The sequence below is a fragment of the Gambusia affinis genome, linkage group LG18, assembly GCF_019740435.1.
Source record: "Gambusia affinis linkage group LG18, SWU_Gaff_1.0, whole genome shotgun sequence".
NCBI classification, from domain to species: Eukaryota; Metazoa; Chordata; class Actinopteri; order Cyprinodontiformes; family Poeciliidae; genus Gambusia; species Gambusia affinis.
In genome coordinates, this window is record NC_057885.1 from 572,822 (window position 1) to 825,321 (window position 252,500).

Sequence of the window (252,500 nt, forward strand, 5' to 3'; positions counted from 1 at the left end):
TACTATTAACACCTATGCAACACACAAACCCATAAATTACCAAGAAAAAAATACAGTTAGAGATATAGGAATAGGAATGAATGAAAATTTATAGGATTTTTTTTATTTATTTGATTTTACTCCATCTCTAATTTACTCAAATTAAAGATTGGTTAAGTTTGAGATCATTGTACTGCTGTCAAAGATTAGTTTAGTTTAACTTTATTCTCTAGGTAATAGTTGACAGTCTTGTATTGCTGCAGTAAATTTCTCTTTCCAACACAGAGACTCTCTTCCCCTTATTCCTCCCACATTTCTTTTAGACCAACAAGCTCAAAGTAGATGTGTGTTTTAGATCATACAGGCATCACTAACAGCACCTTTCTTGTTCTGTTTGATAAGATTCTGGGTCTGGAGATGTTGCTGGGCAGTGAGGACCTTTGGCCCGTTCTGCTGGGTTTGACTGTGGTACCGACTGTACTGCAGATGGGTCTGTTGCCCTTCTGCCCCGAGAGCCCTCGATTCCTCTACATCATTCGGAGTCAGGAGCACCACGCCAAGAGTGGTGAGTCCCACAATTTGTTTCTTGAAACGCCTCTTTGCCGCTCGATTGTCTGAGCTCCTCCCATTTGTCCTCTGAACAGGCTTGAGGAGGTTAACAGGCCGGCAGGAGGTGGGTGACATGCTAGCAGAGATGAAGGAGGAGAAGAGGAGGATGGACATGGAGAGGAAAGTCTCCATCCTGGAGCTCTTCCGCTCCCCTCTTTACCGCCAGCCCATCGTCATCTCCATCCTGCTGCAGCTCTCCCAGCAGCTCTCTGGAGTCAATGCAGTGAGTCTGATTGGACTCAGTGATGGCAGAGCATTAATCAAGTCTCAAAACTTAACCCAGGTCTCAGTGGTAACTCAGATCTGCTTAATCCCGCCTCCAGATTTTCTACTACTCCACCAGAATCTTCATGAAGGCAGGAGTCCAGAGTCCGGTCTATGCCACAATAGGAGCCGGAGTTGTAAACTGTGCCTTCACTGTGGTCTCGGTGAGATGTGTGTGTCCTGGCTCGCTGGCAGCCTCACAGTAAAATTTAGTTTGAGAGACTTTATACAGCCTTGCTTTGAACCACATTAAGTCAATAAGTGTGTCTCCTTTTGTGTTTAACTCTGTTATCAAAAAGTAAATAAGATAAGAGGAGGCTGGTCAATCGTTTTCCTGCTGAGTTGTCATTAAAAGAAGCAGAAATATAATATTCCACGTGTTAAACCATTGGTGGTGGCATATGTCCACCAAATTAGTATAAGAAATCAGTTTGAGCTCTTCAAAGCAAGAGCCTGACAAAACTACACCACAGGACAGACCCTCCACCTGTCAGAAAATACAGATTCCTCATTCACAGCTTCTTGCATTTCTCTGCTCCCCCAGACTTTCTTATTAAACACCTGATACTAAAATTGTCTTGCCTTGATTCTTATATTGTAAGACTGTCTGCACTGAAGAGTGTTGTGTTTAATGTGACCCGGTAGTGTCAGTGTGCTCACACTGCAAAAATACTAAACTTCAGCTAGCTAGTTCAGACATGAGCTAGACCAAACTGAAATAGTCAAACTGATTTTTAGTATTCAGTCAAACAAAACAAAAAATCAGTCTATTCTGGTCAGCTATTATCGGTTCCTAATTGATAAAAGCTAGGAAGTTGAGTTTGCAAACATGCTAGCAACGTTAGCTTAACCTCGTAAGTCTCAAATTTTTAGTAAAAAAACAAAAAACATATCAATAATGCACTGACAGAATAAATGTTGTATATTTGGCACAGAAATTAATAAAAGTTTAACTTTTTTATTGTCTTCCTGACATAAACAGCTGTTCCTTGTGGAGAGGACGGGTCGGCGGACACTTCACATGTTGGGTTTGGCAGGAATGTGCATTTCTGCCATTATCATGACCATAGCTCTGGCTTTACTGGTAAGTAACTCTAACATTCAGGTTGAATTGTTACTTGTTTTTTTTTTTATCTACCTGTGTAAAAAAAAAAAAGCCCAATAAACCGCTGACTGCATCGTTTCCTCCACCTGACAGGACAGCATTCCTTGGATGAGCTACATTAGCATGCTAGCTATCTTTGGCTTCGTGGCCTTCTTCGAGGTGGGTCCAGGTCCCATTCCTTGGTTCTTCGTAGCTGAGCTGTTCTCTCAAGGCCCGAGGCCAGCTGCCATGGCTGTGGCGGGCTTCTCCAACTGGACCGCCAACTTCATCATCGGCATGAGCTTTCAATACGTTGCGGTGAGTACCATCAGCATTCCAAAATGAGGAGTCTTGCCAATGTTTTGGACATTTTTCCCCACTATATCAATAACTCCTAAATCTTCCTCCCCAGGACCTCTGTGGGCCTTACGTATTCCTGATTTTCGCAGTGCTGCTCATCTTTTTTCTCATCTTCACGTTCTTTCGGGTGCCAGAGACCCGGGGAAAGACATTCGACCAGATCGCAGCCAACTTCAATCAGCACTCGGCGGCCAGCATGATGGATATGGACATGGAGCTGAACAAGCCCAGCACAGAGCTGGACTATCTGGGGGATGAAAGCATCAACTGAAGAGTCCAAACAAACAAAAACAAAAACAAACTGAGTACAATCTAAGGTGAAGTTTGTGTACGGACCGTACTCCAAAATGTTATTTTCTGACATATTTTGAGATCTGTAGTCATATTGATATAGCTTGTGGTGCCAAAGCAGTGTTAAGATGAGTGTGTGACAGTATGGACATTTTCTGGAGTCGTCGTTTGCTGGTACCACAGCGGTTTGCTAACTCGTGGTTCTGATCGTTGCTCTGACAGCTCAAAGCCTTTGAGTTAGAGACTGACTGATGAAGAAACAAACAGAGGCATTGACTGCCGGTGTGAGATGATTTCACTCAGTGCTGATGAACTCGGACGCGGCACTGAAAGATGGGGAAATTTTGGAATTCCTGCACTTTATAAAGAAAGACTTTGGCGAACGGAGGTACAGGTACTGTAGGACGGTGTTGTCTAACTTCAGTTCTGAAAGACCAAATCAGATGTAAATGGTTGAGCTACCTTCTCAACATCATGTTCTAAAAATGCTTGGTAATGGACAATTAATCTGCTTTGCACTGTGTTCAACCAAGTGAACATCTAAAACCTGTAGGACATTTGGGTCTTGGGGACTGAAAACAGACATCACTGACGTAGGAAGTTGACGTAACTTGATAGTTTTCACTTAAGATGGGAACACGTTAGAGTAAGGCTGATTTGGGTTCCTCGTGCAGATTTTGGAAATACTCTTGCAGAAAAAAGTTAGTTTCTTAACTAGTTTGCTTTACCATCCGATTTTAAAGGGGCAGCATTATGTATTTTCTTGGTACATAGTCTCGTTTTAGAGCACAATCAAATCATCTTTCCCTCAGTTGTTGTAAAAATGCTAGATATCAAAAATGACTTTAAAGAAATTTGTCTATAAAATTTAATGCATTGAAATCGGGCCTCTGTCTCTTTAAGAATCTCCCACTCTTTCAGCCCACCATCATAACATTCCTCTTTCAAGCCTTTGAAAATATTTTTACCAGCTTTACATCGACAAGTCGTTTGTATGATGAGTTCAGCAGATGCACAGCTCCACCGGGTGTTTGCTACTTGCTGCTGCCTCTAGTCTGAAGGAGCTGAGTGGGGAAGGGAGCTCTATGAGGTGGAAGCTTGGCCATTTCCAAGCAGGAAGAAGCTGCTTGGAAATAGGCGGCGCTTTGTCAGAGCAAGCATTAAGGCGCCCCGAGTGGTTGCTATTGGAGATTTCTTATGAAAAATTTAAAGAAGCACACCACGAATGATTTTGAAGAGGGAACATGATACAAATCTCAAAAAGAAAATAAAAATTTTGCGTAAGACTGCCTTTTTAAATTGGTGAAAGCACTAAAAATCAAGCAACAAAAAAAAGTCCCCACATTTATTAGCCTTTTCCCCAAAGTTTTTATTAAAACTTCGGATATTTGGGAAGTTTAACTTTTATTCAGCTGATATTTGAATAACAGCTGAGCAGCATTTGTAGGAAAACATTGTGATACTGTCAATATTACAGTTACAAAGGATAAACAGTTTGCTGACTTTTTCCTTCACAGCATCCTGCTGATGAAGCTTGGATCAATAAGCTACACGGATTAAAAACTGTGCATTAATTTTATTGGCATGCAGAGCAGTTATTGCATTAAAGCCACGTTGATTAGATTTACTGCACAGCTCTAATCTGTTCAAAACATTGCTGAAACTGACTTCCCATCTGAGCAAAGCATAGATTAATCTGAGCTAGCTCAGGTTCAAAAGAAAAAAAATCTCTTGGCTTTGTCAAAAAACAAGCTTATAGGCTGAATGTTTGTCACTATATAAAAATTCCCATAAATGGCTCTCGTGCTTTTGGCCTTTAAAACTCCAGCTTCTTAGAGACCAAACTAGTAAAATGGCCTTTTGAGTCTGTTCAGCTAGCAAGTGAAAAACCAAAATCTTGATGAGTTCAAGGGTAAAAAAAAAACACAAATTAGTAAACCGTTTAGAAAATGGAATAAGTTTAGAAAAACAAACCTTTCACACCCAAAACCTCCACACTGTAGGAATCCTGTATCAGTCGATTCTTTTCATGTTTCCTTCTTAAGTTTTAATGTTTTCCAGAGATTTCAGAAAACATTTTTGGTACTTCTTGTGTACATAGCATTTATGTCATGGTATGTGGGTCTAAAGTTTCTACTCTGTATGCACTCCAGCTGCTGTGTGGTTTCTGTAGATGCTCAGTGAGGTTAGAGATTAGGATTCATTTTGTAGTTCATGTACAGTCTTTGCATCCATGTGTGTGTTCTGTTATGTAGTGCTCATTTCTGAATATTTGTATTGAGATTTATTTTTTTTTCCTCCAGTGGACCTGTAATTTTATGCTGTGGTTATACAAGTGCTGTAAATACCTGTACAAAAGGCTCTTCGTTTCCATTCTATTAATCAGACAAATCTAAACCAAAAGTTGTGATATTTGCAAACATGTTTTATTAGTTGGCATTCCAAGTATTGACATTGCACATAATCCCCTCCAACAAAAAGGAAACCTAAAACTCGAGAAATAAAGTCCCTCCCTTCCCGCTGGCCCATCAATCCATCCAAAGCAGGAGATGAAAGGAGCACAACGCTTCAACCGATTCAGGTGGTACCAGAACTAAACTGACTTCCAATGCAAACCACCAGCTGCACACCTGCTTGGGTTTCCCCTCAAATCAAATTAAAAATTAGCCAAATAAAAAAAAACAAAAAAAACAAGGCTGGTTCCTCTGAATACCTGATCTACCCTTATCTGGTCAGTTAAAGAAAATGTTCTTCTAAGAGGGGTTGGAATGACTGAGCCACCAAGCAGATTGTCCTTTCCCATTTTCCCCTCCGCTTTAAAGCTTTTTAACTTTTTAATCACACACTCATCGGTATCACCTTTTCTAACCTGCCGACTCCTCGCCAACCAGTCGCCATAAACAAGTTGTGAGAGAGAAAGAGAGGGGGAGGGGAGGGGAGAGCAGTGCATGTTGTGAAAGAGGTCGAGCTCTCGAACCCCAGGACCAACAAGAAAAACGCAAAAGAGGCACAGGGATTTCAAACGGTGAAGAACCAAACGTCACATGCCTCTAATCCTGAACGAGGATCAGGCTGGTTTTTAATCCTGGTTTGAGGGAAAAATAAATGTTTTGTGTTTTAACTAAAGTTTAAACTTAAAAATTGTCCTTAAAGACTCCATAAAAATTACTTTTATCCCTTTAATGCCAGCATTCCACTTTAAACCAGTCCACGTCCGTCGAGAGACCACCCGTTTGTCCCAGGATGCACGAGCGGCGCGATCTCAAACTGTCCGAATCCAGGGTCACTCAACTCTCTTTGGCATCAGGTCCCATCTTCCCCCTGGGGGCGGAGGGGCTGAGACAAGCCCGGGTGCAGTCACTCTGCTGGGGCTTCAACTTCTGGGGCGACCTCCGCCTGAGGGCACAAAAGTTACAATGCATCGCAGAAAATATACAAGAACACTCTGTTATGCTCAACTCTTTACCTCAGGAGATTTTGGTGTTTCAGGAGATGTTTTCGGAGACAACTTTGACGAATTGGGTGTAGATTTGTCCTCTGTTGGTTTTGTGCTCTGAGGAGGGGTCCCAGGCTCCGAGCCAGACTTCTCTGTGTCATTCTTCATGCAAGACAAAAACCAAGTACATTTACAAGAAGCACTAATGCAAGGGGATTTTTGTTTAAAAAGGAAAAACAACTTGCTTTTGATGTTGAGGATTCAGAGTTCCTCTGCCTGCGCCGTCTGGGTGGCCGAGGTAGTTTCTGTTTCTGGCCTTGGTCTTCTGTCGACGTGTCACCACTGGTCTGGACTCCCTCAGGAGACTCCACCTGCTTTACCTCCGCCTGCTGTTCCTTGCCTTCTTCTGAAGCCGGGGACTGATCAGCAGATGAGCGAGGGTGGAGGGGTCTGGATTGATGGGGAAAAGGTGTTTGAAAAACAAAACTGATATGGACGTTCACATTTAAATATGACTTCAGGGTTACCTGCGGTAGGGACGGAAGAATCTGCGCCTTTGTGGCATCTGCTGTGTCTGATCACCTTCAGCAGCTCCATCTTTTTCCTCTCCAACTTGCCCCTGTTATTCCAGCAAAATTTAATTAACGCCAAAGTAAAAAACCCTGAACATTCAGCCTGCTTTACCATACATTTTGGGTACTAAGTCGTGGTCTGCGTGGCCTACGTCTCCGGGGTGGAGGCCTCGTCGCCCCCGTCTCCTCCGTTTGCTCCCCTTCTGGTGCAGGAGCTTGGTTATCGGTTGGTGTACTCTGGTCTGCAGGATGAAGGTTGCGGGGGAAGAACCGCCGACGGAAACGCCGTTTGTTGGGAGCGTAGCGGCTGCCTTTAACTGGAATGCCACCCGGACCCGTAACGTTGGCCGCTTCCGAGCCCTGTTGGGACAATGCACCAGTTCTTGAACAGGCTACAGCTTTCGATGCTAGAAGGACCCAAACATTCCTTCGTTCTCACTTTAGTTGCTTCAATTACGTCAAACTCCACAACTTCCCCATCTCCAACACTTCGGAGAAACTTTCTAGGATTGTTCTTCTTGATGGCAGTCTGGAGGAAGAAATCAGTCAAAGGAATGGGACAATCAAAGCAGGATGAAGAACCAAAACTTAAGCCTACCTGATGAACAAAGACGTCTTCTTTAGTGTCATTCCTGAAAGAAGTTACAGTTTAGAAGTTGCGCCAGATGTAGGAATTCTTACAGTGATGCATAGTATGAAGTGGTACCTGTTAATGAAGCCATAGCCGTTACGGACGTTGAACCATTTCACTGTGCCTTGAACTGCCATGGCTGTAACAGAAGATTTAACAAATCTGTGTTCCCTCCTTCTTTTTTTTTTTTTTTTTTTTTTTTTTTACATAAGACATGGGAAAACAGGCCTTTTTACAGAAACCATGCGGTTATCTTGCCCTCATCATCAATCATTAACAGTCAGACTTTGAAACCAGGTCTGATCTCGGTCACGAGGGAGGGGACAATACAACCTGTTCAACACCTTCAGGAGGCTAAAGGCAAGAGTCATGATTCATCAAACAATGATTTCAGCTTTTGTAAGGAAGCAGTTTCTGCTGGAGTCCACCTAAGATACCGTTTAATTGGTTCATGTGCTGCTTAGGGAAATGATTTGCAGCTGTGAGGACCTCACCATAGCTGGGTCATGTGCTCACAATGTGAGGAGTGCAATATAACCATCAGATTTGAGACAAAAATGAGGCGCACTCAATGCGATAAAACGATGTAGTATCAATTGAATTCTTTCAACAATATGGAGATTGGATGTTGATAAGTACAACACGTGTCACCCTGGAAATGAAGCGATATTGATTTATTGTTTACAGTGCTCACCTTGTAACTGGGATTGCCCAACCATCCTCACAACTCTCACGCGTCAAAGGATTGCAACATAGCTCAAGACTATGAAACGCACAAGTATTAAGAATGGGACTTAATGCAGGCAATAAGCCCTAAAACAACTAACCAGACTGGTTTGCGGCTCTTCCACCCTCTCTGTACCCACCTATAACCTTCCTCTCCGGCTGAGACTTCTCTTCCACCGGGGCTGGTGGTGGAGAGCTCGGCGCCTCTGAGTCGCTCATCCTCGCTCCTGCTGCTCTAGTTGGGGACTGCCGTTCCTGCTGGTTCCGCTGCTCTCGCTCCTTCCCTGTGGATCCCCTGCTCTTCTTGAAACTTTTCTGCCCGCCTCGGTTAAGGTTTTATCTCGACGTCACCTCGCGCTGCCGGACGGAAGCTGCGCCCTCATTGGCTTCACGAGGGCGCGAGCTGGAAGCCGATTGGCTGCGAGAAGTCGGCAAATTGGACAGGAAACAGTGGCAGGTGGGGAACAGGTAAGAGTGAGAGGGAGTGATTTCTGCCACCGGAAGTGGAAGGAAGTTTGATCTAAATCGAGTTTATGACTCGTTTTTACGGACACTTTTAATGGTAAATACTGTTAAATTTTAATCCAGTATTCAAGAGCCACCGGATTATAATCTCCTGTTTTAAATCGTTTTACAACTGGATTTAGTTTATCTGCTTGAATGGATAGATTCAGTCGGATAACATAAAATATATTCCTAAAATAAACACATTTAAAAATATGTTAAAGCTGTCATGAGATTTTTCAGAAATTATCCTGATACATTTGATGTGAATCGAAATTACCTAAATTAAACCAAATCTAACTGCATTAAACTTTGTTGACCTAAACTTACAGGGAATGACAAAATAAAACTGAAAATGAACTAAACTAAAATAAACTGAACTTGAAACTGAATTACTCGATTAAACCGAGCTGAAAAAGAACTGGAAATAAACTACGTGGAAATTAAATTCAGAATTGAGATTAAATTTATTAAACCTTGATTAGCTAAACTGATGGAGGTGGTCCAGAAACATCTGAACTACACAGAACTGAATTAATCATACCAGAGTTGAATTGAACTGTGTAGGCTATTTTTGAGATTTACATAAAACTAAAGTTTTAATTATCCATTCAGTTGTTTATTGATGGCACAGAGTGTTGGTGTTCAGCATCCTTTGGTCACTTTCTGTGTGGAGAATGCATGATTTCCATATGTATGCTTTGTTTTTAAACTGTTCTCCAGCTTCTTCCTAAACGTCATAAGTGCTTGCTAACATAGCCATGCTGATATCACTCAGAAAAGTCGACTGTCAAAGTTTCAATTGGATTTTATTGTTAGATGCTTTCGAAAAAAAACAACATATTTTTTATTTTATTTTATCTCCTCGATAAAAACTGGCTTTATAAAACAGCAGTAGCTTAATTCACATTTTGCCTTTAAGTGCAGCCTGCATAGGTCACTGCACTCGAATTTCAAACCACTAAATTTAACTCAGCCTCTCTGAGAAGAGCCAAGTTCAGCAGCACCATTTGCTGCACACTTGTGATCATGAGTCCAGAGCAAGAAAGAAGTTACAGATATAGATTGAGATTCCTGGTGGGAGAGGGAATACAATAAAATAAAGCTGGAAAGACTGTGGGGATGAGAGTAGACTCCTTAAGATGCAGGATCATGTATAAAAGCACATGTTGAGCTTGTAAAATTCCCGATCAATACTGTCTAATTTTAATAAGGTGCGCAACAGAATTACACCTTTTAGCTTGAAATCCGCAGAGAATTTGTAAAAGCAGAACAGAAATAGCGGGTGCCATTTGTAATTCAGATTCATAGCGTAAACAATGTATATGAAATACTTTGCTGAATTTGTAAACGCGCAGCGTGTAGCATCTTATCACACAGTAAGAGTCCAGGAAGAGAAATCATGAATGGTCCATGTGCGATACGCATCAAATTGTTGAGGTTTCTTTAACGGGCATCTGCGTGACAGAGACACCAAGCTACTGCCAGTTAGCCAGAAGCTAACAGGAAGAGCGGCAGGTCTTCAAAATAAAAGTCTTTCAGCGAGGAGGGAGGACACCTGGAATTAAGCACAGATATAGGTACAGTGACGATTAACCTTTGTATTAAAAGTAGGAACACACATTTAATGTGTATAGCAATACGTCGAGGCAATACTGTTATCAATGTGCATCTCTAAAGCTCAAATTTGACCTAAATTTGTTTCATATTTCCTAGTAAATTAACTGTAGACAGTGTAGACGTAGAGCAGCAAGAAAAAAAACTAAAACATTTATCCAAAAGATAAATTAGATGCTGAGTTTCTTTAAAGAGGTGAATGTATAAGTCAAACTTGACCAGATCTAAACTTGTGGAGAGAGCGTATTGAAAAGTCTTGGTGGAAGTAATTAGATATAAGGTGGTTTGTACTGTGTCAAATGTTTTTTTTTATAATTTAATTCAGGAGTCTGCACCCTTTACAATCCAAAGACTCATTTTTGACCTGAGGCCAGCTGCATAAAGCTAGCTTAGATTTGAAAATTTTACATGGTCTTTTGATAAAAAAGACAACTTATGACTCTAGGAAATTTGTTGTGGTTTGTGTAGAGCCACCATTTTATTCCTGTGATTTGCCAAAAGCAAATAAAATTCTTACAAAAAGTGGATGGATATAAGTTTCTTCTTTGAGATATAGTTTGCGGAAAATGACACAACAAAGTTTCCAAGCAATTGACAGGAAAAATGGATCTGCAAATATCAAGGGTATTTTTTTATGTAATTCTGCTGTAAAAATTGAGTACGTTTATAAAAACATTAGTTATCATTTTTAGTTGTATTGAGAGCCATTTTACGTCCAAAAGTCACTGGAGTTACTGTATAAGGGACAACAAATGATTGTACTTGATATGTAGAACTATGACGCAAAATACAAGAACTATTTCTCAAATCTTGTTTTATCTCAATAAAGACTATATAGCCCAGTTAAAGAAAAGGAGTGTATTGTGAGTTTTGTGAGTGTTTTGTTCTGGTAGATCCAACAGGAAGTGGTTGCTGTAGCTGTTAATATGTTTATTATATCCAAGCGGTGCTGGGGAGCTGCATGACAGCGGCAGCAGAGGGAGAGAGAGGCTGCACGTCGTACAAACAGGCGGGCTTTGGATCCGTTTCGGTCCGGCGGCTGCTTGGAGTGGCCGCCTTCCTCTGCTGGAGGCAAACAGCAGTCTGGATAACACTCAGGGGGAAGGAATGAGTCAGAGAAATTATAAAAACACCAGCTAAAGACTAATTAATGAAAATAAATAAATAAAAATAATAAAAAGGTGGGAGCGACGTCGTCTTGGAGGAGCAGAGGCCGGACCGGACAGTGACCTCAGCGGAGGAGCAGAGCCATCATCATCATCATCATCATCATCATCATCATCATCATCTTCAGCAGCAGCAGCAGCAGCGGAGTAAGTTCTCCTCGTCAATAAGAGGGGCGTGTTTGCGCCTGGGCAGGAGGTTTTCCTCCGCACAAGACGGGCTGCAGCGCTGATTTGTTATCGGATTTAAAGATAAATAAATGCAGCCAACACTTTTTGGTCCATCCAGCGGGGAGCAGTTGGACCTGCGACCGCAAGGCGCTGCCTGCCGGAGCCACTGTTGCATTAGTGTTCAGCTGTTTGCTGGTTCCTGTCAGAGTTACTGGGAGGAGGGGGGGCAGTAACATAGCTGCCACTTTAGCTCCTAAAGGCTGGATGTGGCGAGGGCCTCGGTCTGGGTGCAGGCAGGCGGCGTGCCGGTCCGCTGAGGGCCCCAAGTCAGATGAGCTCACAGAGAGAAAGAGAGACTGAGCGCGGATTTATGAAACGTACCGAGAGCAGAAACATTGAGAAATACACCACGGCTGGTCCAGTACATTGTAAATGGTTTAACAGGACCACTATAATTACACAACTTAAAAAACAAACAAACACATAAATATGTAGCTAACACATTACCAGTGTTTTATACCATTTACAGAGAGGACTCGAACAGCCAATGAGGCCAAAGCAAAAAAAAAGAAGAAAAATAAAGAAACTAATGTCAAAAGAAGTATCGAGATGACGCTGTGATCCAAAACACTATCAACAGTCATTGTAAACAACAGAGTCCAGAAAACACACTCAGCTGACAAGTAAGGCCGCCAAAAATGTATTACTTCTGTCTCAGGTTTTATTGTAAAAGTTTTGTTTGACAGCAGCTCGCTGTTTTCAGTCTGGGATGAAAACAGTTTGTTGTGTCACACATTGATTTTATTCCTGTTTATTCGATATCATGATGAAAACTCACCCTGGTGGGATGAGGTGACTGAAATCACCAGGCTCTTATCACCTTGTTTAAAAGGCAAAGAACGGCTCAGTCGAATGCGAGACCCCTGGAAAATTAACCAGTGGGTTTCAGAGGATTTTCAAGTGTGTTTCTAACTGGGAATTGTGGCAACGATTTGGATCAACTGTTTCTTTAAACAGCTAAAATCGAGAGACTTAAAACCCAGAGAGTTTTTATGTGCTGACAAAAAAGAATATTTAATTTAAATGTGTGTTCAGGTGAAAGTACTAATCTTCGCTATGCTGTAACAAAACATGAATAATTCCCCTCACTTGTTGGTAGTTTCGTATAAAAGTGACTAAATGTGCATTTAAAGGGTGTGAAACGGATCCTTCAGTGTGACGTTTGCATGTGAACTTCCAACACGCTACTGTTGAAAGTTAACTTAGAGATTTAAATGTGCAGTGAATAATTGCGCGGTTTTGTCCTTTCAGCTTTAATATTAAAGGTTTTCCTTTTAAAACCAGCATTTTATTTTACAGGAACTTAAAGATAATATGACTGATAGCAAAAGAAAAGAGAGAGAGAAAAAAACAGTCTAAACACTGACAGTGTGTGTGTGTGTGTGTGTGTGTGTGTGTGTGTGTGTGTGTGTGTGTGTGTGTGTGTGTGTGTGTGTTTGCCTGTGCAGCAGCCATGGCCGATGCAGAGCTGGACTTCCAGACCGGTGATGCCGGGGCGTCTGCCACCTTCCCCATGCAGTGCTCCGCGCTCCGCAAAAACGGCTTCGTGGTGCTCAAAGGTCGACCCTGCAAGATCGTTGAGATGTCCACCTCCAAAACCGGCAAGCACGGCCACGCCAAGGTAAAAACAAACAAACAAAAACAAATGCAGGATCAGATGAACTGGCAACTGTACTCAGTGTTTCGGCTGTTTTGCAGTTTTCTGATAAATCGTTTTGACATGTTTTTCATGCATTTGTATTGTACAGTACAATTGAAAGAATGAACACATCTGCCAGATAAAGAAGAAATAGCTGCACAAATATGCAGACACTTAAACTAGTACGTAACTGAATCAGCTTTTGATTTAATTTCTGCATTCAGTCTTCAGTAAGACTGAATCTGATTAACTGTAGATACTTTAGATATTCGTTCATGTTTGTTATGAGGGAATTACTGTTTTTTATCATTCCAAATTTTTTTTTTTTTTTAGCGTTAGCATGATATAAGGCAAAAAAAAGTTGATTTTTACATAATTTTACATAAATCCTGACTTAAATCATAGAAGTCAGCTCACCCTGTCAGTGGAAACACTTGAGTGTTTTGCAGATATCTGTATAAATATTTCTGCGTGTCTTCTGTACCTGTGCAGGTTCATATGGTTGGCATCGACATTTTCTCCGGTAAGAAGTATGAAGACATTTGTCCTTCCACCCACAACATGGACGTCCCCAACATCAAAAGAATGGATTACCAAGTGAGTCCATCCCTCTGAAAACTTCTTTATCTTTCAAGACTTAACCGTCCTGTTGTCCTCGGGTCAAAATGACCCGCCACTAAATGATCCACTAAATGTTATTTTAGGACAACAGGAGGGTTAAACATTGTAACAGCACAAATGAAAATATTTTTGCTGCACAAGCCAACACGAAGGCGACACAGTTGACCGACGCCACATTTTGTTTGATTTTGTAAATGTGGACTGGCTGGTTGAACGTTGAGAAACATTTCTAAATATCTTTAAAATAAAGAAAATGAATGTTTAATACCAACTTTTTGACCTAAAGCAGGGAGGTAATATCAATATCAGGTAATGTCAAAAGTAAATAATCACATGCCCCATTTTTATGCCGTTGTATCTTTGTACTCTTAGTAGATGCAGTGGAAATGTTTTAAACTAAACATTGGAACATAAAGGTTAGTGGCTGCAGGACAGACTGGACTAAGACACCATGCTGGATGGGGAATCCACACAGCTTGCCAAACTGTAAGCAGTAGATGTTGAGTTTCCTGCTAAAGTGAAACCATCTCCAGCTCTGGAGATGTATGTAACTCGGGTCATGTAAGCATTTTTAGATACGTTGTCACATTTTGACCCTTTTATGTGTGCTAGTGGAGCCGTTTCCTTGTGGCAGGACTCACCCAGCGGTGTTGGATCGTTGAGTGTGTTAACGTGGTGCATTGCAGAACAACAACAAAAAAAAAAAGATCACAAGTTCCTGTTCCTCTTTCACAGCTGATTGGGATCCAGGACGGCTACCTCTCCCTGCTCCAGGACAGCGGGGAGGTGAGGGAGGACCTGAAGCTTCCCGAGGGAGACCTGGGGAAGGAAATCGAGAGCAGACACGAAGCCGGAGAGGAGATCCTGGTTGGTAGCATCACTTCGGCGCACGCTCGTTTCCTGCTGCAGCTTTTCCTCCAAAGAAACATTCCCATTGCCCTTCCCTCTCTTTTCCAGATCACTGTTCTAAATGCAATGGACGAGGAAGCTGCAGTCGGTATAAAAGCCTTGGGTAAATAAGCCACAGCAGGTAAACACAGAGCTGCAGCCGCTCTCTCTTCCTGCATCTGATCCGGCGAAAGTTTGATCTGTAAAATGTTTTGTTTATGTCTGTTGTAGTTTAGGTAAAAATGTTGATCTAAAACCTGCTGCTTTAAACTGCTGATGTTTGCATTTATGCATATTTAATAAGAGCGGGGTAGAGTACCCGAAAATTGTAGCCAAAGAGCAGCACTACTGCAACATGATTTTACTTAAGTAAAAGTAAAAAGTAGCCAACCAAGAAATGATTCAAGTTAGAGTAAAAAAAGTGTTTGGTTGAAAAGGTTAACAGTTATGTGGACACTCTTTTGCTTTTGAAAATAATTCATGTACATAATTACAAAATAACAAAATCAGGCAAAAGACACTTTTCCAAATCAGTTTCTTTTGATACTGAACTGTAGGCGTGTGCGTGTGTGTGTGTGTGGTGAACGTTCGGTTAAAACAAGTTTCTTCTTCATCCACTGAAGTTACTCACACTGGGCAGAGAATCCAGAAAGTAAAAGTAGTAGAAATAACTTGGAGTAAGAAAAGTATTTAGCTGAGGAAAACATTCCTCTGCTTGAATCCGTTTCAGATACAAACAAGATGAACTGGACCTGGAGGAAAAGGAGAGGCTGATGCATCGTCCAAGCCAGTCTCCCTCCCTTCTCTTTCTCTTTCTTTTTTCCGTTCTTGCTTTCCGCCTCTCCTTTGGGTTCATCTAGACGACTTGAATAAATATCTGGAAGCAACAAAAAAAAAAATACATTATTGATGTACATGCACACAGAGTCCAGACGGGATTCCCAGAGTGGTTTTGAGTGGATCCACAAATGCTGTGCAGCAACGCCACCTTCAGGGACGAGCTGTAATCGCGCTTCTGTTTGACGAACTTCTGCTGAATCAAAGGCTTCGTCTCCAGATCTACAGCGAGAGGAAACGATTTCAGAGAGACGACGAGTGTATTCTGCCGGTGTTCAAAGATATGTATTGAGGTGATGTTGTGCAGAAACCTTCACAGCTCTCCGAAGAAACGATTCAAATGTTATTTATTGTGCTCCAAGGTTCTGATCCAGGATCTGCGGACGATCTTTGGCAAGTTTGGTTCTGTCTCGTGTTCGTACAGCCGAACCGTGCAGAATCTCCACAAGACCAACACACACAAAAAAAATAAAGCTAAAGCTAAACGTAAAAAAGATGATGCAAACTGATGGGTGTGACTTATTTATTTATTGTTTATTTATTTATTGTTTATTTAGCAAGTTTTAAATGAACGCTTTAAGCCAGTTAATGCTGCAGAGGATGATAAAACAAACAGCGATGCTCCAATGTATCAAAACAAAGTTTCCGAGCCTGAGTGGAGATCAGCAGAGTGAATCTATCCACATGTGAGTAAAGAAAACAGGCCGGCTTAAAAGAAACCAACAGTTCGATGCACGTTTAAGACCATGAAATGGATTCAGAGCGGTTTCAAAATAAGCTTCATTTCAACAACCGAGCCACATCCGGAGGTCCGTTTCACAGCTGGAAAAAGCAAAACCACTTCTAAGAGGATAACAGGATTTATTGTGAAACGAGGTTCTGCTCATTTCACGTAGAAATGCAGGTGGGAGGCGGTGCACCACCAATGATCTTCCTGAAACATCTGAAGAGTTCCTGGTCGGAGCAACTTATATAAATGAGCGTAAAAAAAAACAAAAAAACATCTGCAACATGTTCATTCAAACATTTTTTTTTCTTCCTTCACAATATTTACTCTGATTGAAAATGCTTTACGTGGTTTGTGTTTCACACAGGAAGATTGTCGGTGACGCGCCGCCTCCCACCTTCATCTCTAATGTACTTATATTTATTTTTTTGTAATAATTCTACCCAAAATTGACAATGACTAAAAGTTTGACAGAAAACTCTTCACAGAATCCTCTGACGTTTTGAGATGGAAGATGTCGAAGGCAGTAAAAGTCAAAGCTGGTCTTAGTCTGTCTTGGACTAGCCGTTAGCTTTAGCACCTGAGTCCAAATAACCTGGATTTACACAAAAGATTGATAACTGAAGATGTCATAAGAATTGTATGTTGCAGATAATGTTGATTTCTTATAACCTTTTAGCAGAATTTCACCTCTAAACACCTTTAAATTTCCAGTTTCATCAGAACTAATTCACACATTCCTTGTCTTTTTGTTGCCGTTTTATGGTGGCTTCTGTATGAAATTATCAAATTTTAAGTTGGAAAAACTAAAACATTCCACAAGGTTGTTTAAATCTGTAATTTGGTATTTAACAGAGTAAATTTAAAAGACATTAAGTTCTAACATAATTTCTCGGTTTGAATCGAAAGCTCTCGTGCGCCCCCTGCTGGCCACACGGCTCTAAGCAGCAGAACTTTTAATGAATATCTACAAATGTTACTCATTAAAAGATAAATGAAAGAAAGGAAAAACAACAGAAACATCCTAGCTTTTCTTGTTAGCTTATTAAAAGTCAAAATAATTACATAGTGAAAATTATAGTCATTATGGCACAAATCAATCTATGTTTCTATTTTAAATCCAGAGTGATCCGCCACGGGTTCCTCCTCATAGCTGTGAAGCTGCAGTAAAAGAAGAGAGATGAAGGTGGCCGTGTTTTACTTGCTGTGGTGGTAAAACCTCTGCCCACTCTGGCTGTGGGCGAGGAAGCTGTGACGGGGGGCCCCCTGTGGGGAGCTCTGAAACGGAGCCTGAAGACGCAAACACAAAACACCACAAAAAGCGGTTGAAATTTTTTAAAAATGAGAGGTGACCCAGGAGGGAAGTGGGTGATGAGGAAGCCTCACCTTGGCTGTGGGGATTTGGACCATGGGAGTGGGCAGCAGACCTGAAGCAGAGGGATGCATGGCAGAGGGATGCATGGGCCTCAAAGCTCCCTGACAGAACAGGAAACAGAACAAAAGTACAATCAAGTTTCTGTAAAATGGAAGTTAAGGTCAACAGAAGTAACATTAACGATGGAGTCAATGTGTCTGGGTTCAGCACTAACGATTAAAACATTTTTACCCTGGAAGATCCAACGTAAACAAAGGAGGGTGGCTGCAGAATACAAACTGGGTTCGTGGGACACGTTGCCATAGTAACCCATAAGCTGTGCTTGCCGACGCAGCAGGTCAAACCGAACTACAACTTAAAACTGTAAACAGACTGAGCTGCTTATTAGTGAAATCCAAACTGAATATTAATTTTTAGATTTAAAAATCCAAGTCGCAGCGATGGCGACCGACAGTCGAAACTGCTCCTCGGGTAAGAGCAAAAATAAAAACCCAGTGGTCCGGTAAATACATAAATTCAGTGTGATTATTAGATTTGTTGTATAAACTGAACAGACTCGACTCACTGCATCTGTAAAGCCTGACTGCTGGTTGGCGTGTTCCAGCTGCTTCTGCAGGGGTATCGAAGCTCCGGAGATGAAACCTGCAGGAGACGCAAAGGTCGCAACTTTTAGCACGTCAAATCAGTTCCTTCAGTCAAAATAAAGTCACGTTGAGATTCTTCTGCTGTTTATCTGGGCTGCAGCTGCTTGTTCTCAGGTCAGCAGGACTCACCAGGCTGGGAGGGGAAGTGGCTGTGAACAGGATAGCCTGTCTGCTGGTGAGGGAGGTACTGCATGGCTTGGAAAGCAGACGCTCCTGGAGATCAAAATGTTAGGAGAGGCTGCAGATCAGTGGAACAATGAAAACACACATTTAAAAAACAAAAAAAAAGAAAAGCAAAGTAAATCAAGTTCCTCACCTCTGATCTGAGAGCTGCTGGCGAAGCTAACGGGCACAGAGGGTCCGGGGGCGTAGGTGGAGGGGTGCTGGGATGCGGCCATGCCGTAGGGCTCGTGGACCCCCTGGCTGCCGCTGAACTGGCCGTGTTCTGCTGAGCTGGAGCTGAACCCGGGCGTCTGATAATGACGGGTCTGACACAAGAATGAGAAGGAAACTGAATAAAATAATCTGCGTCTAATGGACTTAAGAGTTTTAGGCCGTATAGGTCAGCCTGTTTTAATTGTTAAACACAAACTGGTAGGTGGATGATTTCATTTCAGCGTCCTCTGCGGTTCTGTACTTACTGGGATGACGGAGGCTGGGAACAGCTGCTTGCTCCGTTCTCCCAGCAGGGCGCCGGGTCGACTGTGACTCACTGGACTTCCTGGACAGACCAAACATTAGAGCTGATGTGTTGGAAGAAGCATTTCACCCATTATGCATTTCTTCTGCTTTTACTGTTCGTCAGTTTTACAAGCCGTGCCTGTAGAATCAAGAAGCCACGAAAACAGAACCTGTCCGACAGCATGAAGCAGGATGAAAGGTGTCAAACAGCAACAAATCACGTCATCACCCAAAGAAATTCAAGAACAGACGATAAACAAACACTGAAATCAAAGAGTCTGTAAATTACTGGAACAAAGACACTTCTAAGATTACTTTATACAAATAAATAAAACACAGAAGAGTGATTAATCTTGCCAGGAGTGCTCACTCTTCCAATATTGCTCCAAAAATTGATAAGAATTCTTAGCTAAAAATACTTTTTAGCTAAAAGTAATCCGGATGTCGGTTTGTCTTCTCACCCGGGATGCTGAGGAGGTGCTGTCCTGTGTGCATGGACAGACTGGGCTGGTAGCTGGCTGACGTCAAGGTTGTGATATCGCTGCAGAGGAAAGAGGAAACGCGGGTAAAACACACAACCTTACCCAGAGAATAATGCATCCCGACGGGTCGGTACCTCTGCTCCTTCCTGCGTCTCTTCTCCTCCTCGTGCAGAACTTTCTTAAGCTGCAGAAAAAGCTGATGTTTCTCTTCTTGGAGTCCCTGAAGTTTCTCCTCCATCTTCATGACCTGGTGTTAATGTAACCAAAAGATGTATTTCAGAATCTGTTCTAGCTTAACATAGCGGAGGAACCGCAGACGCAGACCTGTTCCTTGGTTTCCTCCAAGGACATCCTCTCCTCGATTTCTTTTGTCCTCTTCCTCTCCTCCTCTTCCTTCAGCTTCTGCTCCATCATTTTGTCCACCTCCTCTTCCTCTAAAAATGTTAAAAACATGCAGAAATGCTTATGCGTGCTGAACCAGAAATGGTGGAGCAGCTCTGGTCTTTTATAAAATAAGAAAGAAATGCTAAGCGACTGATGAGCTGCAGTGACCATGTTTGAGGGATCAAACTCAGGAAGCGGAAGATTATAACCATGCAAATTAAGAGTGAGAGAGAGAGATGGATAAAGTGTTTAACTTTGAATTTCAGATTCAGACAATTATTGGAAGAAAAAATACAGAATTATGTGAATTTATTCTTGAAATTACAATATTTAGAGTTCTCCTGGCTGTTGGAACAGGTTTAATTTGTATTTACCTTGTCTCTTGCGCTCCCTCTCCCTCATTATATGCTTATGGAGGGCTCTGGCCATCGCATTGGACAGCTTGGGTCTCTCCAGCAGGGCAGGCATGGTGACAGGCAGCGGAGGGGCCAGCTAATATGTTTGAAATGCACAAGAAACAACATGAGAAAACGTTAATGCATGAAAGGATGCGTTTTCATTAGTGAGCAGCGCAAGATATAAAACAGGAATTGAAAATGTACATTTCATATGGTTTAGTGCAGAGGATTCCTGGGTTACCTGTGTGTTATACACCTTAATGCCTTCAGGACTTCCTCATTTCTTAATTATATACATTGAACAAAGTGTTGGAAGAATTACCGAGAGGTTGCGGATCAAAAAGACATGGCAGCATCACTACAACTGCAGATATGATGTCAATCTCTCTTTTTGCGTGTCCATGGCCTATTGTTGCTCACCCATCTTCATTAAGGCAGTTTTGGTGGAAAAAATTTGTTCAATTAGGTTCTGCCTTAGGGTCGGTGTAAATTTGACAAATTATCTGTATATACCTGCATACACGTATACGTTAATCAGAAACAATGATTTGCTTATATCTTTTTATTATTGCTAGGCGAACACACACTTGGAGCCAAACCTTAAATGCATGTTTACTGACAAAGCTACGTCTAAACTGCTGAAGAAAACCGAGTTAGCAAGCGGCATCGAGCTAAATGCTAAGCTAACATTGCCTGCAACTGTTATCAATTACATAAAATTAACAAAGGCAGAGTAATTTAAAATGCATATCGATGCGTCTTGTTATTTACATCACATAAGTATAAGTAAGTTTGATACATAAACATTTTCTTTAAAAATGTGACGTTTTAGACATTGCTAGCTAGCTGTCAAGCTACGTGGCCCATCTTGTTGTATCTGTCTTAATGTGCCTTCGCTCTCACAGTGTTAGAACAACTGAAGAAAAACTTACTTTTGTCGATTTGCAATGCGTATAATGAGAACCTAAATTTCAGCTGTTTTCAGCGTTTTACTCCGGATAACGCACTAGAAGGAAAAAAAAAATAAAACTCCACTTCTTTTTCTTCTGTTTTTACGGTTGGTAAGCAGCATATGCAGATGCACTGCCGCCACCTACTGGGCAGGAGAGGGAATGTTTCCGTGTGTAGAGGGGCAGGGCCCGGTTCCTTGTTGGCCCGCCTCCCTCGTAACCCTATTTTTTCGCCTGGGCGTGATAGGAGGTTGCTCCATGAACATTTATTTAACTTTTTAAATGTAAAGGTAATTTTTTAAATCAAATTTCTATTCCAATTAGCAAACAGCTATCCTTTTCATTCTGCACTTGGGTCCAACTGAACCATTTTAAATCATGACAGAAGAATTTGTCCACACAAAGAATGCTGCAGACAAACAAATCATATTATTTAAGGAGATAATTCAGTTGCCTGAGTCAAATCTTATGTTATTGGAAGGAACTGAGGATGAGTATCTGGTTGTGCTGGATGTTCCCTGACAGGTCAAAGTAGCCACATTTTTGCATCTTCATATTTACTTTGCTGTTCCTAGTCATTTATTCCAGTTTTTGTACGCATTTTCTTATTTTGTAAAACTCATTAAGCGATCAACATTTTCATGTCAGGGCTTCCATCATCATTACAAACTGTCAAAGACTTTGAAATTGAATTTATCCCAGGAAATGATTACAAGTGGTCAAAATACCTTTGTTGTTCAAATGAACTATGAGCATACAGTTTTTCATATAAGGAGCAGCTCTAAATAAAGATTATCATCTTTCTTTTATGGTGGAATTTACTATGATTCTGTTTAAATGTTCCTCCAAACTGATCATTAAACTTAAAAAGCAAAAGCGGGACTCATTACCTGAGCAGAACCAGTGACAGAAACATCTAAATCAGGGTTCAAAGAGTAACATTCAATAAAACACACCTAGACTTTCATTACATTTTTATCAGGTATGGAAATGAATGGAGAGAAAAAGCCAGTAATGTAGCTGTATACAGAGATCAAATTGTGTTTTCATTTAAAATAAAAAGAGAGAAACTTAAAAAAAAAAAAAAAGAAGACGATTGCACCCAGCTTTACAAGACCTTTAGAAAATAAGCCAACTAAACTGAACATTAACAATAATTATAGCGGTAAACAGAATATTCATACCACTGGAAGCAGAGGATGGCTGAATCCTTTCATCAGATGCAGGCAGGATGCTGTGTGCTCTTACATACTTTAATGGCCGGGGAACGAAAAGACAAGTCTCGCCACGTCAGACTCTTGTGCTAGGAAAACAACTGCTGCAAAACAGTTATCCTTTTACGCCATCAGAATTTCATTTCTAACCTTCGCTCAAAATACATTTTTATACCGAGCAGGTCGACACAACCAGGCAGCTAATAAGTTACTTTTCATTATATGTAGAAGCCGATTTAAAATCAAGAGTTACTGCCTTTCCCCCCCCCCACCCTCTCAACCTTAGAGCAACAATCATTACAGCCTAATTCTATGATTATTAGATCCACTTTTTTTTCCCTTCCATTAAACTATGATCAGTTATGACACTAGGAAAGTAACTGGCCAAGTGACCACATAATGAGAATAGTTATTGAAGAGTGGAGGAAATACAATTCAGACTGCAGAATAATAAAGACGAATTCACCGAGAGCGCAGTGACGTATAGTAAAGACGAAAGTGCAGTTGACATGTTTACTCGGGGATGTCTAGGCTGCAGAGCTGGATTTAATATTTAATATTTAAATGAATGAACGATGGAGGTCTCAGAAAGATGGGGAAGTGGTAGGAGGAGATCAGATTTCCCTTTGGCTGCTCCCGTACACGCTCTCATCACTGTAGGCAATGTAGAGGAAAAAGTCCTCTTCGTGATGCTCCTGAAGAAAAAAACAAAACAAAAAACATTAAGAGTTTATTTAATTTAAACGGGACAATAGAACAAGTCACAAAACCGAGTTGAGGGTTCTTGCCTGGTACAACAGGCCCATGGTGGCTGAGGTGGGTGGAATGACATTGTTTACAAAGAAGAAGAGGGCATCCTCAGCTCGCAAGTGGATTCTTTTCCGGATTAAGAAGTAAAACTGGCCCACTGTTGACCAAAAAAAAAAAAAAAAAAAGAAAAAATTGTTGAAAACACAATCTTAATGTACATAGGTTAGCCCACTAAGTGCAGTGGTTACCTGTCAAGTCAGAGGGGACAAGGTACTTCTTCTTATCCAGATCTCCTATTCTGGCTTTAGGAGCCTTTTCCACAATGACCTAAGGAAGCAAAGGAGAGATAGAAACATTGCTCAATATGTTCTCAATCAATGAATCCATCGCTTCACCACTAAATGGAGTGTGTTCACAAAGTACTTTGACCGCGTGTTCAATCTTTGTCAAGAAAAAAAAAAGAAAAAAGGATTTGAGGAAGTACCGAATGAGCGATCGAGTGAGGGCTGAAGTGATCTAAATAAAGGTAAGTCAGCCAGAGAGAAACGTGTTTACAGAGGAAGGCTTTGAATCTGGCGGTTGGTTTGGAAATAGAGCGCACACAAAACAAGTTGTTTTTTTTCCCCTTCTTCTTCTTTGCACCTAAAAATAGTGCTTAGAGCAACTCATCCTTAAGAGCTTTAATGATTCATCACTTGACTGTACAGAAGAGTGATTTGGAGATGCTTTAAATCAAAAAATGTTTATTTTTCGTTGTGATGGTGATGTGGTTAGAGTGAGTGTTACAATCAGGAAAATCAAACTGCAGGTGCCACTTATGCTCCAATTGCCTGATTAGTGTTTCCCCTACTGGCTGTGCTGTCCTTTTTTTTTTTTTTTTAAATAGCTTTTTATTTGCTAAAGTTAGATGGCATTTTGAGAATTTGCAATGGGAAGAATAAATATACACAGGATACAGATGTACACAGTTTGTTAGTTAGATAAAGCTCATGCTAAATTAGCCAGTGCAAGATTCTAAGATTTCAACTTACTATAAAGATATTTTCAAAATTTGTGTAACAAAAAAAAAAAAAAAAAAAAAAGACTCAAAGCAGAATACTTGTAATGTGCTAAAGTAACACACATGACCTTTGGGCTGAATAAAGAGACGACTACAAGTCTAATAGCTATTCAAAACATTAAAAGAGACGGAATATCAAGGATCATTTACTGAACATTTCATGGCAATATCTGAAAAATAATTTAGAATAATTTTACACCTAAAATGTCCTTTGTTTCATAAAAAAAAAATAATATTTGCCTTTTAAAATGTGCTCTGCCACCTATCTTTTTTGTTTATTAATAAATCTAATAGAAACTCATGTATCAATCAGACAAACGTGTAGTTTATTCAAATGTCTTCTTCTTAAATCTAAAAATAACAGGGTTTTTATATCCATGCAAATAGCAAATTATTTGTATAACTCATTCTACTGGAAATGCATCTGCAACTACACGGCATATATAAAGTGCTTGCTTTTGTAGATTTGATTAAATGTTGTAAACACAAAGGCGAGAACATGACATGAAATACTGTGGCAGGCTTTCCAAAAATGCTGTGTAATTGTGCACATCCATGATTAATCTGCTGCCTGATAAAGGAAGTAAAGGTAACGTCAGTGAAACTAGACGGAAAGAGAAAAGGCGAAGCTCATCACACAATCATGGTCACAAGAAGCTTTGATCCAGACCGTCCTGTTTGATCGGGATGAGGTAAACGGCACAGCCTATACAAGCTAATGAATATCCGGCGAAAAACAAACAGTCTTTTCTTTAGGGGTAACTATTTTTAATCCGCCCATATGTGGTTAATTTCAATGTTTACCCTTAAAAAATAAACATAGCAATCTATATATAAAAAAGCAGTCACTGTGATACGTTACCTAAAATTCTAAATTAATATACATAAGGATGAAATACAGGAAGCTAGCTTGACTACCTGGCCTGTTAACTGCGATAACCTCTGTCGTCTTTAGCTAACGACCGTGTTTACTAACGTGGCAGCTGAAAATGGACACAACCACGTCAATAAATACGTTTAAATTACTTTATATGTTTACTGAGTGCTTTCATTCGAGTTTTTGAACAGTCAGAACATAAAAAGCGTGTATCTAAAAAAAAAAAAGCCTTCGCGTCTTCCGTCAACGAACGGAGCTATCATGTTAGCCACTTACTGGGACCCTGTCCGGGTACTTCTTCCTTATTTTCTCGCCCTCGGACCGCCTCTTCTCGAATGGATGCTCCTCTTTGTACTGAAACTTCATCGTTTGAAGAGTTGACAGACAACAAGTCGGTCACTCCTGGTTTAAAATTGACTAGGTTTTCCCGTTCAGACAACGACTCAAACTGCTGACAGAAACACACTCAACGCTAACTAGCTTTAGCTCACCCCAGCTGTTTTTTGCCATAGGCGGAGGGATACAATAACAACATGACGTAGACAAAGAGTCTAGTTCGTAGGGTGTAACTCAACACGTTTCCTTGCAGATATAATCAGTAGTTAGTCAAGTTAAACAGTGTATTTTGATATTGGACATAATTTTGTGGGATCAGATGTTCGCGGGATAGTTTTCCAAGGAACTATTTTATTTTTGCGAACCGCCGCGCATATGGATGCTGGGCAGGGCCGTGAGGAGGTATCTGTCCTTGTCATATGACCGAGGCCCAACAGCAGCAACAGAGATGAAATTACAAAAACATCCAGTCTTACTTTTGGTTTTACTCATGAAATGCGTTGTGAATTGTTAGATGAAAGCAATATTATTTAAATGATTATGTCCTCATTCAATTTTTCTTAAACACACACACAAAAACATTTGCGGATTAAGGTTGTACAACAAAGAATTATTTAAAGCACTGAGAAAGACTGATAATTTTTAGGCTTGCTATCTTGTTTGACTGTGTACATTAAAAAAAGAATAAAATAAAATTGTGTGGCGAGCATCAATTTAAAACTAACCCCTTTAGTTCCCCATCATCCATTGAGAATAGTAGACTGTTACTAGAGTTTAAGAATTACATTTTGAATTTTTCTTAAACTAGAAATTCATAACGGTAGTATTTTAGCTATAACCAGGTTACCACTATTAAAGACCAACCTCCTAAATATATCCAAAACAAATGCCAGCGTATTGCGCAAGGTAGTGACTCCATGACTCCCCATGTCCATGTGACTTCCGCATTACAGGCATTATTGCCTCATTATCGACAACGAGGTAGACTACAGAGAACTAAAAAGTTCCCTATGTGTTTGACAGTAAGTTCTGAAAGTGAAACAACTGATCTACTTCAAACTGGAATTACATTTTGTACAATTTTTAATTAACCAACTCTGTTGCACATTCTTTTGGACATTTTTTTTTTTCAGAACTACGGGGTATATAGAACATTTTTCCTTATTGTACAGTATTTTTTTATTGCTGCGACAGACTGGCGACCTGTCCAGGGTGAACCCCGCCTCTCGCCCGGAACGTTAGCTGGGGAGAGGCACCAGCAACCCTCCCGACAAAGGGTGAATAGAAAATGGATGGATGGATGGATGGATGGATGGATTCTTTTTTATTGATTTTATCTATAGTCTATTTGCAGTTATCGCCTGTCGCTTTGCTGCTGTTGCACAGAAATTTCTCTCTATGGGATAGTAAAGGATATTTTTCTTTTTTTTTTTTAAATTAAATTCGATTCCATTCTTTTCAGCCAATGGTTTGATTGTGATAGTTTTACATTTGGACCTTCTGGGTCTTAAAATATCTGGATGACACTTAGACATTTTTTGTATCAATGTCATTTTGTTCCTTAAAATAATGTGAAGATTAATTTGTAAATAATCAGGGATCATCGTTTTAGTTACAGGCAAAAAGAAAGTGTATAAAATTTGATAAAGCATAAAGAGTCTAAAAATAACTTTTATTGCAGTGGAATAATGATAAATTATAAAATCCAATATTTACTTTGAGAATATCCTTTTTTCTATGAAATATTTCATCAAGTCAAAAGTGTCAGAAACAGAGTGGTGCCATAATTATTTGCAGTCCAAAGGATCTTCTTTAAAATAAATTATTGATTCAATTTAAGGTCCGCAAGTTACTGGCAGTTGTCTAAATTATATCCTAATGTTGTACCAAACGGTCCTAAATGAAAAACTTTACATATTTGCATCTTGTTTTAATTGAGGCACCTGGATGTATTTGAATTTTCTATAATAAAAACCACTTAATGAATGTATCTCTTCTTTAAATCAAAAAAATTAGACGGGTTGTAATTTAATATTATACTTAATCATTATTTAAATTTTGGCACTGGACAAATTTATGTAAGTCCCATTTAAAGTCTTGTTGCAAATCTTTTAACACATAGCTTTCTAAAATTTGTAAAGACTTTTTTTTAGAACAAAGTTAGTGATCAAATTTGTAAAAATTGTTAAACAATTTTTTTGGGGGAAGGGGAGAGGTCTAAACCACAGGATCCAGTTTAAAACTATGATGCAAGAAAGTCTAGAACCCAATTCCTTTAAATTTCTTCACCCTCAGTCAGTCTTTGTGGGTTTGCTGATATGTTTTGGGTCGTTGTCATGCTGAAAAACAAAACCCAATGAAAAAAACCCCCTCCATCAAATTATATTCTTTTCCAAACCTTTTCCTAAAGTGTTAAATTCTAATTTCTAAAGTATAACTTGATCATGGCGAGCGAGAGCTACAGGTGAAGGCAACCCAAGTTTGAAATAACCAAAACGATAACCGTTGTGTACTTTAATTTGTAACTCTAGACCATAACTAGCAAGCAGATTTTTTTATTTTTTTTTATTTCATACCTGTAATTCAAAACACATAAAATAAGATCAAGTTTGTTCCTTCTTCAGCCATCCTGAAAAGAAGAGTCCGAGTACAACCAGTAGTAGTTCTCCGTTCAGGCCACACGGTGGCAGCAGATCCTCCAAACTGAATTCCAGCTTCCCCCCTAACGAGCGGAAGCAATTACTTGAGAATAAAATACGAAGCAATCATGCTGTATTATTGTGAAAAGGAAGGAAGCTGCATAAGTAGCAGGTCGATACTGACGAGTGTTTTATTAGTAACACAGACATGAGACAGAGCCGATATGAAGCCGCTGTGAGGTTTGACGAAACTGACATTGTTCAGAAGGCATTTTTAAGATGGAGGGTCTTACAGCTGAACCCATACAATCTGGGGGTGGAAACAGAACAGGGAGGGTTGTAAAACAAAAATAATCTGCAAAAAAAAAAAAAAGGTGGGGAGTAAGGGTGTTAAGTGCAATTTCCTATTAGGTAAATCCAGGATGGCATTAAATGAGAGAGCAAAACATATTTTATGGAGAATTCATTCTTATCATATATTATCATGGTGGCAGAAAACAATCATATGGAAAAGCGGCACGGCAGTCCACATATCATTAACAAGCCATTTGTTTTTCTCACAATGTTTAAGTCTTATTTCACTGAGTCCCATGAGGAGCTTGGGGACAAAGAGAGATGATCCTGACAGGAAGTGGGAGGAAAAGATCTGTCCAAGAAAAAAAGAATAAAAGGCCTGCGGATGTTTTATGTCAAGCAAACTCCAGCAAATTACAATATGTCAGTGAATCCATTCTTGTTGGGCAGACGAAAATAGTACCTTAAAAATAAATGAATCAATATCTGTGGACAATGTTGGCCTAACGAAAAAGCAACAAGGAAAGGTTTATTTCTCTACGCAACCCCCTTGATTTGCACTGAGAAGGTAAGATGAGGCGGCTGCTGAAGTGCAATGATGATGGCGGCAGAGGAGAGGAAGAAATAATGACGTAGAATAGTCTTTGTTGCTTCGCTGATCCGCTACTTTATCCCCACGTGTCTTCCAAAAAAGTTTAAAAAGGACTAACAAGCTCCAACTCACGCAGCTCCCCTTCGTACTCATACAGTCAGTATCAGGAGCTATAAGGCAGAGAGGCTCCATTTTGTTTTAGAAAAAAAATAATAAAGATTTAAGGAGGAAAAAAACCCCAAAAAACAAACAAACAAAAAAAAAAACCCAGCCGGTTCCCTCTCCCTCCCCAGTAGTTCTTGGGTTCTGGTGATCCCGTACTGTTCATCCCGAGTTAGGCGCTCACCCCACCCTCTCCCATCTCCTCCAGGATACGTCTGGGAGGGCTGGTGGGTTGTCAGAGAGGGAAAAGAGGGCAGGATGGAGACCGGCGGAGAGGAAGAGGCCGCTTGACAAGCAACACGCCTCCCCATTCGGCCAATCACCAGAGTCGGTGCTGGTGGAGGTTTCGACTGAGGACGGAACGAACGTCAGCGGTGAACCTGCGACAAACAGAGAGACGGAAGTGACATGGGCAAGAGATTACAATAGATGTCTTAGAGAAATTTAAATGTCTTTAGAGAAAATATTAACTTGGAAATTACTCTGCTTCATTTACATATGGACAAATATTAGCTGAAGGATTTATGAATGCTAATGCACCTTTGATCAGTAGAAAGTCAAGCACTGATTGACATATTTGATTCCCTGATGATGGCATTTGACTGAATTTTATATTTGTTTCATAATTGCTGACTGCATAATATTTTTTATTATGTATAGCACTTTGAACCGCCTTGTTGCTGAAATGTGCTAAATAAATAAACTTGACTCCTCTTCCTCCATCTCAATCAAATCTTTTTTTAATTTATACGGGTAATAATATTTATAAAACTAGAGTTTCCAATGTTCTGAGGTTCCATCCATTTCCAGTCTTTGTAGAATTACCTTTCACTGGGGTGAATACAGCTGCAGGTTTGTCTCTACCAGCTTTGCACCTTGAGAGACTAAACGTTTTGCTCATTCTCGTTTGCAAAAAAAAAAAGCTCAAACTTAAGCTGGGCTATTCCATCTAAATCCTGCCAATGCAGCTGACTGTATTTTATAGTTGCTATCTTTAAGACAAGCCTCCATCTTCCCACTTCTCTTGCTTGTTGTAAAGTAAAAAAAAAAAAAACCATCTTGTGGATTTCTGGCAACAATGATCATCTTTGGTCAAATTTTTCAATAAAAGGACATATTTGACCAGCTTTACCATCTGCTTCTTCCAATAATGCTCTCCTTGCCATTCCTGTCACTTCAGGAAGATTGCAATATTGTCTTATGTCCTAACCCTCGTGGTTTAAACTTTGGCTCCTTATGAAACCAGTATAAAATTATCTCATTTTGTTTTTTCCCCAAGGCTTAAACACCAACTGTCTGTATTACTTGGATTAAAATGGGATGGTTCCCCAAGTCACAAGTTCAAAATGTCTGCTTTCAGGTGAGCTTTGTTAACTCTGTTACCTTAGTGCATCCAGCATAGGCAGCAAGTTTAGAAGTGCTGTGTCACTAGGGTCGCTGAACCAGGACTTAATGGGTATTGCATTGTCTGTAGGGCAGAAAGCAGCCAGTCAGTCGAGACTGAGGACAGGACAGGTTTCAATTTATCATTTCAAACAGGCACACCACTGAGCTCTCAGTCAGGCACAAATGGAATTAACGAAATATGAGGTTTGTAATGCACGTTAAAAAAAAAGACCTCATCTCAAATTATTCATTACTACCTGCAGTCTGAGGCTAAAACAAAAGCAGATCGGCTTGAATTATAAAGGATCAAGGCATCAAATCAAATTAGACACACTCAACCAACGGTGGCACTGATGTTACATTATGTATTAATCTTAATATATAATATGTTACCTGCTAAAGCTGATTTCAACAACAGTGGTAGATTAACTCATCAAGATAATTTCATAGTTGTTTAAAGAAACAAGATTTGATGTACAAACCTTCCAAGTTTCTAAATATGAATCTTGAACGATCCTGCTCCTTATAGTTTAGCCATTAAATTAATTCAGTTTTTTTTTTATGTAAACATCACAGTCTTGTGACATGATGATTGATTCAGTTTACAAAGCAGCCGACCAGCCCAGCTAATTAACAAGGCAACATGTGAAGACTGTTACTTTATATTAACGTTCTGATCAGAAAGTACTGGAAAGCTATGATTATGTTAAGAACTGATACTCCAGGTTATATTACCTTCATATGCTTAATAATAGTTTTATAATTTGTTGTTTCTGTGTGTATTAATACAGTTCCTGTCATAGATTTTTGATCATACCATGGGAATCTCACACAGGCCCATTTACAAAGTTTCAACCTTGAAAAATGCTACAGAAAAGCAAGCAGGGAGCTCATGCAGATCACCATGGAGACCCCATCCTAATCACACAGCAGGTGATGTTTTGTTTGCAACATCACCAAGTTAGAGGACACTACAAAAACCAGTCAGCTCCGCTTCTGCTTATTTTTCCAACGTGTGCCCTGCTGTTCCTTTGGTTGGGTTTTAGCTCAGGCTGCTTCCTTCTTCTCTTCAGCCTCTGACGGGCGCTGCGCAAATGCAAAAAGGTTCAGGTTTGTGCTTCTCAAACTGTGGCGTGTGGACCAGTGGTGGTGCTACGTAAGCTTCACAGAACGACCTGTGATGCAAAGCTACACAGCAGAGATGACCAAGAGATGAGAGGTCTAACCACACTGTGACCTTGGCTCCAGACGGGAACCACTTGAAAAGGTTGTGCAAGAATATTTTAAGAACCCCTCTTGAAACTTAAGTGGCTGAGCCTGAGACAAGAGTCAGAGGCAACTAAAAACTATTTTAGTTATCGGCTATTCTGATGATGGGTAAAAAAATAAAAATAAAAAATTGGCACATTCTGCAGATTTTTAACTGCTTAGGCCTTTTTTAAATATTAGAAACACATTCAAATATCAAAATAAACAAATAGTTCATTTCCTTTTATAAATAAAAAAAAACGTTTGCATGACCTCTACGCTCAAAAACAGAGACATCTTCCTGCGAATGTTCTCAAAACATGTCGTATATAAAATTAAACATTTGAAATCCATCTGAATTTATTTTTCCACGCATTATGTAGTAAGCCTTACCTGGATGGCTTCGATAAGCACCAGGCGAGTTATCCAAGATAACAATACTGGACAGGTCATCATGTACTACAGACAGATCTTTAATATAACTACCTAGATCCAATGTACAATGCTGGGAGAGAGAGAGAAAAAAAAAGACATAATGAAGGAGTGACGAGCCGTAAATGTTTGATTTAACACACACACACACACACAATAGTGAGCAGTACCTGTCTGTAGTATCTGCGTTTCAAGATGTTCCTATTGTTGTCCAGCTTGTCTGCAACTGCTGAGCCGTAGATCTCCATGCTGGCTGTGAAAACCACCAGCTCATACCACTGGCTCACCTGTGTACACACATGGTCCAGGGCACACAACAGCGGACGAGTTGGAGTCATCAGGGGCATGCATACAAAACAAATATTAGCTTATAGCTTCAAGAGGAACAGAAAGGAAACCGGAGCAGAGCAGAGCATGTTTGTGGGTTTCTACCGCTAAGGTTACAGTAAAGATGACCGACACTCACCACTTCTAAAAAGAAGTCAACATGTGGCCTTTTATGTACAAAGAATCTGACTGGATGCTTGTCTATGACGACCTGCAAACACACACACACAGGCAGGTCAGTCGGACCAAACAGGATTCCGACCCAGTCGTGTGTATTTGTGCGACACTCGGCCATTACTTTGAGAATAAAGTCCGGCGGCGTGCCAGGTCTCACTGTGGGCCGCAAGACGCCGTCATGGTGAGAGTGGATCAGCGTCTCGTCCAGGTCCAGAACCAGGATCTTCCGCTTTACAGCATCTAGGATTTACAGGACAATAAGGATCGATGTGATACTTATACACAGATATGACGTCACAGTTTGAAATCTAGGAAATTCTAATGTTGAACTGGAAATAAAGCATTAAGAAAACAATTAAACCGATTTTAGATTGTTTTCATGTTTGTTCCACTTTTACAGTCACTCATTGGAACTTTATTGTCAAATTTCTGACAGTGGTTGTGATTTTATGTTCTTAAAAAAAAAAAAACAAATTACGGTAAATACAAAAAAAAATGCAAAAGAAGGAAAAAGGGCATCATAAAAATGTTTTTCTGATTATTTAATGATATCTATAATTATTCATAAAATATGAACACTTATTTAGGGCAAAAAAGCCACACGTTTTTGCACCTGCACTTAAATTAATATTACTTGAAATAAAAAGTCTATGCGATCCTTTACTTTATCTCATTCACACACATATCTCACATGTAGAGAGCTGATCTTGAGTCTCCATATTTTACAAGCTGCCAAGATGCGTTTAAAAAAACGAAAACAAAAACAATGCAAAACTGGTTTATCTTTTATTGCAGCAGCATAATTTTACACCGTAAGCTTTGGAGATTTTCTAATTATAGCTTTGGCAGGTTTAGGGGATTGGAGCTTTTCTTTCCTGACATTTAAAGATTGACGTCAACATAAATGCTCTTTTGTCTCTTACTTTGAATTCTGTCGCATCAAAATTACAACCATAAGAACCAAGAAGTCATGAACACTAACTCAAACATTAATCAGCTAAGATCAGAAATGTCAAAATAAAAAAAGACCCTGAAGTTAAATTTAATTTATAGGAACTGTCTATAGGGCTGACAGTAAATGTGATCCCAGTGAAAATAATTCCTATCATTCAAGTAAATCCTCTCATGTTAAGGGATGGAAATGTTTCTGTTTAGTGTGAGATAATCCAACAGCGACTAAAGATAACTAAGTTTTCTTAATACTTATCTTTATCATTGGTGCTTAGAAATGTAGAAGCAAAGCAGTGCATAAAAATAGAGCCTACAAAAATAAAATAAAAACATTTAACTACAAAAACCACTGACGTTTGTCTATCTATGTTGCTATAAAAACAACTCCTCAGGAAATTCCCAGGCTCAGCATTTATAAATGGCCTCTTTCAATAGAAAATGTAGTCACGTGGTTTGGCTATTTCTGGATCTTGTACTTATCTTCAACATGTCACAGTGAAGTAACGGTTTTGTAAATTGCTCTAAATACTCCAATATCTTCTAAACACTGACCTGATTTCTACATTAGCTGCTCTGTTGGTATTTAGACCCAAAGATTTTGTCTTTAACCCTCTGATGTGTCTTTTTGCAAGATCTTTGTAATGAAAAGTTTTCATCACTTCATATTCCAGGTATTCCTCAAAAAATGTTACTGATATCATGCAATTAATTTTTTTAATTTATCTTTTATAATTTTAATAAATAGCATGTCGTATATTTATTACCCCATTATAACCCTCATTCATTTTCTATGGAATTTAATAGGAATCTTTGTTTCTTACCAACTGTGACTGTCAGAAAAACATTTTTTGTGAATCATACATAGAGTCATAAGTGTCAGCCCTGAATAATAATATTTTACACAGCAAGAACTTTTACGTATAAGTATTACGTTTATTTTTTACCTCACAAATGTGTGTGTGTGTGTGTGTGTCAATCATGAATAATGACTGTTATAGATACGAATGAACATATTGGCTTCCTTCAAAGTTAGTTAAGACTAGGTATCTAATCAACTAGCTAACATTACCGCCTATACTTTATTGTGCATGTGTATTGTTTGTTTGTGTGTTTGTGTGTCTGTCACCCTGGATGAGAAAACCAAAGAGAGAGAGAGTGTGTGTTGAATGACAAGAACAACCTGTTGATCAATGTGTTCAAGGTTCTTTCTTTTATCATCTCAATAAATAAAATAAAAACTCATAGCTATATAAATGCATAAATAAATGAGCTGGAAAAGAATAGAGTGTCTTCTCCGGGTTGGGAAGAATATCCTGCCCCAAGTGGAGGATTTAAGTATCTCGGGATCTTGTTCATGAATGAGGGAAAAATGGAGCAGTACCGGTCTGTCGTGGTGAAGAGAGAGCTGAGCCAAAAAGCGAAGCTCTTGATTTACCGGTCGATCTAAGTTCCTACCCTCATCTATGGTCATGAGCTTTGGGTCATGACCGAAAGTATGAGGTCACAGATACAAGCGGCAGGAATTAGTTTTCTCCGTAGGGTGTCTGGGCTCTCCCTGAGAGACAGGATGAGAAGCTCAGTCATCCAGGAGGAACTCAAGAGTAGAGCCGCTGCTCCTTCACATTGAGAGGAGCATCTGGTCAGGATGCCTCCTAGACGCCTATCTGGTCAGATGTTCCAGGCACGTCCCACCGGGAGGAGGCCCCGGGGAAGACCCAGGACAAGCTGGGACTATGTTTCTCTGCTGGTCTGGGAACGCTTTGGGATTCCCCTGGAGAAGCTGGAACAAGTGGCTGGGGAGATTGAAGTCTGGGTCTCCCTACTTAGGCTGTTACCCGTGAGACCCGACCCCAGATAAACAGAAGATGGATGGATGGATAAATAAAAGCACACACATACGTTATGCACATAGCATAATAGAATACATACAGTAATGTTAGCTAGCTAGTTTCAAGAAATGTGCTCTTTCACACCCCCCCATACACACACATAATGGACATCGACATTGTCAATCACTGTATTGCTGTTGCAAAATTGCTGGTGTTGTCATTTTGTTTTAAAAATGTTCTACAAATTGTCACAAATTTGTTCTACAAACATTTAAAAAAGTGAAAAATGAAAATATTTCAAACATGAAATAATTCTTGTTATGTAAAACACAATAGAAAGTAACATACAAAACATTACTTTGAATCAAAATGACAAAAGTAGCAAAAAAAAAAAAAAAAACACTTACTGTAACCCAGATCAAAATAGACCCAGTCATGGAAAACTGTATGGTCAGTCACTCACGCATCAGAGGCTTTAACACAAAGTATTTAACATATAAGCTCAGAATATTAAGTTAAGTGTGCGTAACTGTTTTTGTAATGAATGTTTATTTATTTATTTTTGATCTGCAATTAAAAATTATGCGGTATTTATTCCTTAATTTAACAAAACAAACCAAAAATAATAATAATTCAGAACAATGCTACCCGCCGACTGAAAGACCCGTAGGAATGCTGCTTCTCTGTCCAGACTGGACCTGAATTTACAGCCGAGGTCAGAGCAGTGAGAGAGAAGCTGAACAGAAACCTAATCCTTCCTCTTGGTCCAGTCTGATTGAAAGGCCTCTCGTCCAGAGCACACCTACACCTCTTCCATTTGCATCCCTTCTCCAATTCCTCAACTCAAACATGGTGGAACAGCAGCAGGTTATCCTAAAGTGGCTCAGTGTAATTAACAGGTTTACAGCCAGATAGAGGATCTTGTCCAATTAAAATAAAATATGACTATTACTACTACATGCTTTTATGTAAAGGCAGTTCAGGTTTTCTCTGCCTGTACATTTAGAGCTGAGCAACAGAAAGACATTTTCTTAGGAATGCTGATTATGTACAAAGCTATTCTAGTCGCTCAACATTATGTCCCTCTGAGCTTTGGTGAGCTAAGAAGGAAAAGTCACTTTTACTTTCAATGGTGAACATGAAGGAAAATGCCTCAAAGCATTTGAAGAAGAAGAAATAGCATACCTATGGAGGAATAAACTCCAAGCTAACATAAAGTGGAGATCACATTGCTTGAGTTGAGGAAGTGGTGCATGTGTGCTGAACCTCTTTCTGCACAATCACTTCCTTCTTGACAAACTGGTTTAACTTCCTAACTTTCCACAGTAGAAATGTGCTGTGATTGTCAGTCCGGACAAAAACAGCAGCACAAAACATGCCGCCGTCTGAAGAGTTTTTCATCAGAGAGAGAGGCATTAATGAAAGAAGACGAGTGTGTACTCACTGAGTCTGTTTCTGGAGATAGGCGACAGGGGCAAAATGTCGTATCGCACCGTCTGATACTGGATTATCTGAAAATGAACCAGGCAAATGAGACAGTCAGGTTTCAGCAGAGCAGAACACCAGGAACAAGATACGCAGCACACAATGTGCAAAACAGTGAGACACGGTGAGGTAAATAAGACAAATAATAAATGCATCAATAGAAGATTCAGACTTTTATATTGGAACCCTACTGTAAGCAAACTGTGCCAGACTATTGATCTTCTGGTCAGTAATCTGGAACAGACTCATTTGTGGTCCGTAGTTGAAGCATAGTGAAGGATCTGTGATGCTGGGGGACTGTTTCTCTACCTAAGGCCTGGGGAACCTAGATAGAGTCCATGGCTTAATGAACTGTGAAACATTTTAGATGGAAATGTGGCGGCCACATTAACAGGGTAATGATCGAAAGCTTTAAGCCAAACATAAAAACTGTTTTTGACCTGGTCATCTCAGTTCACATAACTAAATCTTCTAGAAAGCCTGTGGGGTGAGATGGGTCATCCTGGGTCATCTGAGGTCAGAGCAGTGAGAGAGAAGGTGGAGTTTGACACCTGTGATCTAGACTCTGTGATCTAGAGTCTAGATCACAGGTGTCAAACTCTAGTCCTCGAGGGCCGCTGCCCTGCAACTTTTAGATATGCCTCTGTTGCATCACACCTGAATAGAATAATTAGGTCATTAGCAAGACTCTGGAGAACTGATCTACAAAATGAGGAGGTAATTAAGCCATTTAATTCCAGTATTTTGTTTCTGTGGTACATCTAAAAACTGCAGGACAGCTGTCCTTGGGGACTGGAGTTTGACACCCCTGGTCTAGATGATTTGAAGGGACTGTGCAATGTTCAAAGATCTGCCTTCTCTTTAAGCCGCCATCTTGTTAAACATTACCAAAGACCAAAAACCATTCAAGTGGCAAAAGAGGAATGTAGAGGACATCAAAAGCAGGTATTACACTACTGCTAGAGCTGCAGGATATGAAAAAGAAAAAGAACCGTTGCTGAATGCTGCATGATGACTATGATTGACCTACATTACTCTGACCTTTCTTTTGCTTTCTCACAATGTTCCCACCCCTTTGAGTTTTACCATCTAGGCCACTATAAATATACAGGAGGTGTGAATTCAGTTTAACCAACAGACCATATATAAACTACCTGCATGCTGACATTTCATGCACAGCACTTAGAATATCATACATCATAACAAATATTACATTCAAATACTATTGCAATTGCAACACTGCACATTTTGATAATGCGATGCCCATTACAAACGGATGTAAGTTAGAGCTACATATACATAGTTGGGTTTACATTTGAAAAGATGAATACTCTTTAAAGGGATTAAATTATGTGCTTTCCGGGCCATTTCACAGCACAATTAAGTAACTATGTTACCTTCAGTTGTTGTGAAAATGATGTATAAAACATGACTTGCAAGAAATCGGACTTTGTGACTTGACACTTGAAATTGGCCTCTTCATCACAACAATGCTTCACTATTTTTGGGCTGAGCTTCAGCTGAGCTCATCACGGGAACTACTTCTCACTCCGTCACATCTAAGAACAGCGGTAAATGGCATGAAGGAGGAGCACTGCTGAAGCTGGAGCTTCTTATAGAAACAGAGGCCCAATTTCAAGGCGTTGAATTGTGAAGTCAAATTTCATTGGAGTTTTGATTGATATATACAGAGTGTTTATGACTGAAGGCGACAGTAATTTGATTGTGCCTTAAAATACACAATACAGACCCTTCAAACAAAGTTACAGGAATATATGCCGCCAGTTCAAACAGGAGAATGTTTGCTGCAACAATAATTATCTGGAAAATGTCACGCAACGCTAAAAGAGAAAAGAGATTTGATTCTGATAAAGCTGTACAAAGATGGACTTCATTTTGATATTAAAAATTGATGACGATTACAATTAACCCACATTTTCTTGACAACTTGCGTTGTGAGGATAATGTTGCACATGAGCCATTGTCTAAAATAATGGCTAATGTTATACCTCAAGTTTAGGCTTTTAGTGTACTTAAGAGTTCATCGATCTGTCCAAATATAGAACATTACTGATATGCAGAGCATTAATACATGACATTTGTATTACCCAACCAAATATTGAACCCAATATTTACTTGCTATTGGAATACTGCATGCATGCACTAATATTGTGATTTGATATACTGTGCAGCTCTAGCTCCTGAAGAAAGTAGAATTGTTAAAAAACTGGGACCTCAAATGAAGAAATGGCTTTTATCACCCACTGTGACCTGGGGGCAGTTAGCAGGACTCTTTGTTCAGAGGCCCGGGGGTTCATACCACGTCAATAAGTCTGATCAATTAAGAGAGAAGGTCATTCAGGATTATAAAGGCAGGAAGAAAGCATTTTAAAATCAATACGGGCCCCAACAAGAAGCCTTTTCTCCCCTCTTTTAGAATGAGTGACAAGTCCAGCTCCAACTGGAGGGAGCTGAAGACAAGCCTACTACAGCAAAGTAGCTTTTTAAAACTATTTTTAAAAAGGAATGGCCTTTTTGTTCTTAAAAGGAGTTATCTTAATGAACCCCGAGTGTTTTTGTCCAGAGGCTGCAGGACAGCGCAGGATAATAAAACTTAATACAGTAATGCAGCATGTTCTGTCCTCCCTGTGTGGCCTTGCTGCTCGGCTCCAGTGAGGATCCTTCAGAGCGTCACTCCTGCACCAGGGGGCTCTGCTCTTTTCCTCACGCGGCTATTTTTATCCCCTCAGCTGTCGGCGAGCGTCAGCGGAGCATGGGGGCTCGCACAGAGAAGAAGACTTGCCAGGTGACTGAGTGAGCAGCTTGGTACCGGAGCAGAGGATGGGAGGGGGGGTGGTGGGGGTTTGCCTGGCAGAGTTGACTCAGGAGGGGGAAGCCTGCAGCTGCTGAGTGCCACAGGGAAGCCTCACCCACATCTTTCTGCACTTTTAGCAGAATCCAACTGGAGCCTGCAGATCCAGGAGAATTCCCATACCAACAGAAAAACTTTACATATTCTCACCGTACTAAAATAATGGCCCACATTATTCTTTTGCTCACATCATTTTTTGGCAATAAATGACTCAGGGCCATTGTTTTAAGAAGGTGAAGTAATCTTGATGTGATTAATCTTAGTATGATTTTTAAAAAATGTTGATTATTTCAATTAATAAAATTTAAACCCTCACAAACACTCAAACTGTCGGCAGGGTGTCCCCCAGTGTATTATAAGCCTGGCGGGCCACCAGGCTTTAGCATTGCTTATTTATGAAAGTTTTTTTTTTCTTTTTTAGAATGTTTGCATTTTTTAAGACTTTATAGTTGGTGTTCAGGTATTAATATTCCAATATTTCAATAACACGTAATTATCAAGTGATATTTTCAAATTTCCTGTCAACTTTAAACATTTTTTAACTCAAAAACACGACGGACCGCTGGATGAACGACTGACCCAACCATTGGGCTTAGCAAGTTTTCTGGGGGAAACCTTGTGTCTGTGTTGTTGGGATTGTTACCATTTTCTTCAGTTTGTTTAATAAAAGTCTCAATAAATTTTAATTCATTTGAAAATATGATAAAAAGCAGCTACCAAACTTCTTCTTTTGACAGGTGTCTTAAAGATGTGGATTACAAATGGTTATGTTTTTCAAAAGCAGTGTTTTATGGGGATTTGTCACGCTGTCACTGCCACATGGTGACCTAAAAATAATTAGTAATAAATAGTTCTTATCACTTTTATTATTACCATGAATAAAACTTTAAGCCCTTATCCCATTACTATCAAAGGAAATAGATACAGCAGGATCCCAAATTTCTTTGTTGAGTGAGAGAGAAAAATCACAATATTACTGGAAATGATGTAATACTCATGGAAGATGTGTTATTTAACTGGTAGAATCAAATTAATAAAAAACTAACAAAAAAAAACAACACACTAATCGGGACATCCAGAATTTGCTTTCAAGAGCAATTTGATATCTTAAAAAAAAAAAATCCAATTTCTTAATTTAAATGAAAATGAGAGGAAATAAACATGGTAAATTTGCAAAAACAATTAATTATCCAAATTATAAGGACATTACTTTAAAGTTCAGAGTTTTGCCAGGGTTAGCCGACTGTTTTTGAATTGCTGCCATATTTGGCTGCACACTTGTAATCCTGCAAGATAATAATCGAAGCCGTTATGCAACACTGATGTGAGTAAGACTAGTAAACAATCATCTCGTCATTTGTTGCCGGTACAGTGGAGTAGTGAGTTGGGTTATAAATTTTTAGATCAGGTCCGCGTTCACAAATCGAAAGAGTTAAAAACCCCCCCAAACAATCAAAAAAAAAAAACCCCAAAAAAACCTAAGCAGGTTTTTAAACACTTTAAATTCACTTAAATCATCCAGGTAAATGTGCTACACTAACTGCCTAAAGCGTCCTGGATGCGGACGGTTTCCCTCTGGAGAGCAGGCTGTAAACAACAGAGCTAAACTGTGAGTTAAAATGAGAGGAAACAGAAGGGGGAGAACACTGCGCTCTCTGTGCTGACATAATCCCTCTCAGTTCAGCTGGAGCACGGACTCAACTCCTCACTCTCACCCTGCAAGTGTTGCTGCTTCACAATAAACTGCAGCGAGACGATTACGACACGCGGGACGCACCTCCGGGCTTTGTTGGGCTCGATGCGCTCCCTGCTCCAGCTGAAGTCCTCTCACGTCTCGGCAACCTCTGGGAGTAACATCTAAGTTACCGAGCAGGTGGTTTATATTATATCATACGTCGTGTTTATTTATTTTTGGAAGAGATCGCAGGCAAAGCTGAAACTTTCTTAAAATCTAACATTTGTTCTCGCGAGACGGTTGTGACTTTGCACTTCAGCTGGACGAATCAGTTGATAATGCAAAGACAAGACGAAAAAACAATCAGCTAATCAGTGTTATGATTAACTAATAGATTAATGTGCAACAACTCCCTGATCATTTTATTCCAAAAATGGATGTAAAAATGTTATTGTTTCCCTTCAAGGGATATAAACATCTTTTCTCCCAAAGGGTGCCGCTGTAGATCCTAGACATTTAGTTGGTGGCTGGACATTAATACTTTTACTAAATTCCTGATTAGCTTTTTAAGTAATCTCACAAGAGTTTCATCAAAAGTTAAAAACAAATATATGAAATAAGAAATCGAAATTGGACAATTTTCCCTTGATTGGGTGTCAAATACTAAAATAAAAACCAAAATCAGGTTGGGTTTCCCCTGAACAATATCAATATCTGTTTTTCCTTTGGAAGCATGCCATCCTTTCATTGCAAGTTTATGAAAAGATTACTTAAAGCAAGAATAAGAAGGTAAACATTAGATAAGCAACTATCTGTGTTTCCTTGCGCATACTGATTTTTGATTTTCTTTGTGGTCTGGCCTGCCGTTGAGAGATTCCAACATTTTTGTCTTTAAGAACTTGATCTGATAGAATAACTTATCAGACTGCATTTTATGTAATTGTGAGGCATTTGTAATGTTTTCTTGTTTATAGACTCTCTCTGCTTTTGAAAACAGCAACACATGTGCCCAAATTGAGATTTGTTTATTTCACTTTTGCACTTAACTTGTGACTCTTAACAGCAAATCTAAGCCCTCCCTATCTATAGTAAACATTGACTCTGCAATGAGGAGCCAACTTATAGGTAAGGCTGTATAATAATCCTATTTGATTTTTTTTTAAGCATTGCGAACAGAAGCTTGAAATTACCATCAAATTCTCCGTCTTTACTGTACGTAATGAACGATAAGTGCAGCTGTAAATCAACATGCAGTTAAAAGGGCTTTGTGCACTTTGGCATCCTGTGTTACATCTTACATAACTCCCAGGTTGTAAAATATGTTTACACCTCTTCACCCATGGCTCAGAAACACCCCGAGCGATCTCTGTGCAAAAGAATAATTACCTTATAAAATAAATATAATGTGGTAAACATTATTTTAGACTATAAGACAGGACAAGTCTTCTGAGGGTGTAAATATTTGTAAGTGTTTCAGTGCAGATGGGTGTTTTTCAGACCTACAGTGTCAGCAGCCCTCTCGTTTTCAAAGCTGTGCTCACCGTTCGGAGGTGCTTCCTGAGGATGTACATGAAGAAGCCCCATATTCTGGACGTGACACCGAGGAAAGTGCGGATGCCGAGTAGACACTGCCGGGTTTTCAGCATGTTCATGAGCTCCCAACGACCCCCACAGCGGGTCTGCTTCAAGTCTCAAAAGGAATATTAAAGCACGCCGGTTTGGCGAAGTTGCTCTTGTGAATACAGAGGCGAGTTTTAACGTGCTGCTCAAGCAGGGAAATATCCGCCTAAACCAGCAGCTCCTACTGACAAGAGGCCGGGCTCTTCTTCACACTTGTGGCACGGCTAGCTTTAGATACAGAGCATTATGGCAGGAACACACAGCCGCGTTGAAATGGAAAGAAGCCGCCTCACGTCGCCAGCTGCTGCTGTATGAACCACAGCACAAACCACCGTTAGCTGATAGCCGAGAAGCTACCGCTAGCTCGACGGGGTGACCACCTTGAAACCGAGGACAAAAATACCCCCAAAAAGCCGTGAAGCCGCTCGCTGACATGCACCGGAGGGACGCGGCTTCGCTCTGTGCGACATCCGAAGAGAGGCGCTTGAGTAAAAGTTCCCCCGAAGTCCAGCCGGTGGGCTTAAAATCAGTTTGTAGTCCACTGATAGTCCGGAATGAAGCTGCGAGCCGCCATCGCCGCCTTACCGTCACTTCCGCGAGGAGTTAGGCGCGGCGACGCGCATCGCGTCCACGTGGAAAGAAAACATACCGACGTGGACGAACGAGTGCGACGAACCACAAAAGTTATCAAAGATTAACCTGATGTATCGCCGCTTTTTAACAGCTTACCTTTCTTTTGTCAGCGGCATAAGAGCAGACTTAAACACATTAGAGAATTTTGTAAAAGTGACGTCGCTGAAAATTTACTTGACACCGACAGTAGCCTAGTTTAGTTGTCCCACCACTGTGATTTAAGTGATAAAGCAATAAAATATTAAAAGCTGTCGTCTGTTTTATATTGGCCTTTACTAAAAATATCCAGCAGGAAATTGAGCTTGCCGTCTTTCAAAATATTTCGTGTTTTTGAAAAATGTAAACTATTTTCGGTTTTTAGGTGACTGTAATTAATAAAAACTATTAATTTAACATGATCCTAAACTAATTTCCTTTTTATATACTTTGTTTGTCTTTATATTGGTTTATTGAAAAATGCTTCATTGTCATATAAAACATTTATACAAGTTATTTCAATTAAATGTCATTTGTTTCCCAATTAAAACAGCAAGATTTTGTTTTAAATGTTAGTTGTGCACACAAATCTGTTTGCAGAAAAAATGTTCCTAGAAAGCTGAGTGAAAGGAAGAAAGCCATTTCTCCCAATGACCTTTGGAAGGAGAGGAGGTTCATTTTCCAGCAGGACAACAATCCTATCCATACAGTGAGCTATGATGGATAGAATAAGATCAAAGCATATTCATGGGTTGAAGCGGAAGTCTTAAAAACAATTGAGAATATTTGAGGAGCCTTGAAAATTGATGTCCACAAAGGTTTACCATTCAGCCTGACTGAGCTTGAGCTGTTTGCAAAAAATAGAGATTTCAGTCTGTAACTGTTGAAGCTGGTACAGACATACGCTAAAAGACATGCAGCTGTAAACGGTTCTTAGAAGTACTGACTCAGGATTCTGAATACATATGGATGCATGCAAAAGTATTTAACGTTGCAAAATATTTTTGAATTTGTATTACTCCTGAGAAAAATGAAAACAACTAATGAGACTGACAGCAATGCAACATCTGAGAGCTATAGGCTTGTAGAAAAACTTATTTAAGTACATATATAATCATTAGTTCTTTCAATAACTTTGATGGTATTCCCCCATAACACTCTTTTTATTTTATATACAGTACTACTATCAGAGAAGGTAAACAGAAGCCACCACACTAATTCATAAAGTACATCGTTCCTAAAAACATCAACAACTTAGATAAAAAAAAAGTTATCAGTTGTTTATTGATCTGAAAAACTAAACATGACAAAAAATAAAGTTTAAAATTAAGAAATACTTTTACATTTAATAAAGACTGAATAGATGTCTTGTAGAAAATTAAAGTTGTGTGGTTTAGCATCTTTAAACTCAATAAGACGACAGGAAGGAAACGATGTCAAAAATTGCACTATTTCGGCTGCATAGAGGAGATAATGCAAATATCTTATGAACAGCGTTCATCGTGCCTTAACCCTAGACATCAAGATCATCATCCGGGTCCTCCTGGTCATAGTCATCATTGGCATCAGGCTCATACAGAATCCGCCCAGAACCTGGACCTGGATGGAGCAGAGCCGTTTTCCTGCAACGTTACAAGAAAGACAATTTTACAACTGACAATATGTACGTATAGTTTTAAAAACCTTTCAAATGTAAGGACATATAACATCACTGAAGAGATTCTGACTTCTCTTTGCTGAAGACGAAAGGCAGGGTGAGTTTCTGCTTGGCCTCTAACTCTGAATCGGACAGTCGAAGGTTGAAGGTCAAGTTAGCTGTTGGGTCCGCCTGTTGACACACAAGGAGGATCAGTTTCAGCACCTGTCATTTCATGAGTCCCAGCTCTGTTCAAGATGTGTTGAACTGCACCTGCTCTTCCTCTGTGCTATTGGTTTTATGTTCAGCATGGCTGGGCTTGCTCAGAATCGTCACTGAGAAATCCTCTGTGATGCAGAATATCTCCTCCTGGGGGTCAAATGAAAGCCGTCAGTAATTCAAAGCAGAATGCTAGCCGAACAAAGTAGCCTACATATAAATGCTTCTTACATCTTGCATAACTTTCCCTGATTTGGAGCGCTTTGTTACTCTTGCCACCGCTTCTTTTCCCTTCACTCCGGGTGCCACGGAGATGAGAGAAGTTGCCAAGTGGCAGATGCTTCCCACAGTGCCCCTCTGATGCATATCTGTGTGGAGCAGGCCAATAACAGCTCTCACAGCTCCCCCTAATGAAAATAGAAAATAACACATCAGTGGAAAAAGTTCGACATCAACGTAAAGCTCCAAATTACGGAAACAAGTTGCTTTATTCACCTTTTCTTAGCTGCTGAAGTGTCTGGCAGACAGCAGGCGGAGTCTTATGCCTCAATATCCAAGACAGAGAGTCGATGACGAGCACAGCTGGCTTTGGTTGTGATGTTTGTTTGACCAAGTTTGTGAGATCCTCCAAACTGAACTGCTGAACTGTGAAATTTGGGTGACCAGTCCACCCGAGGGGATCAGAATAGGCATTGTGAATATGTAACCTGAAAATAAAAATATTTTTTTGGTTTAATTACTGTGCTTAGAAAAACGTTTTATAAACCTTGAAGGTTTATATAGTTTGTCGTGCTGTAACTGCAAGATTTTATGTGTTTTATGTGAAAAACCAACACAACATTTTCCCAATCTATTTGATTTATGTTGGTTTCAATTACCTCTTAGTGTCTGAAGGTTTCAACCCATCTTTCAGCTCTTCTTCACTTACATCAAAACACAGGATATGTATGACTTCCTCCCTGGCAACAGAAAATATATTTGGAAATAGATTATAGTTATTTTTCAGTACAGGAATATACGTTCACCCATTATCTATACTGGCTTGTTCTTGTGTGAGGAGCTAATGCCTATCTCCAGCTGTCATTGGACATAATGACAGGTGGAGGTTTTCTTGGGTTCACCCCGGAAAAAAACATAAGAATTTAATTGATTTTCAAAAACAAGATTTTAATGCACAAGTTTGAGGTTATGGTGGATTTTCTGCAATTTATCCAAGGTAATATTTCTACAGCCAGGTTCAAATATACATAGACTTAAATAATGTTTGGATAAATGGAACATAGAAATTTGCACACACAAAAAAAATCATCACTTTTTATTGCCATCAACAAGCTTCTGGCAAAATGTTTTACTGTTCCTATAAAAAACACTAAACTTCATTTAAGTTTATATGTTTTGTGTTGCTTTTATAAATTCTTAAACCAGTTTTGATGTTACCACCTGCATGCTTGACATTTGGTATAGTGTTGTTAGTTTTGAAAGTCTCACCTTGATTCCCCCACACAAACTTGCTATTCTAATTAAAAAAATGTATTTGTTTTGTCAGACCATAAACCCTTTTTTATTTTGTCCAGGTGGACAGCCACAGATTGAATCAAGCTGAAAGGTGTTGATTTTGGATCAAGGGGCTTCTTTCTCAGAAGAACTAGTCAGTACTTGACTAGTTCTTGCTAATATTAACAGTAATATTTTTGACTTGCAGACACAATAAGCCAGTGATGTCGAAAAACTGGACTAAAACGTAATAAAGCAGCCTAAGATCAAACATCTGAAATGCTCTCAGCTTCCATCCATTATTTACCAACCAGCTTAAATATTCACTATTTCAGACGATACATGTTATTGGATATCTAACAAAAAATAACAGAAATTTGCTGATTGTGACAAAACAAGTGCGGAGTTTATCTGCAAAATGTTAATGGACAATTTACCAAGCATGAGTGTGGATGTTTGCATAATATTGATCCTGAGAGAATATGAAGAAATCCGTGTTAAATTCAAATTTTTATTTTTTTCTTAGCTGTACCTGTTTAAGGCAGCAGTGATGAAGCTCTTCAGAAGATCTCGTCCTGAGTAACTACAGGAGTCTGTTGATGATAGATGTTTAGCAATGCATTAGGTCAGCTTAAACTGTTAAGAGTGTTATTCGTTAATGCAATATTAAATAATTTTACCTCGTATTATTAGAAACCCTCCACTCTCAATCCCTTGTAGTAATTCAGACAACATGGTTGACTACAGTGTGCAAGTATCTACGGTTAATTAGCATGCTTCTACATTAGTACATGTTTAAGCTACGGAAAATAGACAAAAACTGTTGAATTAACTAAACGGAAAAACGGATAGCACCTCTTTATCGTACATGTGTACTTTTAAATTAGCTAAAAGCTATTATTTCTAGGTTCTTAAGCTATTTTGTTTGCTTGGTTAGCATGTTTTGGTTGCCCACGATCTTAAAACATCATATCCCATGCTTCCCATGATCATGGGTTCCTGGGTAATGTAGTTTACGGGGGTTTACTGTCACTGTAGAGTGACAGTGTAAGTGCTACACAAAGACTACGTTACCCAGCATTCATGATTGGAATTAGAGCATAGCCGCTTCAGGAGGATTGGTGGTAGATTGGATCAGCTCCGCGGACCGATCCCGCCCTCTGTCATCCTACCAGCCTATCCGCGAATGCTATGTAATCTTGGAAACCAATTAGAGAAGAGGAATCCCTCTCACTGTGTTCTTCTTGGCGATCTTTTTTAACGACACCCTCCCCTTTTTGCCTCCTAGAGAAGCTGCTGCCGCGCGGAATAAAGCCCAAAGTCTAGTGGGTTTCTACACCCAGAAAGAAGAATCGACAAACTTCATGCGAGAGCTTCTCACCATGGATTTGTATATAGCATTTGTGCTAATTTGAGGATTATACACTTCCTTCTTCGCTTTAGCGATGGGTTTTGCAAATGCAAGCTCGAAATACGCGGATCTTAAAAGCTCGCCACGCTAGGCGACAGAGGAATTACTATTTTTTGACTTTTAAAAAAAGTGGTTTGTTTGTGCTCGGTTAACGGCTGCCGTTGTTACGGATCTTGACCGAGGGGATATCAACAAGTTTGATCCTACTGTGGACCGTCTTCAAGAAGACTTTCTCTCCCTAGTCCTTAGTGTCCTTGGCTTCTTTTTCCAGTGCCAAGTTACCCGGGCGATAAGGTGCAACCACGCCGGGAGAAGGCTGCTGTTCTCCGGCTAGCTGAGAAGCAGCTTCTCCTTGAATCGGGGCCTCGTCGGCTAGGCGACAATGCTCGACATAATGTCTGACCACCAAGGTATGTATGATAAAGATTGTTTAGAAATGATTGCTCCAACATTTGCAGTATAACGCCGTTTTAACGGTCAACAGCCGTTTTACGGGTTTTAAGCCCCGTAAGTTGTGACTAAGGCTACTGCTACGTTTTAGTTGCGTAGGTAGGTTGTATTAATAGCTGTGCTCGCCTCCTTCTAATCCACTTAATGTTGTTAATGTACCGAAAAATTATAACTGCTATAAAATAGGTGTAGTTTTAATGTACCTACTGTAGTTTTATAGTAAAATTGGGTATGTGGGTCTGGCTAGTTAGCTAACGCGCCGAATCATACAGCTAAGGCTAAAAGCTAAATGTAAGCTAATCAATAATTCGATCTCTGTGCACATTTACATGCGCTTTCAACCAAAGTATTAATTGAAATATGTCGCCAAAAATTGCTATTTTAAAATCTGATTCGAAGTTAAAAACGTTAATGAACCAGACACGCCCGATTAAACGTTAGCAGTACCTCGCTAGCCCCAAGTTAGCACACAAGCTTCTCCTCCTTCCAACTTCCATTTCAAAAAAAGCCAGCGTGAAGTGACCGATGACCAACATAATCCACAGCCTGAGTCAAACCAACATGAAAAGTAATGAATGTGTCTGACTAGAGAAGCACAACTGTCTGAATTTAATGCTTTATCTTCAAGCTGTTTGGCCATTTAGCTCTTTTTTTAACCTTAATTTAAGTGCCAGTAGCAGTTCTACAGAGCAAACCTATTAATAATTCTCTGTTGATTAAATCCACATACATAAATATGGTTGATATGAACATTTTGATATAAACTAGAGTGGTTTATAATGACTCGCAGATAATGAATAGATGACCTCCGTTGTGGTTGTTCGGGGGTGTTACTATCAGCTAGCGCTGTCGTCTGCTGGATTTCTTCGGTTTTATGTCGCAACTATCCCCACCTTTCGGCGCTGTTGGGAGTTTAAAGTTACTAATCGAACCAGACTTTTAAATAAGCCCTTCATGCTTGTCGTTAATAATCCCCATTAAGTTATTGGCCCGGGTTAGCCTGCTAATGCTAGTATTAGTTCACTCGTCTTGCAGCGCTCCTTCAGGCAACAATGTAGTGTCATTTTATTTCACACAAGCAGGCTCGGTTGTAATTTAAAGAAACGTTTTATTTGTTTGTCTCCCACAGATTCACTTTTGACGTGTAAAACGGAGCCCTTGGTGAGCACATTTATTATTATAGTCATTCATTTGGAGTTAGCTGTAGGCTGCAGCTCGACACTGATGAGATTTACTTCCTCTAACAGCAGCCTTACTATTTTCTGTAGCCTCCAGAAAGAAAAAAGAGGACTGTTGAGGACTTCAACAAGTTCTGCAGCTTTGTTCTGGCTTATGCAGGCTACATCCCCAGTCCAAAAGAGGTGAGCTGTTTTCTTTCTTTTTTTATTTTTTTATTAAACCATTACTACAAATGTTAGCTAGCTATGTTTCATTTGATCAGTTTGAAACACACATGATGCACACAAACTCTTCTCCTGTTGTATTTGCTTCAGCATTTGTACCTAGAAGACGTAAAACAGTTGTCCAAATGAAGCACTCAGTTATTCCCCGGCTGATTAAGACGTGTCCCTGCTCCAGCAAATCTGATTCAAATAAATGAATCAAGTGTGGCAGAGGCCCCGGTAATGACCCATTAATAAAAATCAGGTGGGTTACTGCTGGGAAACATCCTAAGCCCTCTGGATTCTGGCCCTCATGCACTGAAATCGTGCACAGCTGTTTAGGCTGTTTAGGAGACTTTATACGCTAAAGTGAGTTGCATGCAAATAAAATGTTTTGTCTGCTGGGATGGACAAAGCTGCCAGGGTGACGTGTTTTTACGGAAAGGTGTTTTTACATTTGCAGCATCTTAAAAAGCAGCTCTCTTGTAGTTAAGTTGAGGTTCTGTAGTTTGCCAACATGTCCTCTGAAGGGCGGGAGTTTAAATACCAGCTGAGATATTTTCAGTGCTGAAGTCTGGGTTTGATTCTCGTATGTATATATATTTGTTTTTTCTTTAACTCCAAATATAGGCTTGTGATCAGCGATTTTGCCTCCAGTTTGTTTGAATGGTGCCCGACTTTTGACTCGTCTTATCAGAACTTTATTTGTGTAACCGATTTCTATTTTCGAGTTCCTGACAGAGGATCCACAGATTACTGCACATTTGTTGAAAAGAAGAGCTGCTTTTGTTTAGTCAGGATCACGTCTTAAACCAGAGTTTTTAAATGGCACTAAGTTGTCTGGTCTAGATTCCAGGTTAACCGCTGAATCTCCCGTTTTTGAGTTTTTACCAAATCTCGTCGTTTTTAGACTAATCCGGTGATTTATCAAGTCTGTTACTCTAGATGCGGATGAAAGCAGTGAAAAGCATCTCTTTAACAAACTGACTAACGCAGAGCCATCTTTCTCATTGTGCTTTTTGAGATTTGTAGAATTTGATATGTTTTGCAGCTGAAATGTCCAGAATGATCTAAAAGGTCCTGGGAAAAATCTCCACTTTTCCAGTTTGATGACATAATGGGATTAGAAATGAAAAATTTCAACGCTGCAGCATGAGAATCGCTTGTGATTCACAAGCAGAAAAGTTGAGACCTAGAAAGAAGCATCACTTATAATGGATGTTTTATTTATTTCCCCCCCCGCCACCAACAAAACATTCAAATGTAGCATTATTGCCTCTTCTTTATGAGATAACGGAGACAAACTCTCATTGTTCACGTTTGATCTGCAGGAAAGTTCCTGGTCTCCAACTTCGTCCAGCTCGGCGCACAGCTCAGGGCTGTCGGCGGACGGGGGCGGCGGGGGCAGCAGCTCCATTGGCAACGCCTGGCCAGACGGGAGCTCTGACATTCACACCATCCACACGTTTGTGCGCAAAGCGCGCGCAAACAAGGGCAAGAACATTCGGCGCATGCACTCTGACAGCACCCTGTTGGACAAGATGCGCCTCAAAGACTCTCTGTACGACAGCCAGGCCAGCGCCAAGGCCGAACGCAAGAAGGACAAGAAGCTGAAAAAGCTGTCTCTGGGCTCGGCCACGGCGGCGCCGGACAGCGGCAGCAGCGAGGGCGAGAAGCGGGCCCGCATCAAGCGCAGCAAGAACTCCTCCAAACAGCCCAAAGCAAAGAAGCTGAAGAGCTCCACCGCCCAGAGCGAGACGGACTCGGAGACGCGGAATTCGCAAGCCGAGGGCCGAGCCGCCAGGGAGGAGCTGGCGTCGCACGGCGGCTCCACCTCCAGCATCCACGGCCTGGGGAAGCCCGACGAATCCATCAGGGAAGCGGAGATGAGCTCCAGCGAGGGCGAGACATGGATCGCAGACGAAGATATCATGGTGGAGTCAGGTAGGATAATCGATTATTTTTATTTTAGTAATCCACACGTCTCTGGATTAATCTGATCAAAAATGGCACACTCTTCAGGTTTTTCAAATCTTTTTTTTAAAATTCAGTATTAGATGTAAATGACTAATCCGATTAGTTATTAATTAAGAAAGTAAACATCTTACTGGCTAAAATGCAGTAAGAGCTTTCCATTAGTAAATCTGTACTGGGTGAAGCTACAACTTTACCACTGGAGGAGTTTTGTCAAAAATCTTTAATTGCAAAATGTGCAAATTTTTGCCCAGTTTTAGCTTAGTTCCTGCTCTGACTAATGATTCAGTCCAGTCTGCACACTCCAGTTGACGATTAATCAGTTGCTAAATTAGTTGATGTCCGCTAACTGCGATCTCTCAATCTACCGCAGGCGACGACTCGTGGGACCTGATCACCTGTTACTGCGGGAAGCCGTTCGCCGGGCGGCCGATGATCGAGTGCAACCAGTGCGGCATATGGGTGCACCTGTCGTGCGCGAAGATCAAAAAGTCCAACGTTCCCGACATCTTTTACTGTCAGAAGTGCAGAGACTTGCGGCGGTCGGGACACAAAAAGGACACCTAAGAAGGACGTTCTCCGCTGTCCTCTCGACAACTCACTTAACTTCGATGCCTACAGCCAAAACAGCCTAAATTCTCACCAACTGGGAGGCAACTGGTTCTGCAGTTGCACAAATTATTTTGACAATCAAAAAAAAAAAAACAACAAAAAAAACCATCTATTTATCCCTGGCGTGTTTTTTTTTCTTTTGTTTTGTTTTTGGTTCCCCCTCCCCATTTTTTTTTTTTTTTTTTTTTTTGCAGACTGTGAAGAACCGGTGGCAGTAGAGAGAACCATTTGTTGCTTTATTAATTCCCACACTAATTGGCTTTGTGCATATTTTTGACTTTTTTTTTTTTTTTTTTTTTTTTTTCCTCCTGAGGGTGCTTTTTTTTTTCCGACTTGTAAATTTGTATCTAAAAGAATACCAATCCAAGTTAGACGTATATTTCGCATTGACTTAAAATTGTAACTTATTGTATAGCTCAAAAGAAAAAGGAAATTGTTACTCCGGTTAATTTGCTTCAATTATGTCACGGATGTTCGACGGGCAGCTTTTTTTTTTTTTTTTTTTTTTTTTTTTCTTTCTCTTCTTCTTTCGACGGTTTTCTGAAAGTTTGATTTCGGAGGCGCTTTATTTCTGTCGGTGGTGCTCACCGAACGTCGGCGTATAAAGTTCTCGCTTCTCTCACTCAAGAGTTGATTAATTTATTAAAATTTGCAAACTCATCGCAGTAGGTATGTTGCATATAGATCTTTTTTTATTCTTTCATCTTTTTGGTTTTTCTTCCCAGCAGTCGCGTTGAGAGAGACAAAAAAAATGTAAAAACCCAGATATGTTTCCACTGCAGTCACTGAGAGGTGGTTGAATGTCTTTGGCTCATTAATCCGTCATCAGTAGCCAACTTGCTTTTGAATGAGATCCACGGAGGAAATCTGTTCAACTTGGTTGTTTTTGAGTGGGATTTTTTTTTTCTTTCTTTTTTTTTTAATCATCTCATCTTTATAAGAGTTTGGGTTTGTTATTGTTGTAAAGCACCTGGTTACGGCTCCTTGTGTTGTCAAGGTTGAGCCTGGGCTCGTTTATGAACGGCTGTAAAATATGTTTTATTTCATATAACTGTTTTATTCCTTGGCTTTTTGTTTCTTTCCCGTCAAGTGGGAGCAGAGATGTGCCCACTTCAGGACAAGAGATCGTCTCGCCTAGAGAACAAAGTTGTGTACAAAAGTGTAAGTTGAGGCTGCATAGGTTGTGGCGTTGTTTATTTTCTACCCATTGTATTTTGTTGTTGGTTGCGAGAGTCTTAGCAAGTCTCCGGGAGTAGTTGCGCTCTCTGTACAACTTCAGTTCTGTGTACATATCCTGTTCTTTGACAACTTGTACATATGTGAAAGTGAAAAGAGAGAATACCCAAGCAAAGTCTATATTTTCTGCAGTCTGATATTGTTTTTCTTTAACTGTAGCTCGAATAAAAAACAAAACAAAAAAAAATCTTTGGGATCATAAATTGCGTGCTTTCTTTACGTACCAATAACTCCACACACACAAACACTGTAAGACCATTTTTATTTTTAAATGAGTTTAGGCACACGACAAAACAGTCATGCTTGTCCTCTGCCACTAGAGGGAGATGTTTGAAAAGAATCCCACCTTAGTTTGGTCATGAATTAAATACAAATAGTTGAATAAATACGAAAGATAGCTGCAGAAAAATCCTGGATCAGACAGCAGAGAGGTGTTTCAGTTTTCCCCGTAGACAGATTTCTTTTCCTAAGGGAGAAAAAAAACCAATTTGTACACTTTCAATATATGTTTTCTTTTTTTATTATGTGGAAGAATCTCTGGAACTTTTAAATAAGGTAAAATTCATCTATTTATCTATTACTATTATAACAATCTTGGTGTAATTATTTATTTTTTTAACTGCCACACCAATTTACTATTTATATGTGCTGAAATCAGGTGATGTAGTGAATTTCCTAGCGGAACAAATTTATCTCAGAATAAACAGGTAACTACCAAGAAAACTAAAAATGTTTGCAGTGCAGGAAATAGTTTGGGGTTTTAAAACGGGGTCCAAATATGAACGTCGTCTCAAACAGCTATACCTGTATGGTTTTCATGAAATATAGAAGTTAAATAAATTTTCCCAACTCCAGTGAAACTGGGGCTATAATTTGCTTTGTTTGAAGATTTTCCGTCCCATATTTAAAGAAAAATCCTCCCTAAATTTCTCAATATTTTTTTATTTACATTTCAACATACTGAAATTGAAATTTCGCAAGTTGCTTTAGAGCTTTAGAAAAATCAAATTTTTACTTTTTGTTTATTTATTTAGTCAGGAACAACAACAACAAAAAAAAAACTAAAACAACCAGAGCCCTAACAAAGTAAGACATCTATAAAATAAATGTAGCTGGAAATATGTTTTAGAAGTTTCTAGGAACTTTTAATTAGTGCTCCGTGATTTCCCTGTGGAATAAATATGCTGCGACACAGACTTCTCTTTGTCACTGTTGAAAATAGCAAAGACGAGCGAGAATGCCATTCAGATACGACATATCTGAAAATAATTGCTCGTTTAAGCATGCCGATATCTACAATTGGATCAATAATTTAGCTGGAAAAGTGACGAGTCTGGATGAGGAGCCACGTTCACGTCGCCGCCACCCACAGATAGGACAATAAGCATGAAGTCGTCATAAAAAAAATATTCTAAAGCTTTTATATGCATCAGTACGACTTTGTATAAAGATATGATTTCTTACCTTTCGGTTTCGAGAGCTGGGCATCTGAAAACGGCCAATGGAGTCCAGAGGAGCGATTTTCCTCCTGAAAGTTCCCAAAAAAGGTCAATTTCAGCTCATCTAAACATTATTCAGCCTGTAGTTTATTTTCCTTTATGGAGTTGTAAACTTCAGCTTACTCCTGTCAAAAGCGATACTTTTCAGGATGTCACTTCACCTCTAAACTCTTTATTTGTTGTAGTGTGCATTTCTGAAGTTAATTTTCCTTCTTATTTTTAACATGCACTCACGAAAGGACTCCACCCTGACAGAATAAACTCAAATTCAGATCTCCATCTCCTACATCTAACACCTGTCTTTGTGTTCCATCCGAACCCAAAGGCTCTTCCTGCGTCCTCACCTCTTGTCGTTGGCTTTGTGGTTGCTCGGGTTCTTGCTCCTGTTCTGGCTCCGCACGGAACCGGTCAGCGTTGGGTCGACGGGGGTCCCGGAGGGATCGTCCGCTCCCCTCCGCACCTCTCCTGCGTCGCCCACAGAGAGGTCCCCCGTGTCCACGGCATCGGACAGGTGGTGAAAGACCTCGTGGTCCGGCCAGTGGACCTCCTGAGAGCAGAAACCAACACGTCATCAAATCCCTGCAGGTGTTTGGGTCTGACTGTTCGGGTGTGTGAGGCGGGGAATCTCACCCTAGGTATCACAGCAGCAGATATTTGCTCTAACAGCATGAAGAGAGCAAGCAGTGGGAGCACACATCTGGAGCAGATCATCTGGGAGGAGGAATTGATGCACATGCTTCAGTACAGGAATCAATATAATGAGGCATAAATATGAAGGTGCTCACCTTGAATATTCTCTTTAGGTTTCTCCACTCAAAGATCTGGGCTGCAGCTCTGCGGGGTCTGTGCTGCTGACCAGTGTGGAGGCTATTTGTAGGCATGGACGCAGGGTGGGTTTATATTATGGGGCCATAATGGGGCTGTTTAGGGTCATTGTTTGTGTGTGTGTTCAGACAAACCAATTAAATCTGCCGCCTTACTGGCCGGTATTTTCAGGATTTTTTTTTTTTAAGTCTCTACAGTCGATTTTTGGACGATGACAACATGCCTCAACACACGTACATACATGCACATTACACACCCTCAGCGAGGACAGATGTTGGCACGATAAGGCCACATTGTTGAGGATGTTGTTACTTTCTCCATCATGGGTTCGCCTGGGGGCGCTCTGTTGACCTCAGGCCAGTTTCAGCTGGTTTTATCTTCTAATATAACTCCCCTGACAAAAAATTAGACCCACACTCACACACACACACACAAGCTTGAGTTTTGTGTTTTTTAAAAAAAATTTAGTTTGATGAGGTCAGACAATGCTGAGAAGGCTGGCTCTCAGTCTTCACTCTAATTCATCCCAAAGATGTTTTTTTTTTTTTTTCTTTATTGAGTTCAGGACGCTTGACCATACACTTGACTGGGCACAGTATCACAGGTCCTCCACCATACCTAACAGTGGGGATAAGTTGCTTCAACGCGTGTCCATTCGGTATTAAACCCTCAACCCACCTGGAATGTTTTGTTGCTGAAAAGCTCAAACTTAGTCTTGTCTGATGGAAGCACATCATGGTATGTTTTAGCAGACTGTTCATGAATATCTTATGGATAACACAGTATCCACACAGGGCTGTGTTTACAGAAAACACAACCCTTTTACTGGAAGGACAGACAAGTACAACATTATACCTGAAAATCTGGTGGGCAAAAAGTACCATCTAACAGCTGCTAATGGTTATGAAAAATCATGGAGTAATTATTAGATGTTAATGGAAACTCTGATCAACTATATAAATGAAAAAAAAAGTTTCAATTTCATTGATTTTCATAAATATTGAAATACAAGCAACTGTGACACTGGCAATTACCGTACTTTTAATATTTTTTTAGTGTAGTCAAATTAAAGGCTGCCAAAAACAAAGGCCTCTTCCCTCTACAATTTATTTTTCAAAATTATTTATTTATTTTGCATGTTGGTAACCAGTCCTTCTCGTCAGTTTCTGCCTTAATAACAGAACAGCTGCAACGTTTCTACATCTCTGCAGTTCTCTCTCTCTCTTTTTTTTAGGCATCATATTTATTACTGAAATGTTCATATTATGACAGAAGTCAGTATAATAAGCCGTTCTAGAAAAATGCACGTAAAAAAACTAAGCAGGTGGAGAGTGGTTGAAAGTGACAGTGAGTGGATCTGGGCAGCAGATGTGCAGGTTTCTGTGCAGGATTTCTACAGAAAATTAGTCTGATTAAAGAAAACAAGCATTAATGCGTGTTATAGTTTGTAAACCTGCATCACTAATCACTGAGTTTTTTTATTTTGGTTTTATTGTCTGCACTAATTCTGCATTAGAAGAAGTCAGACAAAAGCTCTGGGAGATCGGAGATAGCACCAGGATGTCAGTGTGTGTGGTAATCTGGTGGACTCTGCAGAACACCACCCAACGCAGACCACACACACACACACACACACACACACACACACACACGCACACACACACCCCTCCTTCTCCTGCTCGGTTGTCGCCGGCCTGCTGCCTATGTCTCCAGAAAACAAAACAGAGGGGAGACAGAACAGCCAGCCTGGATGGAGAGATTGGCGTTGGACGGGGCAGGCCGGGGGTCCGCTCCCTGGGTACGCTGGCTGAGACACGTTTTCACTTTTCCTCTTTTCCCACCCTGTCCTAATTATTGCTATTTTAGGATACCGAGACCCTCCAAAGATAGAGCAAGTGCTGATGGATGAGGGGAGAGTAAAGAAACCGTGACAGCATGTCGGCATGGGGCAGAGGCCAGATAGGCTGCGCTGATTACCTCCGTTATCAGCGACAGGCCTCATTAGGAGCCTGAGGTTGGGTGTGGGACATGCGTTTTGTTCTATTACAACACAGAGGCAAAAGGATGCAACATGAACATGCTGGTTCAGAGATCACTCTGAGGTTTGGGTTTTGGCTCAGAGGTCTGAGAAAGATTCGTTTCATGTATTTTATTCAATTTTGATCATTTGATCCAGTATAACAGTGAAAATAAAGTTTTGAATTAGCTGAAATAATGCCTACAAACACAATGAGTTATTCAACAAAGACTCTGAATAACTATTTTTGCTGTTCGCAATTGTGTAAAAACTTTATTTTTAAAAAAAGTGAATATTTAGGAATAAAAAGGAAAATAATTCATTTTGAAAATAACTTTGAATTATAACATATATATATATATATATATATATATATATATATATATATATATATATATATATATATATATATATATATATATATATATATATATATATAGGGGGGCAAAAAAGTATTTAGTCAGCCACCAATTGTGCAAGTTCTCCCACTTAAAAAGATGAGAGAGGCCTGTAATTTTCATCATAGATATACCTCAACTATGAGAGACAAAAGGAGAAAAAAAATCCAGAAATTCACATTGTCTGATTTTTAAAGAATTTATTTACAAAATATGGTGGAAAATAAGTATTTGGTCAGCTACAAACAAGCAAGATTTCTGGCTCTCACAGACCTGTAACTTCTTCTGTAAGAGGCTCCTCTGTCCTCCACTCGTTACGTGTATTAATGGCACCTGTTTGATAACGGGTTCAAACAGGTGCCATTAACCTGTCCACAACCTCAAACAGTCACACTCTAAACTCCAACATGGCCAAAATTAGAGAGCTGTCAAAGGACACCAGAAACAAAATTATAGACCTGCACCAGGCTGGGAAGTCTGAATCTGCAATAGGTAAACAGCTTGGTGTGAAGAAATCAACTGTGGGATCAATTATTAGAAAATGGAACACATACAAGACCACTGATAATCTCCCTCAATCTGGGGCTCCACGCAAGATCTCACCCCGTGGGGTCAAAATGATCCCAAGAACGGTGAGCAAAAATGCCAGAACCACACGGGGGAACCTGGTGAATGACCTGCAGAGAGCTGGGACCAAAGTAACAAAGGCTACCATCAGTAACACACTACACCGCCAGGGACTCAAATCCTGCATTGCCAGACGTGTCCCCCTGTTTAAGCCAGTACATGTCAAGGCCCGTCTCAAGTTTGCTAGAGAGCATTTGGATGATCCAGAAGATGACTGGGAGAATATCATATGGTCAGATGAAACCAAAATAGAACTTTTTGGTAAAAACTCTACTCATCATGTTTGCAAGAGAGAGAATGCTGAGTTGCATCCAAAGAACACCATACCTACTGTGAAGCATGGGGGTGGAAACATCATGCTTGGGGGCTGTTTTTCTGCTAAGGGACCAGGACGACTGATCCGTGTGAAGGAAAGAATGAATGGGGCCATGCATCGTCAAATTTTGAGTGAAAACCTCCTTCCATCAGCAAGGGCATTGAAGATGAAACGTGGCTGGGTCTTTCAGCATGACAATGATCCCAAACACACCGCCCGGGTAACGAAGGAGTGGCTTCGTAAGAAGCATTTCAAGGTCCTGGAGTGGCCTAGCCAGTCTCCAGATCTCAACCCCATAGAAAATCTTTGGAGGTAGTTCAAAGTCCGTGTTGCCCAGCAACAGCCCCAGAACATCACTGCTCTAGAGGAGATCTGCATGGAGGAATGGGTCAAAATACCAGCAACAGTGTATGAAAACCTTGTGAAGACTTACAGAAAACGTTTGATCTCTGTCATTGCCAACAAAGGCTATATAACAAAGTATTGAGATGAACTTTTGTTATTGACCAAATACTTATTTTCCATCATATTTTGTAAATAAATTCTTTAAAAATCAGACAATGTGAATTTCTGGATTTTTTTTTTCTCCTTTTATCTCTCATAGTTGAGGTATATCTATGATGAAAATTACAGGCCTCTCTCATCTTTTTAAGTGGGAGAACTTGCACAATTGGTGGCTGACTAAATACTTTTTTGCCCCAGTGTATATATATATGTGTGATCTAGCCATTGAGGGAAATTACTTTTTTAAATAAAAAGTAAGCAGCTGATATATTTTTCTATTCTCATACTTATTCACTATTCTTTTTCTTTTTCTTTTGTTCTTTTCATTCTTTCTTTTAATATAAAAAGAAATGTTTAGGATGGAAATGTGGCATTTATTGAGTATCTTCATATTTATTACTGTATGAACATGAATCCGTCGCATCAGTCTCTGTCCACGTGCTCATGGATGTCTTTTTTGTTTAATGAGCCATGAATGTGTTTGTGTTTGTGTCCTCGTTACTCCGCCCCGGTCCAGTTCCCTATAAGTACCACACACTGCTAACTATAGCAGCAAACACAGACTCCCCTCCGCAGACGTGAGCATTCACCAAACAGATCAACACGAGGCAGAGCGTCGCTGTGGAAACATGTTGCCAGTAATTGTTGGCAGAAACACTGACAGGGAGTCCAAGAAATTAAATGAGATCCCCTGTTAAAGCTGATGATTTGTGTATTAAGAAATAGCCAGGATGTTTTGCTAAAGCAAGAAACAAACATGCAAGACTAACACCCTGAATGATTATTCTGAATGCACCCATGCTCAACAGACTTCTTTCATTTACATTCATCATAGTCTTTGTCTTGCACAGGTGGAAAATATTCAACAAACACCAAAGTCTTTGTTGAACCAGTACTTCAAACCTTAATAAAAATGGTGGGGGACTGCTCTCTAGTTTCCACAAAATTACTTTCCACGTCTTTTGAGACAAGAAACATTTCCAATTTTCATCTCATCAGTCTCTTTGCATGGATACTGATGTGAAAAGGAAAGTGTCCTGGGAGTGTGAAGCAGCAGAGTGGGAAGGGAAGTGTTGTTATTTTATGCTCCGCATAGCTAGAGAAAGTTAATTACTCTGCCTCTGATATGTCATAAAAAGGTCTTTTAACTACATGAAATGCATAAAATTTGCAGATTTGAAACTAACCTTTCAAAACTTGCTAAAACCTGATACCAGTTACCACCCTACATGCAGCAGGTATGATTTAAGTTAAAAACTCTTCTGCTGGATAATTGGTGAGTTTTACGTATAACTTTACTTTTGCAGGGTTTGTTGTTATACATTCCAATTAATTTTATATAGAAGATGCATATTTTTCAGTCTTAGATCTGAAATTATCATAAGACTTGTTAATGTAAGCAACATTAAATCCTGGTGGTTGTCATCTCACTTTAATGTAGTCCATGAAACAAATGTAGGACTCACTGAAGGTGTTGATTGGTCATCATAAGAGTTTGCCATAACACTGCATGTCCATGCTCGACTTTCTGTTGCAGCTTTTGCTTTTGGTGTTTCACCCCAACATTGTCAGAGAGCCCCATCTGGCCCCCTGTTTGGAAATATTTTGTCGGCACGCCTGGCAACTCCCTCTATGTTGCAAGCAGTAACGCAGTTTGCTATTATCAGCCCTCCTGTTAAAGCTCTCTCCAAATAAATGGTTGCCATGGAGATGTGGTAGCCTGACGATGCTGATCCTTGCTGCTGTTCTTGGACAGTGAGTTTTAGAGATTGTTTTCCTCCTATTCCGGCATTCTCACTGAAGCAACGTGAACTTGGGTTTTCATCCAAGCTTGTGCGCAACATTTTCATCTGTTTTAAACTTTTTAATTATTGCACTAATTGTAGATATAGGTAAGGTTGTCTTCTGGTCATTTCCTCACACTTACAGCAATGGAAAGGGTGGATATGAATTAAAAATGGTTCAAATTAAATATAAAAACAAAGTTAAATAAAAACAGTGCTAAAGTTAAATTTTTTCTTAGCTTATTCAACAGTGTGAGATGAGGCTGAAACAATAAAAGATAACTTAATTTGAAGGATTTACATATCTTTCGCAGAGCTGAAAATAAATGGTTCTGTGATATAAATGAATACACAGTGCTGTTTAACTGTAGTGTCAGTATATTTGCAGTGTTAAATGTGACTTAATGTTTTTATTTTGGAAATTAAACTGTGTTGGCAATAGTTAAGAAAGCTTACTTATTTCTCTGAACTTGGTAATAATAGATGTTGTGGGAACTTAGCACTGAAGACAATGCTGAAACTTAATTGTTGTGCCTCAAATGTATGAGATACAATGTCAAAAACTATTAAAATACACTCGTTCCACTTGATCATAACCAAAGGCCATAGTCTGTAATATATGGCATAGGCAGCAATTCTCAATTCTCAAAAAATGTCACCTTGCTAGAGTGGTTAGTTTTGGAATCCATGCCATATTACTTCCGAATATAATTAAATCAGTAACCTTAGAGGTGAAAGAGAACCAGAAGTTTCACTCACGGTCCAACTTTAAGTAATGGGACACCCATTAATCCACATGACGACATGATGATTCAATCGGATCAGGATCGAAAAGGCGCCATAACCACGGAATGTGGAAGATTTGAGTTTCTATTTTCTGAAGTTCTGGTGACCTCTAGTGGCTGTTATAGCAATGTGACAGCCAGATGAGACGGCGGCTTCCCTGCAGCTGCATTCAGTTTGTGCGAGAAGGCCACCTCCACCTCATAGTTTATTGTGCACAGGGCCGGCCCAAGTCTCCATGGGGCCCTAAGCGAAATTTGGTTTTGAGGCCCTCTAGTTCTGCTAACAGTGTGGGCTGGCTGCAGTCAGCAATCAAATCATTAGATCATTCACACACCTGCTTATTGCATCTTTGGCAGCGTTGTTTACGTTATATACATGTATAAAATAGGACGCATTTATTGGCCAACTGATTTATTGACCAGTTCATTTCTGGGCGCTGATTTCCTTAATTTTGGGGGATCATGATTGGTCGATACTTATATGTGATGCCCATCTTATCCCCTGATCTTATCTTCGTTAGCAAATCTTTAAAAATCAATCTCTGTCCTCTTCTGCTCCAGTGAGAGGTCTGACTGACAGACCGGACCCCCAGGTCATGTCTGCACGTTTACAGTTAACAATATTGACCCCACTGTTGCCAACTCAGTGACTTTCTTGCTGTATTTTGCAACATTTCAGACAAAAAAAATTATTCAAATCAGCCAAAATCAAAATCAGCAGGTCAGGCTTTTTACAGATCGGCAGGGATCGGCCAGAAAACTGCAACAATCGGTGCAGCCCAACTTAAGATGGAATACATACACACATATTCATGACATTCTTTGATTAAATTTCTCTTAGGTGTTACTCCAATACCTAAAAATTAAATTTACACCAGGAAAGTCTTTCTCCCATGAGATTGTGGATTGGTACATTACGGGAACCACTCTGCTTTCAAAGTAAAACTGGGTTTTGGTTGGGTGGAATAACTTTCCAGTAATTTTAACAAAAAAATAAATGAATACTTTTTATATACATGACGCTATTAAAAACAAAACGGTTATTATTTTGGCCAAAATTTGCCATTGATTTTAATAAAAAGCAAAATAAGATACAAGTAAACAAACATACAGATACATAAACAATAACTAAATACATATATAAACAAACAGAGACATAACTTTTGAGAATTTCAGCGTCATTCATTTTTAAATTTGGTTTCAGATTAAGAAGTGGAAACCGATATGCGCATTGCCGAATGAAATGGGGCGCCGTTTAAAGCTAAACACCCTGAGATACACACAAGAAAAAAGCAACATTTTGATGTTTATACACACTTTTTTTAAAAGTCAGAATGAAATTTTGACACAATTGTATTAGGACACTCTTGTATTTTTTAAATTAATGTTTGTAGCTACAGAATAGATAATGGAGTTTACAAAAAATAGAGAACTGCTAATTAAATTAAAGGTTTGTTAATGATTCCTTTCACCACCCAGTTGTTATAATCACCTGTCATAATGTTAATTTGTAATTCTCGTTAATTTATTGTTCTAAATGTCCAAGTCAGATTACGTAAAAACAATATGACCACCTTCCTAAAATAATGGCCAAAGTAATTGTTTTGGTTGCCAAAATCACTTTTAGCTAACGACTTCGGCTGTTAGGCTATTCCAGGAAGATGAGATTATGCTTTTATTTTGAAAGTACCGTAATGCAACATGTACGCACTCGGAATTAGGTATAAACCGCCCCATTAATGCCTGTCCGTTTATTCGTCGAGATTAACTTGACGCGAATAATTTACAAACCACACATTTCCACCTTTCACCTGCGGGTTGACTGGGTCGTCAAACATAATTTAAAACACGATTTTAACTCGAATGTGACTGGTTCCCGCCCATGTTCATGTTTGTGCCATGACGGGTTGCCTCCCTACAAGAACGCCCAAAGAAGCCTCTCTGAGGGGAAGGGGAGGAGAGAGAAAAGAGGAGGAGAGACTGTAGCAACAGCAGCAGCAGCGGCGACAAGCAGATTGGGCAAAGGACTGAAAGTACCGCTTTGGAGCCGACAACCTGCTTTTCTACTCTTTCTTTGGGATTTAAATTCACGCGTAAGTTACTTTGCATCTTTTTGGAAGTTAAATCAGTACTTAAAACGTTTATTGGAGGCTTTTATGTGTTTTTTAGCTGCTCAGTTTGAAAGGGGTTTGGAGAAAAGGGCCACAACAGGACTGCATGTTCTACATAAGAAACCGTGGTCTTGAATATGTTTTAAACAGGTTATAGGCCTAGGCAGCTTTTAGTCCCCGGCAGATGTGTCTGGTTAAACACGACACACCCACTTTTACTATTCAAGCTTTTCTTTTCCAGCCTGCAGCATGGAACAATTAAAGGACTATTCCCTAAACATTGGAGTTTCGTTTCCTCATAAGTTCCCTAGCTTTTTGCTTGCTGGATTTAGGTCCAGTTAGGTTGTGGTTGTTAACTTGTTGCTGTACTTTACGCCCTCGGGGCCTCCTTTTTTCCCCTGTTCTGTACTCCTCTCGTCGCCTTCCCACGGTTTCAGCCTTTATCACAACTCTCCTTTCCCTTTCACTCCTTTTTTTTTCGTCCCTCAGTTTTCCAAGGAAAGCCTGGGAGGGATTTGGGAAGTGTGACCTCATTTCTTTCTCCATTTCTCCACCAATCACAATGTCTGCTCCAGGTAAGTTTTAATAAACATTATTACAATTCTCCACTTTGCAGTAATGCTCCAGAGGACTCTGACCTCTGGAGCACTTTCTTCCTCTTTGGTTTTTCCTATTATCACATCTTTTAGCTATTGTGACATTGTTTGATTTGCCTTTTTAAGTTTCCATCACTCTTGCCTAACCCAGATTTTTCATAGAAAACAGTGAATCATGAACCGGTCCTCCTCCCTCAATTCTTCACATGATCTTTTGTTTTTGAAAGGTGTTGAAATCTGAAACTTGTTCCTAACATGCTAGCATGAAGACATCTCTGGTGTTGGTCCTGTGGGCTCTGACCTCATTGTTTAAAAGTTTTTGGAGGCGTTACGTGTGCCTGCCTGTAGTTCCTTTCTTCTGCTTGTAGGGTCCGCCTCAATTTAAAGCAGATGCAAATCTTGTGTTTCCTGGAAAGAGGGTGAAGGAATGTGAAAAAGAGGTGGAACGGACAAATTGGAGGCTCATGACTTTCAACTGGCTGGCTTAAGCTCGCCATTGGAGCCGAATACCAAGATTACAGAAAACCAGTTTGGTTGGATGTGATTCATGTCAGTGTCTACACAACAAGTTAATGTCAAATGTCAGAACTGGAGCTGATACTTCGTGTCTGTTCTAGGAAAGAGGAGAAAATGCAATAATCTTGCTCCATTGGTTGAATAATAAATGTCACGGTTAGGAAGAAAAGATGGAGATCCTGAAAATGGTCTTTGGGTCATTTCACAATTTAGTAAATTAATAACCCAATTTTATACCTTACATTTCCATTCTGTTGCTTCCTAACTCTTATTTTATGCCTCTAATCAAACCTCTTCTTGCCAGTGTGTTGAAAACTATGGGACTGATTTCATTTTTTGTTATAGTTAAGCATTTTAAGTAATTTTGATGTACCACAGTTTTTAGAGAAAATGTTAAATTAGTAATATACCTTTATCTGAATTGTTGCTTAACATTATTTTCCATTGATTGTGCTTCTTTTGCCATTTCATTTCTCAACATCAGATTAGGACAGCTGATCAAACCATAATGTATGCATGATTACAACAGTTCCTTACATTATGCTGTAAAAATCATCCATCCATTGTCTACACACCTCTGACTGGTTGGCAACTGTAAAAATGACAAAGAAATTAAATAATGATTTAATTTAAGGGCAGGGCTATCCCAATGCACATGGGGAAAAAATAATTTCCCTCGAAACCCAGCACCTGGTTGTTCCTCCGTTGGCAGGAATAATTGGGATCAAGTGTTTCTGATAACTGGCAACGACTGTTTTAAAGCACTGTGGGGGAAAAATGGGCCCTTTTGTTTGTTTTGCAGATGTTTTTTTTTAAATTTGGCCCCAGTGAAGGGCTTTGGAGTATAAGCAGCCCATTTAAGGTCATAACACAGCAGACAGACTCTTTGAATTCTTTAGTTTACCTCATGAAACCATTAGGCACACAATCTGCGCTGGGGGTCTCCCCCTTACCTTTCTTTTCAAAACCATGATGCTGGATGGACTCTGTTTAGTATGCTTGGATCTTGTTTACACTTTTAAATCCTGTGGCTGGACGATTGCACAAATCAAGCCGACACTACATCACGTCATCCTCACTTCCTCGCAACATCAAGGAAGTGGTGCTGCGAGTCCCATAGGCCTGTGACTACCTCAGCTGGAGAGTCAGACATGCTACTGAGGTTGGCTGACCTTAATCATCCTCATCAGATTGGTCAGTCAAAAAATAGACGGCATAAAAACACCCCAATGCCCCTGGGGTGAAAGGGTCTTGTTTGACTCCATGTAACCTGATACTTGAGCCACTTTTCAAATACCAAACAAAAATGACCTTCCAACCCTTCCTGGATTGACGAGCGTCAACAGTTGTTTCTCAAGTAGCATCGACGAGCTCTTCCATCTCTGGCATTGTGTTGACACACAACTCCACCAAACCACCAAAGCTGCTTTTAGAAATGTTAGCAAACTGATGGTGCTCATCTTATCAAGTGCATTTGGTTAGTAGCACCATGCTGCCACGTTGCCATTTCAATCCAATGAGATCAGCAGTGGCGCAGCTAACGTTTGGAAAGTGTGGAGGATAATTAAAATGACCCAAGGGTTTGTAATGTTGTGCAGGTACTGAGGAAGCTGTTTAAAAGGAAACTGTATTTTCCATGACATGTCGGGACCTGGATTCGTTCAGGCGGAGAGAAACGGTGGACTCTTGGTCTAGGCCAGGTTCAGGATCTGTGGATTTGCCTATTCACTATTTTATTTCGAAGAACGTATCTAAAATATTGAAAAGAAAAATGTAGCTTGCTGAGCTGAAATGCCAAGGCGCAGTGCTGCTTGGTAATAGTCCAGCCAATCCAGGAGCATTGTTATAGTTTCCTTGGCTCTGATTGGCTGTAACTCCTAGGTCAGAAATATCAGATTGTAGTTGTCAGCTTCTGGCATGGAGGTGCCAAGATGATTTCCACTGTGTGTGTTAAGGCATATTAAGGTACATTTGGTGCCTCAGCTATAAAAATTGGTATTTTTGAGCATTTTTAGACGCATTCCAAGAATTCCTGGATCCAACCTTTTTTCTGGATGGTTGTGATCCCTCAAATACTGGAGGTTTACCGTTTGGTTGTTATGACACTAGCTGTGCTACTGACTGAGGCGCTGGAGACATTTTAAAATGGGAACTCCAAATCAAACTGTTTTCTCACACATTGCGGCATTTCCTCTTCTCCTAAATACATAATTAATGCTCACTTATGGCAGCAAGGTCAGAAAAATAATATTTTAAAAACTGTATTTGTATCTTCTGATGCTCTAGTACTTCATCCATCCATCCATCCATCCATTGGTCTTGGCAGGTCAAATCTTTGTAAAAGAGGAAAGTTGCATGCAAAGTTGATAACGAGCTTAAAAAGTTAATCAGTAAACACGTTGACCAAGATTTAAAGGGCATTTACTCAGCTTGTGCTCTCATTTAATATAACACCTTTAGCTTAGATATTAGAACAAAGTGAATTAGGTGAACAACAAGGCCAGTAAGATTATGGATCTTACTGGCCTTGTAAGATCCATAATCTTACAAGGCCTTCATAAAAGGCCTTGTAAGATTATGATTGTAAATTAGGATTCATAAAATTATGAATCATAATTTTATGAATTATACAAGCAGTCCACACTTCAGAAATATCTTCTCTCATCATCTCCATTTATTGTTTCAGTTTCTTCTATTTGGCAAAACTTTTCAAGTTCAGTTTTTGCAGGAAAAAAAAGCCATACATGTCATTAAGTCTTTCACCTGTAACTTTTACAATGCTTAAACAGTATTTTCTTTGTGTCATTGAGAAAAATAGCTTTTTAGCCGTTTTATTTTATGGATATACAAATTAATCTGTTTTAGTTTTATGTAAACTGATTCACTTCACTGTGGACTTTGGCGTTTCTCTGTATGATCTCTTCCTGCTTGGTATTGAGGGGAAATTTCCATCTTCTGTAAATTTAATGACCAATAAAAAAATTGTTATCTGACAAAATTTCGTTTTATCGTTCCACTGAAACCATAACGCGTTAAAGAGACAGGAGCGTAATCAGAGCCTTTAGTGGTCAGACTGATGCAGATGTCTACAGTTCAAATATTAAACTGTGTTTTAAACTTTTCTAACAGGATAGAAATAAATTTGTAAATAAGAGCAGTGAGTTCAGTGTAATGTTTCTCATCTCCATGCTGGGGCCATCTTGTAAACTCGTGGTTTTGCTCGTCTCTCAGCAGTAAAGTGCTGTCATTTGGCTTTGTGGTGAGAAAGGCAGGATCGTTAGACCGATGGTCTTTTTGAACAACATGACACATTCACGTTGCTGCAGACATTAGAACCAGTTTGGCTCCCATTAAGAGGCTGAAAGCATTAATGGCGAGTCGATTGTGGTGAAAAACAAAGAGCTTCAAGCTGGGGAGTTCATGCACAGATGGAGGTCGTTGTGGAGTTGCTGCACTTTTTATAGAGCGGTTATGAGCAAGTCAGAGGTCAGAGGATATAACAGCAGCTGGGTGCTGCTCATTAAGGTTCTGGTAATGTTTGGTTGGTCGGGGTATAGCCTGCAGGTGTCTGTAAACATGATGCAAAGTTAGGCTCTTCGAAAAGCAACTGTTGCTACCCATAAGTCTAGAAAGGTTGATATTTGTAGGTTTCTTTCATTTAAAATTATGTCCTTTCTGCTTAGAAGTCATTTAAGACATTTGCCAATCTTCCCAGGAGATCTTCAGATTCACTCCAAAGTTGGTTCCATCTGAGGATCTACAGGCTTTGAAAGAGTCGTCTCTAAAATAATATGGCAACATAAAGTTGGTTCACAGAGTTGCATCTGAATGATCAACAAGACTTCTTGAACAATGTAGAGATGTTTGTTCATAACCCAGAGGGCCGTACTTGTAGAAAACCAAAGACGATACACCAGCTGCTCCTCCTGATCCTACTGGTCAAGCACGACGGCTTAGTGGTGAAGATCTGGGCCTGTTTTGCACTTGTAGTTATTATGGTAAATATGTTGTGGTCTCTGTCGCAGTTACTGTAAAGGTAAATGTGAGGCTACATTGAACCAGTTGTAGCTTTGCCCAACTGGTTCGATGTATTACAAAATGGCTGACACAGAAAGGAAAAAAGTGTTTTGCAATAATTCAGGTAAACCCCTTAAGTCACATGATGACACCGGTTTCCTCATGAATCCATCGACGGACATGCAAGCATTTTGAGGGTGGCAGTTAAGGGGTTAAAATCCAGACCTCAACGGCTGAAAGGCTGCGGTGAGCCGTGCCGAAACGCTGCTAGCCTCGGTGAACTGAGGCCGTGTTGGAAAGAGGAGTAGGCCACAATTCCTCCACAAATATGTGAGAACAAATCATGATGTACTTTATCAAACACAGCTCTTCTGTTCTGGTCTGTTTTTTTTGTTTTGTTTTACTGCTTAGTAGATGATGGAGTGGAATCTGTTGTGTTAACTTACAGTAAGATTTGAGTCACATTTAACTCTTATTATAAACCAGGACATTCATATTTCTTCCATTCAGATGTACAACTGAAAGTGGGTGATCTTTTTTTTTTTTTTTTTAACCATGACTCTTCACATGTTTGATGTTTACTTCCTGTCCTGTAAAATGTTTCCGTTTGCTCTGTGGCTCAGTGGGTAATAGCATTCAGGGAGAAGTAACTCAATCCAGACTAAACAGATGCATAGAAGCTCTCACACACAGTCACTGGTCAGTCACTGTTTGTCGTTCAAAAATGTCTCTTATCATGACTTTTGGATAAAAAATGAAGAAGCCCGGACGTGGCATGTCATCCGATCACCAGATAAGAAGCCAATAAATTTAATTTATTCTTCTAGCGGTTTGCAATATGGTTTTGAAATCTCCCTTTTTTTTTTTTTGTTTTACCCCCAATTGATGTTTGGGTGACAGAGCATCTCATAGGGGCTTTTGGTACTCTTTTGCGTGACTGACTGGGGTCAAGATTGACCTTCCAGCAGGACAACAACCCTAAACGTAGAACCAGAGGTAGTTGGAAATTGATTGAATTTAGTCACAGTGCAGACCTAAATTCAATTAAAATCTGTGGCCAGGCCTGAACCGTAATGTTTAACAGATGGTCTCCATCTTGAGCTTTTTTGTAAAGAGAAGTGGACAAAAATAGTCTCTAAAATGGATTGACTGAGGGGGATACATTCTTCTAAGACCTGCTTTTATTGTTCTCTTTTCATGTCATGGTTCTGGACTACTTTTTTCATAGAAAATTTTGGGAAAACATGCAAAAATATGCAACATATAATCTTATCGCTGAGAAAACCAGTACGTCTAGTATTGACCCGTGTGTGTGTTTCTCTGTAGGCTATCCAGGCTCTCCAAACCATCCTCCTTACCCACAACCCGGCCAGTCTGCGCCCCCTTATCCAGTCCCAGTTGGGGGATACCCAGGAGACCCCAGTCAGGCTCCCCCACCAGGCTTCAGCATGGGCTACAACCAGGGCCAGCCTCCTGTTATGTACCAACCGGGCCCTGCTCCAGGTCCAGGACCGGACTACGGCGGCCAGGCAATGGGAATGTCTCCAGCTCCGGCTCCTGTCGGCGTCCCGCCCGGGCTGGAGTACCTGACACAGGTAGTTCTGAATAGGAGGAAACATCTGCTGAACTAGATTATGTAAGATAAACAGAATAATATCTGCGATTGCAAACGGACACGGCGTTCTGGACCCGTCTGGGCTCACGTCTGTTAAAAAAAATAAAACAGAAACCACTTCTGCTAATGATTCTTCCTTCCTTTGTGGTGGTGAACAACAGCTGTGGATTTCTACCAGTGTGGTGAAAAACCCAACATGCCTTATTGCACTTCCTATCCACCCATTGATTCCTGCAACTTTTTAACACTGCTAAAGTGGAAACAACACAAGTAGAACAGTTTTGTTTTTAATTTATTTTCCTTCGACGGAGGTGATGCAGAACTTATTAAAGCCTGATGAATAAACTGAGGCAAATTGACTTATTTGAGCTTTATATCATGTCATATTGTTATCCTGTCATCAGATCCATACCTGGAGTGTTGCTTTGATTCTGCTAATCTCATCATACAAGTTATTTCTCAGTAGAACGGTTGTAAATGGCATAATGGTGGAGTGTTGTCGTGACGACGTGCTGAAGGGAGAGTGTTGGAAAGAGTTTGGGATTCTTAAAGAGACAAGAGACCAATTTCAACCCTTCAAGTTTCTTCTAAGTTGTATTAGATAAATGATTTTCATAGCAGCTTACGGTAACGGTTACTTGAGTGTGTTGTAAAATGACAATATGTGTGTGAAAAATGTATCACGCGACCCCTTTAAAACAAGATATGAACTTTATCCTGTTGACCGTTTGAACTTTGAAACAATGTACCAAGAGAAACATTAAGTCAGCAGATTTCCTTTGTGTAAGATTTTATAGTTCTCCAAGAAGTTGTGGGCTTGGCTGAAATGGTAAAAAAATATATTTTAGATGTGACTGTTTGTGAGGACTTGGCTTGTGTTTTATTTATTTTTTTTAAGTTCTTGATTCATACTGGTCTTTACTGAAAGTATTTTTAAATGTATGCTGATTTGTTTACCTGTTTCTTATCTGTATATTTTTTAAATTCTATTTTAGATCGACCAGATCCTGATCCATCAGAAAGTTGAGCTCCTGGAAGGTAAATTTTATTCATGTAGTTTTTTTTTTTATGCACTGAAATGTGTAGAAAGTAAAACCTCTAATTTGAGAGCATTGAGTGTGTGGGAGGAGAAATTAATGCTGAGAAATATTTGTTTTTACGAAAATGTTTCCTATGGGATTACAAGGACTGAGCTGCCAGTTGGAGATGGTGAGTTTTGTGCCTGGTGAACCAGTTTTGTGTGGATTTGAATTTATTTCATTTGGACATTTCAAGTTTTCTATGCTTTTGATTTTGGCATGTTTCCATTTAGAGGAACAAAAAAAAAAAAGATGCTCTTATCACTTCTTAATAAAGCTACAACCTTATTAAGAAGCAAACAAAAATGTTGTAAGCAATAATATTTGATCAAAGCGTTTTTGAATTTCGAAAAGTCAGTAATTTGGTTTGATTTTTGACATTTAAACAATGGATGATGGATTGATTATAGGAAAAATAAATTCACTTTAAAATTATCAGCTTATTCTAGGGATTTTCGAGTAAGACTGTGCCGACATTTGATGGTAAAAATCACGTAAAAGTTGTTTTGATATTCAGACAGTCCAGTCTGTTTGAATCTGCCATGTTGGGAAAAACCCCTCTGGATAGACAGGGTGTCCAGTCAGTGGCCAGTCTGCTAAAAAACGCTACATGCAGCTGGATTTGTACTTTAGGTGGTTTTTCTCTGTAATTAAGTTCACTCTAGGGGAGCTACGTATGTCATCACTGCTGAAAAACTAACGCATGACGCTTTGGTTCAGTCCATCTCCATGTTTTTTATTAAATATTACTCAATAAGAAACTCTGATGTTTCTAAGTGGCAGGGTTTGTGACGGCTCGGGGTACAAGTGGATCATAAACAGACACTATTGTCAATGCTGGTTCACATGATGCCGAACTGAATTGGTTGGACTGAACATATTTAGTTTGAGGAAAACGTCCTGTTAAACCTCTAACTACAATAACTTTGACTTTTTAGCAAATAAATCATAAATAATAAAACAACCTCGCTTTCTGGATTGAACATAATCAAATCAAAACCAAGAGTTTTCTACATGTTACTGCAACAAACAAAAAAATCAACTTAATGCTTTAAATTAATACCTTTATTTGACGCATTTTAACATCTCTGCTCCCTGCTCTCCCACAGCTTTCATTGGGTTTGAGACGAACAACCAGTACGAGATCAAAAACAGTCTGGGCCAGAAGATCTACAAGGCCAAGGAGAAGAACGACTGCTGCACCAGGAACTGCTGCGGCTCTCTGCGCAGCTTCGACATGACGATCAAGGACAACATGGACAGGGAGGTCATCCGTCTCGTCCGGCCCTTCCGATGCGTCTCCTGCTGGTGTCCCTGCTGTCTGCAGGAGGTCTGTCCTGAATTCATATCTGTTGTGTCGCGTTGGCTGAACGCGATTCAAGACTTTGCTAATAGAAGTTTTTAATAGCCCCCATATCGTAGATATTTGCCCCACCTTGTCCTGTGTTGTTCCAGGGGAAAGTTTATAACACACCCTGAATGCTTATGTGAAGGCATGGATCAGTTTAGTGGTGGAGAAAAAGGAGTGGCAAGAGTTTTTATCTGCTAAAGTAGCGCAGAACTGCCCTTCCTTCACCTGCTACTGTTGAATGTTTTTCCTTATTTACAAAAGGTTCAGCATCCAAATTGGGCACAAAGATAGGCTTTACATTTATTCAGAAAGCGCCTGACTAAAGCTACAAACTTTAGTGGGTGTTTATTGTAGCGTTTTCCTTAAATATCTGTATCAACATTAAAATAAGAACAGGATTGGATCACATTTTTAAAGCTGCTAGAGGAGAAACCCGACATTTATCCACTGTATAAAAAGACACCAAACTTTTTAAATTGTATTGTTTGACAAAAAAAAAAAAAAAAAATGGACTAAACTTCTCCTATTCCAGGTTTGTTTGAAGTGCAAAAGTATTACTGTTTCCAAAAGTCCAGGATGATTAGAGATTTTTTATTAATTTTTTTTTACTCTTTTCCAAATTCATCATTTTACATTTTAAGTTTTTGGTAGAATTGCTTCTTAAACGACATGATTTGGGTCAAACGTTTTAAGTTTCCTTCCAGAAACGTCTCGCATCATGTGAGCCCATTCATCCTGACAGAACTGCTGTAACTGAGTCGGGTTTGCAGGTTGTGCACCTTTTTGGCTCGAGCCGCATATTCTTCATGAGATCGGGATCCCGGCTTTGTCATGAAACAGAACCGGCCTTTTTACTAAATGATATGATCGACTTTCCCATGCTGCTTATTCCTCCATGTAGCCGTTTGAACAGATGGACCTTCAGGAACCATTCATTGCAAATAAGAATGATGGATATTTAATATACACCCGCAGGTCTGTCTCCATTTAACGTAGATGTTGTAATCTAGATCCAGAAGCTTTCATCATCATCAGAGCTTCTCAAATTGTTGCACGGCTCGGTGTATCTAAACTTCTGACTGAAGAAAGGAATCAAAACAAACTTTTTTTCTGCCATCATTTATCCAATAGAAATAATGTTGGTTTCTGACCAGAAACAGGAACATTTAGTTTGATTCAATGTCGGAAAGTAAACAATTTTGTCTTTATGTTTCTGGTGTATGTGAATTTCTGGCTTTAATTATCGTTTATGCTTTTATGTTTTAGATAAGCTTGTGTTAAAAGTAGTATCTAAATTATATGACTCATATGATACAGTATCAGGATAATTAAGACCATCATATAATACCAGGAGGATCTCACACAAACACGTCTCATCCAAAAATTTAATAAATGTCCCTATACTGGTTTTTTTATTATTGTCACTAGTTTTATAGTCACACATGTAAACTAGCTGATCCATTCAGCACAAGACGTTAATAAATTTGATAAGTCAAAGATATAGGAATGGTATCGTAAACAGCCACATACATCAATAAAACTTTCTAAATTAAATGATCAGGAGCATAAAAGAAGCCATCGCCAGTTATAAAGCGACTTGAGAAGAGAAACGATTAGAAATAAACTTGATAAGCGAACACGATGAAGTGATTACAACTCGAGGACAGACGAGTCAAGTTTCAGACATGATTTGGAGTGATGTCTGAAACCAGGTATGATTTGGGACAGCGGGCGGAAAGGTGGCATTGAAAAAGAAACGAACCTCAAACCCTGTCAAGTCTGTTCAAACCGCAATTTGTAGAGAAATTGTTTTAGTTCGAGGTTAAGTTGGCGATTGTTCACTGCGACAGTATAAAACGACCTGAATCGTTCTTTGAAGAGTCGTGCGGTCGGTGCGGCAGCTGCTGCCGTTTGTTGCTTCCAGTGTTTGTCCAGCTGTCTGCCTCCTTTAGCTCATCCAACCCTTTTCAGAGTGTCAGTCCACTTATAGCGTGACAGGTGCTGAGCACCCGTTTTCTAGTCAGGGTTATTTTGAAATCTGTGGTTTGTAACTATGTAGCAATTTTAAAAGCTTAGTTTCTGTCTGTGGCACCCAGACGCCTTGCCTTTTACTCTGAAATGCCCCAAAAGCTGCCAAGCTTTTCTAAATACAGTGTGTTTCTTATTAACTGCCTAAACTATCTAAAGGTTGAAGCTTCATGTTATCCGGCGAAAGCTTTGCTCTCTTGCTACCTGATTTACGATGCATTTGCTAAATGGGGAAAAAAAAGAAAAAACAAAACTGCTGAAACATTCACCAGTTGCGGTCGAAGTAGCTGAAAATATGTCTGGTTCTGGTGCCTGATTGATCGTCCATCTTTGTGTGTGACATGTTTACAAGTTGCATAATTTGTGAGTGTGTGCCAGAAATAAGACGTAATTAATGGGGAGATGAATCGGAAGCAAGTGAACTAATAATATCAAGGTTTCCCCCAGAAAACTTGCTAAGCTCGTCGTGTTTTTGAGTAAAGAAATGTTTAAAGTTGACAGGAAGTTTCAAAATATCACTTGATAATCGTGTGTAATTGAAAATGAATATCTGAACACCAACAATAAAGTCTTAAAAAATGCAAACATTCTAAAAAGACTTAAATAAATAAGCAATTCTTAGCCTGGTGGGGACACAAGTAAAGCCTGGTGGCCCCCCAGGCTTATAATACACTGGGGGAAACCATGAATTTAAATTAAAATCACTAACGCTGGAATTTATTGATTGATGATTAAAGCAGAGGAGAAGAATTAATAATTTAAAAATCAGTAAAGGCATCATTCCTTATTTTTTATGGAACTACTCTTACATTGTCTGTTAAATGTTGACTTGAGCAATAGATAATAATTTGATGCAGATGTAGCAACATTGCCTACTACATTTCAGATAGTTTTACTCACATAAAGAAGAGAAAAATTATATTTTCTCCTTAAGATTCAGTGGATATTGAAATATTTAGAGGCCTTAGTTAACATTTACCAAGATAATACACTTTTTGTGATGTAAAATGAGGCAAATATAAATAATTTGAAAGCTTTTTTTTTTCTAGCTTTAATGACACACATGTTCTGCATTAGCTTGAAAATAAATCTTTTACAGGACAAAATTAAGAATAAAATGTAGAATTTAATGTATAAACTGTTTCACTACAATATCAAGTTCACTTTTTAAATCCACTATACGACATGAAGTTGATCTTTAAATATGATCGCTTACTAAACACTTATTTGAGATGTTATAATTAAATTAATGTAACTCTATTTGCACATCTACATGTAACCAATAGTAAATTAGACCTCTGTCTTTCATCCCGCCTCCTTTCTGCTCAGGCTGTTCCAGTCAGGGGATGTTTGTTAGGAGTCTGAATGGACCTTTTGTCCATCATAACCGTCTTCTTGTTAATTCCCGATCCTCTGCCATCTTTACACCGTTTAATCTTGTCGTTGGCTCTCCGTTCTCACTAGCCTGTGCCCAAGCCGATGCCCTCACACACAACGGCTCTCTGTGCGCTCCCCAACCAGGAACCATGTGAGATTTATTACCTCTATGTGTCACAATGGCGGAGTCACAGCTTCAATTATCGTTCCTGCTGAACATTGTGAGAAGCCTTCTGACCCCATGATGTTTTTATATATAGTCTTCGGTGCCATGGTGAATCGCCTTCTAACTCTGTGGGGTTACTGCAGGGTTTCCCCCAGTGTATTATAAGCCTGGCGGCCCACCAGGCTAAGCATTGCTTATTTATTTAAGTCCTTTTAAAATCTTTGCATTTAAAAAAAAAAAAAGATTTTATAGTTGATGTTCAGGTATTAATCTTACAATCTTTCAATAACACATAACTATAAAGTGATATTTTCAAATTTCCTGTCAGCTTTAAACATTTTTTAACTCAAAAACACAACGGGCCGCTGGATGAATCACTAGCAACCAACCACCGGCGTTTTCTGAGGGAAACCTGGTAATGTGTGTGTCTGACCCGCAGATGGAGGTCCAGGCGCCGCCGGGAACCACCGTAGGGTTCATCAAACAGGACTGGCATCCTTTCCTGCCAAAGTTCTCCATCCAGGGACCAGACGGAGAGACGCTGCTGAAACTGGAGGGGCCCTGCTTCGCTTGCAACTGCTGTGGGGACGTCAACTTTGAGGTGAGCTCTCACCTGTCCTCGGAGGAGCAGTTTGAGCTTTGAATGTTCTGCAAGCGTCGTTCACAATGACCATGGTCTGTTCAGACTTTACAGACGAGGGTTTTTAGTTTTGTTTGGATTTATTCTGTAGCTGCAGATAGGGACCTGGATGCTGTTTATCTGATACATGAGGAATAACAGTTAGTTTGTTTTAGGACATTTAATTTGATTGAAAATTCACAGTAATACACTCAACATGTAGGATGTATTCACAGTAGTTTCTGTAGATCTTCTGGACAAATCTAAGATTTCAAAAAATGTTTAGATTGTAACTAAACTACTTCAATGAATTGCTGTTGAGTTGCTCTCCCGGCCCAGTCATTTTTTCCTCTTGAGGGATTTAAATTATTATATCCCGAAGTGAAACACATTTATTTATTTCTGAACTCAATAAATAGGTTATTTCTTCTTGTCAGATTTGTTTTTTCATGCTTTTTCTTGCCCGGTTGTAAAATATAAATAGTAAAAAAAAAAAAAATAAACCAAATATTACAATGATGACCATATTACTAAATCTATTTGACATCTGATGTGCTTTGTTTTCGAAGATATAATTGCAGGAGGGTAGCTTTACGACAATTTTGTGAGCCTGTGTGTTCTGTGTTTCGTCATCGCTGTGTAGCTGACGGGTAAAGATGGCGGCTCATCCATTGGTCGGATCAGCAAGCAGTGGAGCGGCCTCTTGAAGGAAGTCTTCACAGACACGGACAACTTCGGCATTCAGTTCCCAATGGACCTGGACGTAAAGATGAAGGCTGTCCTCATGGGCGCCTGCTTCCTCATCGTGAGTTCCTGAATCTTAGTGATGGTGTCTGAATTGTATCTCGTGAGATCTTGCTTAACGGCGTTTATTTTTCTGTCGTGGCTCATTCGCAGGACTTCATGTTCTTCGAGAAAGTGGGAGAGGCTAACCAACGCAGCTCTGTGTTTTCGTAACCGGGTGCCTGAGTCCACCTCTGTTGTCCAGTTCCTGTCTCGGTTTCTTCAGCAGAAGTTCCAGCGTTCATTTATAAATGTAAAAAAAACAACAACAAAAAACATGATTAGATTCAGCATATTTGGACTTCAGTCCAATTTGACCTTATTTGGAAGGATGTTAATGATTCCCACACTCCGTAGAGTTTTTACACGTTCATTTAATTTTTGATAAAAAAAAAAATCTTCACCTGTCTTCTATCATACTTAGTTCAGCATATCCATTTACTGTTGAATGTGCTTTCTGCTGCCATCTCTCTCTCTATGCTTTTTCTTGTTATTGACATTTATCAATATATATTTTACAATTTGTGGTATTGTTGTCATGCTCATGGAGCATTCATAGTAGACATAGTTCAAGTGCAATATCCTTTTGGATGCAGAAGGCGTATTAATCACTTTGTTTTTAAAGTCTTGGCAGCATGTAGCTGATGCCATTGTCTGCGTTTGTTCAAATCGCTTCAGCTCTACAGTTTTGGTTCAGTTATGATCCAATATCCATAGAACTAACAATTTTTTATTTACCTTTTTTTTATGTAGGTTACTTACACAGATATTATCCTGTAAATACGTGTTATAGTCTAATGTAGAATGTTATAACCAATCTACCTGCTCAGTGTCGCATTATTAGTTTAGCTACTGTTTAGCCAAAGCAACATTCTGCTAGAAGAAAGCCAAAAGCAGTCTCAGTGTGACTTCTTAGTTTGAGCTTTTATCTGAAGCCACTATTCAAACTCTGTGTCATTTAACTTGATGGGGAAGTGGTGTTAGTGCTAGTCTGGTTAAAAAAAAAGGGAAAAAAAACCCCAAACAATTTGTGAACCTCGAGTTGTTGCATGCTGATAGGACTTACCGAAGCGGTCATTTCCCTTGCTTGCTTCACTGGTCTAAGTTGAAACCACCGTCGTCTACAGGCTGTGGTGCGAGATAAAACTGCGAAGACCGTAAAGTGAGTGATAACGTGCCCGTTAAGTGTTTGCCATGGAAACGGCTCGAGCAGCTGAACTTTACCCTGCAGGTTTCCCTGTGATTGCACGGCTTAAAAATGAATTGACCAAGATGATTGGAAATCGTTGTGCAGCACAAATAGGAAGCTAAAGGAAAAAAAAAGAAAAAAAAAGAAGTTGCGGTTCGTGACCTAATCGGGTTTTGTCAAAGTGGAAAAAAAATAAACAACAAAATAAAACCCTGAACCTGTGTGAGCTCTCGCCTTACGGTGGTTCATGTTGTTTATATAAAAAAAATGATCTGCTTTGCATTCAATACTCTCACTCCCAGTGGTTGCGCTCGTGAGGATATCATGGGCGTGACCCCGTGAACCTTTTTTTTTTTTTTTTTTTTTTTGGCCACTGACGCTCACATTTATTTCCCTTTCCCATGTGCCAGTAATCGCAAATCCAAAGAAGGCAAAGTGTGTACAGTGCAGATATTCAGTTTAATTTGTAGTGCATGCTTTTGTACCATACAAGTGACAGAAGTTACACTTTCCTTTCTATCTTTTTTCTGCAACTTTTGCATTTTTTTTACAGACGAAAATCTCCTAAATTAAACCGATGTTACTTTAAACCTGCGTTTGTGTCATTGTTGGTCTGGTGTTATTGTGCATGAAAAAAGAGGGGTGGGATCGAAGACTTTGACCTGTGTGTGTAACTTCTGCTTTCACTTCTGTCTCACAGGAAACCACAATCGCTTTTTCTTAGGAACAGGTCCAAAGTCGGAGGGCACGTTGGTAATGTTAGTCTTTATCAGCCGTGAAGATGCTGACAGAAAGATAAAATGCATAACCTACTTTGAGGACAACAAAAGGTGAAAAAAAGGAAGGAGGAAAAATGGTGTTACACTAGTTGTGTTACAGCTCCCCCACCTGGAAGCTTGTGAAAGTGCTGGTTTTTTTTTTTTTTATCAGGTCTTTTACTCGAGATTAGTTACATCCCCTACCTACACGAACATGTCCGGACATGTTCCTGCAGAAAAATAAATCATTCAGTGTCCAAATAATTAAAACTGTAAAAAAAAATTGAAAATAATTTGGAAGTTTTAAATTCCCCAAATTTCCATTTTAACCATCCTGTTACTATTTCTCTCTCTGGCTAATTCTGTAGCTGCTTATGTGCAAAACAAAAATAATATTTTCCTGTTGGATGCTCCACAGCATTCTCTCTGACCCGTCGACTGTTTACTGGTCTTCATGATGCAGATTGGGTAACTGCTGAAGACAATTAATTTTATAAGATTATACTGTAGTGTTAGTGAATACAATTCGCTACAATAAAATATAAAGATATTCATACAAAAATATTATTATTTTGTGTGAATAATAAAGATATTTTATTATATAAAATATCAGGATAACAACTGACAATTTAAAAAAAATAAACATCAAGAGGTTTCTGTACTTTTGCCAGGCTTTGTATCTTTTCACTTTGAACGTAATTTGGCTCAATAAAAATAAAAACTGACCTGATTAGATTGATTAAATGATACTTATGCATACAGCTTACTTTGAAGGTTCTATTTATGTGGCCCTCCAGAATATTTAGGGCCACATTAATGACAATGTCGGGCTGGATTTGGCCCACAAGCCTTAAGTTTGGCACCTGTGGTCCAGGTGATCCTAAAGGCTGTTCACTGTGAGGAAAATAAAATATAGACAAAACTAAAATATAGACTCTAATGCCAAACTACAGTTTCTGTCATGAGATAGTCCAATTGTTAAAAATGCATTTATTATATGATTATTCAAAAAATACAAGGTTATTTAATACAGAAATTGTAGAGACTGCTTCATTTTTATCTACATATTTATTCAACAAAAGAATGTCTAAGTCTACATTTACACATAAATTCATCCACATAAAAAAAAAAAAAACATGCTAAATAATGGCACAGTGAGTGAGGGAAAAAACAGTAAAAACAGTAAAAACAGTAGTCAGGGGCTTTTAGTCCCTGGTAAACCTTCATGTTTCTGCTTTGATAGGTTGAGTCCTGCTCCCATGGTAAAGCAGCTGGTTCTGGGAGCGCCTGGTGTTGCTGATGAAGTCCGGCTTCAGCCAGTGGGACGTCTGCGAGTCTCTTCAGACCCGTCTCTCTGCGCTAATCTGAGGCCGATCCCTCTCTCCGGCGCCGAGCCTGTCCTCCCGGGTCACCCAGAGAAGGTATCTGCTGGCGTGCTCCAGGTTCCACTGGTGTTTTTCCAGGACCTTCATACAGTCTTCGGCGGAGCAGAGGCTGAGCGAGTAAAGCTGCTTGACCTGAGGAGACAGAAACAAAAGTTAAACGTTCAGTTTCATGTTTTCATTTGGATTTTACGAGTGGGGTCGTTGAACGTCTGCATTAGCATTCAGGGGGTCATATTGACAGTTGCCCAGGGCGTCATTAGAAGGGCATTAGGGTGTCTGTTGCTCCCTAAGCATGGTTTCATTCTTTTGTATTCTGAACAAAAGCAAATAAAAAAAAAATTCTACTTTAATTTTTAAAGTTGTTTTGTGGTTTTAAGAGGCTCTAGTTTGCAGTCCTATCCAGGTTTATAAATATAACGAAACACAGAGGCCGATGTCTTCAAAGTGAGAAAGACGAGAACACGCCATTCAAGTGAGGTTTGATGATTTTCATGAACCAGAAATGGCTACGAGAAAATATCTACACAAATAAGCTTTGCCATATCAAGACAAAGCAGTGAATACAGTGTGAAAAACAACAGCTCAGACGTAAAAGACATGCATTGTGACGTTTATCCCGTCACAATGCACATTCAGGAGGTAGACAAATATATCGACGTGTTACACAAAGGTGGGTAGAGCTGCTAAAAAAATGCACTCAGGTAAAAGGAGCGCTGGTTCAAAGTAGAAATGCAAAGAATAGAGCTGCAAAACGTCAGAAGTTCAGTTTAAAAATGTTATCAAACTCCTAGCAACAATTAGCAGTGATAAACATGTCAGCTGGTTGTTAGGGAGTAACTAGCTTAACAAATATAAATGTGATGCTAAATGTGAATCTCAAATAGCATTTAGCTAATAAATGGTCATTTATTAGTGAAATAAATTAGCATTTATTTAGCTAATAAATAAATTTAGCTAACAAATTGATTAGCAAAATGATACATTAAGCTAATAATTGTATTATTTATAAATTTATTACATAAATTTAAGAAAGCAGCTCATGGATCTGTGATGCAGTCGGATCAAAGGCCAGCCTCGTTAAGGTAAATAATGTTCTAAACTTTTAAATACCAGGATGTTTTTTAATAAAAAATAAAAAATCTGGTGGCCTCTGCTAGAAAGCCTCTTGACACAGGATTTATTTCCCCCTGACAAAACTTACTCAAATTAAAGGCTGGAATTTGACACATTTTTTTAGTTAGAGATTAGGCTGATAATAATATAAAGAAACAATATCTGTTTTTATGTTAAGGGCTATTATACATGTTTGCCGGCATATTTGTACTCGACTGCATTCTTTGTGTGTGTGTGTCATTGTCTAGTCCCACCTTGAGTTGTTGCTCAGCCCGGACTGGATTCCAGTTGTTACACTGAAGAGCACTTTGCACCTCTTCAGTCGTCACGCCGTGCACCGCCTCCATCACCTGAGCAGAGCCACAAACAGCTTTAACATCCAAGCACCGAGGTTTAACTCAGAAGAAAAAAAAACATTGTGACCAATCAGAAAGTTCTCTCTTACCTGTGCAACAAGACTCTCCTTTGTGTTTTGCGGATAAAGTGATTTCTCTCTGTCCCTCGCTCTCTGGCCGTCATCCAGCTGCGGCGTTGAACGCGCCATCTGGGACATTTTAACCAGGTTGGAGTTTAGCATGCCCTGCTGGGGAGGAAACTGAACCGGGGGTTGTGTCTGCTGCGACGGCGGGGACAGGACCATTTGTGAAGCCCAGGATGGGGGCACCGGCGGCTGAGCCGCGGGCTTCCTCTGGTTCCTCTGGTTCAGGCGTGTCAGATTGGGCAGCGGTGGCCGGGGAGGGACAGGAAGGTTGGCCTCACTCAAGCGCCGCGGATCCCTCTGCACCATCACGCTCTGGGTGACCATGGCGGGGGCCACGAACCGGCCTTGTTGATCCACTCTGAAAGGCCCTGTGGTCTGAGGCTGGGGGCGACCGCCACCTAGAACCGACTCCAGGCTCTGAGACATACCTGAGAGCAAAGAGACATGAATACTTAACAAACAGATTTTAGCTAGATAGTTTAATTCAGTGGTTCCCAAAGTGTGGAGCGCGCCCCCTATCTGGGGCGCAGTGCCATTGCAGGGAAGCAGTAAAAAAAAACAGTTATACAAAAGTGTTTCACTGTAAAGATGTTTTGTAGTTTGTTTTGTTGCTACCTGAAGTGTGAAATAAACTTCAGTGGAGTCTGAAAACAAAATATGTGTATAGATTTATGTCTGGTTGAACGATGTGTGTGCCCAGTTGATTTTCTTTTCTTTTTTGGGGGGGATTTTATTGTAATCCAGAGGGGGCCCCAGAAAATCTTTGGGAACCACTGGTTTAATGCAAGTAAAGAATGGCAGATTTTTCACAGAAGAAGCATTAAATATGGTAAATAGTCTGAATTTGAAAAGTGATTTTCCACTAAAAGCACTTTCCACTGGGCTCACATTTACATTTTAAATGAAAATGTAGCTCAGCTGCTATTGCAGAAATACAGAACTTCTAGCATAAAGTATGACGGCAAAAACAGTTACTGAATTAAACCAACAGGGGGCAGAGTGGCATGATGAATACTTTTCAAGTATACTGTTTCCTTTAAAACCAGCGGATATGGAAAATATCATGTTTTAAATAAACCCGTTTTTAAAAAATGAATAAATTAAAGGTTTAGGGATACTTTATTTTTCTATTTTCTTCCTATTTGGTGGAACAGTTTTCAGTAAACCACACTTTCGTGATCTAAAGAGTTGTTTCTTTTTTTTTCCTGTAATGCAGCAGCTCAGTGTATTTTTAGCTCTTACCTGCCATTTTCTGCAAGTTGCTTGCCTCCCGCCCCCTGCCAGGTCCCATCCTCCAGCTGCTTTTGCTGCAGGCATGAAAACAATAAACATGTTAAACTGAAAGTCAATAGCATCCTCCATTTTTATTGACCTTCCTGATAGAGAAATTTTAAAAAACCTAAAAAAAAACCCCTCATAGTTGCCTGAAATTTGCATATATAGAAAATCCAACCAGTGAGGGGAAAATAAATAGTAGGCTGGAAGAAAAACTGATTTTTATACTTCACCAATTATTAGCATTTCTGTTGTTAATATGCTTTATCACCCGATGAAACCCAAATATAAATCGCAGAAACCACCAGGTTTCTATTAAAAAATCTACAGGAATTCATGGCAACATTGTTCCCAGACTCACAGATAGAAGATATTTTTACTTAAGTAGAAGTAAAAAAGTAGTCATCCAAAAAAATTTTATTTGGCCAAAAGGTTAGCTAAGTATTAGCCAATATCTGAAGTCCTAAAATGGTGTAATCAGACAGAAAAATAATAAAATTATGTGAAAATTAGGATATTTTAAAAACTAAAATGATTTAAAAAAATACAAATAAGTAACTAAATAACACATTGAGACAGATGACATTTTCTGAGCGACAAACTTTTCAGTTTGGTGAAGTAATCAATAAACATCACAAATAAAGTTTTGAACTATTGCAGACTCTTTAAAGAATCAATAAAAAGAATCAATAAAATCATTTTGAAATGATTCACAAGAAATGCACCTGTCAAAGTTTCTAAATAATGATATACTTCAAAAGTAAGATTTAAATTACAAAATGCTCCCACATGGTTTCACTATTTGTGTCATTATTTGGTGAACATGAGATTTTGTTCTTTCAAATTTTCCCTTTTTCAGCAGTGTAAACCACAGAAGTAAAAGCAGAACTTATTTGAAGACTTTTTAAACATATTTACCCAGTGTGCCAATTAATATGAGCTGCATGTTGACTGACAACAGGTCAAAGATCAGTGCACAGCTGAACTCAATAAAAGACAATAAACTCCCTGTCTGATGACACAAGGACAGAAAAACATTGAAACGTGCTTAAAAATCAACAATTTTTCAGCTTTTTGCTGGTTTTGTTTGAGAAATTAAGATTTTTTTTTTTGCAAGCAGAAGCCGCAAAAACATTGAGAACACAAAACTTTGGCCCCAGCCGATCCATTTCCTTAAGCACAAAGAAATTCATGTGACGGAAGTCCTCGCTTGTTTGTAAGAAGTCAAGTGATTCCTGTACGAGTCAAATGACGTTTTAGATACGACTTGGTCAAACTACTGAGTCACTTTACAGCTGGGGAAGTTTCCTTTTGTCTGTCAGCCATGCTGATCGCAGGAGATGATTGGCTCATGTTTCTAGATACTGTCATTTCCACTGTGCTAGAATATGAGGGCGGTTACGAGGAAACAAACTGATGCGATTTCTCTCTCTAACTAGCGATTATAAGGAAGGACTTCATAGGAACAAAAACTGAACTAAATATATCCAGTGTGAGATGGAGGAGAATTACTGACTCTTCCGGCCCCTCCGGTGAGCCCCAGCTGCGGTCAGGATGGACGTCTCCGTGCCCGAGGTGGTGCAGGCTGCCCTTCACTGGGTTGGAGATGATGGAGCCGCCAGAAGAAGGTGGACTGGGCCCCGCAGTAACGGCGGGCTTCGTCAGGCTGGCGGGAAACATGCCGATGGCGAGCGTCCTCTGATTCTGGCCACGCCATTCGCTCATTTCCAGCCTGCAAACACAGAGACACGGAGGAAATCTGCTTAAAAGGCAAAAAGGTGAACGTCGGTGATCAGCAGAGGAAAATAATGCGAGGGAACTTGCAGTGTCTGTTTTATATTTTCAGGTTTTAATTGGGTCTCAGATCTTTTACTAAAAGTGACAGAATGGATCTTCATCTTAAATGTCTCAATCAGACAGGAGTGTAATTCAAACTTTATGTCTATTTACAAATTTTCCATAAATACTTTTAAATATATATATATATATATATATATATATATATATATATATATATATATATATATATATATATATATATATCTTTATTCCAACTGATTCAATGTAATTCAGCAAGTGGAAAGTCTTGAATTTATGAAAAAGCCGATTTAGACCTTTCAAAAAACTAACGAAATTCGAAATAGTCGAGTAGGTCTGGATAAGAACGGCAAAAAGGAATGTGGGCTTTAATAAACCGCTGTCTAAAAATCTAAATTCAAGGAAAATGAAAGGCTTTCATACTGGTTTTTGTTCAGACTTTGACCTGAATTGCAGTTTTTATAGTAACTTACACTATTTAAGCTAAATTGAACGCATGAATTACATGGTCAGATTGGTCTTGTAGATACTTCAAATGAGTTTATTAAACATTGCAAAAGAAGAAGAAAAAAAGATGACAGAAAACAAAAGACCAATAAAAACAGAGAAAGTGCAAACTACAGATTCATCACGGCATATAAAAGCTCTGCGGCAGAGACGCAGTGGAGCTGCTCGACTTGTTCAACAAACAAAGCCGAATGCATCCGAGGAGTCTGAGATTACCGCTGGAATGCACTGCAGAGAGAAAGCTAAATCAAATCCTACGTCTTAAACAACAAAGGCTGATTGTGTCGAGGTTCTTTTGTTTTCCCTCTAATCCCACTCTCCCCTCTTTCTCACTCACCCATAGTCTATGACCGTCACAGTGTCGTTTGGAGCGAGAGAAAGTTTTCTGGGCTCTGAAAATTCTCTTGTTACTTGGAACTGTGCCGGCTTAGCCTGGAAGCGAAGATGGAAAAAACCCATTAGACGTGACGTTCGAGTGCAACCAAAGCAGCATTTCAAGATGCTGACTGGGTTTTATCTGGTGGAAAAAGATGAGATTTCATCACTGAGACCGACCTCTGCCAGCATTGCAATGAGATCGGCAAAGTTGGGCCTGTCGACGGGGTTGAGGGCCCAACACTTCCTCATGACGGCGTACAACTCCTGAGGACAATCTGGCGGCTTCTCCAGTCGCTCCTCTTCCTTCTCCACACGCAACAATATCTGGACCAAAGAGAGTCAGTCTGCTGTGATACCACAACACTGAGTCAGAGATGCGACAAACGGCGCAGAAAGGGCGGAGGCGCATTCCAAACGTTAGCTGGCTCCATAAAAACATCAAAACAACACTTGGACGGTGCTGCAAGCCCGTACCTGTCTTCCCGAGAGACCGAACCAAGGCTCGTCACAGTAGGTGAACATTTCCCACATGGTGACACCAAACATCCAGACGTCAGAGGCATGGGAGAAGGAGCCGATTCGGAGACTTTCAGGGGCACACCTAGAGAAAGGGTTGCTGTTGTCATTACACACACAGTGACTGATTTTAAACGTCTGTTTCTGCTGAGCTAGCAGATTGTGGCTTTTACAGCTGGAGAAAATCACAATTGACTGGATTTCCACTTAGCAATTTACGTCCAAAGTGAGCACATTAAAAACTATAGTACGTATATGTACTGTTTGGATTCGCATTAGCCCTTGCCGTAACCATGGCTACGCTTCCTGTACAGGACGTGCACCCAGTGGCTCTCCAGGTTTGTTGGAGTCGTTGAGTCTGAAGTCTCCTGTAGATTTTCTGTGTTCTCCAGGTCAGTTTTTATGAATGATTTTTATTTTTAATATAAAAGACATGTTGGCGTAGATACCCAGCCCTGCTGCAGAATGAAATCAGCCCCTCCAGAGTCAGCTAACTCGCCGGTGACTGTGAAAACGTCACACTAAGTAGCTTGGAGTTTGTTCCACTCCTCTCTTTCAACTCATTTATAGAGTTGTCTTTATAATTAGGACTGGCCAATAAATCAATAACGATATGTATCAAAATGAACACATGATCACTGACAACAGATAATCCGTCTGATAACGTCTCTGAGCTCCAATCCAGAACCGCACAGCATTCTGGGAGATGCAGGCAGAGGAAAAGCCTTCAAGGCCAGCCAAGCAAGGTTGGTGGCATCCACTAACTCACTCCTTGTTTAGTTACCTAGCAACAACTTGCTCACTCTTTGGTTACTTAGCAACGACCTGTTGCGTAACATGCGCGACAGAAGTTTAAGGCTTCACCGTTGCGCCTCTTAACTGCTTAAAAATAAAAAGAACTGAAAGGAGGAAATGAGTGGAGCAGCACGAGAAGAAAAAGGGAATAAAACAGGAAATGTCATGTCAATAGGTCAATAGATTGGCTGTATTTCAGATGCTTAAAACAAACTAATGAATAATTATCAATATTGACTGATAAGAATATTGTCCAGTCCTATTTGTAATATTCTGAAGGTTGCTTATATACTTTATAAACAGATGATTTTTCTTCCACTCAACTGTCCTTTATGAAAGCTTTATGAAAGCTTAGTCAAAGTGTCCAGTCGACTAACCACGCAAACGGGATCCTCTTGTGTGCTCCCATGATGTAATGGTCCGTCTCCCGACTCAAGCCCCGCATCAGACCGAAGTCTCCGATCTTCACCACCTCCTTGGAGGACAGCAGCACATTTCTGGCAGCCAAGTCCCTGTGGATGAATCTCCGGCTCTCCAGGTAGTCCATACCTGCCGCAATCTGGGTGGCGAAGAGCCAGAGGCGCAGCAGTGGGAACTCGAACTGCCGCGCCCGCAGGGTGTCGTATAATGAGCCCAGAATGGCCAGCTCTGTTACCTACGTGGGGAAAAAAAAAAAAAAAAACAGGTGTGCATCGCCGCGCTGGAAAACAGGTGGGGATTTCCTGAAATCTGAGATATCAGCTCACCATCTTGAGGGGCTGTGTGAGGACCACGCCGTAGAGTCGGATGATGTTGGGGTGGTCCAGGGACTGCATGGTGGTGACTTCCTGCAGGAAGTCTACGAGTGTGTCGGCCTGCGTGGACCTGCTGCTCCGCAGTGATTTGACAGCCACAGGGAACTGAGCATTCATAAAAACACACACAGGTCACACACAACATCACGCTACCCACTAATATTCACAACGGCGACAATCAGATTTCCTGTGTGGTCTCCTACCACTTTGCCTGTCTGTGTCTGCCACTCTCCCCTCTTCACCACCCCAAAGGACCCCGAGCCCAACTTCTCCCCCAGAATCAGCTCACTGTCCTGGATCAGACGAGGCGCAGTCCTCTCCTGCGGCTGAACTGGGCCGGACTGTTCCCCTCCGTCTCGACTGTTGAACATCTGTGTGAATCAACGCGCTCGTCAGAAACTCCAGTTCAAACATGAGCATCGCTTTGAAATAATAATAATAAAAAAGTTCAGCAAACGGTTTGCTAACGGACCCTTCGTGAGCGCGAAGCTGTCTTGTAGCGTTTCAGGGCTTCCCATAATCGTCTTTGTGCTGCAGAGCAAAAAAAAAAAAAAGATAAAGCTGTCAGTGTTGCTAGGTGAGTGATTGCAGTTCGTTTCATCTTTGACTCTTTTAAATTCCTGAGCTCGGTATTTTTGAAACGGGGACAACGGGTTCTGGGGATCACAGTGGGAGCAGACCGACATAAAGACACATCTCCCCTACTGATCAGCAAAGGGGCAAAGGTCAGCAGCGTTATCCATAAAAGAAGAGCTATCTGTAAGCTCTCAGCTTCTTTCAGCTGTGTTCATAGTGTTGAGGTTGTCATCAGCACAGCCACACTGCCTGTTTGTTGTTAGCAATCTGGATTAATGTCAACAAGAGAAATTATAAAAAAAAAAAAAAAGAATTTATATAAGCAAAAAAAGAAACCATTTTAAATATGCAAGTTGAAAAATATTACATTAAGTATGCAGGGTTTCCTTCAGTGTATTTTAAGCCTGGCGGGCCACCAGGCTTTACTTGTTTTCCCACCAGGCTTAGCATTGCTTATTTGTTCATTTTTTCTTAATTATTGCCTCTTTTCAAGACTTTATAGCTTGTGTTTAGGCATTGATCTTCTAGTCTTCCATTAATTCATAACTATCAAGTGATATTTTCAAATTTCCTGTCAACTTGAAACATTTTTTTAACACAAAAACACAGCGGCTGGCTGGATGAATGACTGCTCAGCGTCCAGAGCACCAGGGGGAAACCCTGGGTGTGTAACGATTATTTATGAGGAAAAAAAACCTCATAAATATTGATATACACACAAACAAGTAGGTGAATAACTCTTCATCGATTATGTTTTATGACATTTAACTAAAATTTAAAACAAGATACATAACATGATCCATGTATATCTATTTCAAAAAGATCAGAGGTGATTGTTAACACTGTTGCAACGATAATTTAACGTCATGATAATTAGCAGGGAGGTTCTGATCTTATTTCAGGTATCAAATCAGGGCTTTTGACATAAATCTGTATATTTGGTTTTTTTTTGTTGCTGTGCTCCCTCTTAGCCCTGGGCTACTGCTAATTTAACTGATATAAAAAAATTAACACGATGCATAATATTTTTCATGCAACATGCTTTGCACTAAACAAGGGAGTAGCATGTTGCAGCATTAAATATAAATATACAACCTATTGAAGTTTTAAAGTGTTTTATGGACGATATGAACTCAGCTACATCCGAAAATACATCATTTGCCACAAACAATGCCAAAGTAGCCATTAGGGCATCATTTAAATAAGTACTGTACAGGTCAAACACTTCATGAGACAAACAAATAGGAGGGTATTCAAAATGCACTTTAGTACAATGAGTATTTCAAACTCTCGTTTCTACAGGTTCTCGAGCAAAAGAGGGCATTTTTTAGTCGTACTTAAAGACCACAAGTTCTCACCCAGCGTGAAAACTGAAAGCCCCACCTGGCTTGCTGATTCCGATGCGCTCCAGGTCGGACTCCTTGACGTAGTTGAAGTGCTCCATGCGGGTAATGTTGAGGTTGTCTCGGACGCGGACGTAGAACTTCTCCAGCTGGACTTCAGCCAGCAGCTGGTGCAGCCACTGAGTGTCCTGGTCCATCAGCATGACCTGGCCCAGACAAGCCTGTAGGCAGGAAGACAGAGGCGTGTTAAAAACTCTCAGATATTCACAGTTCGTGGTCACGCCACTGAATCATCTGCATTAGAAACCGCGTTCTGTGTCAGCGGTTCTCCTCGAAAATCGACCCTGTTTGGTTAAACTCGAAACGAAGCCAGGTTTTGCTTCGTAATGTTGCCGTGGAAACCTAACAATGAGCTCTTGAGATGGGGGAGTATTTCTCAGCTTCAGTTTGAGTACAAAGTCCGAAGGGTTTGTCTGGAAGCATAGGAGTGTAACAGTGCACCCTGATAAATCTGAACATTGATTAAACATTAATTCGTTGAATTAATTCAAATGTTGTTATTCCTGTTCATTCTGATTATTCTGCCTAACAGCTAAAGAAAATGTGAAATTCTGTTGTAAAGTTTTAATATTACATGAAAACTAAAGCAAATTTTTCTAAATGTTGGCTTGATGAAAAGTCTGTCCATGTACCGTCCACTGCGTGTACGATCAGTACTTGGTAAAGGCTCCCTGTGCATGAATTACTGCATCAATGCGGCGCAGAATGGAGGCTGTTGTCATTGTTGGTTCTGGTGTCTCTCATCTTCCTCTTGACGGTACCTCAGAGATTCTTTATGGGGTTCAGGTTTGTTTTGTGGGCCGTCAGTCATTAAACCAGATGCTGATACTTTTGGCAGTGATGGTCTTGATAGCCAACAGAGCATCACAAATCCCCGCTGACTGTGGAAACTGCACAAAGAACCTCAAACAACTATTTACTTTAATCCAAAAACGATGATTTTAAGCCTCTTAATAACAACCAAGCACCTTTTCCCCCCTTTGCCAAAGACGCTGCTGACGTTTCCTCTGGTCTGAGAGCTGAGAAAACCATGTAGCTCATCTTGTGAATATTTCTGTCTGTGGTGTCTTTCAAAGCACCGACTGCCACAACCTGACAACATTATGTGCTTTGATACAGAGCTTTGTGGACAGCCAGCTTCTTTAGCAACAACTTTCTGTGTTCTGCACTCTTTGTGTCAGACTGACTGTCTGGAGAACACTGAAGCCAGCAGCCGTCTCCATCATTGCGCAGGCTATTATGTAACATTCCTTTATTGCTAATTTCTGAATTTATTGCGATGAACAAAAATGTAGGTATTTGTCGTAGGCAGTGATGTCAGTAACGCGTTAATTTGTAACGCGTTACTGATGTCGGACCACTTTTTTCCGTAACGAGTAATCTAACGCGTTGCTATTTCAAATCCAGTAGTCAGACTACAGTTACTTTTCAAAATCACTTTCCGTTACTGCGTTACTATCTTCTTTTGTTATTGAATCGTATTTCCTCTACAAGACTTGTCGAGTGCCCGACGTCTCTAATGTAAACAATGGAGGGAGATCCACATTTTGTTGGTGGAAAAACTGAAACTATTTTGAGTTTCTGTCGCCAAGTCCGATTATTATAAGCGGCTTTGGGCTTCTTTTTTAAAAAAAGTCGTTTGCAAATTTAATGAGTGGCGGGTTGCGCCTTTTTGGGCTCGTTTTTGAACGTGAAGTTGCTCATTTGGGCTTTGGAATAAGCAGAGACTCATAATAAATCCCAGAATTTGTCCGTCATTAAGGTAGTCTTACTCAGTCTCTCCCTGTCCATCATTTCCCGGATGATCCGTCCCGCTGTGTCTTTGTTAATGTCAAGTTAATATATTACCTCTGAATGACGTCAAGCTTCGCGTTGCGCTCCAGAAAACTGCAAACATCGAGACTAATATGAACAGCGCAATAAACGTGAAAACAGCCACGAATAAACGTGTCCGTATAGTTTCCAATAATTATAATGGCAAGTTAACGCCACTATAATTATTAATATTAAGATAAGTGTCACAAATCTGTGCAGCCATCTCAGTGGTGGAGCTGCAGGAAGAGCTCTGTGAGCTTTGACACCAAATGCAGGGCAGTAACACAGAACCTGGGGGGGGGGGGGGGGGGGTTAAAATCCTTCTTAGAGTTTTTCAGACAACAGAGGATCACACAAATTATTCACGTTTTTTAATTCTTTTGTACAATCTCCTCTTCAGTTCAACCTCATCAGTGGAGACACATTGTTGATGTTACCATTATAAAATAGCTTACAATTAGGTATTGGCAAAGCTCAATGTGATTTTCACAGGAGGTTAGCAGCTGCTGAAAGTAACTAAAAAGTTACTTTTAATGTAACTTAGTTACTTTCCAAATCAAGTAGTCAGTAATCTAACTAAGTTACTTTTTCAAAGTAACTATGCCATCACTGGTCGTAGGTAACATTAATGCAGGCTTGAAGCATGCATGTGTGTAATTAAGTTATACGAGTTTCCCTTCTTGAATTCGGTGATAGAAGTAAATCACCTTTTCCAAATAAATTAAAGTAAAAACAGATAAAAGATGTTTATGCTGAACACGACAACATTCTCTTTCTTTTCGTAATATTTAAGTTCAGAGCCTTTGCTCCATATTCTCAGCTCCTGCAGCCTGGTGGAAAACCAGGAGGTGGAAATGTCAGCCTGTCTGTGGCTCAGAGCCACCAGTTTGACAGGATCCTGCAGAGATTGCATCTATTTAACACTCTGAAGTAACACAGCGTGTTGAAAGGGCACAAAGAGGGCAGCGCGACTTGATATCGTCCCATGATGTAGGTGGTCTACGCTTCATTTCCAGTTTCATCTTGGCCACTGTTACAGTAAATATTGATAAGCAGGAGGTTGGAGTGACGTTGTGTAAGCCTCCCACTTTTGAAGTGACTGAATGCCTTCTTATCTGCAGGTTTCAGTCAGCGAGCTTCAGCTTTAACTCTCACTGGAACAAAAAAAAAAAAAAAGAATCTCTGCAGCAGGCAGGCTGAATGTCAAGGCTGCTCAAAATAAGCAATTCAAGTGCAGAAACCCACAAGCTGAGACTTGTGCTCAATTTTACCGGGACGCTCCCAAACTTAATTAGTCTGCAAACACTGAAGAAGGGAAATCATTTCTAGCATTTAAATTCCTATTAAAAAAATCTTTTTTTTTTTCTTTTTTTTTTTAAAAAAGCACCCTGCTGAACGGAGAGGTTTGTGATCATCACTCTTTTTGTGTACAGAGGGTTGAATGTTTAACCTGTTCAGCTACTGAACACCCTCATGGTATGTGTGACCATGAGCTCAGTTATTTACTTCCTGACTCAAATGTAGCTTTAAAAAAAAAAATCTACCTAAAGAACCTGTTAATAACACAGGTTTAACTATGTGATCTTGACCAATCAAGTGAGGTGAATCCAACTAAATCATTTGTTAATTTCACTGATTCACGTGAAGATTAACCCATATAGAGAGGCTTGACTCATGCATGACATTATTTCATTCCATAATTTAGGCCATTGTTAGACAGCTAGCAATCTAATTCTCAAACCTAAAACAGTAAAGAAGACACATAAATAAAAGAAAAATACAAATAAAGAAGGATAAATATATATAAGAATGCACACTTTTGTCATTGGTCAACTTTAAAGTGATAAAGAACAGCTAATCTGCTACTCCAATGCACTTTACGAATTATTCATTTAAAGTTATATCCATTCCAATATCGCCATTGTTTATGCTAAAATACGAATGTTACGTTATTTATTTATTTATTTTTAGGTTTCCTTACCGTTGAAAATAAGTAGTAATAATGAAAAATGTTCAGTCTCCTCAACTCGGCGGCTCTGTCTTCAACCACACACCAACAGAAACAGGTGAATCATGTCGGAATCGAAACCTCCAACAGGCTCCTCTGAAGACTCGACCCGGAAAAATAAAAATAAAAATCCCGATCCAAATCCTGGTCGAGCACCAAATGTCTTTACGGCATGTCACCATGCGAAAGCTCCACCATAGGCTGCTTCTACCGAGGAAGTATATCAATACAGTCCGTGGGTTTTATGGGTCTTCTTCCGAGCTGTAAGAGGCACAGACTGTACTTGTGATCTACCTGCGGGTTTCCAGGGACTTGCTCCGCCCCTCCTCGGTTTCTCACCTGGCCACGCCCCTTCCCGAGTTTTCTCACCTGAGCTATAGGAGGAAAACCTCCAGAAGCTGCAGGTTGAATCATCATAACACCGTGTCAGCTGGACCGGCTCGCCAAATGTAAACAAACGATTTTAAACGAAACTGTTTTAGTGAATGCAGCCCGTTCAACTTTTATTGTGCTGAATACTTTTATTTAATTACTATTGCATGAAATTAAATAAAATTAATTTTAGTTAATTTTAAACATATTGTAAATGTGTTTACAATATATGGCATGCTAAATATTGTAAACATATTTAGCTGCTATGTTTACAATAGCAGCTGAATATTGCTGTTATTAGTTTATTTTTAATTTACCTCAGGGATTTATCCTATTAGAAGGTTAACGTTTTGTCAAAGTTTGTGTTTCAATATGTTTGCACCTTATAAGGATGATTTAGTGTACTATTACAAGTTTAATATCTAGCTATAAGAAAACAACATTTTATCTGTTAGCAAATAAAACAGCACCATCTAACATTAGCTAGCTGACCAGAAAACAATATTTTTACAAATTTTTAATTAGGTGGAACAAAGTAATTTTAGATTATATAACTCATTCAATACTAAGCTGCTTTCCCAACAAATTCCCTAAAATTTCATGTCAATTGACCTATTTGTCTTACTATTAATATAATAATAATAATAATACTTATTATTATTATGATTAGTACTTTTTCTCTTTTTACTTTTCTCTGTTCAAAATAAATAAATAAAATAAGCAGCTAGATCACTTTAGCTAGTTACTATTTTCTCACCATCAGTGAGATTTAATGATCTCACTGACTTTAAGATCGTTAAGTCAGTGATCTTTAATTTACTGAACAAGTTTTTCTACTTTAGATTCTCTAGAAACTAGTTTATGACATAACAAATAGTCCCGGCAAACAAAAACCTTTCTTAGCCATCGTAGGTTGATCTAATTTTGTCTTTTCTTTCTCTTCACACACAATAATGTTGTCCCAGGGACTTTTGGATTGCTGCTAACAATTAAAAAAAATTTACTAGCAAATGTTTGTTCCTTTTAGTCAATTTACAACGTGTCGCCTTAGGTAATTTCCTTTTACAGTTTAAAGGAATATTCCCATACAACAACAAAACTTTTCTTCATGTGAAAATAATAGTGAAACCAGAGAAACATTCACAAAAGCCTGACTCTGAACACAACTCCACTTCACAGTGTTCAGACTGTCATCTTCAGCACATTAAAGAAAATGAGATAAGGTTATAAAAAGATGATTGTGATCAAAAATCTCTTTCAAATGAGTTTCTTGGCCATAAGAATTTGAGCTTTTCTTATTTGCATCAGGTTTACAGACTATTATTGTAATGTGTTGGTATTTTTAAACACATCATCAGACTTGTTTTATCTGTGGCTTGACTTACCTTATTATTATTACATTTAAATCTGACTCATTTTGGACATTTACTATTGCAATAGCTGCTTGTTCTTTGTTTAATTAGACTGAGACAAAGAGAAAAATTGTCAACAGCATCGAGTCAAAGAGTCGAATGCAAATAGTTTTCAGCCTATCCGTCTTTCTGCCATACCTGCTGTCTGTTGCCAAACAAGTTTAGCAGGATTTTTTTTATGCACAGGCAGCAGCAACTTCCTGGTAAAGTGTCTCTCCAACACAACTCCCTGCTCTTCGACTGAATTTTCTAAAACACACAAACAACTTCAGTGGAGCTGCAGTCCAAACAAGAGTGGCCTCAATGATCTGTTTTCCCTTCTGTCATGCATTTTAGAAACGACCAAATGAGCTGCAGAGTCAATACGACAAATGAACATGGCCGTGTGAAATTATAAAATAAAACCTATTTGAAAAAAACGGCTAACAAAACATGTAAGCTTCAGAATTTGACATATGTTCAGAATAAAAACACCTGTGGTGCCTTTGAAAGTGCGTGCAGCTAAGAGGAGAGCGTGTAATCGTGTTTGAACTCTTTCGTCTCGCAGAGTCAGATCACAGTGATTGAAACTCCGAGTTTCACGAGTGACACATGCGATAAGGAGAAACCAGCTCAGGAAATATTTCTCGAAGGTTAGAGATGTTCCAAAGGAAGAAACATGAAACCTCCCTGACTTTACCTAAAGCACACAGCCAAGAAAAAGAAAGAGAAGAACAAAATCTGCCTCCAGGATGGGCTGTGGTCCCACTGGGAGTACGACATTATCATGATCTGTAATCGGTAGTGAAAAGACCAAAACAGTAATAAGATAGTCCATGAAGATACAAAGAAAGTGTTAATCAAGTTTTAAAGAGAAATGTATGCCTCTCAAGAAATAAAATGTATAATAGAAAAGGTTTAAGTCAGATCCACACAGATGTTTTAAACCAGGACAAGTAGATTCATGCACTCAGTACTCACTTAAAAGTTTTAAGTACAGTTCAGTTTGCTTATAGGGGGAAAAATTAATTTGTAAATATGAAACAGTTCATAAAGGACATAAGGAAAACATAATTTAAAATCAATTTTAAACCCCCCCCCAAAAAAACAGAGTTCATTAGATGAAGCATTATGACCAGAATTATGACATGACATTGTTTAAAATAATTGCTACCCTACTCAAACTGTGCTTAGCCATACTTTATTATTTCTATTTTCATCAGCCACACTTATATCTGATTGCTCTCAGATATGTGTTATCAGCATATCGCTTACGTAGAACCTGACTGCCAACAGGAAGCAGGCCATAAGACGTCTCAAAGTAAAACTTCAGGCTTGAATGTAAAGTAATTCAAGAAGGAATGAGAAACATACTCTCTGACACCTATCAGCCTGCGAAGGGTTGCAAAACCATTTTGAGGTCTCTGTGCCTCCAGTGAACCCCAGTGTGAGCCATAATCCACAAAAATAAAAACATGAATCAGTGATTAACCTTCCCTAGAGTGGACGGCCAACGGAGGCCCAGAGGAGAAACAAAACACTTTTAGGAGTACTTTTACCGCACGGTACTTATTTTTACGTTTACCTGACTAATTTCTTTCTTTCCTTGTGTAGAAAAGGAAATATAATTTGGAAATATATGTATAAAATACATTATATAAATATGGGCATTATAAATCAAATTTATTATTCTTATTATAATTAGCTGTCTGCCATGTACATTCTCACAGAGATAAATGGCGCCCTCTAGTGGTTTTAGGAGACAATGCGTTTTGTGGCGTCATCATAAAGCGACACTCAACCTGATCTCGGAACAGAAAGACAGAAATATTGCTTTTTTTTTTTTTAAAACAAACAGGAGGGATTAATTAAATACAACAGAGCTTCTTTTGGTAAGATTATAATCCAAAATCGTTTTTTAAATTAATTATCTGAAACAGGGCAGCTGACGACTCTCGCTGCTTCATTCATGTTAAGAGTAACATGCGAGTCGCAGTGGACTGTATCAGAAAATGCCCAAACTTTCAGATGCTGAGTTTCCATCCGGGTGTAAAAGTCTTCCTGAAGGCTTCTGGTCAGCGGTGGAGGTGTGGGTGAAGAAGCCTCATGTTGTCAATAAGCGTCTTTGTGGAGCTACGCAGACGGAGAGCAGAGATGTGGACTCAGGCGACCTGAGGAAGCTGCTGGATAGTAATGAAGAAGAGCTGCTACAGGATGTGTTTCAGTTCCTCTGTGGTGGAGTCTCACCTGCACACACCCACCAGAAGGACAAGCCCTGGTCCTCCACGGTCAGGACCTTCATTCCCAAAGTCAACTGTTACGGTGCAAAGCAGCAGAAAGAAGTTGTGTTAAAAGGTAAGAGCTCATTTAGAGCTGGAGTTGTAGTTTCCTGTCACCTGTGGTGTTCTGATCTGATCTATTTCCTCCAGACTCTGACAGACAACATGTCACCTTTCTTCCTTTTGAGGAGGACTCGGCAGCAGGGAGGGCGTCCTTAAAGAGGTGCAACATTTATCAGCTCAGGCTCTGCAGTAAAGGCTGTGAGCAATGGTGAGTTCAAATCTGAATAATCTGAAAAAAACAGGTTTTAGGAACCATAACCATTTATCATATACACAGTTTTTTAAGGACCACTCTCTTTAAAGGTGTATTTTAAGTTTTGCCATGGCAGAGAACTCGATTCAGGGTTTCATCAAATGTTATAAGTCATCCAGATTCTTAAACAGTGGGAATGCAATAAGGTATAGGGGCGCTGCTCGAAAAATTATTACTAGTCTAGATTGTGCTGAGGCGTAATTGTTCTTGTTCATTTGAAGGGTGCTGTCTGATGACAACAGGTGACATTCAAATGAACTCAAATGTATCTGTTAGCTACCAGGATTTTCCAAAGCCATGACAACATAATTTGGGCTTTCCCTCATTATTTAATTAGACAGCAATCATTCTGTATATAAACTTCTGATTTTCAAGATTAGGGATGCACAATATTATCGGCATCGGCTGATGTTTGCTGTAAAACTTAAAATCGGACATCGGCCATTCCATCAAAATTACTCACCGATATAAAAGGCGTTTTAATATGACAAACCAGTGACAATGACGCCTGCAGCACAGCACAGCGTCAAATTTGCATTGTGTGAGTGTTATTGTCTCTAGGCCAAATGTCATGAATAAATTTGACATTAAACATAATGCGTGCTGAAAGTGTTGCATCATTTTCAACTTGCTTCCTTTTTAGCATTTGCATTTGGTAGCAGGCTAAATTGACAAAGATAATGAAATATTTTAATTCTACATTGGAGAAAGCCATTTAGTTTCAGTAAGTAGGTATAGGGAAAAATATCAGTATTGGTATCAGTTATCGGCCAAATAAGTTTTAGTATATTGGCAAGTCGGACATAGACCAAAAATCCAATATCGTGCATTCCTATTGAAAATAAATCTCTCACATATTCTTCTGCTTCTTATCTCTTAATGTGGCATTTAGAAAATAGAAATAATGTTGGTGATTCTAACAGACCTAAAGCAAGAAAAGTTTGTTCCGATTTAACTCCAGACAGTGAGACAAAAGGTGTCTTTTTTTTTTTTTTCTTCTTGTAAATAAGCATCTCATTTCGGCTGTATCTGCTCGTTTACCTGCAGGGCGCTGGAGCTGCATGTGTTGACGTCGGACGGCTGGTTCTCCGATGGCGTGGCGTATCCCAAGCTGCCCTGGCTGTCCTCGGATCTGCTGCCTAAACTGGTGCGCTGGGCCGCCGAGTGCAAGAGCAGCGAGTTCAAGAGCACGCTGTCTCTGCTGCCGGTGGAGAAGTACAGCCTCACGTACCAGCAGCTGAAGGAGAAGTACAAGAGCATGGTCAAGGTGGGGAGAGGCCGAGGCTCCGGTGCCGCCTGAGCTTTTCATCCATGGAGGGTTCTCATCTGCTTTCTGCTTCTAGGTTTGGCCTGAGCATCCATGGAGGGTTCTCATCTGCTTTCTGCTTCTAGGTTTGGCCTGAGGTCACAGACCCGGAGAAGTTTGTGTATGAAGATGTGGCCATTGCTACTTATCTCCTGGTGGGTTCAGAGCTGCTATTTGTTGCTGCTTTAAAGCCAAAACAGTCGAGATTGTGCTGGTTAAATGAGGATGTTTTAGTCTTTGATCAAATAAGAAAGATTAGTAGAGGCAGAGCTTTGTTCTATATCCAAAGCTGAGCCCATCGGTTCATGATTGCTTAAATTCTCCTGATATCGAGCCAATGGAACTCTGACTGCAGGTGCTGTGGGCTGAGGAGCGAGCGGTGAAAAGTCTGACTGACCCACAGTCCTTTGTGGACCTTGGCTGTGGAAACGGACTCCTGGTCCACATACTGACCAACGAAGGGGTAAGTTAGGAGGTGTTTCTTTTAAATCGGCGACTAAAATAACACAGAAACGTCTAACTTAGTAGATCTCTTTGGACGTTTTGATTTAATACCGTCTCCTGACGCCACACAAACATTGACAGCTGTATTTGAAGTGTCTTGTAACAGCGAGAGTGTGACTACAAAGTGACACCTTATGTTGCAGCACCCGGGCAGGGGCATCGACGTCCGCAGGAGGAGGATCTGGGACATGTACGGGCCTCAGACTGAGCTGGAGGTGAGAAAGAGGAGCCTGAAGAACGCAGGATTCATGTCAGCGCGTTCAGGTTTTTCACTTTGTGGCATCGTCTCATGAAAAAAGCGAGATATCAACCCAGAACAAAATAAAATAATAATAAAAAAAAAAATATATATATATATATATATATATATATATATATATATATATATATATATATATATATATATGTATATCCTCTTCACTTTCAGTATTTGTTGTTCAAATGTTTTCCTAAAGTTTTTAAGTGCCGTTTTTGTGACTGCACAGATTTTCTTGAAGCAACTCCAAGAAAATACTCATTTCAGAATCCGTCATGTTGCTGATTTCAAATTCATATAAACATGAAAACATTTTCAGAAAGACCTGCCACAAAAAGAAAGGAAAAAAAACCCCCACTCTTCCATTCCCCCACTTACATTATTTAAATGATTGATTAGGCGGTGTGCTCTTGGAAATGTTGATGGGGAAATAGCCTGAACTGTCCAATCCATCCGAGAGAAAATTGGCAGAATCCACATGAAACCAGATTTAATGAGCTTAATTAAGAGGGTGGGGATGGTTTCCACTAAGTTATTCTGAATGAAATCACACCAATTTGCAACTTCCCCGCCTGGTTTTGCTATTTTAGGAAAAGGCAATTACTCCCAGCGAGAGCTTCTTATTCCCGGGTACGGACTGGCTGATTGGGAACCATTCGGACGAGCTCACGCCGTGGATCCCTGTCATCGCGGCCAGGCGAGTCATCAGCAAACACAATCACGCTCCGAAGTGCCAGCTGATCTCTTCCTGTCGGAATAACATAGTGGACAGACGGTGATGTGTGAGGGTGTTGATATGAGTGTCTTGTGTCGAAGCGACCACTTGGTGGCTCTGCTGAGCCTCGTTTTAAGTCGCCTCTAAACTTTCACCTTCTGAACAAGATGAGGACTTTCCATTTCTCTAAAAATTGCTATAGATGTTTCATGAAAACTTTTCCGCACCGCTGTTTTTTTCTCTCTCAAACTGCAGGTCGTCTTACTCCTGCCGTTTCTTTGTCCTCCCCTGCTGCTTCTTTGACTTCTATGGGAAATACCAGAGGCGCCAGTGTAGGAAGTCTCAGTACAAAGAGTACATCGACTTCATCGCAGAGGTCAGCCAAGTCTGTGGCTTCAGCACCGAGGAAGACTGCCTGAGAATACCTTCCACCAAACGTGTAGGTGTGCCGACACTAGAAGCAGCCTCGTAGTTTCGTGATTGTCCTCGGGTTCAGGAAGCTGGTGATTCAAACGTCAGCAAGGGTGCAAAGCTTGAGGTGCAGTCCTGGCGAGAAGCATTTACAGAGTTGCAGTTAATTTTCCAAAATGAAAAATGTAACGAAATTCGGCCGCTGACCGCCTTAATAAATCATTGTTCACCTGTGCCAAAATTACTGTGGAATCTATCAATTCCTACAGTTCAGAACTTTTAAGCTGTGAATCAAAGAGTTCCTGTTTCCCAGGGTGTAAATAGGACATTCAATGGACGCCCATTTCTTTTCAAAATGGGAAACACGAGAGAGCATGCTGATCTTCATAAGTCTACAATAAAATCACTGTTTGTCTAAGCTGCTCCACATCCGCACATTTAGGAGGGTAAACACAAATCTCCAAGAACCACCGCTTAGAAACCTTCACAACATACGGACAAGTCGTTGTAATACAGAACGTCTTGTTTGGATGCAGTTTTTTTTTCTTCAAAGTTTTATTGGCTCTTATTTGATCGTTAATTGTCAGGAAAGTGGGTAATGAGAGAAGGGGGAAGACATGCGGCAAAGGTCGCCAGGCCGGGAATCGAACCTGCGACGGCCGCGTCGAGGACCAAGGCCTCCATATGTGGGTTGTGCTTAACCCCTGCGCCACCACAGCACATCCGTTTGTAAGCAGTTTTGATTGGCTGTCATGTCTCCCATGCTATGCATTAAACTGCCTTCCAGTCAAACATTTCGTCACGTCTAAGGACTCTGACTGTCTCTCATACCAACTCGGTTTGAGTGGTGAGAACATTGTGATGACGGGAAAGAAAGAGGGTAATAAAAAAAAATGTGAGTTAACATTAAAGCAGTGCCACGATCTTCTAATTTCCTGCCAGCTGCTGTGAGAGAACTGCACCAGGAATTGGTTTGTTCAGGTCACAGAGTCTCTGCTGTTCCTGTTTGACTTTTTACAAACAAAATATAAGGAAGTAAAGAAAAGATTAAAAACGTTCACACGGAGCTGTTTCCTCTGTGATCTTGAAGAATGAAAAGGTTTCTCCCTTTTCCATTTTATAAATGACCAAAGGACTAATAACACATCACAAATGCTGTCGTTTTTGGAAATTTATAACAATTTGCTTTATAATATTGATTTGGCAAAATTCAATGGGCACATAAGTGCTTTTTGACTTGATGATTGAATCATTCAGATATTATTAGAGACATTTTACTACCGGTTGGATTTCTAGACGACTTCAAATTCAAGTTAAATTGCGTTGGCTTTCCTGAAACTGAGTCATAAGTGCCAAGTAAAACACGGAAATCAAACAAATTTTTAGGCATATGTACAAATAAAACGTACAAATAACGCTTTAAAAGCGCAGGATTTGGTTTACGATGCTCTAATCTTTGTTTGTGAAAGCGTTACACATCTTTAGAGATGTTGAGATACCAAAAAAAGCACTAAAATGATTTTATTTTACCAGCTTCACGGTATCCAGAAGCAAATTTCAGCATATTGTTCAGCCTCATTCAAGGATCACATTTATTAGAAATAACACACATCTGCCGAGGATTTGCTAGTATAGCTGAATCAAAACGTTCGCAAAGACAGATGAGGCTTATTTCTAAATGTTGAATGTAACAGTTTAATACGCCTTCAAATACATTTATCCAAGTTTCTATTTGTCTAATGTAACAGAAGGACCTTTCAGTTTTCATCCAGAGAAATCCGACCATGGCGTTTGAGCTGCATGGCTGTGATGGGAGTGCTTGGTAGGGCAGCAGTGAGAAATGCAAATGTATTTATTTATACATGCAGTAATGACACATGAAGCGTCAGGGTGCTTCACAGGAGGTCCGTCATCAGCCGGAACCGCTCCACGGTCTAAAAGCTTTATCCAAAAGGAGGCATTAAAAGCCTGAAAGTTTACATCCATGCTAATTTTCGCTGTTATAAAGTTCTAATGTTGAAGTTTGAACCTGTATTGTGAGCCTTTTATATTTTTGTTGTTTTCTTTTGTCAGATAGCCTAAAAGTTTTATTTCCCCCCCTCATAAATACCTCCCAAAAGTTGTTTTAACACTATTTAAAACATTTGTTTTATTTATAATTTTTTTTTTTAGCAATGACTCCGTGTCCTTCTGCGCCTGTAATCGGTGTTGACGTCCAGCTCCTCTCCTGCAGGTGTGTCTGGTGGGAAAGTCGAGGACTTACAAGCAGTCAGATGAGGCCGAAATCGACCAAAGAAGGGCGAGTTATATCCAGAGCCGCCAGGCCTCCACAGGAGCAGCAGTTCAAAGGTCAGACGTCAGGAAAAGCAGGGATTGTTGCCATGGCAGCGGTGAGTGCGATGACACCTCGGGGAGCGCGTGGGGAGACGGCTTCCAGCCCAGAGACGGCGCTGAAGCGGTTCGAAACTGCTCGGCTCTACCGCGGGACGTTGTGGACGGAGTCGTCCAGAAAGTGGCCGAGGCTCTACTGGGAATGTCGGAGGCAACGTCCAGCGGTGACTGGAACCAAGGAGGTAAACAAAAACAACAGTAACAACCACTGGATGATGTAACCCTAAATAGCAACACTGCAACTGGAAAACGTCGCTCGAACAGCTTGTGTCGTCGTTTAAAATTGGCAGGGGAAGAAACTTTATTCAAATTTTTTGTGAGTGTGCAAAAACAAAAACAAACAAATAAAGCTCAAACAAAAGTGGACCTGATGACAATACAATGGCCCCCAAAACATACATTTAGATACACCAATGGCTGGCTGAGATATAAGAAATGGGAAATCCCAAAATGGCTTCTTTGAATCACTGTAGGAAAAAACCCTCAAACATTTTTCAGCTTGAAATAAGGAAACACACAATGTCAGATGCTTCTTGTTAGATGCTTCTTACTAAATCTGAGTTTTCCTTCTGCTAAAAAAAACCAAACCAAAAACACATATTTGTTTGTATTTTGTGTCATGAGTTTTAGTGTTTAAGTGAAATTAAATCACCTCTTTCTCATAAAAATGCGGCCAAATTCTGAAAGAAAACCTTTAAACACCGTCAATAAAAAGAGTTGGCTGCGGGATACACACGTTAAATGCAACACGGTTCCTGATTGGTCGGTTTAATGCTCCTAATTTAACCAAGTGATGCTTTCTAGTACGTGACGCCGAATGTGATGTTGTGTTTAAGCAGATTCGTTTGTATAGTGCCAGAGAAGGTTTAAACATCTGTTTTTCATCACCGCGTCTCCGCTGCTGCGTGCATCTATTAAAACGCTAAAAACAGCCGCTTCCCTCTTGTCGCTACCTTAAATAATGCTTCTTGCGGCTTCGTGGGAGTCGCCTCTTTTCGCAGCCCGCTTGTCACCACCCCATCCCGTCGAGGGGAGGTGGGGGCTCCGCTGCTTTGTACTCTTTATCTCGGCCTCCGCCTCCACCCTCCCTGCGCCACACGCTTCAGAGAGCGGCGCACAGAAAGTTTAGCTCGCACGCCACCCACACATCATCTTTGTAGACACCCCCCTCCTCTCTTTTACCGAGACTGCTATGATTTAAGCAGCAAATTCTCAGCTAGTTTGTAAGTGTTGAAATTAATGGTGCTGTACATGAGATGGAGAGGGGATTAAAACGGGAGACTGTGACTGGATGAATAATGCACCACCGTTGATGATTTATGCATGAGCGTGCGTTGGTGCGGAGGTTTTCCAGCGGCTATTTGCTGCGTTACAACAAAGAGTAAATTCAGGATGAACCAGGGTTTAGTAGTGAGTGGTTTGGTTTCCTTTTGTTCCCAGGCGTCCTCAAACAAATATGTGCATTTTTAAAAATACTTCCATGGAGTCATTTCTGATGTTTTAAGTGACTGTTTGCTTCCAGTTAATTTTGATGCAGGTTTTCTAGTATCAGGGTATGTGAAAAAAATAAAAAAATAAAATTAAAAACACTGGTATGTAACTTCTAAATCAGCAGGAACAAACTGCACTGTGTAACAATACTGCATTACTGCGCCAGTGGTTGGGGTGGTGTGTGTATGTTGATGCATAAATTCATGCTTCCTACGCGCTGGGGAGCATTTAGGATTTGATTTGAATATTTCTCATGTCTGGGTACATGTGGGGAAAAAAAAAAACTTAACCAGAGTTTGGAGAACTATTTGTACTTCTTCCCCTATTATTTACATGATAAATATCCAGAAATAAAGAAAAACTGATCCGACTACTGCCGGGTTGCTATCCATCTCAAACTTGATTGTGCTGGAGAAGAGAGGAAATTAGCCTAGAAAATATGTATAAATCCTAAATCAATTCAATATAAATTTGGACTTGTATTGAAAAAGATGTTTATGTCATCATCTGACCTCACAAAGGTTGTTACAAAGAAGAATCAGATCATAGTTGTGGAGTTTTCCTGTGGACTGAAGATGCTACTTAGCTTAATACTCGTAAATACAGCCAAGGTGGTGTGGGAATACCACTAATGTTGGTTATTTAAAAAGCTAATTCAATATTTTTTTAAATCCTAAAAGGAGGGAAAAAAGCCTCCCAGGACAGTAAAGTAGAGGGATATTTCAGCTTTTGCCTGTATTTGTAACCATGTGGTTTTATCGTTGCTAACATTGATTTCATGTAGGAAAAACAGACGTATTTAAAGCATTGTGATGATGAAAAACTCAATGGTTGTTCAAAAGCATTTTGACTCAATTTCAAAGTCAATGACAGCGTCTTTAAAATAATCATCGTGGTGAGATTAAAAAGTTTGTTTTATTCCTTCACTGCCAAGAAAATCTAAATTCCCAAATTTACCCTATCTGTAAATTCAAAATATATTCAAAATAATAGTCTCTAATTAATTTAGCATCTGATTGGCAGCCAAAACAAAAAGTCGTTAACTGGATATATATATGGACACATTATGTGGTGAAAACAAATTCCCCGTATTGTCCCCATTTCTTACTCGCCAGTTAAAGCCAGTCAGCCTAGAGGTGTCTGGGATATTAATAGAGTAAAATAGCACATAGATCATCTATAAGCTAACCGTAAATAAACCCTCCTGCTAATTAGTGAAGGTGGTTAGTGTAACTTTGGACCGAATGATTAATTCATGCGTGCTGCAGCGCTGACCCGGCTGTTATGTAATGATGCTGCGAATGAGGGGTGAACATCGAACAGGCTGTTCTGGAAGGATTTCATAGGTACAGCAAATAAATTAATAAACACTGTTGTTGTACTCACAAAAACGGCCTCATGTGTGGGAGTTAAACTAGTGAACACCATCTTTGGTTTTCACCTTGAAGAGAAAACAAAAGACAGAAAGACTTTTCTTTTAACATTTGGTGCTTTAATTTGGGATTCTCTAATAGTATCAGCGCTTAGAGCTGGTTTGGAAACGGAGATTAGAAGCAATCTTTCTGAAAGTCCGAGCTGGAAACGTCTTTTTATGCAGGCATCAAGAACTCGGTTCAAGCGTGTGGGAATGCAAATTCGAAACCATCAGCATGTGGGGATTTTAGCTTCTGCCGCATCGGTACATTCGTTGGCATTCTTGATGAAAACGCTACCTGATTGACCCGTGAATCAAGTGTGCGGAGTGTGATGTCTTTGGCTTCCTGGAAGACAAGATGGCTCCTATTTGCAAATGCAGCAATCAAGCGTTCTCGCCTGCAACGCGTCTTTGATTGCAATCAGAACCAGAGAATTGAGCCCCGAAGAAACGACAACAAAGCCGATCAAATCAGACAAATCAAACCCTGATTTTTCAGCTGTTTTCCTCAAAAGTGATTTTGTTCTAATGGACGAAGTTGTTTACACAATCCCAATGGACTGTGCTGGATTAGCTGGTGTCTATTTCGTCTTTATCTGTAATTTTTCAGGCAGAAAAATGTCTCGGAGCACAAAAAAGTACAATTAGATGCAGGTTTCTCTACTAGAGAAAAACATTTTGTTGCACGATGAGACATAACTGAAAGGGTTTACATCTGATTTCTATTATTTTTGCTTAACATTCTTTATACAAGACTGGATAAGTTGCATGTGAAAACAGTAAAGGAGGCAGAAAAGAGAAAGTTATGCTGATTGTTATTGATTGAAAGGCAGATGAACTTGACACTGGGTTGCTAAGTTATTCTAGAAAATGATTTTCTTCAGGCAGTTTGGATCCTGCTCTTCTTCACTCTTCTTCACCAGACTTTGGGATCTTCATATCCCAACCAAATGCAAAGTAAGGATCATCTGAGAAAAGGACTTTGGACCTTAACACAACGGGTCTATTTAAAAATGCTTTTTATATTTTTTAAAATTCTGAAATATTTTAATTTTCTAAAAGATAGATCTTGGTTTTTGATTAGCTTTGTGCCATAATGATCGATGCTAACAGGGGGAAACTCTTGAAATGTATCCCAGTGTGTGTTTTAATGAGTCTTAATGAGTTTTGCTTCTTGGCTTGACATGAACATATTTTATAAATAATTATTTCTTCCTTTCTATAAGCTCTCTAAATGAGTAAGTTTTGAACACAGCTTGATTGTTAGAAATAAGAAAACTTTCTTGTGCCAGCTTTGAGTCTTGGTGACTGATTGTTTTTCTCCCTTTTGCCACCTAACGGTAATTGTTAGTGGGCTCTATGACGGACGGCCATGTTGCCATTTTGAGGTCATTCCTGTCCTGTTCAGGTCTCCAAAATCGCAATATCTGAAATTTTTAGAATTTGTCACAGAAGGGTTTTGGATAAATGGCCATTTTCTCATTTGATCCGTTTAATAAGTCTCTTAGAGTGATGTTATTCAGTTTGATTGATGCCCAGAAGACATTACAGCTGAGTGCATAACTTACCAAAGCCATTTTTTAACACCCAGCATGACGCCTGATTGGCCTAAGCAGCAACACAAACATCAGTGTGTGTGCTAACGCATCTCGGCCATCTTTTACTCAAGGGACGCTGAACCTTAAGCAAGTCCAACCGAGCCATTAATAATCGTCTGCACCTGTTCGTAGTCCAAGCAGAATCCAGTGTGTCAATACTGTCCTCTTCCCATTAATCCCCATTAGGACCGCAGCCAGTAAAGGCCAGCTCTAAGCAGCATATTGATATTATATTAAACCTGGAGCTCTGTGGCGTCTGCAGGAAGACAGTCTGCAGAGTTTCACACTCTGTGTTTGGCTGAGCTGACCTCGTTTCGTGTCTCGGGGATCGTCTGACCGACCGTATTTACGACGCGTTGTAGTGACGTTTGCGTTTTGTTTTTGGTGGCAAATAATTTCCAAAATCGTTCCTCCTGAAGATTTAGGTTGTAGATTTATTGTTGAGTTTTTTGTTTTGGGGTTTTGTTTGAGCTGCTGTCGTGGATTTGTTTAAAAAAAAAGAAAAAAAAAAGAGCTGATTAACTTGTCTCCAGATTAAGGTCAACTATAGTTACAGAATCAGGTGGCGTGTGCCTCTCCTATATGTCAGAGAGAAGAAGAGAGGGATTTTCATTTGTTGAAACCAAAGGTCAGCTCTGATTGAATTCTCTGAGGGGTGGAGAAAAGGGCAACGGCAAAAAATACAAAATAATAATAATAAAAAAAAAAAACTGCTCCTGATAGAAAGCCTGAAAATGAAGCGCTCAACTCATAATCTGATGAACTCGGAGCTTTCAGCGCTGCGTGTCCTCTTTGTTTTCTATCCAGTCGTTAAGGCTTAAGTCTGACTTGTAAACTCCTTTTTGGAGAAGCGGAGGTGAAATTTGTGCTAGTCTCGGAGACATACGTTACTGAGCGGGCCTCATAGGCCTGAGAGTGTTAAAAAAAAAGAAACCAGCCATTTTTGTTTCCCCATAAACCATTGATCACTCGCTGAGAGGATTTCCAACAGAAGCTCAGAAACTCTCAGAGTGGGAGGGTTTTTAATATCGTATTCCCGAACACGCAAACGCTTCTCCGAATGTCACGTTGACGGACGTCCTTTTGCTCCTCTGTCTCCCAAAACCTTTCAACATCTCCCTGCTCCTCCTCGGTCCTCCTCAGGTAGCCTCTCTGTGAGGGAGGTGGCTGCGCTGCTGCGGCAGGAAACGCTGCAGCTCCTGAAGAACGAGTGTGGAGGCCTCCAGACGCTGCTCAAGAACAACCACCAAGTCTTCAAAGGTACTTTTAGGGCGAAAACCTTCTCTTGATGTTAATGCAACTTTTATAAAAAATATGTACATATATAATATTATTTTTTTTTTTCATATTTTTTAAAACTGTCACAAGATGTTAAGAGAGAGATGATTTGTGAACTATTATTGCCGAAAAAACCCAAATGCACGGCTCCCGACCAAAAGCAACCAATCAGAGCCAGGAGGACGGTCAATGCTGCTCGTTGTGCTAATGGCGGAGAAACGACTCCAAATTTGAAATGATAAACTACATACATGTTTTTTTTTAATAACGATTCTGTTATTGTTGATATTGTTCTAGGTCTTTGGGGTGGGGAGGGCGCGAAATATTTTGGTTACTTTCTCTTATGGTGTGTTGACACCAAACGCTTTTTGAGTGTCAGGCGGATCTGGTTTACGTTCCTAGTCTTGGTGTGAACGCACCATTAAGAACTCTGTTTAAGTTGCATCTAAGCCCCTCTACAGCTCAGTGTATTACTTTTACTGTAATGGGTTTTAAAAAGGTGTGAAGTCCAGTTTGTAGATGCACAGAGTTTTAAACTGTTTAGAAACAGCTAAAGTTGTTCAAAAGAAATTTAAAAGAACATGCCCAATACGCTAAAATGCGCTGTAGTGTTATTCCTCATCGTTTTGCATATTTCAAACTCCTGTAATCTGAGCTGGAGTATTTTCCCGTCTCGTCTCCTCCTCGCCTCATGTAACGATGGTTCAGCTGTAAATTTTGAGCCTGACCTCTTACTGTCTACAGAAAACACACCAGCTGTTTCCTCCTGGGCATCTGGGAGAACTCGTCTGCTGTTTAGGAACGTTCTGGAGTCGTATTTTATTTTGAAAGGCCGTAAATCTGCCTGTCTCATCCTTTTTCCTTTCTTTTTAAAAAATTTTTATTCAGTGGAAGGAGGAACGGTCCGCATCAGAGACTGGAGGGACGGGACGGAAAGCCAGAGGAGGCCCGCCGTACCCGGTGCCCTAAAAACTCGTCTCTGCTGGTTTCATGCACACCACCCTCAAGGCTGCCCCCTGCAGGAGCAAAACTGCACCTTCGCCCATGGACTGGATGACCTTCGACCTTCAACAAGGCCTCTAAAGAAGCTTAAGATCTTTTGACAGGACTAGTGTCAACATTAGTGGAATTGGAAATGCTGAACAATTTTCAAGTTAAAGTCTGTTTAGTTAATTACATAAAATAAATTACAAAATGGTTCTATTGGGACTTAAAGTTAGCTTTCGTTGGTTTAATAAAATCATTTCCATTATGTTTTTTTTAATAAGTACACTTCAGGAGTGTTTGAACACAACATGCAGCTTAAAGGTTATCAGCTTTATGCTCTTATCATTCAGCGCACGGAGCGGCTTCTCCAACTTTTTTCATCCGCGTTCAAACTTTGAAAGCCGCCTCCGTACCGTCAGCAGTCACGTCCGGGCTTCGCCTGGACTTTTTATTCACCTCAGACGTGTACTTTGAGGTTCACAGACAGGGCGGCGGCTAAAGGCCGCGCCGCATTTGAACAAAGTAAATGTTAGCGCCATGAATTATTTGTTGGCAGGAGCCGAGGGGTGAGCCGCGTGTCGTCCCCTCTCGACGGGCGCTCGCCGCCGGTTCTCTTTCTCCGCGCGGCTCAAATGTCAGCGACGGTGCGAACGCTTCCCGGTGTCTGCGGCAGGGAGCCGCTCTGTTTGCTTATGCGACAGAAATTACCCAGATCACTGATACAAAGAGCTCCAACTTTATCTGTAGGACATTGGAGGTCCAAACTGAGACAGATTTAGCATTTCAAAGCAAACCGTATCTTGCTCAGCTCAATCTAAAACAAGAGAAATATGTATTCTCCCAGTAAGGCTTATCAAGCTCTCTGCAGCAGAAATACTTTGGGATAGATAGGTTGAAGTACTGCAGACGGATTTACAAAAGTATTTCCCTGAATTATAGCAGAACATTAGATAATCGGAGGCAAAACTTTAAAACTTTAAACCGTAACTAGGCCATCCCAGCCCTGAATCAGTAGAAAGGGTTGAAACTAACATTTTATTCTTCCTTTTCTCATGCAATTCTAGATAACAAGATGGATTCTTTCTAGAGCATCTTGTATTTATTCCCATCCAATCTTTCTACAAGCACTGAGCCGCCTCACTGCATGAGTAGGATTCAGTTATACTGATTCTTTTTTTTGTTTTGTTTTCTGGTGCAGAAAAAACCCAAACAACATAAATTAACAACAGGAGGTGTTGTTAATAATCAAGTCTGAGCTGCTGCAACATCCAATTATGTTAGAATCAGAAGGCGGTTCTCCTCCTCCATTATTTCATCCGCTTTGTTCAGTGGCACACATGATAATGCAGCCTCCACCGTGCTTAACAGTCGGTTCAATGTTTGGTTTGAAAACCTGGACTCTTTCAAACGTTTCTGTTGTGATTATGGCCAAGTAGCTCAATGTTTTCCTCATTGACTATGAAACTCCAGAAGGCGTTTGACTTGTTCAGCTGCAGGTTGGGGTTGAACCTGCAGGTTGGGGTTGAACCTGCAGCTGGCCGTCTCAGTCCGTGGTAACGTCACCATCTGGGTCATAAGCTGGCTTCACTGCGGATGTTGACATTTTGTTTCTGCCGTTTCCCTGAACATCCAAACAACGGAGAGAAACCTGGATAACAGCAGACAACCTTTCCACTTGCTGTAACTCCATCATGATTTCATCAGCCAGATTTTTTTATTTATTTTTTTATCAGCAATGGAAAAGCAGAGACCTTAGGAAAGCTTTAATGCATGAAGTAATAATGATGAGAAATATTTTCTGTGATCTTTAGCTCTTTGGACATAAATTACCCGACTTTAACTGTGAGCCGAATCGATGTCGTCATGGTTTCAGAATCGGTGCCTCTTCTTTGGTACATTCACAGTTATGTTTGCTTCCTAATAGCCTGTTTAAATCAAGTCACAACTATTATTTCTGGAAGCAGATATTCCTTCTGCTCCAGGCAGTGTTGTAGTCAAGACCACCTAACGCGAGACCAAGACAAGACCAAGACCAGAGTGTATGGAGACCGAGACCAAGTCAAGACCAAGACCAGCGCCCCGCGCTACATGACACAGTAAAATGTGAAATATGATCAAAATTGCTAATCAAATTGATCTGAAAGATTCACATTCCCATAAAAACACCTAGATATTAAATACTTAGAGCTGAAATAAATTGAACCAGTAATGTAATACAACACTGGCTCCGGGCCTGGAGAGGCCAATCATCGACCCAGTGCCCCAGATTTATCCGCAGAAGGTTCTGACGTCGCTGAAGAGCAGAGGTGCTCTGGTCATTTTCCTCCAGCCCTTCTGATTTACGTCGCTCCCTCCGAACGCGCCCCGTTTCTGCTTCCCAGATTAAAAACAGAACCACCCACTCTGTATTCCCACACGGGGAGTCTCCCTGGTCTGCATGTAAACGAATCACATGAGCTCCGTGGCTCACCCATCCGAAGAATGCTGCGCTGTGCCAATAACGACGACAACAACAGAAAGGGAAACGTTTCCCAGCACATTACGAGTTCTTCCATCTGCCAGCGGCCACAGCTGCAGTTTGTCGAAGAATTCGGTCTAATAGAAACGTCAAAATCTGGGGAATTTCAGGAAAAAGGGAGTGAAAACACAGAAACGTCGGCATTTTAAACACAAATAACATCATCGAGCTAGATCCCGCTAAGGAATTGTGACAGCAGTTAAAATGTATCATGTTTTGGTTTCTTTAATTGTGTTTTTCAGGGGCTAGAATTTGATCAAATGTCATTTTAAGATTTATTTACCTGACTTACCAAACAGCTATTTGGCACATAAATAGCATTTATTAGTTGCAGTGGAAATTTGATCACCATCCAGCTGTTTTAATCATCAATTATTGATCAGACTATAGACAGAGGCAAGTTTAGGCAAGTCTAATAAAATGGCTTAAATTGTATTTTCACTTTTCTTTCCCGTTTTAAACAGTAACAGAGAAATTAACTTCTCTGCCTCATTACTTTCACTTCCCAGATAAACAGGAAATCATGGGTTTCTATTAAAAGTTCCTTTAATCAATGCACATATATAGGATAAATAAAAAAATGTAATAAGTAAATTTGATTTCTCTAAAAGGGCAAAAAGTCAGAAAGCCCTTTCCAGTAAAAACAGGCAAAAAAATCTCAACCTGGTCGATTTAAAAAAACAAAAAAAAAAACTGCATAAAAGTAAAACTTTAGCTACATTCATTCTAGGAGAATGATTAATTATGATAAATAATTATGTGGTGTGATTTTGAGTGTTGTGCAAAAGTGGTTTAGAAACTAAAAAGAAAAGCCAATAATCAGTCAAAGCAATAAATAAATCAATAATACAATGTACAATTGCCTGCTGAATAAATGTTTTTTGAATTTTATTTTAATTTCTAAACTTGAAGTTCGCTGCATAAATAAAGATCATAAGCATGAGGGAGCAGTAAACATGGAGGCATTTGTGATTAGGAACATGTGACGGAAGGAACCGCACAAGTCTGGTATGTTTTGTTGGTTTTAAAAAAAATAAATAAAATTTAATCTTTGAAACTTTGCCTTTTAGTTTTTTGTACTTGCTGTAACATCAAAAGCCCATTTGGGATACAAATAAATCTGAATCTGCTCTGCAAAATCGTGTCCCTGTTTCTGTGTCAAAACTATGAGAACCGTGTCAACAAATGGTTTCCTTAAAAAGTGGGACAGCTTGATGCCGCGCCGGGGACATATTTCTCCCACATCTGCTGCTTCACATGTTTTATTTTTGTCCAATGTTTGGGCAGAAAATCGTATCCATATATAGGTCTACGTCTGCTCCCCTCCGGCGTCTTTGGACCTTGTCCATCAGTGCCGGGAATAAATGAGGCGACGGTAAACGCGCATGAAACGGAGGAAAGGAGAACGTTTTAAGACCAGATTACTCAACGTGTCTGAAATCTGGGTCAGGGGAGAAATGGCTGCATCTGTCTGCTCAAACCAACAACTTTTCCTGGCGTTCGCCTCCATGCTTTATTCATTGTGACACCGCTGGGCTCCGTGTAACACAGCCTCTTCAAGACATTCTCCAGGAACAGAAGTTTCCCCGAGAAAAGAAAACCGTGTCGGTCCTCCTGACACTGACAGCTGTCACAGCCATGAATTCTGCTGACTGACGCTGCCTCAGAAAACCGGCTTTCTTCCCCTCACTTTTATCATATCGCTGCATTTTCTACTTAGACGGGTGTTTGGGTAGCGCTGACATTTGCGCTCATGGAGAACCGAGACGATAACGGAGTGCTGAAGACGTATTTACGCCGCGACTTTTTCCAATTTAATTGGGATTCTACGTGACAGACCAACACAATCTGGTTTTCAGATTTCCTTGCCAGTGAAAATCTAAAACGGGAACTAGTGTCAAACAGTTGGTTTCTTGTAAATGAAGTCTGCCTGTATGATTTCATCTCAGCATTAGGAAAGAGGCCCATGAGCTCTCTGGAGGAGCTGCAGAGCTTCACAGCTCAGGTGGTGAAGTCATAGCAGTTTTGAATAAGATGAGATCAAAATGTTGCTTTTTGACCTTCATGCCAAACACGGCGCAACACAGCGTCCTCACAGCGAAACATGGTAGTGGTCTGTCATGCTGTGGGAGAGAGCTTTACTTCAGCACAGCGTAAATTAGTTTAGATCAGTCCTGGAGGAAAACCTGCTTGAGGCTCATCTTCTAGCAGGAAAGCAACTCTGCACAAACAGCCAGTGCTACTGTAAAAATAATTTAGATGAATTAGATTAGAATGTGTAAAAGTAGCCAAAGTCCAGACCCGAATTCAACTGATAATTTCTGCTAAGACTTGAAAGTTGTCGTTAGAAAATGCTCTCCATCCAATCCGACAGAGTTTAAGATAAATTTTGAAGACCACTGACCAAAAACGTTGGTCTCTACACCTGGAAAGATGGAAGGGAAATACTCCACATGCAGAGAAAGATAGAAAAAAAACCCCTGTTAAAACCAAGTGTCACAAATGTTAGATGAGAAAACCCAATTATATACAAAAAAAATGTACGTCCTCTTGATATTATTTCAAGGCATCACGCCATTGATAAAGGTCTCCTCTGTGTGGAGTAGTTGGATCTGCCCTCCGCTCCCACTGTGAGGAGGAGGAGGAGGAGGAGGAGGAAGAGGAGGAGGAGGAGGGGGTGTTTGTTGGAAAATGTTCCGTTTGACATTTTCTCATTGAACACGCTCTTCATTTGAAATTTTAAAAAGTTGAGCGTCGTGTAATGCCACGGGGTGAAGCTGCCAGGCGCGGGTGGCCCCAGTTCAGAGCCCAGATCTGGAAATATGTGATCCACACATCTGCTGTGCCACGGCGTTCAATCAGCTCACCAACAGATTCACATGCAGTTCAAATCAGGGCGCAGCTATAGAGCATCCGCGCACATGCAACATCCTGCGAGTTTGTCTGAATTATGAAACTTTCCTTAGTTCAAGTGTTTGACTGTGAACTCAGACCAGGGGGGTAATAAGATAAACACTTCATGCTGGTTTAGCTTCACTGTCACATCGGTAACATTTGGCTAAGACAAGTGGAATTTGTCTTATTGACTCAGTGGACCACCTCGCAGCACAGCCACAGGTTCAGTTTCCACTGCGTCGTCAGTCAGAAGGTGTTACAAATTCACAGCTTTAAAGGCGGTGGTTCTACCTCGACCTGGGGGGGAGAAATATTTATATAACTCCAAAACAACCCCCACAAATTCACACTTTCTAGGAAGGGCGCAAATTATACTCTTGACTGATACGTGAGTCACCGTTAACAATGAATGAGTCACACGTGTAAATGCTGAGGTACCAGCAGCTGAGTCCTCTGGGTTACCTGGTAACAAGTGTTGGGATGCAGAGGAGCTGCATCCTGCAGAGGCGACCTTTTCTATACGGATGGAATTAAATCACCCAGTTTGTTTACATTTGCAGTTCAAATATTGGCAACACTGAAATGATGTGCAGAAAATGCTTAGAATGATCTAATATTGTAAAAATTGGAAATATTTTACAATAGGAAATGATCTTTTACAAACAGGTTTCTATTATATCAATCTAACAAACATTTTTAGAAAGTATTCTTTATGCCTTTATGTCAAAGTGTTGAGGATTTTTTATTTTTTTAATCGTGAATTTATGGCTTCCTGTGGCCATTTTGTCAAGAGATCATGGCGTTTAAGTAAAGCAGTAGCTGATCATCTTGATAGGAAATGGTGAAATTACACAAACTATTCCTTTAAATAGACATTTCCATTTTTAAAACTGACCAACAAAACTACTCAAAAGAGTAGATTACCAACACACCCAGCGAGTGGAACGGTTAAGATAAAATAAAAAAAAAACTCAAAAGAGTGGCACCTAGTGCTTCCCAAGTTTCCACAATCTTTACTTTTTTTTTTTTTAAAGCAAACGCTACATATTTATTAAAGATAAATAAATAAGACAAAACACAAATCATCGTCAAGATGGACTGTTTTCAAAATCTCTAAATTCTCTGCGCTGATTTTGTTAAAAATGATTTCACTTAACCAACTTTCTGTCTTATTTTGATACCTCATCGCTTTTCAGGCAGTCCATGCAGAACTCAGTGACAGCAACAGTCAGTGCAGCAGCCAGACGGGCCCACAGCATCACAGAGCCTCTGCTGTACTGAACGGTAGACGCGTTTCGTCTCAACATGTTCATCCTTTGTTCCACTCCACATCCATCTGGAGAGATTTTCCAGCCGCTTACTCAAGATAGCATGTAGTAAATCCCCCAGTAGTTGTCATGGAGACGTGTTTTCTCTTGTGATGTTTGGACATAAAGCAGTTTCTCTGATCTGAGGAACAGTAATTTATTTGAGCATCTACGAATACAAATACCCTCACATGCATCTACTTTTACGCTGTTGGATTATTTCAACCAGGGGATCGATAACTGCTGTTATCTGCATAAACTACTGCATTTATATTATGCATTTCTAAAATAACAAATGATAAACAAAACAAAATAAAAAGTGTGATCGCCCAGGATTACTCTAATATCTGCTTCAGTCTAACGATAGAAGATCTGACTTTTCATTTCACTCCCCTGAGAAAAAAAGTACATCAGGTTTTTTTAAGCCTGTGTCAAGCAGAAATGAGTCAATATAACTGACTCATTGACATGACACCTTTCACCAATTATTCTGAAGATTGCTGAAGTGCTGTCAGCCTGCTGTCCTCGTGCGGCAACACGACTTGCCTTCACAAGCTAAATGAACGAGGGAGAGAAAAATAAAAAAAGAAAATTAATTTGACCAGCGTAAGAGCAGCGGCAGCAGCCTTAATGCCAACTGAGAATAGGAGTAAGGACAAAGACAGACCTGGGAGACGGTGCCGTTGCCATGGGCGACAGGCCAACGTGACCCAGATGACACAAAAGCAGCTGCGTCTACAGGGCCGCTGTGTTTTGACAGCCACACTTAGTTTGTTCTGATACGATCAGGAGAAAGCCACTGATGCTACAGTGAGCAGATGTGTGTTGTCAATTAAAGGCCTGCAGCCCCCTGATTTAACGCCGGGGAGGCCGGGTCCAGGCGCACAGCTGACTGCCATTAGCTCAGACCGCACCGAAATGCCACGCAACTGAAAACACGCATCTTCTAGAAGCAGAGCAAGAAAGAAAACAAGAAAAACTCCCACAAAGAGCTTAAAACCTGCAGAGCGGAGCTGCAATCAAGCAAAACAGAGACTTTTCCAGTCCTGTCACTGTGGCTGGTATTTAGATGGATGTTGGCCTAAATGTGTTTTCATAACATTATCTTCATAAATCCTAAATAAATGATGTATGCTTTGTGCAAAAGGGTAACAAGGCAGCAATTTAGGTCACGGTTGTCCCCAGCTAATTTTAAAATAGTAACAGACTGTTGTGCAACTCCAAAACTTTGCTGCTGCAGAGTTAGTGAAGATAAACATCCAGCCGTGCTCCTGCTACGCCCACTTCATTTTGTCCAGTTATGTTCCAGCTGTGAGGCCGCAGAGCTACTGGCCAGTGAAACACAACGCAGAGATCTTTCTTTTCCCTCACTTTAGCATGAAAAAAAAAACAACAACCAAAAACAGAAAAATAAAAGATTTTTTTAAAGTGTTGAGGAAGATATTTGAATCCAATTTCAAGTGCAAAGTTAATCTAAAAAAAGGAAGTGAAGTGTATGGAGGATTGTGGTTTTGTACATTTGTGTCAACCAAAACACTGTGGTTCTACAAGCTGTTCTCAGTTTTCCAATGACTTTTAAATATCTTTGTGATTTTCATGTTAGCAGCTGATTTGATGACAAAAGGCCTCGCTGAAGATTGGTATTTAATCTACCCCACATGTTCACAATCAAAGCCAGCATTTGGTTTTCCGTTTTCTCCCTCCGCCGGGTCGTGTTTTGACAGGAACGTTTGGTGGTCCTTGCTTCGCTTTCAGACGTCGTCTTTCTTCCCTCGGAGGGAACAAACGGGTGACATCATCTGAAAATAGAACGGGCGAATCAATCCTAACCCTTACGCCTAATTAAAGATTAACGAGAAATTGCTGGTTTTTGTGGAGGGTTCTCAAAGCTTTGCTTTACGGTCCTGATTGGAGTTATACAACACTCGTTAATACTGAATATGTCCCGCTGAAAAGTAATGACATCTGTCAGAGCGGGAGAATGAGTCTGGACACGGCAGGATGCGATATTTGAACCTGATGTTCTACTAGCATATTGATTAATTGGTGCTTCAGATCTTCCTAATCTATTAAATCAGAGCTAGTTCAGCTGAATTAATGATGAGCTCAACTTGGAAAGGCCTGAGCAGTTTATCGTCTCTGTTTGAAGCACTGAAATGAGAATCTTGATTTTTTTTTTAATCCAGTAAAAGTAAATTATGTCAGCGTCTGATATTAGAAGCTCTTGAACGTATGCAATTCATTTATTTTTCATAGTAAATGATACAGCTGTCTAAAAACATTTTTCAAAATAAAATACTTAATGTTGGTTGAGTTACACATAAAGCCCATTTTATTCTCCTAAATATATGAGTGGGTCCGACTCACGAAGAGAAATCTGAACATAGGATATTTGAATGAGAGCAGACATTTTGAGACGTTTTGCTTTCAAATAAGAAACGTAAGTAAAATTCCCCCATATGCGACCATTTCTTTTCAGTGTTGTCTTGTTTTCCTCGTGCTGCATTTTGAATTCGGATGTAAGTGTCACACAACTGAAAACATGGCGACAGTGAAGAAAATCTTGACCAATCTACCAACAACGGTGCTCAGATATGTAGCACCAGCAATGTCAACGAATCTCACAGAGAAACATAAACAATCTTAGAACTTTCACAGCAATGAGTCTTTGGAGTTTTGAGCAGCTTTGTTTCTAACTTCCTGTTGGAATCAGCTGTACTGCAGTACTAATGCTGGCATACATATGAAAACCATAACAGTGCAGCTTGTGGAAAATATCAGAGTACATCCTGCTGCTTGATCCTGCAGACCCATCAATTTTAAGTAGCACTCTTACAATAATACTCTTTTACCTACAAGATATTGTAGGTAAAAGCATCTTGAGGAAATAGAGGATCTTCCTCTCTTTACACTTAGAGAATAATCCCTTTGTTTTTGTTGTGGCTTACATGTTACGCTTCCAGTGAGTTAACATCTCTTAGCTCAAACTCTCCTCTTTTCTGCTTTTACCACATTATTGTTTTCATATGTCCTAAGTTGCTGCTGTTCCCATTTTCTTCTCATCTAAAATTAATTTCTTCAGGCAATAAGCCCATAGTCCAAAGAGGTCAAAGAAAAAGACAAAGGCTATGCCGATAAAGGAGCCCAGCATCTTTAGAATCCCCATATTATGTTTTTAAATATCTTACACAGTTGGGATTAGTTAAAAGTTATATAATCATATCCTCCCCCATGTCGCCTTTTTAAAATCACACTGTTATTTATGGACTACATGAGAAACTGTAGACACACATGAAAAATCACACTTGAGGATTTCTTCGTACTAACACTAACTTAGTTGTGGCAACTTATCCTCGAAGTACGTTTCCCATGATGCTGATGTCAATGATGGGGAACATTTTCTCAGTACTTATTTTCATGTTTTTAATTTACACCCTTGTTTTACACCCAACACATTAATTTAAATGTTCTCCTTGCACCCTTTGAAGGGGCAGCAATGTGTGTTTTCTAGCAGCGTAGTGCCATTTTATAGCAGCTATTTGCTGCTGCTAGTCTGGTGGAGCTGAGTGGGGGAGTTTCATGGGAGGAGTGCTCTGTGAGACAGAAGCTCAGTGGCTTGGAAACTTCAGGTCAAAGGAGGAGCTATGCATCAGAAAGAGGAGAAGCTGCATCTCACAAAGAGGAGATGCTGCTTCTCAAAAAGAGGAGGAGCTACAATGCAAAAAGATGAGGTGCTACGTCTTAAGAAGAGGAGAAGCTGCATCTCAAACAGAGGAGGTGCTGCACCTCAAAAAGGGAGGAGCTGCGCCTCAAAAAGAGGAGGAGCTACGTCTCAAAAGGGGAGGAGCTACGTCTCACAAAGAGGAGGGGCTATGTCTCAAAAAGAGGAGGAGCTACGTCTCACAAAGAGGAGGAGCTACTACTCAAAAAGAGGAGGAGCTACGTCTCACAAAGAGGAGGAGCTACTACTCAAAAAGAGGAGGAGCTACGTGTCAAACCAATGAGGAGCTATGCCTCAAAAGGAGGAGGGGCTAGAACTCAAAAAGAGGAGGAGCTACATCACAAAAGGAGGAGTTGCTGTGCCTTGGTCCTGCTAGGCGTTTTGCATAGCTGAATTGTTCCCATGGTGATTAATGCAACACTCCAGGTGTGTTTTTGATTAGGGAATAACATTACAACATGACGTAAAGTTCAACAAGTCAATTTTATGTAATGCTGCCTCTGTAAATCTTTAAAGGTTTCATGCTTGTATGATTTGGCAGCAGCAGAAAACATAATGTGGATGTCCCAACACAGTGCAGGGTCACTATTTCCCTGCTAAGGCCTTCGTGATTCATCCACCTTACTTAGCATGAGTCACCACTGTGTGGTCCGCACCTTTGAGAGCATCCAAGCCTGAAATATGTCTTGACAAATGGCTAGAGCAGATGTTTATAGAGACAGCCTATTCTGGGGGAGTTTTTTTTTCCTTTTTGAAGTCGATTCAAATGGTTAGCAAAGGATGTTTAGAACCGATGCTCTTTGAGATGGAAAGATGGATCAAATGGCTACTTTTAAGAGTTTGGGCCTGTTTCTGTTTTTCATGCCTCATCAAGAAAAATGAAAAAAGCTGAGGAGTAAATGAGTCACTGAATGGACTTAGCGGTGTTTACTATGACCAAAAGGCACAAGGGGATAAGGTAGTGAAAAATAAGCCCTGTGCTACCAAAACTATTCACTCGTCATCCTCCAGTTCATGGAATTCAGTGATCCATTCGCTTTTATGTCCACAGGTGGATAGGAACCAGCACCAGGCTGCTTCTGCAAACATTGTGAAAGAACCTGTCGCTCTCAGGTGCTCAGAGCATTCCAGCATGGCACCATGGCACGATGCCATCTGTGCAAGAACGGCAGTCGTAAAAGAGGAAGCGACTGGGAATGACAGTAACTCAGCCACAAAAATGGTAGGATAAGTAACTGCAGACCTCCAGCCTTCATTTGGGCTTCAGATTAACTCACTGACAGGAACAGCACTCACCTGACTGCACTCTGTGAAGTTTGGAGCAGAGGGGATTATGGTGTGGGGGTGTTTTTCAGAAGTTGGCCTCTGATTTTGTGGGGGAATAACTCCTAATGATTCAGTATGCCAAGATATTTTGGATCATTTCAGGCCCCGTACTTTATGGGAACCGTTTTGGAGATTCAGCGGTAACATCTTATTTATTCTTAATGTCCAAGCCAAAGGAACAAAGGAGAATTCGATTGCAGTTGAAACTTGCGGCTCAGGATTTGCAGATTTTACATGGAACGTAACTCCAAACCATTTGTGTTTTTTATAGAACATTTGAATTTTGAAAGAAAATGTAGCTTGGGAAGCTGAAATATCTATGATACTGGAAAAAGCTGGGAGTTGTAGAGCAGTCGATCCAGGGTGCCATTCATTTTCTATGTCACTGATTGGCTAAATTACCAAGGGCCAAGAGGAAGGAGACTGCAGATATCACATTCTCCTGTAATTGTGAGTAAAGTAGTCATCTTGTGATTGGAAGGTTGTTGGTTTGATTCCCGCTTCCTCCTGCCACATGTCGATGTGCCCATAGGGAAGGCACTTGGCCCCAAATTACCTATTGATTTGTGTATCGGTGCATAAACGTGAGTGCGAATGGGTGAATGTGACTCTAGTGTAAAGCAGTTCAGTTGTCAAGATTATTGGAAAAGTGTTATATAAGTTCAGTCCATTTATTTTATAATTGAATTTTTGTTTTACAAGCAGTCTCATAACAAAACTGTGACAAATTGCTGGTGCTGTTTCTCTTCCGTTTCCCATTTTTAAGCCAGTCTTCACCCTATGAACTCTTATTGGAGCTGCAGACTTAATACTTCATCTTTGGATGCCATGATGTTGTGATTCCAGAGGTTGTGATGTAATCACTCTCTGGCACATTGTGTCTGTTTTCTCAATTATCCTTTACTTACCTTTGGACATGGAAAAGAGTAATGCCATTGGGAGCTACAAACCCAAACACAACCAAATGGGGTACAGTTTAAAAATATCGAACAATATTAGCTTATCTAAACTGACTGCCTGTTTATGCAGCGCCACAATAACCCTGGAGAGCAGCTTGCCACCATTGTTAAAGATCTTGGCTGTTCATAACTGCTCCCTTTAGTAGGTCTGCTAAGCAGTGTTTTCTTCAGCAGCACGTTTTTATGAGGCTCTTTTCCCAGTTTGCAGCAGAAACCGTAATGCGCCTTCACGAGCCAGTTGGCCTGCCCTGTCTGCCCACCGGAGCTTCGACTGGCTTCAAAGCCCTCCTGTCACCTAATGATAGTGAACGCTGTGCGCCTGCTTGGTGTGCCGTGGAGGCTCACTGTCACTCCATTCAACTCGGACTCAGGTTACAGTCTGAGCTAGTGCCGCCCTACAATAGCCACAATTTTCCTGGATCACTCCTCTGTCTGCCGGTTTCTGTCTGCGACCATGAACCTTCAGCCGTTATGATGTGTGTCTCACCATATGGTCCAAATCAAGGGAATGCTCTTAAAATCCAAGTCAAACACTCGAGGGAGCAGAATGTCTCAGCGCTAAACTGCTGTGCAAGTCATCGAAATGTTCATTTGCGAAGGAATCTGCCTCGAAAGCTTCATAAAGAAAATCTTTGACTGAATGAAAAGGATGGATTAAGAAATCGATAAGTGGGCGAGGCATTCCCCACTGGGTCATCAATAAAACACCAAAGGAGTCCTTTTCAAATGTGTCCTGAGTGGGCCAGAGCAATCTTTTTTCCTTTCTATCCCTTGCCCCTGCTATCTCGCTGTCCCCTCCTTTTGGTGTCCAGATGAAAGAGGGCTCAATGTGAACAAAGCAAGCAATTTGGCAGCGCTTTGGTCACCTGCTGTGACAGAAGCCACTCTGTTTACTCGTGTGGATCAAAGTAGGGGCCATCCGAGGGCGGAAAAGGCCGCCAAGACACGGAGACATTAGGGCGGCATGCCAAGATTAAATGCATGCTAATAATTTAACAAATCCGATGAACTATTGTCATGCAAACCAACTGGAAATAATAATAATTAAAAAAAACATAACTTACATGTACATTAACTGCAACTTTGCAAAGCAGCATTTAATGGAGGCTTTATAGTTTGGTTTAATTTCAATAGGAAGCTCCACGTGTGTCTCTGCGCTGCCAGAGATGGTGCGATAAAGACTCAGACTCAGGCGCTGCTATGGGAACATGACTCATTCTAAGTCTTCCTGCTCTACCTGTGGCAGCTGCGCGCTGCTTCATGAAAGCTATTTCATGCTCCTTTTGTTTGCCAACCCACACCGCCGAGCCTCAATTTTCAATAACATATCATATCAGATGGCAGTATCTGCACAAAGAAGCTACCCACAGCTAAAAAAGCTTCTACTGGCAGCTTCTTCTTTTTTTTTTTTAAGCCACAGGAGGTTTATGAGGATGATTTGTGCCCTTTATTACATGAATGTGAGCACGAACACAAACAGACTGTGCTGAATCAGTCAATCAGTGTTTATATTAGGCTGCTGCTGTGTAAGCAGCAGCTTGAGAGAGACTTTTTATTTGCAGTATGATTTTGCTGTATTTTCTCTCAAATCATAAACCAGTTAGAAACCAGTGATCCAGTTAATTATTAGATAGCATTGTGCTTTATGCATTATGCTTGCATGTGTGCGTAGCTCAGTCTGCAATGTCTGTAGGTAACCCAGGGTTTTAAATGTAACACTGAGCAAAAGTTTTGAATCGTCTGCAATTTTTCCACATTTCTTGTGGTTTTCGTTTTTCCATGGCTACCTTTGCAGCTCATTTTCCGTCCAGTTGCTGTAGAAGATAACTATCGGTTAAATGTTGTTATTTTTATGCTTGTTAAACCTTTAACTCAGACTTATGAATTGGTCAATCATATATCAACATTTAATATTGAGACAGATAGGGATGAGAATTGTCCACTTAAAGCAGAAGGTATTAAACTTTGAGTGACAGTAATAAAACTTAACATCTAAAGTAGAGCCAAAATCAGTTTATGAGGGCTATTCTGGATTTAAATATGGCTGCCAAACAGCATTCCTTCACGATTAATTAGCACACCCAGTAAAGATTTTTACTACAGCAGCATAATCGCACACAGAAAAATGTGAGACTTTCTTTTGTTTTCCTTACCTTCTCCCTCACTGAATGCCAGACAAGCCAGTTACGGTTTTTCTAAACTTTTTCATTATTTATGTAACTGTAGATGTGGGTAATTCATAAAATGAAGAACATTGTGGAAAACCCTGAGCACAATCTTCCTAACGTCATAAGAATGTGATACAGCAGCAGAATGATTTCATGAACATGAACAATATAAGTTACAACAACAATTCATTTCTTTTTGGATTAATGAAGTATTTTTTAATTGATTCGACTTTTAGGTGACCATCCGTTGCCCCCCGTTACAACCTCTACCTTTAAAAAGAAACCTACACACACACATAGAGACGGCAGCTCAGTTATATCTCTGCATGGTGCTTCAGCTATGTTGTCATACACTAAGAGGTGTGGAGGAGGTCCATCTGTCACAGCACCACTAGCCCTCCAAACAGAACCTGAGCTGCCATTCACAGCTCGCCCACGTCTCCTCAGCCTTCAGCCGCTGCTACCCAGCACGCAGCGCTGCTGAAGTGAACACACTAAATGCAGAAACAATTGTTTCATCTTACATCATAATGCTGAAAGTTGACACCACTAATGAGCTGAGAACCTCAGTGAGGGATGACAAATGCTTGTGTCTTTGCATGGCGGCTAAAACCAATTTACAGGCTTTTGATGTGCATTCCAGTGCCAGTGATCATTAATGTAAACTGCTCCTATGGAACAAACAAATAAAACGACAATATGCACAACATGGTTTTATATCATTTTGGATGCACAATGTGGAGGCATGTGAGTGGCAGCGCTTTAACACTTCCAAGTAGTTTTATCAGTGTGAGGTGTCAAATGCGGTGACAGGTCTGTTTACAGGTGACAGCAATGAGCACCTCTAGGGAAGCTGCAGAAATGTCGCAATTTTCAAAATGTTATATAAAAACATAGTTCAATGTCAAAAAATGTCTGTTCACATATTATTCAAAGATTTAAAAAAATAAAACTTTATTAAATCTGACACCTTGCAGAAGAAAGTCATTGTTTAAAATGGAAAGTAATTGACTTTTCTGCTAATTTAAGTCAGGTTGAGTCAGCTTCTGTTAGACAGACAGCCATTGAGATTTAACTGTCCTACCATTGCAATATTCCTACAAGAACAGGAGCAGCAGACTGACGTGACTATTTATGAAGTGTGCACACCTGGAGGGCAGAGAGGAAGGAGTGAAGGAGATGTGTTTGCCAAGTTTCCGGTGGGGCATTTATGGCCTGAATCTTGAGTTGTAAAGATCTGTGCATCCTAAATGGATTGTCAATAGTTGTAAAATCAAGCTTTTCTCTGCTAAATGCTGAACCAATTAGATTTCAGTGTGAGTGGTGGCTCTCTCACTGCACAAGAAGAGTAAATGTTTACTTTTATTTCTCCCTTTCAATTAAATTTGGTTTTTGGAAAGGGTTTAGACACACTGTTGGAAAAGATTTTAGAGAATTGTAAACACAGTCCAATTCAAATAATTTAAAATTACCTTAATATATCGGGAATCAAATCAGCTTAATTCTAATTGCTAAATCCTATGAACACAACTTCTTTGTGTACAGTAAAAATTGTGAGCCTGATATTCTGGGTCGCACATCGCATTGTGCGCATGCGCTAGAGAGTACGTAACCGGGCTACGCTGACACGCGAAGCGGTGCCGACACAGGAAGTTAGCTGCTAACCTGCCGCCGCTGACCGTAGAGTCTCCGCAGTGAATGCAAGTAAAACTACCGTTTACTATTTGTTTTGTGTCCGCCGTGTAAATGGACACAAACATAAAGTACTAGTTCCACTGGCAGATCATTTCACTTATGGCAGAACATTTTCCCAACATTGTAATTAGTGAAATGGCCTCCCAGTGGAACTGGCACTTTTTTTCTTCTTCGTTTTTTAAGGAATTGTTAACTTAAAACAAGCTCATATTTCTTACTGAAAAATCACTAGTAGGTTTGCTTTGCCTTATTTCAAGTGTATAAAAACTAGACAAAACATACATGCTAAAATTCAGTGTTTTTGCAGGCTGACAGATGAGATGTGCAGTCTGACAGCAATTTGAAGACATGCTGGGGAGCTAATTCAGCCATTTGAGTCACTACTCAATTTGAAAAATAAAGGGCATTTTAGGGGAGAACATATACGTAAATGTTCACGTTCCCCTTGTATCATGAAGGCAACGATTACACCTGAAGTAAATGGCGGTGTGTGTGCAGAGAAGATATGCAGAACACCCCATCTAAACAGAATATTTTATTCCCTGAATACACACCTAGAAGAGCACAAAGGACTCCTTCCTCCAGGAATGTGTCTAATGGCATTATGCTTTACTGTACTGTATCTAGTACTGAGAATAGGAGAAGAGAGGAGACACAACACTGAGTTATCTAATGCATGACCTGAAATCCTCTGTCGCTCTCTCCTTCCTGTCTGTCTATCCCCGGGCGTCGCTCTGGGCTCTGGGGATACTGTGAAAGCAGTGAACTTCAAAAAATAAAAAAAGGTGAAGCAAACCAGGGAGAAGCGAGTGACATCTCAGGTAACCGTGGGGCTGCAGGGCGATTTCACAACTGTGCTGAGATCACACTGTCTCTGAGCAGCTCTGGCTGTTTCCTCACTGTCCACAGGTGAGCAGGTGAGGGTTTTAGAAAAGGTCAGGTGTTGTTACGTAACATCTTGAGCTGCATTGCAAATCTGGAAGCTTTCGGAGAAGCAGCTTGTTGTGGAGTGGAGGGAAGATTTCAGTGTATTCAGTCGCAGCATCGGTTTTACTACAGAAACTGCATCACTCCACTTATGTGGAACTCTAAGACAAAATATATATATTTATTATTAAGTAAATAGTTTGAGTAATTTGAGAAATGCCAAGAAAAAGCTTGTTTTGGGCTCCAAAATCAGACTTTTGGTGCTCAATAATTCTCTTCCTGATTATTATTATTTTTTTAAATAAAGAATTTTCATGATGTCACATGAGGATTCAGGAAGTAGAAAACAAATTGTGCATCCCAACTCACCTAAAGCAGAACAAGTTTGGTCTGATTTATGTTTGATCTGACAGAAAAAGAAAAAAAAAATCTTTCTAATGCAACTGTACATTTATAGGCTGAGGCTTTTTGGAGTAACACCCCCCAAAAAACACATCAACACATGTAAAACTATGTGTTGAGGCAACTCATCTGTTGCTATGGGTCTGCCTGCGATCAGCGCTCCTGCCTCGTCTGTCAGTTAGGTAATACAGTGGTGCCAGGAGTTATATGGGAGGTGACACCTCATCAGGACTATAAATAGCTGTGCACCTCCCTCCTGGGAGCCCAGCTGCAGCTCTCTCCCAGGCATTAGTTCATTTGTTTATGGGGAGCTGAAATTTCCCACTGCTGCTTCCTGTCTGATTCCTGCATATGAACACAAAAGCACTCTGAAAGACCCGCAGAAAGATGCACGGAGCTCAGTGCCGTCATCGCTTTCTCATAGCTTAAAGCCGTGATAAAACAGTTAAAGTTGACTGTGATCAGAAGTTAGCCGCTCTTCAAAATGGGAAAGACAGAAAATGTGCCATCAGAGTAGCAGGTGGCTACGTGAAAAGAGATACTGCTTTAAACGTGGCTATATTTGCAGTCAGAGCAATAATCAGCGACAAACAGAACCGGACAACCAGCCAAATTGATCCTGCCGCCGTTCTCAGTGAGAATTGTGGTAAAAATAAATCTTCATCATTATCGTTTTTACCAAAGGTGCCAAGAAGTGTATGAAATCGACACTGAACTCAGAGGAAAGTGAACTCCCTCCCACTTTGTGTCACTCTTGCATAAATAAAATGCAGGAAGCAAAATAAAGCAAGTGGGAGTGATAAGCGGATGAGAATTGAAATAACATAATGTAAATAAATAATAAAAATGATACAGAAAACCCCCTGCAGGCTGTGTCTGACCCCAGTGAGTCACTGTCTGCATGAGCATCTCTGGAGTTGAACATGACTCAGTAGAAAGAGTCTCTGAAACGCAGTTCTTTCACCAACAACACCAGAACGAGGCTGCAAATGTATTCTTTAATATTTTATAGATTTGGAAAGTGTGTGTGTGTGTGTGTCTTCTTTTTGCTTCTTTTCTTTACTACTAAGCAGATTTTGTTTTTCTGAAATTTACCTGAATCTGCTGTAAAGGACTAAACGTGGGCATCACACAAAAAAGCTGCACTGGAAAAGAAACAAAAGAGTAGATAAAGTAAACAAAGTAGAGATTTTGCTCCATGATGAAATTAAAACAAGAAGAGGTTCATAATTAAGTTAAAAAATGGCAGCGTAGCAGTAAATTAACATCATCATTCCTGACAAGGTGGCAGGCAAATAATTTCTATGACAGCTCAAGGTTTCAGTTTTAATCCTAGTGTTGCTGACTAATTTATTTTGTGACATAATTTTCTTCAAAAATTGATTGCATGGAAATGTATACATTTCCCGTATGTAAAAGTTCAATGTTTTCTTTATTTTTTTTTAAAAGCAAAAATAAAATTGTTTTTTAAATTCCAAAACCTAAGCAAATTTCCAACAGCTATGCGTCGCAAAACCAGACCGTTTGTTTCATGCAGCCTTTGTGGGTCTGAGTAAATTTGGTTTGAGTGAAAATGGCTTGCTAAGGTTGCTGAATCCCAAGTTTAATTACATAGCCTGAAAGTTTGACTTTTCAACATCGGTTCTACTGCTGCTAGACTAGTACAATCTGGATAAAACATTTTAAAATTTCCAACAAGGTGGCATCTACACCTTCCCCCTCAGCTGAGACCTGCTGTTCATTTGGTAACGACTGACGTAGGTTTAGAGCTTGTTGTTTATTGCAGGTGGATGGATGGCTAGATGGATGGAGGGATGGATGGATGGATGGATGGATGGATGGATTAAAAACAATAAGACATTCACAAGGTGACCTGTAAAACTCTTTCCCTGTCAAACACAGATGAGTTTTTCTGTTCAATGGCAACGATGGCCTCAGAGTTAAGAAGTATAGCTTGCTAGCAAGCTTATCTTTAGCTTTAGCTTTAGCAGTGTAGCTAAATGAGCTAAACCTGGTTTTCCACTTAAATTTTAAGTTTTAAGCAGAAATTTTCTTGACTGCAAATCTAAGTTAGTTCATTCACTACACAACTGACATTAACACCAGTCTAAATGTTGTCTGTTAGACTTTTCACATGATAAATTTGGTTCATAGTTGAGTGAATTAGCATCCTTGGCTTAATTGTAATTCAAATGTTTTTACAGGATTTTCTACCAAATCAAAGCAGCTGATATTAGAACACATTTTCTTGATATAAAATGTGTTACGTTTGATATTCTGCAAAAATCGTTTTTATAGTGCAAAAGTGTTTAACTGAAGTTGTGTCTTTGTTAGAAGATGAAAGAGCTGTTTTAATTAGGTTAGCATAGACTTTATATTTGGTTCAGACCCTCTAAATAAACATGTTCAGTTTTCAGATGATCATATGCTGCCCTGAGACTTCATGTAGCCCTGAACATTCAATAAAAATCCCTAGAAATAGGTTATTGTTAAAGCTCCAGTAAAGAAAAAAAAAAATGCAGATTGTGTTTTCGGGGAGTCTTTAAGGTTTGACTCCTTCTTATATCACATGTGTAACGAAAGCAAGACGAAAATAAGTGGCTCTTTTTGGTTTTAAACGAGACAAAAAGAACAATTGTGCAACTCCAACTTGCAATTTTTCAAACGTTCAACTATTTTTGCATTGCCGACATAAATAACGGCGCACTTTGTGTCTACGGGAAACGACCCTGTAGCCTGCGCCAGATCGCAGAGTGCGCGCATCTGGTGCCAAACTGGTCTCCGGTGAAGCAGCAGCACATTGTTCTGTTTCTCTTCATCCTGCCTACTAATATTCAGGCAGCTGAAATTTGAATCATGCCTCACGTGTTGTAAGGTTTTCCGTTGTGTTGGGAACTAAAAAGTGAGATCTCATTGAAACGTTTTTACTCTCTTGGAGGTAAGAGTTTAGATTTTTTTTTCTTGTTTTGTAGACGAAAAAACAAAAACAAAAACAAAACAGTGGCTCTCGTGCCTCTGGCTGCGTTCGCCGTTTCTTCGCGTGCTATGTAGGTCACTCACTTGCTGTTCAGCACCCGGGTCCTTCCAGCCCCCCCACCAGATCTGAACGAGTGGGCCGCCTGCTGCCGCTGAGAGGCATGCCTCGCCTCCCTCTGCCACAGCTCCTCTCTCTGCTCTGAAGTCGGGGTGTTAATGGGAACTAGATGGAAAGTGTGAGGTGGGAGATGCTGGCTGTTTTCAGCACGCTGGATAGCGCCCTGGGAAGTTGGAGAGGACGCGCGGACGCGCCGGGATTTTAAGCGAATTTAATTTGGGATTCTTTCTGGAGACATGAGCGGCGGCTGATGATGGCTGGTTTTAGGTACTTGTTTGCAGCCAACAGGCGCAGGTAACCTAAGAGGGGATTATTATTATTATTATTTTATTTCTCTGCTGTGAGAGACATGGACTTTGCTGACATTCTCTTCGCTCTGTTCATCGTCGTGGTCGCGGTCGTGTCTCTGCTGTCAAACTTGTTGGTGCTGCTATGTTTCGTCCACAGCACCGAGATCCGCCGGCAGGTGCCCGGCGTCTTCACCATGAACTTGTCCTTCTGCAACATCCTCATCACGGTGCTCAACATGCCGGCCACCCTGCTGGGGGTCGTCAGGAACCAGAAGCCCTTCGGGGACTGCGTCTGCCACACGGTGAGCTTCCTGGAGACTTTCCTGACTGCGAACACCATGCTGAGCATGGCCGCGCTCAGCATCGACCGCTGGATCGCGGTGGTCTTCCCGCTCAGCTACGCCACCAAGATGCGCTACAAGGACGCGGTGATCATGGTGGGCTACTCCTGGCTGCACTCCTTCACCTTCTCCCTGACGGCGCTGCTCTTCTCCTGGGTGGACTACAGCGACGTGTACGCGTCCTGCACGCTGCAGCCCAGCGGGGGAGGCAGCGACAAAGTTAAGTTCACGGTTTTCACCGTGGTTTTCCACGCCACCAGCTTCGCGCTGTCGCTGCTCATCCTGTGCTTCACGTATCTGAAAGTGCTGAAAGTCGCCAGGTTTCACTGCAAGAGGATCGACATCATCACCATGCAGACTCTGTTTCTGCTGGTCGACATCCACCCGAGGTGACTTTTTATTCGTTCAAACTTGTTTATCCGAACGCTTTCACTAAAATGTGACATGTATGGCTCGCCAGAAGTGCCATAATTTAATAAATCAATCACTTTCAAATATGTGTGCGTGGAAGTGATTGTTCTGTTCATTTGTCAAATATTTGTAATCTATGTCAGCATCATTTCGATCATTTTATTTCTTCAACTACGTGGGTGTTAATTGCTTGAATCTAGTGGCGTAAGTATGTATCGTTTTTGTGTGTATTTGATGTTTTCAAATCACCTTATATAAAGAAAAAACACATAATTTCACTGTATATTTCATATTAGTGAAAATAAAGGTAATCAAATATAATTTAATAGCTAAAGCAAATCAAATAACTATTTAAAATCCCATTTATTGAAAAGATAATAAATACATGAAGTGAATAAGTGTATCCATAATTCTTAAATTAAGTTCTTAAAAACTGTGATGAATAAATAAATAAATAAATGTGTACAGGATAGCTATCAATTAGTTATTAATTAGGCATTAAAAACAGTAAATATTAAACTAATTAATAAATAAAAGGCTAATGCCTACACTGATACATTGAGAATAGTACATCTAATGTCCTTTTTTTATTTAAATCTTTATTTATCTAGTAAGTATCTCATCAATATAAATCACCTCTTTGGCAAGAGAATCCTGACCAAGACAGAGATCAGCAGAAAAGGCACATTTTCAGTGTTAAAACATTTGACAAATATCAGTCAAGACATTTTAACCATGAAATATGAAATGTAATACATCAAGACTAAAAACAGCAAACAGCTGTAAAGAAAGCTCATAAAATTTAGCACCTGCAGTAAGATGTGGATTATTTTTGTTTTAAAGGAGAGATTTAATCACGTCCACTGGGTGACAAACCCCTGAGGATTTTTCCATGCAGAGGGAATACCACGGCTCAAGAAATAGTTCATAAAAATATTTAATTGTTCTTTAAAAAAAAGATATATATCACCCTTTTGCCTTTGTGATATCTTCAACTACATCATTATCAATTAAATTCAGGGGGCGGGGCTTGAATCTGGTATTTAATCACTCATTGGGAATATTAAGTTTAAATTACACTGAATTATTGATTCACATTTTATTAGATTTTTATGTCAATATTTCATTTAAAGTAATTTCTTGTTCGACATATAAGTGAGAATTTCCTGGGAAGCTTTAGTTTTCTCTTCCTGTCATCAGTGTTGCATCCAGACGCTGCTGGGTTTCTTTGGCTCGGTCCGGCCGTTCAAGTCACCAGTCACTCACTTTAACACAAAACAAATCCCACAGGCCCCACTCACACGACGGCAGAACTAAGATGACGTCACGCAATTATTACAGATAAGACAGGCGCCATACGTCCTCTGCTTGGCTCCCCCTTGTGCCTGTTTTCTGTCTCAGTTACTGTAGCAGTAGAAGAAGAAACCGCTAAAGACTAAAACAAAAAGAACGACTTGAGTTACCATTCATGTTAGAGCCAGTAGATTTAGTTTAGTCAGAAACCCCCCCAAAACTCTGTCTGTTATATTGAAACAATATCTGCTTTAATAATTGTACATATTTTATTTTACAGTTACTGAATTTATTTTAAAATTACTCTAATCGTTTACGGTAATTATTGTTTCCACATTTAAATAGTGATTGCCAATAAGTATCACCTTGTGATAAATTATTACTTAAATAATTATTCGTTCAAGTCATTATTAAAGTTGATCTGGATATAGATACATTTAATTTAGAAATACATCAATGACAGATGTATTTCTGTTATTGATGTGACAGAAATACACATCAATGATGTGTATTTCATTGATGTGTATTTCACACATCAATGAAAGTGATGTGTATAGATAGACATAGTAATGCACTATAGACATAATGCATTACTTAAGAAATGCAAGTCCGCTACCTCAGTATTTCTATTTCATACTGAATTTATTCATTCATTCATTTATTGAATGAATAATTGGGAATCAATTATTTAAATTTATGTATTTGCTCATTTATGGCACCGTTGGACCTCCATAGTTTTACATACAATCAATTTTGAATACTTAGTTATTTATTCATTAGAATGTGGCTATGTAGGATCCCACACTATATTTAACTCAGTCTTTCTTTCCTTCTTTCTCTTTTTCTTTCTTTCACAGAACATTTTTTTATTGAACTGTTACACTTTTGTACCTTCGTATGTGACATCTGAACCCTCTTCTATTTATTCATCTGTTGATTTGTGGGACTTTTGGACCTAATTTCTCTCTTTGCTGTTTGCAGCGTCAAACAGAGGTGTTTAGCTGAGCAGAAGAGGCGAAAGCAGAGAGCCACAAAGAAGATCAGCATCTTCATCGGCTCATTTATCATCTGCTTTGCTCCTTATGTAATTACAAGGTAAGACTACCTGATGGGAATTCATACATCATTTAATGTAGTGCAAAACCCCTGTGTGAGAGCTTTAAAAATTAACAACCCAACTCATGTAAGTTAGTAGGCTGCAGCTCGAACAGCTACCTTGATTTAGTCTGAATATCTTTGTTAGTTAGTCATCGTCTCACTGCAGAGACCAACAGACAAGCACTTCAAAGATCTGCCACAACGTCAGGTGAAATTCTGCAGCTCACACTCGCATCTCATCCAACTGGATTGTAAAGTGGTGGCTGTTGCATGAATTAGTCTCTAGACAGCCAGACACATCAAACAAAGCCTATTTAAACAACAAAAAATGGATAAATTAAAGAGAAATGGGGTGTAGTCAAAACATTAAGAGCAATCAGTTATTAATCAGATAATAATTAGCTTCAACAGAGACACACAGGACAAACAGCCACACACTGACTCACACCTGAAAGACGTTTCTGAGGACCCAATTGGCCTCAGTGTGGGAGGAAGCCAGAGCTCCCAGAGAAAACAAAAACACTCACTGGGAAAATACTCTAAACTCCTGGATTTGAACCTTGAACTTTCTTGCAGCAGCCTTAATCTGAACAGTTCTTTGCAATGCTGCTAACATTGACTCAAAACAGACCCAAATAGAGATAAGAGAGTCATCTCCCAAAAAAAAAAGAAAAAGATTCAAGAACATGCTTTTTCAAAATAAAAGCATTTATATTTCCCTGCAGAATTAAAAACGTAAGCATGTTTGATGTTAGAGTTTCTACAGATTGCAGTGGGGAACATCAGAGGGGTCTGGATGTGGCCAGGTCTTTACTGAACTGGTGGATGATTTGGCTTCAATCATACTTTAGAGTGAACTAAGAATTCTTTGCCTTTTTTCCACAAAGAAAGCCCATGTATGTGTTATAAAACATCTATAAAGCGTGTGGAATAATTCAGTAAAAGTTCATTGAAACGTGCTATTCACACTTGCCTTTTTGAGGTTCTTTATCAGATTAAAGGTTTCACCAATGCCACTTTGGTTTTTAAAGAATCTCTGTTCATTGTAGAATAACCAAATTGAGATTTTAGTAATCAAAAAATGTCAGATTATAGTTGATCAGTTAGAGAGCAGTGTAACAGCATGGGGCGTCCATTCCCTCTGAATGGACATGCAAATGAAAGATAGAAAATTCCTTTACATCACAACAGCAGGTATATTGTTCTGAAGGAGCCCACTGGACATTTCTCCGTCTGGGGCAGAAAGCCATAATGCCCATCTCAACAAAACTCTGTTAATGGTGTAATTCAAACACTGAAACATGGAGCTAAAACACGTTTCTCCAAATGTGGTGTCGAAAATCCATGAGGTTGACATTTCTGGCGAGAGGACGAGACGTTATCAGGGAAAGATTCCCGGCTGACTTGTTGAAGCGCATAACTTGACCTCCTGACCCCGTGGAAGCCTCCAGCTGGGACCTAAATATCTCATCTGGATGAGCCGCGTGCTGGTAGATTGCAATAATCTCCAACCCAATTGCGCCCGTATGATCCAATTTCATTTTAGTGGCACAACATCAGAGCAAGCAGAGAAAACGATCCGGATGGAATAATTTTTTGGAAAGTAGGACCCAGTTGTGTGGGAAAATATGGCTTTTGTGGTACATGTTTAATCATTTTATTTATTAGCCATTGTTGCTCTATTGTATCATATTTTATAGCTCATATTTACTGTATCGATAGACAAGCATTCGCCAGACTTTCCCATGGTTTGTGCTGAGTCAAAATGCTGCAAAACTCTTGAGACACTGAACATATAGTCAGAGCTGCAAAGCCTGGTTGAGGTCAAACCATTTCCAACTGCTTGAATAGCCTCGTCAAAAAATAGACCTTAGCTTTAGGTGTTTTGCAAAATAGTCGGTCAGTAAAAGACTCCAGCAACTCTAGAGACATTGAGATGAAATATTTATTAAAATAATGAATTTGTGACTTCTAGATGTTTCATCAATTACATTGTATTCAATATTTAACTTTGTCACCACATTTGAAGCAACAAACTGTTTGCCCTTTCTTACATCTTGGTACGGGTGCGAACAAATTTACCTCTACTACATCATTAAGAGTTTTGAAAGTTAAGGGTTCAGTTCCAGTTTCCTCTCACATGGATGCCATCATGGCGAAAGCACTTAGCCATAAGTTCCTGGTGATCTAACCACTCTGAGTTGTCAGTATGACTGGAAAAATACTATCTTTATGACTGTGATAGAATGAAAATGCAGCATATGCATTTTGTCTCCTGTTGAAAATCCTTTTAGATATATTTTTGAAGGTATTTTGTTTGAAAGCCACTTGTCTCATTGGAAGATACTCTTTGTTTTAAGTTAATTTTATTCACAACATTTAACATTTGTTGTGTGGATTAAGGACATTTTTGTGGATAAGGCCTGTGATGATGGACAACATCCTCTTACACCAGATTCTGTTTAGCAAAATGAACGTTGCACCTAAAAACTTGAAGAATGCGATGGGTTTAACCAGAAAACTGGAGCAAAATCATTGTTATTTTACAGGTGAGAAATGAAATCTCCTGGTTGGGTCTGTGTCTCTGAACAGCGCTCACTTTCTCTCTCCTCAGGTTGGCCGAGCTTCTCCCCTTCGTAGACGTCAACCGACACTGGGGCATCGTCAGTAAGTGCCTGACGTACAGCAAGGCTGCGTCCGACCCGTTTGCCTACTCGCTGCTGCGCCAGCAGTACAAAAAGGTCCTGGTTGCGGTCGTCAACAAGCTGCTGCGCCGCGACCTTTACCCTTCGTCGGGCCACAACAGCTCTGTGGACACGGAGAATGACTACTGTCTTCAGCGGATCAGCTAATGGCAAAAATGCGACGGATTTGGATGTGACAGATGCTCTCCAGCAGAGCGAGCCAGCCCCCAAAAACAGGTTGGCTCATGAGGAGGAGGTGGGCGGGCGGAGGAGACGGAGACTACAGGGTATTGTCGGGGAGGAGAGGTGGAGGGGACAGGTTGTGGGTGAAGAAGGAGCAAAAAAAAGAACGGTAGTGGGTGGAGAGGAATGGAAAGGCAGGGATGAGTGGGAGGATGGATGGGCAGAGATATGATGAAGGGGAGACAGACGAGTTTCAGTAGGATGGTTCTGGTAAACAGCAGGGTCTGTGATTCATCAGCCTCAACAAACGACACAGAAATCAACCAATTTCCCCCCCCGGACGTCACAAATTCAGGTTATTTCAAACTGAAAAACCAGAGACTGGAGTCAGCGACGTGTAAGAAGTAGCCTTTCAGTGCTAAACCAACCAACCATCTTATTGTTTTCATTACCCTGGACCAGTTCGCACTCCTGGAAACCTCCAGAGAACCCACCGGGACACGTAATGACTCGTTTGTGCTAGAAAGCTTCGCGTCGTCTTGTCGGTCTCTGAATATCGATGCACTTTGTCCGAGGACATTTCCGAAAACGTCTTCGCTTACAGGAGACAGAAGCTGTTTTGCAGGATGAGCCTGGTGATAGTTTATATTTTTGTTACTGTCAACAAGTTCCACAAGAAGGCAGAAATATGAAAGGTGTTATTTTGTCTCTCAGTACCTTACAGTTTCCACACAGTCTGTCTATTTTGGGCCACATCACAGTGGCTGAAGACCAACAGAGAGAACAAAAGGGGAGAAATGTTTAATGATAGCTTCACACACTAATCTACCTCTGGATCCCTAAAAGCCCAATGGTTTGTGTGTAAAAAATGTGACTCATTATGTTTTCAGATTTATTTATTTTTTTTACCTTCTTCACAGTTGATATCCTGATCTTTTAAGCATTGGGAAATTTTGCATTTAACTAGATGAGTCAAATTAACAACAGGTTTGTAAGCACAAAGTAATAATTTTTATTTCTTTGGATCTCCGTAATTATTCCCATCCATCATGAAACTGTACGGTAACTTGCAACAATATTCACTCTCTTTGAGTTTTTCTCCATTGTCATGTTACAATGACAAAGCAACATGACATTTCAGGCACTGAAGCGGCTTTGTTGCTGAAATAAAACAAATAAACCAACAGCAATTTGAGGTGGAACAACCCAAAGCTGCGCAAATGTGTAAAATGGAAGGAAAATAATATGCAGTTTTCAAAAGGTTGAACATGTAAGAATCTGAAGTGTGTGGCTTGTTTTTGTTTTCAGTCCTCTGAGTCGATACAAACCCTCAGACAGCTGCAAGTCCTTTTGCACATCTGGAAATTTTTGACAATTCTTAATAGCCCAAGCTCTGTCAGCTGGAGAACATGTGAACATAAGTGTCCGGTCTCGCCATAGATTCTGAATTGGATTTACATCTGGGCTTTGACTAGGCCATTCTAAATCGGGCACACACTTTTATCCAAACCATTCCGTTGTAGCTCTGTCTGTGTGTTGTAATGCCGGAAGTTAAACTTTGACCCCAGTTTTAGTTCCTCTGCAGCCACTGAACAGTTTTCTTGCACAGAATAATGCTGCCACCACCTCTTTGACGGTGTGTAATGTGCATTGTTAGTTTCCTCCGTACCCAGCCGGAAAACAAATGTTGTCTTCATCCAAGCAGAGCATCTTCTTCCACGTGTTTGCTGTGTCTCATACTTCCCGTGTTACAAACCTCTTTCTTTCAGCAATCGCTTCCATAAGAACCAGAGCTCTGAAGTGTAAAAGTACTGATTATCTCGTCAACAGGTTCTCCTATCTGAGCTGGCTGCTCCTCTGATTGACTGTCAGGTTAGGTGGACGTCTTTGTCGGGGTTAGTTTGCAGCTGTGCCACTCTTTCCTTACTTTCACTTGACGGATTGATCAGAACTCAGTGAGACGTTCAGCCTAACCCTTCTTTTCCATTTCTCACACTGAGAACACGTTTCCTCCCACTTCACAATTATGCACGACTTTGTTTTGGTATATTATTACGTAAACGTTTTCACGGATGTTGAATTTTTAGGTCTGAATGAGACAAAATGTGGAAAAGTTTTGCAAGGCGCTGTGAATGTTGAGGAGTTCTCCAGTAGTGTGAAGTTTTTTCGCGGCTTGTTTAAGTTTCCCGTCATTCCGCAAATCCCCAAATCTGTGTAATTAGAAACAACAACAACAAAAAAAGATTGATCAGATAATCTCAGAAGGTACGCGCGCACACACGTTTGTGAATTTTTGAAAAGCGTGCTGAAAAGGTTGCGGTGGGATCGTTTCCCAAAAATTAAAATCCGCCTCAGTTTGATTCTTTTCATGGACTTCGTTGACAGTGAGAAACTCCTGCCCATCACCAGACTCGCCCTTCAAAGAGCCAGTTAGCAGCTGAATGTACTAGATAACCCTCTTCTAACCGAGACGTAATTGTACTAGCAGCCTCTGTTTTTTTTTCTTCTTTTTTTTAAAATGTTTTTTGCCAGTCGACCGGTTCCTGCGGACATCGACGCGAGCTGAGTGTGCTGACGTGTTTCCCACTGCACTGTACAGGAGCAGCTTTTCGTCTAGACTGTCGAGGACAGACTCGATGTAGCACAGCCATGGTCTCTAAGTGCTTTAAATTACACTGTTCAGTGTTTGTGCCAAGTTTATATGAATATGTGACTTTATTTTTTTCAACCACTGTTATACCTTTACGACGGCTGCTTCGATAGGAGAAAATGCGTTTAGTTAGATGCGTTTTGCCCACATGAGTCTTTTCCCTCCTGTGAGCCACTCGCTGTTCTCTGACGGAGTGATTATTAGACTATGTGCAATAAAAGATGTTCATGGCAAAGCTGTCATCGATGGGATCGAATGTTTGAATCAGTGAGTTTCACACTTAAATGAAAAGACTTAAAATCCTCTTTAGAATATAAATACAGTGTAATAGTTTTTATGGGGACTTAGTGACCCCAATGTTCCCGCTGCTTTTACTCCTCTAACCATCCTGATGTTTGGTTCTCAGACAAACTTGTTTTGCAGTTTCAAACATCTGAATTGTTGCCTGTTTCTTCTGCTGCAGCCATTTTAGGTAAGTACCGTAGTTATTTTTTATTTTTTTGAAGGATTATGAAGACCAACACATATTTATCTAAATATACTGAATTGTTGTCTTTTGAAGAGTTGAAAACAGATGTAGGTCTCTTTTTAAAGCTATGTTTATGCAAAGAGAAAACAGGAAGTCGTGGATTACTAATTAGAAGTTTCAACACAATATTGATGAAGTTCAGACAGTAAAGCCTAAATGAAATAAAATCCTTTAGTTTCATCCATTAATTGTTGTGGGGGTTTCACTATATTTTATGCTAATGGGTTTTTTAGTAACAATAATATTTCAAATGCCCTAAAATTGAAGGCTGGATTAAAAACCCCCTAACTATGCTACTAAAACATGAATAAACATTTTTTTTGAATGCATCTTTACTGGGCAACTAAAGTAAGTTGGAAGCTATATTTTATTTCAAGATTTAATTTAGAAATTTCTACATTTAGTCATTTGAAATGGAAATGAAATTACAGGGCTAGTTCCCCAAATTGCATTATCCCATGTCTAAAATTTAATTGTTTTTCAAAAGGAAATAGATTGAAGTAGAGAAGTGTGACTCATAAGTCTCTCTGGAAGTGTTGCAGAGTCATTCACGTCTTCCTGTTGGGTCCATTTAGTCGTCTTTCTAATGCCGAAGACATAAAAATAGCTGCAAAAGAGAAACTTCCACTCCAATATTATGCATATTCCCAAGACTGATTGAAAAGTTTGGTCAATGTTCTTCTCCTCAGTTAGTTCATGCTAACTCACTAATGGATCTGGCTTAATCACATGCAAACCAGACTGGCCTTAATTATTCTCAGCGTTAAGTGAAGGAAGATCAGTACTGAAGCACTCAAAGCCTCTGAATTCATGTATTTTGTGCTGAAAAGCGACTCTTGGTTAAAACGGAGTCAGAGGTATTTTAACACATCATATTTAACCCCAATCATCAGAGGCTGACAAAGGAGAAGCTGATAATTAAAACTGCTCAAACAGAAGTCGTAGTCCGAGTTTAAATTCAGTTGCGCTTGAAAATTGTTGTCCACAGACACTCTCCATCCAGACCGACTCCTCTTGTCACACAGGAGAGTGAAAGATAATGTCAGACTGTTGCAGTGCAAGTCGGTAGAGACGTACCTGAAATGACCTGCAGCTTTAAATGCAGCAAAGCATATAGTTCTTCAAAGTACCAGAGCGGTACCAAATGGGCGCTGAACTTTTTCGACTTTTAGTTGTGCAACAAAAGGTGTAAATACTTTTGCAGCAAGTTGTCTTTCATGAGTGACTCAGCCTTTTCCCACAGAGCCACACCTCTTTTCCCTCAGCAGTACCACACACACGCATGATTACTAGCTCTCTTTACAACACAAAGAATGATCCCCCTGTTAGGTTTCACTTCCTTTCAGTTTCTGGGTTAGGCTGTAATTTGCATAATGCATGAACATGTTTAGGATCTCATCAATATTCCTGATATAGATGAAGGATGCAGCAGTTTTTTTGGGTTTTTTTTTTTTTTTACCCTTCACTCTAACTCTGTACCAACCTCCTCCTCGCCTGCCTGCCCTCCTGCCTCGAACCCTTTTGAATATTCACTCTGCCATTATGCTAATCAGGTCTGCTCAGCTTGAAGAGGAGACCTTATAATTAGTTGAAAAGGTATAACACATTCACATAAAAAAAAAAAAAGCTATTACAGCGCGCCATCACGTCTGGGATTTTCCAGAAATCATTGAGAGGGGAAGCGAAGCTGCTCGGCTGATGCACACATGAACTGAAGTGGGTGGTAATCAGGTCTGCTGATAATAACCGTGTCTCACTCAAGAAAAAATTTAATTGCTCTTATGCAAAGTTCAGCAGCGTCTCAGTGCTAAATGGTTCTGTCTGACTCATATTTACCAAAAAGAGCAAACAATTGATGATCCCCAAGACTTTTTAGAAAATATTCTGTGTACTGATGAGAAAACAGAGAAACTTGACGGGTGTCCCGCTACATCTGACATTAAAAAAAAATGTTTGTGACTTTGGGTGGAGCAGCAGGAAAATAATCCAAAGCACATCTGAAAATCAAAGGTCACATCAATCTGACTGAGATAGCTTGGAATTATTTCATGCTAGAAAACCTGAAAGTTTGACCACATTTCTCCACACTGATGTAAAACCCTCACTAGGTTTGATAGCTATTGTTAATGCGTGGGGTGGAAGACATTCCCTGTAGCATTAGTCAGTCATTTTGTTTTACTCTGGTTTACATTGTTTTTCGATAACATTAATAGTATGACTTAAAGGCAAAAATCTATTGAACCACTTCAAGCACAAGGATTAAACATAAAAAGTGAGTTGTATAGTTAAAACCTTTCTCTGACATTTTGACTTGGCTTGAATAGTGGAAAGCATAAAAATGGCGCCTTCCCTTTAAACTAAAAAAAAAAATGACAGAAAGCCATTGTGCATAACATAAAAACGAAAGAACTATCAGTTTGAGCTGGTTTAACTCTTTACTTCAAATCAGTCATATTTCCTCTGCAGCTCCACTGCTTAGCCTCTTTTATGGAAGTTCATCGGAATGTCTGGCTTGTTTGGGAAGTTCATGCAGTCCGAGTGAAAAACACACCCTCTGACTGCGTGTGTAGCGAGGTGCCACAGAACGGAGCGGGGTTATAACACCGTGGGTGGAAAATGCTGCTGGTTCTGCTGCAGATGTTGGCGCCTTTATGCGGAGCTGTGCCGCGATGCGACCCGCTGATAAGAGGTAAACTTTCTCATCCTTATTCCAGGCCAGTCTCCGCGCATTTGGACACGACCGGGTTCACGCGTGAGTGAAACGTCCGACAGATGCTTGTTTGGAGACTTTTCATTTTAACAATTTGATTTGAATCCATGCATAATTAATTTCCAATCATTTTAACACACAAGTGCGCTCTTCCAGACGGGCTGTGTGGCGTTTTCGTCTATTAGAGAGCTGCCACAGCAAGAAGAAGGGAATGAAGAGAGTTTACGACCCCGTTTATTGCATTCACATATACCACTATGCCACCTAGCGGTCACTGATCAAATTGATGTGTTTTGCAGGACAGTGCAAGCCAGCAGTGGAAGAAAAACGTAAGTACCCTCCAGCTTGAAGGGAGAAAGTCGTCGTGCACGGACCGTTCGTCATCTTCTCCTCGTTTTTATCGCAGCCCAGAAAGTCGCAGGGATGTTTGAATTTTTAATGACAGCGTCTCGCGCTTCTGATCTTGAAACCAAAATGTACGAAGACACAGGAAAGTTAAAAAAAAAGAAAAAAAAGAAATGAAAATGTCCACCTCTGATGAACAAAAGCAGTTCTACGGGCTTCTTTAAATCACTTGATTTCTGTCACAAACAGGATCATAAATCCCATAACGCCACGGAGTATTAACGGAATCTGATCTGGTTGAGTATTTTTAGATGATCGATGGAGGCATGAAATATTCAGATTCTAATTTCCACAGATAATGGAAATATTTAGGACCAGATGATTGAGGATTAGCACACAGTGACAAATAGAGACGCGCACTGGACCTTTCAAAATAAAACCGACACTAATCTTTATCTTGTCTCTCAGCGGAACTTGAATGCAGCATTTGTCTGACACCAATAATCACTTTGCATATACAAGTATTTTATGGAGTTTACACTAAATTCTCCTTTTAAAGTTGTATTACAATTTAGCTCACTTTAATATGTTTGCACAATGCATGTCGAATTGTGGCAACTGTGCATTATTGATTATTTGTTACGGCCACATATAACAAATTAACTCTGGCTACAAAAGTAGAGAATTAATGGAAAGTTTAGTGGAAGGAAAATATGTGGTGATTTATTGAAGAGTAGGAAGATTTGGAACAAATAGTCGTTCAAGTAATTTCATTTATAGACAAAGATGATTTATGTATAAATCATCATGTGATTTATCGATCCTGGACAGACTGGCGACCTGTCCAGGGTGAGCCCCGCCTCTCGCCCGGAACGTTAGCTGGACATAGACACCAGCACCCCTGTTGACCCCACTAGGTACAAGAGTGTTACAAAATAGATGGATGGATGTATGGATATCCCTAATCAGACTTTTTACTTTCTATCACAGCCAAATGCACAGACATCCTGCTGTCCTACTGCGACGACATGCCCTACACCCGCACCATGTTCCCGAATATCCTCGGCCACGGCACCCACAGGGACGCAGAGACCGGCGTCGAGTACCTCCTCATCAGCGTGGTCGAGCAGCTGCTGGGCGGACAGTGCAACCCCGAGATCCGGATGCTGGGCTGCTCGGTTCTGGCCCCCCGCTGCGAGGGAAACAAGGTGCTGAGGCCCTGCCGCAGCACCTGCGAGGCGGTGCACAAAAGATGCAGTCATGCTTTTGAGGGGATCCAGATGGCCTGGCCGTACTTCCTGGAGTGCGATCGCTTCTTTGTGAGTGACCAGGAGGGATGTTATGACCCGCTGGAGGGTCTCAAAGGTAATAAAAGGATTTAGTATATTTCAGGTACGGCCAGAAGCAAGTTTTAAAGGCTTTTTTTTTGTATTGTGGCTTTTCTGCTTGACAAAGATTGGAAAGAAAATCTTCCACTGCACCTCGTTCGTTTATTTACTTGTGTTCAATTCATGCCACATGAATTGCAGGAACCAAAATAGAAAAACAAGAGTTTGTCTGACTTTTATTATTAGGAAATAATGAAAAAGGGTTGAAGACTCCCACCATAGCTGTGATATAAAGGAAGGTATGGATCCTTTACACGCCTTTACATTAAACTCTCCTTTTAAAGTTGTATTGCATTATGGCTCACTTTAATATGCAATGTTTTCAGCATTTTCAGGACACAGAACAGTTTTTGGGTCTTATCTTGATTGCAGTAGTGTAATGTTATAATAAACAAAACATGCAGTAACATGCTGCCTGACTGAATGTTTTTTTTCACATTCCACTCTCTATGTTGATTGTTTTAGTGCATTTAGATATTTCTAGCTTTAATATTTTTTGTTGTTGTTTTGATTAGTGCGGCTTGCTTGCTTTGCCTGCCACATTTATTATCACACTTTGTAAGAATCAACAAAAAGTCAGAAAACTTTTATTAAATCTTGATTGCAGTAGTGTAATGTTATAATGAAAGATAAAGACATGAAAACATTTATTAACCTTTAAATTGGGTACTTTTCTTAATTGCAGGGACCAAAATAGAAAAACAAGAGTTTGTCTGACATCCATATTAATCTGATAATGTGAGAGAAATGTGAGACTAGGCTACTGCCATGAGATTTATTATGGGATTAAATGGTTCCCTTGGTATTCTGTAAGCAGGTGTGGCAGCTATAGTAATTCAAATATCTTTTTGTTTTAACATGCTGCTGTTGGAGAGCATTTTTTGTATTTCTCATAGATTTTGTATTTTTCTCCACACAGTCTTGTTATCTGCCTGAATCTCTTGTTTTTCAGGTCCAGAAGACCATCACTTCTGGGCCTGTGGATGGTCCAGGCCCAGACCATCACTGGGCCTGGACCATGTGCTGCTTTGTTGTTGTTTCCCCAGATTCAGAGCCAATTAAATGCATTGAAATCTTTGGTTGGAACTAAAACATGCCTAAGAGTGTTGTTGATTTCCTGTTGATTTATCTCATTTTTATTAGTATTGTTTGGCAGTCTCATTAATATGAATTATTGCTCTTTTTTAAACTCCTCTGGTGACAACATCCACTTTTCAAAATGAAAAATATCTTTTTACAAATAATTATTTTCAGGCGGTCAAAGTAGAGTCATAAAATCAGCTCCATCTTCATATGATTGGTGGGAATAGACCTTTGCTCAGCATTTCAAAAGAAAAAGGTGATTTATAGTGTTTTTCTGCTTCCTTCGGGAACAACGCATCTCATTTTACTGCACGATCCAGTTCTATAACCACAAAATGACTGAAGGGTTGAAGCATTTCCTGATGTCTGTGAACGCATCCCAAAAGTTCATAGTCATCTGCTTCACACATGACTCTGAAATGTGGCAGCCAAACACTTCTTGTTATCTTTAGCAAAGAGTTTTTAAGAATCTATGGCTTAGATTAAAACAAATCCTGAGAAAATGGAAATGAATGACCCCACATTAAAATGAGCTACGAATAAAACATGAAAACGACAAGACGATCTCTCCCAGTAGGTTCCAGGGAGGGCAAAAGGCGATCCAGCTGGACGATGTTTTGAGCTGAGTTGATGTGTGTGTTAGCCAGATGTCTTCACTAAACAACTTCATATAAACTTATGCTCTTCTGTGACTCTGTGAGCTGCAGTGATGCCTCTCTTTCAGCACAAAACAAAGATGGGAAAGTAACTCTGTGTGCAGAGTCACCAGCTATTAACAGGTTATGAAGTTAAATGTGTCGAACCTGACCAAAAAAAAGCTCAAACTAAAATTTGTATTGTTGGATTTTTACTGATTTTTGAAACATAGCCGATGTAACCAGTCACTTGGAGCTTAATTCGGACCACATGTGGTTTAAAAGAGGGACAGGTTTCATCTCTTTTGAACACAATAAACCAGAAGACTAAATCAAGCAAATGTTGGTAGCCATTTAACAAACCATAGAGCAGTTTTCTCAAACTCCTTACCTTTGGTAAGCTAACTGTAGCGTCGTACTTTGAGCTCACCTCATGGCAAATAAATGGTCGTTTGCATGCAGTACCTAGCGGACCACTAGGAGGCGCCCGCGGACCACCAGCGGTCCCAGAACCACAGTTTGAGAAAGGCTGCTAAACTAACCTCTAGGGTTAGTTGAAGCTAACTAATATTCAATATAACTTTTTTTTTTTTTAAGCATTAGACGAGACAGCTTGGACAGATAACATCTATCTTAGCAAACCTCCATTTCTGTGACATTTCTTCACAGTGGAGCAAGAAGACGAGGCTGCTCAGAACCTGGAGGTTCCTCAACCTCAACAGGCTGCTGCACAGATCCAGTTCACCTACCACTCCAGCTCCCAGATGATCGACATCCTTAAGAAGACCGAGGATCAATGCTCGGAAATCTCCAGGACATACAGCATTGGCCGCAGCACACAGGGCCGGGAGCTGCTTGTGATCGAGTTCTCATCCAGTCCTGGAGAACATCAGCTACGTGAGAGCAGCTCCGATTCACACACCACTTCTTTTTGTCATATTAATGCTTAATGTTAAATGTTGCCCTACCTAGTCAAGCCTGAGATGAAATTCGTTGGCAACATGCATGGGAACGAACCCCTGGGTGGCCAGCTGCTGATCTACCTGGCTCAGTACCTGTGTTCAGAGTATCTGCAAGGAAACGAGCGCATCCAGACGCTCATCAACAACACCCGCATCCACATCCTGCCCTCCATGAACCCTGACGGATACGAGGTGGCCCTGTCTGGGGACGCTGACAATAACTACGGTGATGAAGAGGTGATGGTTCACAGCATTTCATTCTTGAGAAGGGGGATACGCTTTACTAAACTGCTGTCACGCATTTCCTCAGAAGCTTAAAGAGGCTTTAGTTTCACAATGTGATAGCTGCAAAAATTAACAGAAGTTAATGTTTTCAAGTGACCTCTGGTTATAGTTGAAGTTGCAGCTTCAGTTCTTCACTTATCTTCCACAGGTGAATGTTGAAATCTGCATCCAATAAAGATGTTTAAGACTCGCTACAGTTAAGCTTTGGATTTAACTTTATCAAACAGCAAGGCTGCAGGGAAAGAGTAACAAAGCATAGTTTTATTTCTGAACATTGTTGACTTTCACATCATTCATGTTTTTCAGTTTTCGTCCTTATCTAGGTTGCTTCCCTGAATGTTGAATACAATTAATGCACTCCTTTTGACTGATATTGCCCTTATGACTACAGTGATTTTACTTGTGTTTTAGACAGTTACCACTGTGACATAATCTGACATCATTGCTTTCTTTGGCTGCTTTTTCTCTAATTGTGGAGATGCCATTTGTAAAGTATATCTAAATCCTGACTTTGCCAGGATTTAGACATAAATCCTAACCCTAACCCATTAACTCGCCCGTTAGTCCTGCTCTACAGCTGTTGGCCATTTATTCAGTTCACAGGTCACTATTTTTAACTGTAGCATTCTAACATTGAGGAGAAGTGGCAGGCCAACTAATTTACATAAAGAGCAACCAACTCTCCCACATTGCTTAAGCTCAGATGAACACTCCAGGGAAGATAAAGAGCTAAGGGTTATTTCATTTCAAAAGTTAAATCTTTATGGCAGCATGATGGCAGCATAGTCTAGAAACTCAAGTCAGTTTCCTAAGAACTGTTCACTGAAACATTTCCTGCACATTTAAATACCTGAAAGTAAAATGATCAGTTCTGTTTGTTTTCTAGAAATATATACATATATATAAACAACACCTCTTCTTTCTTAATCTACAGGGTGACAGATATGTCAATGGGAACGTCGGCCGAAACAACGCCCAGAACATCGACCTGAACAGAAACTTTCCTGACCTGACGACCGTCGTTTACAGAAGACGCAGACAGAAGGGCTTCCGTACCGACCACATCCCCATCCCAGACAATTACTGGTTTGGTAAGGTACAGAATGACTCTTCGTTGTCTAAAGGACAAAACTGCCACAAAGTCTTTTTGTTGCTTTGGAGAAGATGAACTGAACTGACATCTGAAAGAGTTTTTAAATGCTGGACATCAGGTTGCACCAGAGACGTATGCAGTGATGAAGTGGATCCGCTCCATCCCGTTTGTTCTCTCTGCCAGCTTCCACAGCGGCGACCTGATGGTCTCCTACCCCTACGATCTGTCCAAACATCCGCGTGGGCAGAACATGTTTTCTCCCACACCTGATGATAAGGTAAACAGGCTCTGTGAATCACAGGCTTTAAAGGTTTCAAAAAATTCTCATGTCAGACAAAGATAACCTATAAATACAAAAAAGTTGTTTTGAAAGGATGATTTAATTTACTAAAGTAACTATCCATCTGGCCTTGTGTGTAGACTACAGTGACCCATATCTTGTTCTTGATATTGATAACAGTCTGAAGTAATTAACCCAAAAAGAAAAAAATACAAAGAAAATATTCTTCCATTCGCATTCCATGTCTAGTTTATTGTTGTGCATTTAAAAGTAAATAAATAAAATCAGAATGGTATTAGTTTTTGCCTTTTATTTTAAAACCCAATATTTGAGTCAAAGAAATACTTTCAAATTTACACTTTTGGTCTGCATGGCAAAAACTTTGGTTCTCAAGATGTTGCTGGTAGAGAGCTAAATTCATAGTCCAATGAGAAATGGGGAGCATTGGTATGTTTACTCAGTTACGTGTGCTTGCGTCACCGTACCTTTTGTTTCTACTTGAATAATTTTATTTTGAAGTAATACTGCTTTTACTTGAGTACAATTTGTGGCTACTCTACCCACCTCTAATTATTTCACTGGCTGAAGGACAAACATTTTAACCAAAAATACACCAGACAAAGACTTACAGTTTTATACAGTAAGTAGTATATATTATCAGTGCTTGCACTTCAACATACTCATTAACTACATTAATAATTTGTTTTTAAAGCCTTAACAAAAAAATAACATGTTTGTTTTTCCTGCCTAAATTTAGATTTGTGTCTGATTTAAAGGTTTTCAAACTTCTCGCAAGAACTTATGCAGATTCAAACACAGCAATGTCCAGAGAATGTGGATCACCCCACGACGGCGGCCAGAAAGGAGTCATTAATGGAGCGCAGTGGGGCAGCATTGCAGGCGGTGAGTAAAAAAACATTCCTAAACATTTGAGGAGGACAATCTGGTGATATGAAACTGTAATTCTGCCTGGAGCCCTGTAGAGGTCACTATAGGACCAGCCATGATGCAGCATGTTTGGGGGGGAAAGAAAGGAGGATTCTGTAAGGTGATTTGATGTTATAAGAAATAAGATTAAAGCAGTTTGTTTGTCTATGATCAGGTATGCAAGACTTCAACTACCTTCACTCCAACTGTTTCGAGGTGACCGTGTCTCTCGGATGTGATAAATTCCCTCCTGAAGAAGAACTCTTCCTCACCTGGCAGGACAACCAAGAAGCTTTGATTGCCTTCATTGAGGCGGTGAGATTTTTCTTTTACAACTTTGGGTAAACCTACTGAACCTGAACTGACCACAGATACATTTGCAGATGCAATCCTTTCATTAGAAATGGACAAAAACGAAACAAAAGGAGGAAAACGTTGATTTTTGTTGTTGTCACTGACCAGGCTCACAGAGGGATCAAAGGGTTTGTAAAAGATGAAGAGGGAAAAGGAATAAAAGGTGCAAGAATATCAGTCAGAGGAATACGGCATGACATCACTACTGGTAAATATACCTGGAGGATACGCAATGTGTTAATGATAAAACACAATATTCATATAGAACCTTCACACATTCTGTCACGTTTCAAATACTAACTTGGAAAATTTTATTAGGATTTTATGTGTTAAATCAACACCATTTGGTAGTTCATTATACGTCATGGTTGGTTTACCATCCCATCCCTACCGCATGATGCTGCCACCGCCGTGTTTTGTGTGACTTTTCTGTCACACTTTACCTTAGATGGTTCAAAGGTTTTGATCTCATCTGTCACCATTTTGTGACCTCTGAAAGTGGTTGACCACGCTGGATTTCATTTAGGAGTATCGTTGTAAAGAAGGCTGAATGCAGAAATCCATGTGTTCCCTTCTTTCCACTTTACAATTACGTACAATTTTGTGTTGGTCTAAACCAGAATATCAAAACAAAATATATTGATGTTTGTGGTAGTGATGTGACAAAATGTGAGAAAGTTCAATGCGAAAGTATTGTTATAAATATTATTTATTCATTTATTTTCAATGAACTCAGAATTTCTTTTGAGTAAAAAGAAATTCTGGCAAATAAGTAAATGCCAGGTGGCCTGTCCACACCTGGAATTTACCTATTTTTATTCTCAACCTTACTTTTAGTTTGGTGGCTATTTCTAACAACTAATTTCATATTTTAACATGTAACATTAATGTTTTAATCGTTTTAAAGCAATTGCACAATATTGCTCCTCTGACTCTGTAAAGGTATTTTGCTCTGAAACTTTATTGTAATCCCTTCATATTAAGTTTTTATAAATTCAGCTTCAAAAGAATCATATCGACCATTTTTGTTCCTGCCCAGCTGAAAATGGAGACTACTGGCGGCTTCTCGTCCCGGGCATCCACATCGTCAGCGCCTCGGCGCCCGGATACGCCCGCGCTATAAAGAAAGTCCATTTGCCGTCTCGGATGCAGTCTGCAGGCCGGGTGGACTTTGTGCTGCAGAAAGCTCCTCCAGACCCCGATATGGAGGAGGAGGAAAACGTCTTGTCCTCGAGCAGCTACAACCGTTTTGACCCGTACAACCAGTACAACCAGTACACCATGATGGCCAACGTGAACCAGCAACTTGAGGAGAGAGCGGAGAAACCCTGGTGGTGGAGCTACTTTGTCTCACTTGGTGGGCCTGTCCCCACCTGGCTGCTGAAACGCCATTAGAGCTTTAAAAAGAGAAAAACAAAGCAGTGAAATTGCTTTTGTTAAATGGGGTAATGCATGCAAATGTACAAGATTAGGCTGTTTTCTTTTACTGAATATTTTTCTAAGCACCTTTACAAGCTTTTGTCTTATAAATAAAATGGCTTTTGGTCATTTGTATAATTCAAAACTTGATTTAATCACAAATATTTGCTCTTTTGTTTTGGTTCTCTACACGACAGACTTTTAAGTCCACCATAGTTTGTGGTTGTAACGTGGCTTTGTTAAAGCAGCTGCCACCAGAGGGCATGAGAGTCTTCTTTTGGACAACGTTACTCCAAACTCTTGCTTTGGTCAACACAAAACAAATCCACTAATTTGCAACTTTTCTCCCATTTGTTAGGGAAATGCGAATTTGCTGTAAGGTAAATAAATAATTCTGATATACTATTACTAATTTTCCTAGCACACGTACCATCAACTAATGATTATAATAAAGTCTTATATGCAGCACTCTCCATGACTAATTCATTATGAACTGAAAGTCATGTGTGTCATTTATATTTTAGGTTCTTTTAGTGTTTGTAGGAAACAAAGTAAGGTTTCTGAGAATAGAAATGAATGAACTCTTGGGTCAAAATCCTGACAGTAAAATCTTATTTTTGACATGAAACGCAACACCTGACATAAAACCACACAAGATAAAGTCTGGTGAATACTATTTGATCTTTGAAAAATAGACTAACAAGACACATAACTAGTCAGTGAACACACACATTTGATTAGCCCTCTAGCAGACAGGAGACTCCCATTTACAAGAAATTAAGTCATTAGTGCTGGCACTGTACCACATAACGCCAATATTCTTTCTTCAGAAATGACTGCAGCTTTATGCAAACTTACATTTCAGTTAGCGGAAGTATGGTAAAGACTTCCCAGTGCCTGTAAATCCGTGTCACCTCTGCTGCATTTAGTGACGTCCCTCATCTTACACTGAAATATAACTGGGTTTTCTGCAAACAGGAAACAGTTTTAAGCTATTTTTCCTTTAGACAGCACAGTCAATTTAAGAATAGTACTGAATATTATTAAAAAAAATATCGGTTAACATATTTTAACGCACATTCCCTTCAATAAATAGAAATATTATTGAAAAGCAATTTTTTTTCAGTTACTCAATTCATTATGTGAAAGACTTTATATAGATTAATTAGCCTTTATTTTTGTTAATTATAATATGTAGCTTTCAGCAAATGTAGCTTCATACAGTGGTGTGGGATAAGATTCAATATCTCAATCAGCATTTGCCACAAGCAAATATGACTCTTGTTCACTCCATCTAAAACAGCCCAAGTTAATCCCCACTCGAGTTCATTCGGTTCATTCCTCTTCACTTCAAATTGACATGACGCCAACCGGCTCCGCCCACATGCGGAAGTAGAGCAAACTTCCGACAAAGTGTTATAATAGCAAAGGCAAAAGGAACTCAATGCGTTGCACGTGTACGTATACTTGTGTATGTGTGTGTATAGATTTATGTATACACTGACTCACCACTAGCGGAACGAGTCAGCGTCTGGCCGGGGGGCGGGGCTAATGACCGGGCCCTTTACACCCAAATAATAAAGCTCATGATAACTTAACTTTACAACATAGACATGCCCGCAACAGCGGAGCTTACAGGTTTCACTACCACAGAGAGCGACTATGTCATTCTGAAATCCATCTGACATGAAGTACAACAAATCAAGAGAACAACAGAAACATCAGGCTACTGGTCACTAATGATGAACCAACACAAATTCAAAGCAGTTCAGAACCACGGATGGGATAGGATCATTTGGACACTTTATCAATGTATTCCCTCAATCATTGACGTCCACACTCCAGTCCGGTGGTAACAGAAGAAAACTATAAATATATGGCTACACTTGACTTTACTGGATGGCTAGCTCGCTGTTACTGTCTCTTACTCTGCGCCCCCTAGAGACCTTTGTTGGAAATTTTGGTTTTTGGAAGGTTGCGACAAAACTTATGCATCCCATTTAAAGAGTGTATCGTAGAAAGAAACACAATGTTCAGTACAGGTAAGGATGCAAGTTATTAATTAATGAGTTAATCTAAAGTTGATTAGATTAAAACAGAAAATTATGGCTATGGTCAAAGTGCAAGAAAAAATACACTGAAAAAAATACCTCTTTGGATGAGCATAAAAAAAATCATGGAAAGGATTTCCACCTGATTACTTTGCTTTATTTCAGCACCATGTAATTCTGTTACTCCTATTTAAAGCAAATGTGTTAAGTCAACTTAATATATTATGGTTATTCTAATTTAAATAAAATGAGTTGTCTCAACTTATTTTATTATGGTTATTCCAATTTAAAGCAAATGTGTTGGCTCAATTTTATTTATTGAGGTTGATTGGACCCAATGTAATTTAAGAGAGCCACCCCAACTAATGTGCAATGCCTTGGACCAAATAATTTACTTGACCAAAATTAACGGCAATTTAGTTGAGACCAACTTTTTTTTTTCTCCAAAGAGTTTTTGCGGCGCTTCGTGTTTTTTTTGGGACAGTAGTCAGATGAGGACATGGCAAAGGTCGCCAGGACCAGGAGTCGATAAGCAATGGGTGGGGGAGGCACCTCGGCATGTTGGTGTGTGCAGATGAGTGCAGACCACTGTAACAGTGGTCTGCACTGTTACAGTGGTCTGCCCTGCAGAGAAAAACAAATATCTATAGTTTAATGTGTAACTAAAACCGCTTTGAAGTTTTCCCAGGTGCAAAACACTTATGTCGTATAATCTCACTCAATAATGTCACTCAAGGACATTCCAATTCCAGATATGAAATCCCTTGAAATTCTGCGCTACTTAGAGTAAACAAACATGGACAACCACGTTGAAGAAGTAACTTTAGTTTGTGGACTTATTTTAACCCTAAAAAGATGTAATCAAAAATTTAAACTTTGGATTAAGAACTGGAGTACATTATTGTTTGTGTTTATAAAAAGAAATGTTTTAAGTCGATTCAGCTGTTTTACTGTATTGGGCCGGCACTGGCCGATACTAAACCTCAGATATCATGTCAGAAGGAAAAAAAGTAGATCAGTACATCCTTAAATTCACTCCTTTATGTTGATCTGTCTCATAAAATTACAATAAAATGCATCGCATTTTGTATGAAAACGGCAAAAAAAATGTGAAAAATCCAAGGGCATGAATATTATTTTAAGTCACTGTGTAATGAGGGGCTGACTTTTAGATCTTATAAACTGTCTTTAGTTGCAGACACGACTCCGGTGGCTGTCCAGGCAGAAGTGACCCTACAGACAAACTTCTTTGCTTCCAGAGACTTCTTGACTCACTTCCTGCCGCTCATCAAACCAGGTACGAACACACAGCTGCATCTGAAGAAGTGAGACACAAGGCTCCTCCTTCACAGGAACTCATTAAAGGTTCAGCTCATGTTCAAATGAGCCAAATTATCTTTAGCTCAGCAGCTAAGGACTTTACTTCCTTGGGTGGAGCTCGTAGAAGTTTTCTGGCCGATCAGCAATCATTAAAAAGCCTGACCTGCAGACTTTCTGCAAATTCTGATTTTGACCGATACCATTTTTTTTTTTGTCAGTAAAGTCGTTAAATATAGCGACTGATTTTCAGACATTTGCGGATGACATGTAAATATCAGCCAACCGCGTTAAATTAAGGAAATCGGAACTGATTTATCTGTGCACCTCTACTTACTGCCTCCCTACTAAGCATTTTAGTAGGGTTCTCTCCATTAACTGTGGTTAATGGAGAGAACGAATCTATTTTGATCTGTTGTAACCTAGTTTGGGCATTCGTTTTAGGACAGGTGGTGAACGTTTTCTCTCTATTTTATGCATTTGCGGTCTATGGAGAGTTGGCGCCCCCTGCCTGCAGCTTAGAAAACAGAGAGTATTTTACCTGCTTTGTGTTGGACTGCATGGCAATTTATACTCATTAAAATGTAGATCATTTCCTGTATTTGATTGGTTGAGAGGTGGCCACTGAAGAAACTAATTAAAAGTCACCAAATATCAATAATTTGAGATCTACTTAGGAACTCCTATTTCTCAAACTCGGTGCTTACCATTTAACCTCCTCAGTTTTCAGATACAAAATCTCAGCAGAAAAATTCAGTAGTCTCACCCTTTCTGTTCCCTTTTTGTGATTAAGGTATTCAGTACCCTTTCTCCCAAGTCTCACTTTTTTGTTTGTTTCTCTACAACTAATGCTCTGCAACTGGATTATAAAAACAAACTTGGTACCTTTACTGTGAAAAAATGTTGCTGTTAAGCAGCCCAGTAAATAAAATAAAAAAGTCATAAAATCAAGCAAGTAAAAGGTAGGAAACATTACAGTGACAACAGTTTAAAAAAAGGAAGTTTTGTACAAGTTATATCCAAAACAACATATTGGAACGATTTAATAAAAACCATGAGGAATTAGTCAGATTTTCCAACCTGTTCTCATTCTCACTTCTTATATTCTTCAGCAATTTAAAAATATTTTTACTGTTCTTGTAAAGCAGTCTCATTTGGCCCTTTAAAATCCCCATAGCAGCAAAGAGCTTCTAATTTCTAAAACGGCTCAACGTCAAGTTCATTTCTGTTTGCTCGTTAGGCAGAAACGGTTTCATAACGGTACGTGAGAGCACGGCTCCTCCAGAGGGTGATAATAAGCCACTTCCTTTGTTACAGAGCCTGAACAAACTTGCCGGGGAGCTCATGAGCCAAAGATAATCAGAGCAGTCGAGCGCAAGGGTGTACAGAATCCCACCAAGCGTTTTCATAGAGAACCCCTCAGCTGAGACGGGAGCGAACCCACTGGGGTTAAAGGTGATTCCACCTTAATAGTACTGGGATATCTAACCACAACATGAGATGAATACAGTAAATCAGATACTTATTCGTGGAAGTCCAGTGCTTCAGAAAGTAACAGGATGACCACAGCTTTACTAGCTAATGGATTTTTGACTTGTGAAGCTTTCTGGTGTTTGATTATATGTCTATCTTCTTTGGGGTTTCTGTGGATGACAGTCAAAGTTTTGTTTTAATCTGACCTCCAGCCTCAGATGAGGAGTCCTGTCTCTGTTTTCTTATTGTTTCACCTGTTATGATGGATTTCTGCTGTGGCCTATTAGCCTTACGACAGAGAATTAAAGTGACAATCTGAGGCAGGATGGCAAAGGTTTCATCTGTCCTGACTAGGTTGAAAAGCATTTGCTGGACAGAAATATAACTGAACGAATGTGTTTTTTTTTTTTGTATTGAACCAGAAGAGATTCAAACTATCTGACTATTATTATCTGTTATGAGGAACATTCTTGCCATTGAGCTTTTTTTCAGTCAAGAGAAAACACCTGACAGTTTGGGTAGAATGGGTTTGATTGGGGACCAAAAGTGCAACATTTGTTAGTTTCAGCTGGTGCGGCTCGCTTCCACAATTTTCAAATAATGTCCAAAGATTAAATTTTTTTGTCGTTGTACAAATATATCGGTCAAGACGGTAACAATTTGAAAGAATACTGAATAACAGTGGAGTGAAGCTGTAAAGAGCTGCAATAAATTTTCAATACGTGCTGGTTATGATTTACAAGTGACAAAAATCTCATGTTTTCAGCTGGAAGGTAGTAAGAGTTGAAAACAAAATAGTTTTTCCTCTGAAGAAAACATCCAGGCCTGATAAAGATGTCCTTAAAAAGGTTTTGGACAAGAACAGCATCTGGAACATCAGCCATAGACTTGAAGTAGGACTATCATGGTCAGGCGTATATAGCAAAGAACTACATTTGTTTAATTCCAGCTTATTTAGAAAAGAAAAATGTACCAATAGATGTTTCTTTCAAATTCCTTTCTGTCTGCAAAAAGTTATTGTCAGCAAATGTTAACATACTTAAAATCAGATCTCTCCTGAAAAAAACAAACAAACCTCCCCTTGTGAGCTGTTCTCAGCAACACACAGTCTAGACACAGCCAAATTCATGGGCAGAATAAAACATAAAGCACCATTGAAATAAGTGTTCTCGATCTTAATGCACATTATTGCTGTGTCCCAGGGATAAAACACTTTAGAGATCAGTCATGAAGAAGAGAAAGCCTTAGGGCTCTTAAGGCTGGGTACATGTTCGTGATGCGCCCAGCTACTTTAGCTGTCATGCAGCAATATATCTCAGAGCCTTTGCTGGGTGCACTGATGCTTGGCTTAAGCCATTTAGCAGCGCCCTGGTTAACTGAAACCGACAAAACTTCTGATTCCAGCCCGATCCTAGAATAACACCCCTGGCGGTTGTGAAGCTGTCTTTGCCCATTTCATCTGGCAAGCTCCCACAAGTGCATTTGAAGCTGACAGAAATACAGAAGAAGATACTTTATGACGTTACCACATTTACCCCAACAATTACGAAACTGGCAACTGCACGAGAAAAAAACCCAACAACCCCAAAACAACTTTAGCCTTTTAGTTTGTAGAATAAAGGGCCAAATGAAAGATGATGGCATTTGGTGATTAGAACAACAACACTGGGTGATGAGATGATTACAGCCGAGCAGCAATGATACCATGGGGCATGAGGAAAGTTAAATGTGCTTGTGACACTCTGCATTAAAGTGTGACACCAAAAGCTAATGCCCCCATCACACTATTGTGTATTTGAGCTTGATTTCAATGGTGTAAAAATACACTATGCCATAGAAAAACAATGTCTTTCTACTATTTTAACACTAAAATTTGATCACCTTGAACCCAGGAAAATCACTTTGATTTACAAAAATGCAACTCAAATATCAAAGCAATGACTCAAAATAACATTGCTTGTTGATGATGATGAATTTATTTCAGACAAACGTAATACTTACACATTCGCAAGTGTAAATGCTACACCCTATTACTTACCACATATACACAATTATATGCAAATACACCGCTTACTTAGTGACTGTGTCTAAAAAGAGGTATGAAGAAGTAGTTAGTCCCACCATTTAGCTCAGATTCTGATTAATTTTACTAATGTTGTTTGAGAGTTGGGTCACTATTAATCTTTTATTTTGAAAAAGTAAAATAAATCAAGACAGTGACGCCACAACAGAAGTAAAGTACCCAGATTGAACGGAGCAGAACGCTGTGAATCCCACACCTTAAATGTAATAAAATATGCCGTACAGAACGTGAGAACACAGAAAGTGACACATGCACACGTCAAAGAAGAGACATGACCTCACATTTTCTGGACTTTCTATCACTTCTGTAGACTTAGACTCATTCTTAAACACATTCTTGTCAGTAAATCAGTATAAATGGCAAACTGGAAAAACTATGACAGCTACTTAAGGTTTTTAGAGTTGTAGCTCTAGAAAGGATGAGATACGGTAAAGAGATTTTGATCCTATGATGATTCCTGTTAAAAAGCATAACACTCTGGACAGAAAACACCAGCTGTCAGTATCTTACCAAGAGTAGACTGCTCTTAAGTGTGCTAAACAAACCTTAAGATTTACTAGAAACTTGAACTAACAGCTAACCAGAAAACAAACCTGTCATCTTTCTGTTACCATGGTTACATTGTGTTCACCATATTCTGTTTTCTTATACAGCTCTCACATGTAACATTACTGGTAATGGACAATGGGTCATTTTGTATAAATACCTATGAGCTATTGCTTTAATAACTTCCAATGCTAACAAAACACAATATGAAGCTCTGTAATGTCTGACGTGTCTGCAGTAGCTCCTCTTAGACCAGAAATACTGCTGCATGTGCCGCCATGTAAATTATTTTTGCTTTATTGACAAGAATAGCCTTTAATTGTGTTTGGAAATGTAACAGGCAGGTTGTTACGGTGGAGAAGCCGATTGAATGAAGAGGCACAGCATTCGGTGTGCTTAGAGACGAGCAGGGCAACAATTAGGTCTGCAAGAAACTAGAATACAGCTACTTTTCCCCGCTAATCTTGGTCCTCTAGATAACAGGATGGTTCAGTGTGTGTAGATTTTGGAGGAGGAGACCGCTGTGTTTTTGTTTTTGTATCGTGTGATGGATGGACATATACAAGAGGTTCAGAAGGTTTCCTATTGCAAATGATATACAGAGTCCTTCTAACCTTTTCAGAGCCTCTCTTCAAAAACGTCAAACAGCTCACCATTTAATTGTGAGGTGGTATGATTGTACCATGATCAAATACATATATCAAGTATATGTGCCACTGATTCTTTATCAATTTTGTGTTCAAATATAAAGTTCAGTTCACATTTAACAGCACACACGTTTTAATGTCATGCCTTAAAATGACTTTTAACCAACAGAGTTCATGTTGAGAAGTGGATATTATTGATCCAAGAATATTGGGGGACATTTTAAGGTAAAAGAAAGTAAATGAAACTCAGATTATTTTTTTTTGGGGTGGGGGAGGTGTTTGCCTTGAAGCACATGAAAATTGTTGGCCACTTTACCTGAATTACAACGTCGACGTAAAAAAAATAAAAATACTGCTTTGGAAACACTTTGTACTATCTATTTCTTCTTGCTCTCAGCAGATACCAAATAACCCTGCAACAAAGCTCCCACGCAATCTGTAAAACAAATGCGGCTCAGAAAGGTCAGTGTTGCCATCACAGCACGCTCATGCTAACAAGTTAATTACAAGTAGTCCTGCGCACATGAACTTTAAGCCTGTATTTATAGTCAAAGGAGCTCTGCGGTTAGGTGCACTGAGCTAATTATGTGATGAAAAATCTCCCGTGGCACGAGGGTAATTTTTCAGTGCTCTTTAAAGATAGTAGAGGATATGGCAGATAACTGCTTGAAGCCCTTGCGAGTCAGCAGCGGCCGAGCTAAATGTGGCAGCAAGTGTCAGGCCAAATCAATACACGCTTCCCAGAATTCCTTTGGTGCTATAATCCAGGCTGCAGTGGGCATTGACCCCGGGGAAGCCTGGGCTCTTGTTTTCTTGCCCTGGTTTCTTCAAAAGGAGCTGCACTTATGGATATGGCAGTACAGAGCATAAGCTAATTACTTAAAAAAATGGACAGAATTTGAGAGCTATAAACTGCTTAACTTACAGATGGAAACCTCACTGTCCCACAGCGGCTCTATGCAACCTTGAATTTCTCCAAAAGGTGTTCACATAAATTGGTCACAACCTCGGCTTAAGAGGTTACAGAAGTTTTACCAGCTGTAATGAACTCTTAATGCGTCCAAAATGTGCGTGTCAAATATTCCCCTCGGCTATAGAGCTCTGGTGAACTATTTCACCTTAGCGGTTCACAATTCTCCCTGGCTTGAACTGCGATTTGCTGATTTCTATCTGTGGTGGAGGGCCCCCAGTCTCTTCCAGCTGATTTCACTGATCCCATTAAGTCGTAATCTTCTATTATTTGCCTTAAAATAACGAGAGATAATTCTGGCATCGCGGTAATCAGCCGTGAAATTGAGGACTCTAACTGGATTTCACAGTGGCCAGCGCACAGTGGAGCAGTCCAACAATTAACATATTTGTGTAAAAATACACAATTCTCTAACATATCCATGCCTTTACGGATCCATTTCTATCTGCTCGACATTTTTATAAGTAGTTTCCGAAAACATTTCCACAAATATTCAGCTCTTGAGCCTCCCCTCCTCCAGTTGCTCTCCAGGACTAAGAGGGTTTCCAGAGCATCACATCTCCCCCTGTAAGCCGCCCTCGCTTTCTTAACCCAGGAGCGAGTCATTAAAAATGTAAAATTATCGTCTCTAAAGTGGAACATGATTCAGTCCTGCGCTCAGGAGGCAGTGAAGCACGAAGCTCGCATATGAAATGCATTTGGTCATCCCCCCCTGGCTAACGGGGAAGTAAAAGGTGCACTGAGTGTAACGAGAGCAGATTGCAGATTCTTTATTTAGGGAGTTATTGTAGACACAGAGTCGGGGGGGGAAATCCTTCCTGCTCGATTGAGGCTGTTGGTGGAGGGCGAAAGCTTTGATCTCGTGGGGAAACGGTCAGTTTTACTTGCTTGAAACATGAAGTAAAATCAGCTCTGTAGAAATGTAAATACGTTAGAAATTTATGTTGCTGTTTTTTTTTTTTTTGTTTTTTTTGCTGATTCAACTGCTCAGAAAAAATAAAATATTTTCTTTACTCTCAATTTATGTTGCATGTAATAATATAGATGTCTAGATTACATTTCCATGTAAAAAACGGAGGACTTTGACTCTCATTCTTGAGTATGAAATCTAGAAGTTTCCACTAATTTTAACTGATGTCAGTGTATTACATGTTCAGATCGTGCAAGTAGAAAGGTATTGTAGTCCCTTCAGTTACTTTATTAGCCTGCTGGGTATCTATTGTAGAGGACGGACTTTTGTAACTTTCCAAACAAAGTGTGAGCAGTAAGTAAGAAGAGCAGCCGGGTGGATTCTGAAAGAAACATTTTACAAGCGTGTGGTTGAATATTAACACAGAGCGACTACTTATTACAAAATGTGACGTGCATATTAAAATCTGCAAGAGTTGGAGTTGTATGTTATACTTCCACAGCCCATGATACTTTGCTTGTGACTTCTGGTCCAGCATATTAGACATAAACAAACTGACTTTTGTAGAGTAAATTTGGGATTACTTACCAAGTGACATACCAAGAAGAATATAGTGACATCTTTATCCTTCATAGACTGACGATCTGAAGAAATCATACCAAACATGCAATTCTACTAGAACAGACACAAAAATAACATTTTATTCAATCACAATATAGTTTCTGTGCTTTACTTAAAGCTCATTTGTTGAATATTTACTTACTTTTAAGAGGCGAATTTCTCCTGAAGGGAAAGAATGCCATCACAGATAAAAACTCTGGAAATTCATCAAATAATGAAAATTATTGTGAGTCACAAAAGGATGTAGTTATCTTATGTTTCTTGAGCATAAATCATACTGGCTCTATCTAGTAATCATGATTCACGTCAGAAGTTGATATTTCTTCTTTGCTAATTGATTTTAGCCCAACAGCAGTGATGGGAAATATTCTCCTCTGGTTTTTTGTTGACAATGTAAATGAATCGGGATTTGATGGCGACTTCAAGCTTAGACGTTGCATTGGACTCACTGCCTTTACTGTTTGGTAACTAATGGAAAATAACCAAATGGTCACAGGAATCACGCTAAAATGACAAGTTGGGTTTGTTTGACTGAAAGTGCAGCGACGTACACTCATACTTTCATTAGCCATGAAAGTATGAGTGTACGATCTAGATTAGAAATCTGATTAATATGAACATTTCAGTTTGAAATGTCAAAGCAAGAACTTGCAAATGCAACAAATAAGGTTTAAGTTCAACTCGAGTCAATCTAATGTTGGTAAATCAATGTTAAGATGACCAAAGCCCATTTTAGTCCTAAATTTAAAATATTTAAATAATACACGACATTTATGACACTATTATGTTGCAGAAAACATTCAGACCGAAGTTTCTGAGAGTAAACACTCGACTTGAGTTAATCTCTTTCTTTGTCTTATTTAGTAAAAGTTTCTATTTGTAGCCTCCATAATTTCACAGCTTCCCAAATCTCCTACTGCGAAGCTTTAAGGGCACAAAACATTTCCTCTTCTTGTCATCATCAATCATAATTAGGCAACAATTTCGTCACCTTGGATCAATTTGTGCCATTGAGATCAAACAGTGGTGTTAACAGGCACCCGGGTTGCTCCAAAGTTAATCTGTATCATGTGTTATGAGCGCTGATCTTCCACGGCACAAGTCGGCTCGTGTGCTGTATCGCGTTTCGCCGCGGCATTATCTCCCTACAGCTAAAATGGAAAATGCACTCGAGTTTATTTTTCACATGCACTGATATCAGCTGAATAAGATGTTGAACTCTATCCATTACTGTCCAGAGCAAAACAGATCGTCACTGGTTTTAGTCTTAGATATTTAAACCAGTAATTTTAATGGGGGAGCTGGGGTTCTGGTCTTCAGATTCTGCTTGGAAAAAAGTTCTGCGAATCCTCCCAACTATTTCCCAGTTTATGTAAACTTTATTGAACTTGACCATAAAGTCAAGGTGCTTCAAGAGCACGACGGCGTTATACCTGGAAGGTGTAACCTTATAGTGTTGAGAAATAGTGTAAGAAACGGACGTCTCCAGATGAAAGCTCGAGAGCGGAGCATTGTTCCTTACATAATCTGTTTGTAGTTAGCAGGAGGCGGTTGTTTTTTATCCCCTTGTACTGTAGCTTAAGCACTTGTCACTTTAAACTAGAGTGATCTGAAATTTTGCTGGGTGATTGCAGAGAATGCTAATGCCCTCAGAGTTGTATCCTGTGGCCGTTTAGGCTCAAATCAAACCCAGACAGACGCACAAAGAAGCGGGGCTGAAGCGCCGTTTCCCCCTAAGACGGCTGCTAATGAAATCCTTCAACAAGTTTCTTGAGATCACAGAGCTGGGATCATGAAAATTAGGTTATTTTTTAATTGTGAACTCTTAACCTTAAGAAAATCTACATTGCACAGATAGAAGGTAGATATCTTAATGGCACAAAATCATGTTCTCAAGAATAATTGCTAATTGTTGTAGGAGTAAGATTCTGAAGTTTTTAGGAGTTTATTTTCTGTTTCAGGGCTTGTATGAAAAGGAGTGGAATCTGGGTCAATATTTGAGAGCGCAGGATTCAGATCAGTTGTTCACAAACAAAACAAAAAGAAACAGATTAAGAAAACGGTTACATCTAAGTTACTAACATATAGATCAGAATTGAGCTCGTTCTGATTTCTTTTTTGGAGGATACAAAATCAGCTCTGACAGCAGTTTTTGTAACTTTTATGTCGCTACTGTTTATCTTAAGAGCACAAGATAAATAATATGAATGTGAGAGAACAGTGCAGATATCCAGATATATGCTGATGATGCTGTTTTTATATTTAATAGTTAGCAAGGGCATGGCATCAGTTTGAGCACAAGTGTCTATTAACTTAGTCATAGTGGGAAATGCCATGTCTCAAGCTAAATGTACTCTAACCTTGTTTCTCCTCCACGGAGGAAAAACAAGGTTTTGTCAATCCTTGTTTCTGTTATTAAGAATAACAGAAACCTTGTCAATCCTTGACAAAATTTAACTGACTCATGCTGTGAATATTTTCAAGCATTTGTTGTTATAATTTATGTAAACAGCACCTACAACAAGAAAGCCCCAAAAGATTAAATTAGTCGGATTAAAATCTTGGATTTGGAGCCTAAAATCAAATCTTTGTCTTTTTCTTGAGAAGCTGTAGAGTTGGAGTTGACCTCCAGCTGGTTTTATTTCATATTTAAACTGAACTCCTTCTTAAAAAGGTTGAGAGGAATTCAAGAGAGATTACCACCATGTCTAGATTTATTTTAAAACATTTGACAATAATAGATTTTCTTTTTATGTACTATTTGGTCCTACTAAGTATTTTGTATTTGCATTATAAAGTAATAATACGATTTTTAATGTGTGTAACCAAAAACCCAACTAGGTATAATCGCAGTAAACAACTTAGGGCACAAATGTTGGCATCCAGTCCTTTATAATTGTTTGCTCACAAATGAAATGCAGCATTGGTCAGTAAATATTAATGAGTTTGGTCGATGTTTGCACAGCAGAGCTTGAAAATGTGGAAGGCATCAGCTTGACAGTCTTTTACAGTGGGGTTAACGCGTACAGCAGAAAACATTCGCATCGGCTCTCGGCGAAAAATCTGTCAGAGCAGCTTTGGTGTTTCACAGCTCAGAGGAAACACGATACATTTTATGCACTTGATTGTCACTGGTTATCAGGATCACTGTAATTTCCAAAAACACTGACACGCACACTAGCAGTGTGATTATATTTCTTTCCATCATAAAACCATTAAGAAAATAATTTTACCAAACAAGAATGTCCCTTTTTCCCGCCCCCCCCCCACTAAATATTTTCGTGATCTGTGGGCGTTTCGCTATTAAACTCTTGTCGACGTGTGTCTCAACGAGGCAGCTTTTGGTGTTTTTTTCTGTGACTCTCTGCTTATTTTCAAATGACAAACAGGTTTCTAATTTCCAAATGTGTGGGTGTTTAATGAGGCCTGAGACATTTTATTCTCCAGCTATAATGCCGTCCACAACATCGTGCACGGCTGAGTGTAATCATGCAACGCTATCTGGCACAGACGCTCTTTGGCAGCAATGAGGCAAAAACCTGCAGCCCAGAACTGCTCCACTTAAAGGAGGCTGATGTGAGCGGAGCAGACAGGCGAGAGTGGAGTTCCCTGCAGTCATGCAAAATGCAAGAGAGATATGACTTTATTACAGCTCCCTAATGGTGACATAACAATCTGTTCAGCCACTTCCCTTCCAATCTCCGAGCATTTTGAGAGAGCGCTTCAGACGACAAGATAGGAGAGAGGTGGACAGAATTGCGGATTGAATTGTTTTCTATTTATTTTTGCTTGTTCTAAATGTCATGTGTGCTGCATATAAGAATAAAATGTAAAATACACACATAAATCATCTACGTTCACTCACTGGGCAGTTATTAAGTGCACCTTTTTGTTCCTTGTTAATAAAAAAAGGCTGATCAGCTGATCAACATGGCAAAGCTGATCAGCTTTGCCATGTTGGAACCTCAAAGCTTCCAGGGATCTAAGAGTGGTAAAGACGACTTTAGTGACTTTCAATGTGGCCTGGTTGTTGGTGCCTGGCGTTGTTATTATTCTAGAAACTGCTGATTTAAAGGGATTTTCATGCACAAACATCTCGTGGGCTTACGGAAAACGGTCCAAAAAGAGGTAAAATATCCGTAGAGCAGCAGAAGACCCCACTGGATGCCACCACTGTCAGCTAAAATCAGGAAACTGGAGCTACTGTTTGCACAAGCTCACTTACAGGTGAGTAATAACACTCTGGGAAGACGTTGTCTGGTCTAGCGCCGACTTTCAGGTGGTAAGCTCAAAAATTAGCACAAACGACATTAAACCATGCATCTCGTCTTGTTTCAGCCACTCAGGTTGCTGGTGGTACTGTAATGGTGTGGAGGATTTATTTTCTTTGCCCACTTTGGATCCTTCATTGCCAAACGAGCAAAATTAAAACATCACAGCTTACCTGAATGTTGTTGCTGACCAAGTCCCTCTGTTCATGTCTTAAAGCTCCAGTCATCACAAATGGTTGTTTTTAAGATGGAGGGGGCTGGGGGGGTGATTACTCTGGAGATTTACAGTAATTGTGCGATGCTAGCATTCTAACATGGGCCAAAATCTACAGCTATGGCAGGAAGAAGGTCATTTTGAACATAAATGCGGGTCCAATTCTGAACAAGCAAATTGTTAAAGTTTCCGGTGATTGTATGTGGATTCAAAACATGGATGTACAGCTCTGAGGTTGGATTCTCTTTTTTTGGGGTGTTTTAGTTGTTCTTGGGTCCGTCTGGTCCCACAGGTATGGTCTCTGTAACCTGATATTTTGGTAAAATATTGAACAATTCAAGCATTAGCCAGTTGCACAGTTGTAAAGATTTTATTCCATAATGTTTTGTTTAATAAATGTCTATTTATCTAAGGATGGAGGGTGAAGTCTACACCTCTTACAGTACAGTGTTCAGACCAAAGTTCAGGAAATTCCCAAACTAACCTTCAGAGAAATAATTTTTCCATCTTGTCATTTTTGCAGTATCGGTTCTTTTGTGTCGGACTCTTCCTACCAACCACACATCATTTCCTTCTCGTCTGGAGAACCTCTTGTACTCGCATTGACATTCAGTGAATGAATAAATATGATTGTAATAAATAATATCTAACAGCAGGAGGTCACTGAGTTATTTTGGTTTTATCCATAATTATAATCTGACGTCTTTCACTGAAGTATAATCAGAACCACAGTCATCGGAAACCAGGAAATTGGGTGAAATGCATAAAAGTAGGGAAAATAATACAAAGTGAAATTGTTAAAATGATTTTAGCATTTTTATGTTTATTTAGCGACGTAATTAATCAGAATTCTCAACAGTTAAGCAATAATAACAATAAATTGGAGGGAAATGCTTCAGTTATAGAAATGTAGGTAACTAATGGATATGAAGTGTCAGTGTGAACTGAGAGAATTAATCAGCAGCCCTTGTAATGCAGGACTTTGCTTAAAAACAAAGTCGTAAAGTTTTTTATTTCTGAAAAAAAAATCTTGCTTTCAATTATGTTGACTTGGCTAATATTATTCCCAATAATATTTTGGGAATCATCGTCAATCTCCTTAAGTAACCATTAAAATGATGATGCGAGTCACAGGCTAGATGCCTGTTGCTGTTTGAAAGGTGTGAATATTTTTGCAACGCACTGATATCATCTGTTCAGACTCGTTCTGGTGATAAACACCGATGCTTTTCAGGGCAACGTTAACTGCATGACCGCCGTTTGATGCAAGACATGCATGTTTAATAACAAGCAATTTGCAACAATCTATTTGAGGATTTGGGAAATAAATAAAATAAACTCTAACTTTCAGTTTCGTCCTTTCCAGGGTTTGAGGAAGTTTAGATGTAAATAATATATAGCTGAAAGCATCTCGCACTCTCAGTGCTGCATCTCCTCCTGAACACCAGGGGACATGATGGCCATTAGGCACAGGTTTTTACCAGGAGTTGTTTGGTTTCAGAACAAACATCCTGTCAGGTCACTTCACCTCTCACCTGTTTTTAAGAGCACTTTGCTCTGCGAACAAAATTAAAGTGGGATACTCCTTCAGCGAACTCCTTTAGTCTTAATCTTCTGATAAAAACCCTGGTAACTTTGTGATGGTTGACAGACAGGCTTGACTCTGCTGTGTTGCTGCTGATCAACTATTTCATGTTGCCTTACTTTAATTTGCATAGTCATGATTATATCCATACCATGATACATTTCTGCCTGTGTTTAGTTTGTGTTCTCACTCCACATCTCTCACCACTATTCATGCAAAGACTCTCTTAGCCTTTTTCAGCCCACCTGGGCCATGCTTAGATGTTCCTCTCTCTCACCTGTGTACAGCTCTCCATCACCTCTCTCCAGTCTTTGCCAGATTATAAACAACCTTGTACCTGTAGATGTTTAGTGATTTTCTCTTTCTCCAGTTTGTCTTCCACTTACATATCAAGTTCAAGTTAATCTCGCGTTGCCTACGAGAGATCTCAACTGCCTTTTGGATATCTGGATATCGACCCGTCCTCTAATTCGTCGGCACCTGTTCACCTACAATCCTTTTGCGCCAGCTGACATCTGCTTTTCTGGGTTTGACATTGCTTGTTTGTTGTCTGTGTATCTTGATTTTGGATTGGTGCTTGCTTCAAATGCAGAGTCTCTCAGTGCTCTGAACTGTGTATTTGGAGTACGTCTCCTGCCTCCATCGCTGACAGCTGTCATTGTCAGGATCTGCTGCACTATTGGAGTAGTCCCCTAAAGACTGGAGGGAAGTGGAGTGCTGAAAAAGTCCCATGTGGTCAAACTGTGCCATTCTCTCTCCGACACCACCGTCCCTTTCCACAGCCGAGTCATGAGTTGTGTGCCCTGGCTTCTCTTCAATAAACCAATTCTTCTTGCATGTGTGCCCTGTGTAGTGGCTCTGGAAGAGTTCAAGCCGCACTGGGAACAAGCTCCAGTTTGGTCTGAGGATACAGGTTCTTTCTTTGGGACCAAACAGCTCCAGAAAGCATCCATGTCAACCGATACTCATGCAGCTCCCTCCACAAAATGTCTCGAGAGACATGAAAAAGCCTTTTCCAGATTCACAAAATGCATAAAACGGACATGAACCAGACAGCAAATCTCTCTGAGAGGACAGAGATCTGGTCCATTCTGCTCCTACTGAAGCCAAGAATCAGGAAATAGGAGCGTTTCCATTTTTCCGGCTTTAGAAACAATAGGTAGCAGTCAGCAGTTGTTAATAACAGAAAGAAATATTTTACAGACTGGACATAAAATTAAATCTTTATCTGACATCTTAAGGTGTCGATTTATATTAGCTGAGGTAATCAGGAGTTGTGACATCATTCATCTCAGCTACTCGGCGGTCGTGGTAACATGGGAGTGGATGACGATTGACAGGCTGCATGTGGCTTTTGAACGTCTGATCCCTCTGGCTGCTGTCACTCTGCATCCTCTTGCTGGCAAGAAGGAAGCAGTCATCAAACGCCTCTAAGGACACGTCAGTGGACATCGCAGTTTGCTCTTATTTTTGTCACTTAAATGTCTGCTTTTAATTAACAACATCCACGTGGCAAAGTGTCTGTCATGCAGCGGCTAACTAAGCGCTGTAGCTGCGCCATCTGTGTATCTCCGAGTCTCTGGGTTTGTTTCAGCTGAGTGGTTGAACCAAAATAGTTGAACTGTTACAAATTGTGTTTCACTTGGGACTCTGATGAGAGCCAGAGAGCTGGTGAACGGGTCAGAGCTCTGGCACTGAGTTAGTGTTGCTGTTTAGCTGATGAGAGGGCTGCTGCATCACAGACTCCTACTTGGATAGAAAACCACTGTTTCTTTGTGTGGCATCATGGGAAAATGGGAAGAAAGCACGTCAAACCAAAAGGGACCAAACGAGGCTTCCACATGGACAGTGATCCTCACCTACTGTCAAAGTTAAGGACGATACCATTAATATTTTAGATTGTCCATCAACGGATTTCAGTCCCGTAGAAAATCTGTGCGTCCTTCAAACTTCTCGTAGTTACACCAGTTCTATCAGGAGGAATGAGCCAAAAATCCAGCAAACTACTGTGAGCAGCTTAAAACAAATCTAAAGCATTTGCTAAGAACAGCTCTGCAAACTTTTAATAAAGAATTAAACAAATCCCTCTTTCATTGTTCTGATATCTAGCAAGTAAAATTTCAATCTGGATAGACTCACACAGAGAAAGAGAAGCAGTTAGAAGATTTAATGATACAAAAACTTTGGCGCTCGAACCCGGCGGAAGACTTGTGAGCTGAGGATCACCAGGCAGGTGATCGGTCCAGGTTTAGCTCAGGGTAGTCTTCCCCCCGGTCCGAATACTGGTGGTGGAACGGAGCCTTGAATGAAGGAGCAGAGAGGAAGCTAGGAAGATGTCCCTGGATGATGGTGGAGATGGGGAGGAGGTGGGTCAAAGCACAGCTGACGAGCGAGAATATCCAGGAAGGCTTGTCCTTTGAAGGGATCCGTGAACGATGATTGGCTGAAGCGGTGCGGCGCACCTGTCCTGATTGGCTGCGGCGGGGGCGTGGTGAGTGTCTGATGTGAGCCGGCTGTGTTTTGTCTCCCAGCTTGAATTTTTGCCTAGGCTTCATAAGTTATCTGATACCATGTGAATATGAAGATCTTGTTTCAGCTGTATACAAAACATATTTGTCACCTATTGGAAAGAAGGGTGTTAAATTTGCCGAGCTTATGCATCGGGCTTTTATATATATATATATATATATATATATATATATATATATATATATATATATATATATATATATATATATATATATATATATATATATATACATATATTAAAGATTATCAGTCTTGGAACCACTGCTCCCAAACCAGAACCAAACGAGGAGAAGCGGCATTTAGCATCTATGCACCAAAGATCTGGAACAAACTTCCAGAAAACTGTAAAACAGCTGAAACACTGACTTCCTTTAAATCTCAACTAAAAACCTACTTGTTTAGAGTTGTATTTGAAACGTAATCAATTGCAAATTTATTGACGGAATCTGACTTGATGTTGTGTTTTTGTTGTTGATTCTATGTTGCATTGTGTTTTTGTGTTTGATTTGATGTAAAGCACTTTGAAATGCCTTGCTGCTGAAATGTGCTATACAAATAAAATTTGATTTGATTTGATTATTGTTCATGCACATTATTCCCAGTGAAGGATGGATTATATTGGCTGCTGCAGCTCAACTCACTGCTGATTACGACTTTTCCTCTAAATTTTATCCACACACATTCACTGAAATTTGGAAGAAGCCAAAGAGTGTTATCAAAACAAAATGACTAGCATTTCAGCTAACTACTCCACATGAAAACATCGTCAACAGGAGCGAGACGTGAGCTTATTGAATACTGTAACAGTTGCTTTTATTAATAATTTACTGAGCACCAGTAAATTTAGGATCTTATTGTGGATAAATTCACAGACTACTCTACTGTTGTTGCACTTTTCAGTAGATATTGTCAGCAGCTGTTAGTTAGTGACTCCCTTCATCCTCTGGGTGCTGTGTATAACAGCTGAACTGCATCGCTGAAACAAGCTGGTGAGGAGCCTCAGGTGTGTGTACCTGGCGCCCCGCCACTCAGGCTATTAGCCCGCAATCCAGTGATCTCTGTTTAGGGAGTAATTGTCCTTTTTGCTGCATCAACTGCAGCTCAACCCATGTTGTGCTGCTCAGTCACTGATTGTTCAGTGATATGTGTGTTTACAGATGATAAATTCCCAGCACTGAGCTGTTGTACTTGTAATTTCAGGCTGTCACGCTGGATAAGCTGAGTGATGCACAGCTGCTCTGGCCTTGGGCAGAGCCGAGCCAGAAGCAATTCACAAGAAGAAGAAGGGAGGAAAAAAAAAATGTTTGAAGCATGGATTGTTGGAGCTCTGTGGTGGAAGAGTGTGTGGTCGTGTTATCGTCCTGTCGCTAATTGCCTAGAAGAATGGTGGGGGTTCAACAGGAAATACACCAGCTGTCAATTAACCCTTTGATTCCAGTATCTCATTACAAATCTGCACTTTTTACGCATATTCAACACAAATAGTTCAGTTTTAAAATGTGACTTTCTGGCAAATGGACAATATTTGCACACATCACAAACAAACTGATATTTTGAGGCACATTTTTTGCTTAAAAATGCAAACTTTGCAGTAGGAACATCTAAATACATACAGAATGCATCTCAGTACATGTAAATATCAAAATGTTTTGTTATTTTTTTTCATTCCTTTATCTCTCAAAGCTAAAACTATATTCATAGAGATGAATTACACCCGGAGTGAAATATTTAATTTAAATCAACTGTGTGAGATTCAGCTTCCGTCGATCTCACACAAACTCTTGAACTGGTTTTGCTTCACAGTCCTGTCAAGGCTGTTGTTACTCCTGTTACTTGCACAAGTTCTTAGTTTTTAGTGCACTTTCTCCTTCCACTCAACTTTCTGTTTATACATTTATATTCTGCAGTCTTTGAACAGCCAGCTTCTTCATGTTGGGATCTTCTGTGACCCGTCCTCTATGTGGACGGTGTCAATGAACGTCTCAAAACATTTCTGAATTAGAAGATGCTAAAAATGAGTTCTGTGACTCCAGATACACTTCAGATTTTGAAATGTTTAAAAATAGTAATTTGAATTTTACTTGCAAATTGTACTACGATTATAATAACTGTACATTGAAATATAACTTGATGCTTTAAGACTGGCCGCATCAATTTGTGACTTTAATCCAACTGCAACATTTGACGACAAAGGAGTAGAAAATCTTCTAAATTTTGAACACATACGTTCTTGGTCCCCAGCAGTAAAAAGGCACGATCGATTACAGCATTGATCAGGAATAAGAATCCCGCAGGACTGGTAAAAAACTGATAGGTCTGTATTCACAGATATAAAAGGTGCAGAAGCACGAGCCCCCCTCAGACAGACCCTTTCAGTTTGGTGCGAGGGTTCAACGACTCTGTGCCTCCCTGCGCCTTGTCAGTCCCTGCAGCTTCTTCCCAATTCAGTCGATAGTTTTCCATTAGGACGGAAAGGCTGTCAAAGCAACCTGTGACCTCCTCTCACCCCGTTGGAGCCCACTGGCCTCTGATGTGCGTATCAATATGAATTTCATCCCTTTGTACCCATCAGCTGCGAATCCCAATGTCCATTAGTCTCAAGTATCTTCTTCCTCCAACTTGTACTATTGATTTTCGTGTGTCTATTTGTTCAGAACATGTAGAAGGATCTTAAAGACGAGGACCGCTCCATATGCCCCGAGTCTTTCACCGGGACATCAAAAATTATCCTCAGTATGCTAATTAAGTAACTCGTCCCTGCTGATATGCCACTTTCTCTCTTATTACTGCTGTTTCTCCTCAGCGCAGACTTCTGGACGGGGATCAGATGACATGATGGACCAGAGCTGTGACCTTGAGGGTCAGAGCTTTTCATCTCAGAGGCCACAAAGATATGACCTGTTGTCATACAGAGGGACATCACAACATATTCCTGCCCTGGAGACGTCTACGCTCATCTAATACCAAAAGGTGCCATGTTGGTATTAGATGGTCTGAGTTACAAGGGACTCTTCCTTCCTGTTCTACTTTTCAATAGCTGACGGTTGTATATGAACAAATATATTTGATGGATTGTATAATATTTAGGATTAAATTGGAGTAGTGGTGCTTAAATGTTATCTACTGCAGGACAAAATCAGTAAGTCTACTTAAACAGGTAATATTTTAATAAAACAAAGCAGAACATTACACATTATTGTAGGTCTGAGAAACTATCTCGGACTTTTCTCTTTATTTCTAAAATGTTTACAATTTCCCAACTTTTTGGTTTGTTTTTCTCTTTTGTTGGTCTACAAAAAGGGGGCTTAACATTTTATATTGATATTGAATGCCAACCTTACTTTATCGTTCAGTATGTAAATTACAATAAAATATGTAAAACAATATAGTAACACTTTATTTGACTCAGTGTGCATAAGACTGACGTCACACTGTCATAAAGGTGACATAACACCTGTGATGAAGATGGGGGAGTTGCATTAAAACGTGTATTAAAAGTCCATTAAAATGGTCAACTTGGCATTAAAAGTGTCATTATTTAGCGAATGAGACTTCATGACAACAATTGTAAACATTAATGAAGACTCCTTCATCTTCGTGATGGGTGTTATGTCCTGTTCATGACTGTGTCATGTCAATGTTATGCACACCCCGTCAAATAAAGTGTTACCAATAATTTATTAAATGAGCAAACTGAGTTTATCCATGTAGAATAATTATGAATTATGGAAACAACTATGGTCATTAAACAGAACAATACATTTAGTTTTTATTGACTTCTCATTGGACTTCCTGCTCCTCCATGAAGGTATTTTCTTTTCCTCAGCGTGTGCTGCTCTGACATCTTAGCTAATACGGGTTATTGGAGCTGAGCTACAGATTTCTTGACACAGGGAAGGACTTCCTAAAGGATGAAGATGGATGACCTTTGGCTTTATTTGTGTCTTTGCCACTCGTCCAAGACCTTTTCATCAGATATAGTCATTGTAGTCCCTGAGCCTCTATTCAATTTGCAGAGGCACCATGTCACTGCAGACCACTAAAGCCGAAGGAATTAATGGATCAATAAGCCCTTTGAAAGCCTGGTGGGACGTCCTGGTCCCAGCGGTTGCTATCTAGTTACGGGTCATAATGAATGGGGTGTTGTTTATGTTGTAAAGCGCAGCGTCACTGAGCTCTTTGAACAAACCACCGGAGCAGAGCTTAGTCACAGCTAAAGAGTTTTCAGGGACGGCTGGGATCTGATCAAATGAAAACTTTTGCATGTGGGTCAAGAAATTACCCAGAAAAACGACAGGATGCTATTTTGATCCGGTGTCTTGGCTATTGTTTAATCATGAACTCTGATCCTAAATTAATAGAGGCCTGTGGTGCTTCAGATGGTCTGTGTCCTTTGATCGTCCATGTTCTCTTGGAGTACGTTTGGCTGACCAGCAGCAGTTCGCCACTGTTTAATGGTTTCTCCATTTGTGGGTACTGGCTTTCACTGAGGTTAGCCTTAGAAATGGCTTTTTAACGCTTTCCAAAATTGACAGATGTCAGTAACTTTGTCTTTAGTATGAAAAGAGAACAGGAAGTGATGTGTTATGTTTTTCCCTTTCCAATTAAAAACTTATTTTTATTGGATTTTACATATTATTTTAAGTTTTTGCACATTGACAGAGAGAATGAAAAAGAAAAATATAATTTTAGCCCTACAAGTAAGGTAATATGATACAAAATTAAAATAAAGCAAAAAATAATAAACCATTATCACTGCCAAAATAATATTGTTCCTACCAACCAAAGATCTGCCTTGTGTTGTATTACAGTCACATTACTGAAGGTTTCAACTGTCTGGAAATGCCCTGAAGAAAGGAGCCCAGGAGTTTAAGTGAATATCTGAGTTTCTAAAGTTTAAGACAACCCATAATATCACAAGTTGCAACCACTCTGGTCTTTTAGCCTACATCATATTGTCTAGTTTTGTTTCTTGATTCTGCAGGTCTGGCAGGAATCAGGCCTGATCAGTGAAATTACAACTTAACTTTTCAAGAAATGTAGTTAATTACAATTCATGGTTTGCAGCAACTGTGTTTTCACAAAGAGCCAAATGGGTCTGGATAGCTTTTTTTTTTTCCCCAATGCAAATGAAATCATAAATTGAAAACTACATTTTGTATTTATCTTTCCTTTACGTGGGGTTTTACAGATTATTAAGCACCACTGGTTGGTGACAATCCCTGAATTTACCAGCTGGTTTGCTGTTTTTGTTTTGGGATAAATTTATTCTAGTGGTCATTGAACGACACGCAGCACAAATAATTATCTACAACACCCTTGACAAATAAGGGAAATTTAGAGTAGTCAGCTGATCTACATGCACTCATGAAACATGCAACAGCCTGTTGATAGATAAGCATTTCTCTTGTTCGCATCCTCACAATGTAGTTTTTTCTCAGCCGTCCAGCACGTGCACAATCTGTGTGCAGTTTTTACGTAACAGCTTTTATAGTCTGTTACAGCAATTAAGGCTCAGTCTCGCACATCGTTAAGTTGAGTCATGACAGTTAGTAGCTGGACCTGATCCAATCTTTCTTGAGGCGTCATAAAGAGTAATTGCCAGTCATCACAAATCCCATCTGAGAAAGCATGCAGAAAGCCCCCGGCGAAACAGGCTCGTTGTTTTTAGCTTTCCTGCTATGTGGCCGTAGCTGCGTGGCTCGTCAGCCACCGTCCAGACACTCACATCCTGTTAGAAACAGGACAAACTGTTTGTATGACCAGCTCAATCAAATAATTATCTGACGGCGCTTAATAACTCTTGTATGAATATCATTGTTTTGAATAAGTTAAAACTTCAAAAGCATTCATATCAGTTATTTTTTTATTTCAGCTTACATTGTTGCAACCATAAATTTTTATGTATTTCACTGGGATTTCATATTAGAGACAGTTGAAGGAAATAATATGTTTTCTATTTAGTAAGAATTTAGTACCATTTACATATAAGAAGTTAATTTAGAAAAGGTTGGTGTGCTTTTATGCGTAGTTCACTTTTTTTTTCTCTTTTAACCCTTTAACAAAGTCCAGTTCAGGTTCCTTTATTGGCATCAAAATCCATAGAAATCCACGTCCCACAGAAGCATAAAGGATGGATATTGTGTTATACTATATAAAATCTGGCCTTGATGGGTGAGTGGGAAAAAGAAAATTCTTGTTAAAGAAAGTCAGAGGACGTCCAGCTTGGTACCAACAATGTACGGGACTCAGCAAAAACCTTTTGAAAGCTGCAAAAGCTGAAAATGGTTGGAAAGTAGTTAGATAAAAACTGCTGAAATAGTTGATATTTAAGCAGAAAGATCTGGTGTTAGTGTGGTCCAGTCTAGGTGCTGTGGCGGTGCAGCGGCAAAGCACGACACACGCATTAAGGCCTCAGTCCTCGTGGCGCTGGTCGCAGGTTCGATTCCCGGCCTCGAGACATTTGCCGCATGTCTTCCCCCTCTCTCCTTACCCTGTTTCCTGTCTAACTACTTTAAAATAAAGGCCACTAGATCCAACAAAACCTTAAAAAAAAAGAATGGTCTAGTCAAAGTCCAGCCCGAAATAGAATTGAGGATTCCTGGTGGTACTTGAGAAATCAGTTCTCACAGATAATTTCCATCAAATCTGATTTAGCTTAAGCTACTTTGAGAAAAAAAAAGAAGTATGATAAGATAAAATGTTAGTTATTTGCAACTTGTGAAGTTGGATTTTACACAACAGTGATCACACAAAATGAGAACCATGTGTTAATGTAGCTCTTGGTTGGAGTTGGGGAACATGGAAGAAGGTGCTCTTATGTTGCAGATCAGTCCAGATCTTCACTTGTCTTTAAAAACCATTTCCGCTCCTCCGTATGGCATTTAGTCAAATGCTCGTATTAAACTACATCACAATTTTTTCCCCCACTGATCGATTTCTCCAAATGAGCGCACACCGACTACACACGCCTTGGCTGTCTGTCTGACGGGGTCTAGATTTTAATGGATCTTTTTTCGCCTGTGACAGATGAGGCTGTGGGGTTTCAGTCTGGCTCGGGGCAGACTGCTCGCAGCCGCTGGGGTCATTTGAACCTTGTGGTTGCAGATGAGAGAGTGCTGAGACGCAAAGAGCCAACGCTGCGTTCACAAGCGTCCGACAGAGGGAGAGTCAGGAAGTCTGGCGACTGTAAACACCACCAGAGCATCCACACCAGCCATCCTCTCTCTCTCTCTCTCTCTCTCTCACACACACACACCCACACACACACACGCCCACACACACACACACACACAAAGTAACTCTTTTACAATACTCCTAGTATTTGAATGAGACAAAAGTCTTAATCATTGATCTCATTAAACTTTTGCCTCATTTGTTTACTACTGTCTGGTTTATACTTTCCAATTCAGCTTAAATTAATATTTATTTGCACAACGCTTTGGGTCAGAAACAGATTTTTTTTTTTTTCACCTCTGAGGCAAAAATTATATTTGGTTCAAAATGTTATGAAGGACATATTCTACATTTGAGTTCCTCTTGGTTCTGTCTATGGCTCTTTAAGTTTACACTAATCCAAGCATATTATCTCATTATCCTTTGATAATTAAAACATAACCCATAATTACTGACGGCCCTAGTAAAATGTTAATAATAGTTGTTAAATGTTTCTGTTTATAGATGCTGGGCTACACCAAGTTGCTCTTTGCTGGAGTTTTCTAGAAAGAAGCCTTTTGTCTTTTTTTTAAAAACCTTTTTCACCTCCTCCTATGTTCTTGTTCCCATTTCCTTGGCGTCTACCACAATTGAATGTTCCCTTATTTTTTCCATTTTGAGTAGGAAATAAGTGTCTGTGTGACATTGCATTTTATATTTTTGCAAAATAGAAAGTCAGGAATTTCTCAGCAACTTGAGTAAAAGTACAAGTATGCATGATAAAAATAGATTTATTTCATAGTGGTGACACAAAATGAATCTATTAAAAACATTTCAACATGTTTTATGTTCGCCGCTTAGCATTTGTTCTCAATTTAAAGTTGGTATTTTTCTAAGTTCTTTTGTGTGATTTAGATTATCCTATTAAATCAATAAATAAATGAAAATAAATTAATATGGGGTCCCTCTGTTCATCTTTATTATGGGTGTTAATAATTATGGAGAAAAATGAACTCTAGCCTACATTAACAAATTAACCCAAAGTTATGCTTTTCACCTGAAACTGAGTAAAGTTAAAATTTTATACGCAAACAGCCGGATGTTAGTAATGTTAGTTGGTTTGTACGCCTATTAGTTAAATCTTCCTTCTTAGCTGGTCATTAAAAGTTGTCTGGTGTTTAATGCCAGTCAGTTTCGACGGCTTCATTGAGGGCTTAAAAGTAGATATTCTAGCATAGTTACATGGATTAACACAAAAGAAAGAAATAGAGTGGAATAAAACTACATCTATGACTTTTTAACTTGTTGCTTTTTACAGTTCAAACTCAAAAATGAGCCCCAGTTTGACATTAGAAAACAAAAACTTTCTATTCCTTCTTCTTTTTTTTGGCAAAGGATGCAAGCGGGCGCACAGCAAAGGTAAAAAGACAGGAATTCAGCAGAAACAACAAGCGATCTGCAGGCGCACTAAGTGGGTGAATGAGCAGGTTAACAGCGACGGGGCCTTGAATGGCTGTGACAGGGAGAAAGCAGCGAGAGGCTCCAGCGCTGAAGGGACAAGTGACCTGGAAACGCAAAGTAAAGTGCGGCTCGCCCCGGCCTCTTTGGAGAAAGAGGGGAAAAAAAAAATCTGTGCAGAAGCATTGAGGTGATTCTGCTTAAACACACATTTCGCCCATTTCCCTCAGTGTTTCTGCAGCGATGCGTCACTCAAACCAACAGCACAAGGAAGAGTTTGTTTTTCTGTGCCAGCTCCTGCTCACAAGTGTGGCAGCGTTACAAACTCGCACTTAAACTCCAGAATATATTAGCCCTTTGGAGTCTAATTGACCTCAGATCACTGTAAGAAAGCACTGTTTGTGTACTTACGTTTTTATGTTTCAGTGTACAGTTTCATATTCTGCCAAAACCCTGTGAACATAATTATCTCCACAGTATGCACATGGAGTTTATCACAGAGGAAATGCGCCTTTTAATTATTTCTTCTCCAGAAAAACAAACAACAAAAAAAGAAAATCAGAAAAACAACTTTTTATAGGGAACTGTTAAATATTGGTTCAATTTAGAGATTCAGAATAAAGATGTTTTCCAGTAATGATTATCATAACCTTATTTCGTCTCTCATACTTAGACAGAGCTTTGTTATCACCACCTCCATCTAATTAACACGGATTGTGAATATTTCAGATGAAACTGCTTCACAACAGACAAGAACTTTGCCACTTAAAACATTTGTCAGTGGCAGTTTTTCCTTTAATCTTAAAAACTTTAGAATTACAAAGAAAGCAGCTCTTTTAAATCTTACCTAGTCACTTTGTAACTTTAAAATACAATATTTATCTCGCTTGGATGTTTCAGTCTGAATGAATGAGTTTGAACAATAAGGTGATTGTTGCCAAAATCTGACAGTTAAAATAAAATGTAACTTTTTTTTTAAGTTGTCAAAAAATAAATAAAAGTGTAAAATAAAATGAGACCATGGGATCTATGGAGGTGACTCCTTTTTAGTTTCAGCCTCACACTGACTTAAGCTGTAACAAACACAATATAGTAGAAACTTTAGGTATGTAAAAAAAATAAATAAATAAAAAATAAAAAATATTCAGGCTTACTTTGAGTGTTTATGGACTGACTCCCTTTTGAAACAGTAGGGAGGAAAAAAAACTTTCTTCTGCAGCCAGTCCGTCTGCACAGACTTGTAAATGTGCAGCCAGGCGGGTTTCCCGTTCAAATAGCGGCGATGGTATGGATTGCATATATTCCACTTTTTATTGCAAAATTCCTTGTCATGATTAGAACTGCGTTCACAGTTTAACAGTCTTATCAAATGTCAAGTGAGCAGAAACTGTAACACAAACAATAATAAGGCCTTATATAAATACACAAAATCAGAAGCGCGCTCACACACGTACACACACACACACACACACACACACACACACACTCTCTCTCTCACACACACATAGTGAAGTATTACTGCGGGGTAACAAAGCTGATGTATCACTTGGTACATTCGGTCAAATGAGATTTGATACATGCTCCTTTACTGTGAAGATGATGAACTCCAACAACAGCGATGACAATAATAATAATTAAAAAAAATATTAATAATAATAATAATAATAATAATAATAATTAATGAAAAGAAAAAAAAGTGGCACATGCATGTTTGGGACTTGTTGATGAGAAATCCTTTGAACCAGGCCGGAGATCTAATTAAAAAAGATAAAAATAATAATAATAATAATAATATGATAAATTGATCGCAGATGATTGTCGCCTGTGTCCAACAACAAACCCACTCAGTCTCCGTCAAACAGGCCAAAATATTTGGCAGAGTTGGAGAAGTAGATGTAAGGCGCGGCGTTCGCGGTCGGATACACGACGGGGAAAGGCATGGGTAACAAACATCCGCCCAGCAAGCTGCTGTCTTTGTAAAAACTCGGTAGCTGCGAGTTTTTCCCCGCCTCGGCGAAGTGTTCCGCGGCCAGCGGGCCCTCCATGTCCGTGGACAGCTGTCTTTTGAGCTTGTTGCGGCGGTTCTGGAACCAGATCTTCACCTGGGTCTCCGTGAGCTGCAGCGAGCTGGCGAGGCACGCCCTCTCCGAGCTGCTCAGGTAACGCTTCATGTCGAAGGTGGCCTCCAGCTGGAAGATCTGCCTCTTGGAGAAGATGGTGCGGGTCTTCTTCTTGACCCCGGCTTTGGTGTCGGCGGCGGATTGCTGCTGCTGCTGGTGCGGCTCGGGGCCGTGCGCTCTTTGCGCCTCCGGAGAGGAGGCAGCGGTGAGCGGCGCGGCGCTCTCCCCGCGCTCCGCTGAATGGACTGTGGGCTTCACTGCGTAGAGAGGTGACGAAATACTCTTAAAACCTTTTCAGATTAAATAAACGCGCGCTTTCATGCTTTAATGCATCATTCTGTTGCTAAAAAAGGCCTGCTTGTTATTTTATTTATTAAAAGTAGAGAAGTGGAGGAGTCACCTGTCTCATCTGACTCGCTGTCATCCTTCTTCGGGACGTCCCATGCCTCCTCGCATCTCCTCTGAAAATCACTCTTAGTCCCAGTGTCTCTCTGCTCCTTTAAGGCGTCCAAACGCGCCCCGTCTTGCCGCTGCTTCAGGTTTAAGATGTTGTCTATAGTGAATGTGAAACATGCGCTCCGACTCGGCCCGTCCTCTTTGCTCATATTCTCGGGCATCTCATGCGCTCCTGCTGGGTTCCACACTCGGACTCTACGAGCCGCATCGCTCCCCTTCCACCGCTGAGACTGGCACTCGCAGGAGCCGGTGATCCCGGAAGGATGCGGGATCAGCAGCTTCTGATTGGTGGAGTTGAGGGAGCAGACGAGAGGCGGGACCAGCGTTCACGTCGGGTCGCCATATTGTAGCCTAAAACTTTCTTCTGTTTTTTTTCAGCCATTAAAATAAATGTGTATTTGTTGTTTCCTGCCGAATAGTGTAAATTAAATTCAGATTCCATTGAACTCGGAGCTCAGTCTTGGTAATTAAAGGCTCCATTGACATTCAAATGTGTTGTTTAAGATTTTTAAAACTCAAAATGAAATTTTGACCTGATTTTTTTTTTTTTTTTTCGGATAATCTAAAAATGAGTTCAGAGCGTCAAGGTGTTCTGTTTCTTTAAGAACCGTGCAGATCTGAACTCTGAACTCCTTCATCTGGATTTCAGTTCGGTTTATGCTCATATTGGTGCATGCACACTCATCCAAAACACAAGGAGGCTGTTGTGCATCTTGGTGCTTACATTTTATTCACATTTGTGACTCAAAAAGTGTACAAAGGTCTGTATGAAAATTCTCTTGAATAACAAAATACATAATAATAGTTTTGAGTCGTGATTACAATTATTGTCGGGATTCTAACAGCATGAAAACTCACAAATAATACAATGTGTTTTTGTAACTGATTGATTTATAGTGATTACATAGTAAACATTTTAAGCCAGGAAGGAATTTGTTGGAAGGTTTGTGTGATTTATACTAGCCTCCAAATACACTATGAAAAATAATTTCCTAGTTTATTTATTTTTGCTTTACTTGTGAAAGCAAAAGAACTACAAAATTGCCATTTTGAAATGATGACAGCATTTAATAAGGAAACAGTAACTGTCCCTAAAAAGGCAATAAAATATCTTTCATTGTGTTTTAGTCCACGTTTTTCACAGAATTGTTGGTAATAAGCCACAATTGTTGTTTTTTTAAGCACAAACAATCTGTTTATGATCATGCCATCTCAAGTAGGTTCAAGTTGTAGCTGTGACCTTGTCCAGGCTTGGACTAGGTCACTGCAAAACTTTCCCTTTTTCTTTTTTTTTAGCCAGTCAGAGGTGAGATTGATGGTGTGCTCTGGATCATTGTTCTCCTTCATGTGCATGCTTTAGGTCCCGATTTAGTCATGATTGTCCAGTAAGGAGCAGTTTGGATGAATTGTTGATGTGCTTATGGAGTATTTTTGGTCGGCTGGCAGCTCTTTGTTCATTTGTGAATTGTGTCAATGTGGTTCACTGTAGCTCCAAACCCATTAAAATCCCTTTGAGAACCTTCCTAGACTGACAAATATAAATGACTTTTCTGCTAAACTGTCCTTGAATTTCTTCAGATCAGGCAACAAATTGCTGCTTTTTGAGATGCTCCAGCCTAAATTAAATATTCAACAGGCGTATGTGACTGGTAAAATGGAAATCAGCTTTCAAAACCGTTGTTCATCATAGTTGATTTATGATTTAAAGTGGACAATAATTTTTTTCCCAGGTTGATCTGAGTAAGTTTTGACCCTTTTGATAAGTGAAATCATCATTGAAAAAGTCCATAATTTTATTTTCATCAGGTTGTTCCTGTCTGATAAAAAAAATCCATCATGATCTTAAGTGTGACTAATAATAAAAGAAACTGCTTTTCACATTACAGTATTCACCAGCCTTCTTAGATAATGTGCTGCACATCTATAACATAAATCTTTTTCCTAAAGTTTTTCTATCGTATTAAGATCTTCAGACTGTGAAAGCCATAGTAATACGGTGAATTTATTATAATCTTGAAGAAGCAAGATTAAGATTAAGTTTGAGAAGGAGGCATAATCCTGCTGGGAGTTGCCGTTAGAAGATGTATGTGGTAATACTGACCATAAAAGAAAAATAATCCTTGTTCACCAGAGATTATTCCAGTTAAATATATATTTATCTTATAATTCAGATGATTCCAGATTCCTTGCAAAAATGGAGAATATCAATTATCAGTAGCTTTATAAATTTACTTTAGTCCTGGATATCTGTTTACACGGTTCTCAACACTGACTAAGCCTTAACAGGACACAAAAATATCCAACAGAAAACTCAGTTGAGGTGTAAATTGTTTTTTGTACCACTGGTGTCGCCCCGTGACGAAATGCTGCCCTGGGCTGAGAACCAGACACCTGTCGCCTTTTTCCAAGAGAAATAGTTAAAAAATATCAGGGCATCTAAATTAGTGTGTTAGAATTGCTAATAGCGTCTCTTTACGTCAGAAGCTCCTTCCATCATACCAGTCCTGTCATCAGTGGTGACATAAACATCATTGGGTGGGTGAAGTGTCCAGCCAGTGGACAGGTGGGATTTGAGACCCCAACAACTGGCGGCGACCCCTGTGGCAGGCCGCCCAGAGTCAGAGGCGTGCCAATGTCCTCTCGGTACACCACAGGAACTCTGACGACCCTGTGGGCGGCGTAAGGTACGACGGCTCCACCGCTTTCTATGTCGGCGGTGATCTGGCGTTTCCACTTGTTCCTGCGGTTTTGAAACCAGATCTTGACCTGCGTCTCCGTGAGCTGCAGCGAAGCGGCCAGCCCGGCTCGCTCTGTGCTGCTCAGGTAGCGCTTCAGGTCGAAGGTGGACTCCAGCTGGAAGACCTGAGTACGGCTGAACACGGTGCGCGTCTTCTTCTTCCGCAGCATTTTGACTTCACCTGCGAGCAAAAGGGGATTTTGTTTGTTTGTCATAATTGTTCTTTTTTTGAGAGAACCAGTATATCAGCCTGTAATATCAGATAGATATATCATAGCCATTTGGACCCGGAGACTTTATGCACCAGGTTCCATCAGACTTTTAAAAGTAAGAAAAGATACTTCAGCGATCTTGAAAAAAATGGAACAAAATTGCTAAAAACAAGACAATGTTTCAGTTTTTGAAGCATCAGAAAATCATTTTTGTGAGTTATAACAAATCAACTCTTGTACAAACTGTAAAATACAATTCTTCACATTGTGGTTATAGCTTACCTGTATCACAGTTATCCTCCCCGAGGATGTAGGGAGACTGCACAGTTTCTTCCTCTTTGTCATTTGTTGAACTATCATCTCTCTTCTCCTCTGATTCGTCGCTCTCCTCCGCTGAGTCTGGTAAAACTTGGTAATCCCCTCGTCTCTGTGTTGCATGGACCCCCCATTTATCTGTGATGCTGGACCCATAAATATCTGTGGAGAAGAAATTATTACCTCAAAACGACATTCGTACCTGAGAAAAACATGGGTCAAATATTAGAGAAGTCACACAATAAATAAAAAAAATTCTGGTATCTTTATCCATTAAAATAATCTAAAAATGTAATGTCCCATGAACGTCAGATTCTTTAAACTTATCTATTTTTATTTTGATAACAGATCATAGCTGAACATGTTGATTATAATTTAACTCACCTCTTGTTTCAGGCAGTTGTTGGTCTCATTACAAATTGTCATCAGATTTGCGGTTGATAAAAAATTTCCTCTTTGGAGCAAATTCTGAAGTTTGTATCCCACTTTAGCAACTTAGCTAATGCTAAAGTTGAACTAGATCCAAAGCTAAGCTACTAACTATCTAGGACACTTAATCTTTATTACATTGATTTAAAAAAAAATAAAATAAAGAAAGAATTGATGTAAAAAAACGACTGCATGGAATTTTTAAACGTTACTTGTTAATTCGAACATTTTAAAGACATCTATATTCATTTTAGTTTGTCTATATTAAAAAGAGACCAGAATAATGAATAGTATGTGATGACGGCATTGAAATAGATAGAAATGGTAATAATCTATCTATTATCCATACGTTATGTTATCTAAAACACTTATACTTGCTGAGTCGTGAGGGGGGCTTGTGTCCGTCTCCAGCAGCCATTGGGCCAGAGGCGGGGTACAGTAATAAACCTTTTTAATTTATTATGAGAAACTGGCAAGTGTACCATTTTAATAGCAAAAATTTCCCATGCATACGCTCTAACTAAATCATCTTAAACTCAGAGTTAAGAAGGTTAGCTTGGAAGTGACTTTAGCATTAGCGCTATCAATAAACTAGCTTAATACAAACCTACTTTTTAAGCCTACATAGAATGTTTCTCAATCACAACAAGTCTTATGATAGTTTTTAAATTTTTCTGAGTCGATATACTCACTCATTATCAAATTTGGAATAGTTTATTTTACTTTAGAGTTATTTTCAGTTAAACTGTAAATCTGAAACATTGAAAATAAAAAAAAATACAAAAGAGAATAACACAGAATAGAAATCGTAGGACGGGAGAAGTGGAGGCACCTGCCACTCTTGTAAGTCTTTGTATTAATGTTAATTTAACAGCACAGATGGTAACACTTTATTTATAAGGTGCAATATTTACGTTGACAAAACTTAATAAGTGCCCACTCACTCTAGGCCACGCCTCCCTCTGTTTAGCCACATTGTTATAAAACTGCTGAAATTCAGTTTTCTCATTTCGTCTTGGTGTGCCAGCTAAAAACAACAAACTAAACGTGGAGATAAGGCGTGTTGCCAACATAGAAGTAGCTGATTTATTCGGACTGGCTACTACAAAATTTTAATGGATATAATTTAATATCCTCCAAAAGTCATTTTTTAGAGTGCAGCTGTTTCGAGCCAGCAAAGAAAGGCGCGAGATGGGAACTCACCTCCAGTTTTTTGAAGCGGCTGTCCCGTTTCCAGCACCCTACAGACCACCGGGATGGGCGCAGCCCCCCAAACTTTGAACCCGGAGGTCTCCACGCTCTCTCCGGCCGAGGAATCCGCGCCGGATGTCCGCAGCAGATTCTCGATGTAAAAAGACGGAGCACCGAGTTGGGATCTCGGCGCCTTATCGTCTAACATCTCGACTTTTGCGCTTATGGAGCCAGCTGGTGTTTGCACCCTAAAAAAGGAAAAATAATAATAAAATCCCGCGGATGAGAATATTATAAAATCCTTCCTGGGAGAGACGTCAGTTCTTTCTGCTCGACGTAAATCATCGCGACGCACTCCAAGAGGTCCCGTTGTTGGAGATCCAGGCGCAAAACTCACGTAGGGGTTGATCTGAGGACAGGAAGGCAGAGGTATTAACTACTCCAAAAGAGAGAGAGAGAGGGTGAAAAGCTCCACATCGTTCTTTCCTCGTAGCTTGTCTCGCAAGATGTGTGATAGTCCGCCGTTAGCGACAGCAGAAAAACTGGATTTAGGTCAATTAGGGGGAAAGCCACGCAGAGATACGGCGATGTCCTCAGGGCTGGAGATGGAGAGAGCGTCCCGAGGAATGGCACAGTACCGCCTATTGGTTACATCTGTGCATGCACGCCTTCCTTTCATACTGTTTCTAAAACTGATTTTCAGAACAGATTTAAGACGATTGGAAAAAGGGAAGCTTGTTTTTGTTCCAATGGTAAATTTTCACATCTCCTTTGTTGTTGTTTTTTCCCCCGTCAGAAAACGTAATTGCACTCAACATGAGACGGCAGGAAAAATGTCAAAGCAGCCGAGGGCCTGGAAAACCTTTTATTGATCAGTTCTGAAAACAATTTCGATATTTGGTGGACAATAAAGCTGCTAATGCGAAAGCATCTATTTTAAAATTTCACATATTTTATGTTAAACTTCCGTTTCGAGTGTTGCAAGTATTTTTCCTCGGACAGGAAAAACAACAAAACATCACATATGTTTGTGACGTGTTTGTTTGCTGCTGTCATATACTGAAATAAAGATTGCACTTAGATATTACACACAGACTGTTATTTTTAAGCCTTTTCGTGTTAATTATGATATATATATTTTTTATTTACAACTAACGAAATGACATGACATTCAAGATTAGACATTTGACTCATTTATATATATATATATATCCTTGCTTAATGAAAAGTTTGCCTGGTACCTACGTGAAGGGTGTTTTTTTTTCCAAAAGTCACTTTTAATCTGACAAACAAGTCTATTGAAATAAAATAGATAGATAGATAGATAGATAGATAGATAGATAGATAGATAGATAGATAGATAGATAGATAGATAGATAGATAGATAGATAGATAGATAGATAGATAGATAGATAGATAGATAGATAGATAGATAGATAGATAGATAGATAGATATTGTACTTTTATTTAACTTTTGTACATTTTCTTACCAGTGTGTGATTGTATCTTTTTGTCCTTTTCATTCATTTTCTCTTTTTTCTGTCTTATGATCTTTTGTTTTTTCTTCCTTCTTTCTTAATTAAGTTGTCTTCTGTGACAGCTGCTTGTATTCCATATTTTCTACAATGTGTGTGTGAAGAATCAAAGTAATAGAAATAATAATCATGACGATAAGAAAAATATATTACTGATGTAAAAATTTAACCCCCCAAGTTATTGGTATATATTATTACGTATACAAGTCGTTAATTTAAATAATCCTAATCATAATAATAATAAAGTTTCTCATTAAGTAAAGGAACATGAAGACATAAAAAGTCACAGTGAAAAATTGTAGCCCACAGTTATTTCCAGCCTGCTTGTTTGTTTATTTCTGTCCAGCCTGAACAAACTCGTCACATGGTTTTTGTGACTGAGATCTGCCTCTGACAGACTTGATGAACCAATCAGTGATGAGTTTCGAAGCCCAACAATAACTTAACCTTCCAGGTCAGAACCTTTTCCCCGTCCTGCCCTGACAAACTGACACAGAAGTATTTCGCCACAGTTAGCTGATCCTCTCAGAGCCTTCAAACTGTTGATTGTTCATGGGGAAATTATCGGGAGTTTGAGCCTTAAAGCCCATAGATGGACTGACTGCGAGCGTTCCTGAAGGTGGGAAATGTTTAGTCATCTAAGGAGCTGTGAAAAGTGGAGTAAAAGGCCACTGTGTGCGTGGAGTTGTAATCGGATTTTAACATTTTGGAAAGCTTTACTTTCATCTGTGGGCAGCAGTGTTAAAAAAAACAGAAAGAGAAATGCTCAGAAGCTCAGAACATTCCAGGCTGCACAGTTTTGCTTCCCATGTTGATCGACTGCGCTCACTATTCACAGAACACAACATGCAACCCTTTACTGATGGTGGACATTAGCGAAATAAACAGAAAGCGCAATAAATAAATAAATAAATAAATAAATGTATAAATAAATCTTATCAGTGAGAAAGAGATTGTTTTTTGACCCGAAAGAGGAAAAATAAATGCTCTTTCAGTTCTCTGCTGCACCCTTTAAGTTACTTTGTTAAATCCTCTTTGCAGTAATCGCTTATGAATCTAATAGCCTGGTGGCTGTTTATAGTTTAACACCTCCTGCACCTAGAGGGAATTTATGTGCATAGAAGGATTTACAGTTGGCATCTGATATGTTTCTAATTTCCTGTAGAGCACAGAAAAGCTGAAGAAAATATTTACAATTCGCAACCTGGATATAATTCAGGCAAAACTAGCAAGCTCACACTTTGAACACACTTTTTCTAAATGGGTATAGCTTCATCATCAGGGCCAATATTTTATTTGCGACTATTTTGCCTCTACCCTAAATAAATAACCATATCTTGGATGGCCAACTTAAAAAAAAACAAACAAAAAAAAAAACACACATTGCGTTCCCATGCAACAAGATCTAAGAGCTTGTCAGGATGGTCAGATTCACTTTGATTTAAATCCTATGTAGTTTGACTCTTGTTGGAGCAGGAGTGACATGTTTTGTTTTTTTTTCTTAAAGAAAAGTCCAGACAGCTTTAACCCTGTGACCAAAGGCAAATACAAGACAATGACAATTACAGGATTGTGATGTTAAAAATAGTCGTATGTTAAAGTTCATGCAAAACCCACTGCTTAAAATCCTCTCGGTAGTTTTGTGTTAAATGTCAGACTCTAACATTTAACACTCTTCTCCAGCAGACACCAGCAGAAGGTTTTGGGTTGAAACTGACATTTCAAAACGCTTGAGCCTTTTGAATTGAAGGTTCAAAGTTCAAGGCGTCGTCAGCCCATAAGACATGCTTCCACACCTTAAAACCCTGCATAATATCTCTGAAAACTCTGGCTTTAGCTAGTTATTTCAAGTTTATCTCGTATAGCACATTTAGCAGCAAGGCAGCTTTAAACCATAAAAACAAAATACAGTATAAAGAAAAAAACAATCACAGAAATATCCAATTTATTAGATATTGTCCCTCTAATAGATGAATTGTACACAATGCATTTCACATTGAAGGTGGAAAAGGTTTGAAATGACTCGTTTTTTTCTCTCTCTAAAATTGTAAAAATACAGCATTTAACAATGGTGTGTAGATTATTATTTTTTAAAGCAGCAGGTGAAGGTTGTTCAAACTGCAGCTTCCCTTTGTATGCCAGAAAGCGTTCATGATAAAAACTAATATTCACATGGTAATCTTTAAAACACCATTTTTCTTTGGTAATCCAAGGAACACAGACGGAGCAATTTATTTGTTTTTTTGCACACATTCCCCCACTATACAAACAAAAAGAATATTGAAGAGAAACAACATTTCAATCTGCACAAAAGAGCTGAAAAAGCTGCATGTTGATCACTTTATAATGACTGCACACATAAATAAATGAATGACCACAACTACAATTACCATGTGTGAGATCCTATTGTGTTTCTCTAAAACAAAGAGACTTGAAAATGACCATTTTGTATGTAATCCTTATTATTATTTAGTTTTGTACAAAAGAACAAGTTAAGAAATGATAAAAACATTGACCACAATTAATGTTGCTGGTGATTTATGTCGCTCTCATCCTCGGTTTAACCGCATATTTTGTTTCTGGAAGACGAAATGATCACATTGTCATAATTTGTGCCTCTTTAATGGACTTCTTCAACGATACGAGGTGTTGAGGTCAAAGCCACGTCCCAGAATGACAAGAGTGTACGAGGTCAGCGAGGTCCAGACGTCTTAACAGAGTCACTCAACCAGAAGGGCCCTTTTTATGCCACATGGAGTGGCAGAGTGGACTCATAATGACAGATCTGTCTGGGTTTTTAGCCTCTCTTTCTGCAGCCTTCACTCTCTTTGCTTGATATTTCTTCATTAAAAAATATTTAAAAATCTGAATTTTTCACCCCTCAGATTTGCTTTTATATACAGACCTTCTGGTTCTTGCTGTTGCTTAACAGAAAACCGAGTCTAAGGTGTTTTTTAAACCTGCTCAGAAACACTGAGAAAGTGCTGCAGACCACAACCACTGAGGCTGACACATACTTGTTCTGCCTAATCCCCATTAGCTCTCACCTCGCTGCACCATGAGCCTTATTCACTCTGAGAGCTGCTTGCTTTACTGCAGAAACATCAGAAAAACTTCCACAAGACTGATGTTGCCTGTCTTGGTTGTGATTTGCCAATTTTCTAACCCTCTACGGCATAAAATACAATAGATTTGGCTCAACAAACTACTAGTGCCTGTTTGTTTAACCCCTGGACTCCAAATTAACCCCGTTAGAACCGTGCTGTCAGTTCGGCACAAAGGAGGGAAAAGCCTGCTGTTTTGAGCTCGTATTGTGCTTGAAGCCATTTGCATTGACTAGAATCATGCTTCCATGCGATTCCCATGTCCGTCTGCAGAAAACACGACTCCATATACAGTGGAAGGGATCAGGAAACACGTGGGAATAGTCAGGAGTGGAGTATGCATGCACAGGAAGCAGGTTTCATCCCCGTGGGTTGGTAATAAAGGAGCACTTCTGACGGAGAGCAACAATAAAAAGGTTTACGGACCATCAGATCAATGAGAAAACATCAGCTTCCCTGATGGCTGCAGCTGGGCCAGAAAAACAGGGTCAAAAGGTCAAGAATATGGAAAGACCTCTTGATAAAAACTCACATTTTAAGTTCCCAAAAGAGAACTTCCATTCCCCATTTTTGCATCCACTGTTTCCCTCAGTGCATTCAGTCTTTGCACATGAACTTTAATAAATCCCACTCCAACAGAGAGCAACAGCAGAACATGGAGCGGAAGACCCCTCTGATCGAGAAATCGCGTGAGAACCGAGCCTAGAACACTCAAGGAGCTGCTTCAGTCTCCTCCCCCCGAGGTCAAAGCACTTCTGTCACATTAGCTTACACACACGGCGTCCATGTTTCTCAATAAATCACAGATCACGTCTTCTTTTAGTCACTATGGCTAGATTTTTTAATACCTCTTACTGGAGTGAAGAAAAATAATCTTTGAGAGTAACTTACAAAAATACTGGTTAAAAAAAAACCCAAAACAACAAAACTAAACAAATACACCAATAAAATCAAACAAGAAAATTCCAGCGGAACTTTTCAGTGAAAAATCTTTATAATTAAAATTAACCAAACAAAAATAAAATTCAAATCAGTCCATTTCCAAGAAGGGAATTGTTCACCCTAATAATAATAATAATAATAATAATAATAATAATAATAATAATAATAATAATAATAATAATAATAATAATAATAATAATAATAATATCCAGCATCATTCTTTATTGTAAAATACAAAAACAAGCCATGACTTTAAATAAATGGCATGAGTTATAAAATGCAATAGTTCAATAATAATAATAATAGTTCCTAGTCGTGCGTTTGATCGCGGGCTGCTGGTCTCTGACAACCTCCTGATTAAACATACATGAAAGATGAAAGAGTCCATAAAGCTCAGCTGCCCTCAGGACACATTTCTCCAGAAAATTCGTCCTGTTTTCCCTCCTCTTGTCACGCAAGTCCCCGCTGCTGCCGCTGCCCTGCTGGGAATCCAACCCACAACCTCCACCCCGGTCACACGGGGACAAGGCCTGTTGTGTTTTTTTATTTTTATTTTTATTTTTATTTTATGCAATATTTGATGAATTTATCTGCAGCATCACATTTTTGTTCACGATAAGCTAAAAACGGCTCAAAGAGCCTGGAGAGAAGTGTTTTTTTTTTTTTCTAATTAAGAAAATCTTGGCTAAGCTGTGATTTTCTTTTCTAAATATTTCATTGAATTTGACAAACTTGGACATGTATCACTTTGCTCAAATCGCAAAAGTCTACTCAACAACACGTTTCTGTCTGTTCTTGCGAACTTTGCTGCGGGATTTTTTTTTAGATTAAAAAACCCGTAGATTTCTTTTAGATAAAAATTAAGTTGTAAGCCAAATCTTGATCGATGACGGGTAAGAATAAAAAAACACAACAAGGAGGAAAGGCAGAAAGAAAGCGAGAAAGAATTTAATTAGAATTTAAAAAATTAAAACTTGTGATCTAACTAAAACTTGATGAACAAAATAAGAATAATCTTCAGATTAATTCGATGTAGAAAACCCCCCTACAAACTTGCAAAACTTTAATAGAAAAAAGAAACAATTCAGCACTACGTGAGATGTGGGAATTTAAAATAAAACAGCAGCAACAACAAATAATAATAAATAAAAAGTAAAAATAAAAAATCGAAGGGGCATTTCATCTAAAAACCCACATCTGCTACCAAGCAGCGAAGCCAGGCTCAAAAGAAATTATGACCCAACTACCTTTTATATTCTTAGTCTTTTAGAAGTGTTTCATTTTTAAATAAGAAATTAAAAGTAGACTGCATAAAAGTAGCGCAAATTACTTCGAAAATAGTTACTTTAAAAGTAAAAAAAGACGTAGAGCCAACTGACGACGTCATTTCGAAAGTTTAGGCTCTATATATATCGCTGTAATAATGAGAAAAATTACCGAGGATGATGATGATCATCATCATCATCATCATTATTATTATTATTATTATTATTATTATTATTATTATTATTATTATTATTAGTGATAATAATAATAATAATAATAATAATAATAATAATAATAATAATAATAATAATAATAATAATAATAATAATAATAATATCATTATTATTTGTACAAATGGCGATGAAAGGCGTTACTTTTCGCTGTGACCGAGTTTTTTCTCTTCTCAGCATCTGAGCCAGAACAGGTCAGAAGTCAAACAGAAACCCACACAAGTTTTGTTGAAGTGCTACAAGTGTGTCGTGCTCTTTCTGTACAGTCTCGGCTCCTGCAGCCAAACGGAGTGATCTGAGGTTCATGATGCCGATTCCAAAACTCGAAGTAAATATGCAGTTTTTTTTTTGTTTTGTAGGATAAAACGCCATCTGTGGGTAAAAAAACAAAACAAAAAAAACCCTCCAAAACTTCGGTTTGCATCAATTTGGTTCTTGAAATCCTTTCAGCATTAGTGTTCGTGGGTTCAAGCTTTGTTTTTAATTTATATCAGCTGTGAACGTCACACAAGTCCATGACTGAAAGATGTGGACGTAAAGAAACACAAAGTCAAAAGTCCAATTGACAGAATATCTTTTCAAAACCTTAATAATATTGACTTCTCCAATTAGTTATAAAGGGATTACATGTGCAGATTTGACCAGCTGAGGGCAGCAAAGAGCAAAATTTCAAACGGAAGATATAATTTAAGTTCAAGTTTCATATTTTCGTTTGAAGGAGAGACTGATTTATGCAATAAAGCGCAATTTTTCAATGACTTTATTTTGTGCTTTCTGAGGAAAGAGGCATACATTTAACGTCAGGTTTCATTAAAACATATGATTATGTAAATTATTTACAGCTTACTTTGGAAAATAAGTTACTGTTAATGGCGCAAAAGGCGCTGGGTGTGATAAACGGATGAAAATGTAACAACTCATTGCAACCACTAGATGGCAGTGTTACACTCTCTTTGGGAAGACTCAACCGCAGATTGTTCCGAGCTCAAAAGAGAAACTATCAGGAGGAAAAAGTGATGTTCAGAACCGGGATGTAGAGCAACCACAGTGTTGCCAGGAAGGCATTGGGAGTAAATTATTAATGTTATAGTTCAATATTATTAAGTCTGTGCCTTAAACGTACTACACTGTTACCTGGTGAATAAATTTCAGAGGAATAATGTGTTAGACTTCATGCATGTTCACATCATCACCTTGTCTTACATACAACAGTACAGTTTATTTAACTCTGTATTTGCAACTATCTGTTATTTATTCATGCCCCAGATCAGCTTTACACCCTCAGAGAAATCCAAAAGCCAATCATTGGAAAGCTCGCGGGTACATCATTTATCGCAAACACAGTAAAACAATGCAGCCTCAGTGATCACAAAAAACCATATGAGCTGTCAAAGGCTGCAAAAAAAAAATTAATTAAAAAAGGAGGCAATTTTCAAACAAACAACCAAAACAAAATAATTGTGCATCAAAGCAAAATTACCTTTAAGAATTTTAGATGTTAGATATTGTACCAATAATGGGTAAACCACCTGGTCAGGGGTCAGTGTCAGCCTGGAGGAGTTCAAGTGCCTTGGTGGCTTGTTTAAGATGTCAGGATGGAGCAGAAGACGAATAGATTGTGACCTTCTCTGGAGTAATGCTGAAGTTGCTCTGGTCTATGGTCACGAGATAAAGACCTTGATAGAAAGAACGAAAAACAGCACCTGAAATGAGCTTCCTTCACTGGATGGCTGAACTCAGCCTTGTAGAAAAGGTTTTATAGGATAAAGAATGCTTATCCTGTGTAAGCTGGGCACCACTCTCATCCACAATAATAACACCTCTCAAGAAACTCAAGTAACCTTCACAAAAGAGTAGATAATAAAGGCTGAAGGCCTTGCTGGAGGGATGAGTCTTGAGAAGTAGTTCAGTATTGTTGCATTTAGGAGCTCAGATGGGAGATGTAGGGTGTCGCCTTAAGGTCTGAACCCAAAAGTTGTAGAGGTTGCAGCGAGGGACATAAAGTAGACCTTTTTCTGAAGATTGTAATACTCACAACCATTTTTATTGACTAAGGTTGAGTAAGTTAGATGATAATTATATTTTAAATTCACTGTGGAGGAAGCTGAGTGGAAGATTTGGTACTGAAACACAACTGTGCATCATCAGCGTAGAAAGCAATCACTCGAAGCAGAGACGTCGGTGGTGCACGATCTGACCAGATGGTAAACAGAAGCTGGCCAAGAACCAAACCTTGAGTCTAGGGGTGAAATGTCAGTCATCCACGGTGACAAACTGTGGTTGTTTGGAGAGGAGGTGAAACCAGCAGCCCGGGATTTTCTAAACACCTGCAGGTTCCAGGTTTTCCCCCAGAATGGCTTTTTATCCCCTCTGTGTCAGTCCTTGACTTTTCATTCTACAATCTGATCTTGGAAAAGTTGAAGACAATTAGTGGGCTGATGACAATAGAAACGAAAACACTGATGGTTGCAGCTCGTGGCAAACCTATTTGCCATTGTGTCTAGACAGATCTATTTTCTCCTGTCAGATCATCTCTAACTTTATGGAAGTCCACGGCATTAGTTCAGTGCTGTCCAGCAGCACGTTGGTAGGATCAAACGTACAGCCAGCAGAGAAAGCCCCGAGCTGTCACTCAAGACAAACAGAGCAGTCTGAAGGCTGAGTATCTGCATCTTAACTCAGAGGAATTAAAAGGGTGCCCAGCTTGCAAATGAAGACAAAAACAAGTCAGTGGCAATCATGCACGGTTGGCTGGAGATGTGAAGAGTTCACGCCTGGGGCTCAGGCTGCATCTGGAAGCACTGCTCTATGTGCAACTTAATTCATTACAAAAGAGATATAGCTCTTTAGCATGCGGCATGTTTTCCCTCTTCAGAGCCAATCTAATGAGAGAGGTCCTTCAGATGGGCTGCATCAGCTGTCACCAAGTTCTTGTGGGAAAGGAGAAAGAAATGAAATATGCTTTCCCTTGCAAGAGAAAAACACTTTCATAGCAATTTGCAAGTGAGCTTCCAGATCAAGATGTTTGAAATCAGAGTCCGGGTGGCGTTTGGGTGAGGCTTGTTTGTTTCCACTGCCTCCAGCTGTTGTTTTCCTCATTTACTGGAGAAAAATAATTTCCTTATCGATGGGGAGGGGGGATCTAATTTAACCAGACACAGATGGCTTAAAAGACAGGTCAGTTTTGCAGATTTAAGGACAGTTGTTACATTTCTGAACATGAAGTCCTCATGACTGAACTGATACATTCAACTATATAGTCCAATTTCACAAAGAATTGTCACATATATTATAATTTTCTTCTGCTTAGCTTGTCTTTTAAATTGTTCTTCAGAGAACTAAATGCATCAAAACTCAAACAATTTAAGTTTTCATACCACTACAAACAAATTCAGCCTGTAAGAGTTTAAAGTGGTGGACTTGGTACACTTACTTTTGTGTTGCCCTTTCATGAAATTGTAGTACAGTAAAAAAAAAAAATCTAACTGCTGATGATGAGTGCATTAGAGTAGCATTTGCAGGAATGCTACACCTAAACATTTTGCGTTTACACAAAAAGTAAGACTCCTTTTATTATTTTGGTCATATTGGCAATAAAAGACACTCAAACTATGGGATACAGCTCCACTTGTTTAAGTTAACACACCCAGCAGCCAGAGGTAGGTATAGGAGCCAGAAATTGTACTCAAGTAAGAGAAGCGTTACCGGTACTTTAAGATAAAGTTAAAGTAAAATTGCAGTAAAAATGTATTTTTATAGGATGCACTATATTTTTCTGTAGAAATATATATTGTTTTCTAAAGGTTACTAAAGTAAGTGTAACTAGAGACACCCACCTCTGGAAGAATCACACCATCTGTTGTTTTTAACATAAAAATTTAATCCCTCTTGTTTTTCACTTGCCGTACTCGGCATCAGTTATTCCTCTTTCGAAACACACACACACACACACACGCCCACGCACACACACACACACCCACACACACACGCACATGCACACAGTTAGTGTTTTGTTTTTCAGCTCTGCCACTTTAATTGTTTGCTCTCCTTCTATTTGGTCTACGAAACTCATCTTGACTTAGATGATTTTTCCAATGTTTGAAAAATTTGAATAGTTTTAAAAACACTTTAAAACAAAAATAAAAAGGTACCAGAAGAAAGGAGTAGCATGGTATTCATAGTATTCAAAACACCTGTCCTCACCTCTCCCTAGTAGAACATGTTACTTTTGAAGACATTGCACAAAAACAGCATCTGTTTGCCTCTGGTTTCTTCAGACGCTGCTCTGCTGGACCATGTGATGCAAAAGACGCTGCATTTGCTTTTTCTTCAGAGAGTAAAATCTGCACACCTTTACCAACTCCACAGTAGTGCACTTTGAAACAGCTGTCATGGCACCCAGGTTTAATTCAATCAGCACATCCAACCAAGACCTGGATTTGCTCTTATCTGAGCTATTGAATTATTTAGCGCTCCTCCTGCCCTCACAAAAACTCTGTTGGCTTTAAATAATACATGTGGTAATGAAATACATGTAATTTCCTATAGGACGTATTGACAGTTTTCAAACATCTAAATTCTGAGTTATGTTGAAGATTACTCATTTAAAACTGTATCATTCGTGTTTTAGACAAACCTGTTCAAAGGTTATTTTGGAATCTTGGGCATTTTGTGTGTGTGTGTTTTTTTAGGGTGAAACAGCACTTATCCTCCTCATTTGACCTTCGCAGTGAGGAGAGAAGATTTGCAGAGGCAACAGCCACAACTTAGACAGATACAGAAATAACAGCAGCTCTCCAGAGACAGCAGAAGAAATGTGAAATCCCAGACAAAAGGCATGTTTTGCTCAGAATGCTGTTTCATCTAATAGAGGTGCATCATACCCACATCAGAGGGACACTTTGATTTGAAGATCGAAGAAAATGTAAAGGGAGTAGATTCTCTGAGGACCACTGAGTTAAATTGCTTCTTTTTTTTTTGCAACTTTAAAGCTTTTTTCTTTCTTCCAAGCAGTTTTTCTCATACATTTGATGAATATACATATTGTCTTTGCTGCTTCCTTGATTTTTTTTTTTACTTTAAGTACCTCCTTATGAGTTCAAAGTCCTTGAAATACATGAATGTAATTCACACACAACTACTTATTTACAATACAATCATATTTTTAAACCCAAGATGATTGCTGACCCACAGCAGTTTAAATGTAAAACCTGATTCCATCATAATCATTTCCTGTATTTGCTGGAGAAACTGGGATATCTGAAGAGGGAACCCCACAATGAAAAGTGCATGATGACATTAAATCATGATTTTCTGTCTAGTCATGTAGTTATAATCCAAACATTTACACATTAGTTAGGTACTGAATACATCACTGAGCTGAGTTTTGAGAATCCTTGGAGGAATTTGAGGTCCGTAAGCTTCCCTTGGTTTTGTTGGCTATGATTAAAGGATTCATTTGTCTTGCCTGCGCTGTCTGCAAAGTTTCAGCCTGCCAAGTAATTAGGAAGCAGTGGAATACCGACCGCCGGATGGCCTCTGGGGTTTTCACTTTTGCTTTCATGCAGCCATTAACAGCAGGGCCAATTCCTTCCATATGTACTCCCAGCCTACAGGGTGTGTAGCGAGCTTCCTTTACGGGGTCTCTGTTTAAATTGCATTTGATGTGTAATTATAGTATTCTTTAAGGCTTGTTTAAAGATGGAGAAAATTGGACATATCATTACATCTGAATATAATTTCCCCTCTTTGCTTAAAAAGCCAGAGGGGATCTAAATCAGCAGCTTTTATTCGGTCTGATTTATCAAATCCTGCAGCACGTTCATCACAAGTATATCGGGACAAGTTCATTTTATTCGAAATGCTTCTTGGCTAGTATCTCGTCTCAGTCAGGTGGAGTTGAAAAGCCTGAACATTAGGTCTCAGACATCAAAAGGCTCCTGCCATGATCACAGATGTCATGAACTGAGAAATACGGTGATGCATTCAGGGCCGCCAACAGGTGGAGCCCACAGTGTGAACTCACAAAGCTGCAGGATGAAGTTAAAATCTGGGAGGAAGCAGCAGAAACTCTAGAGGTGATCACAAATATTCGTCCATCTGATTTTAAATATGATTTTTATTTTTTTTTCTGAAGCAGCTACAGACAGATGAGTGAAATGGCTTCTTTATTGCAACAGGAAAGTAAAAGCATCCATGCACAGGAACATAATCGGGAATATGCAACCTCAAGCAGCCATAACGAGGTGGAGACATTTCTGAAAGCTTGAGCAAAGAGTCGGAATCAGCAGGTAGTTTTTTTTTTTCCATAAAAATAATAATATTGCACTACTGTGATGGCACAAGACTCCACTGTTGGAAAAACACAAACAGGCTGAAGGTCATTTAAAGCTTCCTCCAGAACATTTTAGACAAACAGTGAGATGCTTGGACATTGAAAACATAATGTACTTCTTCGGATGTATTAGCACGCTCCATATTTGGAAGGGGGGGATGAAAATGCATCTCAGACACCCAAAACATCAGTAAAGCTGTTTTCAGCACGATGAACCCGTTGACACCTTAAAACAGAAGGATGATGAAAGGAGAAATGAACCGGGACACTATGGATAAGAATCAGAAGATAAAAGAAAGATGAATATTTCTGTATGATAATGATCCCCAACACACAGCAGACCCAGTCAATCACCCGGCTTGAATGTGACTGTAGATCTGGAGTGTGGATAAAGCTGAGTGCACAGAAGAGGCCCAGATAACTTCAACTCTGGAAACAGTTTGTGAGGAAGAATGGCCCTGATCTCATTTGTATAGAAACCTGAATAGAGCTGAAAAAGGTGTTTGACGACATACAAACCCGACTCAGTTAAACCAGCCCTGTCAGGAGGAATGATCATAATCATTACTGGCCTGAAGTCGGCAAAAAACTTAAAAAAACCCAACAAATTTAATTAGTTCTTTTGCACTGCCCTCTTGTGGCTAAAAACACAGTTGCAAAAATCTGAAAATGGGGAGCAATGAATATATTTTATAATCCACATTTTCATCGGAAACTGGTGGCACACGACCGTTGGCAGCCTGGGAATAAGCTCTGGTAGCGGACCGACGGCTGTGTTTGAATCTAATGATGCACCGGCCTCATGCTTTAAAGTAGAGCATGTGTTTTGATGAGAAAAGTCCCACCGAGGCTTTTCTTTAAGTTTATGGAAATTTCTCGTTGCAGCTGGAGTGAAAGTCCACTTCCCTCAACAACAAATCTAGTTAAAGAGTTTGAAGCATAGCTCAGATTTTTAATAACACCAAAGCAGTCGCATTAAAAGAAAATAAATGTAATCTTTTTTCTTAATTATTAGTTATAATCACATCTAAATTTGCAACATGCCCCTGGGTTGAAATCAAAGCGATAATTAGAATTTTTACACTTGATTAAAAATTACATAGAAAAGCAGCTCTTTACAGCCGTAGTTACGCTGGAGCAGCTACATGTCTGGGAGAATAGGATCATCTTGCTGATCAGGTTCTTTGTTTGGCTTTATGGCTTCCCTGAGGCTGCTTTACTCTCCGCACAAACAAAACAATAAAAGTGACTTAACGGGTGTTTAAGGAGCTGCTTGTTCCTCTGTCGCTCAGTAAAACCTGTGGCCTGTCAATGAAAACAAGGCAAAAGCAGATGATGGTTCTAAGAATGTTGCTGAAATGTTTCCTAAAACATGTGAAGGTTAAATAAAAAGCAGGCTGTGAGATTTTGACCCATTTCTTTCTTCTTCGGTTCTAATAACCATTTCAACCTTTTACTGTGAACTCCTGACTGCTGGTACATAATCAGACTTTTTGCCACCTTCCAAAATTTGCACTCTTCAAAATTTGTATATAGAGGAAAACTTACAAATACTTACCTTCGTTGGCGATCACCTTCACATTTAGAGGACAAATGTGAAAGCTAACTTCCAATTTTAGCTTCTGCAGGAAAATGTTTGAGTAAATCTGAACATAAGTTTTCTCTCTTTTTTAACTCGACAACATATAAACAGAATATCTATCTTCCTTTGATGTTTCCTGTAACATTATTACAGGGTAAGCTGTGTACAGAACCCTTTACTTATTCATGTGTTTAGATCTTTTTATTAGATTTGTTTGAAGACCCTCAGGCTCATTGTGCGTGGTTTGTTGATTATGTCTCTATGATGAAGAAATTACAGAATAGCCCCGTTCACAGACTGCACTGTGCCTTTCTTCACATCTTAATGCTTTGAATAATCAATCAAATCTAAATATTTTACAAAGACAACCTACCTAAACAATAGCTGCCCTTTTTAAATGAGGATTTGATTCATCAACAAGAAAAAAAAACAACAAAAACAACCGACCTAGGAGGGAAGGATGGATGGTATATGTGCGTCATGTGGCACACGTTTTTTAATGCTTTGTTTCTTTCAGATCGGACACTTTTAACAATTAATGGCCCGTTTGAAGTTGTGTCACATCATCTCAAGTAGATTTAAGTCTTTACTTTGACTGTACCACCACAAAACTCTCATTTTCTTTGAAGAAATTCATGGGTGGACTTGTGAGTGTCTTTAAATGAGAATACTGCAAGCAGACTGTTGAGAGCAAAAGTCAGAAATTACAGCAAGTTGTTTTCACCCTGAAGCATCAAACAGCCTCAGACCATCAAACAACCACAACCAGGCTAGGCTGTTTAATATTCGTTTTATGAAATGTGCTAATTTTACTCCAGATATAAAGGGACACACTTACCTTTTAAAAAGCTCCACTTTTCCCTCATAAGTCCAGAGAAAACCTTCCGTCGAGGTCTTGAGTTAGGTCTGCATGTTCTTCTTGGTCAGCAGAGGTTTTGGCTGAGAACTTTGCCAAGTCTCTCCAAGTTGATTAATGAATCTTAACGTAAACAACTGAAGTCTGTGGTTCTTTAGATGTCCTGGTTTCTTGTGAACTCCTGGATGACCCAATATGTCCATGAGGTGACCTTGCTACTCCAGACATTTCTGGGAAGGTTTTACCATCATTCCATTTGTGGATTATGGCTCTTACTGTGATTCACTGCAGTCTCAAAACCAGTGTAAAGTGGAATGGCTTTTTAACACCAACTGATATCAGTGGCTTCGTTTCTCACCTGCTATTAAATTTATTTAGGTCAAGATACGTTACTTTTATGATCTTTCAGCCTAATTCATCTTGTAAGTGATTGCTTGATTCTTCCGGTCAGGCAGGTAAGACTAAACCAAAGCGAGGAATTATTTTTTTAAATTTATTTTTTGATAAAGGACGCCTAAATTTTTAAACTGCTTTTTGTATTTACTCAAGTTCTCTTTGTCTTGTCTTGTGGAAGCAAAAAACTAGATTAATGAACTGAAACATTAGAAAATGGCAAAATGGAAAACAATTGTGAATTCTTCCTCAGACAGTTTATAAGAAAGGGAGTAAACTCACGTTTCAGATGACAGAAATACCTTATTTTATTGCAGTTCTTTTGACTGATTGTGAGCTAACCCTTTAGCTCAAATCACATCTGTTGCAGAAGCCGAGTTATATATATATATATATATATATATATATATATATATATATATATATATATATATATATATATATATATATATATATATAAATAAATGAATTGCTAATTTCAGACAGAAAACTTCATTTGGCTTCCAGCTGAGTCAGTCTAATCATTTCCAAGCTGTTTGACACAACAGCAAACAATGGCTTCCATTTCAGGCTGAAAATTCCAAAAGGTCTGTGCGACAGAGTATTTGGAGCCACAAAGCTCATAAAACCTTCAGCATAATATATCACTAACAACTTTCATGTCAAATCCTGTGTTAATGTGTTAACGTCTCCGATCCGTCCAGAACAAGTTCATCATCTGAGGTTGGATTCCTATCATTCATTGTGTCTTTAAAGCAAAAATATAGAGCGCATATTTGTATTTTTATTTATTTGTGTGAAGGGCTGACCCTCTGCCTGTTGGTGGTCCTGCTGCGGCGGTCTCATAACAGCCTGCTTGTATTTTTTTCTCTCTTGGGGTCTGAAGCTCCACAGAAAATTGAAGCCAGTCAAGTGTGGCAGCATCATATCCACACGACTCGGAGGATTTCCACCTTTCACCAAAATTTACTTACTTTAGTAATGAGAAGGGGAACCTAAATGGCTTTTTCAGACGCATCTTGAATAGCTGCATATATGTACAAAGCACCAATGAAACATGCTTTCTATAAAAGCCAGATGCCACCTCCCTCACATAGTGCCCTATGCACTTTGTGAAAAAAGCCCTGAAATCTTCAATGTTTATTATAGTAGAAAATTTCATCAGAAAACTCCAGAATAATCCCACTTTTAATGTAAGTACATTTATTTTCATGCACTCATGCTAAATGATTATTCGCAGAAAAGTCAAAGCGTCTACCTTTCAAAATGTTTGTTTGGGTGGAAAACAAGGAGAAAAAAAACTCCTGATTAAAACATAACTGAGAGCAGTTTGATAAAAAAATGAACAAGAATTGTGTCTTTAGCTCTGAGCTATAGTTAGATGTCACAAAGGTTTTTCTCTACAGCCACAAAAAAAAACAAAAAAACAGTAGAGGATTGTTCTTTCACTATTTTGATAATTTTGGTTGCACATGTAATGAGAACACAACTGGGAGAGAAATCATGAATTCACATGTTTACATTTTTTTTTATTAGTTCGGCTAGACTTGCTTAATTTCTTGCCATCCAGTAAATCTACCAGCTAGAACAACCTAACTTTCCTTACTTTGTTTCATTTGGATGTTGAGCCTAAATGGAAAAAAAAGCAAAACCTCTGGAGTCCTAATATCCAAATTTTTACAGCATGCACCTTTAAACCTTTAGCTGGTTTGAAGAATCCAGCCGATTGTTAGAATCTGAGATCTATGTTCATAAAGTGGACAAAAGGTATTCCTACTGAGACGGTTTTTTAATTCATCTCTGATAGCCTTGCCAAAAACGTTTTCTTCCTTTTAGTTTTTTCAGGTGTTCAAAGTAATCAATAAATTTCATTACTTTGCACCACTTGCAGCTTCAGTCCTCACAGCGGAGTACGCTCAGGCAAAAAAAATAAAATAAAAAATAACAAAAGAAAATGTCTTCATCAAAAGCTTTTGGTTACAAAAAATGGCGACAGATTTCCCTGCTGTCTTCCATCACACTTCCCACCCGTCACAATTACACGTGGTGAGGAGCGGTTTTATTTTTGTGTTTTTTGGACATAAATCTCTGGTGGCCACAAATAGCATTTGGAACAACAGCAGATGGGATCGTAGCCCGTTACAAATGGCGTTTAGATGCGTACATGTGTGCTCACCCACATGAGGAAAAGGTGGAGTTTTTGAGTGGGGAATTCAGTTTCTCTCCTCGTTCTGGCCCACAGGGGCTCCGGGGAATATTAGATTATGATGCTGCCAGGAACCAACATCAAACTTGTGCCGAAAGGTCACCAACGCCCTGAAACACATATGGCGGCACATAAACGAAATGCCTCTTTTTCTTTGACCTAACTTCAGGCCCCTCTATTGCTTCCTCGGTGACCTGTAACCCGCACGCCTGTCTCAAAATTTCCACTTTTTGTTGCTGCCAATCTGATGCTTACCAATTTCCCCTCCACCTTGAAGCAGCATCCCTTCTTTGTTGAATCAGTGTTATGTCAGCCAGGCCTGGGGAGTTGGTATTTTACTTTCATATAACAGAAGACTATGCAGTTACAACTATCCATCAACCCTTGATTTATTTTTTCTTGCACTCAGAAGAGCTCCTATTATCTGCCGTCCTCTGGGAGATCCCAGTCCGAGGTCAAATACCTGAACTAACTCAGCATTTTTGCAGACAAAGCTGTGATGTTTCTGTTGGGGATTGAAAAAGAAACCAACAACATACCACTGTGACCCTGGACACAAACCTCACCACTATTCTTCCTTCTAAATTTCAGATTTTTGCCTTGATGTTGACTATAAACGCGTCTTTATGTGCAAAACACACAAACAGTCATGAAATGTGGATCTTGACCGAAAGGACGAGATTCCAGATTGAAGCAGCTGGACAGACGAGCCCTGAGGGACGACTGGCCTCACAGCTCTAGCTGCAAGACGAAGAGCTTGCAGCTTCACCCAGCTACTCCCTGATGACGCCATCAGGGAGTAGCTGGGTGAAGAACTCCTGTTTAGAAATGAGTACGCTGTGGTGATGTAGACTTCTGATCAGGATATCTCCTGGGCGTCTCACTCTCGGTTTGCCCAACATCACATCTTGTCTGGGTAAACCTTGGGAAGAAATGTAACGAGTTCTACGTGTAGATCGACTCCCTTCTATATAAATAAGAAATAAAGTCATGCTAGCATTTGCCAAGCAATTTATTCACAATCACTGTGCATGTTTCAGTATCACACCAGGTGACATGATGGGTTATCTATCTTTTATTTTTGCACAACAGCAAACAGATGAAGCAGAATAAGGATATGCACTGCACTTTGTCAAATCCAGAAGCAGCAGAAAATAACAGAGGTAGTTTTTATTTCTTCTTAAATAAAATACTTTCAAAGTAAATGTGTGTTTCTTAGGAGTTTAGGGTCATTGTGAAAGTTATGACCTTGATTGTGCATCATAAAAACATTTTCTTATATCCACGTAAACATAATGTCAGTGCCTCTCAAAAATAACACAGAGCAGGTTTCAGTGTCAGCGACTAACGTATTATGTTCCTGCCATCATCGGTCAGGGTTATGTATCGCCGTGACAACAGTCAAGGCCCCCCAGCCTGACCATTACAGTTTTAAAGGATGTTTACAGCAGGAATCATAAAAAATTCAACAGTTTGCACCAGCAAGCCAAAGCGAGGAAACTGGATGGCAAAAGGAATACCTTTCAAATTTAAGGTTCTGGTTTCTGTGCACACACAAAAAGCCTCACACATTAGTCCCATTATCCAATTTTTGGTGGTTAAAATCCCAGCCCAGTGTGGCGTCTCGCACAAGAACTGGATCAGTGAAATGGCCCAGCAGTTTTTAGAGTGTGCAAACGTAAACTAGGTTTCATAATTTAATTTTAATTATTTTAATAAAGAGGAACAATCGGGGTTTGGTTAGGCTTCCAAAATGATAACCAAGTTTCCTTTTTCAGAAAGAGTCAACAAGAAAGAGCTGAAGCTGTGTATACAAGTTGACATATTCAGAACTGCCAATCAGGTCCATGCAAACATGAATTCAGTTTCAGAATTAAAACTGAACTTTAATGTTACTAATGTTTGAAAGGCTGAGGATTTTGAAAGCAGGTTCTGTTGAAAAGTTATCTTTCGACTACCTTACAGTAGATGTGTCTCCTGTTGTCTTTATTTGGTATAAATTCAGAATAATTAGTCCTGGAAGCTAAAGCTAAAGTTAAAGCCAAAGTCCTGCAATGTGTCTCTGCTCCCACACACCTGGACAAAATGAGGCCTGGAGTTAAAGATGGCTGTCCTAGACCAAAGTTTTACCATCTTTAATTAACATCAATCTCAGAAAAATCAAATAAATTCTCACAAGCTGCATTTTGTTGACCTTTGAGCCATCAGGCTTTCATTGGGTTTTATTTATGCTCACAACGACAAATATCTACATACAAGAACCAGAGGTCGGCGCCGCCAATGATCTTCTTGTACGAAATACACTGTGGAAAGAATAAAGTGCAACTGTGTGACTTTAAAGTGCAGCAGTGTAAAAATTTGAAATATTTACAAATCTTTACTTCTCTATCTCTTTTTACATGTCAGTAATTATTTGCTCTGTTGTAAGTAACTGCGCTGTAGCACTCATGGGTCATTTTAAAACTCTCAACTGCTTCAACCTGATTATCTAGATTTAAAATAACTGAAGACTGAAGGAGGATTGTTTAATGCAGGTAAGATATTGTCTGCTAATAACGTCTTCACAGAACCTCCCATCAAAAATGTGAGATTAGTCCTTTAAAGGTTTTCCATTTATAGAGACATTATTATCTGCTGTCTTGAGAAGGTTTTAGATTTATTTCTGTTTAGCTTAGTCATAAATTAGAAAAAATAACGTGATGGAAAGGTTGTTTCAACCAGCATTTCTTAGCTCATTACGTTCATAATGTGAAGCTTAACATTAGGGATTGACCCCATTTGTTACTTCACAACAAAATCCAACACCTCCGTAACGAGAAACTGATACATTTTTTAACACTTTCTTCAGATTGATCAAATTGTATAACATATGGGAGTCTGGTTAAGTCTGAGGACCGTTTCCAAAGATAAAAGCTAAAACAAAACAACCTGTTGCTTTTTATTTTTCTTGCCACATACTTGACCACTGGTTATACCTCATTTATCAGACACTAAGTTATAAACTACACTTCCCAAAATGTCAAGCTGTTCTTTAGTGTCACTATCTTAATGAAGATACTCACTTTCTGCTTCCTTCATGCATTTTGCACTCCTTAATTAAAGCTTTGAATAAAACTGTTGGAATGATTTAATAACAACAGGCAAAATGGGGAACTCCAAAACAAAAGCACAAACTGAAAATGGCTTGTATCTAGTTATTTTACCTTTCAGCCTCCAGATAATGTTGTCTTTTGTGGATATAGAGGTTTTTAAAAAATACCCCTTTACAGCATTACAGCTCAGACGGCTCCACTCAATAATCAGATCAGGAAGTTCTGTAAGAGGCATAGTGATAAAAATATACAGCATGTCACTCCTGCAGCTGGTTCAGGGTAAGCACTTCCATGAAAGACACAATACTGGACAATGAGATTTAATAAAGAGCAAAACACAATCCATCAGGTTTTCCTTTCAGGCCTAGAAGGACTTCTTCCACGACTTGCAGAGGATTTTCTGAAAGGCGCGCCTGAAGTCCCGGTTGAAGATGGTGTAAATGGCTGGGTTGAGGGAGCTGTTGCAGTAACCGATCCAGAAGAAGAACTTGAAAAGCGGAGGAGGGATCTTACACGAGTCTCCACAAATCCCGTACAGGCTGTAGCTGAAGAAAAAGGGGAACCAGCACACCACGAACACCCCCATGACCACAGCCAGGACGAACGTAAACCTCTTCTCTCGCGCCTGGGAGACCTTTTTCCTGGCGAACGAGCTCCGGCGACACTTCCTCCTGGAGACGAAGATGTCCACGGATTTGTTGCTAACCCCGGAGATGCGAATTGGGAGAGAGCTTTTCTTCTGGCCACTCACAGGGGCTCTCTGGGAGTCCCGCTGCTGGGGTTTGTGACCTTTGCCCTCAGAGGAGGAGCTCTCCTCCATGTCGGCCTCCTCAGTCTGTGGACCCATGGTGACTGTGTGTTGGCTAGGTGTGGGAGGACACTGGCAGTGACCGTTCTCCCCCTCCCCATGGAAAGGCGAAGACGGCTTGCTCAGTCCATTCTCAGTTTGTGTGACCCCATCCGGTCTGGGGTTCTTCCCCGACACACTCCTGGTTCTGGTTTTGGCCACCTGGTATATTCTGATGTACACCAGGATCATTATCAAGCAGGGCGCGAAGAAGGAGGCAGTGCTGGAGGAGAGGATGTACCAAGTGTCATCATTCAGCTCACACTGAGGCTGAGAGCCGACCTCCTTGTTGCTGTCGACAGACATGAGCGGAGGGGATGAGATGAAGGCAGAGATCAGCCACACGATCAGGATGATGCACTTGATGCGCTTCGGAGTCCGCTTCAGGTTGTACTCAACAGCCTGCGTAACGGACCAGTACCGGTCCAGGCTGATTGCGCACAGGTGCACGATGGAGGATGTGCAGAACAGCACGTCCAAAGCCAGATAGATGCCGCACCAGACTTTCCCGAAATACCAGTAACCCATGAGTTCATTGGCCAGAGAGAAGGGCATCACCAGAGTGGCGACCAGGATGTCCGCGGTGGCCAGGGACACCAGGAACAGGTTCTGGGGGGCTTTCAGCGCCCTGCTCGTTAACACGGCGATGACCACCAAAATGTTCCCAACTACTGTGAAAAGAATCAGAAAACTTACGAGAGCGGCGATGCCGGCTATCGCGGCCAGAGAATAGCCGCTGTCCGGGCTCCAGGAGGAATTCATCTGGACCACCGTGAACGCGTCCATCCCGCTGGCGTTCTGCGACTCCATGCTGGGGGAATGTTGGGATAAATTCACCGTCCAGCTCCTCTAGCAACGCGGGAGTCCATCAATAACGCACGGCTCCGATGCGGGTTTACCAAATCTGACGAGGCAGGCGCGCACCAGTAGACCTCCGGTTAGGGTGCAGTGTGCAGCTTTGACTGTCCGCTTCGTCGGAGGATAACGCGTGTTGAGAAAACATGTCTGCTGCATGCGTGCCATGCCTCCTCTGGCTTGTGAGGCGCTGAGGAGCGTCCAGCCGCAGCTCTGCCTCCTGCAGCACGGTGCGCTCTCGCTCCCAATAATGGCCCATGTGTTCTCAAAAAAAAAAAAAAAAAAAAAAAAAAAAACCCTCAGCCGCTGCCCCTCCCTCCGCACATTGTGACACAAAATAAACTCTAAATTTCCCTCAAATTGCACATTTTAACTTTCAAAAATGTCCAAAATGCTACATGCACTGTACATTTCCCAAATAATAACTGTCGAGTCTGCCACACTCTAAACAAATCTCCAGCAGATCGCGTCTTTTTCTTAAAACAAACGTCACTTCAGTGGAGGTCAGTATTGCAACGCTCCAAACCAAGTGTTTCCCCTCTGACAGCCGATCTCGCAAAGTCAGCTGAAGTAAGACTTTGATACATGTGAGACAGAATCTTACTCAGGCCGAGATAAGGACTGGAGTCCTGGAGCTTTTCGCGAGCCAACTGTTTTTAGGGAAGGGAGGAGATGATGGGAAATCATCACGCTGAGAGAGGCTCGCGGAGCCGCTGCGTAAAAAACCCGGGGCAGGAAGACAGATCAGCCCCCATTGCGCAAATTCACACGGATCAGATGGATCAGCCGCGCTCGCACGGTGGAGCGTCTGTTTGTTTTTTAAATGTGGTGAAATGATTCGGAGGATGTGCAGCATCTGTTTTTACAGCCGACAGTCTGAGGATCCCGGCTGTCAGCAGCATCTGTTCTGTTCGATCATCGGGTTGAGATTTATTTTTTTGTTTACTTACTCTTGCAATATTTTATTATTTTTGATTTATATATTTTTATATCCACTTGTACTTTTAGATTTTTTATTGAATTATTTATTCTTTCGACTCTTTCTTTTGTGCATTCGTCATTCGTTTATTTTTTTTATACTATTATGCACTTTACAATAACATTTTATTTTGTTTATTTAGTTGATTCTTAGTCATTTGATTTTTTTTGTTTGTGGAAAAAAATGTTTTCAAGTCAATATCGTAGTTTATAAATATTTATTTATATCTTAAATTGGTACCATCAACTAACAAACTTACAAACAATATTTCCTGACAATCCCATTTATTTTAGATTTAGCTCAAATCGGGAAAAAAACCTCAAATAATTCATGGAGAAATATTTTCAGTTAGTATTAGAAATGATTAAAAGTGTTTTTTAGTCATTGCTAAGGTAAAACGTCATGTCTTCTCTGATGTTTTTGAAAAGTAGCATTAGTGATCCTACTGTGGAGATGAGATGACCCTGGGGGGGGTGGGGGGGGGGGGGAAGCGGATTTTGTATTTTAAACCATTTCTTTGTTCATTCGACCAAATATTTTGAATCATTGCCCTGATGACCGAAAAAAAGACCGAATGAAGGCATATTTTTAGTTTTTAATAGAGGCTCGGAGAAGTTGATCTAAAATGTCCTAACATTTCAAAAAGTTTATGATGCTATGTGCATCATTAGCAAGGTTTCTCAAGCTTCTGGAAGAGGAAAATGCCCAGAATTGATCCTCCAATAAAGAGTTAACGATCTTGTTACACATCTTATGGTGGCAACATTTATGTGGGTCTTATTGTGGCCAAGAGAAATATTTCAGTTTTTAGGAATTATTGGAGATGCCAATAATTGTGCCACAATTGATTTAAACTATTATTCTTTAGCATGGGATTCCCCCCCCAATCCATGCTAGAGTTGCCAAGAAGTGTATGATATAAAAACAGACTCTGTCAAAGTATTTATTGTAAAGTGCCTCCATCTCAGTAATTCAGCTCACCAAGTGAAACACACCATCTAGATTAATTACACACAGACTGATGTTTTAAAGCCTTTATGTTTGTTAATTATGACTATTTTCCGCTTAGAGACAATGAAAACATGACACTTGCGATTAGAATATTATGAAAGACAAATAATTAAACACATTAGTAATGTAGAAATGAGGGCTTCGTTAAAATTATGTTTAACACCTGCTTCAGACATGACTGTATATTTCTGAAAAACAGGTCAATGCTTCCCAAGCATGTTAGGTCTCATGTCACGAACGTTTCTCTCTCTACTTTCATTGTTTTCCAAGCCTTGAGAGATCTTTAGCAGAGCTACTGTGTTGCTCTCTTTTCTTTTTTTTTGAAGCTGTGCCTTTTGTTTTTGCATTGCAGTGCACCTCCTGAATAACAATAAACCAATAAAAGTTTCAAAACGTTTTAAGTTCCACTGGTTTTTGATTGTTACAGTCCATATTGTGCTCATCTCTCCTTGTTGATTATTACCACAGGGTGTAATAGTGCCGATACTTTTTTCCTCTCCATGCACACAATCCATCTGATCGTAAGAAGTTTAACCTCTAATGATGCTTTTATGGACTTTTGTTTTTCTTGATCATTATTAGCTTCTCTTTTTTGGGGCATCACTGGTTGCTCTTTGTGTTTTTCAGGATAAACGCTAAGACTCACTGTGGAAAAAAAGGTGCTGACTCATACCTGACTGAAAATGTATGTGGAAAGCTCAGATGATGTATGGGTGCATGATGCACGCCTGTCTCGTCAGATTCCTTTGAGGAATGATATTTTTGTTATAGATATGCAGGGGAAATAGACTATTCTATGCAGGAAGAAAGTTTTGCCTGCTGTTTATGGCCCATAGTGTCATTTTGATTCTACTTTTCCCATAAGATATTTTTTTATTTCATGCAAAATAAGGAGTGTGAGTTTGGAAGTTTTTACTGGTTTGCCAGCTTTATTGCACAACAGTAAAATCCCACAGAAACTCTGCCTCTTTTCTTGAACCCCCTATCCACCACTGCTCCATATTAAAACCTCCTTTTTCCTTTAACTTTTTCCAAAATGGCTCTTAATGTCATGAGGTTTAAAGAGCACCTGAGTGCAGAGACTAACTCTGGTAAAATGAGAATTTTAATAAGGAAAAAGGAAGAAGACTTGCAGAACACAAGGGAGACGGGAATAGTTAAAGGAGAAGCCGGCAATAAAACCGAGCCAGAAACTAAGAGGCTTGAATACAGTGTGATTGTTGAGAGAAGCAGGTGGTCGATAACCAAGAGGAAGTAGAGAAAAGAAGAGAGAAGGGGAACAGGTAGACTGAGGCAAGATGAATAATTAACACTAGGAGCTGAATAATACTATAAGAAACAGCAAGAAAGAATCCCACTGATACAACTAAATCCAAATGTGCAAAGAGCAGAACACGAAAATAAATACAGAAACTGAAATGCAAAGGATTGAACCAATACAAAGAGATCTTAAATCATAAATGACCATGGCTTGCAGAGAATCTTCTGAAAGGCTTCAGGTCCCGGTTGCTGAAGGTGTAGATGGTTGGGTTAGTTAGCAGTAACTAATCCAGAAGAAGAATCTGAAGAGCAGGTCTGAGATCTTGCACGAGTCCCTCCATACGCCATACAGGCTGACTCTGGGTTTGAAGAACAGACCAACTTATTCCAGTCAGGAGAGTTGACACCTAAAACTGTGTAGAGCTGGAGTCCAGTGATCTGTTCCATACATGTGTCAATGACAAAAACAACAACAACATTGAAGTAAATGTGTCATGTGTTACACACCTCATGGCTTCGGGTTCTTTGTTTTGGAAGCGTAATTGTCTCTGGACATTAAGGTTCATCCTAACTATGATGTTGGGCTACAAACACAGATGTTCTGCAATCCTCTGTCTGTCACTCCGCAAATAAAGGAAAGCGTCAGAGAATTAAGGGCCGAAACTTAAAGAGACTCAGAAATATGGTAAAATGAAGGCTTCATTAAAATGTATCAATACTCATCCAGCTGGTTATGATTTGATTGGGTTTTGGTTCAACTCATTGGTCTTCAAAGATACACCAAACCCCAAATTTTGCAATATTTCGTCATAACAGACTCAGTGCTGCCCTCTTTGGATCGAACCGTGGCTATTGCAGTCAAACTTTCCTTTTGGTTCCAACAATACAGCTTTGGGTTTAAAATCATGTCACTCACCTCCCCACCCCCAGACCCCCCACAAGGGAATTTTCACTTTGCAAAAAAAAAAAAATAAATAAATAAATAAATAAAAAATACAGTGAAGTCATAAGAAAAAGTTAGCATCTCAGGGTGTGAGGTTTCACGTAGATATTTTTGTGCTACAAAAAAATCTATTGTTAGGGACTTTTAATGTTAAAAGTGACATTTGATGTTAATTGTATCGTTGGTTAATTTATGCAGCTGCAGTGGCGGAGCTCAGTGCCTGTCAGTGATGTCAGTAACTACGACGGACCACTTTTTTCAGTAACGAGTAATCTGACGTGTGCTATTTCAAATCCAGCAGTCAGACTACAGTTACTTATCGAAATCACTTTGCGTTATTGAGCGTTGCTATTTTCTTTTGTAATTAATTTTTTTGTCCTCTCGCCCTTGGGGAGTGATCTCCGTTTCCATGCGACAGCATCAGCAGCGACAGAAACATAAACAATGGAGGGAAAAGGGAGATGCGCACTTTGTTGCTGGAAAAACAGGAACTTTTTTGAGTTTCGCTCGCCACCTCCAATTATTATAAGCAGCTTTGGGCTTGTTTTTTTCGAAAGTCGCTTGAAAGCTTCGGATGTCATCCCATAGAATGGCGATTATCAGTGGTTATCAGCCCCATTGAATGGCCTCAGTTGGTCCCTGCTCTGCCTGATAGCAGGTTGTTATCAACCATTCTCGGTGATAACAGCCGCTTGTCGCTAATAGAACCTTTTTTTTAAAAAAAAAAAAAAACCTTTATTTATAATTTATCTGCGAATTTGAACAGGATATTAAGAATTTACTAAAAATACAAAAGCCAAACGTATCCGTCGTAAGATTTTAATTAGGTATTGTAATAATCGTTACAGTATTTAAAAACAACTCACTGAAATCTAAGACCGGAGTTTTTTTTTTTCTGTTTTGTTTATTTTTGTTCGCTTTTTTAAAGACCTATATTTCCAATATGCCTTTTATTTCTTTGGATTTTTTCCAATAATTCACTCAAAATAAATGCAAAAATTTAACATACTTGGTTAATTTTATTGGATCTTTACAAGACGTGTTCTCTCAATACACGCCGTGTTTTTATCTTCCAGTCGTGCAATATATATATATATATATATATATATATATATATATATATATATATATATATATATATATATATATATATATATATATAAGCATACAATGAAGTTATGAGTTGTCCAACCTCATAGCCTTCCACTAGGTGGCTGTATGTACATCCAAAGTTGCTTGCAATCCATTAATAATGATGAGAAGAAGTTAGGGCCCTAATCTTATTTTTAATTTAAAAAATTAAAATTAAAAATACGGATGGATTTGCTCATATGATTATATGAAAATCTGTGTTTGTACCATATGAAAATGTTTAATATTTGCATTAGTAGTAATAATAATAAATTACGGATTGCACCCGACAAAACATTAAAGAAGAAGAAGCTTACGTCATTCGACGCGACACTTTCCACGGTCGGAGCTGGTGAGTAGACCCTGAATCTGTCAAATAAAAATGTAGTAAAATAACCTCAAAAGACCGAAAGTCTACATTTATAAATCTGCTGATGGTAGTTCTATGAGTTAATGTTAGCGAGTATGTGGCACAGCATGTGTTTGTACAGATTTAGACACTTTTTAACCCTATTTGGTAGGAAAAAAGGCTACTTTACTTTAGCTCGCTAATGTAGCCTCTTAAAAGCCAGTAAGGTTCAAATGTATCTGTCCTTCATACCTTTAATAACAATGTGCTAAAATTTTGTTTCATATATCTTTAAAAACCGTATACTTTTCAGTATACTAGTTTATATCAGTATATTGATTTAATGTTAGGATTCTATCATACAATTAATTACATTTCATTAAATCTGCTGTTTTGAATGACTCTTCTTTTGATCTTTGTTGAAGGTTGCCAGTCTTGAGAAGCTTGGTGTAGAGACTGGTGTAATGATGTATGACCATCAAAAGCCTTTCTTAGAAGTCCTAGAAGTGAGCAGCAAAGGTGCTTCTTCGTTCTTCGACAGTACCGACGTACTCGACAACTTTGCACTGCATTTCAAAGGTTTTCACAAACTGACAGGGATACCTCAAACCTAAATGACAGCTTAGTGGACTTAATATTTACATGATCTTTTCTCTCTTGTTTGCACTGTGTTTTAAGGAAAATCATCATCTACTTCTGCTGCAAAATAACCGGTTGATCCAATGGTTAAGAAAGTGCAGGAGCTCTTCAACAGGAAATACAGTAAGAATACATTATCATACTCTAGTAATTTTCTAGTCATGGTCAATGTAATGGATTCATAATTTAACTTCATTGCAGTAATAAAGTTGGTATCTGCGTATATGTCGACATAATGGTCTGCACCTTGTCAATTAACCACGGGCCACATGTATGATTGTGCGTACGCACCAAAAAAGTTATATGCCATATTTGATGCACAAGTTGATATGTATAAAAATGAGCTTTGTGTGACCGTTTTTGTAAGCTTCACACTAATTTCAATATGTATTAATGGGTGGCAACAGAACGAATCAGCAGCTGCATTATATTTCCCAGTAATTGGGATTTATAAAGGCAAGGTGCACAGGTCTTTGCGTGTGCACGGCTGTATAAATTAGAATTTTTTGGTGCGTTGCACTTTTCTAAATAGTCAATTTGGAGCTCTGTATTACTAATCCACTTTTTTTATCTTCAGCTTGACTGCAAATATGTACAACTTTTTAAAAAATTTTCTTATCCTTTTTAGATAAAGCGGGAGGCAGAGGAAGGCTCCCGTACATCTCCATTCAAAATGAAAGCATAATTATCAACGCTTTTGGTCTACCTGACGGCATCACTCTCAAAAAACCATGCCACTATGGACGTAAACAGTTAGAAGTCACTTTAAATAATGCGGCGAACATTTCCTTTAAAATTAGTTAGTGTTTGAGCATAAATGTTGATAGATTATATTTAAATGGAAGTCATCCGGTAAAAACGTACTTTGTAATCATGCAATGGGGTGGTCTGTTGTTGAGAGGTCATTTTCATAATTTTATGTTCTTATATTTAGTCATTTCTTTTGCACTGCTAGACTTTAATTTGAAGTATTTAAAGATCAGAATCCAAAAGTAGCATATGTTTTGGGAAAAGCATTTGGTAAAGGATCCAAGGATCAGAGTCAAAGTCTGGAAGGCCGCATGAGTTCTGTAGTCTGTCTTTATACACTCGCTCAAACTGCTGCGCCCCATGAATTGTGCTATTCACTTAAGTTTATTGTTTAGCACTACTGTCATAATCACCTTAACATTTTGTCATACTCATCTAGTATAATGTAGTCAAACTTCTAAATAACTATACTTGCGTACTATAATGGTGTGTCTGTAATAGCTTCTTACAGACACACTTTTTGTCCTTTTAGAAATAAACGGACAAAAAAGTCTTTATTTATAGTTGCTCCATTGTTTTGTACAAGACAATGTTTATTGTTTTTAACGTTTCATCTCCTCGGCTAGTATGGTCACATGAGTTGAAGGATAACAGACAAACGTTTACGAATACTTTCTATGGCAGGTAAAGTGGAAAACAAACAAAAACCATCTCTGTCTCAAATGTTTGCTGAAAGAACACGGATGATGGAAAGTAATACTTTAGCAGAATGATCATCCATCCGCGTTTTTTTTGTTTTCTTTTTGCTTTCGAACTTCTGAGCTGACGAAGGTGTTATTGTGTTCCTCTGACAACAAAGAACATGTATTATAATTAATGTATTGACAGTGCAATAATTATTTTTATACAAACAAAATGCATGCAGCATTCACACTACTAATTTCAATTTTCTCTTCAGATGAAAAGACTGTTGAAGAATCAGTTGTAACATCTGACACTGGAGTGGTGATAACTGCAAATGGTATGTCTTCAGATTGAACTTTATACACAGTGTTTTTTTTTCTCATAGTAAAGGTGGTTTGTATTCCTTAATACATTCTAGTGGTGTCAAGTAGAAGATTATACCTATGACTTTCAAATACACTTATTGGAAGGACTTCATTCAGTATCCCTTTCCATGTAATAGGGGTTTTTTTTTGGACTTGTTTTAATCATACAATTCCATTTGAAATTGTATATATGGTTTTTATATCAGATTTATATTAGAAATAAATCTCTTTCCCTGTGACAATTCTATTCAGTGTATCCCAACAGATACCTGCTTAGTTATTTGCAATTATGGTCTGTGATGGAATAGTTACTGTAAAGACTTTGCAGAAGCAGATGCCAACTTACAACGAGAAATGAAACAAATATACCCTGGAGTATGGGAAATTGTCCTTTCGTTCATTAAAATTAATAAAGTACAATGTTGTGTTGATTAATATTAGCCTTAAGATGTTAGCACTCAGATTTTTGGCCACAGGGTTGTTTATAACACTTTGGCGATTATAAATTTTTTTTATTACATAAACCTTTACTTTATTGAATGAATGCTACTCAACTTTTATTTTTCCATATTCTGAAGGAGAGTCCTTTATATCAGGGGTCCCCAAACTCGGTCCTCGAGGGCCGGCCTCCTGCATGTTTTAGTTCTGTCCTTGGTTTAACGCACCTGAATCAGATGATGGCTCGTTAGAAGGCCTAAGAAGAACATTGACATGCTGAAAAGGTTGTTGGTGCCACCAGGGAGAGAACTAAAACGTGCTGGATGCCCTCGAGGACCAAGTTTGGTGACCCCTGATTTACATCTTTAAACTACCAATTTAGGACAGGAAAATCGACAGTTTCTAAGATTGTGAGTGAAACGTGAAGCCCTGTATAATTCATTGGCTGAGGATTATCTCAAGGTAACAAATACTATTTTTGACTTATGTATTCCATTCCATCCATGTCTGAAGTTATTGAAACTTGGTAAATTAAAAATATGTATTTAAACATAGCTGAATTATGATTTATTGTGGCATTTAATTTTCAAAATGATGTCCTACTCACAGCCAATGAGATCTGTTATTGAACTTACGATGAACGTTAATTAACCACACTGAAATATTTCATAAAAGTATATTTTGCCATATCTCCTCTTGGTGCATAATTGTAGTAAAATTGAATTTAATCTCATGTTTAAAATTAATTTTAAACATGAGATTAATTTACAGACATGAAATTTTATTGTGATATTTTGTACTATCGTGATAACACTGAAAATTATGATTCAAAAATTGTGTTTGGGGCATGCTCTTTAAAGCTGCAACAAATTATTTGTTTTCTCATTATATAACTTTAGACTTTTTGTAGAAATAGACTGTTTTGCAATATTAAAAATAATATTAAAGGGAACTGATTGCAAAAGAAAATTAAATTTTTCTGTAGATGTTTAAGCTAAGAAAAATAAATAAACATTAAACAACCCTCATCCAAGTCTTTTTGAGTCGTCTGGAGCTGAAAAATATCCAACAAGTAATTTGGAAATAAACTGACTAAAGCAGTTGAGGAAATCCTGCAGCTTCAGTTTTGTTTCTACATTCAACTTCAGCTTGAAAGCGTCAAGTCAAGCCTCATCACTTTTTTTTCTGACGGTAGGAAAAACCGGAGAACCCGGAGAAAACCTTTGCATTGAATTTAAAGAGAGTCTCCAACAGTTAGTGAGCGAGAGACAAAGTAAATTTAAAAGACTCCAATTAATCTAATCACTTCTTTAGGCCACCATAAAGATTTTTCCTCCTGAATGGTAGGAAAAAACGGAGAACCCGTTTTAAAACCTTGGCATCCCATCTAAAGAGTATCGCAGAAAGAAACACAAAGTTCAGTACAGGTAGGGATGCAAGTTATTGATTAATGAGTTAATCTAAAGTTGATTATGGTTATGGCCAAACTGCAAGAATAAATAAAAGTCTAAGCGGACGTTATTAGTTAATCCAAGAGGCGTATAAAACTGTCCATCCAGCCATCCATCTTCTTCCCGCTTTAGATCGCATAAGTTAATAAATTCATATTCTTTGTCTCTCCAACAGTAAGTGAGCGAGAGACAAAGGTAAATTTAAAAGACACCATTTAACCTAATCACTTTTTTCCATAAAGGGAGGACAAACCAGAGCACCCGGAGAAAACCTGTGTTGAGTTTAAAGAGAGTCTCCAACAGTTTGTGAGCAAGAGATAAAAGTAAATTTAAAAGACTCCAATTAATCTGATCACTTCTATTGGCTACTATTTTTTGCTATATTTTGTCCCCTTAGTGTTTCCAGGGGGTCCTGCCTGCTGATGTAAAACCTGATCTTTTAGGTTTCGCTGTGCTAGGAGGCGAAGGCTTCAGCAGTTTTATCTTCCCTGGGTTCGCAAGGTAATGTTGGACATCTACGTCTGACTTGCCTTCGCCCAGACGTAAAGATTTGTAATTTGAAAACGATTGTGGTTTAGATAGCTGGACGGTCGACGCATCGATTTTTGGTAAAAATGTAGAAGTAATTTCTTTTACCTCGGCCATTTTATTGTGGGACGGTTCCACCAAATCCTTGGGTTCCGTCTCTTGCATGGTTCTTATCAGTGTTTCTCTTCGACAACTTGCAGTTGTGTGTGATCTTTGTTCAAGTATTTTTATTATATCCTGAGCCTCTTTTGTGAGATCTGTGAATGTGGAGCGTTTCTTAGACTGGTCCTCCAGTAGTTCATGCAGTTGCCGGTCTTTTCTTGTGAGACATTCCTGTAATGCCCTGCTTTTCTGTTTTTCTTTGGCCAAGGTGTCGAAATCAATTCTAGCTTCAAAAGCGATCCTAGTTTTTTCTATCGCTTTCTCCATTGGAGTTTTTGCCAATTTCTTAACGAGGTCTTTATTTTCCTTCTGTGCATCACTCAAATTCTTTTCCAGAGCTTTGACTTTGGCCTCAAGTAGTCTGGACTTCTCTCGTTCTTTCTTGATTTCAATATTCTTTCTGGACAATTCAGCTTTTAGTCTCTCCACCTCACTTGCATGCTGTTCTCGCTTCACTATGGATTCTGTGACTTGACATATTTGTCTCTGTTCTTCTAACTTTTCTTCTTGCTGTTTTGTTTTTCTTTCTAGGTTTCTGATGGAGGTTTGAAGTTCTTTCACTTTATGTTGGTAACTTTGCACCTCAGATGACAATTTATTCTTGTGGGAAGTCCAACTCTCAATTTCTTGTTTTAATTTTGCCTCTCCAAGTCAAATCTTACATCGTCTGGTATTCCAAATCTTTGCTCTTCTTCAGGGACACGTTTAACTCTTTTGTCAGAGAAATAATTTTTTCATTTTGAAGCCCAATCTGTTCTTGAGCTTTTTCCAACTCCTCCTGCAATTTGTGCTCCTTAATCAGTGATGCAGATTTGCCTTTTAATCTTTCCAACCAATCCATAAGTAACACGACTAATTCATCTCTGCTCATTCGTCTAATTTGGTACTTAGTTAATGAATCAATTTCTAATGCTGACATTTTGACTATCCAACTGATCTATCAAAAAATCCAAGAAAAAATGCAACGATAAATCCAATAAGGTCAAACCAACGTCCGTCCTGCTTAAGATCTGCAAGTTTGATTCAGATGCAGGACATTCAAGGCATCTGTCTCTTATGACATCATAACACTTTGACATCATCAGATTCCATCAGTGGAACAACCTAATGTATGCAATGTTGCTAGGCAACAGCAAAGCCAGCTCACTTTCCAGCCTCCTGTGAAGCTTTATATATATATATTATTATTATTATTATTATTTTTTTTGTTTTTTCACAAAACTTTATTGTAGAAACAGTCAAATCTTACAAGCACATATACATCTTAAGCCCAGTTCACACTTCACAATTTTAGAACTGTCGGCCGATTCTCACAGCGTGAGAGACCACACACTAGCCAATTAAAAATCTATTCCTTTAAAATTCTGCGCTACCACACTTTAATTTAGCGTAAACAAACATGGACGACGTTGAAGCGGTAACTTTAGTTTGTGAGCTTATTTTAACCCAAAAAAGACGTAACCAAAAATTAAAGCTTTGGATTAAGAACTGAAGACATCTTGAGCAAGGACTGTATTTTCAACAGAAGTGGCAGTTCCCCCACTGCCTTGGGGCTTTAGATGGAAAGCAGATGAACATTTTATCCCCAGCTCATAGTGGAAGAACCTTCAGAAATTACAAGGGAGGGTTTTCTGTGCTGTTGATGGCTCTCGTTGATGCCAATTCCTGGTTTCTATACGTTGGTGTGGGAACACAGGGGAGAGCATGACCTACCTTGAGATCACATTGCAACTAAACTGTTAATTCTTCTTTAGATGAGCGGAGCGTAACAGAGCCTATGGGTTTGACGGAAGTGCTGTCAAGAGAACCGACTACAGATGGTATGGATTTAAATAAATTAAGGCATTATGCTTCTTTTATGTTTTTTAAACTACATTTGTCAATAAATGACTTATTTTTCTTTATTTAGATACTGCGGATGTTTGCAATATCTGCCACTGTCTGTTCAGTGATGAGAAAAAAAAATGCCAAGAAGAAGTGGCGTGAGTGGCGACGTTGCAACACATGTGAGCAGTGGTCACACCTGGCATGTGGATTCAAGAAAAGCTTGTGTCGTCATTGTCAGACTCCCAGAAGTTGAGCCTTGTTATGTCTTTCAGAGCGAAGGTGAAACATTAACATGTTTAACGTTGAAAAATTGTCTTATAGTACTACTTGGTTCTTTGCTGGAATAATGACATGGTGTCTCACTGTCCAAAATGTTCAAATCTGTATGTTCGAAGATACTGTCTAACATATGATATAAGTAGTTTTTGGCTTTTTATATCCATGGATCTCCATTGTGCAACATCTTCAGGTCTGTGAAATCATTCACTTCTGTTTTCAGCAAAAATGTAAAACAAGCTTTTATTGGAGATGTATTTTTTTGTTGTGCTATCTGTCATTAAACATGTTTTTTCAAAATGTATTATGCATCACTGGGACTGCAAAAAGACACTTCTAATTTGGTCACAGTTGTGACATCTGTTTATCTGAAAGCTGTCAATGTTAGCATTTCCTGTAGTTTGTCTTAAACAATTGACAAATGTACAATGCATCAATAAAAGCTTTTGTATTGAAAAGATATTCTGTCAAATGTGAGTGCTTTAAATAGTAACAAACATTTGGGTATCAAACAAACACATCAGTGAGCATGTTAGCTGAACTCATTACTATTGCACTTCAAAAATTTCCACATGGTAGCACAAATAATACCCTTTAGCAAAAGAATGAGTAAGATCTTTCCTTTAAAATAAACAAATTGACCAGGTTAGAAGATGACACGTTCAGGTAAAGGCACTTTCTCCCTTCGCGAAATCGATAGGACAGGCATGTCGATAGGACACAGCTGGAGAATATCCCAGTGTGGGATGCAGTAGTTCCACAACGTCACATGTTACTATTGGTTATCAATGGGTGACACGCCACGTGACCAGTTACACACTTTTTGCCGCTTAATGAAAACTATTAATACGATTTGACATTAGGATTTCATTCTGTCTGATAATTTCAATTTATGACTGGAAAATGTGATTTACTTACTTTAACAGAATTTGCTACCCACTCAGACTGGTGAGTTTAATCATGACATCGCCCCGTGTGTCAATGATGGGGCGCATTCCATTTCAAACATTGAACGTGTGCCGCAACAATAAGACCCTGTGAGTTGTAAGTGCGAGGCTGTTATAAAGTAATGTATATGGTCATTGAGAGTGTAATTGTAGTGTGTATTGTATTAAACTATGATCAGGGCTTCACTTTTTTCTCATATTTAGTTTAGCTGCACTATTACAGATAGTATGTGTTAACAAGGAGAAGCTGTATGGGAGAGTGATGCAAAAGAAGCCTTTTCAGCAATTACGCCTCAAACAGAGCCGCTTGAGGTCTGCAAAAGCACATTTGGACGAGCCAGCTTCATTTTGGAATAAGGTCCTGTGGACTGAAGAAACAAAGATTGAGTTGTTTGGTCATAAAAAAGGCATTATGCATGGCGGGGGAAAAAAAACAGCATTCCAAGAAAAACACTTGCTACCCACTGTAAAATTTGGTGGAGGTTCCATCATGCTTTGGGGCTGTGTGGCCAATGCTGGTACTGGGAATCTTGCTAAAGTTGAGGGTCACATGGATTCCACTCAATATCAACAGATTCTTGAGAATAATGTTCAAGAAGCTGATACGAAGTTGAAGTTATGCCGGGGATGGATATTTCAGCAAGACAATGATCCAAAACACCGCTCCAAATCTACTCAGGCATTCATGCAGAGGAACATTTGCAATGTTCTGGATGGCCATCCCAGTCCAGACCTGAATATCATTGAACATCTGGGATGATTTGAAGCGGGCTGTCCATGCTCGGCAACCATCACACTTAACTCAACTGGAATTGTTTTGTAAAGAGGAATGGTCAAAAATACCTTCATACAGGATCAAAGAACTCATTAAAAGCTACAGGAAGCAACTACAGGCTGTTATTTTTGCAAAAGGCAGATCTAATAAATATTAATGTCACTAGTGCACAGTGTAACTTAGCATTACAAATCAATCAGTAATATAACTAAGTTACTTTTTCAAGGAGTAATCAGTCCGATTAAAGTTACTTTTTCAAAGTAACTATGCCAACACTGTATATACATGCACACAAAATTAATTAATTAAAAAATGACATAGTGTAAAAACATACCTGTGTTGACAAAAGTCTTTACATCTCTGGAGTAAACAACATGGGTACTGTGATCCCCACTTAAATGCAACACCAACTGCTGGAAAGCAGCCTCATAACAGGTTTTCTAAAGAGACACAAAAAAGGAAAGAGAAAAACCGAATTTTATGCAAGTAAGAACTCATTTTCATTCTATACATATCAATTACAATATTTATTAGTGCATTCAACAAAAATGGACTTACATTCCACTTTTCAGGGAGGTGCAAAGAATTTAGACACAATCCTTGCAAAAAACACTGCTTCTGCTGCATTCCAGACAGCGGTATACTCCAGGTTTCTTGCACACAGAGCACGTCAGAGAAAGGAGCGGAGGACTTATAGGACTCTTCCAAGACCTGATCTTTTAGTGTCTCCCATAGGCTCAGCTCCTTCCTTTTTGCCCCGGTATACGCGGTCCCTTCTTCCTTTGAGTTTTCAGTACAAATATCATGTGATGAGGGAAAAACAGTGTTGGTGTCAGATGAGCCTGCATGTGAGGGAATGTAGGAAGATTTACAAACCGATGGTTTTCCGAGTTAGTTTTATTTTTTTGGTCTTACAACGGACACTGCTCTTATATTTAGGCATGGTTCTAAAGTGGGAGAGAACAGAAAGAAGACAGAAATTCTGTAACATCGAGAAGCATAAAATAATAATAAAAAAACAAAATTTTAGCACATTGTTATTAAAGGTATGAAGGACAGCTACATTTGAACCTGACTGGCTTTTAAGAAGCTACTTTAGCGAGCTAAAGTAAAGTAGCCTTTTTTCTACCAAATAGGGTTAAAAAGTGTCTAAATCTGTACAAACACATGCTGTGCCACATACTCGCTAAAATTAACTCATAGAACTACCTTCAGCAGATTTATAAATGTAGACTTTCGGTCTTTTGAGGTTTTTTACTACATTTTTATTTGACAGATTCAGGGTCTACTCACCAGCTCCGACCGTGGAAAGTGTCGCGTCGAATGACGTAAGCTTCTTCTTCTTCTCTAATGTTTTGTCGGGTGCAATCCGTAATTTATTATTATTACTACTAATACAAATATTAAACATTTTCATATGGTACAAACACAGATTTTCATATAATCATATGAGCAAATCCATCCATTTTTTTATTTTTTATTTTTTTAATTAAAAATAATATCAGGGCCCTAACTTATTCTTATCATTATTAATGGATTGCAAGCAACTTCGGATGTACATACAGCCACCTAGTGGAAGGCTATGAGGTTGGACAACTCATAACACTACATAACTCTAGAATATACCTTTTAATTTCATTGTATACTTATATATATAAAAAATTGCACGACCGGAAGATAAAAACACGGCATGTATTGAGAGAACACGTCTTGTAAAGATCCAATAAAATTAACCAAGTATGTTAAATTTTGGCATTTATTTTGAGTGAATTATTGGAAAAAATCCAAAGAAATAAAAGGCATATTGGAAATATAGGAAAAAAAAAAATAATAAAAAAAAAAAAACCTCCGGTTTTAGATTTTAGTGAGTTGTTTTTAAATACTGTAACGATTATTACAATACATAATTAAAATCTTATGACGGATACGTCTGGCTTTTGTATTTTTAGTAAATTCTTAATATCCTGTTCAAATTCGCAGACAAATTATAAATAAAGGTTTTTAAAAAAAGGTTAAAAAAAGGTTCTATTAGCGACAAGCGGCTGTTATCACCGATAGAATGGTTGATAACAACCTGATATCAGGCAGAGCAGGGACAAACTGAGGCCATTCAATGGGGCTGATAACCACTGATAATCGCCATTCTATGGGATGATAACATCCGAAGCGGGTGCAAATTTAATGAGTCGTAAGGTTGCGCTTTTTGGGCTTGGAAATAAGCAGACATAATAAACCCCAGAATTTGTCTGTCATCCAGTTAGTTTTAGTCAGACTCATCCAGAAGTGCTGAACCACTGACCTTTCTCTCACCAGTCTGTCTCCACCAGCTTCCCCTCACAGCTTCTTCTGTTAAGGTTTCCAGCAACACACCTGAAGGTTCGAGCACTTTTCCATAAATCCAGAGAAGACAAAACACAAAGGTGTATTTTATTCTCTTGTACTGCTGCACTCAGGAAAAGTTGTGTCTGACTGGGAAGTGGAAAAATGAATAAAAGAAACACTCATGATTCAAACTCCACAAGCACAATGTGAGGGAAAAAATAATTAAAAAAAGCTCTTGTAATACTGGAAACCAACCTGAACTGAAAAGAGGTTTATTGGCATTAGAACTATTGGACACTTATTGTAGGCTTCCACCGGCATTTAGATAATTTTTTTATCATCGCAGATGAGCTCCAATTCTTTCCTTCTATCAGAAACTTATTCATAAAACTAAAATATTACTTTAAACCTAAATCTTTTTTTTTTTTTTTACCTAATTAGCATGCAATGTTTACATTTACCAGAGAAACAACTTCAGTTGAGCGACTGCAGGGCAAAAATAAACAATGTGTAGTGATTGGGGTTTGGTTAGCGTTGTTTTAGACATCAGGTGAGATCTGGCATCCGGCGTGACTTCCTGTGATGCTGGTGGCCGCAGATCACCTCACCTCATTATGCTGTCCATCGTTATGTGGAAAAAAACCCAAAAACGTTCTTCCTGCTGCAGCACACAGGACAGCGATCATGTATCTCTGACCTGCAGGGTTTAATATGCGCTCAGTGCGCACCAGGAAAGATGAGCTGACAGCTGTCCAAGAAGATTCCTACATATGTCTGAAGAAGATCAAGATGCTGCTGCTGAAGCACAGCTCTGCTTTTACTGATTCCTGTCACTCATGACAGAAAAATGAAGGGGTTTTCTTTTGTTGTTTTTCTCTAATATTTTAGATTTACTTTAGATCCCTGACAGAAGAAATCATGTTGGCATTCAGATTTATCTGAGATCCCAATCTTTGGCAACAAGACAGCATAAACCAAGAAGAACTCCAGATCCACAGCTTTAGTCTGTCAGGATCAGAGGAGTTCAGTGTTATTTCTAACTAAATGGGTCATCTGTCTTTTCAGATTGAAGAATCTAGATCTATTCTTCACTGTCATGAAGTTAAATGTTACATTTCAATTTGTCTTTCTTCATGTTTAATGTTTTTGCAGGTTTGAAGCTATTTTTGGTCTGTAGACTGAAATCAGTGAATGCAAATCAGGGACATTTCTTGTAGCATTGCCGACGTCTCCACGCTCCTTCTGCATAAATATATGAGGCGTATACTTCTAGCTCACACGTCTAAACCATTCTTTGAATTCAGCAATATTTTAAGACCACTAAGAATTTCCTTTCCTCATGAATGGAGTACATTTTCAATAAATCACACACTTAGGACGGTGACTGTGACGATGCATTTGAATGACATTGAATCGCGAAAGGTGGAGACCCTTTCCACGAATATTCAAGGTGTGTCTGAAGATCACATTCTGACCCTTTCAGATGGAGAGAAGAATTGTGATTCCTTCAACAATAACAAATCTTGAAGAAGCAAAAAAAGCCCCACATCATCATATTATTACCTCTACCATGTTTGAATGTCGGTATTATGTTTTTTTTTCAAATGTCTGTGTTGGTTGCACACTAAAATGTTTCACCATCCACTAAACCGACGACCAAATAATATTTTATAATATTTAACTAAAATGAAGCTTTGGTGATGTAGGTTGCATTCTTTATGATCCTCATTGATTCTTACGTGGAAACTCTCCCTATAATGTTTTTATTTTTTATTTTTTAGCCCATTTTCTTTCTTATTGTTGAACAATCAGTTTTGACTGAAGTTGTGATTTTCTGATTCAGTTTTTTTATTTATTTATACTTGTTGAGATTGAAGTGTCCTCTTATTATTTCCTGGAAGGATTAATGATTTAATTTTTTATCTTCACCATGTACTGTTAAACACGTCTGTTTAATATTTTGCAAACAAGGAATATGAAGGAAATTTTTAAGCCTCTCTGAACATTTTTTTCCCCTGACTCCTGAAACAAGGAAGCTAATTAAAAGATGCCGAAGACGCAATTTAATTTACATGAAGTTGATATGACTAAAATCATCAGCTTCTGTCGTGAAGAAGCGTTAACAATGGCTTCCTGCTCTCAAAATTTAATCCTTTCCAGATGAGTGGCTGATGAATTATGTTCTTCTAACGAATGTTATGCTGTTTTGTCTAAAGTGTGACCCTCAACCTGTTTTTGTCTCACGAGGTTAACTGCCTTCATTTGAGTAAAGAGGGCAATAAAGTTTAAAATGTCAAAGTTTAAAATGCAAATCAGGTTTGTGAGCTTGAGGTGTCAACATTTAAAATGATCAACAGTCCCATTCAGCGGCCACGTCCCACATATTTATGAGATAGAGTCAAAAGGAAAAGAAACCATGCCTGTATGTCCAATTTGGTTTTATGTAAAGATAAAAATCCATCCGTGTTTCATCGCTGAACCTGAACTGATAATATGATCCAAGGGACTGACACTGACCTGACACCTGAGCTCATCTAATGTGGATTATGTTCCCTGTTTCTGTTCTGATCGCATCGCTATTCCAACCGGCCACACAGTGTCGAGTTGTTGTCTTTTCAGTTTTCAGGAACAGATGCTGGGCCGACTGTCAGAGCTTTCATATTCGGAGAGCTTTTCTGAAAAGCATCTGTGTTACACCAGCAGTCACTTCAAAATGTCCCTTTTAAAGCTGAGCTCAGAGTCGACTCTGCCAGCAAACCAGAGGCCGACGCCGCTTCACAAAAATCATTCCCGCATTCAAAGTCCTGTTACGCCTGAACAAAATGACAAACATGAGCTACATATTTTTACAATATGAAGTATTCTTGAGTTGTCTGAATAGACAGCATAAACAAAATCGATTATCTAATATATTTGACAGGCAATGTCTTCTCTGATTATATTAATACCTCCTTCTACCCCAGATATGTTTGCATACAAGTTTGCACTTGCTTTTCAAACATACTAAATATAGACTCAAAAGCAGCAGAATCTGGTTGTGGTTTAATAAATTGCATTACGAATGGTAAGCTGGCACATTTGCTTATTTTCCTCCCAGAAAGCGCCATCTGAGCTTTCTGATGATCAGGACACGTTTTGCAAACAGGCAGATGTGCTAAAGTTCGCGCCTTGTTTTGTACAGGAAAGCCTTTTAAAGATCAAACCCTGAGTCTTGTGCAAAGAGTTTCTTTCGCATTTAAGACCTAAAAGAGCAAGCAAAACGAAGTGAATCATTTATTTTTATTTCCTTAAGCAACCACACATTTAAAATCTTTACAATCCAAGTTATAAACGAGATTTTTACTTATTCATGTCTTGTGCTGAATGCGGTTAGAAAAGGCATCAATAGTTTGGAGCCTGACTGTGAGAACAGGTCACGATACTCTTGTAATGAACTCAGTCACATTGATCAATGACTACAATATGCAAGCAGCCTGCCTGGCAGCATTTGCAACTGCAAAGTAATGAGATGTGCATTGTCTCATTAAAGTGTATAAAGTTTTGCATTGCCAGTAGATAAATGTTTAATGACAAATAGATGATCCAGAATGGTTGAAGTTACAAAAACTTCAGTCTTTATGCTGAAATAGAAGACATTTTTCTACAGTTTGGTCCTAATTAGAGTACCCCAAAAGCAATAAAAGGTCCTTTGTTGGAATTTTGAACTTTATTTCACGAAATACATTAAACACCTTTCAATTTTCTCAGGTTGGTTGTTTGTTTTTATGAATGAATATGAATACATAACTTCTTATGCCTGTTGTTGTGGTACTGTAGCTGCTACTCTGCTTATAGCCAGAGAGCGAAGGGGTGGTTATTATTGGGGTTAGCTATAAAAAACACAGGCTTTAATTTTTGATGCAAGCTTTGCAAATGCATATGATTTTGTCACTCTAACAAATCTGGGTTTTGGAGTTAAAAGAAATTTCACTGGTACAACTTCCTGTTTATTTGAATCACCTAATTGGTGATACAAGTTGCCTAGCAACAACTTGTCGAGTAACTTGCCCAGCAGCAGTAGTTTTAATCGCCGTGACTGAAAACTTTTTAAAAATAAAAAAGATTGGGATGGTGTGAAAGGAGAAAACAGTGGATAAAAACCAAAAGTCATGTCACTAGTTTGGCCGTATTTTAGATCATTAAAACAAACAAAATAAAATAAGTCAATAATCATCAACATCGACTGATGTGAAACGCTAATATTGTGATAGATTTTTCTTATCATCCTGCCCAACCAATCAATCTGACTGAATGGACCTACTGCTGCCTCTCTATCATCTCTAACAAGCTCGCCCAATACGCTCTGACTCATCAAGCTGTTTTGGTCCAAACGGATGTTGCTCACTAGATTTGTTTTGCTTTTGTGTTAGCTAACGGTGTTAGCTCTAGCTAATACAGTAAACAGTAGATCACAAGTCGATCACGTTTGTTTGTTTCATCAAATATCTTGTGTGTAGCAGGATAAAAAAAACTTTGGGGCACCGCTATAACTGGTTTAGCGGGATTGTGCCAACACTTAAGAACCAAAATGTTCAGGTTATTGCTACAACAGAAGTCATTTTCACACATTTTCTTAGATTTATAAACTCGGGTTTTAAATTTGCTGGACCGTGTCAACTTCGTGCTTTGTAATGATAGTTTTCTTTCTATTTATTCAGTCAGCAATGCATGAGAAATCTGAATAGATTCCTCATATGCACATCAGTTAATAGCTGCCCTCCACTTTGTCTTTGTTCTGAAGTCAAGCAGTTTAAGCATTTTAACATTCATCAGGTTGAGTGCTGATGAATGTATTCATGAGGTTGTTTTTTTTTTCCATATTTCAATTGGTTGTTTGCTCTTTTCATACAAAGACATTAGACCAGATGTGATAATTAATTTATGATGAATCAAACAAAATTAAAGCGTCGTTTTTGAAGGATGAGTAAGAAGCAATGCACTGAAACAAGAACTTAAAGGATTCCTCATATGGCAGCGTTTTCTGTCTCATTTGCTCTATTTTGCAGGATGTTATAGAAACGCAGATTAGTTGTTGAATTTTCTAGTTGAGAGAGTAAGGAGATAAACTATCAGGGAAAATATCTGCTCTGCTGAGGTGTCCTTGACTGACAACTCACAAACCTTTCAGAAAGAAGGAATTCAGGAATAGATTTTTTATTTATTGTTTCTTTCAGGACATTATGTTTAATTTCGCAGAATGAAAAACAAGTGAAGTTCTTGTTAAATGGTTGTTATTGATACAGAAAAAGAATAGGCAAAAATACATTGATCGATTTGATTTGTTTCGTATTGTCCTATACAAAACAATGCATCTGTGCAAACACTTGTGAATCTTTTTTTTTTCTTAGATTCTGTTGTTGGTTAATAGATACCAAAAACAAAAGTAGACAATTTTGAGGAACCAAATGGCCATGTGATGTTTTTACAGTTCATGCCAGGGCTTAAATCGGAGCTTTGATAAACCCAAGGTAAACTAGCAGAGGAAGCTAACGCACACATAGTATATGAATATGACTATAAATTTATATACTGGCAGGCTTTTCATACTACCTACTTCCTCCTTTAGGAAGCTTATGTAACACTTTCAAAGTGTGAAGCTTGAAACAAATGAGATATTGAGAATCTCTGCACCCGTGTGTCGACTCTGGAACAAGGCGGCCTGCGTTGTAGTGGCTCTTATCAGTTCATTGAGCTGTGAGCGGGTCATCCATGCTACACATCATGCTGCCATCTGTGTAAATAATGTCTGACACTGCATTAAAACGAAATGGTGAATCACTGCATTCCCTCTGATGCTTCAGTTCTCTATTACCCTGCAGCAGCAATTCAGCAAGCAGAAAAGTTGTGAAGAGCTCATGGACAAACTCCCCGCCGACGTTCCTAAAAAACAAAAACTTGCTTCAGCAAACTGCTGTTGTTCTGCAGCAAGGGTTCACTCACACAATGACGCCGGGTAGATTTTTCATTTTGTTGCCTGGCGTCGGCACATTGTTCCTTTGTGGCTGCAGGATGTGTTAAATTACACTTTGATTGCTGTTGAGTCACTGACAATATATCACTGGAGATGGGGGTTAAAAGGTCTGTTAATGGACTCCAGAATGCAAATAAATTCACGATGGGGAGGCAATGCCACCAAGACCCCCAGTGGATCATTTTAAGGCAGAACAACATCAACCACTGTTGAGAAACGACAAACACTGAAATCATTTATGGATGTCATGTAGAATAAATGAAAGCATACAGATAGAAAAAAGTTGAAAATCAAGAGTAAGAAATTGTGCAGAAAGGGCAAAATTACAATAGTAATACTTTATCGCAATAGTTGTTAGATGTTGTTACACCTGCACCGAGTCAAAGAAAGTCTTCAGGATCGATCTCTCACCTAAAAGACCTCAGTCTCCTTATGCCTGTTTCAGATGGCAATATTTAAAAATTGTCCGTCAATTTTTTAAATACCATACACTTGACAATAAAAACCCCCCCTGAGGTTTAGCAGGTTTGGGGTGCAGCCTCACAGCAGGAGCAACACACCACACAAACCCGAGTTTATTATTCAAGTAAAATCCTCTCGTTGACCAGCATTCAAGTTGTTGTGTTTAGGAAAACGACATTGTGTTTTCCTGAATCCATGTAGTTTTTAACTCTGCACTCACTTGGGATTCAGAGAATCGTTTGTTGATTGAAATTTTTGAGGTTTTCATAGATATCAGCTCAAAGTACCTGACGCCTGTGGGGATCTCAGTGGTTCCTCTCTCTGGACTCCAAACCAAGTTATGTTCAATCTTAATCTTGAAAGAAAAGTTGGATTTCTTGATTACTGCCAATCTGAAAAAGATCTGACTGGTTTGTCTGATGCTCTTTTGTCAGATATTAAAAGGTGACGATCTGATTTGCAGCAGACTGGAAAGCAGTGGTATCTGCCCATGTAAAGCCAGGCAAAACAAATACCTGCGGGTATCTTGTTCCACCTCTGGTTCTGATAAGGGCATGAATGGAGAGGTTAGAAAGAACCCCTCACGTGGCTCCGAATGCATTCAGGCTGAATTAAAGACCTGTGTCAATCAAGGCTTTTCTGGTAAGATTGAAGAGATGGGCTGATGAAAACTCCTTGACAACAAATTTATTCCACTTGCCTGCAGGCCTGATAAGCGGGACCCACTCAGTTGATTATTATTTGATTAGGCCTGTTATGAATCATCAAACATTGTGCTCAGAATGCATTTCACCTTCTCTAAATCTAATTAAAATCAAACTCGTTGATGAGCCCCAGAGATTTTTATTTTTTTTTACTGCAGCTGCGTAAAGTGTTTTGTGAATCCTGGTCAGCAGCGCTGTGTCATGCATCGACCGCTGGAACAGCTGAAGGCTAAAGACACATTTCCTTTATGAAAGATGCATAAAAGCATGAACCCTGTTCACCAGGGGAGGGTTACTAATGAAAGAGACAACGCAGGAAGGCAGAGCGCGTACATGAGACTACGGTACCCTCTTTCAGCCAATCAGGCGCAGCCTAAATGTCAAGTCAGGCAAAGGCCAGAGTCAGGAATGGAAACTTTCGTTGACTTTCGGAAATGTCAGTGAATGTTTGCAACATTTTGGAGCAACTTGTGTTGGAAATGCTGGTACACAAAAAGACCAGATGAATCCACTGGGACTATTGGCAAAGTTAAATGTACATCAGTTTTTTGTGAAATGAAAAAAAATAAAAAAAATAAAATTTGTTTGTAGATTTGTCAAAATTTAAGAAATCTCAGAACTTCCAATGGCAACCATTCAGGGATGCATAAATATTTGCTCCCACTAAGCGCTACCTTGTTCCTCAAAGCTCCTCCTTTTCAGACTCCAGTCATGTTTCAGCCTCCAGAGCTTTCCTCCCTCAGCTCCTCCAGACTAGCAGCAGCAGCTGTTAGCAAAAACTTGCTGGAACTGCAAATCTGCTGAGCTTGTCAAGCAAGCTTTTTGTCAAACAGGATAATAGAGTATTTTTGTGATGATGAGCTAAAGGCAGAGTGTCAGAAAGAGTAAGAGCTGCTTAGATATGTTGTCATACATTGCATTTTTCTAACTGAAGGTAGCATAGTTCCTTGATTTTGCTATAAAATTACACCAAATGCCTGGAAAATACATGACACCGGCCCTTTAAGTCATCATTTGTCAAAGAAGGCGATAAACCAGGATGAAGTTGATCTCAAATCAAAAGTATAACCGTCACAATGCACTCTCTCCCCATCTCAAACATAATTTTACTTTTTTTGTGTTAGGGTTTTCTTTCCATTACTTTCTAAATAGATTCAGTTGCAAGTGTGTTTTCCCTTCCGGATTTCTTAAATCCTCCTTGGTATCAGCAGCAGTTAGATTGAAGTGCCAAGCCATGTCCAGGCAAAAATAAGTCCCATCACTGAGCCTGAGGATCAACAGCTAAGAGCTTTTCTTGCTCTCTTACACGGAGAGCAAGTGTCCATCTGCTCTTTGCTGATTTTCAAGTCAGAATTTTTTCTCCAACGATTCAGAACTACAATATAAAATGATAGATGTTAACAGTGAAATATATATTTATCTCATCTATAAATCTGCACTGTTGTAAGGCTGAAGCTTTTAATCATTGCTATACAACATAAAGGTATCATCAATTTATTGTTTAGCACAATTATTCACTAGTGGAAACAAATGCTTTTCCTAAATCAGATCCCAATAAGCCTTTATTATTATTATTTTTTATTGTTTTGAGTCTCTCCCTGAGGTCTCCTGCTTTCTCTCCTCTGTTATTTTTCGTTTTGCCTCAAGGACTGTAGAGAGACGGGCCAGGTTAAAAGAGGCTAAAGGGATTTTTAAAATTTATTTTATTTTTAAAGAGTTTGTGATTCTCTACATCTTCGTGTGCATCCCCATTTTCAATTGTGACAGCCGGTTTGAAGGCTCTGCTGCTGTATAGTTTCAGAGCATCATTTGCACAAATTATTACACCCTAAAATACCAGAAACTTGAACTACAGAATATATTTTTCTAAATGTGAAACCTCTGTCTATTTTCTCACAGCACTGACAATGTCAACACATAAATCCGTTATGATTTCAAGGTCATTCTTAAAAAACATCACCCTGCTTTCCCTAAAGTATTTATCCATTTTTCAGTTTTTTTCCATTGCAACCACAAACCTTGGTAGATTTCTTCACGATTTTGTCAAACAGTTCAGCACTGATGTTAAATGTAGGAAAAACAAAACATCATTTAGATTTTTTTTTTTTTTAAATGAATGAACATATTGAAACTGTGATCTGAATTAAAATCTGTTCTCCTCAATGAGTCAGCGTCCCTGTGAACCACTTTTCACTGAAATCACAGCTATAAGCTTTTTAGGAAACGTCTCTGCCAGCGTAGCACATCAGGTTAGATGAGTATTCATCTTCTTTAAGTTTCCTTCTAATGAAAAACAGTATTAGAATAACAATAAACCACTGGGGTTTTTGTTTGTGGCTTTTTTAAAGTATGTTTTTGTTTAATGCATTTAAAACAACAAGGGAGGTACACAGTTTCTACCCAAAGCTATTTGAAAAAAGCTCACAATGCCCCCTGGAAACACCTTCCCTCCATGCCACCTCATGGTCGAGAAACAATCTTAATCAAGGTATTGTTTGAACAACTGTTTCAATAAAGACACACCTTGGCATCACTTTCCGTGGCATTTATTTCAGTTTTTTGCTCTCGCTGCCCGGAAAGATTCCCGGTGTCTGATGGGAGTTTGTTGGTCTCCGTCGGGCCGCCCGTGGTGGGTTGCTCCTTCCCGGTAAAGGTTTTTTCAGCCCAAAGTGGGGGCGGCCATATTGATTCTGTCCTCACTTTTGATCCATTACCAAACCAGCCAGCAAAGCCTGTGGTTTTCCTTTATAAATGCAAATCAGCAAACAGCCACCAGAGTTTGCAGTCTGGTCTTTGTGTCACTGTGTGTTTGCTCATGACACTCATAGCTGTATTTCTACTGAATTTCCTTTTTTGTGTGTGTTTTTTCACTTTGGCACTCCATACTTGGTGATGTTGTTTTTCCCGTGTTGCTGGTTGCAGAGCGGAGTAAGTGACTTCGATGTGCCTGAAGCCTGGTTTCGTAATTACACTGCTAGGTTTGATAATTACTTTATAATGACTTTGTTTCCCTTTGCTCTCTTCCTTGCCATATTTCTCGCTCTCTGAACAGGAGCTCCTCATAGCTTCGGGTATTTTCCCCCGAGTGTACACCTGCCAAAAACCCAAAGAGTCTCACTCAGTCTAGCTGATGTTTTTTTTTTTTTTTCTGTTAATACAGTTTACCTTTTCTTAGTTAATTATCCTTTTTTGGTTGTCATGTTGCTCCAGGTTTGAATCTAATGTGCTGGCATGTTTTTATTTATTCATTTGTCCATTTTAGAGTACTCACGCCTATTTAATGAGAATAACTTAGAGAATTAGTTAAAGCAAGATTAAAACCATGAGAACACACTCTAGAACAAAGCTACTCATACAAAATCTCGTCCAACTAGTTTCTGTTCTTTCAATTTTCACTGCCGAAACAACAACAACTCTAATGCCATGCTGACCTGTTTTATCTTTTTTTCCAAAACCGATTTTTTTAATGTGTTTTTGATTATTGTGTTGTTTGGACACCCAACGGTCTCACAGTCCCAACCATCTTCCTGTTCAGTGGAGATGAAATTGAAGAATTTGAACATATTTCAAATCCTTCATCTCTACATCACAATACTACCACCACCATGCTTGACAGTTGTAATAGTGATCTTAAGTTTGAAAGGCTCACTTTGGCTCCTCCAAGTTTTTTTTGGTTTTTTTGTCCATGTCGGCAGCTGAAAACTTGCTTCGTTGTGGACAAGGACACAGCGGTTTTCATTTTATGGAGCTTGGTGGTTCCTGGGTTGTTCCAAAACATTTTAGATTTCCCTTTATTTGAGGATGACAGTTTGATCTTCCTCTACACCTTGGCAAAGTATTCTTAGTCTGGCAAAGACAAACTTCTAGATGCAGATGAAGTTGACAAACTTCAGTAAATTGTAACTGACAATTTACCAGTTATGTCAAGCTGAACGACACATCTGGCGGGGAACACAGCTGTATCCTGCCTGTCAGGTAATTTCATACATTATTATTAATGGCGACCAATCACACCAGATGTGCAAATCCTTGCAGCAGTAGAAAGTAGCTGCTTGGCCGTTGTTTCTTGAAGTGTAACTCAAAGGAACTTGGAGAAAAGTAGGTCAAAGGTCACATTCGATCAGTGCAGCACGGCAGCAGTCTCTTTACAACCTGGGTTGGAGAATAAAGTGACCTACAAGAATATTGACACTTGCTTCTTTTTCTTTTTTTTCTCCCCTTCAGGGTTTTTTTTTCTGTGGGCTTTAGTGTCCCTTATATGATAATAGGCTGACAGGAAAGGGGGAAGACATGCAATAAATGTCGATGGGTCTGGGAATCGAACCCGCGACGAGGACTCAAGGCCTCCAAACGTGGGTTGTGATATCCCCTACGCCACCACAGCACGCCCGACACTTACAAGTACAACCTGTCATTGATTTATCTCCATATGTCTCTTAGCATAAATCTAAACATTGTATGGCAGAGTTGTGTTAATCAGTAAGCTTTATTGGCAGCAGTTTTGAAGATAAACTACTCTAAGAAGGTTGTGACGTAGCTATGGCATCACACGCATTGATTGGTACTACTGAGCAGCCGAGTGTGAAAAGTGCCGCCATTGAACACCATTGAGTTGCTACACAGTGTAAGACAGCTGCTGGCTGATTAATACAGCCTGTAAGACACGGGTACCTTTAAATGGAAATCGATGGGAACATGAAGCATGGCTGGGAAAACAGCCGTTCTTCTGTCCTCATTTATGAGCTTTTCAGCATCGTCTTTAAACAGCACAATCGTCAGAGTATTCACCGTGACAGAGCATTCAGTACCGATCCCCTACGACACTCATCGCAGTCAAAATGTCATACAATACAGCTACGGCTAATCACAACAGCATGTATGCGTCTCATCAGCTGTTTTTTTTTCCTACCACACATCATTACACCTACTTAAAGGGAGCAGCCATTACCCTTCATCAACAAAGCCGTGTCAATTCCCCCGCCTGCATTAAAATATATGTGAGCCAATTATTCATGAGAGCATTCATTACAGATTGCAAGAGGTGCAGTGCTGCTGCGTAGGTCCATTGTGTAAAATCTGTTAGAGGTGGCATGCTGCGACAAACACCCACTCACCCGTTTGTGTTCAAGGGAGAAGAAAATGAAGAAGAGCAGGGAGACTGTGGAGCCATTTCAGATTCATTTGTTTGAATAAGATTAGATTTAAATAACATAAACACAGAACTGCAGTGAATTTCATTGTCGTACTTAATGCTGTATGACTGTGCGACGCTGTTTAACAGTAATTATGGATTACTGCTCAAAGAATTAGAGCAAACTAAGACATCATATACAGTCCTATTCAGTGAATTAGAATGCTGCCATTACCTCTTTGGTGAGATGTAATGGAAAAAGTGTTACAAAGACACTGAAGTGAAAAGAAAAATGTTTAACTTTTATCCGGTTACTAACGCAGTATTTCAGAACATCAAACTCAAAGTCAAACATGGTGATGATACTGTAAATAATACATGCTCTGTTGACAGATAATTTTGTGCACACACTGGAAACATTAGATTAAAAAACTCAGGTTTAGTGGAGAGCCTAAGAGCCCAAAGCGAAAAACACTCATATCAAAGAGCTCTTCGTTGGGTCAAATAATAAATAATTTTACGTTCGGATCAGCCGAGGAACCTCACAGTATCCACACACAGTTCGCATTTACGGATCAAACTGAGATAATTGTGCAAACATTTTGCTCAGCGATAGCTCTCCGTTTTCGCGGCCCACGCTGTTGAAATCTTGTGACTCATTTCCAAACTGTCTGGGCTTCCTGGGCGTGTGGACGAGGGCGTCTAATCTCATCTGGTTCTGCCTCGGAGAGCTAATCAAAGTCCACATTTCTGCTCCACACAGAGGAGCCCTCCAGAAGACATTAAGCTAAATAATTCCCTTGTCAGAGGCAGTTCAGTTTAATTTCTCATAAAATCACAAACTCTGGAGGAGTATTTTTTACATAACCGTCTTTGACCACGCTTTAATAACACGCTAAAAAAATGTTTCATATGACTGGGATACGATGACCCTCACAGTAAACCAGGCTGTGTGATCTCGGTACTTTGACGGGTGATTTAACTCTAAAAGTCCAGCAGTCCTCCCGGTCTGCTTAGAGAGACGGATGACGTTGCGTTTTCCCGTTCGGTCAGCAGGTGTCACATCTAATGTAGCACAATAGAAGCACCTCAGCTCAGGTCTCGCTCCTAATGGTGCTGCAGAACATTTTCATTCACCTCACCACATCAGTGTTTGTGATCCCATTGGAGAGCCCCGGCGACTGCAGCCCTGCTCATTTCATGCTGCCATTTCCTTTAAACTTTGTAAAAAATAATAATAAATAAAGGGACACACAGCTTACTGTGTAGCAACACCAAGACAGCTTTTCATGTGGCGGAGAGATTTGTTCATCCAAACTCAGAAACACCCCATGAATCCACAACCTTCCTGTTTCACCGCAACTGTGCAACTGTTTGGCTCTTCTTTTATAACGACATATCTTTTGGAGAAAAGATTTATTTCTTTGTCCCGGATGGAGACTGTAGAAGAAAAAAAAAAACATCTACAAATAAACTTAGCTGGACGTCGGCTGACGTTCCTCGGTTTCCTCTCCATTTCTTTCTCTCAAATTAAAATTAGGTATTGTGAGTTAGAATTAAAATAATTTCTTTTGGCCTCTGACCCCCCAAAATCTCTGGGTAATGTTTTAACTTTAATTGTACAGTTAGCTGCCTGGAGAACAGTGAGCGTGGTTCATTTTTGTTTTGTTAGTTTTTTGGTTTGAATTGGTCATTTGTAACGATTTTATGGTTTTAATTGTCAAGTGATTCTGAATCCTGAGAAAAATACAGAAGTCCTCTAAATTTCTCTTTTATAGTAATAAATGTTGCTCCCTGAAAAAAGTGTCCCCATTCTTTAGGAAAATGTTAATTTATAACATTAATTAAATAATGGACGTTAATGTAATTTGATGTATTTTAAGTACATTTTAAAGAGGGATAAAGTGCACACTGTGTGTATCCTTTTGATAACAAACGGATGAAAATCAGTAGTTAAAATCTAAACCGGAAGTGTGTCACAAAGATTTTATTTCTCGGTAGATTGTTGTGTTCCTCTGAGCCAGTTCAGTGTTTTCGTTGTTTCTCCTTTCCAAGCATTGTTCATTAAATGAACATAGGACCAGCATGGTTGGGTTTCATTTCCTTTTGCTCAATGCCTAACAAATAAATCTCAGCACCCTGTCAGCAAAGCTTTCCACAAAGAGGTCAGAGACTCAGCGTTTTGTAAATTTTTTTGTTTAGCTAAAAGAATTTCTCTGTTGTTCAAAAAACAAAAACAAACCCACATGAGCCGTTGGTCCGCTTGACACATGTCGTGTTGTGAGATCGATGGTTCAGATATGTTATGCGTACAATATTTGCCACCCTGTGTCCTGAAGCTGTCAGTGGGTGAAGTAAACTAAAACATGGCCTGTGGACGATTTAACTGATGATGTGAGGCTGAGAAGTGACACATCAAATATGTCAGCCAGACTAATTACACCCTAATCTGCTCTCTGCTGTAAGAATCGAGCCCCATGGGACCAACTTACCCAGACATGTTTTTGGTTCTGATAACTTTAACAATAAGAACGTCTCTGTTGGTAAAATAAATCAGTTTATAGGGCAGGTAAAGGGATAAAGTAGTGGAGAGGTTAAAAGCCGTAGCCATTGGATGTGCACTCCACATATTCGACTTTTACTGAAGAGTTAAAAGAGAACAAGGTGGACTTTTCTGATGATACCACAATAGAACAAGGCGGTGTGTTTGATAGAAAACTAAATGCCATTACCCTGAACACATCATATCCTCTGAAACATGGTGGAGGCAGCATCATGCTGTGGGGATGTGTTTCTTCTACAGAGATTGGGAAATTGGTCGAAGTTCATAGGAAGACAGACGAGCTAAACACACAACACAAAACCCATCAGCTTACAACCAGAGTCAGGGTGGACTGGCAAACAGGTCTACAGGGAATTTACTCGGTGGGTTGATGTGTTAGTGGGCAGGTGGTTTAGCCTGTGGAAGAATTAAATCATAGCCATGCAGCTGGCTGTTGTTTTGCAGCTCAACTGAGCCACATATCAATCACCTGCTCCACCTCTCCTCCACTGCAGTCAGGTAGATCTCAAGAGTAACAAATTTGAACATTTTTAACTTGTTTGGTGATCCTTCCTCTAGTTCTGGTTCTGGTCTCTCCACCAGACAGGAGAAGTCAGATGGTACTGCCAATAGCAACTTTAGCAAGTATAGCATAGTTTTATTTTTCTAAATTAAAAAAAAACAGGCAGTAACAAATGTTTTTGTTGTTGATTCCACATCACTTTAAAACATTAACCATTGTGATTTGTTGCACAGACAGCCAGAGGGCTCACAGCTCTGACTTTAGTCTTCTAGTTAAATTTTATCTAATTGTTAACCTTACAGGCTATTCATATATATTGTTGTTTTTATTTTTGTCACTTTTTCTCCCCACTCTGCCCCTGCCAGAGCTATAATGCACTGAATCAGACCAAAGCATATTCATTTGTCAGAATGGTTTAGTCAAAGTCCAAAACTAAATCTAAGTAAGTAATAACTCACTTTGTGTTGTAAATGATTTAAATCCGGTCTCATTCACTTAGGTATTTTGGGCAAAAGTCTTAGTCTCTGGATGTGTAAAGACTGGACTTTTCCTCACTTCCTCCAGTGTCCTGAACTCATCAGGAACAGAACATGATGAGAGCGTGAGAAAGAGCAGATAATAAGAGGTACCACAGCATCTATGATGTGTGAGGGTGAATGTTAGTAAACCGGATAATAATGATGCTAAGAATCTACAGCTGCCCCTTTCGCCATACTGACCGTCTGGAATATTGGACTAGTTTATGAGACCAGAGTGCAAGTATTGCAAATTATTCTCCCTTATTTTCCACTGAGCACATTTGAATCTGAACACAAGGGCAGAAATCATGAGGCCGTCGGGCATCTGGACAGTGAGACTGAAGGCTGTGTAGAGAGGTAGAGAAAATAGATTAAGGCATATCCTCTTCAGATGCCTCGTGGGCAGCCACTGTAAGAGCCTATTTGTGTGTTTTTGTGAGACATTAGTAGCTGTAATTGAGTTGGGCTGAACAGGGCCAATGACCAGAACAAAAAGGTCAGTGGCTCGAGTTTATTGGGTTGGCGTTTGGAAATGCTACTGCACCCTGCAGGCTTTGACCATTTGCAACAAATCACCTCCGACAGATAAACTAATCAGCCGCTATTTGGGGATGCATAACATTTACTTAGAAAGCACAAGGCTATAAGCATCTGTGTGTCATGAGTAAGGAAACCACAGCCTAACACTTTGTGGAGCCATTCTCCACAATTCAGTCGTCTGAGAGGAACGAGGCGACGCTTCAATCTAAGCAGTCGTCTTACAAATAGCTGATTTCAAAGCGCTCTGGTGGACGCCGCTTGGTAATCTAATCTGCTACGCGTCACTGATGAGTTCATACATTTAAGTGGGAATTCAAAGTTGCGGCGTAAAGATGGAGGAGGTCCAATTCAGCTCAATCAGGATCATATTGTTGCCGTTAGCAGATGATGTTGCCCTTTCAGAGTTGGTTTGTAGTCAACCTTGCAAATGCAGAACAGACTTACACTAGTATTGCAGGACTTGATGTACCAGGAACTGCAAACAATTTCAGAAAATCTGCCCTCTGACTAAGCATTGAATTTATTATTTTGATAATAAACGTTAACTGAGAAATATAGCAAATTTAGACACTTTAATGTGTCTTACTGATGACCTGAAAACAATATTGAACGTAACGGGAAACATGGCAACATCTAGTTTTATCAGAACAACAATCCAGAGAAACCCCGACCAGTTTATAAATAATGGAAAAGTTACTATTATTCTTATTAAACATGGGGAACCAATATGTAGTTTTTTACTTTGTCTTTCTTTTGGTTTTGTTGTTTTGTTTGCATTTCCTCGTAATTTATGTAAAGCACTTTGAACAGCTGTTGCTGAAAATGTGAGTATATATAAAACTGTACCTACTGTACCTTACCTAATGCAATTCTTAGAAAAAAAAAGTTTTTAGGTTAAAAAATAACTTTAAATTGCAATGGTGATCATTGCAAAATTAGAAAAAACTATATATTTCTTTGAAGCTGGGTGTTTCCTTATGTGGACCCTTTTGTATTAAAATGTGGAAGAGATTTAGTTGCATACATGAAAATTGTGTTTCCTTTCTTCGAATTTTGTAAATTTACTCATTTAGCAGGTTCCTTTGGAAGGAAATAATCTGACAGCTGCAACATTAAACTGGGTCATCAGCAGCAATAATCCTCGACACGGCAGCAACTCCGAGTAAAAGGAAAAGATCAAGTTGCTTTTCCAGGGTCAGAAATGAAAAGAAATACAGTAGCTTTAAATTACTTGCAATGAAGATTCACAGATCCATTAAAAAACCCAAAAAAACAAATGCTTTCTATTCTCTTTGAATGAAGAAACTAGGAATCACAAATTGTGATTATTGGTCCTGCTTAATGCACCGTTTCACTGAAGTTTAATAAACCCCTAATCTCTTTAAGTGTAAAACATCAAGTTATGATAATTAAACAGTCGCTCATGGCCAGACTTTCTCTTGGGCCCAAATTTCTTTTCTCTGAGCAGGCAGTAATGTATTTAATTTTCTTGAAGCAACATTAAAGCACTTCAGTGTGGAAATTTCCTGAGTGCTTTCTGGTATCTTGAATCCAACCGTTTCTCGTGGTTCCTACATAATTAATTATACCGAAGTCATTAGTTCCTCTGTGAAGACAGAAGCTGCCTCAGTGGTGACGTGTGAACATGCGAGCAGGGAAAAGTGACATTGCATGAATAATTAAGCTGACTGAGATGTTTGAATTTATTTTCTGACAAGTGTGTGCAAGACTGACAAAGCAGAGCGGACAGTTTGATTAGCAAGTACCAATTACTTATTCAGCAGACGTAATTCTCTTAGAGGCAGAGAAAGGAGGTTTCACATGACTGAACCAGCACAAGGAAAAGAAGCGAATGTCTCAAGATTTTATGTGTGGCCTTTGTTGTTCGATCCCAAATGGCACAGCAATATAAAAACACCGACCTGTCACATTCCTGTGACGCATGCTCATAGTCAGACTGAATCGAAGCCATTAATTCTGGTTAAAGTATTACCCACTTTTCAGCCATGACTTACGGCTGGTGAAGTCAATAACTGATGCTCCAAGCTCTGCACTGGTGGCAACATGTTTCTGTAGTTCATTCCTGGCCCCTGCCAGACATACAGACTTAAACTAGATCGTATTTGTGGTGGAAACCAGACATTAAAATGTAAGCAGCCACTATTAGGACTCCATCTCCAACCAGCTTCACCAGGTGTTTATCATGTGTACTTTGAGGCCGATGTGCACAATTTACACCAAAACAAGTTGATCATTTGTAACACAAAGCTAAACTACGATGGCTGGACATTAACACTGTGTTTACACTTATATGTAATTGTTGGACGGATGTATGAATGAACCTACAGGCATCAGGCACGGCTCCCAGACTTGTGGAGGTCCACAGTTCTGTTCCTGACATGTGAGCTGATTTCCTTTGACTTCCTCAAGGAGTTTTTAGTCAGATGTCAGTCATGACAACATAACTGGAGCTTCCTCAACTTGGTTAATTGCACAGTAAAGTATGAGGGCATGTAAACTCTTGAAGAAAGCAATAAAAATGTTCCTTACATGATTCAGGCATTAAGCAAATAGAAATAAATGGGGTGGTTTTAAATGACATGAGACAACGTTGAGTCTAATTTCATGTCAAAAAGTGAGGAAAAAGTAGCTTTTTGTTCAGTATACATAAATATGCATCCATATTTACTTGTGTTCTCCAAAGCTTCAGCTAGACAACTGTGCATGAAGTAAATACGTCCAGTAACCACTAAGATCGGCAGCAGCCTCCCAGTGACTTTGTGAGGTTCGGAGGATGGATGGATAATCCATCTGTTCTCATAAGGAGCGTCTGTCTCCTACGAGAGAAGAACAGTTGAAGAATAAATTAGTTCTTTTTACTTTCAGCCCTGAATGACAGAATAAAAACTCTCGGCTGCATCTTTCAAATGAGAGGAAAATAACCGAGGTCGAAAGGTGCTGCCTCGTTAGAGCTTTTGTGTGGATTTATGATGATTTGTGAAAATTGTTCTGCTTTTTGCACATGAAATCCTCAGGCTGCTCTCATTCAGCTCCAATCAAAATGCTCAGCTGGGCTGAGGACAGTGAGCAACGGTGCATATCTGACACCTACAGCCAGTGTCATGAAACCTATGGCCTGGGAAACAGAGCATGTTTTTTACTAAAGTGTTAAGGTTTTTCTGAGGTGAGACTCAGGTCAGCATTCAAAGAGCATCTTAACTTCAGAGCCAAACTCAACTTAGTCCCTTAAAAAATAGATCATAGATAAAATGCTGTATCCTTTATCAAAGGTCTTTAGGGACGCAATATAACATCTGTTGCACAAAGTAGTTTGTTTGTTATTTCCACCACAACATAAATCAAGTATTTGAACCTTCAAATACTAAGGATTTGAAAGTAGAACTAACAAAGATGAGGGTGTAAAAGATAAAAGCACCTGATTATTTCACCTCCAAACCAGCCAGACTTCATTGCTATATTTAATTTGGAGTAGCTCTCCAGACTTCCTGAAGAGTCTTTGAAAGTTTTAATCTTATAGATGTTTTAGGACGTTGCCCAGCAAATAATATTTTATGTTATTTTCCCAGATTCAGCTGGAGACATTGGAGCAAATGGTTCCTTGATGAGTGGCTGCTGGTAACGACTCAAACTGATCAACCAGGAAGACTTGAAGCAGAAACCAAAAACAGTTACCATACCACGATTATCAGTTCTCCACTTTTCTTTGGCGAACTATAATTCAGAGTGTAACTATCCTATTGAATGAAAGTGATTGAATCATTTCAATAGCCCCAGAAAAGATTTTTGACAGGCGGGAATAGAAATAACTTTGTGCTCCACAACAGTATTTGATGTTTGTTTCAGAATATTGCAGAGCCAACAATCCTCACAATCAGTCAAATATAAATCAATATTCATAGATTTTAAACCCTAATAACACAAATGATTAGTTTACGATGTAATGACTTTTCGCTTTTTTCCAAAAGTGATGTGAAAAAAAGACATCTGACCAATTTGTTTCTTTTGTAGCTTTCTTTCGTTAAAATGTGAACTTTTCCTGCAGTGCTGTGTTCAGTGCTCCTTTGAAGGTAATTTAAATTCAGTTGAATGTGTTTACATAACACCATCAACTCTCACAGGTTTTTATATCTGCTACCTGTGTGTCTGTGGTGAACAGATGGCGCTCACCCAGTTCTTTACTTTTTATACGAACCACGGCAGAGATTAAAGCCGAGCTGCTTCCCTCACAAATATTCACTTGCACACTCTTTTATTGAATTTTCAATCCTCATTTCTATTTCTTTATTTAGATCAATATGTGGCCACAGAGACGCTCAGTCACACTTTCTCTGCTTTCTCAGTTCATTTGAAGTAAATGAATTTCTAAGAAACACTCGCAGTACGTCACCCTGTGTGGTTTGGCACAAGGTTAGTCAATTTAACAACCAATGATTTACGTGCTTGTACGGTAAGCCAATGTGAATAATGATGCTGTATGAGCTGATATTGGTTGTTCAATTCAGAGCACAATTGTTCTTTAATGAGTGTTGGTGCACCAGTGATTGGTCACAGCTCTGTATGCTGAATATCAACAGTTTATGTTGAAATACTTACACATAGCAGTAAATGTACTGTTTTATCACCAAAGTGACTTGATAGACGTACTTCAAGTTGCGTCATTAAAATAGACAATAATACATCTTAAACTTTTACCAGTTGATTGTAAATTAAATTTGGGGCAGAGGAGAAATTGTTAGTCCTCTGTCTGTGATGGGTTATTTTTGTTTTTTTTGGATGTTGGACTTTCACAGATCTGGTTCAATTTCCATGTGATGTCTGAAGTTGTCACATTCATCACCAAGCAATTATTATTAGGCAGCACAAACAACATGGGAATGTCCAACAGTCATACAGTCGAGGAAGAAGATTGGGGTTTTTTTCTGGAGATGAAATGTGGAAATTATTCCCAGAACAAAGTCAACAGGCCTTGTGAAGAAAATGGTTGACAACGAGCAAAACGAAAACTCACGAGACGACGAAGGCAACACTCTGAAAAAACACACATAAAAAGCCTGAAAGCAGTTTGTGGAATACATTATTTTTATTTCAATGTATGAAAACGTGGTTTTAGCTCATCCAGGAGGACAAAATGCTGCAAGTCAATAACTTAGTGCAACCTGTTGGGTTTCCTTAGATAGAAACGTTTTAACTTGAAAAAAATGTATGAAGTAATTAGAAAAATTCACTGAGCTCACTGCACTGTTACTCATAGCCAGGACCAATTGGAATGTATGTGATTGAATTAAGATGATTTTTTTTGAGACAAGGCTTTTGTTAATTGGTGCCATATAAATAAACAGAATTGTATATTTAAGAATATTGCAATTAAATTGTTCAGCAGTATTTAGTCATGAGCCACTTCTAAAACCTCTAGCTCTAAATTGCTGACAAATTGTTTAGATTATCCTTTCTGTACGATTTGAAATTTACATTTTCTTCAATTTGTTACCTTTCCTAAAGTTGATCTGTTCAGGTTATTTCACACCCAGCTGCTGGTGGGAGCTGATTTAACTCCTTGAAGAATCCAGCAATCAAAATTAAATTAATACAAATTTTGAAAGGTTTAATATTCATCCCATTTTATTTACAATTTACACATTTTTTGGAAATGAGTGTGATTCAGTTTTCGTTCTTACTGCATTACATGATTATCAAACTGTAATAATACACCACCAATGTTAGTCGAGAAAACTAAAGCCAGAGACAGAAGACACTAATCTCAATAAATCTGAAACTCTGACTTTTGTCTGTACTTTTATAAACGCATATTTCATATCCCAGAACATTTTACATATTTTTATACTCAGTTGTTTCAGATAAAAACATTTTCTGCAGAGAAATTACAATGGAAACTACAATGTTCCTGTCAGACATGCTAGTTCATCTTTACATTTTAACTTATAAGAAGTTTTTGATGAAAGAATTCAGGATTACTGTATTTTCCGGACTATAGAGCGCACCTCACTATAATATGAACCATGGGCGCAAACCAAATATTTAATCTTTTGCTTTTTTTCCCCAGTTTAAGATAATTTTACTCATTTTCAGGAAAGCTTGGGCAAAGACAAAAACAACACGCTCAGACGGAAGGAGA

The 252,500-nt window shown here is 39.4% G+C and overlaps 17 protein-coding genes and 1 pseudogene across 24 annotated transcripts in view; 8 read left to right on the plus strand and 10 right to left on the minus strand.

Moving 5' to 3' along the window:
* The window catches only part of LOC122819960 (solute carrier family 2, facilitated glucose transporter member 4-like), a 14,572-nt gene extending 10,040 nt beyond the window's left edge, over positions 1-4,532 (plus strand). The window contains exons 6-11 of the mRNA XM_044097053.1: positions 382-544; positions 624-811; positions 912-1,016; positions 1,835-1,936; positions 2,051-2,254; positions 2,349-4,532. Coding sequence (XP_043952988.1) covers positions 382-544; positions 624-811; positions 912-1,016; positions 1,835-1,936; positions 2,051-2,254; positions 2,349-2,567 — 981 coding nt within the window. The 3' untranslated portion in view covers positions 2,568-4,532. The remainder of the gene's footprint in view (positions 1-381; positions 545-623; positions 812-911; positions 1,017-1,834; positions 1,937-2,050; positions 2,255-2,348) is intronic.
* Positions 4,533-4,991: 459 nt separating this feature from the next.
* On the minus strand, positions 4,992-8,311 carry LOC122819961 (Y-box-binding protein 2-A-like). Its single transcript, XM_044097054.1, has 9 exons — positions 8,093-8,311; positions 7,302-7,365; positions 7,194-7,227; positions 7,035-7,124; positions 6,713-6,955; positions 6,551-6,642; positions 6,269-6,473; positions 6,054-6,185; positions 4,992-5,983 (listed from the first exon to the last, which is right to left on the minus strand). The coding sequence occupies exons 1-9, from the start codon at positions 8,169-8,171 to the stop codon at positions 5,945-5,947; spliced, it is 978 nt and encodes a 325-aa protein (XP_043952989.1). The 5' UTR covers positions 8,172-8,311; the 3' UTR covers positions 4,992-5,944.
* A 2,702-nt stretch (positions 8,312-11,013) lies between these two features.
* Positions 11,014-15,502, plus strand: LOC122819963 (eukaryotic translation initiation factor 5A-1). 2 transcript variants are annotated; one of them, XM_044097057.1, is made up of 6 exons: positions 11,014-11,386; positions 12,916-13,088; positions 13,599-13,703; positions 14,463-14,594; positions 14,685-14,757; positions 15,346-15,502. In XM_044097057.1, the coding sequence occupies exons 2-5, from the start codon at positions 12,921-12,923 to the stop codon at positions 14,745-14,747; spliced, it is 468 nt and encodes a 155-aa protein (XP_043952992.1). In that variant the 5' UTR covers positions 11,014-11,386; positions 12,916-12,920; the 3' UTR covers positions 14,748-14,757; positions 15,346-15,502. The 2 variants fall into 2 exon arrangements, with proteins under 2 accessions (XP_043952992.1, XP_043952993.1); XM_044097058.1 differs by having other exon boundaries at positions 12,919-13,088.
* Positions 15,503-15,961: 459 nt separating this feature from the next.
* Positions 15,962-21,902, minus strand: gps2 (G protein pathway suppressor 2). 2 transcript variants are annotated; one of them, XM_044097055.1, is made up of 11 exons: positions 21,076-21,902; positions 20,120-20,237; positions 19,686-19,795; positions 19,496-19,608; positions 19,341-19,420; positions 18,840-18,919; positions 18,515-18,686; positions 18,328-18,411; positions 18,120-18,196; positions 17,566-17,655; positions 15,962-17,469 (listed from the first exon to the last, which is right to left on the minus strand). In XM_044097055.1, the coding sequence occupies exons 2-11, from the start codon at positions 20,211-20,213 to the stop codon at positions 17,377-17,379; spliced, it is 993 nt and encodes a 330-aa protein (XP_043952990.1). In that variant the 5' UTR covers positions 20,214-20,237; positions 21,076-21,902; the 3' UTR covers positions 15,962-17,376. The 2 variants fall into 2 exon arrangements, with proteins under 2 accessions (XP_043952990.1, XP_043952991.1); XM_044097056.1 differs by lacking the exon at positions 21,076-21,902 and adding an exon at positions 20,466-21,044.
* Positions 21,903-22,052: 150 nt separating this feature from the next.
* On the minus strand, positions 22,053-25,510 carry gabarapa (GABA(A) receptor-associated protein a). Its single transcript, XM_044097060.1, has 4 exons — positions 25,271-25,510; positions 23,306-23,384; positions 23,096-23,214; positions 22,053-23,002 (listed from the first exon to the last, which is right to left on the minus strand). Exons 1-4 carry the CDS (start codon positions 25,358-25,360, stop codon positions 22,922-22,924), a joined length of 369 nt encoding a protein of 122 aa, XP_043952995.1. The 5' UTR covers positions 25,361-25,510; the 3' UTR covers positions 22,053-22,921.
* A 2,625-nt stretch (positions 25,511-28,135) lies between these two features.
* ctdnep1a (CTD nuclear envelope phosphatase 1a) lies at positions 28,136-43,706 on the minus strand. The gene is made up of 8 exons (XM_044097061.1): positions 42,941-43,706; positions 36,812-36,878; positions 32,709-32,827; positions 32,550-32,621; positions 32,254-32,370; positions 32,045-32,156; positions 30,401-30,485; positions 28,136-29,397 (listed from the first exon to the last, which is right to left on the minus strand). Exons 1-8 carry the CDS (start codon positions 43,049-43,051, stop codon positions 29,337-29,339), a joined length of 744 nt encoding a protein of 247 aa, XP_043952996.1. The 5' UTR covers positions 43,052-43,706; the 3' UTR covers positions 28,136-29,336.
* Positions 43,707-44,753: 1,047 nt separating this feature from the next.
* elp5 (elongator acetyltransferase complex subunit 5) lies at positions 44,754-47,964 on the minus strand. The gene is made up of 8 exons (XM_044097063.1): positions 47,658-47,964; positions 47,510-47,570; positions 46,362-46,442; positions 45,979-46,190; positions 45,715-45,890; positions 45,538-45,633; positions 45,356-45,456; positions 44,754-45,250 (listed from the first exon to the last, which is right to left on the minus strand). Exons 1-8 carry the CDS (start codon positions 47,710-47,712, stop codon positions 45,142-45,144), a joined length of 891 nt encoding a protein of 296 aa, XP_043952998.1. The 5' UTR covers positions 47,713-47,964; the 3' UTR covers positions 44,754-45,141.
* A 149-nt stretch (positions 47,965-48,113) lies between these two features.
* On the plus strand, positions 48,114-54,229 carry phf23b (PHD finger protein 23b). Its single transcript, XM_044097062.1, has 5 exons — positions 48,114-48,798; positions 49,968-49,999; positions 50,107-50,199; positions 51,552-52,164; positions 52,568-54,229. The coding sequence occupies exons 1-5, from the start codon at positions 48,771-48,773 to the stop codon at positions 52,759-52,761; spliced, it is 960 nt and encodes a 319-aa protein (XP_043952997.1). The 5' UTR covers positions 48,114-48,770; the 3' UTR covers positions 52,762-54,229.
* Positions 54,230-64,446: 10,217 nt separating this feature from the next.
* On the plus strand, positions 64,447-80,063 carry LOC122819970 (phospholipid scramblase 2-like). The gene is made up of 8 exons (XM_044097068.1): positions 64,447-64,890; positions 65,398-65,483; positions 71,364-71,632; positions 72,648-72,690; positions 73,841-74,061; positions 78,093-78,254; positions 78,916-79,077; positions 79,170-80,063. Exons 2-8 carry the CDS (start codon positions 65,471-65,473, stop codon positions 79,227-79,229), a joined length of 930 nt encoding a protein of 309 aa, XP_043953003.1. The 5' UTR covers positions 64,447-64,890; positions 65,398-65,470; the 3' UTR covers positions 79,230-80,063.
* Positions 80,064-82,051: 1,988 nt separating this feature from the next.
* On the minus strand, positions 82,052-100,014 carry tnk1 (tyrosine kinase, non-receptor, 1). 2 transcript variants are annotated; one of them, XM_044097065.1, is made up of 14 exons: positions 99,877-100,014; positions 92,024-92,204; positions 90,537-90,595; positions 90,268-90,435; positions 90,017-90,169; positions 89,648-89,925; positions 88,434-88,560; positions 88,137-88,283; positions 87,919-88,013; positions 86,773-86,988; positions 85,224-85,288; positions 83,946-84,409; positions 83,755-83,850; positions 82,052-82,519 (listed from the first exon to the last, which is right to left on the minus strand). In XM_044097065.1, the coding sequence occupies exons 2-14, from the start codon at positions 92,184-92,186 to the stop codon at positions 82,343-82,345; spliced, it is 2,208 nt and encodes a 735-aa protein (XP_043953000.1). In that variant the 5' UTR covers positions 92,187-92,204; positions 99,877-100,014; the 3' UTR covers positions 82,052-82,342. The 2 variants fall into 2 exon arrangements, with proteins under 2 accessions (XP_043953000.1, XP_043952999.1); XM_044097064.1 differs by lacking the exon at positions 99,877-100,014 and adding an exon at positions 95,840-96,154.
* trmt44 (tRNA methyltransferase 44 homolog) lies at positions 99,382-112,840 on the plus strand. Its single transcript, XM_044097067.1, has 11 exons — positions 99,382-99,984; positions 100,059-100,179; positions 101,272-101,491; positions 101,617-101,685; positions 101,886-101,993; positions 102,178-102,249; positions 102,881-102,987; positions 103,261-103,444; positions 105,650-105,989; positions 111,454-111,570; positions 112,477-112,840. Exons 1-11 carry the CDS (start codon positions 99,642-99,644, stop codon positions 112,689-112,691), a joined length of 1,896 nt encoding a protein of 631 aa, XP_043953002.1. The 5' UTR covers positions 99,382-99,641; the 3' UTR covers positions 112,692-112,840.
* Positions 112,841-129,117: 16,277 nt separating this feature from the next.
* On the plus strand, positions 129,118-142,897 carry gpr78b (G protein-coupled receptor 78b). 2 transcript variants are annotated; one of them, XM_044097070.1, is made up of 4 exons: positions 129,118-129,169; positions 134,035-134,607; positions 136,904-137,017; positions 139,635-142,897. In XM_044097070.1, the coding sequence occupies exons 2-4, from the start codon at positions 134,072-134,074 to the stop codon at positions 139,870-139,872; spliced, it is 888 nt and encodes a 295-aa protein (XP_043953005.1). In that variant the 5' UTR covers positions 129,118-129,169; positions 134,035-134,071; the 3' UTR covers positions 139,873-142,897. The 2 variants fall into 2 exon arrangements, with proteins under 2 accessions (XP_043953005.1, XP_043953004.1); XM_044097069.1 differs by lacking the exon at positions 129,118-129,169 and having other exon boundaries at positions 132,572-134,607.
* Positions 142,898-145,508: 2,611 nt separating this feature from the next.
* LOC122819972 (carboxypeptidase Z-like) lies at positions 145,509-155,015 on the plus strand. The gene is made up of 11 exons (XM_044097071.1): positions 145,509-145,755; positions 146,076-146,105; positions 147,112-147,486; positions 149,897-150,124; positions 150,200-150,426; positions 151,409-151,570; positions 151,686-151,844; positions 152,624-152,750; positions 152,950-153,089; positions 153,237-153,336; positions 154,168-155,015. Exons 1-11 carry the CDS (start codon positions 145,683-145,685, stop codon positions 154,521-154,523), a joined length of 1,977 nt encoding a protein of 658 aa, XP_043953006.1. The 5' UTR covers positions 145,509-145,682; the 3' UTR covers positions 154,524-155,015.
* Positions 155,016-183,665: 28,650 nt separating this feature from the next.
* Positions 183,666-185,130, minus strand: LOC122819973 (homeobox protein HMX2-like). The gene is made up of 2 exons (XM_044097072.1): positions 184,898-185,130; positions 183,666-184,754 (listed from the first exon to the last, which is right to left on the minus strand). Exons 1-2 carry the CDS (start codon positions 185,112-185,114, stop codon positions 184,222-184,224), a joined length of 750 nt encoding a protein of 249 aa, XP_043953007.1. The 5' UTR covers positions 185,115-185,130; the 3' UTR covers positions 183,666-184,221.
* Positions 185,131-187,446: 2,316 nt separating this feature from the next.
* On the minus strand, positions 187,447-190,045 carry LOC122820625 (homeobox protein HMX1-like). The gene is made up of 3 exons (XM_044098200.1): positions 189,850-190,045; positions 188,185-188,379; positions 187,447-187,871 (listed from the first exon to the last, which is right to left on the minus strand). The coding sequence occupies exons 1-3, from the start codon at positions 190,043-190,045 to the stop codon at positions 187,447-187,449; spliced, it is 816 nt and encodes a 271-aa protein (XP_043954135.1).
* Positions 190,046-209,320: 19,275 nt separating this feature from the next.
* Positions 209,321-213,300, minus strand: LOC122819974 (alpha-2 adrenergic receptor-like). Its single transcript, XM_044097073.1, has one exon. The coding sequence runs from the start codon at positions 213,032-213,034 to the stop codon at positions 211,742-211,744; it is 1,293 nt and encodes a 430-aa protein (XP_043953008.1). The 5' UTR covers positions 213,035-213,300; the 3' UTR covers positions 209,321-211,741.
* Positions 213,301-219,168: 5,868 nt separating this feature from the next.
* LOC122820626 lies at positions 219,169-226,464 on the plus strand (annotated as a pseudogene).
* Positions 226,465-251,968: 25,504 nt separating this feature from the next.
* The window catches only part of LOC122819975 (protein Dok-7-like), a 34,576-nt gene continuing 34,044 nt past the window's right edge, over positions 251,969-252,500 (minus strand). For all 4 annotated transcript variants that reach the window (XM_044097075.1, XM_044097077.1, XM_044097076.1 and 1 more), the window contains one exon: positions 251,969-252,500. This exon is cut by the window's right edge and continues 1,633 nt beyond it. The gene's annotated coding sequence lies outside the window, so the exon portion shown is untranslated.

Bases quoted from the DNA above. Each gene is read 5' to 3' on its own strand.
- LOC122819961 (XM_044097054.1), bottom strand. From the start codon at position 8,171: ATGAGCGACTCAGAGGCGCCGAGCTCTCCACCACCAGCCCCGGTGGAA. The intron at 7,228-7,301 runs GTACCACTTCAT...AACTTCTTTCAG, and splicing joins GGCTATGGCTTCATTAACAG to GAATGACACTAAAGAAGACG. The intron at 6,643-6,712 runs GTATGGTAAAGC...CTGGAATAACAG, and splicing joins CACGACTTAGTACCCAAAAT to GGGCAAGTTGGAGAGGAAAA.
- LOC122819963 (XM_044097057.1), top strand. From the start codon at position 12,921: ATGGCCGATGCAGAGCTGGACTTCCAGACCGGTGATGCCGGGGCGTCT. The intron at 13,089-13,598 runs GTAAAAACAAAC...GTACCTGTGCAG, and splicing joins GCAAGCACGGCCACGCCAAG to GTTCATATGGTTGGCATCGA. The intron at 14,595-14,684 runs GTTGGTAGCATC...TCTCTTTTCCAG, and splicing joins AAGCCGGAGAGGAGATCCTG to ATCACTGTTCTAAATGCAAT.
- gps2 (XM_044097055.1), bottom strand. From the start codon at position 20,213: ATGCCTGCCCTGCTGGAGAGACCCAAGCTGTCCAATGCGATGGCCAGA. The intron at 18,920-19,340 runs GTGAGAAGACAA...TGGTCTGTCCAG, and splicing joins GCACCTCCTCAGCATCCCGG to GAAGTCCAGTGAGTCACAGT. The intron at 18,197-18,327 runs GTGAGTCCTGCT...CGTCTCCTGCAG, and splicing joins CCACTTCCCCTCCCAGCCTG to GTTTCATCTCCGGAGCTTCG.
- gabarapa (XM_044097060.1), bottom strand. From the start codon at position 25,360: ATGAAGTTTCAGTACAAAGAGGAGCATCCATTCGAGAAGAGGCGGTCC. The intron at 23,215-23,305 runs GTAACCACTGCA...TTTGGTCAACAG, and splicing joins TGTCCCCTCTGACTTGACAG to TGGGCCAGTTTTACTTCTTA. The intron at 23,003-23,095 runs GCAAGAACCCTC...TTTTTTCTTCAG, and splicing joins CCATGGGCCTGTTGTACCAG to GAGCATCACGAAGAGGACTT.
- ctdnep1a (XM_044097061.1), bottom strand. From the start codon at position 43,051: ATGAACATGCTGAAAACCCGGCAGTGTCTACTCGGCATCCGCACTTTC. The intron at 30,486-32,044 runs GTAAGGCTTACT...TCTGCCCTACAG, and splicing joins TGCTTATCGAAGCCATCCAG to ACAATGCAATACCCATTAAG. The intron at 29,398-30,400 runs GTAACAGAGTTA...TGTTTGTCGCAG, and splicing joins CCTATGCTGGATGCACTAAG to GTTCACCGCTGACGTTCGTT.
- elp5 (XM_044097063.1), bottom strand. From the start codon at position 47,712: ATGTTGTCTGAATTACTACAAGGGATTGAGAGTGGAGGGTTTCTAATA. The intron at 45,891-45,978 runs GTGAATAAAGCA...TATTTTCATTAG, and splicing joins ACTTCAGCAGCTAAGAAAAG to GGGGAGCTGTGAGAGCTGTT. The intron at 45,634-45,714 runs GTAAGAAGCATT...TTTGACCCCCAG, and splicing joins CAGGGAAAGTTATGCAAGAT to GAGGAGATATTCTGCATCAC.
- phf23b (XM_044097062.1), top strand. From the start codon at position 48,771: ATGCTCGACATAATGTCTGACCACCAAG. The intron at 50,000-50,106 runs GTGAGCACATTT...TATTTTCTGTAG, and splicing joins CGTGTAAAACGGAGCCCTTG to CCTCCAGAAAGAAAAAAGAG. The intron at 52,165-52,567 runs GTAGGATAATCG...AATCTACCGCAG, and splicing joins AGATATCATGGTGGAGTCAG to GCGACGACTCGTGGGACCTG.
- LOC122819970 (XM_044097068.1), top strand. The intron at 72,691-73,840 runs GTAAATTTTATT...GCTCTCCCACAG, and splicing joins GAAAGTTGAGCTCCTGGAAG to CTTTCATTGGGTTTGAGACG. The intron at 78,255-78,915 runs GTGAGCTCTCAC...ATCGCTGTGTAG, and splicing joins GTGGGGACGTCAACTTTGAG to CTGACGGGTAAAGATGGCGG.
- tnk1 (XM_044097065.1), bottom strand. From the start codon at position 92,186: ATGCTGATGGACCAGGACACTCAGTGGCTGCACCAGCTGCTGGCTGAA. The intron at 90,170-90,267 runs GTAGGAGACCAC...ATGAATGCTCAG, and splicing joins AGACACAGACAGGCAAAGTG to TTCCCTGTGGCTGTCAAATC. The intron at 83,851-83,945 runs GTAAGAGAGAAC...GGCTCTGCTCAG, and splicing joins AGGAGAGTCTTGTTGCACAG to GTGATGGAGGCGGTGCACGG.
- trmt44 (XM_044097067.1), top strand. From the start codon at position 99,642: ATGCCCAAACTTTCAGATGCTGAGTTTCCATCCGGGTGTAAAAGTCTT. The intron at 99,985-100,058 runs GTAAGAGCTCAT...TATTTCCTCCAG, and splicing joins GAAAGAAGTTGTGTTAAAAG to ACTCTGACAGACAACATGTC. The intron at 103,445-105,649 runs GTAGGTGTGCCG...CCTCTCCTGCAG, and splicing joins GAATACCTTCCACCAAACGT to GTGTGTCTGGTGGGAAAGTC.
- gpr78b (XM_044097069.1), top strand. From the start codon at position 133,937: ATGGACTTTGCTGACATTCTCTTCGCTCTGTTCATCGTCGTGGTCGCG. The intron at 134,608-136,903 runs GTGACTTTTTAT...TGCTGTTTGCAG, and splicing joins CTGGTCGACATCCACCCGAG to CGTCAAACAGAGGTGTTTAG. The intron at 137,018-139,634 runs GTAAGACTACCT...CTCTCTCCTCAG, and splicing joins GCTCCTTATGTAATTACAAG to GTTGGCCGAGCTTCTCCCCT.
- LOC122819972 (XM_044097071.1), top strand. From the start codon at position 145,683: ATGCTGCTGGTTCTGCTGCAGATGTTGGCGCCTTTATGCGGAGCTGTG. The intron at 145,756-146,075 runs GTAAACTTTCTC...TGTGTTTTGCAG, and splicing joins ATGCGACCCGCTGATAAGAG to GACAGTGCAAGCCAGCAGTG. The intron at 150,427-151,408 runs GTGATGGTTCAC...CTTAATCTACAG, and splicing joins ATAACTACGGTGATGAAGAG to GGTGACAGATATGTCAATGG.
- LOC122819973 (XM_044097072.1), bottom strand. From the start codon at position 185,114: ATGCCCGAGAATATGAGCAAAGAGGACGGGCCGAGTCGGAGCGCATGT. The intron at 184,755-184,897 runs GTGACTCCTCCA...CTCTCTACGCAG, and splicing joins CAGCGAGTCAGATGAGACAG to TGAAGCCCACAGTCCATTCA.
- LOC122820625 (XM_044098200.1), bottom strand. From the start codon at position 190,045: ATGTTAGACGATAAGGCGCCGAGATCCCAACTCGGTGCTCCGTCTTTT. The intron at 188,380-189,849 runs GTGAGTTCCCAT...TCTTCTCCACAG, and splicing joins GCCGCTTCAAAAAACTGGAG to ATATTTATGGGTCCAGCATC. The intron at 187,872-188,184 runs GTAAGCTATAAC...TTTTGCTCGCAG, and splicing joins GGAGGATAACTGTGATACAG to GTGAAGTCAAAATGCTGCGG.
- LOC122819974 (XM_044097073.1), bottom strand. From the start codon at position 213,034: ATGGAGTCGCAGAACGCCAGCGGGATGGACGCGTTCACGGTGGTCCAG.